The sequence below is a fragment of the Eulemur rufifrons genome, chromosome 16 (genome assembly GCF_041146395.1).
Source record: "Eulemur rufifrons isolate Redbay chromosome 16, OSU_ERuf_1, whole genome shotgun sequence".
NCBI classification, from domain to species: domain Eukaryota; kingdom Metazoa; phylum Chordata; class Mammalia; order Primates; family Lemuridae; genus Eulemur; species Eulemur rufifrons.
Window position 1 is genome coordinate 22,951,221 of NC_090998.1, and position 288,358 is coordinate 23,239,578.

The 288,358-nt window shown below is 36.8% G+C and overlaps 4 protein-coding genes and 1 non-coding gene across 12 annotated transcripts; 3 read left to right on the top strand and 2 right to left on the bottom strand.

Moving 5' to 3' along the window:
* Positions 1 to 3,067: 3,067 nt before the first annotated feature.
* On the top strand, positions 3,068 to 88,619 carry IRAG2 (inositol 1,4,5-triphosphate receptor associated 2). Its single transcript, XM_069491476.1, has 39 exons — positions 3,068 to 3,641; positions 4,883 to 4,993; positions 10,734 to 10,914; positions 13,459 to 13,541; positions 13,630 to 13,708; positions 15,112 to 15,270; positions 17,304 to 17,421; positions 19,521 to 19,571; positions 22,513 to 22,590; positions 24,703 to 24,759; positions 26,129 to 26,188; positions 26,306 to 26,370; positions 27,886 to 27,982; positions 30,142 to 30,276; positions 31,057 to 31,158; positions 32,140 to 32,303; positions 42,679 to 42,793; positions 43,228 to 43,390; positions 50,433 to 50,494; positions 51,701 to 51,781; positions 52,348 to 52,444; positions 54,033 to 54,180; positions 56,049 to 56,130; positions 65,544 to 65,590; positions 65,698 to 65,762; positions 65,917 to 66,015; positions 69,201 to 69,271; positions 72,531 to 72,588; positions 74,142 to 74,205; positions 74,291 to 74,318; positions 74,585 to 74,725; positions 77,936 to 78,070; positions 81,472 to 81,619; positions 82,700 to 82,743; positions 84,708 to 84,770; positions 84,885 to 84,934; positions 85,234 to 85,335; positions 86,974 to 87,081; positions 88,376 to 88,619. The coding sequence occupies exons 1-39, from the start codon at positions 3,068 to 3,070 to the stop codon at positions 88,617 to 88,619; spliced, it is 4,329 nt and encodes a 1,442-aa protein (XP_069347577.1).
* A 222-nt stretch (positions 88,620 to 88,841) lies between these two features.
* Positions 88,842 to 145,747, bottom strand: DNAI7 (dynein axonemal intermediate chain 7). 4 transcript variants are annotated; one of them, XM_069491478.1, is made up of 15 exons: positions 145,730 to 145,747; positions 134,572 to 134,656; positions 133,244 to 133,335; positions 130,943 to 131,044; positions 129,106 to 129,243; positions 123,947 to 124,093; positions 121,213 to 121,316; positions 119,107 to 119,419; positions 107,395 to 107,470; positions 103,144 to 103,304; positions 101,594 to 101,750; positions 98,053 to 98,267; positions 95,441 to 95,611; positions 90,099 to 90,212; positions 88,842 to 89,282 (listed from the first exon to the last, which is right to left on the bottom strand). In XM_069491478.1, the coding sequence occupies exons 5-15, from the start codon at positions 129,187 to 129,189 to the stop codon at positions 89,277 to 89,279; spliced, it is 1,548 nt and encodes a 515-aa protein (XP_069347579.1). In that variant the 5' UTR covers positions 129,190 to 129,243; positions 130,943 to 131,044; positions 133,244 to 133,335; positions 134,572 to 134,656; positions 145,730 to 145,747; the 3' UTR covers positions 88,842 to 89,276. The 4 variants fall into 4 exon arrangements, with proteins under 4 accessions (XP_069347579.1, XP_069347578.1, XP_069347580.1 ...); XM_069491477.1 differs by having other exon boundaries at positions 88,949 to 89,344; XM_069491479.1 differs by lacking the exons at positions 101,594 to 101,750; positions 103,144 to 103,304 and having other exon boundaries at positions 88,949 to 89,344.
* Positions 145,748 to 148,999: 3,252 nt separating this feature from the next.
* ETFRF1 (electron transfer flavoprotein regulatory factor 1) lies at positions 149,000 to 158,419 on the top strand. 3 transcript variants are annotated; one of them, XM_069490349.1, is made up of 3 exons: positions 149,000 to 149,055; positions 157,194 to 157,281; positions 157,357 to 158,419. In XM_069490349.1, the coding sequence occupies exons 2-3, from the start codon at positions 157,231 to 157,233 to the stop codon at positions 157,576 to 157,578; spliced, it is 273 nt and encodes a 90-aa protein (XP_069346450.1). In that variant the 5' UTR covers positions 149,000 to 149,055; positions 157,194 to 157,230; the 3' UTR covers positions 157,579 to 158,419. The 3 variants fall into 3 exon arrangements, with proteins under 3 accessions (XP_069346450.1, XP_069346452.1, XP_069346451.1); XM_069490351.1 differs by having other exon boundaries at positions 149,019 to 149,059; XM_069490350.1 differs by lacking the exon at positions 149,000 to 149,055 and adding an exon at positions 149,083 to 149,119.
* A 1,358-nt stretch (positions 158,420 to 159,777) lies between these two features.
* On the bottom strand, positions 159,778 to 201,879 carry KRAS (KRAS proto-oncogene, GTPase). 3 transcript variants are annotated; one of them, XM_069491869.1, is made up of 7 exons: positions 201,774 to 201,879; positions 197,518 to 197,639; positions 177,714 to 177,892; positions 176,078 to 176,237; positions 167,394 to 167,509; position 165,171; positions 159,778 to 163,017 (listed from the first exon to the last, which is right to left on the bottom strand). In XM_069491869.1, exons 2-7 carry the CDS (start codon positions 197,626 to 197,628, stop codon positions 162,901 to 162,903), a joined length of 684 nt encoding a protein of 227 aa, XP_069347970.1. In that variant the 5' UTR covers positions 197,629 to 197,639; positions 201,774 to 201,879; the 3' UTR covers positions 159,778 to 162,900. The 3 variants fall into 3 exon arrangements, with proteins under 3 accessions (XP_069347970.1, XP_069347969.1, XP_069347971.1); XM_069491870.1 differs by lacking the exon at position 165,171 and having other exon boundaries at positions 162,968 to 163,017; positions 167,386 to 167,509; XM_069491868.1 differs by lacking the exons at position 165,171; positions 167,394 to 167,509 and having other exon boundaries at positions 201,774 to 201,807.
* LOC138397729 (U6 spliceosomal RNA) lies at positions 186,707 to 186,810 on the top strand. Its single transcript, XR_011235853.1, has one exon. It is a non-coding gene; the product is annotated as a U6 spliceosomal RNA (small nuclear RNA).
* Positions 201,880 to 288,358: the final 86,479 nt, after the last annotated feature.

Here is a 288,358-nt window from a genome sequence, read left to right on the forward strand (position 1 = left end):
CATGTCTGTATCTTCCACAGACTGCAGGTTTTGGGAGAGCAGATGCTCTGTTTTGTTCATCATTGTATCCCCAGTATCTGCATAGGGCTTAGCACTTAATAGGTATTTAATAAATATTGGTTGACTGCTTGAAGGAATGGATATTAAAAGCACACAAAATGTAACTAAAGTTCGTAGAACCTAAAAGCAAAAGAAGCACTTGCCATTGGGATTTCTACAGGTGTATCCTCTTTACACAGTAAATACTCAATCAGCTAAAACAGATAAATAAGGGGAAATTCCTTTTAAAAGACTCCAACTGATTCTCCTAGTACAATTCACTCTGTTTTTAATTTTCAGTTAATGCTTTTTCAAAGGCAGTTATTGTACAATACAAAGCAAGTTAGACTTGTATTTTTAAGTGTTCTGGAAGACTGCAGCTGATCTTTTCTACCAGGATCTAAAACTAAAAAAGAGGTTAAGAAGTTTAGACAGAAGAGACGGTAGATATTTCCAAGCCGTATATGGAGAAGGTGGCACAAATTTCGAAATCTTTACCACCCCATCTTATTTATTGCATTCCCACAGATTTTCTAGTTAACATTAGAAAAAGCAAAACAAGTTAATCTTGTGAAGCTTTGTTAGCTCATGAAGAGCCAGTGCCTTAAGTGTACTCTTCATAAGGTTTAGCTTATCAACCACCAAGCAGGACTCAGGTGAGTCGTAGAAGTTTAGGGGACAGATGGTAGAAGGAGAAAAATGCTTTGGAAAAGCAAGTACAAATGTGTGCCTTGTACACCAGGAACGTTAATCTGGGTCGGTTACAAATGCCTACAAAATGAGGCGTCTCGTGGCTAAAACAACACACCATTGTTGTTCAGCGACATGGGTGCACAGGGTTTGGAAGTCTGAGGTTCCGGCTCCAGGGCATCTATTAGCCTCGTACCTGCCCTGTCCCTCAATTCTCTGGCTCTGGAAGGGAGAAACAGTCAACTCAAATTGAAAACCCTGATAGATACTTAACCAGTCTTTAATGAGGCCCTTTGCTTGACCTGGGGAAGTTAGATGTGTTCCTGCTCAGTCACGTCCTAGTTACTTATAGATTTGGAGTGCATTGTGTTCACAAGCAAATTCTCTTCTGTCATTACTACTATTTCACTTCTACCCTCCCACTGGAGCAATTGAGCAGCTCTTGTTTAGACAAGGGGGTTAATTCTCCAGAAAAAGTGATAGCTGAATGTAGTTGGGAGCCAAAAATCACAGCAGCTGGGGGGGGCATGGCCACAAGCCTGGTAATTATAGGTATCCTATATAATTGCAGATTAGCAGTTGTGCCAACAATTACGAATTGAATATCTAGAAAAGAATCACATCATGGCATTTGAATACAAGAATTAAAAGCATTTTTGAGGAGACAACATGCACACACATTTGAAACAATCCAAGAATAAAACCATTTAATTAAATGACAAAATATACAGTACAATAATAAATCCTAGGAGAGATCAGAAAGAGTTAAGTCCAGTGAGTATACACTGATTCCAGAATTTTAAGAGAGGAATGTGTTTTAGGCTACACATGGAAAGATAAGCCCTGCATAGGTGGAAAAGAAGGCATTGTCAGGAGACGCCATAAAGGTTCAGAGATGGTCCTAAATAGTAAAGGATAGTGGAAACTTCATTGGCTGGAGCGGATGGTCATCATATTCAAGTAAGATAAAGCCAGATTGGCCGGGCGCGGTGGCTCACGCCTGTAATCCTAGCACTCTGGGAGGCCGCGGCGGGTGGATCGCTCGAGGTCAGGAGTTCGAGACCAGCCTGAGCAAGAGCGAGACCCCGTCTCTACTAAAAATAGAAAGAAATTATATGGCCAACTAAAATATATATAGAAAAAATTAGCCGGGCATGGTGGCACATGCCTATAGTCCCAGCTACTCGGGAGGCTGAGGCGGTAGGATCGCTTAAGCCCAGGAGTTTGAGGTTGCTGTGAGCTAGGCTGACGCCACGGCACTCACTCTAGCCCGGGCAACAAAGCGAGACTCTGTCTCAAAAAAAAAAAAAAAAAAAAAGGATAAAGCCAGACTGAGAGGATTTTGAGTATCATCATCTTCCCTGTCTTTCTAGATACTCCTTTCAACTATAGGTTTTTAAAAATTTCCATACTTTTTGTTCATTCTTTATTAGGGGATTTAAAAAACATCTATAGAAATTTTTGTCAAGGTCCTAAAAATCATAACTTTCAAAACTAATACTGTGATAACTATTCAACTATTTGGTTGTGACTATTCAAATGATTGTAACTCTTTGCCTAGACTAGTAATTTATTTATTTAATTTTTGAGACAGAGTCTTGCTCTGTTGCTGTGGGTAGAGTGCAATGATGTCATCATAGCTCACTGTAACCTTGAACTTCTGGGCTCAAGTGATCCTCCTGCCGTGGCCTCCCTCATAGCTGGGACTATAGGCTCATGCCACTGTGCCTGGATAATTTTTTCTTTTCTTTCTTTTTTTTTGAGACAGGGTCTTGCTCTGTGGCCCTGGGTAGCATGCAGTGGCATCATCATAGCTCACTGCAGCCTCAAACTCCTGGGCTCAGGTGATCCTTCTGCCCCAGCCTCCCAAGTAGCTGGGACTACAAGTGCACATCACCACAGCCTGATAATTTTTTCTATTTTTGATAGAGACAAACTCTCAGTCTTGCTCAAGCTAGTCTTGAACTCCTGACCTCAAGATATCCTCCTGCCTCAGCCTCCCAGAGTGCTAGATTACAGGTGTGAACCACCGTGCTCGGCCCTCAGTTGTTTTGAAGATGAAATGAGTTGAAGGGTATAGAGCTTAGCACTATGCCTGGCACATGGTAAATCCTTTACATAAGTCAGCTGTTCTTTTCCAGAAGTTTGATTGCCAAAGTTAAATGCATGGAAAGTTGCTTAAAGCAATTGAGCATCTGGTCTTGAGCCCTCCAAAGTTGATTCAGGGAATAAATTACCTGCTGCTAAATTATTGTTAGGACAGTGCTAACTTTTAAATACGTATCTATTTTGCCTATACTTTAGCCACTTTGTCTGTGTAATTGGAGGAAAGTCACCAATGGCCTCTGCAAGCAAGGTCCCTGAGAAGCGGCATCACCCAGTGGAAAGCATCTGTAGAAAAATCAGAGCCATACAAAGGAGAGAAGCAATTTCAAATCCGATTCAACAGATAATCAAATACCAGTCTAGCAGTTTTGATAGTCCACAGACCAACACCAAGAAAAATTTTGAAGAGGTACTAAGGAAACTGACAGCTGGTCACGTTCCCATGCCAGACTCTCATTTGTCAAGTTCTGAGAAAGTTGACACCTTCACTTCATCTCCTCAAATAGTATCTCCAGGAACCCCATCCATTGCTCTCCTCAGCCCCTCTGAGACTGAGACATACTCTGTTATTCTCACAAGTTCTGAAAACATCTCAAAGCCAAGGTCGGAGAGCAATAAGAATTATACATCTTTGATGTCACAGATCAGAAAAGGGGAGTTCTTCTGGAACAAGGGTTTCCATAACTATTGTAGGGAAAATAATTTTAGTACCTCGACACTTGATTTTGATTCCAACTTTTGTCAAAGCTCTGAATGTTTTGATCCTCAGGATTCAGTGGTGAAGAAATTACCTCTGAATGAAGATGGTAAATATTCATCTTTTAATGTTTGTTCTTCCAATAGAGCAGTAAGCATATCTACATTTAAAATACCTGAACTGAAAAAAACGAATCCACATTATTAAAGTTTGGATGAAAGCATCCATCTTTTCCTTTCGGTTTTAACCATGTTTGTTTCCTTCGCCTCCCCTAAAAGAAAATCTTATGTGTAAAATGTAAGTATTTTTGATGCTTCCAATTAAAAAGCTGATAGAAATTCTGGATTGTATTTATAATCATAATCATGTGATATTTCTCTACTGACCTGCAAACAGACTTTCTCCAGGCCAAATTAGAATGTCATGATGGGAATACATAGATACAGGGGAGTTAAAATTCATACAGTTCCCAGGTGTCTTGCTGAAATGACCATTTCGGCATTACTTTGTGTTAGAGTCAAACAAACATGTAATGGAGTGTGGGTTCCATTTCAGGAGCCAAGGACATGGGCCAGGAGAGCATGTGAATTTTGCAGGCCAGTTGAAATGTGGGGAACTCTACTTAGAAGATTGCAAGAGTCCCATATGTAATAGGCACTGAAAAACAAAACAATGTAAAATGACACATTATCTGTAGAGCTAGTTTCTGCTTTCTGTTTTTCTTAAAAAATATTCCTGTTTGTGTTATAGTAAGTTGCTTTTTCTTAGGACACTTTTCACATTAAAGGGCAAAAAAATGCATTTCCCTCACCATCTCTCCTTCCCCTCCCTTTTATAAAACTTACAAAGTGAGGCCAGGCACAGGGGCTCACACCTATAATCCTAGCACTTTGAGAGGCCAAGGTGGGAGAATTGCTTGAGGCCAGGAGTTCAAGACCAGACTGAGCAAGAGTGAGACTACCAAAAAAAAAAAAGAAAGAAAGAAAAAAAATTAGCCAGGCATCCTGGTGGTCACTTGTAGTCCCTGCTACTTGAGAGACAGAGGCAGGAGGCTCGCTTGAGGCCACGAGTTTGAGGTTGCAGTGAGCTGTGACGATGCCACTGCATTCTATCCAGGGCAACAGAGCAATACGCTGTCTCAAAAAAAAAAACCTCAAAAACTTGTAAAAGGAAAAATGAATAATAGGAGACCTTTCAAGACTACTTTTTTGTTGGTCCATTTAAGTTACCAGTCTTGTGGGTGACTGTTTATTAAAATAGCTTTTCTTGTTAAAGTTAAACCAAAAAAATGGAAAGTCGTCATTGTAGCACAGAAAAGCATCTAGATTTGCAAACTTTTTCTTCTACTAGGATGGAAACAAGGAGCTGCTGATGGCAAAGATGGAACAGACAGCACCAACAGGGCCTGTGAGGAAGAGGTGCTCACAAGTATATTTTATGCATGTGACACAAAACACAAAGGTAAGTCGAAAGTTACCTGCTTTAACATTTGGTGGCACTAACCAAGTCATCTGTACTTTGTATTGTGAGAGAAAGGGACATGGTTTGAGGGTCAGGGGTGTCTCTGTGTCTACACTTGTGGTGGATGCAACCTAATTTGGGAATAAGATTGGCTATTTAGGTCTTGGTTATTTCTTTATAATTTCTTTGTACCTATTTTGCATTTTTTAACAGTGACTTGAATGATTTTATTGAGCTTAGCAGCTGACCTACCAGCTGTAATCATTGATTGGAACTATCTACATGTCATGGGTGTTTCCCCACAAGAACTATGTATTTTAAATATATAAAACCACTATATACAAGTTTAACTCAAAATTTTTAGTTAATTTTAGATATTTCACTTCTGCATTTTTTGGAGATGTGTTCTTTTTAAAATTTCTGCAAGTAATTTTTAGTATGTAAATGATTCATGCTCATTGTGATAAAATTAATAACATTAATAAGAAGAGAAAAAATCATCAGTAATCTTATTTCCCTGAGTAACCATTGTTACTGATTTGTTTTATATCTTTACACAATTTCCTCTGTCAGTATGGTTTTGTTTTATGTGGATTAAATTTTTCTTATATAGAACATTTCAAATACATATAGGAGTAGAGATGATAGTACGATGAATGCTTATATATGTGTTGTAACCAGTTATGTCTCATTTCAACCCCACTCATTTTCCTCCACCCTGGATTATTTTGAGACACATCCCAGACATCACTTTATTTCATCTGTAAATATTTCAGCACATATTTCTAAGATAACGACTGATTTTAAACGCAAATATAATGCCATTATTACAGCTGAAAAAGTAACATACTTTCCTAATATTATCAAATATCTTGTCAGTGTTCAAAATTTTTCATTGGTGTAATACATATATTTTTTTCTTAAATAGTTTTAATGTTCAAATCAATACCCAAGAAAGGTTTGCTCATTGCAATTGGTTGCCTGCTCTATCTATGTTCCCTTTCCATCTCTCTTTTTTGCATCTTAATTTATGTTAAAGAAACTGGTTCTTTTATAGTTTCCCATAGTCTGAAATTTGATGATTGTATGTTTATTGAAACATTTAACCTGTTTCTCTGTCTCCTATGTTTAGAGGTTTAATCAGATAAAAATTTGAGGGGTTTTTTTGTTTGTTTTTTGCTTTTCTGGGGGGACAAGAATTCTACGTAGATAGTGTTATGTGTTTTCATCAGAAGGCAAAGGTTGATGATGAAAGCCTAGATCTATTCATTCACTAGGTGTTGCAAATGGTAATATTCTATCATTCCTTTCTAATTTGCCAGCTGTAATGCATCTATAAAGAGAAATTCCACTCTGCTTTGTCAACTATTTGGCTATTCTGGGTCTCATGTCCTGAAGGAGATGCAGGATAAAAGCTTGACTATGTCCCTTTATCAGCCAGTTTGCAAATAATAAATTGGTCCCTGTAGTGTCCCTTCAGAGATGTCCAATGAAGTTTTGTATGTTATTTTGAATTCATGATTTTAACATATTTGATATATTTTGTCCATTGTAATTATTTGTCTTATTGATGTTGATCTTATTGATGTCTGTCATTGAACAGCAGGAATCTTTCATGTTGACTACAGAGTCATTTTGGGGGGGTGTAACTTTTCTATTAGTTTGAAATTATATCGAAATATAAAGTTTTAAGAAAAGTAAAAATAATTTACATATGTCCTTTATCTTAGATACACCAGTTATTTACATTTTGTCCCAATTGCTTTATCATTGGTCTCTCCCTCTCTCCCCCTCTCTCCCTCCTTCCTCCCTCTCTCTCCACCTCTTTACCCCTCCCCTCTCCCTCCTCTTCCCTCTCTCTCCCTCATTCAAGACTAAGTTGCAGATATTATGCCCTTTTACTCCCAACTACATCAGTGTGTATTTATTATGTAAAGGGGCATTTGCTCACATGACCACATATCAGAACATTTAATATTGATGTAATACTATTCTCTAATTCACAATTCCACATTCAAATTTTGTCAATTGTCTCAGTACTATACATATACTTCATAGCTTTTTTTGTTTCCTGGTCCAGGATCCAATCCAAAAATTACACCTTGTATTTAGTTGTCACATCTCTTTAGTCTAATTTAATCTGGAACTGTTTTTCAGATTCTTTGTCTTTTTGACCTTAACTTTTTTGAAGAGTATAGGCCAGTTACTTTGTGTAACGTCTGCTATTTCCTCTTGATTAGATTCAGGTTATTCGTTTTTGGCAGGCATACTACAGAAGTGATGGTGTGTCCTCAGTAGGATATGTCAGGATTCTTAACTTTGATCACTTGGTTAGCGTGGTTTCTCCCTTGTAAAGTTACTATTTTCCCCTTTGTGGTTGATAAGCATTTTACAGGAAGATGCATTGAGTGTATATAAGTATCCTCTTCCTCATCAAACTTTCACTCACTCCTTTTAGCATCCATTGATATTTGTTGCCTGAATCAATTATGACGATACTATACTAGTTGCCAAATGGGAATTTTTCTCTCTCCCTCATTCTTGCTATATTTATTACCTATCAATCTGCCATAAGGGTTTTACCTTCTTACTAATTAATTATTATTACTATGAATTTCTGGATTCCTCTTATATTTGGTGGTTTATAAGTTGTTACTATCATTATTTATTTTGATGCCAAATGGTCGCAGTATTGGCCATCAGGATATTCTTCAAGCTGGCTCCTGTATCTGTCTGATATAGTCCCTCTTTCGATGGCATTTTCTTACTTCCCAGTGCAGCCTGATGTCCCAGGTACTAATACTTTTGATGTGTGCCCCATAGCTTTTAATAGCATCCTTGTTTTTCCCTGTATTATAAAATTCTCTAGGCTTATCTTTTACATTTCCTGCTCCTGTCTTGGAATCAGTTATTTCTTCATGGAGCCATGGCACCTTTTCATGGAAAATGTTATATAGAGAGCACAATCTGGGCACAAGGAGTGGTGGTTGTTTCTAGTCATTTGCAGTGGTTAGATATAGAAAGTACTAACATTCTTTGAAGCTAAAATGCATTATGAGTTCATAGTCTTTCTTCCAATGCAAATTCAGAGCCGTCGGGTTTTTACTTGTATCTCTGAATCACTTTCTCACCCAATGACAATCCTGGTTCTCAATGTCACCAGTACAAATACTCATTTGCTTTACTCATACACACACAATAGTTTCAGAGTAATAATACCAAACTACTTATATTAGTTCTCTATTGATGAATTACCAAAATTTGGCAGCTTGACACAACACAATTTTATTAACTCACAACATCTGTGGATAACAAGTCTAGGCACAGCTTAGCTGGACCCTTTGCTAAGGGATTCCAAGGCTGCGATCAAGATGCTGACTTGGGCAGCCATCTTATCTGTGGCTCGACTGGGGAATAACCTGCTTTTGTTGGCAGAATTTAGCATTTTGTGGTTATAGGCCAAAAAGAAAGGGCTTTTGTTTCTGGCTGTTGTCAGCTTGAAGCCTCCCTCAGTTTCTGGCCACCTGGGTGTCTCAATATAGGCAGCCCAGAAAGCCAGCAAGGCAGTGACTCCAGCAAGACAGGTGTTACTGTCTTGGGTAGCTTAATCATGCAATGCCACACATGTACAGTCTATCATCTTTGCCATATTCTATAGGTTAGAAGCAAAAGTCCCAAGTCACTCCCATGCTCCAGAGGAGGGGAGCACACAGGACGTGAACACCAGGAGGTAGGATCACAGGAATGCCTTAGGGTCTATCCACCTCACCACTCCAATATGATTGCTAAAAATGGTTTCAGATTTTTTTTTTGGCCACTTTTTTTTTTTAAATATATGATATACTATAATGACATATTCCCTAAGTATGCATGAAATGTTTCCAGACTTGTTTTATAATCTTCTTTTTCTCACTTAATAAGTCAAGTACTTGTGTGCATCAACTAATTTTCTTCATATGCTATACATTTTTTGGGTTGTAACATATTTAACCACTCAATCTCAATTGGATATTATTTTTTCTGTTAGAAGCAACACTGGTATGAACATTTTTGTAGCAAAATATTTGCATGTACTCTTAATTATATCTTTAGCATGAGTGGGGCTTATTTGTTTCCAGAAGCTTCTCTGCTTGGATAGGATTTAAGAAATTATTTTTCTGAAGAAAATAAGAGAGCTTCACTGAAGGGAAGTGGGATGTGTACTAGGGTTCTCCAGTGGGGAGATATATCTATATCTCTGTATCTGTCTAAAGAGATTTATTGTAACAAACTGGGTCATGTGATTATGGAGGCAAGCAAGTTCCAAGATCTACAGGGTGAGTCCCCAAGCTGGGGATTCTGGAGAGCCAATGATTTGTTCTATTCTAAGTCCTAAGGCCTGAAAACCAGGTGAGCTGATAATATAGTTCCAGTCTAAAAGCCTACAGGCTTGAGATGAGGAAAGAGCCAACATTTCAGTTGAGTCTGAAGGCAGAAAAAAAAGCCAATGTCCCAGTTTGAAGGTAGCCCGGAAGGAAGAATTCTCTGTCACTCAGAGGAAGGTCAGCTTTTTCATCCTAGTCAGGCCTTCACCTGATTGGCTGAGGCCCACCCACATTAGGGAGAACACTCTGTTTTACTCTGTCTACAGATTTAAATGTTAATCTCATCCAAAAACACCCAAAATAATGTTGGATCAAATATCTGGCACCCCGTGGCTCAGTCAAGTTGACACATAAATTAACCATCATAGGAGACCTTTCTAGTTTTGAGGTATATGATAGAAGGTGTAGAGTTTTAGTGAAGGAAAATGAGATAAATATGTTCTTGTTGGTCTTCTAGCTTTCTTTCCAGTTCTACTAAAAATAAGAATAAAATAATCTCTCTAAATAATTGTATTAGTCATTTTGTTTCTCTTTCCAGTACTTACTATCACATTTAAATGACATGTTACCTTAAATTAATATTCCCTTTGAAGTTATTCAGTCTCCTTTACAACTATCTCCTCTTCCTAATTACGAGACTTATTTTTTTTCTTATGTCACGTTCTATCCTTATTTCCTCAAGGGAAGACCCTTCGCTCTCACATCCACCCTGTCAACCTTTTACTTATTTTTTTCCTCTCCCTGGCAAGCAGCCAGCCCAAAGCAGCCTTTAGATGGGAGTAAGAGAGAAGTCTTATGTTTAAAGAAGATTAGTGTGTCAATTACTAACATAGTTGGGTGATTTTAATTTCTGAATCTGATAGTAGGACTGATTGTGTAGAAGAATGGACTCAGTCTTCTCCTGCAAAGAAAGAGTTGAACTTTTTACTTGAGACTGAAATTTTATGTAGAGCAAAGGGAAAACTTCCCTCACTGAATGCTTTTTAAGGAAAGAATGAGAGAAAACATACAGCGCCATTTTGATCACCTCCCGTAAGTGATTCTTGATTACATATATCATCAATATTTAAACCTCACAACAACTCTATATGATAGATATCATCATTCATATCTTACGGACACAAAGAAGCTGAGAGGCTCAGATTTTTTTCCCCAAAGCCACACAGCTAGTAATTATCAGAGCCGAGATTTGACACTAGGTCCATTGGACTCTAGCCCAGGGCCAGTGGTCTGCTATTCCATGCCTGCGTGACAGGACTGTGAAGGTTGTGTGGCATGTTTCGAGGATCCAGGAGACATAAGAGTTAAGCACCTCTCTTGTTAAAAGTGTATCTTTCTCCATCTTTGAAAACTAATTTCCCTTTCTTCTTCCCAAGGCTCAGTCAGAGTGGCCAAAATAATGGATTACCTGAGACAAACACATAGCCAAGATTCTGAAGACAGTGGCCTTGAGGAGCTATGCAACATGCTGGATCCTGAGAAGAGAGACCCCCATGTGGATCTGGAAACTTTCCAGGCCCTCATGAAAGAATGGATGGCTTACTGTAGAAACAAATGGTAAGCAGAGTCCCAGTGGGATGCATTTTAAGGTTCTGTTTTAACAGTGGATTGTAATTGATGCTAATCGCTGTTTTCTGTTGATGAAAATGCTATGATCCGGTGCTTCTCCTGCTTTAGCATGCATTACAAGCACTGGATGATGCTGAACCTGCTTGCTGGGCCCTACCTCCAGTATTCAGTAGGTCTGGGGTGAAGCCTGATAATTTGCATTCTCACAAGTTTCCCAGTAACGCTGATAGTAGGGAGTGGTGGACACACTTTGAGAACCACTCCTCTAATATGTCAATTCTGATAGTATTTGTTTCTTATGATTAGTGTGGAGCACATATTCTTTTGTTCTCACAAAGAACTGAGCTGGCATCAGAGTCAAGTGCATTATTGATATTGACTATCAAATCTGCAAATGTATTTAAATTCAAGACTGACTCCCTTTTAAGGCCGGTGGAGCCAGTCAGGGAATGTAATTTGGAAGCCTAGAATATAGGGAGGCTAAGGGGAAAAAGAAAGGATAACGGAATTGGAAAAAAGGGTAGAGAAAGAGAATGGCACCCATGTTCCCACGTGTCCCTGATACTGCAGACATGTATCTTCTTTCGCAGGAAACCTAATTCCTGCCTCCCACTCAGCACCAAGCTCCAGCTATCAGCAGATACATACTAGGGATTTGCTTAAAGAAAACATGAAACCCAAAGGATGGAAAAATTTGTTAATTTCTGTCAGGGTTAGCATTTATAGATGCCTTAAGAAAGTATGGCTGAAATGGTGTTTGCCATACATAGGTGAATAAGGAAGACAAGATAAATATATAAAAATACATAATCTTATTAGTAATCAAAAAATGCAAACAAAGAGAATGTACCTTTTTTGCCTGGAGTTTAACAGAGATTTAAAAGAAAGACTCTGTGCTATGTCATGGTGGGGAAAAGGATGGAAAAATAAGTCCTCTTATATATTGGTAATAATGCAAGTTGGCATAGTTTTTTAAAAAACAAAGTTAGGAATAGTATCAAATCCTTAAAAATATGCAGTCTCTTTGGGCGACAATGTAACTTCAAGAAAAATAATTATGTGCTCTAATATTTACACAGAAGGTAGTTTCTGACAGTGAAAAATAGAAGCAACCTAAATATTTAAAACTAGACAACTGGACAAATAAATTATAGTACTTCCATGCCCTGGAATCCTAAATAGTCATTCAAAATAACAATTAGATAAATATTTGACAAGATAAATGGTCATATGTATTTATTTCAAATACATAGGTCTCTGTAGGTAGTATAATTTAATTTTTGTCAAGGAAAAAGTTGGGAAGAATACATGCCAAAATGATTATCTCCACATCATGGTTTTCACATTTTGTTCTCTTATGAATGTTAATATTTCTAAAATATGTAAGTTTGATTATATGTTAAAAATATCAACAATCCATTTGTAAAACAGAGGGAGAGCAAAAGAAAAAGCTCTTATTTGTATAACAAATATAATGGAAGAAACATGGGAAGTATAAATACAAAATATAGGAGCAGAAATTCAGAAATGGTGATGAGTGTGTCCGTAGGAATAATCAGAACACAGTGTGTTTCTGCCCAGCCAGCAATCTGACAGACGTCTCACACTGGAAACCAATGAGGTATAAGCACAAATCTGTAGCATTTTGTGGCTGCTCCAGAAAGAAGCTAAGGATTTGGTCCTTAAAAAGATTAAGTAACAAAACTCAAATTATAGGCCGGGCATGGTGGCTCACGCCTGTAATCCTAGCACTCTGAGAGGCCAAGGCAGGAGGATCACTTGAGGTCTGGAGTTCAAGACCAGCCTCAGCAAGAGCGAGACCCCCATCTCTACTAAAAATAGAAAAAAATTAGTTGGGCATAGCAGCGCACACCTGTAGTCCCAGTTACTTTGAAGGCTGAGGCAGGAGGATCACTTGAGCCCAGGAGTTTGAGGTTGCTGTGAACTAGGCTGATGCTACAGCACTCTAGCCCAGGCAACAGAGCAAGACTCTGTCTCAAAAAAAAAAAAAAGGCCTGCATAGAGGATTCCCCAAATTTCAGGAGTAAAATGCAAAATGCTGCAAGTACAATTAGTCCAGATGCTACCTGGTTCTCCATGAGAAAGGGAGGATGCTAGCACCATCAGTGTATCTCAAAGGATTAGTTGTTCACGCCTTTCCTTCCCAATCCTTTAAGGTTGCACTTACCACTCCACAAATCTCCATTTATCACTCCAAACGCTGTCTACTTCCTAATCCATTGAGACCTCCCATCCCCTAATCATATGCTGTGTGTGTTTTCTTTTTCATATTAGGTTGGCAGTTCATGGCTAGTGGACGTAACGCCTTATGTTTCTTTCCTATTGCTCTAAGCACCTAGCACAGTATTCAGCTCCTTATAGTTGTGTTTTTTTTGTTTTTTTTTTTTTTGTTTTTTTTTTTACAACTCTGAAAGAAATACCTGAATAGGAAAGTACAGAGAACATCTGAAAAATGAACTGAACTGTTCTGGCAAAGATTCCTAGCTCACTGGTTTTGTTTTTTGGCTACAGGGAAGGAGCGAACAGTAGATTGAGCAGCAGCATCGATGATTCTGTTTTTGAACAACAGGACAGTCTTCAATCAAGTAGAGCAAGCAAACGTGTGTCTCTTCAGGATTGTTCTGCTGCTTTCTTGTGGTTTGGAGAAAGTGATTTCACATAACGCTCTTGTATGTGTTTCAGTTAAGATGACCACAGGTAGGACAGATTCTACATCAGAGAGCTTCGAGGCTTTGGGTGGAGACACATCTAGAGGAGTCTTGTAAGTGCCCTTTCTTGTAATGCTTCCTCACGTGTCTCAACTTTCCTTATTTATTTTTCTTTATTTCACAAATCTACATATTTCAGTTATGATAAAGTCACTTAGCCTTTTTTTTTTTTTTTGCAGTAGAACTAATAATTTTAAATTCTTGACTATTCTATGCCACCTGCATTAGAACCAGTTTCACTAGGAACACAATTGTTTTTTTTTAGACAGTCTTTCTCTGTCGCTCTGAGTAGAGTACAGTGGCGTCGTCATAGCTTACTGCAACCTCAAACTCCTGGGCTCAAGAGATCCTCTTGCCTCAGCCTCCTAAGTAGCTGGGACTACAGGCACGAGCCACGGTGCCTGGCTAATTTTTTCTATTTTTGGTAGAGACCGGTCTCACTCTTGTTCAGGCTGGTCTCGAACCCCTGAGCTCAAGCAATCCTCCCGCCTCAGCCTCCCAGAGTGCTAGGATTACAGGCAGAGCCACTGCACCCAGCAACAAAAATTCTTACAGGACTAGTAATCCAAAATCATTTGCTCACTCGTGAAATCCTTCTTCATTGACTTCATAGTGTTTTCTATAGAAAATGAATTCCATTTGAAGTAGGGTTATAATATTGACCTTAAGTTCTTTTGGAGATGATTTTAAAGTATTTCTTTAATATAGAACCTTATAGGCACAAATAAGAAAAGCTGTTTTCCACTAAATTTGTAAGTTTTATATACTAAAGAGAGGTGGTTCTGCATTTCCCTTGTTTTATCTTTGCCACTTCAAGTTTATCCGTGCAAAAAGGCAGAGTAGGTACCACTTACCCAACTTGGCTAAGCACTGGGATAAGGTAGCAACATAGAAAAGGAGCCCTGAGATGCCATGAAACACACAGTCCAGACCCTCAACGGGTTCATGAACTAGTGTCAGGGCAAGAGTGATGCTCGCGATCATTAACAAGCCATGCAAAATATCAGGAAAGATGAGCACTAAATCGTAAGCCATAGGCTGCAAACCTGAGACTCCAGGAACTGTTGTTTCCTCAAGGCCTACTGAAATTTGTCAAGAGTGTTGTGTTCATTTATTTCAGGATCCTCCCATATTGCAGGCAGAAATAGGGACTTCTTCAGTGTAGAAGGAGGCAGATGTTGAGCGTGACATGGAAAGGAATAAACAAAAGCTACGGAAGTTAATTTCACAACTGTCAAATGATGAATACCTGGTAATCTTGAAAAAATCTTTGATGCTATTGTAATGTTTGCATACATATTTATTGTATACATGAATTATGTTTATGATGACAAATGAAGGCAAAGTAGAAACGCTCACAAGAATATTTAAGCCTGTTTGGGCTTAACCGTATGCCTTATTTTGATTGGAAGGGATTAGAGACGTAGATTACTCTCATTCATCCTTTCACCTGCAGAGAGGTGTCTGATTTGGTTACCTATGTAGCAGACCTACATTTCAACAAGCAGAAATTGGAAGAGGAAAATAACAAGTTGAAGTTGGCATTAGAAACTTTGGAGGAAACTAACAGCCAATTATCAGAGGACTGCGCTGAATTACGCCTTCAGATTAAAAGGTGAGCCACGCTGGGGCACTGCATGCTGGGGGCTTCCGGTTCTTTTTTCTTTCAAATCTTTTTTTAATTGAGATATTCACATAGCATGACATTCATTCTTTTAAAGTATACAATTCAGTGTTTTTAAGTATATTCTAAGGCTGTGTAATTATCAGCATCATCCAATTTCAGAACATTTTCATCATTCCAAAAAGAAACCCCATCCCTGTTAGCAGCCACTGTCCATTTCCTACCCCGTCCCTCAGCCCCGGGCAACCACTCGTCTACTTTCTGTCTCTGTAGATTAGCCTATTCTGGCCATTTCATAAACATGGAATTATGCGTGGCCTTTTGTGTCTGGTTTATTTCACTTAGCATGTTTCTAAGGTCCATCCATGTCGTAGCATGTATTACTACCTTGTTTCTTTTTATGGCTGAATAATATCCCATTGTGTGGATATACCACATTTTGTTTATCCATTCTTCAGATGATGGGCATTTGGGTTATTTCCACTTTTTGGCTGTGATGAATAATGCTGCTATGAACACTTGTGCATGAGTTTTTGAGCGGACCTAGATGTCACTAAAGCATTCTCACCCTCAAAGCTTTTGACCTTGTCTAGTCCAGCCTCTAAAACTATCTTTTAAAATAAAAAAAAAAAAAATGCTTAAGTTCTCTCCATTCCACAACTAGCTTATTTAGTATTTAATTGAAATATAATTTTATTCAACGTTTCTTTAACAAAACTGCTTTGGATGAATGTGCTGGTCAGGATTTTTGTTTGCAAGCACTAGAAGCTGACTCTGGTTAATTTAAGCCACCAAGAAATGTATTAGAAAAGAATTAGGTAAATCACAGAATGGACAGAAAGGCTGGGGAATCTGGATTGGCAGCCAGAACATCATTATCTACAAAATTAAGCCATGTGCCATTCTCTTTTCTCCTTCCCCTAATCCTTCACGAAGAGCCTCTGTCTCCTTTCGGCTCTCACAGCATGTTTTTGATAGTGTGCAGTGGTCCCATCATAGTACAATTTGTCTTCTGTGTTAACTGTGACCTTGTTGATGGGAGGAATTATTTCTTATTCATCCTGGTTCCCCTTGTGCTTAGCAGAATATCTACTGCAGAATAATGCTACCTTCCTTCCAGGTGCCTACAAGCCAGAAACCTTTGTTTCTTTTGGTTCTCAGCATGCTGCATTGTGATTATGATTATCTGTTTACTAGACTCTAAACTCTGGGTAGGTAGAGTTCTCATTATTGGGTTGCTTTTGCTTTTCAATGCCTAATATAATACAATGCCTGACACAGAGTTGCAGCTCAATAAATATTTGTTGAATGATCAATGTAACTTCTTAGTAATGAGAAAAATTGTATCTTCTTTGAGGCCCTCAGAGAACAGTTTATAATCTAGTGGGAGATAAAAATAGGTAATTCTATGATAAGGATTAGCATAATTTATTTAATCGATTTCCTGTTGGTGGATATTTAGGTTGTTTCCAATGCTTTATTATAAATAATGCTATAAAAACTTCTTTATAGAACATATCATATAGAGACTGTTGGTAATTATTTGTTTGGTTGTCACCTCCCTCAGTGGTCCGTAAGCTCCATAAAGGCAAAAACATGTCTCTTTTGTCCACCATCGTAGCCTCCACACACGGTGCAGCACCTGGAACATGGTATCATTCAATAAATATTTGTGGAATGGCATTAGCTAATATTAACTAATATTACATCTTCTTAGTAGGAGGAAAGAACCATGTGATTCAGCCAATGATAGATTTCAAAGGGATCCTCCAAATCTTTAGCTGCAGGAACATATTTGTTGATTTTTTTCTCTATTCTCCCTGCCCCACCCCCCACTTCCTCCAAATTCCTTCCTTTTCCAAGGACTGTGAAAGATCATGGGTATATTTTTACTATTGTGGGCATCTGGTTTAAGCCTTTAGTGGCTTTCAACTGGGGTCCAAAAATAGTCCTTGGCTTTACTCAGTGTCTTTGACGGTTATATTTGAGGTTCTGCTCATGGCCTTCTCCCCCCACCCCCGCAGTGCCCACCAGGCTATTATGAGAACAAATCTGCTAAAAGAAGAGCTGGAGGAACTGAAACTGAGTGTGAATGCCTCGGAAGAGCAGAAGGCCGTGACGGTAGCCCAGAACAAACAGTTAGTAAGTCATCCAAGTACTTCGGAATTGGCATATAGTTTACCTAACTGAAATATAAGAGGGCTTATTTGGGGGCAAAAATCGGAAATCAATAAACAGGCTGATAAATGAATCGGTAACACCTTAGACCAGTGAAGGCAGGTAGGATAAAGAAAAATCTGTTTTCCCTTTCAATCAAGATTAAAATTCTTTACAAATTTCTCAGTCATGTTCACAATGGTTTGTGAAGATCTAGAAAAATCTCTGGAATGCCTCCTGAAATTGGTAGGTGAATTCATATGTATCTGATACTAATAACCACTTGAATTAAAAAAAAATTTCTCTATCCAACTTTCAGATTTTTCTCAGGTTAAAAAAAAATCAGTTCTCTGAGTCCTTACTGGTCACTGAGAAGCTCCATAAACCATTCCTTACACTGAATAAACGCAGGCTTGTAACTTCAGAGCCAAAAGTCACTTAGACTAAGCTTTGACTCAAACACGAAAGAGGTGATCATTTTGGCTGAGAATGTTCAACTGTGACCTAGAGCATTAGCAGTCATCTTCAAAACTCTGGTAAATTCTAGCAGTAGCACTCTGGTGAGGGGCAGCCGAAGGTCATTCAGACTGATTTGTTTCTAGGTATCATTTGTAAAGCTGTTTTCAGAGTCAGTCTGTAAGTCACTGGGAGACTTGGTTTTAGGCCTGTTTCAGTCACTTGTGGCCTCCCCAAAACCAAACAGCTTCGTTTAGCTTAGCCCTTGCCTCAATAGTAAAGTGTGGGGACCAGACCCGTGGCACGTCAGGTCCTTTGTAACCCTATGAGTGCATTACAGGAAAGACTCAGCAGGGACCACTGAGGGTATGTAGAGACCTGACTAAGAGCCCACACCTGGGAGTCAGACTGCCTGCATTCAGGTCCTGGCTCCGAGGGCTGTGTGACTTTAGGCCTGCCAGGGAACCACTCTGAGCCTCCATGCCCTCCTAGGTAAAATAGAGATGACAGTACTACCTACTCTAGGGCTGGGAGGGCTAAAGGAGCTAACAGGTGTAAAGCATTCAATGTCCTTTTCTTTTAACATCAATAATGTGAACTGCTATTGATTAAAGTGCAAAGTCCCAGATATACAATACTAATCATTTATATTTTATAGCATTTTATAAATTTCAAAAGAATTTTTATTTATTTTATCTCACTGGTAATTATAGAAATTCTGTGAGGTAGGAACAGAATTTGCTACATCTTCGTATATTTGAAAAAAATGTTAATAGAGTGATAAAGTCCAGAGATGGTTTAATCAGTCAATTGTCTAGTAAATGGTAGAGATAAATGAGCCATTTCACTGTGTATGTGCTTCAAAACATCATGTTGTACGTGATAGAAACACACAATGTTATCTGTCAATTTTTTAAAAATGGTAGAGCCAGAATCAAACTCAGGTATCCTGATTTTAAGTACATAGGGGTGTGTATGTTCTTCTAGTATTAATGAAATCCTAGACTGAGATGTTTTCCCTTTGATTTTTATATTAAAAACGTAATACCTGTTTATAAAAATTAAAAAAATGCATATTAACAAAGAAAAAATTCCACAAAATCCTTACTGTTAACATTTTGGCAAATATCCTGTCCTGGAATATATTTTCTTCTGATGGTTCTGAATTTGAGGCTGTTAATTATAAAATAGTTTTTGATGTTCATATGTTGTGGTGATGTTGAATCTGAGAATATCCACAGCTTCAAATAGAAAGCTAGAACTCTGTGATTTCAAAGTGCTATTTAAAAATCTGAGCTTACAACTACCTGTTATAAATAGATAAATAAATGGTAAAGTAGCAGGGAAGGAAGCCAGATTGTTCCTCTTTTGGTTTTCATCTTTTCCTCCTAGCTACCATAGTCACATTGAGTCCAGGAGAGGAGTAACTTCTCACAGATCCCCAAGGAACTTCAAGCCAAGGTCTAACCCTACATTGAAAATATTTTAGATTAGGCTCGTTTGTGACATGTGAATGTCACATTTAAATTTGGTAAGAGGAAAGAATGTCAATAGCTTTGGAGGTAAATATGTGGTATTTTCATAAGCTTCTTAAATACTTTTTCATTATTTTTCTCACAATAAACCAGGAGAAAGAAAACCGGGCTCTAATTCTTAAGATTCGGATTCTACAAGAAGAGGTATGTTGAAATCATTAAACACTGGTATAGACAGACATGGAAATCATACAATCATGAGTTATGACTGTGGGTTAAATAAAAATGCAAATATTCAGAGCCAAAGAGCAAGTTGATTTGTCAAATTACAAATGAGAAAGAGTGGATAGGATTTTCGTGTCTGGACAGAGGTACCTTATTACTTTTGCAATTATCCATGGAAGAAATGGCATTTAAGAAATTCAGATTTAAAATGAAATGAAGTTATCCCATCTAAATATTCAAATCAAAAAAGAAAGCATGGATGATATCTAATATTTTTCAATTATTATTTCATTGGATGAGGTGGCAAAAGTCTTGAGTCTAAAATTCATGTCTTAAATACACGGAAAGCATGACCTTGGAAAAACCATTTATCTTTTCTGGACTAATAACACCTACTTTATACAGTTATTTTGGAGATTAAGATGATTCATGTACAGCCATTTGGTAAACCATGTGTACCTTATGATGTTAGGAAACATTAGTATAATCTCTAAAAAAAAAAAAAAAAAAAGAATAATTCTTTGCAATATGTATTTTTTTATTTCAGCATATTATGGGGGTACAAAAGTTTAGGTTATGTATATTGCCCCATGCCCCCCCCCATCCCCCCGAGTCAAAGCTTCAAGTGTGTGCAATATGTATTTTTTTAAGCAACAGAATTAAAGCATTGGAAGAACAGGTCACAAAGCTGTTAGTAAGTTACTATACTGGAGGGAAAATTTTCTACAGATATCTTTTGAACATCAAGTATTATGCAGGTTTTAAATTTTGGTTTTATATGAGACTATCAGAAGTATTAAGTTGTGCTGAGCAGTCTGGAGAATTATTCAAAATGCAGGCCAAGTTAAAAATATTTCACAGTGGATTGGAAGGGAACAATTAAAGATTGGAAAGAAGCCTACATTAGATTCAGATGTGTTACAGCTGCAATGCCAGGTTTTTGTGAAACTAGTGCTTTATGATTAAACTCTTAATGTAAGATATTTTTCTCCTCATATTTAAATGAGTGAAAAACATCAAACAACCACACCAAACCAGTTTAGAATTGAGATGGAAGGAAGATTTAAAACCCTTCATTATGAGATGGTGTTGCAATGATTGACTTACATTAGAAAATGCATGTAAGTGTTGCTAAGATTCCTTTAGGAAGTAAAAATCTGATGCATTGTGAAGAGAAACAGCATAATGGTTTGGGTAGTGATCGACTTTCATTAATTCATTCAACACGTATTCATTGGAAGACCTCTATGTGCGGGCGCCATTCTCCCTGCTGAATACATGAGCCTAAACAAAATAGACCATATGGAACTAGTAAGTTAGATAGTGATAAGTGCTATGGAGAAAAGAAAAGCAGAAAACAGAATTGACAAGGAGGGGAGCACGATTTAAAATAGGGTGGTTAGGAAAAGCAGCACTATGAAGCTAATTCTTTGATTATAAACTGGAAAAGGAGTTTTATCTGTGAAAGAGCCTTGCAGGCAGAAGAAGCAGCAAGCTCAAGGGTGTGAGGCTGCAGCCTACCTGCTATTTTGGAGGGACAGCAAGGCCAGTGTGTCCGGAGCAGAGTGAACAAGTAGCAAGAGATGAGCCAGGGAGCCAGACACACAGGGTCTCATATAGGCATTGTAAGGACTCTGGATTTTTTTTTTTTTTTTTTTAACATGGAGTGAGATAGGAGCCATTGAAGGTTTTTGAGCACAGGAGTAATATGATCTAATTTCTATTTTAACAAGATAACTCAGGCTGCTGAGTTTAGAATCCACTGTGGTGGATTCAATCAAAAGCTGATGGGGGCTTGGACTGAACAGTCACAGTGGAGGTGGACAGAGTGTTTGGATCAGGAAATACTTTATAATATATCCAAAGATATTTATTATGTATTCAGGTACTATGGAAATTCTCTTATTGATTCTAGTGTCTCAGTGAAACACAAAGCAATGTCGTCAGCTGAGGGCGAGGATGGTGGAGGAGGTATTGGAAATTTGAGGAAAGAGAAGGGATGTTCTGGGCTAGGTGTTGGAAAACTTTTGTAAAGGACCTACCTGACAGTAAATATTTTTCAGGCTTTGCTAGTCAAAGTCCTTTGCTGCAACTACTTACCTTTGCTTTTGTAGTGTGAAAGCAGGCATAGACATAGATGTAAATAAATGGGCACAGCTGTGCCCTAATAAAACTTTATTTACAAAAACAAGGGGTCAGCTAAATTTGACCTTTGGGGGTGGGCATAGTTCACCAACCCCTGATTTAGGAAAACGGTGGTGTGAATATACTAGGATTGTATGGTATGATCACCAATAAACGCTGAGGTTAAAAGACACGAATTTACATGTGAACTGTCCCTTCTTTCTTTAACCGTGCTCATCTGAAAGGGTGCTGGCATGGAGTGGGTGGCAAGCTAATTTAAGTAAACACGAAACAGCAGAGGTTAGGGAAGGGAACTGAGGCCTGTGGAAGGGAGTGATTATAATGACCGACTGTGGAAGTCAGAGAGGACTGAGTTCATGGGAAGGCTGAAGGATAATGAAAAGGTGGTGGGATCAGTGGATTGCAGGCTGCAGTGGGGACTGAAGGTTTGTTGGTGCTAGAGGAAGTAATCTGGAAAGACAAGAGGTGGTGGTTGAAGAGTGCGGTGCTTGCAATTAAGATAATGGAGGGGTCAGAGTTACTGATAATAACAAGTTTGCACTTGTGACCATGGGGAGTGAGTGGCTGAGGTGGAATGGAAGCTCAGAAGGCAATACTGAGAGTATTCCCGGATGGGTGTGTTATTTCTGCACAAAGTCTAAAGTTTTGTCCCTTAGTTAAAATGGATTAATTACAATGTTAATTAAAATACTACTTCCTAAAAGAGATTTTGATTGTGATATTCTTGCATTTTTCTTGGTGCTAAATCTAAGGATACTATCTTCTTTTGCATTAGAACATTAAGAACATCATGGATATAGACAGACTGGAAAAGACAATTGAGGAATTGTCTAAGACCGAGACAGAGCACCAAGTAAGCACTTCCCAAATACTGGTAAAATATTTTTTTTCTGTCAAACCAATTTTATTCTATGACGATGTATATGACTCATTGACAAAATAACCTTTGGTTACAAATTCTGACATTTGTACTTTTCAAAATGTCTGAATTATATAAAAGGCAGTTTCTTTTTCTTGGTAGCAGCTTTACTGATACATAATTCACACGCCTTAAAACTCACCCTCTTAAAGTATACAAGTCAGTGTTTTTTAATACATTCACAGTTGTGCAACCATCACCAAAATCAAGTTGAAAACATTTTCATCCCCCCAAAAGAAACCCCTTTAACAGGAACACCTCTTACCATCCCCTCCCCAGCCCTAAGCAACCACTAATCTATTTTCTGTCTCTATAGATTTATTAATGTCTGTTCTGGGATATACATGGGACCACATAGTGTCTGTTGTGACCAGTTTCTTTCACTTAGCATGATGCTTTCGAGGTTCATCTATGTTATAGCACATATCAGTACTTCGTTTCTTTTTATTGCTGGATAATATTCCATTGTGTGGATATATGCATTTTGTTTGTTCATCAGTTGGTGGACATTTTGTGCTGTTTCCACTTTTTGGTTATTATGAATAATGCTGCTATGAACATTTGTGTACAAATTTTTATGTATACATAAGCTTTAATTTCTCTTGAGTATAAACCTAGGAGTATACTGGGTGACATGAGAATTCTATGTTTAACCTTTTGAGGAACTGCCAGACTGTTTTCCAAAAGTGGCTGCTCCATTTTACATTCCACCAGCAGTAGATGAGGATTCAAATTTATCTACATCTTTGCCAACACTTGTTATTTATCTTTTTGATTATAGTGGCAATTTCTTATTTAATAGTACCTGATTTTTTAAATCCCTAAATGAGGAAAGATTTTATATATTGTACTTTCTTAATACCAAAAATGAGAGAGAAAAAAAATATCCTTTATTAAATTAAGGAATAATGCCTTACCAAAATGTTTTCTCTCTGTATTGTATCTAAAAAGTTTATGTTTAGTACATAGTTTTATCTGCCATACATTCTTATCGGAAAACAGAAGATGACTTACTAGTAAATTCGTGAATTTTTGTCATGCTTATTGTCGTCTTTAATGGTGTGGTTGAGCAATATTTTTTGGTTGTACATTTCTGAAATGATGTAATTAAATTTCATTATCTATATGTGGAATTTACCAGTTTCCTGGTGGAACCCAAAATCTCTTGTGTGTGTGTGTATATAAAACAGCAGTTATAACTTAGACATTAAAATTAGTTCTGCGCTAAGAATGGCTGTGTTTGGAAAACACAACTGTGATAAACTGGTGGAAAGAGCCGAAAGACATGAGTTTAGATACTGTCTTCTCTACTTAAGAGTTTCTAACCTCAAGCAAGTTTTAAGTCTCAATTTTCCCATCTATTAAATGGGTATGACATTTCTACCTACTCCACAAGCTTATTGAAACACAGGTGATGATGTGATCATATCCAATGTATATGAGTATGATGATGTTTCTGCTTCTGAGCATGCTGATGGGTTCTCAATTCAGTCAGTATACGCATTTATCGATTCTATTATATGTAGAAGCATAGGCTACCAAGCTTGCTTTTGATTTTAATAAACTGATATATCCCTAATATTCACTTTAAAAGAAATCTTGAACATTTCTAAATGAAGTTTTTAAAAGACGAAGAGTCTTCTATGGGTCCTCCTGGAAATCTATGTTTGTGTCCTATCTAGATTTTCCTTTTCACCAGAAAAGTGAAGATTGTATGTTCTCTGATTATATGAAGTGTGGAGCAGTGGGAAGGGCACTTGGCTGGAGCTGTCCACTCATGCTGTAGGCTCAGCTCTGACTGTGTGTGACCCAGGGTCAGTCCCTGAGTAATGCTGAGCTTTGGTTTCCTCACTGGTGAAATCAGGGCCGTGACCTCCGCCTCTAGGGTTGTTGTGAGGCTGGATGGGAAAGTTCTCTGTAGAGTGAAAAACATGCATGTTAACGGTGCTCCAGAAACTTGTCTCCCTTCCTGAAATGAGTTTATGACACTGTCCTTTTACCAAAGCAATTTCCCAACGGGCTTCCCTTAAATGTGTTTCTTTCCAGATGCAGCTATACACATATGAGAATATTTTACTTAATAAAGATGCAAGTTTGCAGAAGGTCAGTGCTGTTCCTTCCCATGAAAGCCTACAGAATTGGCTAGTTCTCTCCAAATCATAAAGGAGATGGTCATTTGTGTAATTTCATCCCTACTAAAAGATCTGACTCTATTATTGCGCCATTAAACTCCCCTTTATAGTACTTCACCAAAATGTTCTGAGTGAAGGATAGGTCTGAACATATTCTCTCTAAATTCTGGGGGTGTTCATCCACATACGCAGCAAATATTAGTGTGCAATCTCCTAGTCACTGGCTATATACTGGTAATGTAGTTTTAATTGACAGCAATACAAACGAGTGTGCAGCCATTTATTCTAGGAAAGAAGAATATATAACCAAATTATTTGCTACCTAATTTGATTGATTTATAGATACACAGATGCTCTATTCTTATATCCTATGATCATAGCCTGTCTGGTAACAGAGGATGCTGGCTACAGAGATGCTGATTATGGTGGCTGATTATGAAGTTTCAAATGAGCCAGTTATAGCTTGTAGACTCTGACCAGGATACTGAATGTCATACTAACTTTATTTTATTTATTTATTTCTGAAAGTCTACATGTTTTCCTACACTAACTTTGTTTTCACTGTGGGTGTTGTCTGTCTGTGTAATCATATTGTGAGGGGGTGGCTACTTAGTTCCTCCATAACTCTGGTCTGCCCACATTCTGCACTCCTGCCCAGCATCCATTAGTTATTGACTGAGCACCGCACGAGCCAGACACTGTGCTAGTCATGGGATAAAAATCATAGATCAGAGCTGGGTGCAATGGCTCACGCCCATAATCTCAGCATTTTGTGAGGCCTTTGGGAGGCCCGAGGCAGGAGGATCACTTGAGGCCAGGAGTTCAAGAGCAGGCTGAGCAACATAGCAAGACCCTACCTCTATAGAAAATAAAAATAATAGTAAAGGATCTTAGCTTTTAAAAAAAAATTATAGATCAGGCACTCACGACCTGTACCTTCTGGTCTTCTAGTACAAAACAATAATTTTAAGGAGATATTCAGAACTGGATAAGGTTGAGTGTCCTTATTTCATTGGTCATTTGCAAGTAGAGACTGATTTTTTTTTTCTTAAATGCATCGTGATAATAGTTATAATTTTAATTTGGGCTTAAGAATCTTTTTACACTGATTCTATTGGGCTAGACAAACACAGAACATAAGGACACCAATTAGATGTAGGTGCCTTGTCCTATTTTTCTTGTGTGTTTTGACTCTCAAACACTGACTGGTTCAGTTTTCAAATAGTGAAATTGGTAGCTCTCATGATGACTGGGCATTTATAATTCTTCTCTGGTTCACATTGACAATATGATATGTTGGACCCATTGCTTTTTTACTATTATTTCTCTCTACTTTTCAGAAGGATTTAAGTATAGAAGAACTTAAGTCAACCATCATAGAATGCAGAAGCATTATAGAGGTATACCTATTATTAATTATTATTAATCTCACAGCTTGCAAGGTGGGCTTGTTAAATGTAAATATAAAATTCCCCACTGGAGTAACATGTACAGCCTAATGTTGTGTGTGATTCCAGAATTTACGAGGGGATAAAAGTAAACTGGTTCAAGAATTACAGCACTTGCAGCAGGAACTCATCACGTAAGTACAGAGCAACGCCCTCCAGCCTTCTCTCTGGTACGCCACGTTATTGGTGAACAGAGCTATATGTAGTTTCTCGGAAGTGCCACGTTCTTTTCTTCTGTACCATTGTAAGTGATATTTTCTCTTCTTTTCTCCATGAGAACTCTTTTATTAGTTTTCTATGACCCTCCCTGATTGTCTCAGCTTGGGCTGCTATTACAAAATACCGTAAACTGGGTGGCTTCAACAACAAACATTTATTTCTCACAGTCCTGGAGGCTGGACGTCCAAGATCAGGGTGTCAGCAGGGTTGTTGAGAGCCCTCTCCCAGGTTACAGACTGCTGACTTCTCCTTGTATCTGCATGGAGGAAAGAGAGCTAGCTAACCTTTGGCCTCTTCTTGTAAAGACACTAATTCCATTTGTTACGACTCCACCCTCAAACCTACTTACCTTCCCAGGGCTCCACCTCCAAATATTTTCACACTGGGGTTAGGATTTCAACTTATGAATTTGGGAGGGATGCAAACATTCAGTCCATTGCAGTGACTTTCCCTTGCTCTTCCCTTACCTTGAGATTAAGGTGAGCCTTTAGAATACAAGCATGGCACATTGTTCTCACCTCTTTCCTAACACACACCATCCTGTATTACAGTCATTTATTTCCGATTGTGTGTGGTGTGCTAGTCCAGGGGCCACAGGAGCCACCCAAATAACAAAAATGAGTAAAGCCAATGGACAGTGATACACTGTCCATCTGTGTATGGCACTCTGTGAATGGCAGACAAGAGGAGTGAACTCCCCATGTAAAGGGGGCCACTTGCTTAGCTCCCAGCTCATTATTACATCAAGACTATATGGACCCAGTTTGGCTACATCTTCTTATTTTGGAAGAAAAGCCAGAAATCCAGATTTTTTTAGTGAAATTTTCTAATTTTTAACTGCTATCCCCAATTCTTTTTTTTTTCTTTTTATTTTCTCTTTTTTTTCTTTTTTTTTTTCCTTTTTTTTTTTTCTTTATTTTTATTATTTTTTTTTATTTCAGCTCATTATGGGGGTGCAAAAGTTCAGGTTATACATGTTGCCCATGCCCCCCCATCCCCCCGAGTCTGAGCTTCAATTGTGTCCATTCCCTAGACAGTGCACATCGCACTCATCATGTAGGTATGCACCCATCCCCTCCCCCCACCCCCATCCCCCCCAGTCAGAACTTCAAGCGTGTCCATTCCCCAGGCAGTGCGCATCGAACTCATCAAGTAGGTATACACCCATCCCCGCCCCCCAGCCCCCACCTCTGTCTGATACCCAATTGTTAAAGTGTGGCCTACTTGTCTGTGACCCCCTGGAGTCACTAGTGCATGCAGCTCTGGAGAATAGAGACTATCTCTTCTTTCTGTGTTGCTAAGCACCTTACACATCCTTGGCACACATGGGTGCTAACTGATTGGTGATAAGTGAACCCTATTCTGGTGACTTCCAACATAATGTGGGAGGCACCCTAACTAGATTGGACTACTATGTTTGTTTTTTCAAGAAATGGGATCCGGTTGAATGTTAATGGAGAGCGTAATAGTATCATCTCTGGAGAAAAATCCTTACATTATGAACTCATTCTTGCTCAGTCTGCAGAGGTAGGTAATGATAATATGATGGAAAGCTTTGAAAAATAACCACCCCATATGATAGCTTACTCAAGTGTGGAGCTCACTTAAGAAGAAGTCCATAGCTTGCCAAAAACCACCAGACATTTTGAGGGAATCTTCTGATAGTTTTTTAGAATCCAAGTCTAAAGTCTCTTAGTCTGAAGGAAGGGCCTGTTTCCAAGTTATAGCCGAAAGCTACATCAGGGTTAAAGTGCGGGTTTGTGGAAGTGGACTTTCAGTGACCTGGGGCTTTAGAAACCTTTATATTCCTGATTTTTTTTCCAGAATAGACTACCTGCACTGGTCCCCAGCCTGGGTTCCTAGAGGTAGCAGTGGAGACCTGTGAGCTATTTTTTAGTATTTTCCAAACTCCCAAAGTAAATGTATGTACCAAAAATAAAGATGTGAGAAATACCACCAAGTTTCTTTGCTTTAGGATATTTAAGGACGTTAATTACTACATGCTGAACAGAAACTAGCATTTTTTTTATATGTGTTTTGGTTAATTTTAAAGTGGCAAAATGAATTACTAGTTTTTTAAAAAATCTCAATTTGGTAGACCCAATTCTTTATAACATGGGAGGAAATACTAAAAAAAAAATCTTGGAGATAAAAATGTTTTAACCCCCCAGCCCCATGCTATATTTTCACTCCTTTTGTGTTTTCCAGTTTTGTGCTTGTTATGTTAGGAAATATTTTATGTAGCAAATTGCTTTCTTCTCACCACGTGATGGTTTCTCCATGTCTGTGGATGATGGATTTGTCAGAATGTTCTCCTGTTGACAGCTGTGATGTGACCTTGAAAGGAAAGGAAGAATGCCTCTGGGGCAAATGCTGTCACATTGCTCCTGCCAAGGATGCAGGGACAGCATATGCTGCCTTCATCCGAAGCCGTCTCAGGCGTCCCTGGGCATCCTGCTGAGGGCTGTGCTTTGCTGACATTCGGCTTCAAATCCTCATCATTTCACTGTGTTTTTGAAACCAAGCCAAACTGCCAGACTGAATGAAACTGTGGCAAATCTGCCATGGCACTGTGTTTTTACCCTCAGTCCCCTGAGATAATAATGATGTCAAGATGCCAGTCCAGAAAGTTCTATCCTTCTAAACAGGGGGTGAGGGGAGTGGTTATCAGCTGGCAAGGTTCAGGCCCTGAGGTTTACCCACCGGTGAGATAGGGGGTTTGCCTTCTCACTAGGGCCTGGAAATCAGGGTCCTCTGACCGTTTTCAACAGACAGCAACAAGGTGGTTACATCTCAAGTACAGCAGGAGACAGAGACTTTGTGGGAAGTACAGGGAACATACAGTGTGAAACATCGTCGGAGAGTATCGTTTATAACTGGGAGGGAGACAAAAGAAACCAACCTATTTTCAATGAGATGGATTTGATCAGCCCCCTCCCCCTACAGCTTTTTCCTCCCTGTGAATTTCTTTACCTTCCCCTATTTTTACTTTTTAATATGTATTTATTATTTAATTAGTATAAATTTATGGAGTAAGAGTGTAATTTTGTTACACGCATAGATGAAGTAGTGAAGTCTGTTCTTGTAGTATATCCATCCTCTGAATAATGTACATTGTACCCATTAAGTATTTTCTCTTCCCTCACCCCCTCCCTGTCCCTCATCTTTCCTAGTCTCCACTGTGTTTCATTCCACACTCTATGTCCACATGTACACATTATTTAGCTCCTACTTATAAGTGAGAACATGTGGTATTTGACTTTCTGTGTCTGACTTGTCTTACTTAAGATAATGGCCTCCAGTTCCATCCATGTTGCTGCAAAAGACATGATTTCATTCTTTTTAATAGCTGAATAGTATTCCATTCCCTTCCCCTATTTTCATATTAAAATTAGAGCCAAAACAGTTTATGTCACCCACATGTAAATGTTATTTATTGATGATAAATGAGTTTTCCTTAAGATAGAAAACTTCAGTTAAATGAACTGTTCAATTGAAGCTGTTCTGGAGAGAAAATGTCAACAGGTTTTTGTTTTGTTTTTTTTTTAGAATGTAGGAGGGTCAAGACTACTTGGAACTATTTGATGATAACAATTATATTGACTCATGAGCATTATTTTTATAAAGCAAAAATAATGTTCTTTGTTAGGATGACAGAGTTGTGGGCATTCTGGTAATTGTTTCAGAACAAAGAGACTGAGTGGCAGTGCAGTTTAATCAGCTTGTCTTCTCTGGACATGATGATGGACCAGGAAATGCTGCTGTTACTAGGAGAACCTGAACAAAGGGGAGTGGAATTCACAGCTACGCTTCAGAAGCTGGTATCCATAATATACATGGCTTGTGCTGTTTCACTTGGGTTAGAAATATCTGCAGATAACTGACTTTATAGCTGGGGTTGCCTAGTCCAAATGTATCTGAGTGCTTTTGAGACCCAAATTACTCCTAATTTGAAAAGAGTAGACTTTTCTCAAATCTCCTTGAAGTTGGTCTTCTAGTTCTGGGTCAATCAGACTAACAGATTGACCATAAGATGTGGATTGCTTGAGCTTATTTTTCCTGTGGGCTAATCTGTAGTATCAAAGGGCTTGAAGACATGGTATCTATTGAACAGTTTCCTTCTCTTAATTTTCTTCTAGCTAACAGCTAGCATTTCTTTCTCCATTTTGATTTTTCACTGGAAACTCCAGATGATTAAGGGAAATCAGAGAACAACATCTTCCTGTTGGTATTTCCTGTCCTTTTCACAGTGCCTAGCATATTGTAGGTAGCATTTAGTTTGATGAATGATAAAAATGCTTGGTTTTTTTTTTTTTTTCTCTTTAAAAGGAGAAGAAAAAGGATAGGTTTTGTTATGGAAAACGATTCTGTCTATATATACTCAGTATTTGTATAGCACCTGACGAGACTTAGCATGTACATAAGGCAACATCCCAGGATAAAGGAAAGTGACTGGGAGGCATTGGATGAGAAGGAACTGACTCTGGTATCTTCTTGAATTACCCATAGGGTGGAATTTTGGTCTAAATTAATTCTGATTATACAATAGCATATGCCTGTTCCCTGAATTCCTAGTTGAAGATGTGAAACTCTCTTTTCAGCATGAAGAAGTTTCTGAAGTTGAAACCCTCATCGATAGATTCCTACAATGGATAACTAACCCAGAAATTACTATGAAAGAAAAGTGGGAGATACAGCTTACTGTGAGTATTCTGTATTTTGTGATTTTCCTGGTTTTTCTTCTACTTTGTTCAGTTAGGTAATATTTAATGTATGTGGTACCATTTCTATGACTTTATTGTAGTCTTCTGCTGTGCTAGTCTGATGATGAGTATTGAGTGTGTGTCTGGGTGTGTGCATGGGTGTGAGGATTAGCATAAACGTGCATGTAGGACGAGGCAGGAACATGACAGTGAGCGTAAGGATATGTGAGATGTGATGGGAGAGATAGTAAATAAGACGATTTAATGAAAAAATGTGTTTTATTTGTATCCCTATGAGAACTGGCTAGTTTAAGCTTAAATTTTTCCTTGGCCTACTAAAATTTCCTAACTTTGACAGCAGGATTCCTGTGTAAAAGAATCTTATTTCTGAGACCCTGACAATTTTATCATCCCAGAAAGTCACAGAGCATTGTAGCTATTCGAAGCTTTGTTAGAAAGAAAGCATATAAGAAGAAATCTCACCTATCCCCTATTATCTTTACTTCCTGACTGACAGACAGTCCTGGCATCTGTCAGCCGCCTAAGTTAAGCTAAAGAAAGACATAAACTCTGGAATATTATTTCAACCCCTTTGCCAATCTAACCTCTTTTTTCTTTAAAGTTGCTTTTGAATATGAAAATCAACAGATACTGATTTTATTGCATTATCTTATCCCATCCTGTTCTAAAGCAATTGTGATGACTGCTGAAATGGTCAGAAACCCACTTAAGAAAAAGAAAACAAAACTCAGTTTTAGGCACATGATAGGTGCTTTATTCACACTTGTTAAACTCAGATGACCAATAGGATAATCAGTCTCTGGGCAATTGAGAATTGGTATCAATCCAATTATAACTGTGGTGTCCAACAGCAGTGAATGGCTGTTGAGATGGGAATGTCCACAGCATTTTAAACTGCCTCTCTCATTTGTAATATGTAACATTGGACTACTGGGGTTTGTTTTGTGGATTTTCTTATAGAAATTCAAACATACTGTGGAAAAGAAGCTAAACCTTTGCATATTAATGCTGGACAGCTTGGAAAACCACAAAGACTCTCTTGATAAAGAGTTTGCCAAATTAATGGAGATTTTGAAGAGATTGAGGCTGGAATATTTTTATTTCAGAAAAGAATTTCTTTCCAGGTAATAGTGATTTATATATATAAGAAACCCATGCTTTATACACATGACATGTTTATGACTGTGCCAGGGCACTCATTTTGCTTTTTACAAGTTACCCTGATTTCAGATGACACTCTTTCAGAGAAGATATTCTGTTTGACAATTCTTAATTATGAAATAGTATGAAATTGACTTATGTTCAGAATTGCTAATGATGAACCTTAAACTCTGTGAAAACCAGTATAATGAGTTATTTTTCCCTAGAGAAAGAATTTAGAAGTATGCAGTATAGAATTCTTTTAACCAGAAGGGGCCTTAAAGATTTCTTAGGAATCTCATAATTTCACAGAGGACTAAGGCATAAGGAGATAAAGTAAGTTGATCAAGGACTGAAAGTTATTAAGGGAAGATCCAGAACTTGAAGCCAGGTATGTTGACTCCTACCCCATTGGGCTTCATGATCCATCCCAGTACACAACGCTGTGCACTGGGCCCTGGTCAACTAGATTGCAGTTGAATGAAGTTATAGGGAATAGAGGATAAAAAATGTAAAATAACTTTTACTATCTTTCCTCTAACCTCAATTCTTACGATTATGGGGAAGTTCTTGAAATTTCTATACTCTGTAAACCACACACTAAAACAAGGGCAGCGATTGTATCGTTTGTTGACCACTATTTATACAGCTGCTAGTACCATACTTAGCACTCACTTAAGAGATTCTTGTTGAATGAACAAATGAACATGGGTGTATACTGAACTTGAGCAAAGTAGAAAAAAAATGTAAAGACTAAGGTAGGCTTAAAATAGCTAGAAGAAACTGTTTTATTTCCCCAAATATAAGGAAACTAGATACCAGAGAGAGGTTAATATCAGAAAACTCTCAAGAAAATGATCTTCTGCTTTCCTTAAGCAGTGGGGAGCCCACACTTCCCCTTCATGGTAAAAGATGTGGGTTAAATGAATGTGCAGCTTCCTTACGCAGATACCATCTCCACAAAGGGAGAGTCGGAATTCTTCTGTTTAGCAACAAAGAACTATTTGGAGAGGGGACTGTACTAGGATCATCTCTGAATGAGTGAATCTTCTGCATTATCCTACTAGACGTGCTAGCAGCCCAGTTAAACCATAGTAGGTGTCATTTGTCTGGAGGTTACTGTGTCAGATGTAGTGCTAAGAATTTATATAATTATATGATAAAATGCCAGGGAGTGGTAAGTGATATGGAGAAAATTAAGGCAGGATAAGAAGACAGAGAATGACGAGAGGGTAGGAGGACCTCATTTTAGAAAGAATGGCCAGGGAAGTCCTGTCTCAGGAGTGAAGGATCGAGTGGAGAGCTGAACGAAGGGAGAGGGTGAGCTATGTGATGATCTTGGGCAGAGGACGTAGCTGGTGGAAAGACCATGAGGTGGTAGGGAGCTCGATGTGTTTGAGCAGCAGCAAGAAGCCAGCATGGCTGGTGGGGGTGTGGGGGGCAGAGGCCTGGGCAGTGGTAGGAGATGGGGCCAGAGGGATAGGCCGGGGTCAGGTCACACACAGCCTAGCAGTCCACGTTTAGGAGTTGGGATTTTATTCTGAATGTGGTGGGAAGCCATTGGAGGGATATGAGCAGAGAAGAGATATGATTTGTGTTTTGAAAGATCTACTGGGTAGAGAATTATCTACAGAGGGCGAGCGGGAAAGCAGTGAGACCAGGGAGAAGAGTTTTTTTCCACAACAGATCAGCATTTAGAGATCCTGATATCAATTTTTTGACCCATGTCTTAAATAGGAAATGTAAGAGTACATTGCATGTAGAAAGAGTTAATAGTGCTTAATACAATTTTTGTTTCAGCTACGTGTGCCTGTGTGTGTGTGTGTGTTTGTGTGTGTGCGTGTTTGTGTGTGTGCATACTGGGTTGAAATATAAAATATTTACTGAGTCATGGTCCAAAAAGTTATAGAGTTAGGAGATATTGCAATAGTCCAGGTGAGGGATATAGTGTTGGCCAGGGCAATAGTCATGGAGGTGGTAAAAAATGATTAAAACTACATTTTTTTTTTTTTTTTTTTTTTTTTTTGAGAGTGGACCAGATCCAACTACTAGTAAATTAGATGTGGAAAGTGCAGGAAAGAGAGGAGTCATCCTTAACTCAGAGGTTTTTGGTCTGAAAACTAGGTAGATGGTGTGATATTTAGATGGCAAAGTCTGGAAGAGAGACAGGTTTTGCATGGATTGGAGTAGAAATCAAGATTTAGCATTAGAACATGTTAGCAAGGACAGTTGTTGAATTTAAAAACACATGCTCAAAGCTAATATGTATACGTCTTAACATGATAAGAAAAATTTCTATGGGAGAAAATCTCCAAAGGTTCAACATCTGTTGAATATCTTTAACAGTACTATCTGATTTTTTAGAAAGCTATTTCTAAGACTGATTAATAAAGTTCATAAAAAAGTTATTGTCCTATAGGTGGAAATCCATGTAAGTGATTGAAAGTGTTAGTATAACTAAATATGGGTGTCTGATGTTCCTTAAAGTCCTTTAAAAACTTTCTTTTGGAAGATAGTGGACACTTTTGAAGGCTTAGGCTATTCCCAGAGGAGAGAAAAGTAGATAAAACTGATGTCTTAAAAACAAAACAAAACAACAACAACAACAAAAATAAAACACAACAGAGAAAATGATGTCAGAAGGATCACTTGGAATGGAATAGAAAGCCCTGGACCCTTCTCCACAAGGACACACTAATTCAATGACAATACATGAGCAAATTCCCTTTGTGAGAAATTCAGAAACTAGTTGAGAGGTTCCTGCCCCTTGGGCAAGCATGAAACCAGCCATATGAAGGCTGGTAAGAAAATTTGAGGAACCCTTACCATGTTCCTTACCCCCAGCACAGTGCTATATGATCAGGAAAAAATCCTCAGCTCCCAGCTTCTCCTTGGGGAAGAAAAGAATTATTCCACATGTCCAACAGTCAAGCTTTTCTGAGGGCTGCCTAAGGTTCTTGTTTCTGTTTCACCTGTCTCCTAGTGCTGATGGGAACTGGCGTACTGTAAATGCCTGGAGGCCACTGAAAACAAGGCAGTTTGGACTAGCATGCGTGCACTTGCAGAGCCTCCTACTCCCAGCTCAGTGCAAAGCAAGCAGGTGAAAAACCCTAGATCCCCAGCTTCTCCCTCAAGGTGGAAGGATGAAAAAGTTGGACCATGCATCTAATATTTCAACTTTTTTGGAGCTGCCCAGGGAATTGGCTTCTATCTCACCTGTTTCATCATATTGATGGGACCTGGCATACTTTAGATGGTTGGGGGCTGCTAAGAAGAAAACCAGTTGTTTGGACTAGTGTGAATGTTTGAGAGTTCCCCCAGAATCTCTGGATTCTGGACTGATTCAGGGTTTTCTCCTGTATGAGAGCAGTCTGTGAAGACTAGGAGCTCGCTATTTTTTCTAACATGTAGGTGAAAACACAAAGACTCAAGGAAAATAAACAGGGAAATATTAATATGTCTCAAAGGAACAAAATAAATCTCTGGAAACTGATCCTAATGACACAGATAAATGATTTACCTGAGAGAAAATCCAATAAAGATACTCAACAAAGTTTGGAGAACAATGCATGAACAAAGTGAGAATTTTAACAAAAAGATAGAAAATACTAAAAAGTACCAAACAGATATCTTGCAGCTGAAGAATCAATAATTGGACTAAAATATTCACTATAGGGGTTCAATATCAGACTAGATCAAACAGAAGAAAAGATCAGTAAGCTTGGAGACAGGTTACTGGAAAAAACAAACAAACAAAAAAATTAACAAAGCTTAAGGGATTTATGATATATCACCAAGTGGAATAATATGTGTGTCATTGAAATTCCAGAGGGGATGAGAGTGAGAAAAGGGAAGAAAGGTTACTGAAAGAAAAAAGGGCAAAATTTTTCCAAATCTGGGGAAGGAAATGTACATTCTGATCCAGGAGCCCCAAAAGATCCCAAATAAGATGAACCTAAAGAAATCCACACCAAGACATTATAATCAGACTTGTCAGAAGTCAAAGAGAGTTTTAAAAGCCACAAGGTAAAAGTGATTCATCACATAAAAGAGGATAACCATAAGACTATCAGCAAATTTCTCAGCAGAAACCTTGCAGGCCAGAAGTGAGTGGGATGATATATTCAAAAGGTCCAGTAATACTGTACCTGGCAAAATTGCTCCTCAAAAGTGAAGGGGAGAGAGAAACTTTCCCAGACAGACAAATCTGAGGGAGTTTATCACTACTAGACTTGCCATACAAGAAATGCTAAAGGCAGTTCTTCAAGTTGAAACAAAATGATGCTAAACAGTGATACAACAGCATGTGAAAGTGTTAAATCCACTGACAAAGATAAATATATAGACAAATACAGAACATTGTAACACTGTAATGGTAATTAGTAAGTCACTTAATTCTAATATAAAAGTATTATAAGTAACTATGTAAAATATGTTGATATAAGAGATAAAAAGATGTAAATTGTGATATCAATAACATAGAGTGTATGGAGGGGAGGAGTAAAAGTATACAATTTTTGTATGTGATTGAAGCTAAGTTGTTATCAGCTTAAAATAGACTGTTATAACCACAGAAGTTGTATATAAGCCCCATGGTAACCACAAAGAAAATACCTAGAGAAGAGGCACAAAAAGAAAAATCAGAGTGTATCAATACCGCCCCCCCCCCCAAAAAAATCAACAAAACTCAAAGGAACACAACAAGAGAGGAAACGAAAGACAAAAGAACTACAAGACATGAAATAAATAACAAAATAAGTCCTTCCCTACCAATAATTACTTTAAATGTAAATGGATTGAACTTTACAAAGACATAGAGGGCTGAAAGTATTTAAATATATTTTTTTTAAACCCAAGGTCCAACTATATGCTGTCTTCAAGAGATTTTATTTATTTTTAGAGATGGGGTCTTACTCTGTCACTTGGGCTAGAGTGCAGTGGTGTGATCATAGCTCACTGCAGCCTCAAACTCCTGGACTCAAGCAATCCTCTCACCTCAGTCTCCTGAGTACCTGGGAGTATAAACATGTGTCACCATGCCTGGCTAAGTTTTTAATTTTTTGTAGAGACAGGGTCTTGCTAAATTGCCCAGGCTGGTTTTGAACTCCTGGCCTCAAGTGATCTTCCTGCCTTGCCCTTCCAGGTGCTGGGATTACAGGTATAAACCACTACACCTGGCCTAAGAGATTCACTGTAGATTTAAGTACATACATAGGCTGAAAGTGAAAAGATGGAAAAGGATATTCCATGCAAATAGTAACCAAAAGAAAGCAGGAGTGACTATACTTACACCAGACAAAATAGACTTTAAGTCAGAAACTATAAGAGACAAAGAAGGACATTATATAACGATAAAAGCTTCAATTTACCAGGAAGGCATAACAATTATAAATATCTATTCATCCAACATCAGAGCACCTAAATATATAAAGCTAACACAGAACTGAAGGGAGAAGAAGTAGACAGCAGTACAACGAGAGTAGGAGACTTTAGTATTTAAGTTTCAATAATGGATGGAACATCTAGACAGAAAAATCAATAAATAGTAAATTTGAATAATGCTAGAGGTCAAATGGACCTATGAGTTATATACAGGACATTCCACCCAACTACAGCAGAATATATACCCTTCTCACATGTACATGGAACATCCTTTAGATCACATTAGGTCACAAAACAAGTATTAACAAATTTAAGAAGCTTGAAGGCATACTAATTATCTTTTTCCTACCACAATGGAATGAAACTAGAAATCCAGAAGAAAAACTGGAAAATTCACAAATATATGGAAATTAAACAACATACTTCTGAACAACAAATGTATCAATGAAGAAATCAAAAGGAAAATTAAAAATATCTTGAGACAAATGGAAACAAAAACATGCCAAAACCTATGGGATGCAGCCAAAGCAGTACTAAGAGAGAATTTTATAGTGATAAACACATTAAAAAAGAACTCAGATATCCTAGTAACACCCCAAATAACTAGAGAAAGAACAACTTAAGCCCAAAATTAGGAGGAGAAAATAATAAAGATTAGAGCAAAAATTTTAAAAAGGAATAGAAAAACAATAGAAAAAGCAACAAAACTGAGTTGTTTTCTGAAAAGATAAACAAAATGGACAAAGCTTTAACCTAAGGAAAAAGAAGACTCAAAATCAAAAAGGAAAGGGAATATATTACAACTAAAGCTGCAAAAATACTATATGAAGGACCATAAAAGACTACTATAAATAATTTTATGCCAACAAAATAGATTACCTAGAAGAAATGTATAAATTCTTAGAAACAAACACCCTACCAAGGCTGGATCATGAAGAAATAGAAAATCTAAACAGGGCTGAGCACGGTGGCTCACGCCTGTAATCCTAGCACTCTGGGAGGCCAAGGCGGGTGGATTGTTTGAGCTCAGGAGTTCGAGACCAGCCTGAGCAAGAGCGAGACCCCCGTCTCTACTAAAAATAGAAAGAAATTATTCGGCCAACTAAAAAATATATATAGAAAAAATTAGCCAGGCATGGTGGCACATGCCTGTAGTCTCAGCTACTCGGGAGGCTGAGGCAGGAGGATCGCTTGAGCTCAGGAGTTTGAGGTTGCTGTGAGCTAGGCTGACGCCACGGCACGCACTCTAGCCCGAGCAACAAAGCGAGACTCTGTCTCAAAAAAAAAAAAAAAAAAGAAAAGAAAATCTAAACAAACCTATAACTAGTAAGGCATTTAACAAATTAACTGCCGTGTGAATTCTATTCAATTCTTGCTAGTTTTGAGCCTGGGTCCTTGTGAAGCAAAACCAGGGCAAAACTCTCCAGTTGGTTTGTGAAAATCTTGTTGGTGTTCTTATTGTTACAATTAATATGGATGAATTCTAAAAATGTGGATTAAATGAATAGAAGTCAATTTAATTTTTCATTAAATTAGAAAGAATCATTTTGTTTTTGAAGTTTTTATTCTATTTTCATAATAAAACACTGTGGCCCCAAGGAAAAAAAATTTTTTTTAGTGTGGTAGCCTATGTGTTAAGTCAGCAATTGAACACCTCCCAACAAAGAAAAGCCTAGGATGAGGTGACTTTACTGGTGAATTCTACCAAAAATTTGAAGAAGATTAATGCCAATCCTTCTGAAACTCTTCAAAAAATGTGAAGAGGGAGAACAGTTCTTGAACTCATTTTATGAGACCAACATTACCCTGATACCAAAGCCAAGCAAAGACACTACAAGAAAACAAAATTTCAGGACAATATTTTTGATGAATATGGATGCAAAATCTTTAAGGAACTACAAACCAACTAAATTCAACAGCACATTAAAAGGCTCATATACTATGACCAAGTGGAATTTATCCCTGGGATGCAAAAATGATTCAACATATGCAAATCAATTAATGTGATATACCGTATTAACAAAATGAAGGATGATCATCCGTAAAGAGGCAGAAAAAGCATTGACAAAGTTCAAGTCTTTTATATGAAAACTATCAACAAACTAGAAATCGGAGAAAACCACCTCAACATAATAAAAGTCATACATGAACAGCCCACAGCTAACATCTTACTCAACAGTGAAAAACATAAAGCTTTTGTTCTAAGATCAGAGACAAGGTAAGAATGCCTACTCTTGCCACTTCTCTCCAACATAGTACTGGAAGGCCTAGCCAGAGCATGTAGGAAAGGGGAAAAAAGCATACAAATTGAAAAGGAAGAAGCAAAATTATCTCTGTTTGCAGATTACATGATCTTTTATGCAGAAAACCCTAATGATTCCATAAAAAATCTACTAGAACAAACAAATTCAGTAAAGTTGCAGGATACAAAATCAAAATACAAAAGTCAGTTTTGTTTCTGTATGGTAACGATGAATTATCCGAAAAAGAAATTAACAATCTCATTTAAAATAGCATCAAAAAGAAAAAATTGGTAATAAATTTAAAAAGGTGAAAGGTATATACTAAAAACTATAAAACATTAATGAGTGAAATTAAAGAAGACACAACTAAAGGAAAAGACATTCTGTGTTCATGGATTTGAAGACTTAAAATTGTTAAAATGTCCATACTACCCAAAGCAATCCACAGATTTGATGCAATCCCTATCAAAAATCCCCATAACATTTTTTACAGAAATAGAAAAAAACAATGCTAAAGTTCCTTTGGAATCACAAAGAACTCTAAATAGACAAAAACAATCTTGAGAAAGATGAACAAAAATGGCGGCATTACCCTTCTGGATTTGAAAATATATTATGAAGCTACAGTTATTAAATCAGTATGTTACTGGCATAAAGACAGACAAATCTTCTGCATAGCAAAGGACATAATTAACAGAGTGAAAAGACAACCTACAAAATGGGAGGAAATATTTGTAAACCATATATTTGATAAGTGGCTGATATATAAAAAAAAGGAACTCTTACAACTCAATAACAAAAAACCAAATAACCAGGTTTTAAAACAGGTAAAGGACTTGAATAAACATTTTCCAAAAGATATATAAATGTCCAACAGGCATATGAAAAGATTCTCAACATCACTAATCAGAGAAATTTAAAACCACAATTAGATATTGTCTCATACCTGTTAGGATGGCTACTAAAAAAAATAGGAAAAAAGGATAATAAATGTTGGTGAGGATGTGCAGACGTTGGAACCTTTGAAAGTCATTGGTGGGAGTATGAAATGGTGTAGGACTATGCAAAAACGTTGAGGAATTTTCTCAAAATATTAAAAATTGAACTACAATATGACCCAGCAATCCCACCTCTGGGTATTTGTCCAAAATAATTGAAATCAGGATCTGGAAGAGATATTTACATTTACGTATTCATTGATGCATTATTCACAATAGCCAAGTTTTGGAAACAAATGTTCACAGATGAATAGATTAAAAAAATGTGGTATATACATACAATGGAATATTATTCAGCCTTAAAAAAGAAGGAAATTCTGCCACATGTGACAACATGGATAAACCTGGAGGACATTATGCCAAGTGAAATAAGACAGTCACAGAAGGAAAAATACCACATGATCCCACTTACCTGAGGTATCTAAAATAGTTAAACTCAGAGTAGAGAGCGGAATGGGAGTTTCCAGGGGCTGGGGGGACGGGGAAATGAAGAGTTGCTATTTAATGGGTATAAAGTTTCAGTTGTACAAGAGGCATAAGTTCTAGTGATCTTCTGTACAACATTATGCCTACAGTTAATAATACTGTATTGTACGCTTAAAAATTTGTTAAGAGGTTAAACCTCCTGTTAAATGTTCTGCCACAGTTAGAGGGGGGAAAAAAAAACTCAAAACAAGAAACAACTGCCTATAAGCTATTGAAGAATGCTCAGTAGATTGTGTGTGGTGATTTAGGTAGTTTTATTTTTGTGTAGGATTTTGTCTGCTTGTTTACTAGTACGGTAAAGCATTCTATGAGACCATTCTTGCCTCTCCTGTGGTCCTTCTTGTAACCAGGGCTGGATTTATGCCAGTGTGCATGGGATTCTGATTACAGGTTAACATTTGAGAAGCAAGCAAAAGGCCTACATCTTCCTCCCTGCTTTGAAAGTTTATCATTCCCCTTTTATTTAAGTCAAATTGTTTCCAGCTAATCTTTGATATGTTGACTTGTGGCACAGATGAAATAATCTCGTCAGCTAACAGAGAGCAAATGCATTTTTATCTATTTTGGAGATTAGTGTTGGATACAAATGAGGAGTAACATGATGGCACTATGAGATTTGTGGTGGGGAAGAGGGGGAGGGGAAGGACTTAAAGAGAGGATCGCAGTGGAAATGTCAACAGCCAGCTTTCATCTGTGTGGTCCTTCCTGCGCTCATGGCACATGCTTATGTCATGATTGACAGCCCTTAAGGAGAAAGGCTAAGGTCACGAGACAGAGCTCTCTTTTCTTTTTTTCTCTTTTTTCCCTCCCCCTTTTTTCTCACCATCTTTTCTTTTTCTGCAAAAGCTACTAACTATGATGTGCAAGTATTGCACCTGTCACCCTGACCTCATTGTAGAGCCATCCTCCCAGCAGCTGTGCAACCAATGCTAAGTACTGTGAATGCAGCTTGTGGGGAACTGAATATATTTAATACCAGTGTAAAATAGGAAGGCTAAATGTCCTTGTCTGTAAAGTAGGGGTATCGGGCTAAGTGATCCATATGATTGCTTTCTTTAAGATTTTATATTTGTGAAGCATTTATATATACGTAAATACTTTCACTTTTTCCTCTCATCTCTGAGGAGAAGTACGTTAAGTTTGAATTTGTCACAATTTCCCAGGGTGACTCTTAGATGAAATGTCACTGACAGCTTGTGGTTTGGACTTTTTGCTTTCTTTCATTTTTTTTTTTTTTTTTTTGACTCTAGTCAGAAACAACTAGAAGCCATTAAACAACTGCAAGAAGATGCTGTCAACCAGGAAGCCATCCTCAGGAAGAGGCTCCAGGAAGCCAGCCAACGGCTGGCGGGTGCAGAGGAACAGGTAGCGTGGCCCTTGACTACGCTAGATTCAGGGCAAGTCTCCTCAGATGTTCTTAAAACCATGAAATAAAAATGGAGGAGGAACAACAACAGAAAAACAAAGAGGAACTGTGAGGTTCAGTCCCTAGCGACTAGCAGCGCGGAGGAAGTACAGGGGGAGTGTAAGAGAGGCGGTGTCAACAGCCTGCTGATGAAACAGGCAACTCTGCAGAAAGAGGCAACTTGGCATATCAGGACTTTGCCGCTGTGGAAATAGCTCAGGCACAACACCAAGCCCATGCAAACACAGAATTGCAGAAGTTCAGGAGAGGCTTATCACTTCCCTGAGAAGAAAAGCACATTTCCAGCTTTGTGTGCATAATCAGAGTGAGCGCTCTCAGTTGCTTGCTTTCCTGGCCATACTGCTAAAATCCAGTATTAACTCCCCATATCCAGGTTAAGGATCGAGATCGGGCAGCCCACTCTGGCAGGGAAAAAGCTGCGTCTCTGCTGCAGAAATTAGAGGAAGCAATTTCAGAACAATGGAACCTGCAAACTATAAATACTGAGATACCGAACGCTTGCCAGACACTTGAGCAGAAGACAAGAAAACTGAAAAGTGAGTAGCAAATATTCACTTACGCCCGGGTCAGTTCGCCCTGAGGTGGGGCGAAGGACCATAGCCATTTTTCTAGATCGCAGCTGAGGTATTGTTACTGAATTTACGGCAATGAAATGGTTTGAGAAGGCAGTGGGGCTTTCAGAGAGGTTTGCTTAGTGGCTAGGTGCATGGATTTAACCATTAGCTTTCATTTTTGGTTGTTTAAAACAAGCTGGATTTGTCTGTGACTGCTTTTTCTTTTAAAATGAAATAAAACTTCTCAATATCTCTAAAAGTAAACAAGAAGAAAAATCTTGTATGCACTAGATATTTGAACTTGCAAACTGTTTACATATTCTACCCTGATTTTATTAACTAGTTTTTACCCTTCATATGGTAGAAAAGGCCCTGCCTCTATTTTCCTGTCAGTGGTAATTTTAGGGGATTGGGCAAAATAATTGTAAGTTTGATATGTATCAAGATATTAAATATGTGTAAAAATTCTTTTTAAGTTTTAATGCATTTTTATATATATTTTGCATTTAAAAATAGGAATATTTGTCATTTTTATGTATGGCTTAAAAGTTCATAAGCATTTAAAAAGGATTTATGTGGGAAGACAATTGTCAAATTACAGCTGTCATTATTTGTAAACCAGTTTTATTCTAGAAACATAGTGTGGTAAAAATAAAACTTAGCCATTTATCAGACAACTGCTTTTGTTAAGCTAGCTTCTTGTTCTATCAGTGTAAATGTTCTCTTTATAGAAAGTTACTTGGTTGGAGGAATAAACAAGTAAATATAAGCTTGAGATAACCTAGAGATGAAAATTTTCAGGCTTGTGTTTGGGATTTATTGTACCCTTTCTACTGTTATTGGAGAAAGCTACTTAAGAGTTTAAGGAATTGTCTAGTTTTCAAAATAGCCATGGTTATTCAACATTTTATTGTTATTTTTAAACCCTTATGAACTTGCAAGTTTTCAATAATTCTAAGTATTAGTTTAGTTTGATTCACTCTGTTAGGCAATGTAAGGCATGCTTTAAATTACATAGCCCATATGTTGTTTTACTATTGCTCAGAGAGCATTGGAGAAGGTTCCTTCGTGATTAGAACCGTTCTTGTTGAGACATGAATCTCAAGGCATTCCAGATTTGGCTTAAGGTGTGTCTGCTTTAGACACTGTGCTCAGAGGACTAACCTTTTGCTCCAGTTATATTTACCTATTGATTAAATCAATATTATCCTCCAGTTTCATAAACTACTAAGAATTTATGTCTCTTTTTTCTCCCCATGATTTCCTTATAGTACTTTCTTGGAAGAGTCAACTTTTTTAACTTATTCCAAAGTATACATTCTTGATATTATGAACTTGCTATTGTTGTCTTCCTAGTTTGTCCTCAGGGGATAATTGAGTCAAATATTATTAAAAGCAGAATATGAAATCTGTCTTGGGTTGAATGCATGTATTTTTTTCTTGCCTGGACACAGTAGGGTGGACACTTCCTTTTTGTCTTGAGCTGTTCAGAACCTGCCTGGATTTATGAAATCCCTGACTTGTTTGTGTCTTTCGCTGCCCAAAGAAGGTATATATACCAGGATTTTGTTCATAAGACCATTGGCTTATGAAGATCTTTCTAACCCTGCCCTTAAAAGTCAATCTTTGGGAGAAGAAGGAAATCTACAAAGCACATATTTTCAAAATGTTCTATACAGCAGATATTCCAGATAGACTGTGAACAAATGTCAATGAGGTAGGATAGTTATCACACAAACACATCCACGCACATCCCACCACGACCACTCCCGCCCATGCTGTTTGAATTCTGAGTCAGATATTTGAATTCTGAGTCAGAAAACAAAAATATTTAAGCCTATTTAGCTTTTCTGAAACCCTCTGGGTGGTTTAATAAATTCATGAAGTGTTTAAGGCAATTGCTTTCTGATCCATCTAAGAAGATTCATCAGCAAATTGTGTGGGGATGCGGCTGGTTTGTCCAAATGTTCAGATCGACGTGCTCAGTATTCACAGACTGGAGCTAGGAATTTGTTTATGATGTTTGGTTAGAAATCCTGAACTTTGTGTTGAATTAATAATCTTGTTCAAGTTTTCCAGGACCACTGGGACTGCACTGATTGATGAGGTAATTAGTGCGCATGCCTCCATGAAATGTGCTATTAGAACTATTAAATTTCTTGGGTGGTTACTTACATATATTTTTCTTCTGCTTCTTTATGTCTAAGCATCTTGTTATCATAGGCCATACTGGATGATAATGAGTGTTTGCTTTAGAAAGGAAATTTTAAAAGCTTCTTAGATCTAGTGTATGCCTATAACATACTAGTATGATCTTATGTACAGAAATCATAGACTAATTGATCTAAACTATCACCCCTTACTATTCACCATCTCTTGTCCCTATCTAACATGAAATCTTCATTGAGTCAGTCATTTAATAGACAGTGAGAGAATTGCCTTTGGGAACCATAAATATTTCCTCGGGGAAAATCCTGAGACACTCCTGTATATTATAATTTCTCACTTGAATATAGTATCTGCACGTGAACTTCATAGTTTAGAGAAGACTTTTCACTTAGACGATCTCATTGAACGGTCTCTTCTAGCTTGCTATTCTTAGCATGGAGGGCATGAGGTATGGGAGAGCAAAGAGCCTTAGGGCTTTGAGGATGGATGCAAATGAGAGCCACTGTCCTCAGTAGTCGGTAAACAAGAGGGAAATGAGCCAGGGAAGAGGGGATCCAGGTGATTGAGACACTTAAAGATAGAAGGTGTTGGAATGCGTGCCAAGGAGAAAACGAAAGCCAAATACAGCTTGCTCAATAGCTCCAGTGGGTTGGGGGCCCAAGTTTTCCCAAACGAAAATGCAGTTATGGATGCAATTATCTAGGAAATGTAGTATAATGATTAAGAGCATGGGATTTGAAGTTAAACCTGTATTCTAACTCTAAGTCTACAAAAGAGTAGCTGCGTATAGTTGGGTAAACCACTTCGCCTCTGACTTCCAGTATCCTCTTCTGGTAAATGCAGTTGTAAATTATAAATGACATAACAAATGCAAAATGGCAGTTAGTGTTTGGTCACAGTTGGTGTACATGCTCTGCTAGAGCACGCGTCTGTGACATGAATCACCACATTTGTGATTGGTAAATGGGGAATGACCTGGTAGTATACTATGGAAGTTACATTGTTTCATTCATGATTTTCTTGGGAATAGGATTTGGACTGGTAGGAATAGAACTCTCATCTTCAGGAAAGGAAAAAGCTCTTAGCTTGGCTGCTGGACGGGCAGCAGGAGCCCTCTCAGCTTTATTTTGAGAAAATTAAAAACAAGTGTCTGCACCTGGGCCTCCCTCCCCTGAGATGATCAACCCCAGCCTTGCAGAACCCTCATCTCTGGCAGATCAGACTCCCTTCTGCGTTCACTTTGGCAGCCTCACTGCCTCTGAGGTCCACTTCCATCTGTGTTTTCTTTGCACCCCACGAGCACTGTTCCAGTGAAAGCATCGCCGGCATTTCCACTCTATTGTCTTTGTGCATTTCTGGTATCCTGTAAGGCATTTTAAGATCCAGTCTGAGTTATCTATGTTATCTTTCTAGGTACTAATAATTTAATAATTGTGGGTTAGTACTCTGGTTATAATGTTGCATATACTTTTTTTAGCAGTTTCTTCCTAACCCTGTTTATCTCATAAACCCTATGTTGTTTCTGTTCTTAGAATTTTTCATTCTTTTTATTCATGTGTACTTTACATATCATAAAATGTTCAGATCTTGAGTGTATTGTTCAACCAGTTAGATAAATGCACATCAAAACACAGAACTGTCACCCCAGAGACTTCCCTTGTGCCACTTCCCAGTCAATGACTCTTCCCCACCTCCACCACCAGAAGGAGCAACCATTGGCCTGACAGGTTAGTTTAGCCTATTCTAGAGTTGAGTTATACTGTATGTACTTTTTTGTGTGTTTCTCTTCTTTCTCTCAGCATAATATTTTTGAGATTCATCTACATTGTGTTTATCAGGAATATATTTTTATTGTTGAGTTGCTTGTGTTTGAGCATTCCAAATCTGCTTAATTTTTCCTCTTTTTGGATATGTAAAGTATTTGCAGTTTGGGGTTGTAATGGATAAAGCTGCTAGAATATCTATGTAACAGGTCTTTGTGTGTGGACGTGTGTTTTTATTTCACCTAGAATAATTAGGAGTAGAATTGTTAGGTCATAGGGTATTTGTGGTTCTGACTTTTAAGCAGCTGTCAGTTTTCCATAGTGTTTATAGCATTTCAAGTTCCCAGCCAGCAGTGTGTGGGAGTTCTAGGTGTTCCGCATCGTCAGTGTTTGATGGTGCCAGTCTTTTTCATTTTAGCCACTCTACTGGGTATTTCATTGTGATTTTAATTTGTATTCTTCAGATGACTAATGATGTTGAACACTTTCTCATGTGCTGATTGGCCATTGTATATCTTCTTTTAGAAGCCTCTAAGTGTTTTGCCCATTTTAAAATAGGTTGTTTGTCCTTTTATTATTGGATATAAATCCTTTGACAGATATATATAAATATGTGCATATGTATATATATAGTGAATAGTTTCTCTTAGTCTGTAGTTTTTAATGAACCCTGATATTTTTAATACACAATTTTGCAGAACATGAAGTTTTTTTTCAGTAATATATAACTTGTGTTATTAAAGTCTATATTCCATAAATGTCAACCATCATTGCTTGCTAACATTATGACAGCTCTAATAATGTTATGGTTTTCATTTTCAAGAGTCAGTTAATTGTGGGGCCTTTGCCTGAAAGCCTTATTACACAGTCATTTAGAAAGTGCTGTACTTCAGCTTCCTGCAAAGGCAATGCATCCAAGACACCTGGTCCCATCCTACATCACAAGTGGCAACAGCAGGGGACACAGTGGCCATTGTTTTGCTTCTCTATGAAGACTAAATGTTCTAGAGACATCTGCAGGTCCAACTCCAAACACATAAAGATTATGCAAAGGTGAATGCAAATTGAGGTCATAAGGCAGCTTGTTTTGCCATGTGGAAAATATGGAAATAGTTGCTACACATTGCACAAAACATCTGTTGAAACTGGTTTTCAATTTGAATGCTTTGAGATAGAGTCTGTCTAAAACCCAAGATTGCCTGGTGGGCAAGCAGATGGGTAATTTCGACAGTCTTATACTAACTCATTATTTCTTAATGAAATAATTCCAAATCATAAGATTAGTTTGGTAATTCTAAGACAATATTTTGTATTTTAGAGATACATGACCTTCAGAAACATGATGGCCACTTCCGAAAGCTTTGGTTGCTATTATTTAGCTGTAGGTCAGGAGAAGGCATTAATTCAGTTAACACAGAGATTTTTTTCAAAAATCTAATCTTTACTAAGGTTCTAGGTATTAATAAGAAAATTTTAATTACTTTAACAGGTCAGAAATAATTTTAAAAACAGTGTTTACTGGGCCTAGTCATACTGTGCCAAGCTTAGTTGAAAAAGAAGTTATTTTTACTAAAAAAGTTTTACAAAATAAAACTTTTACATGATGATTTTCTGCATAATTGAAATTTTCAAAGCCCTTTATCCTGAAATAAAAATTAAAAATTAGATTATGTACTCCTTTTCACATATATTAGCATTATGTTCATGACTCAGAATTTCTTCAGGCTATTAAGATATAAAACTGTTGCTCTATCAAATAAGAGGCACTAGATTTCTATGTGTTCTGGATACCAGAATATCTGCTGTTAATATTTTTTTCTGGCTGTTAGTGATAAAAAAAAAAATAGTGGTAGCTATTAATATGCTTCCATCTAGCAGAGTTCTCTAACCTCGTTTAAATTTTACTTTTTATCTTCTGTGGGCTGAGACATCAGTCAAGCTAGTGAGAATTATGTGTACATTCAGAGCCCAATGCCTGAGTCAAAGTGTGAGATTTGCCACAGGAATAAAGGGCATGGATATCAGTAGCTATTTTGGTTGTTCCAAAGATTTGGGCTTATTTTCTCATTCTTGGCTATATTTCAAAGAGTATGGCGTGTCCAACAAATAATATGTTATTATGGAAATCAAAGAGTTAGGTATTTTTCCCCATTTCCATTGTTTCAGGGATAAGACTTGGGAGGTTACTGACAAGCAGGTTTTAGTTAAGGAGAAAGGCAAATATTTTTAAGTTCATAGAAGAGTACCCTGAATTGAGCACTGTTCCATGAGTCCAAGCTCAGCTCTGACAATTGACATTTCTTTTTTTTTTTTTTTTTGTTGAGACAGAGTCTCACTTTGTTGCCCAGGCTAGAGTGAGTGCCGTGGCGTCAGCTTAGCTCACAGCAACCTCAAACTCCTGGGCTCAAGCGATCCTACTGCCTCAGCCTCCCGAGTAGCTGGGACTACAGGCATGCGCCACTATGCCCGGCTAATTTTTTCTATATAGATTTTTAGGTGTCCATATAATGTGTTTCTATTTTTAGTAGAGACGGGGTCTCGCTCAGGCTGGTCTCGAACTCCTGACCTTGAGCAATCCACCCGCCTCGGCCTCCCAGAGTGCTAGGATTACAGGCGTGAGCCACCGCGCCCGGCCCAATTGACATTTCAATCCTCTGGACACCAGTGTTTTCATGATCTTACATCTACTTGTAGGATTCTGGGCTTCTAGGGCTATGATTCTAGGGCTCAAGCAGAGGTTTATAGGTGAGAAGATTTCTGTATCAGTAGGAGGTTGGACTGAATGACTTCAAGGTGTATTCTTATTTTAAGATTGGATAATTGTGTGATTCACTTCTAGAAGACAATTCACTTGCAGCTACCAAGGTAAATTTTAAACACCCAAGGGTGATGATGGTTTAGCTGTTCCAGCTTGCTTTTCTGTTTTCCCCAGTCACAAGCTGAGAATGCCATCCTCAGAAGTCATCTTCTCCCTCTCCTTTCCTTCGGGCCCCAAATTTAAAGCCCTTAAAAGTTTATGAAGCAATGATATGAATTGAGAGAAAGGAAGTTAAAAATGGTCATATTGAGCTGGTTATATATTCTCTTTGTAGCAACAATTGAGTCGCTTCGAAAGAAGTTAATTGAAGGGGGACTCCATGGCTTGCTATTTCAGGTAAAAAGAAAAAAAAAAAAACAACAACAAAGAAAAACCTCTGTGATATATGTTTACTCACTGTGTGGGGAAGAGGTCTGACTCGCGTAAGGTTTTGAAACTAGTTCATGATGTATAAATGACTTTAATCATTAAGTTAAATAACCAACTTAGAAGAAGATGCTTTGGTGGACTTTGTTCTCTTACACACTGAAAGCATTTAGCAATACAAGAGTGGAGAACTCACATTACTAAGGCTCCTGCTAACATTTTCCAAAGAGGTAGCACTTTAGAATTTACTTGGCCCAGCCACTGTATCTATTAGCAAAAAGCCAGTTTTTTAGTCTTAGACACCTCCTTTCTGATGGTAAGGGTACATCCTTCAATTTGGAATTTTATGTTGAAATTTTGAGTACTTTTGAATAGGCTTTGCTGGTTACTGTTGCTTTTTTCTTTCTCCTATTTGAATTAAGCTTTCTACTCCTTTCTGTCTGGACGTCTCCATATATCCCTGGTAGAGTTGAATGTATTTCTCTCCCTTATGATGCTTGGTGAATCTCCTTTTTGCTCATAAATGAAGAACATAAGGGACCAGCCAGGTTGGCGCTAGAGAAAGGGGATGGAGGAGGAAAGAAGAAGGGTGATATTTGCATGGATCTGTTTCCTGGATATAATGCAGACACATCTGTTTAAGCAGGGAAAAAAAATTATTCATGTGGAAGTTCAAGCTAGGCAGAGTGCCTAAAAAGCCCTCAGCTATAAGTTGAGCTAGAAAAACCTCCGTATCTAAAGATGCTTTAATCATCTCAAGAACACCAACATTTCATATTATAACATAACTATGATAGATATATATCTGTTTCTTGGATCAAGGCCACGATTTTATTGCTATAAATTTTTCACAGACACACTTCACCACTCTGAGTTCTATCTCCAACCAGCTTCTTTGGCCTCTGCCTAAAAATGTCAGTGAAAAAACTTTGTTTCTTATTCGTGATCTTTGGATTTTATTCCCAGAACAAGTGATGGGGAAAACACAACGAGAGGTTTACAGTTACAAATGTGTTCCCTTAAAGTAGAATACAGGATTTAAAAAAAAAAAAAAAAAAAAAACTGGTCAATTTTACCCACCTCAGGTAGTGTCCTATTGGAAATCTAATGTGTTTTGTATCTTTGACACTTTCTGCATTCTGTCTTTGAATGCACTCCACCATTTTCTCATGACAGAGCTGTTTAGATGAAAGATTTCCTTACTATGATCCCCTGTCTTGCACAGATACAGTTCAACAACCTCTTAAAGAAAAATTGGTTAGTATAAGCATCTTGAAATTATTTAGAATCCACAGCCATGCCAAAACAGAAAGCTCAGCCCAGTGTGTATTAGTGGCCTTAGCATTCTAAACTATATTGCTAAGAGATTATCAGATAAAGCAACGGATACCTATTTTTTTCTTTATCTCACATACACGCACATAAAATTCTGGGTGGTCCTAAGAAGTAGCAATATTTGAAAATCTTTTATTGTAGTATCATGAAGAATTATATAACTAAGCTTGCCCCTCACTCATACCTTTTTCCTCAGAGCCTTTGTTTATATCAAAGTGTCAATTATTTGGAATTAATGATGTTAGCATTCTGCTAAGTTTTTGAACTATGATTTTTTGATAAGGATTATAATTTACTTGTACAGTATATTTAATCAAACACATCAAAGCTTTTTTACTTGATGTTATTTATTTCCTTCCTGACCTCTCTCACAGGGTCATTTGAGACTAGTGATAGTCTTTCTACCTTGGAAGGTGAAGAGAGTGAGTTATGAAATGTGTTATGTTACATTCCTTTAGATAGCTAGTAATACTTGGTTTTCTGTTTAGAAGCAGTGTTGCCACAAACTATATGGTGGTCAAGAAGCAAGAATACATCAGACACCCCTGACCTTGAAACATACGTGCTGGTATACACCTCTGCTGGGTAAGCATGGGTAGCCCCTCCCCTACACCTGCGCAGACATGGCTGAGGGTGGGAGTCATTGGAAAGGGAAAATAATCACAATTATATTTATATAGGAAGAATTGTTGAATATTGGATATTTATCCCTGAATTCAGTCAATCAATATATATTGGAGCACTTACTCTGTGCAAGGCACTATATTATGCATAATAAAGTATAAGTCCTAAAGTCACTCACAGATGGTGGGGAGACAAGATGTGGGCTCAGAGAAGTCAAGGAAGACTCCATAGAAGAGAATAGAGTTGAATCATCCTTGAAAGATGGGTTAGATTTGGAAAAGCAAAAAGTGTCAAAAGACATATTCCATTGGGTGAGAGTGATATGAGCAAACAAAACAAAAAATAAAAGAAGAATGAAAAAAGCTTAAGTACTGAAGAAGAGGCAAAGCTGGACAAGTCATTTTGGAAACAAAAGGATTCAGTTTGAGATACAGTAGAATATAATTTTGGAGAAGGAAAAGCAGCTGTGGGTCAAATTGTAGACTATTACTCAATGCCAGGCTAAGGAGAAAGAGCTTTATTCTAGGAAATTCCTCAAAGTAGTGACATCTCTCAGCACAACCTAGATGTGGTTAAAAGGAAAAGTTAATGTCTGGTTCTGAAATGTCAAAAGAAATGGGATGATCATCAAAATAAATTTAAGAAGGAATAAAGAGATAGTAGAGTGATTTGTGGATCACTTAAACTTGAGAAGGCCACTACTAATGGAATGTCCGTGTGTGTCAGACAATAGATTAGTACTTTATAGAAATTATTATATTCATAATTTGATGATAGCCACCACCAACACTAGCAGCCCTTAAAGAGCGCTCACTATGTATCAGGCACAGTGCTATGCTCTTAACATACCTATTAACTCGTTGAATCCTCACATTCCCATGAGATAGGTGTTTATGTAATTCCCAGTTTAAAGATGAGAAAACAGGAACATTGAGTAAGTAATTTGCCCAAGGTCATCTCGCATGTCATGTCTAAGTAACCAAAGCTCAGAGTGGCTTAGTTACTAATTCAAGATCACACAACTGGTATGTGACAGAGCCAGGATTTGAACTAAAAATTTGGGATTGGCTCCAAAGCCCATGTTTTTTTCCATTAAACTCTGCTGCTTCCTATACTGAGAGACACACATAATCAGATGGTTTCTCAAAAAGGGCGGTTTGTCCTCCCAATCTATTTCCTGCGTTACTCTTTGACAGGTTCTGATCACGGCATCTAATGCTTTTCTCTTCAGGAGTCTGCAAAGTTGCTCGGTAAAGGGCCGGAGAGTAAATATTTCAGTTTCTGCTGCCACTACTCAACTTTCCTGTTCTATTACACAAAGGTCTTCTGGCCTCCCCCACAGTCCCTCTTTAAAAAAAAAAAATATTTGGCATTTCCACCCTCATGTAACTAGGCATCAAAGGGGTTTATGTGACAATGTTAATAGAATTGGGTTGAGTTTTGCTTTTTCAGAAATGGTCCCATCTCTTAAGAGGGGAAGAATTTATGCTTTAATATAGTTTGAATCAGAAATCAATCTCTATTTTTATTCTTTTCTGTTCTGTTGCAGATGCCTTGTCTCTGGATAGTCTCACAGCGATTCCAAGGCTGGAAGTGACACCCTTCTCATGTGTAGCCAACCGAATCCAGGCTGCGTGTGAAAAGCCCAAATATGAAGAAATAAAGGATGGTGCTTTGGATGTGACAAGACGACACAAGTAAGTTAAAACAACACAACGTACTTATCCTACTCTTTATGGGTGGCCTAGTCCCATTGCCTAACATTTGAATTGATTACATTTTCACATTCTGAGATCATAACATTTTTATTGTGAAAATTCTCTAACTTTCTAAAAATATAACAATTTTAAAATAAAGACAGTGCTGTAGTTTTCTTGTTTCTTTTGAATTTCATAATTTCCATTCTAAAATTTAAAAGACAAATTAGACTATGTAAGATTGTTTCCCAGTTTTTAGGAATATACCACATACTGCTAAATTAACTAAGGTGGGTTGTGATTACATTTCTATTCCCTTCACACTCGAGCTTAACACGCCTTTGGAAACCTCCTGTCCCTTCACCCCGTCCCCTCCCTTTTTAAGAACACTGACTGATCTTCCCATCTAAAGGGGGGAAAAAACCCACAGCCACCAGACTTTGTCCTACAATATTCTCAAGACCAGTATTTTCTGACAGCACGTGTGGGAATTTTGCCCACGCACTAACCAGTTCTCCAGCGGACACCAGTTCTCCAGGGGACATCTTCTAACTCAATTCAATTCTGATGCTATTTACTTGGAGGTAGTGTCAGCTGCCACAGGTTACGGGGTCAGTCCCACAAGACTGCCCCCCCTTCAGATGCCAGTCACAAGTCCCAGGTTGTGACCTGTGCTTCTCACCAACTGGCTACAGGTTGAGTGTCCCCATGACCCCCTCCTCAGGTTTAATTAATTTACTAGAGTGGCTCACAGAACTCAGAAAAGCACTTTACTAATATTTATCCATTTTTTACAAAGGATATTTTAAAGGGTGCAAATGAACAGCCAGATGAAGAGATGCACAGGGTTTGGAAGGGTCCCAAGTGCAGGAGCTTCTGACTCCTTGCAGTTAGGGTGTGCCGCCTCCAGGCACGTGGTTGTGTTCTTGTTCTTCAACCTAGAGGCTCTCTGAGCCCTGTCCTTTTAGGATTTTTATGGAGGCTTTGTTACATAGGCATGATCCATTAAATCATTGGTCATTGTTGATCGACTCAGCCTTCAGCCCCTCTCCCTGCCAAAGGAGGTTGGGGGCTGGGGCTGAAAGTTGCAGCGCTCTAATCACATGATTGGTTCCCCTGGCAGTCAGCACCCCCCTCCCTGAAGCTATGCAGGACTCCACCAAGAGTCACCCCATTAGAAAAAAAGATGCTCCTGTCACCTAGGAATTTCAAGGGATTTAGGAGCTCTGTGTCAAACACAATCACTCAGGAAATTACAAAGGTCTTTTAGGAGCTCTGTGTCAGGAACCAAGGTTAGAGATCAAATATTAGAGCAAAAGATTCTCTCAATGCCCCCATCTACAAGGATTTTAGGAGCTCTGTCTCAGGAACTGGAATATCAACTTTGTACTGCCAAGTTAATATACCTAGGTTTTGATCATATTTCTGTGTCTTTTATGCTCAAGGTTAACAAGCCTTTGGGAACCTACCCCTGTCCCTGCACCCCTTCCTCCTCTGATGCTCATTTGCTCTCACCTGCCTTTTTAAGTACTCAGACCAATCTTCCTTAGGACAAATTCAGAAATGTCAGTGGAGTTTGGAAGGCCTAGCTACCCCAGTGAAATGTCCTTGCTGTACTGAGGGTGGGGAAAGAAGACTTTGAATTGCAAATTCTTCATTTTCATTTTTGGCTGGATTTTCTGTTGTTTTAACTTCTCTTTGGTGAAGGTGGGAGCTTTCTTTCATCATGTCTTAAGCCATGAACTTAATCAGAAGTTTGATAAAATTGGGACTGGGGGAAGAGGAGTGGGAACTGTGTTATAGTTTGGTATCTGCTGAAATGTGCAGTTTTTCTACCTGTAATAAATAATTCTACTTTCTACTGTCAGGTACCCAGGCCCCACAGGTGGCCCCTGCCCAAAGACAGATCTTGCAAGTTGCTTCAGGATGAATGATGACCTAAGGATGGAAGTGAGTATTTCATTTTCAGTATTACCATATCCTGTTCCTCTTCTGTGGGTGTTCTTTTTCTTTTTCCCTTTCTTTTTCTCTTTTTCTTTTCTTGTTTTTGTGGTGTGTGTGTGTTTTTTTTTTTTTTTTTTTTTACTTTTTAAGTATTATGGATACTCTTATAGCAAGCAGGAAGGAGGCCAATACCACAAAACTCAGACACATGAAAAATATCAACCTTTGGAGTCAAGAAATTGAAACTCAGTCATTTGGGGGGCTTTCTGCCCCTTGCATAGTATGAACTCTGGGTTATATAACCAAAAGGAGATTTTGATGAAGTTTGCTGACTTTTTGAGAGGCAGGCTGGCTTGGGACTTAAATTTACTAATGACTGTAAGAAGTCCCAGATCCCACTGATTCTTTAAGAATTGGTGTCAAGGCCAGATAAACTCTGAGGGGCTGGCCCTTTGTTGAAGACCACAAAGCAGGGCCAGGTCCATGGAGACTGTCCGTCCCTGAGGTGTCAGGTACTAACACCACTTCCCTACCCAAGAAGAGAATAACAATAAATGACTTGAAGGTCACTTACGGTCCGCTCCCTAGATCCTTGAGATGTGGTTGGAGGGCCTTCCTCCATCTGCAGCCTGAGCCCCGTAATCCTCTCAATCAAACAGAGCAGATGGTTATATTTCAGGATCTTACAATCTATCCTCCTCCTTTTTTTCTAACACTTTTATTGAGATAGAATTCACACACCAAACAATTCATTAATTTAAATTGTTCAATTATTAAATGACTTTCAGTATATTCACAGAGTTGTGCAACCATTGCCACAATCAATTTTAGAACATTTTAATCACCCCCAAAAGAAACTGCATACCCGTTAGCAGTCTCTCCCTATTTCCCCCTCCCCTATCCCCTAGCTCTGGGCAACCACCAGTCCACTTTCTGTCTCTATAGATTTGCCTTTTCTGGACATCTTATATAAACAGAATAATACAATATGTGACCTCTTGTGTCTGGCTTCTTTCACTTAATGTAAGGTTTTCAAGGTTCATTCATGTTGTAGCATGTTGTCGATACTTCATTCATTTGCATGGCCAAATTATATTCCATTGTATAGATGTACCACATTTTGCTCATTCATCAGTTGATGGGCATTTGAGTTGTTTCTACTTTATAGCTACTGTGAGTAATGCTATTATGGACATTAGTGTATAACTTTTTGTGGAAACATGTTTTTAATTTTGGGGAGTATATATCTAGGAGTAAAATTACTGTATCATATGGAACTCTGTGTTTCATGTTTTGGGGAACTGCAAAACAGACTTCCACAATGGTAACACCATTTTACATTTCCACCAGCAGTGTATGAAGATTCCAGTTTCTCTGCATCCTCACCAATACTTTTCTATTTGTTTGATTATAGCCATCTTTGTGGGTACAAAGTGATATCTCATGGTGGTTTTGATTTGCATTTCTCTAATGATTAATGATGTTGAACATCTTTTCATGTGCTCGTTAACTATTTGTATATCTTCTTTGGAGACGTGTCTACTCAGATCTTTTGCCCATTTTTAAAATAGGGTTATATTTCTTTTTACTATTGAGATGTACAAGTTGTTGTTATTCTTCCTTTTAAGTGTGCATATCTGACATTTTTTTCTGGTCATTAGGACCTGTCTTATTGAGTAGCTAAGAAAAAGAAAGAAAAAGGAAATGAATCTATTTTGCTATTACTTAGCAATTCTTGCAAAGTTTTAATAAAGGAAGTTGAACTTGGAAGCTTACAGGATGTTTGGTTATTAGTAATTCCCCTTTTATCTGGCACTGACTTCTCGAAGAAGGAAGAAACAAATATCAGTTGTGTACCAGGCTCTTTGTAGGAAAGCATTTCCCCATGCTGTGTTATTAATCCTCCCTATGCTTTGAGTGGTAGGTATTCTCTGCTTTTTACAAAGAAGGCAGCTGACGGTGAGGGAGTTAGATAACTTTCCCAAGATCACTCAACTAGTAAGTGGCAAGGTCAATTCCAATTCAAGTTTGTCTGGCTTCAAAGGATATGCCCTTTCCACAACCATAGTCCACTGAATTTAGACATTTCAATCATAATAATCCCTTATAGTTACCTTGAAAGTGGATTTTTGGCTAAGAAATGTACTGCCTTATGTATCTAAATGGACCTCCTCATCGAGTCTCATTAGGATATGTGATTAAGGTGTGTTGTCCAGGTCTTGACACCCATTAAGAAGTAGAAGCTAACAGGGATCATGGCAGAAACTCCTGTCAAATGTTCCTGGGGAAATGTATAGGCTCCCTGAAGGTTTGCGGGCTCTCTTCTGTGCCATTTCTTCTGTAGTCCCCAGGAATTAATCTGTTGGCTGTACTTTGTGATGGATAACATCAATTCCTCACCTTCCCCCTTCCAGGTTTCTGCTCCACTGAGGAACCCGGGCAGCCTGGTCGCTGTACTCCCCTCCCCCACCTCCCCTCGTTCCTTGAGCAACTCCCCACCTACCAGCCTTTTACACTCCCTATCTTTTAAGCACATAGAAAGCTCTCCTTAGAGAATGTTTTTTTAAGTATTTTCTTTAGTAAAAAGTACAGGGAATTAGAATAAAATAAAAGACAAATTATTAAAAAAACCATAATCCATGTTCATCCCAGTGGACCCCAAAATTGATAGTATTTTCTTAACTCCTTGGTTTTCAACAATGGACTTTGTCCATCTCTGCAGGCTTATCACAAACAACGTGACCTGGCGTTCAAGGCCGTCTCTAACCTGGTTGCAACCTACCTTTCTGCTTTAGCTTCCTGTCACTGCCTGTGGCTGTCCCCGAATGTCACGCAACCCAGGTAGCTCTTGTCGTCAGAACATGCCGCACAAACCTGTTGGTGCTGTTTCCTCCGCCCAGAACACTGTTCCTGTTTCCATTTATCAAACTTCTATTTGACTGTCAAGGCCCATTTCAAAAACCAATAAAGCTTTTCTTGTGGTAGCACAAAATGTTGCCAGTCAGGCATCTCCAGTCCTTCTTGAGGTGGAAATCGGAACAGAAGCGGGGAGATCAGGTGTCTCCCAGGGCTGGCCCTTTGTGTGAACTCTGGAAAAGTCTCACGGTTTGAGGCCTCAGCTTCCTCATGTCTCAGCTATCCCACTCAGGAAAAAACTAAGTTCATCCCTTTCTTTGAGACCCCAACAACTCTTTGTCCTCCCTTCTCTGTCACCTATATTCTGGTTGCATCATAGTTATTCATTTTCTTGTCCTTATTCCCGTATTAGATCAGCTCACCAGAGAATGCCTTTATTTGTCCATTAATGAATGTGCATCTAGCACCCTGTATAGGTTTGTAGACAATAGCAGCCCGTTGATGTTTGTTGAATGTCTATTTATTTATTTTGACTCACTACAGGGTCTATTTAAAACATTGACAGCGAGCACTTAATTAATTTACTGCTTTCTGACTCCTTTCTTTGGCCTGGTGCACCTAAGTGCAGGATTTACCTTCTATTCCTTCCCTGCATTCACAGCGGAAGCTGCATTCTGGCATCTTTATCAGAATGCACAATGTAAGATAACAATGAACATCAGTATTTTTAAGAGGGTTTTTGCAAGAGCAAAGGGACTCTAAGAGGAATGTCTCAAAAAGAACATCTCATAGTAAAATAATTTGGAGCCCATTTTGGGACATTCTTGAGAAAACTTCTTTACTGACCCAATGACTTAGTTTATTTGGGATCTTTTGGTATAGCTTGGAAAGAAGGAAATAAATTATTTCCAGTTTTTTTTTTTTTTTTTTTTTACCTTTTAGAGATTCATAGTGAAATATTTATGGATGAAATGTTACAGTACCTGGGATTTGCTGCAAAGCAATGCAGGGGTAGGCTTAGTGGGTGAGAGTTTGAAACAAGATTAGTCATAGGTTAAGAATTGTTGAATCTGTGTGATGGATATACACTGTTCTGTCTACTTATGTATTTATATGAAAATTTTCCTAGTAATTCCTTAGAATTTTTAGCCACATGGTATAGGCTTTGGAATCAAGTAGACCTGGATTTAAGGCTGGCTCTAGGCCAAGTGCAGTGGCTCATGCTTATAATCCTAGCACTCTGGGAGGTCGAGGTAGGAGGGATTGCTTGAGGTGAGGAGTTTTGAGATAGGCCTGAGCAAGAACAAGACCCCATCTCTACTAAAAATAGGAAAATTAGCTGGGCATTGTAGTGCACGCCTGTAGTCCCAGCTACTCGGGAGGCTGATGTAGGAGGATCGCTTGAGCCCAGGAGTTTGAGGTTGCTGTGAGCTAGGCTGATGCCATGGCACTCTAGCCTGGGCAATAGAGCAAGACTCTGTCTCCAAAAGAAAAAAAGGAAAAAAACTGGTCTATTACTTATTAGGTATGTGAACTTGGGCAAGTGGCCTAACCTGTCTGAATTTGTCCCCTGTGAAGTAGAGATATTACTTTCCAGGGTTCTTTTGCGGATTCAAATGTACATATGTATGTATGTTTACACACACACACGCACACGCATGCACAGCTAAGTTCTGGCCTAACCAGTTCATGGAAACAAACCAAGTAGGTCATATTTAAAGGAAAGATGCTGCCTCGCAAATGCCATTTCCCCACTTGCTGTTGAGTAAGAAGGCCTTTCTTTTTCACGGAGTCCCTTCCCTACATTTTCGAGAATCTGCAGAGGTGCATACCTAATATAACACCATGTTCTTTAGGCCTCACTAGGTAGTGAGTTCTAGGTAGACACTTAATCTCTCGAGAAATTGTGGGGCAAAGAAGTTTCCCTGCTCACATCCCTGCAGTCCTGTTCACTGCACACTGCTGACCTCCTCACTGTGTGTCTGGGCCTCTGAGGATCTCCCTTTCCTGCTTAGTAGAGAGATGACTCTCCCTTCTTGTTCCAGCACTTTTAGAAAGGGGTCCCACAATGGTGTTGGCTGGGTTGCTTGTGATGTGGTTGTTAAAATTCTCGTCTGCTTTTCAAGACATATAGGTAATCCAGCAGGGCTGGGGGACACAGTGGTCAGGAGCACAGTTGCCCACCGAAGCCTGCGTTACTGCTGCCTTCGGCAGCCAGAGCCGCTTCCTCAATTCCTCTGCGCTCTTGGCAGTTTCTCTCTAGGCGCTAGTTGTCCCTCCTTACTCTGTCTTCCTGTTCTTAATCACTGTTCCCACCACTGAGTCTGAAGAGCAACCAAAGGCTCTCTGGGCCTTTGCAAAACCAGACGTGCTTAGGTACCTGTTCATGTCCCCAAATATTCCAAGAATTAAGAAGCTCCATGAAAATTCTATGACAACAAAACTGATCCTCTTTTCTACTTTACTTCAATCTCAGTCTGACCCCACTGAGATATTTTGTAACACATGTGAACTATCTGGATCATAGTAAACACTCAAAAAAAATTAGCTGTTACTGTCACCCTGAATCAGAATTATCAACAGGGTGAATGTCAGAGGATACCTTGCGACAGGACGGAGACCTGGACATGAGTTTCTCTATTTTTACTTTGTTCAAAAGAAAAAAAATCACATACACTAAATATTAAGTGTCTTGCCTGCCTTTGAGTTTTCTTTCGTGTTATTACATGTTTTTCTCTAAGACACACTATCTCTTGGAGGAGGTGATTTATTGAGGCCAAGAACAGGATCAATTTAAAAATATCTCAGAAGATTTTCTGGCCATTGTCTGTCCTGTTCTTCCAAGTTGTGTGTGGGAGAAGCATTAATAACCTTGGAGAATAAATAACATTGCCAGTTGCAAAACTGGGACGTGTAGAAGTTGACTGATAACTGTATTATAAATGAACCTCAAAGGAGTGGGTGCGTCCCGTAGATCTGAGGGTGTGGTGTACTTTTAGTTAGAAATTGAAAAAAAAAAAAAAAAACCTATAAGCAAATGTAGTTTTGTTTAGGTTCAAGTAGTGCTAATCTTTTAGAAAGTTCTTCTTAACATTCTTCCTCTTTTCAGAAATTTTAATGGACCCTGAGTCAAGTTTTAAGTAAGTCTATACAGACTCTTTGGTCAATATTTCTTTTGTTCCCAGAAAAATCACATTAATTTATTTCATTAGCATTAGTTGTCTAAAATAGATCCAATAGTAAAAATTACACTGGTCACATAAATGTTTATTAGAAGGATTTCAGATCATAACATCTATGCATTAAGCAGCATTTTATATAGAAGAGAAAAGATAAAGTAATCCTGGGAGATTATCTAGGCCAATTAATTGCCATTACTAGTATCTTAAAAGTTGTTTCTTATTGTTCTTCATATTTTTTCTATCTAGATATTGAAATAATACTGCTGTGTGTGTGTGTGGCCTGCATTTGCTGACCCAGCCCATGGGAGAATCTGTCTCACTTGTTCCATGAGTACCTTGGCTACCCCACCCTACATTAGACTCTTACTGTCAAAAGCAAATGGGCTGGATTTTTCATGTAAATGTTATGCAGGTTAATATTTGAATAGCTTGGACAGGAAGAGCATTCTTCCTGCTCTATGCTATCGGCAGGTGCTAGATTCATTGACTTGAGCCAATCTCATACATGTAAGTAAATCTATCATCTGAACTTTCCTCTTCACACTCTTAATTTCTTGATTTTCCTTGGTTTTAAAATATATCTAGTAGATTATCTTTTTCATGATCTGTCCAGATCTTGCAATTGGTGTGTGTGGATTAGTTTCTTCTGTGAGCCTGGGATGCTGATTTAAATAGGGGCAACTTTTGAAGCTGGAGAGAAAGAGCACAAGAGTGAAAAATTTTTGCTGAGTTACCCTCCACCCCTTGAGGGCTGTATCTCCAACTTTCATTCACTGTAATCCTAAATTTGAAACTAAATTTTTAAAAAACCATCTCCTTCTTTGCTCTGATAAATATTAGACCAAATTTATGAAAATTTAGGATGTGTTGTATATTGGGTTATTTTCTGATCACTGAGGTTTATAAAGATTAATGATTTGGGAAAATATCCAATTGCTTACCTTGCAACTGTTCCAGAACAATGTAGTAATATATGGCTCCTAGATATACGTGATTTCTCCAAAATCACAGAATTGTTTAATCAATAAATATATTTATCTAAAGGCTTCTAACTAAAATATCTCACATATAAGGTATAGGAAAAAGGCCTCCCACGGAGCATTAGGGCAAATGAGACTCATTTGTGATGTTAGGGAGGCAAGCCGTATTTTTGCTGTATTTATTATTTTGACTTTAAATAGTAATTAGACTTTTCTTAAAAAACAATTTTGTGAAAGTGCTGTGCTCCATTTTCCCTATCTTGGAGACTGATTTCATAGAATAGGAAATAAGAACTGCCTTCTCTTTCATATTTCTTAAACTCAAATATGAGTATCCGTGACCCAGATAGGTGAAGTCTTTTCTGACAAAATTAGATTTTAGTTATAGTGCGATAATAAGTGTTATTTCAGGCTGCATATAGCAACAGTTTTTTAAATATAGGATGTTAAGTGGGCTTTTTATTAAGAAATCAATTCTTTTTTATTTTTTATGAAGTATGATATTCAATAAAAGTGAAGGATATTTAATTTTCTCCAATTTTTAAAGCTTCATTTCTTATATACATATTGGAGTATATTTACCTAAGCGTATAAAATTGCTAATATAATTTATTTAAACATTTTAAAGATAGAGCCATCATCATTTAACTGCCTACAGCTTATAAGGTACCATTTCTCTTTAAAACTTAATTCAGATAGCACCCACTCTGTTAATTTTGTTCTGTGTGTATTCTTTTCTCTGTGGAATGCAGCTTATAAGTTATAAAGTAGTATTTGTGTTACACATTTCCCTCCCTGACTGCCCTACACGGTCTTCCAGGACAAAGATTTTATTTTTGTATGTCTCTAGCCCTTGTCACTGTTTCTGGCACAAAATAGACTTTTGATGAATTAAGTTAAACTGGTGTCATGAGGAGCTTCAGTCACATATGGTCTGACCCAAAGTCATTTAAAGCACAGATGAAATGAAATAAAAGAGAGAAGGTTGAACAACATCACTGATCTGTAGGAGGATAGGTATGAATTCTTACTTTGCAAATTCAATTGTGGATTTTTCTAAACATTTGAGATAAACATTGTAAAAGTTTATATTTAAGTCATCTACCAGTCTAAGACACAATTGGGAAGTCTTTTCCTCGCCAATAGCCTGGGTTAGGGTATGCTCAAGTTAGTTTCATTTATAGTGTAGAGAACACTCTATTTAGTTACATCTGTGTTTGAAGGCTGGCTCCAACATTCTAAATGCTCGTCAGAAATTATTCACTGGCCTAATTTCCTTGCCTCCAATAAGTAAATCTTTTTCTCACTAAAACTCACTGCTAAGATTGTTGGAAGAATTAAATGAGATGACACATAAAATTTTGTGGATTTTAATGTGCTAAACAGATGTAAGCTGCTATTATTGTACTGGGTAACTACAAGTTCTGCACACCCTTGTTAAACCTTTACCTATCTGTGACTCTGGTAGATATTTTCTTGGATAGATTTTAAATACTGTCTATGGCATATAGCGTCCCTCCATAGAAACCTGTTGATTATGCCAGTTAATAAGTTCTATGTCTGATTATAGAATATTGAAATGTCTTCATTTTTATATTGTCTGTGTAGGTTTTTGATATGCCTAAATTATTTTAGTTCTAATTTATTAACTTTTAGTTTATTTTTGTAGCCAAGCAAATAATAATTAAAATAATATGTTGGAAAAGCTTATTATTAGAAAAGAAACTATATTCCCACCGTATTTTTTGAAAGAGAAAAAAATGAATAAAATACCTAAAGTTCCCCCGAAATTAGGAATTCCTGGTAGAAATTAAGAGATTCCTATATGACTTTCAAACACTTGCACTGGCAGGCTGGGACTACAATTCTGTTAAGCTCTTTTGAGCACCAAATAATAGGTGCTGACTTAGATGTAATCCCTCAGATTTTTGAGGTAGATATGGATTAAGTTTAAAATTCTAGTCTAGCTAGAATACTGAGAATAATTTTTAAACCATCAGGTCAAAAGTTTTAGGTTGAGTAATATTCCTATAAATAGAAATGTTGTTTTATGCCCATGTACAATGTTCTGTTTGAAGAAAACTTGACTTCAATTTATGAAATAAACTCTATCTGCCCTTTGAGTTTAGAATTTGTTTTGCCCAAGAATTTATCAGGTTTTCTTTAAATATCAGCCTTGTAAATATGCTTAGTATTGGTTTTTTTTTTTTTTTGTAAGTACAGATTTGAAGAAGTGTGTATATCAATATGCCCTATATCACCTCATTCCCATATCCTCTCCAAAAGAGCAAAGTAAATATGAGTTAATTTAAAACTGTATGAAAATGTTTGCTTAAAACAATCTCTTTGGAATAGAAAATGTCAAATTGTCGAACTTATATCTCCTTTCTTTTTCCTGTAGGAGAATGGTGTTGAACACTTGCGTGCTGAGAGCCCGCCGCAGTCCAGGTCTGCCTGTTTGTGCTGCGTGTGTGAATTTGTACGCATATTTACTTGGCTTTTAAGAGAATTCTTGGACCTGACGTTCCAAAATATTTCTTCTGTCCTTTTGGCAGGGAACATCCCATACTACCATCACCCAGACACACTTCATCCACAGACAGTACTGTAACTTCAAGTGGTGAGTGGCCTTGGAAAAGAGAGAGAAATGGAGCGTTAGTGTTATAATTTAAGCCCGGTGATCTGTGACTTGCTGAGTGTATGCAAATGAGAAGAACACAGGCAAATACTCCTTTTGCATAGTGTTCACGCTGTTGGTTTCTTCCTGTTGACAGATTCTGGATCAGAAATTTTGAATATGGCTTCTGGTGACCTTGATGGTAAATCACTCTGTAAGACAGAGGAGGCTGCGGCTACCGGGATGGAGACACAAGGTAAGCTGTGGAAGGGTGTAAGTGTCGTTTCCACTCTAAAACATGAGGCAAACCTGTAAGCTAGTGGAGTAACTATCCTCAGTAGCTCAATAATATTATTTAATATTAATTTTATAAAATTTTTATAATATAATTTTCTATTTGAAAAAATAGTGTGGAGAAAAGAAGTCCAAGAGGTAACCATGGCCCTCATGTATGAGGATGTTACCGATTTTTTTTTTAATTTTGTAGATAGAACAAAACTTACAGTATATTGTAATGCAACTGAAATATTTCCTATGGACAAGATTGACTGGACATAACTGGGTTTCAAGTGTGGCACAGATGTGACATCGCCTGCTTAGGAAATTCTTGGAATGCTAATTAGAATCTACCAGGTTAAAAGGATGGACCAGTTAATAATGGTCCACTCGGGAGGCAGGAGAATTAACCATATGGTATGTTACATCCTTTTCTGCTACCTGACTCTGAAAACAAAGTAGTTATTCTCAACCATTCCCTGTGAGACACCATTATAGTTGACACTTATGGGAAGAATAGGCTCCACTTCCTACCAAAACCCAAAAAGATCAGTCAAGGAAAATCCATTCTATTGTTTGAACTCTAGATTTAAATTTGAGATATTGGTACTAAATTAGAATAGCCATAAAATTGCAGAAATGGAATACGTGTCATGGGTTAATTGAAGAATATCTTTATACTCCACCTCATATCTAATAAGGAAATGTTTTAATTAAAACTGCACCAAGATAACCATTTTTCACCTGTTATATGGACAAAGATGCAAAAACTTGATTACACGCTGTTGGTAAATCTGTAAGGGAAAAAGGAAATTACTGTAGAAGATGTAAATTTTTGTAACTAGACCCCCCTCATCTACAGGGGCTACATTCCAAGACACCCAGTGGATTCCTGAAACTGTGGATAGTACCGAACCCTGCATATACTGTTTTTTCCTATATATACATACATATGATAAATTTAATTTATTAATTAGGCACATTAAGAGATTAACAATAATAATAAAGTAGAACAATTCAAACAATATATTGTAATATCAGTTATATGTATGTGGTCTCTCTTTATCTCTCTCTCAAAATATCTTATTATGTATTAATAATATTTTCAGACCATGGTTGACCACAGGTAATTGAAACCATGGAAAGTGAAACCTCAGATAGGGAGGGACTACTGTAATATGGAGGAAAACTCTCTAATATCTATCAAAATATAAAATGTGCATATCCACTGCTATGATAATTCATTTTCCTAGAATTTATCTTATAGGTAAATGTACACACATCCAAAATGACATGTGTAAGCTTATTTATTGAAGCATTGTCTATAATAACTTGGAAACAAGTCAACTATCAATGAAAGATTATATTTTGGCATTTCCATGTAATTGAATACTAATATGCAGACACAAAACATATATAAGGAGACTAGGTATGGTGGCTGCTACCTATAATCTCAGCACTGTGGGAGGCCCCAGGTAGGAAGATTGCTTGAGGCCAGGAGTTTGAGACCAACCTGGGCAACATAGCAAGACTCCATCTCTACCAAAAGAAAAAAAAAATTAGCTGGGCTTGGTGATGTGCATCTGTGGTCCCAGCTACTTGGGAGGCTGAGGCAGGAGGATTGCTTAAACCCAGGAGTTGGACGTTATAGTGAGCTATGATTACACACTACACTCCAGCTTGGGTAACAGAGCGAGACCCTGTCTCTAGGAAAAAAAAACAAAACGCCCCCAAAACCAAACTCGTGTAAGGAGACTTTTTTCTTAGAATCATATCAAAGGACTATTGTTTCTTGAAAAAAAGTATAGAATGTTATGTACAGCATGTAAAATTTTATGAAAAAAGGATACAAAAAAGTTTTTTGTTTTTTTTTTTTTTTTGAGACAGAGTGTGGCTTTGTCACCCTGGATAGAGTGAGTGCCGTGGCGTCAGCCTAGCTCACAGCAACCTCAAACTCTCGGGCTTAAGCGATCCTACTGCCTCAGCCTCCCGAGTAGCTGGGACTACAGGCATGCGCCACCATGCCCGGCTAACTTTTTCTATATATATTTTAGTTGGCCAGATAATTTCTTTCTATTTTTTTAGTAGAGACGGGGTCTCGCTCTTGCTCAGGCTGGTCTCGAACTCCTGACCTCGAGCGATCCACCGGCCTTGGCCTCCCAGAGTGCTAGGATTACAGGCGTGAGCCACCATGCCCGGCCACAAAAAAGTTTTTATGCATACAACAATGGAAGACTAGACAAAAATTAGTAACATTGTCTACTGGGAGAGAAACTAGCTAGATTTCTGGCAGACATGGAAGGAAGAGGAAATTTTTTCTATAAAGTATTTTATACTTTCTGATTTATGAACCATGTGAATCTGCTGTCTTAAAATCTAAAGAAAAACTAAAATGAAATTTCCATAGGGAAAAATTGCATGTCTTTGAAGAAACCGGTTACCATTTTGTTCTTTTACCATATAAATGTTAAAAATATACACCCTTTAAATATTTTTTTCTTAGAAATAAAACCTTTCTGTAACTGCTGACCTTTGTGCCTGCAGTGAATTAAATGCAGGACAATGGGCTGAGTGGACAGGAGAATAATTGTCGGGTGCATTCCAGTACAAATAAAGTACACAGAAAGATAGGACAATGACAAAAAGGAATGGCACAAGTTAGAAGTGCATCTTTTCTTCTTAGTCTGATGAATTTTATGTAGGAAGATACCATGTGGTTTTAGAAGGATGTCATACTTTGTTATCAGCCTTGCCTATGTAATTTTTAAAGAAAACCTGTTTGTCAAGCTATAAAAAAAACTATGACGCTACTAACTGTTCATCCTTCCTTCATCAATTTTCTATTATTATACCAGTGAAGTGTTTGATAAAAAAGCAGCAGCAGCCTAAAAAAGATTTCTTAAAAATTCTACTCTTTGAAGGTCATTTACACCGATGTTCATTTCTTTTAAGAAATCTATGGCTTAGCCTCCTTGTGGACCTTACCTGCTCCATCCCAATCCTGAGTCAATGGGCACGTGTATGCTTTTTGTAGTATGTAATTCATCTCACATGCTAGTGCCTTCGCCACTTACTGATCTGATCATGTTGCCACCCTCACTATTTCTTCCTCTCTTACATGTTACTGCTCCCCCAACTGTTTTGTATGTTTCCTTTTTCTCATAGGCACAAGTCCAGCTCATGAGAATATTGCATGCCAGGACTCTACGAATAAAGATAAAACCGTATTAATTACGGTAAGGAAATACATACATGCATGTTAACCCTAAAAGTAATAATGTATTACAATGGTAGAACTGTCCCTTTAAGTTTGCAAAGTACTCTTAAAAGTATCAATATTATTTTATCATTTCAAACTATTATGAGGTTGATAGAATTTAATTTACATCAGTATTTTATAGACAAAGAAGTTGAGGCCAAAGTGTTTTTGTGACCTGTCCAAGATGACATAATAGAGTCGGAGCTAGGACCTCCTGGCTTCACCTTGATTTTTCATTGACTCATTCACTCACTCACTCACTCGTTTATTTTTCATCAGAGGTCTCTATTGGAAACAAGCTACATATCTCTTAATAGAGGACTGCTTAAATAAATGAATGCATTAAATAAAGTTGAATAAATAAATAAAGTTGAATAAAACAGTTATAGCTATCATAATACAGTCTAATCAGATGAAGAAACAGATAATTACTCAATAATTAGAGTGTGATCAGTGATTTGAAAGAAAAAATACTTGAGGTGAAGGCCAGAAAAGGTGTCATCGAGGAGGTACCATGTAAGTAATATTGAATGCTCTGTACTTGCATGGCAAAGCTTAAAAAACATTAAAAGTATAGCTGCAAATGTTCATAGAAAAGAGCTACATTTCCTTCCTTAAGGAGCACTTGCTATTTTTATTCATCATTAAAATTCATTATTGAAGAGTAACTTATAGACTACGGATCCAATTCCACAATTCTTCAAGGGTGTTATGTATCAGTCCCTTCATCGTAGGTGTGAAGTCTTGTGTGGGTGTATTACTGTTGCTTTCCCCTCAACGTATAAGCATTGCTCTAGTTAGGCCCATTGGGTTGCAAGAAACAGAGACCCATGCAAGCTAACTCAAGTTAAGAGGTGGTTATGGCATGGATACATTTGGAGCTATAAGGTTTTTACAGCATTTCAGTCTGAAGGGAGCAGACTGATGGGACATGGCATTTGGGATGACCCTTTGACTGTACTATGAAGCAGAGTCAACCCTTGGTTTCCATAGGGGTTTGGTTCCAGGACCCCTGAGGATACCAAAATCAACAGATGTTCAAGTCTCTGATATAAAATGTTGTAATATTTGCATATAACCTATGCACATCCTCTTGTATACTTAAATCATTTCTAGATTACTTATATACCTAATATATAATACCTAAAACAGTGTAAATGCTATATAAATTGTTATTATACTGTACTACTTAGGAATAATGATGAGAAAAGTCTGTATGTATTCGATACAGACACAACCATCATAGACACTGTTGATTCCAGGTTGATTGAATCTGCAGATGTGAGACCCGAGGATGCAGAGCGGTGACGGTGCAGGGAGAGTGTAGTGCGAGCTGGGCGGGCACACGTGCTTAAAGTGGTTGCCGCTTGCGAAAAATGAACAGAGGAAAATCCTTTAGTCTTTCGTAATACAATCTTCTGAAAAAAAGTTCCTTCTCATTTCAAAAAAATGTAGACATAAAGACATTTAAAAAAATAATGGATTCTCCAGCCTGGGTGATAGAGTGGGGGGAAAAAAAAGTAATGGATTAGAAAACTGTAGTCATGGGGGTGGTGGGACTGGTTAGGATTCCATGGTGATAACTCAGACACGATGAAGACAGTATGAGTTTAGTGACAGTGGAGAAAAGGAGACTCATTTGAGTTGTATTTAAGAGGGAGAATTCACAGTTGATTGTGACATATCAGGGGTGTGGGAAAGGTAGACACCCAGGTTTATGGCTTAACCTACAGGATGAATAGAATAACATGGGAATAGGGAGGAGGAAGGGATTTATAGATGGTTTTAGACGCTACAGTGAGGTCAAGCATGATAAAGACGGAAAATTGTCAATTGGACTTGGCAATTAGGGAGTTCACTGATAACTGGTGAGAGCACTTTCCTTGGAGTGTTGGATGAAGGTGTGAAGTAGTTAATTGATCACACATGGGAGATGAACTGGGAACAGCAGCTGTGGACGGCTCCTCCCAGAAGTGTGGCTAGGGAGGGCAGGAGAAGAAAATGCCACAGCTGGGAGAGGTCTGGGGGTTGGGGGAGGATTCAAAAAATTAGGGGATATTTAAATGTTCATGACAACAATTCAGTGTTATATCTGTACTATTGTATTTGTTACATTTTATTGAAACCTTAGTTTCAGTTGTCTAAAAATCACATGACATGGTATCAATGGCCCTACCAAGGAAATTTGTCGTCTTAGACTTAGTTTTTAATGGAAAATATTTTTGGTTTTCTAAATTTCTCCATTAATCTCAGAATGCTGAATAATTATTATCTTAAAAAGTCTCATATACCTAAAGCTTTCCCATTAGGTGTCCCCAGGCAGTACAGCACAACCCTGTTGTTATGGAGATGCTTTTTACACAGATACGCCTATAGGACAATGGGTCAGTGACCTTAAAACATATTCCTATGGAGTAAAAGGCTGGCATGACCCAGTCTTAGCAGTTATCTTTGCCAACTACTCTAAAAACCCATCTAGAAAGCCACGTGTGCTGTCCCTACATCCCCCCACTTTTCCTCTTCATCCAGCCAATCCTAGCTCTCCATCACACTCCAGCGTGTCCCTTGTCTGCAGAGACTCACCGTGCTATTCAAGCCATGGTGCTCTTTTTCTTAGAGTCCTTATTTATCTGTATCTCATTTATTTTGTAATTAGTCCTAGTTTGCATTGTTGTAACTTGTGTCATGTTTGCAGCTTTTCATATATTTGTGTCCTTTTTGCTTTGACTAGCTTGGAAGCCCCCTTTGAACCGTTCAGTCTCATTTTCTTCTTCTTTTTCTTCTTCTTTTTTTTTGAGACAGATTCTCACTTTGTTGCTTGGGCTAGAGTGCCGTGGCATCAGCCTCGCTCACAGCAACCTCAAACTCCTGGGCTCAAGCGATCCTCCTGCCTCAGCCTCCCAAGTAGCTGGGACCACAGGCATGTGCTACCGTGCCTGGCTAATTTTTCTATTTTTAGTAGAGAAGAGGTCTTGCTCTTGCTCGGGCTGGTCTTGAACACCTGACCTCAAGTGATTCTCCTGCCTCGGCCTCCCAGAGTGCTAGCATTACAGGCGTGAGCCACCACACCCGGCCTGAACCAGTCTCCTTTTCTTCTTAACCCTCAGTACAGTTCCTTGTATACCATAAAGTATTTTTGACAGAGTAGGGTTAGGAGAGGGCAGGAAGTTGGGAAATGATTGGTTACGCAGGATTTCTATTCTCTGTACAGCTATAAAATCTCTTTATGATTTCAGGAAGCCAAAAAGGAACCAGAGACAATAGAAGAACATAAAAAAGAATGTGCTTCAGGAGGTAAGCCATGTTCTCTCTCAACCCCCATGGGGACTTTTGTCCCCTGCTGATATTTTTGTGAGTGGAATTTTTGAGTGACAATATGACACTGACAAATTCTGCATCTCTGGATAAGATCAGCCAATGGGACTGATTCTAGATTCCATTCGGATCATTTTTTAAAAGTCACATTTACATTTCACTGGCTGTTTGTTCCCAGAAAACTTGTAATAACTAGTGTCTATTGTGAACTAAGAACCAAGCCAATGTTGGTGATAAATTCTAAGTCCTACTTTGAGTTCTTTTTCAGTATTCCATCTACAAGTAAATTGGCCAACATTTACAGAATGAGTGCCAATGTGCTTCCCTCCTCAGCCTACCTCCGTTAAGAGGGAATAGTGGATAGAGTTCAGACTTTGGATTCTTCTAGACTCTAGACTGGGTCAGTCTCTGATTAGCTATGTGACCCTGGAAAGTTACTTAACCTTGAGTCTCAGTTTTCTTACCTGCAAAATGGAAAGTTTAGAAAGCACACTTTATTGGGAATTATACTATATGCTAAGTCCTAGGCTAAATTCTTTATGTGCATAGTTTTAGTTAGTCCTCTAAATACTACATGAGGTAAGCAAACTGTGATTCAGTTGTTTAGCCTATAAAATGTGGACAATAACGGTATCCACCACAGAAGGTTTGCAGTGAGGATCGAATATAGTATTATGTATGAGGCACTTAGAAAAATGCCTGGCACAGAAGTTCTTATAGAAGTTAGCTACTATATAGAAATAATATCGGCCTTATATTGTTGATGTCTTAATGAAGTTGTGGCTTGTTCAAGACCAGATAGCTCTAAGAGTCAACAAAGCTCAGATTTATTTATCTATAATTTTTACTTTAAAATATTAGGGGATATAAGTGTTCTTGTTACATGGATGCATTGTATAATGCTGAAGTCAAGGCTAAAGCTCAGATTTAAACCAAGTTTGTTCAACCTTAAATCCAAAATTATTTATATAATAACTAATATATTGTTCTTTATAAAGTTCTCAAAGAAAATCATGGTATGTGTAAAGAGCTTTGTGCTGGGACTGGCATATAGTAAGCCCGTGCTTGTTGCCATGTTTACCGTTGCTGTTATTGTTACCAGTATTATTTCTACTGCTATTACTATTGCTAGTACTATTGTTGACAACTACTATTCCTTCTGCTGCTGCTGCTATTAAAGCCTTCCAAAGAAGGCTAGATCCAATGCATCTAGCCATTGGATCACGTATAATAAACGTTCAAATGCAAAGAGAACAAATTGGGCTGCCCCTTGATTCTGAGACATCTTTAGGTTTCGAGGACCATTCACAAGCTGTAATGATTTTAATGTCATTGTGATCCCGGTAGCTTAGCATAACATTATCTTGTAATTTAAGTTAAACAAGCACATTTTTAGCTGTCTTTTCAGACATACTTAAATGAAATGCCTTTGTTTAGTGGAGATAAGACATAACAATATTTGATGAAATATTGTTATTGCTTTTAAATGTTAAGGCTTCTTAACCAAATAATATTTTACTGTCTTTTAACAGACACTGCTGTTTCTCCTCTTCCTGTGACCACTGTGAAATCCGTTAACTTTAGACAAAGTGACAAGTAAGTGCTTCTTCACATAGTATGTTAACATGTTTGATTTTTCTGTTGGATTGCGTTTGAATAAGTTCTTTGTCTTATCCTACAGCACTTCTGCTAATGAGAAGGAGGTGGAGGTGAGTTTAAAGCATCTGTTTTTTTCTTTTAAAAAGAAAAAGATGTTTCAGACTCACGTGCTGCAGTCGCTCTGTGCTTTTGCACAAGCTCTCATATGTCTGGTGTCTGTTGGCCTTTGTGGTGACTAAGTGCAGATGAAGCCTACGCATGTCAGTTGTATGTCGCTGGGAGGAGAAAGAAATGCATCCATATAATCTGGAATTAAGCCGAAATATCTGACCACATCTAATTTTCTCTCCTTGCCCTCACATTATTTTGACAACAGGCAGAATTTCTCAGATTATCTTTGGGATTTAAGTGTGACTGGTTTACGTTGGAGAAAAGAGTGAAACTTGAAGAGAGGTCCCGTGACTTGGCAGAAGACAATTTGAAGAAAGAAATCACTAACTGTTTAAAGCTATTAGAGGTGAGAATCAGAACATCTAGGGGGTCTAAACATTTGGTTATATTTTTAACAACGTTTTCGTAATTACATCTGAGTTTATGTGTATGACCCACACCAATACCAGGTACCAAGCCCCGCCTGACTCAAATGTGAACTAACAGAAAGTAAGAATTCAGGATCGGGCTGAGATAAAAGTTTCACTAATAGGAGAATATCAGCCATAAAATAAAAAATGTCCTTTAAAATAGGTTGTATGAGTCATCTGCCTTCTGTCTGGATTTGCTTTCAGGCAGAAGAGTAATCATTCAGAAAACTGAGCAATAGGAGATATCAATTTTAAGCCTCCCAGAAAAGAATCAGAAATCTATTTCCAGGCTGGACACAGTGGCTCACGCCTGTAATCCTAGCACTCTGAGAGGCCGAGGCGGGAGGATCGCTCGAGGTCAGGATTTCGAGACCAGCCTGAGCAAGAGCGAGACCCCGTCTCTACTAAAAATAGAAAAAATTAGCCGGGCATGGTGGCGCATGCCTGTAGTCCCAGCTACTCAGGAGGCTGAGGCAGGAGGATCGCTAGAGCCCAGGAGTTTGAGGTTGCTGTGAGCTAGGCTGACGCCACAGCACTCACCTGGGCACAGAGTGAGACTCTGTCTCAAAAAAAAAAAAAAAAACACCATCTATTTCTATTTATGATTAACTAAGGAAAGAGAATGGTGACTGATTCAGTCTTGAATAGGCAAGGTGATAGGCAAGCCTGCTGTATGTAAGGTAATGAGAGAAGAATGAGGGTCCACAGAGGTGTGACAATTACTGTTAATCCTTCCATATTATGAGGTTATCATAAATTTAGAGGTGGGTTGGAAAATTAAGAGATTAATTTTGGATGAAGAAAATTAAAATTGAGAAACTATATTCCGTTACTTTTATTGTGACAAAAATACATAACAAAATTTACTATCTTAACCATTTTTAAGTGCACAGTTCAGTAGTGTAAATTTATTTACATTGTTGCAAAACAGAACTCCATAACTTTTCATCTTCTGAAACTGAAACTCTACACCTGTTAACCTTCCCCCTTTGCAACTCAGTCCCCGATAAGCACCATTCTACTGTTTTTACGAATTAAACTGCTTTAGAGACTTCATGTAAGTGGATGTATATATTCTAATAGACTTTTTTTGTGGTCTTTTTGGTGTTTACTACATATAAGTTCAGGTCATCTGCAGATAGGGATAATTTTACTTCTTTTCTGATTGAGATGCCTTTTTGTTCCTTTTCTTGCCTAATTGTTCTGGCTAGAACTTCTAGTACTATATTGAATAGAAGTGGTGGGAGTGGACATCTTTTCGTTGCTGCTGTCTGAAATGAAAAGCTTTCAGTCTTTCACTATGGAGTATAATAATGTTTGCTGTAGGTTTTTCATATATGACTTTTGTTATGTTGAGGTAATTTTCTTCTGTTCCTAATTCTTTTAGTGTTTTTTTAAATCATGAAAGGATGTTGAATCTTATCTCATGCTTTTTCTGAATGGGTTGAAATGATCATATGATTTTTTTCCTCCTTTTTATTAATGTGATATATTACATTGATTGATTTTCATGTGTTGAACCATTCTTGCATCCTAGAAATAAATGTCACTTGTTCATGATATATAATCCTTTTAATGTGCTATCAAATTCAGTTTACTAGCATTTTGTTGAGGATTTTTATATCAATATTTATCAGAGATATTGGATTGTAGCTTTCTTTTCTTGTAATGTCTTCATCTGGTCTTGGTATTAAGGTAATGTGGGCCTCACAGAATGAGCTTGGATGTGTTTCCTCTTCTTCAAATTTTTGGAAGAGTTTTAGGAGGATTGGCATTAATTCTTTAAATGTTTGGTTGCATTCCCCAGTGAAGCCATTTAGTCATGGGCTTTTCTTTGTTGGAAGGTTTTTGATTACTTGATCCAATCTCCTTCCTAGTTATAGTTATAGATTTTATAGTTTTAAAATAGATTTTATAGTTGTTATATATTTTCTATTCCTTCATGATTCAAGCTCGGTTAACCATATTCTGTTTTGTTAATAAGTGACATCTGCTCTTCCCTTCCCAAGTGGAGGTGGTTATTTAACCCACTCTAAGAAACTGCATGTCTGACAATTGCCATTCCAATTGGTTAGCACCTCACTGACCACAACCTATATGCATTTGTTTCACAAGGGGCTGCCCTTCACTGAGCACCAACTTGGTGACAAGCAGTTGGCCTCTGTTACCTCTCATATCACAGTGTTCCTAGAAAGATGTGATTGTCTCCACTTGACTGATGAGGAAACAGCAAATCAAAAAGTTGATGTTTTTACATTTCTAGAATTACAATACAATTTACAGTCAATGGTGCCTGATGGTTTTATAGGCAAAACTTTTTTTTTTCTTAATGATATACAAAGTAATGGTACCTCTTAAAATTTATGGTGTTTTAGATTTGGGTGAGTCTTAGAAATTTGCTAACAATCATGGAGCTAATGATTGATGTGGAAAGTCTTGTTTGCTTCCAAATCTTCTGTTCTCTTACTTCTGTCTCTACCCTAGTGAGAAGGATGGTTCTTCATCACAAAGGGCACCATCTTGTATAAAGGACACTGGATTGGGAGGAATGTTCATAAGGCAATGAATGCTTGCTCACCTAGCCAGCCCAGTCATACCTTACCATCCATGGAAGAGCAAGTGTAGTAGTCACAGACATTTCTAATTGCAGTATGTTTGGTTACTTTTCTCAAAATTCCAACTTATGTTCCTCAAATGATATATTCAATTCATTTATAAGCATAATCTCTTTACCATTACCATAATCTCCTTACCATTTCTCAAAATTCCAATTTATGTTCCTCAAGTGATACATCCAATTCATTTATAAGCATTAATCTCTTTACCATATTAGTTGATGGTAAAAGGCCTATTCTAGTAATTGAAAGATGTCAATGCACATGAGGAAGTGTGGCAAGTTTGGGAAGTAAAGAAAGAAGGGATCAAGGATAGACATAAAAGGTTTGTGGTCACCTGCATATATCTACCTGTTAGCCAACAAAGACATGACTATTTTGATACCATTCATGATTGGTCTTTGCTGCTTTTCATCCTCCACCAAGATAATTGAGATTGAACTGTCATCCACATTTGCCATATGGTCAGTGTTAGAATTGCTTGCTGAATGCTTGTGTTGGAAATCTTTTAACGCTCTACTCTGTGTGCAGTCCTTAACGCCTCTGTGTGAAGATGACAACCAGGCCCAGGAAATAATTAAGAAGCTGGAGAAGAGTATCACATTTCTTAGCCAGTGCACAGTGAGAGTGGCCAGCAGGGCTGAGATGCTGGGAGCCATTAATCAGGTAACCTGTCTCCGCTTTTCCAGTCACAGTGAAATTCCTGAAAGCATTTATTTCCCCTGAGATCATGGATTAAATTTATAGGGAGAAGTTTTAAAAAATACGTCTTTGTTACATAAGGCACACATGTTTAATGTAGAAAAAATGGAATATACAAATAAAAATGTAAAAAAAATCTCTAATAATAACATTAGCCAGTGACAATTATAAAAATGTTGTGATGTATTTTTCTAGATACTCCCTTCATACAATGTTATAATTTTCTTTTTCATTCAACACATAGCATAGATAACTTTCTATATGAAGTAAATATATACACACATATCATCATTTTATGGTGTTCTATTGCTTGAATAGATATAAATTATTTAACCAATCTGGTATGTTTGATCATTTCAGGATGTTCTTGATCATTAGCTATTGTAAACAATGCTACAATAAATATCCTTGTACATGCATCTTTGTGCACTTATTCTTAGAGAAGTAGAATTTCAAATTTTTTGTGAGCTTATCTGGGGAAACTTGCATTTTTTTTGATCTATACATCAACATACTTGTTAAAATATATTTTTGTAAGGAGCAGACATTTAATTATGGTGGTAGTTTGAGTTTGATCATTTCTTATACATTTCTTTATATCCTAGTTCCTTTTGACCCCTCACTAGAGAATGATATTATTCTTTGTTTTATTTTGTACTAAAGTTATGTGTGCACATAGTGTTTTCTTCTAAAAAGTCAAGTAACTCCATAGGTCATATGGCCCAATTTCTCATGCACCAGAGCAACAACTTTCAACTCGTTTGGCTTACTTGTTTGTGTTTGCATCTACATTTCTAAATATCATGCTTATGCTGTCATTTCTTGGTGTATTTTCTGTTTTAGGTATTGTCTGTTGCTTTTCCACTGTGAAGATGAATATTTAGTTCTTTATCATCCTGCGTCTTCACACATTTTCACTGTCCTTCACCCTGTTCTTGTCCACCTTTCTGGAAGCTCGAACTTGAAGCTTGAACCAAGCTTGAGCTCCATGGTCAAACATAGTATTCACTGCCTGGCATGAGCCCCCAGTACTTTCCCCCTTTCTTGTTTTGTGTGAATCATTTGGCAAATCTACACCCCTGTTTAAATGCACTTCTCCACCTGCTTGTGCCTGTGTATCTGGGAAACACCACAGCCCTGTGCTGACTGAGCTCCCTTTAAGGCCATCATCCCAAACCTCAAGTCAGTCCTTGGGCTTCCTGTCATTCACCCTCCCTCTCTTTTAAATATCAGTTTCACACCCTTGTCTCTCTCCTCAAAGCACGATCATGTCCTTCCCTGTAGTCTCTGTCAAATGCAGGTACTGACTCTGCTTCCTACCTTGCTGAGAAAATTGAGACAGTCAGGAGGGAACTGCCCCAAGCCCTGAACCCCTTATATGCTGCCTTCCTCCTGTTACTAAAGATGAGTCGTCTCTCATCCTATCTCAGGCCAGCCTTTCCACCTGCATGTGAGATCCCATCCTCTCTCATTTACTCAGGGTCATGGACTCAAATTCTCCCAACCTTCCTCCATTTTCAGTGTTCCCACTCTACTGAGCCATTTTATCAGCACACAAATATGTGGTTTGTAAGATGGGGAAAATAACACAGACAAAAAAGCCTTTAACCGTTTCTTCCCTGGGTACCGCCCTGTTTCTCTGCTCCCACGTATAGCACATCTCAACAGAATGGTACTTGCTATGTCCAATCTCTCTCTTCCCTCTCTCTTTAAACCTACTCTAATCAGTCTTTTCCCTCCACAGTGCTGATTTTACCAAGGTTACCAATGACTTCCACATTACCAAATTCAGTTTCTCAGTCCTCATCTGGCATGGCTGAGCTCTTCCTCTTCTTGGAAACGCTCTACTCACTTAGCTTCCAGGTACCACATTCCCCTGGCTTTTCCCTCCACATCATGGGCTGCTCCTTCCAGGCTCCTTTGTGGTTGCCTCCCTCCTCCCAGACCTCTCAGTACTGAAGAGCCCCCGGACTCCCCTCGTGTACACCTGATCTGCATCTGCACTCCATCCCCATATGATGCCATGTAGTCAGCCGATGACTCCCGGATTCTTACGTTTGGCCTAATCCACTCTCTCGAGTTCCAGGCTGGAATATACTGCTGCGGACTCAACGTGTCCACTTGGATGTTTGATAAACAACTCAAACTTAATATCCAAAACTAAACTGCTCATGGTGCCTCCCAAACCTACCCCCACCCATCATCTCCTTACCTTGGTCAAAAGCAACTGTTTCCTTCCAGTTGCTCAAGCCAAAACTGGGGCTGGAGGGTGGTAATTCTCAACACCTTTCTCTTTCACTTTGCATCCAATTCTACAGAAAATCCTAATGGCTCTACCATTAGAGTATATTTAGAATTCAACCACTTATTTCCCTTTCTATTGATACCATCTTGATCTAAGCTTCCATTCTATTTCTTCCAGATTAATACAATAGCTTCCTAAATGATCTCCCTGTTCCCACCTCATCCCAATCCCTCCTCTCAACATAGTCTGTTCTTAATAAAGCAGCCAGAGTAGTAATCCTTTTAAAACTTAAGCCAGATCATGTTACTTTTTGGTTCAACGTCCTCTAGTGGCTCCTCACTTTACTCAGGGTAAAAACCAATGTCTTACGATGGCTTAAAAGGATCTATGTGATTTCCCTGACCTCTTACGTCTTGCTCTTTTTTTTTTTTTTTTTTTTTTTTTGAGACTGAGTCTCACTATGTTGCCTGGGCTAGAGTGCCGTGGCGTCAGCCCAGCTCACAGCAACCTCAAACTCCTGGGCTTAAGCGATCCTTCTGCCTCAGCCTCCCGAGTAGCTGGGACTACAGGCATGTGCCACCATGCCCGGCTTGTCCAAATCATTTCTTTCTAGTTTTTAGTAGAGATGGAGTCTTGCTTGTTCAGGCTGGTCTCGAACTCCTGACCTCGAGCCATCCTCCCGCCTCGGCTTCCCAGAGTGCTAGGATTACAGGTGTGAGCCACTGTGCCCGGCCTTGCCTTGCTCTTTATCTCCTGTGACCATCTTCCTGGACTATTCTACAACCACACCAGTCTCCTTGCTGGTCATCAGACATGCTAGGCAACCTAGGTTCTTCTAGGCTTTTCTTACTGCCTGTTTTAGGGTTCATCTTTTCTAGGTCTTAGTCATTTACCACAGTCCTTCTTCTATACAGCTTTCAAAATCTTGTTGCTATTATAACTTCTGTTTTATTTGCCCTTGAGATGCATGTCTTTAAAAAAAAAAAAAACCTTTATTGCCATTTTAATGGGGTTTAGGAATGGAGTGAAGGTAAATGCAAGTGTTTAATCACCATCCTTTCATTGAGTATTCAGAATAGTATTTTTAGTGTAAATTTGCTTTTTTTTCTTCTCCTACTAGGAAAGCCGGGTTAGTAAAGCAGTTGAAGTGATGATTCAGCATGTAGAAAACTTGAAGAGAATGTATGCCAAAGAGCATGCTGAATTAGAAGAACTGAAACAAGTTCTTTTGCAAAATGAAAGATCTTTCAATCCTCTTGAAGATGAAGGTAATAAAAGTTTAAGATAATAGTATTACGTTTTTCTAACATTCTCCTCTTTTATGCTAAGTCTTACTATATCTTTAGTATAAAACTGTTAGGTAAAGGTTGTATTAGAAAAATAATTCATTGCTGTTATTTATATAGCCAAAAGTAAGATTCAAAAAACAGGTTGGGAGACATGAAGGAATCTTGGTAATGACACCAAAAATTCCTTAACTCAATTTAGATAGCTGTGAGAGAAAATATTTAATGCAACTCAATAAGTTGACCCCAGTATTCCCCTATTTAGGATATGTTAGAATTGGCTTTTTCTCCATATATAAAGTGAGGAGCAATAACTTCAAAAATGATTTTGATTCCCCAAGGAAGGGATGACCCTGACACAGTAAGCTAAGGGACTGAAAGACAGACACAGGAGGCTATAAAATATATCTTCACATATGGTTTCTATAAATTGTATAATAGTTTTATTTTAGTTCATTTTTTGAGATGGGGTCTTACTATGTTGCCCAGGCTGGGCTCAAGTGATGCTCCTGCTTCAGCCTCCTGAATAGCCGGGGCTACAGGTATACACTACCATGACTGGCTAATTTTTAAATTTTTTATAGAGATGAGGTCTTACTATGTTACTTAGGCTGGTCTCGAATTCCTGGGCTCAAGCTATCTTCCCACTTCAGCTTCCCAAAGTACAGGGATTGCAGGCATGAGCCACCACCCCAGGCTCAGAATTCTTATTTTAACCATCTGTTGCTTCTTCTAGAAAAGTAACCATATTCGATGCTCTTCTGAACTGTACTTTGGATTCCTTTCTCTAGCAGACATTCCCTTTAGTGTCACCATGTGCTAAGTAGGTATTGCAGACATCCTCAGTGACACAGACTGAGGCATCTGTGTTCCACTGGTTAAGATGGCAATTGTTATGAAACACGAAATAAATGGCAAACATATTTATATTGCTCAGTAGTCTCTAGAGTCTTAAGGACATCTTTTCTGACCTTTGCTTTACTTTCTAAACAATTAAGACATGGCTTGAACAGAAATTGCATGTGTAATATTTAATATGTACAAATGTGCTTTTCCTTTCAGATGACTGCCAAATTAAAAAACGTTCAGCTTCTCTAAACTCCAAGGTAACTACTAATTCACTTTACAAATGTCTATCAAATGCTTCTAAGTAAGATGGTTTTAAAATATTACTTGAAGCTACATGGCTTTAAACGTAAATCATAAAACAGTGATTTTAATTCATGTAGATATGGGTATGTATATGTGTATCTGTTTCTGTAAATGTGCTTTTATACTTCCTGCTATATTTGTATTTCAATTAAGTTTGCCTGGCAGCACAAGGAAAGCCGGTGTGACAATAGTTTCTCTCCTGTCCTGTAAAAGCAAAGTTGGAACTAGGCAGTCCAACAGTGGTAGAGCAGCTTCACAGAATCCTTAGGAAGCACAGTCCCCTTCTTTTTTGCCGCTTCGCTACCTGCCACCCCTTGGTCTAAGGTGGCTATTCAGATCCAGGCACCATGTTGTTGTCATTACGTCCAGAAAAAGGAAGAAACAAATTCAGGTGTTCCCTCTCCCTGTAAAGACAGTTTCTAGAAATCCAATGTAACATTTCCCATTTTGTTCTTGGTTGCGAATGAGACTGGAAAATACGATTTATTCTGGAGACTACTGTATGCCTAGCTGAAAATCAGGGAGCTTACTACTAAATATTATATGAAGAGGAGAATTTGGATATTGAAGGTCAATGAGCAGCTTTCGCCACAGTTTGAAAATCAGTATTTTATAAATATACAGACTTTTTGAGTAAGAGACTTTAAAATCATTCCATACCAATCCTTTTTTTTTCTCCACAGATGAGGAAAGAGAGAAGCACAAAGGTGATTAGTTATGATCATGTGCTGGTAGCACCATGATGAGAAACCAGGTTTCTTGGGCTGCAATTTGATATTCTTGATGCTCAACTAACTTATTTAACCTAATTAAATTAGGGATGATGGTTCAAAAACCAGATTCACATAGAACCCCACTTAAATTAATTTACTACATTTGAAGCTTTTTTTTTTTTTTTTTTTTTTTTTGAGACAGAGTCTCGCTCTGTTGCCTGGGCTAGAGTGAGTGCCGTGGCATCAGCCTAGCTCACAGCAACTTCAAACTCCTGGGCTCAAGCGATCCTCCTGCCTCAGCCTCCCGAGTAGCTGGGACTATAGGCATGCGCCACCATGCCCGGCTAATTTTTTCCATATATATTTTTAGCTGTCCAGATAATTTCTTTCTATTTTTAGTAGAGACGGGGTCTTGCTCTTGCTCAGGCTGGTCTCGAACTCCTGACCTCGAGCGATCCTCCCGCTGCGGCCTCCCAGAGTGCTAGGATTACAGGCGAGAGCCACCACGCCTGGCCTAAAGCATAAGTATTTTTATAACCCAAACTTGTACTTACTTATTTAAACTTTAAGAACTGTATGATAATACATAACACTTTCCTGTGCAAATCTCAAGGCTGATATGTAAACACATCCATTCATGAAAATATCATGAAAATCTTTAATGTGTTAAATGTAAAAAATGAAACCATGGATAAAAACTTATAAATGTAGGTAACTATATTCTCACGAGTTGGGAGAAATCTTTCTAAGCATAAAAGCAATGGTAGCAAAAGAGAGAAAGACAAGAATAGATTTGCCTGGATCAACGATAAAAAAAACCTTTCTGCCAGAAATATGAAAATTAATATAAGCAAAGGTTATAAACAAGTGGTTTTCAGAGCATATATACATGGTTATTCAACATAAAAATGCAATGTTTAGTGTCATTAGAAGTCATATAAATGCAAACTCAAACAAGAAATCTTATATTTTTGATTGGCATAAATTGTATAGTAATAATCCAGTGTTAGAGAAGGTGGACTATAAATTGGTAAAATATTTCTGGAAGTCAGTTTGACCATAACAAGATCCTTTAAAGTATGTCTGTTGTTAAACTCAGTAGTGGTCAAATGCATGGACGTGCACGTACAAGGATATTCATCAGTGCGGCTTGCAACAATAAAATATTAAGAATTTTCTAAATGTACATTTTCCTCCTCTGGTAGCCATCTTCTCTTCGAAGAGTGACCATTGCCTCTTTACCCAGAAATATTGGAAATGTAGGAATGGTAAGAAAATTCCTAAGATTTCTTAGTCAAAAGTAAATTCATTTTCATCTGGCAAAAACATAAACTTCACTAAATTCATTTTTTATCATTCCTTTAACATCTGAACTTCTAAAGGTGGCTGGGATGGAAAATAATGACCAATTCAGTAGGAGGTCAAGCAGTTGGTAAGTATAATTTTATGGTTGCTCTTTGGGAACCTATTTTATAATTGGGCTAAATAAATGAGTATTTGAAATAGGTGATATAGTAACATTTGATTTGTACAGAGTATAAATAGAATGAATAATTATATAAATTGGTATATGATCATGAATTTTTTATTATGAAGTAGGAGGTCTGAATTTGCCATGAAAAAATTAATTAGAACATATAATTTTTATATTGATTTAAACAGTAGCAAATAAATTGATAATGGCTAAGGATGTATATGATTTGACAAGTGGTTATAATCATCTTTATTTAGGCGTATTTTGGGGTCAAAGCAGAGCGAACACCGTCCCTCATTACATCGATTTATTAGCACCTATTCCTGGGCAGATGCTGAAGAAGAAAAATGTGAACTAAAGTAGGTGAAGCTTGGTGTGTGTATTAACCTGACATGAACCTGGGGCCTAAACAATGGGAACCTCTTTTATTCCAGGGAGATGAGGTTATGCTGCATGATCAAAAAGATAATTCATTGTAAAAGACCTTTATAGACTGTATAAAGCACTATGTAAATGTTATTTTTTAATACATTCACTCTTATACCCCTCAAAATGGCAAGGTTTGAGGTCTTAAGTTAGAAAAGACTGTGGAAGTTGCCAAGTTTGTCAGGATAATTTTTTTCCTGTCTATATGTCTGGCCATCAGGTGGAAAGGTTAATAGAGAGCCATAGAAATAAAATGGTCATCGACTTAGATTTTAAAAAATGTAAAATATATATGTGACATATATGTATTGTATGACATAGGCACATACATAACATGTATATACATCTATCCTCCATATATGTAAATTAAGAGTAGGGGAAACATAAAACTCTATCACTGTGTTTATATCTAGCAAATTAAACAAAATAACTTCTATAGTGAAAAGTAAAGGGCAAGGAGGGACAAGAAGTATTGTCAACTTTAAGACCTTGGGTGATGTTGGACAAATTGCTTAACCTTACATGGTCTCAGTTTTCTCATATGTTAAATTGAGAGATCGTAATGAAATGATTTTATGTTCATTTTTTCATTTTACACATTTTCATTGAGTGCCCACCATGTGATAGACTCTATGCTCAATCTTAAGGAATATAAAGATGAGCAAGGACATAGTGCCAACTCTGAAAGAGTTTTTTTTTTTTTTTTTTTTTGGTTTTTCTTTCTTTTAAGTCCTGGGAGCCTATTGTATGTGTTGCAAACTCTTTTCAGATTTAGAGTTAACATAACGGATCTTTTTTGAGCTGTGTAGAAAAAAAATTCCAGAGCTTTCTTCCAAAGACTATAATCTATTCTTCGCCTTTTGTTAGTATGGTATGATTTCTACTGAGAAATCTTTGTAAACAAAAATACCGAGACCTTGAGAATTTTACAAGAATGTAATTTATTCTGGCTTTTTAGGCCTTGTTTTCTTTAAAAACTAAAGTCTACCATATATATATTCCCTATAGATGTTCAAGTGAAAAAAAACTTTGAGACATATTTCCCTTTAGCAATTGTGAGGCCATTATGAGCTTGGGATTTCAAGTTCAACTAGGAACTTCATCAGTGAACAAGATAATGAAACAATCGTGTTTTGTTTAAACTCTAAAATGTTTACTATATGTTGAATGGAAAAAACACAAAGAGTAAGAAACATGGTATCCACATTTGTTTTTTAAAGTATTGTTACGTGCATATATACACACTCAAATCACAGCAAAAATACTGGTTAATTATGAGTGGTGAGATTAATGTATTCTTTGTAAATTTCCCCTTTTTGCATCTGTGGCTAATAACCCAACTTTCTACACATTTTTCTAAATAGAAGAAGTTATTTTTTAAAATTAAATTCCTATAAAAGGTTTAAATTATAAATTTGTGATCTGACTTTTAGAGTTAGATATTTATCAAATCTTCTTAAAACATATTCATGAGCCTCGTAAGTTATATTGCAAAGTGTAGCAATATTTTATAAATAATTATGGCATATTATCCTTAGCTTCAAATATTTAAAAACAATATTTATTTACAGAACTAAAGATGACTCAGAACCACCTGGAGAAGAAACAGTAGAAAGGACAAGGAAACCAAGTCTTTCTGAAAAGAGAAGCAATCCATCAAAGTGGGATGTCTCTTCAGTGTAAGTTGTCTAACTTGCTAAATGCTACCTTTATATAGTGGAATGGGAAAGGGTAAGGCAGTATTAATCTTAATCAAATTACTTTACTAAAAGGTATGTTCAATTGTTATACTTAAGATGAATAACAAAGGAAGCAGGAAAGTTTATAGGAGCTTAGAACCAGACAGCCTAGGTTTGAATTCCAGCTCTCTAGCTAGCTATGTGACCTGGGCAAGTTCATTCATTTTTTGAGTAACAATTTCTTCATCTATAAGATGAAGATGATAATAGTACCTATGTCATTGCAGAGTTGTCATGATTAAATGAACTAGCATGTATAAAATGCTTAGTACAGTGTCTAGCCCAGGGTTAACTATTTTCAAAGACTTAAATGATGCCATAATACATTTTTTGGCAGGTGTTTCAAAAAGAAATTGTTTAAATTTTAGTACAGCTAAAGTACAGAGTGTGGTGAGAAATGTGACATGTTTCTATACAGTAGTCCCTCCTTATCTGTAGTTTCACTTTCATGATCCAAAAATAGGTGAGTATGGTACAGTAAGATATTTTGAGAGGGAGAGACCACATTCACGTAACTTTTATTATGGCATATTGTTATAATTGTTTTATTTATTACTGGTTATTGTTAATCTCTTACTGTGCCTCATTTATAGATTAAATTTTATCATAGGTATGTATGTATAGGAAAAACACATATATACATGGTTTAATACATACATCTATGTCCTGTTCTACCCAGTAGATAATATTTTTGTTTCCACTGTAGGAATGTAAGTTACCTTACCTCATTGAAAGAATGACATAAATACTTGTATGTATTGTTCGGAGTTAAATGATGCCTAAACCACATTATTTTCAGATTCTCGTTATAGCACATAATTTTTTTTTTTTTTCCTTTGGGACAGGGTCTTGCTCTGTTGCCCAGGCTGGAGGGCAGTGGCAGGATCATAGCCCACTGCAGCCTCAAACTCCTAGGCTCAGGTGATCTGACAACCTCAGCCTCCCAAGTAGCTAGGACTACCAGCACATCCCACCCATCCAGCTAATTATTTTATTTTTTTGTAGAGACAGGGCCTCACTATGTTGCTCAGGCTATAATTCTAATAATTATAAGGTGTTGGGGAGGGGCACACTGTGCCCAAAATCGAAACGATAAATCATAACATGTAGATTAGAAGGCAGTATTGGTGGTATGCAGAGCAGATCATTGACTGGATTGGTATTGTTAGCAAAAGGAGTGTCTCTAATAACAAGTTACTGATTACCAAATTCTATATTTGTGTTTTCCTTATAGTTATGACACAATAGCTTCCTGGTCAACAAATCTCAAGACTTCCATCAGAAAGGCTAATAAGGCACTCTGGCTTTCTCTTGCACTCATTGTACTGTTTGCAGCTTTGATGAGTTTCCTCACAGGCCGATTCTTCCAAAAGTCTGTGGATGCTGCTCCTGTACAGGAAGGGGACACCTGGATATCTTTAGAACATATCTTGTGGCCATTTACCAAACTCCAACACAACGGGCCACCACCAGTGTGACAGCAGCACATGCTAATATACGTATCTTGATTTTTAAAGTTTCAGTATCTGAACTTTATAAATTAATAACTTTTAGCTGGGAAAGTATAGCATGAAACCAGAGGTTTTCAGAATGACTGTAAGATATTTTACATTCTCTCTTTTTCTGATTATCTCTCCAACTAAAATACAAGGAGGAAGAAGCCTATGATCTTTTGATGAGTATTTGAGGAAGAAATACTATATTGTTTTGTTAAAGTTTATTGAAATAAAGAATCATTCAAATCTTCATACAGTGAAAGTTGAAATTCTCAATAGGCCAAGTATTCAAAGGAAAATTTGAGTAGAAAATGCTTAGACAATTTTAATAGCCTATCTAAAATATATTCACTCATTATACTTTATTGAAATACCTGATTTTTTCCCAACATGCTTGATTCTTCATACTGATTAAAATTTCTATGTGGAGATTAAGAATAACTGAGCAATCTCGTAGAAAGTAGCATTTGACATACAGCATCAAGAAACTGACAGTTGGAACTCCGGGTTTTCTCCATTGCTTCTCTAGAAGCAAAATCCTTAACCATGTGGTATAAAGAAGAGTGAAACTCTGTTTCTTCTTTAAGTGCTTCAGAGAATGCTTCACTCTCTTCATTGATTTTAAGTGTTTGTGCTCTGTCACCACTAAACATTATAAGGTCCCAATTAGGATTCTCAGTACATTCTTCAGTACGGTGTTCCTTCACCTAAAAAAAAAAAAAAAAAAAGGAAATTAAAAAAATCTGTTAAGTATTTTGGTAGAAGAATATTATTTGAAGGGCTCAACTAAGTCCCCCAAATTGCTAAAATATTCTTAATGTACCATTGAATTTTTTTAAACCATGAAACTGTTTGTATCTTGGTGATTACTGACCTTATCCACATGTATTAATTCATGCAACAAATATTTATTGAATGCCTATCATGTTCTAGCTGCTAGAAATATAACAGTGAAATAAAACACAGAAATAACTGCCTGCAACAACAAAACCCTACCCTCAAACAGCTTACATTTAAGTAGGGGAAACACAATAAATAAGAAAAATAAATATAGTGGCTTGTTTATGCTAAAACATTCATCAGTCAGCCTTCAGAATTTGATAACTTTCTGACACAGTTACTATTACCTGGTAGAGAAGGTAAGTTGGAAGCCTAATCCTCTCAAGGCAGAGTTTGTGAATCATAGATATGTTCATGTTTAAAGGCTTCCATTTGTTCTTGAGTCAACGTAAGAGATATAAGGACTCTGGCCTGAAGTCTAGAGCATTTGATACCATAATGAACAACAAAGGCCTAACCTTTACATAGTTTAGATTTATATTTTTGACAAACTTTAAAAAAAACTTGAAATTTTAAGACTCCATTTTGAATGTTTTTGGTTGTTTGTTTTTACCTTTTGAAGAGCTAGTACTTTATTGTTTTGGAGGACAAAGTAGTTTTATGGATTTTTACATACTATACCTTAAATACAACTTTTGTAGATTTACATTGTAGGTTCCACTTGCTCCAACCAAATGCAAAAGCAGAACTTAGTAGGGCCATTTGTCGATAAGCTTTCATTTCTACCAAAGGAACCTGTCAATATAGAAACAAATAGAATTGATCTTAGAGCTTCCCAACAAGTCTCCCTTCCATCTTTGGCATCCCTTCAGTCTATTCTTAACACAGAAGGATCCACTTAAAATTGTAAGTCAGTGCACATGACTCCTCTCTCAAAACTGGGTAGTGGCTTTCCTTTTCTCTCAGAATAGAATCCAAAGTTAATGATGATCTACAAGGCCCTCCATGATCTGACACCTCAGTCCCTACTCCCCCCCCCACCACGTATACTCCATTACTTCTCTGCCTTATCTCCTTGTCTTCTCCCTTTGCTCTCTGTTCCAGGCCGCCCTGCTGTTCCTCCAATCCTCAAACAGACCAGGCCACTCCCTCAGGGCTCTTGCTCTAGCTGTTCTCTCTACCTGGAAGCTGCTTCCCCAGATATGCACTTGGCTTAATTTCCTACCTTCAAGTTTTGCTCAAATCTCATTGCGCCCCCCCCCCCCCCCCCCCCGTCAACCCTATTTAATACTGAACACTGCCTCAACCCCACTACTCCTGATCTACCTTTTCTTATTTCCATAGCACTTTTCACTATACTAGATCATTTATTATTTTTTTTCCTTCTACTATGATGTAAGCCCCACAAGGGCAGGGACCTTTGTTTTATTCACTGATGTATCCTAATCATCCAAAACAGTATCTAGCATATTTTGTGTTCAGAAAAAAAACTTTTCGTTGAATATTCTGAAAACATCAACAGGATATTAAATTCAACACTGTAGAGTAACAGGTAATGTGAATTATTAAAACCAAGGGTTTTCTCTATGTACTTACCCTTAGTTATATGATTATTTCTAAATGTTACAAAATATATACCTACATTGTCATTTTCTAGTACCTTCATAAACATATTCTTGAGCATAGAACTCATCTGCCTACAAACACACTTTTCTTGAGTAGAAGCTACTCGACGTCTTCATTCACATATCACAAATGTTTCCTAAAAATCTACTGTATTCTAGGAATATGCTAGGTGCCAGAAGAATTAAAGTTGATTAAGAAACAGCCCCCATCCTCAAGAAGCTCACAGTTTAACCTGGAGGGATCTTATTTAACTAAAACCTTCCATGAATATTATGAAAATCTCTATGCCTATAAACTAGAAAACGTAGAGAAAATGGACAAATTCCTGGAAACACACAATCTCTCAGAATCAATTAGGAAGAAATAGAACTCGGAAGCAGTAATAAAAAATCTTCCAACCAAAAGAAAGCCCGTACCAGATGGATTCACAGCTGAATTCTACCAGACCAAAGAAGAACTGATATCCATACTGCAGAAATTATTCCATAATACTGAGAATAAGGGAATCCTCCCAACTCATTCTATAAAGCAAGTATCACCTTGATTCCAAAGCCAGAAAAGGATACAATAAAAAAACTACAGACTAATATCCCTCATAAATAAAGATGCAAAAATCCTCTCACTTGACGCAGAAAAAGCATTCAACAAAGTCCAGCACCATTTAATGACAAAAACCCTCAACAGATCAGGCATAGAAGGAACATATCTCAACATTATAGAAGCCATATATGACAAATCCACAGCCAACATCGTGCTGAATGAGAGAATGTTGAAAGCATTCTAAGAACCAGAACAAGAACAGGGTGCCCATGACCACTTCTATTCAACATAGTGCTGGAAGTCCTAGCCAGAGTAATCAGGCAAGAGAAAGAAAGATATCATATCCAAATCAGGAGAGGAGATATCAAACTATTGCTTTTTGCTGATGGTCTGATCTTATATCCAGAAAAGCCCACACACCCCACCAAAAGACTCCTGGAATTGATAATCAGCAAAGTTCTCAGGTTACAAAATCAACATACACAAATAAGCATTCCTATATACCAGTAACAATAAAGCTGAGAGTCAACAGACCCAGTAGCATTCATAGTAGCCATAAAGAAAATAAAATACCTAAGAATATGCTTAATCAAGGACATGAAAGATCTCTACAAAGAGAACTACAAAACACTGAGAAAAGAAATTGCAGATAACACAAAAAAATGGAAAAACACATCATGTTCTTGGATTGGTATTATCAACACCATTAAAATGTCCAGCCTACTCAAAGTGATTTACAGATTCAATGCAATCCCCATCAAAATACCAATATCATATTTCACAGATCTAGAAAAAAAAAATTCTATGCTTCATTTGGAACCAGAAAAGATCCTGAATAGACAAAGCAACTTAAGCAAAAAGAACAAATCTGGAGGCATCATATTATCAGACTTCAAACTATACTACAAGGTTATAGTAAACAAAACAGCACGGTATTGGTACAAAAATAGAGACATAGACCAATGGAACAGAACTGAGAACCCAGATATAAAACGATCCACATACAGCCAGCTGACCTTTCATAAAGCAGGCAACAACATATACTGGGAAAAAGAAGCCCTATTCAATAAATGGTGCTGGGAGAATTGGATAGCCATATGCAGAAGAATGAAACGGGATCCATCTCTCACTACTCACAAAAATTAATTCAAGACAGATAAAAGACTTCAATGAAAGGCATGAAACCAGAAGAAAATGTTGGAAAAACTCTTCTAGATATTGGCCTATGTAAAGAATTTATGAAAGACCTCAACGGCAATCACAGCAACAACAAAAATAAATAAATAGGACTTGATAAAATTAAAAAGCTTCTGCACAGCTAAGGAAATAACAGACCAAACAGACAACCTTCAGAATGGGAGAAAATATTCACAAGCTATACATCTGATAAAGGGCAAATAACCAGAATCTACAAAGAACTCAAGCAAACCAGCAAGAAGGAAAAAAAAAAAAAAAAAAAAAAACACATTAAAAAGTGGGAAAAAGACATGAACAGAAGCTTTTCAAAAGAAGATGGACAAATGGCCAATAAACATATGAAAATGCTCAACATAATCATCAGGGAAATGCAAATTAAAACCACAATGAGATATCAGCTTACCCCAGTTAGAATAGCTTTTATTAAAGTGTCCAAAAACAACAGATGCTGTTATGTTATATAATTCCGTTTATGTGAAACTTATAAAGAAGTAAAATCTACAGAAACAGAAAGCAAATAAATGGTGTCTGAGACTAGATAAAGGCAGAAATTTACTGTAGAGGGGCATAAGGGAACTTCTTAGAGGTGATAAAAGTGTTCAAAAACTGGATTGTCATGTTATTACACAACTATATACATTACTAAAACTCATTAAGTACACTTAGAATGAGTGTACTTTGGAGATACCTGAAAGAACTAAAAGTAGACATACCATTTAATCCAGCAATTCCACTAAAGGGTATTTATCCAAAGGAAAAAAAGACATTTTACAAAACATACACTTTGAATGTGTATTGCAGCACAATTCACCATCGCAAAGATGTGGAATCAACCCAAGTGCCCATCAATTCATGAGTGGATTAACAAAATGTGGTATATGTATACTACAGAATACTACTCAGCCATGAAGAAGGATAAATTAAGGCCTTTTGCAACAATTTGGATGGAACAGGAGACCATTATCCTATGGAAGTGATTTCCATATCCTAAAGAATGGAAAAACAACCACCACATATACTCACTATTAAATTGGAACTAACTGATGAGCAGACATGTGAACAGAGAGAAGTAAAACTCAGTGGAAATCAAGCGGGGGAAGGAGGGAATGAGCAAAAACCTACCTAACAGGTACAATGTACACTATCTGGGTGATAGGCACACTTACCCTGACTCAAGCATAACAAAAGCGATCCTTGTAACCAAAAACATTTGTACCCCTGTAATATTTTGAAATAATTTTTAAAAATGTGATTTACTACGTAAATGGAAGTGAAAACAAAGACCATATGATCATCTCAATAGATGCAGAAAAAGCATTTGACAAAATCCAGCACCCTTTCATGATAACAACTCTTAATAAACTAGGCACAGAAGGAACATATCTCAAAATTATAAAAGCCATGCATTACAAATCCATAGCCAACATCACACTCAATGGGACAAGTTGAAACCATTTCCCCTAAGAACTGGAACAAGACAAGGATGTCAACTGTTACCACTTCTATTCAACATAGTGCTGGAAGTCCTAGCCAGAGTAATCGGGCAAGAGAAAGAAATAAAGGATATCCAAATCGAGAAAGAGGAGGTCAAACTATCATTTTTTGCTGACGATCTGATCTCATATCTAGAAAACTCCATAGACTCCAGCAAGAGACTCCTGGAATTAATAAAGTCAGCAAAGTCTCAGGTTACAAAATCAATGTACACATGTCAGTAGCATTCTATATACCAGTAACAGTCAAGCTGAGAGTCAAAGCAAAGACTCAATACCATTCACAATCGCTAAAAAGAAAATAAAAATAAAATACTTAGGAATACACTTAACCAAGGAGGTGAAAGATTTGTACAAGAGGAACTATGAAACACTGATGGAAGAAATCGAAGTGACACAAATAAAAAAAATTATCATGCTCATGGATTGGTAAAATCAACATCATAAAAATGTCTATACTGCCCAAAGTGATTTAAAGATTCAAAGCAATCTCCATCAAAATAGCAATATCATATTTCACAGATCTAGAAAAAATAACTCTATGCTTTGTTTGGAACCAGAAAAGGGCATGAATAGCCAAAGCAATCTTAAACAAAAAGAACAAATCTGGAGGCATCACATTACCAGACTTCAAACTATACTACAAGGCTATAGTAACCAGAAGATCATGGTATTTGTACTAAATCTTTATGAATAACATGAAGCAGTATACAGACATGGAGGCTCTGCCAAGAAACCAAAGGAAGTAAGTAGATTGGTGGTCCTTGTATATGTTTAATTTTGCTTAATTTACCAAGTTAAGGAAAGCACAGAGTTATTTACCTTTTAAAGAAACATTACATATATCCAGTTATGGAAAAAGAAAGAAAATATATAAAATGAGAAGTCACTTAGACTACCTTTGCAATAAACTGACCAGCTGTGGAAACACTCCATTTGTCAATATGAAGATCATACTACAGGCTTACTTTCTTGGGGAAAATGACTAAACTTGAGAGAACTCTGGATTTCTGGTCTTCTCACTTATTCTTTCCTTCCTTTCTAAACTATATAATCCTGTATAAGTGAACATATAAAACTCATGGTGAATACAATATTACATAAAATTTAATACTTTCTAACATTCTAAATGTCCACTACATTAACTTTGCAAAGATTCCTTCTTGCCTTATTATTTATGACAACATAAAAATGAGAGTGTACACTAGGGAAGATATTCAGGCCAGCTTCTTTCAAAGCAATAATGAAAGAAAAAGCAGTCATCCATTTTCCTTCCAAAATAGAGGAATATTCTTTTTTGTTTTTTAGTTTGATTGAAGATAACATGCAGAGGTTTTCCTAGGTTAAATAAGGAAAAAAAAAAAACCTTTTATGTAAGTTGAAATTATTACTTCAGTATCATTTCAGGCCCAGCCTTTAGATTCTTTATATTTTTAATCATTTATCACTATACTAAAAAGAGTACAGGGTAGGCATGTGTTAGGCCTGATCTGGGAGCTCCATCCCAAAGTCCCCATGTTACTGTAAGCAGTTTACTATTAATAATACTTTTTGAGATTCCTCTGAACAATCAAGGGAATGGCCTAAAGGATCTCCCAAATCTCTGATTTTATAAGTTATCACCTAAGAATCTGTGTATGTTCACACTGACTTAAAATAGCTATTTGATAAAAATCATGATAATTTCAAGTATCATTCTTAATTTTTTACATGTAAAATTTAACATAATGATGTAAAACTATTATCTAGTTATAAAGTTTGGTAAAGTGGCAATTTGAAGGTATGGAGTTCACATCTACCATCTGGAATTTTTTTAACATTAATATATTTTATTTAACTCAATATATCTAAAATAATTCAATATGTAATCAGTATAAAATTATTAATGTGACAGTTTACATTCTTTTTCTTATATCAAGTATTCTAAATCTGATATGTATTTTACAGTTACAGTACATATTAATTTGCACTAGTCACTTTTTTTTTTTTTTTTTGAGACAGAGTCTCACTCTGTTGCCCGTGCTAGAGTGCCCTGGCGTCAGCTCACAGCAATCTCAAACTCCTGGGCTCAAGCAACCCTGCCTCAGCTTCCCATGTAGCTGGGACTACAGGCATGCGCCACCATGCCCAGCTAATTTTTCTGTATATTTTTAGTTGTCTAGCTAATTTCTTTCTATTTTTTTTTTTTTTTAGTAGAGACAGGGTCTTGCTCTTGCTCAGGCTGGTCTCGAACTTCCTGAGCTCAAACGATCCACCCATCTCAGCCTCCCAGAGTGCTAGGATTACAGGCGTGAGCCACCACGCCCGGCTCTAATCACATTTCTGAAGCTCAATAGCCACATGTGGCAAGTAGCTACTGTATTAGACAGCACAGATATACCTTTAAAATCTGACCTGAAAATGTACACTGAGTAATCTTTGGTGTTTCAATCTTCATATTAATAAACATTGTGAAGGTGTTTTTATCCTTCCATGGAATTACAGGAAGAGTCTTTGCACAGGGGTCTTCAGGGCCGCTGGGATGGTACAGGGGAACCCTAAGAGGAGGCTCCCAGAACTATAAGCCCTTACAACATTTCAGAAAGGTCACTTAATCTCCTGATCTCTTTGGGCATCAGTTTCCCTCTCTGTAAGATGTAAGGGTAGACCAGAAGCATTTTAAGGGCCCTTGTAGATTGATTACCCTGAGATCCTCATCTCCCATCTCATCTGGTTTTAAAAGTAATGTTTAACAATATTCTAGTCTTTCTGCAACATTCAATAAGAAATTCCAGGCTATCTCTCTTTTTAAGAACAACATTAAGACTTATTTTACATATCATAACAGAATGGCCTCAATTAAGGGTAAAAATGTTTTCTGTCTCTTTAAAACCTCCTCAATCTTTTTGAGAACTAAAACCTACATCCCCACCTCAGACCAGTGGTCAGGAGGGGGAAGGGAGTGTCCTTTGTTCTTTGTACCACAGGAAATGGCTCAAGGGAATTGTCCAGGTGGAGGTCAAAAGATTGTCTTAGCTGAAGATGGGATTGATCAGAACCATTCTCTTTAAAAGCCCTGTTTTTCTGCTCAGAAGCAGGATGTTGGTACTTTAAGATGGGAATCTGCCAACCTCCTCATTTGCTGGCAGATAAATAAACTTCTCTTTCCTTCTCTTCAAACCACTTGTCCTTGTTCTTCTGAGGCGGCCTTGGGGACAGTTGCCAAACTTTTGGTAACAAAAGTCATCCATTTCAAGTATACAATCCAGTGATTTTTAGTAACTTTACTGAGTAGTACATATATCGCCATAAATCAGTTTTAGAACATTTTCATCCCTCCCAGTAAGATCCCTTATGCCCATTTACAGTTAATCCCCATTCCTACACCCAGCACCAGGCAACCACCAGTCTTCTGTCTCCATAAATTTCAGGCTATGTAATTGCTGACTAAAAAGAAATAGAGGCTCATTCAGAGAGAAACCAGCCTCCAAGGGGATCTGAAATGGCTGAACGATAAAGATCAGGGAGCCTCTTTAAAGTGGATCAAAAACTCTCTGAAATTCACACTGCAACCAGGCTTATCAGTTCATCAGTTGATCTATCCCTAGTAACTTTAGGGTTTGAGCCTTGCTACTTACATGTTATTGCCTATTTAATTATCCAATTAATATTTCATTCAGAAATTATAGCTCAAGGTACACTTTAAATGTAGTTATAAAAGACATTTCAATATATAAATCAGCAGTGACTGATTGCTTTGATATACTCTTATATACATCAAAGAGGTGATAGTAACTCACCTTAATTTGTATCTGAATCTCAGTAAATACTGTAGTCACAGTCAAAAGTACATTATTTACATCAAGTGGTTTTAGTTCCCATGACTGGTATGGCATGTTAATATGAGTATCTTGAATCAAGGTAACAGGGCCAAAGGTTTCCAAGCAGAATTTTATAAGCCTTTCCTCTTGGTTGTAAGATACATTGCTGATGCCATCAGTTCTCCAATGTTTACCTTTATAATAAATGAACAAAGTGACATTAGTTTCATTTTTTTCCTACAAAAAATAAGATGAATGAAACTACCCAAATCATTTCCATGTGTATGAATTGACCTTTTGTTTAGAATAGAATCTCACCAAAAGGCCAACTGTGCTGGGAGACTTCCCCTGCCTACAAGATCAAGTCCAAACTCAGCATGGGATGTAAAACCGTCAGAATGAAACTCTGATTCACTTTTCTGGCTCTGTCCCTTACCACTTCTCACACCTGTTTTCAGCCCCACTTTTTCCCTTCCCCAACGACACACACCTCTCGGCCTTTGCACATGCAGATCTTTCTTCCTAGAATACTCTTCTCTAATCTTATAAAGAAAACTCTTTATTTTAAAAAGGTTACAACTTTAAAATTCACCTGTTTTAAGTACACAATTAAACTTTGTAAATTTACCCAGTTGTGAAAAAGATCACCACAATCCAGATTTAGAACACTTTTATCTCCCTGATAAGATCCCTTATGTCCATGAACAGTTAATTCCCATTCACACCTCCAGCCCCAGGCAACCATTAATATACTTCCAGTCTCTAAATATTTGTCTTTTTTGGACTTTTCATACAAATGCAGTCATATACCAAGTAATCTTTTGTGTCTCTTACAACTCAATAAAAAACACAACCCAATTTAAAAGTGAGTAAATGATATGCATAAACATTTCACCAAAGAAGATATATGAAACGCCAATGAGTACATGGAAAGATGTTTAACATTATTAGTCATTAGGGAAATACAAATTAAAACCACAATGAGATACCACTTCACACCCCCTAGGAGGGCTATAATCAAAAAGACAGATAACAAATGTCAAGGGTGTGGACAAATAGGAAACCTCATACACTGCTGGCAGACATGTAAAATGGTACACCTACTTTGAAAAACAGTTTGGCAGTTTTTCAAAAAGTTAAATATAAATTTATCATTCAACCCAGCAATTTCACTCCTAGGTATATCCTCCTCAAGGGAACTGAAAACATGTCTTCAGGAAGACTTGCATGCAAATGTTCTCTTTGATTTCTAAGGCCCTGCTTAGTATTCCACCCTGTGAGAAGTCTTCCTTGACTCCAGATGGCCCCTATCCCCGCGCCAGGCTCTAGAGCACTTTAAATCTATTCTAGCACCCTGCTATGCTGTATTATAGTATGATGTTTCCCCCCAAGCCCTGCCCCCAACTCCCCTACAACTTTGAAAACTCCCAGAAGAAGGAACTGCATTTATCTCTGTATTTCTCATTGTTTAGATCTTTCCAGGACAAATGAATGAACCATTCTCTTCCCAGACACTCTCCATTTCTATTTGGCTCTCCTCTTTCCTTTTCTCACATGGAGGGTTCCATAACTAGTTTTTTCTCTTAAATTCAATATAACAAATATAGTTATATTGACAAACTAAATTATTTTTAATTCTTCTTTTCGCTTCTATATTAACAAAATTTATTTTAATTTGTAATGGTAAAAATTATTGCCTATAAATAAATTCTCCAAATTTCTAGTATTTCCTGGCAAAAAGTTTCCCTATAATTTAAAAATTACTAGAGTTGTGAATTACTGTTGTCTGATTACTGCTGTTATAGAGTCAAATTTTGCACAGTTATATTTCTCTGAATTGTGCGGGATAATTTACCTTGTCTAATTCTAATTTAGTGTGAATAATTTTTAATGTGATAAATATTCAGGAACATTACTTTTTGTTTTCTTTTTTGAGACAGGATCTTGCTCTGTCACCCTGGCTAGAGTGCAATGGCATCATCATAACTCACAGCAACCTCAGACTCCTGGGCTCAATAATCCTCCTGCCTCAGCCTCCCGAGTAGTTGGGACTACAGGTATGCACCACCACACCTGGCTAATTTTTCTATTTTTTGTAGAGATGGGGTCTCATTCTTGGAGTACCATTATTACATAATTGTTCATTTTGATGTATTTTATAGTTTAATATGTTAAGAATTTAGTTTTTAAATACCTAAACTGTTTCTAGAACAATATTAATATCTTGTGGCTCTGTCTACACAAGCAAAAATGTGGAGCATTGGGGCATTCATAAAGTTTAAACTACAAAATATTTACTCCTCTTGATAGAAGGTCCTAAAATTCTCTGTTCCTAAATTCTTAAATTCCTCATAATTAAGTAGAATATGTAAGAGCTCTGTGCCTCCACGATCTTATCTGTTCCCAGCTTATCACCAACTATGTAAATCCCTTCACAAATAGATGAATGTAAAACAATCCTTAAAAACCAAGCGATACAGGCTGGGCACGGTGGCTCACACCTATAATCCTAGCACTGTGGGAGGCTGAGGCCAGAGGATTGCTTGAGCTCAGGAGTTGGAGACCAGTCTGAACAAGAGCAAGATCATCTCTACAAAAAATAGAAAAATTAGCCAGGTGCAGCGGTGTGGGCCTATAGTCCCAGCTACTTGGGAGGCTGAGGCAGGAGGATGGCTTGAGCCTAGGAGTTTGAGGTTGCAGTGAGCTATGATGACACCGCTGCACTCTATCTGGGGCAACATAGCAAGACTCTGTCATCAAAAAAACCCACACAACAGCTTAAAAAAAGAAAAAGAAAACAAAGTTATACAGCTTACACCTAGGATCCTTAAAAGTGCTTACATTAATTCACAAGACTAAGACCTTTCAAAATTCAGCAAGCCTACCCCAAAGGAAGTGTTTGTTAATGATTAACAAATCATTAGCTTATATCTCTGTTGGTACTTCTAACTTTATTAATATTTATTTAATATTTAGAATAAACAATCATTTCCCATGGTTCAAGAATCAAAAATTTAAAAAGGCATATCATGGCTAGTTTTCCTCTTTCTCATTTTTCCCATTTTGCCCATTCCCTGTCCCCAATACTTGTTTGCAATTTATAAATGATTAACATTAAAATAATCAAATATTAATCACCCAAATTTGAATTATTTGGTTATTTCATGAGGGAGTAGGCTTTTCATTTGTTTTTGATTTGCTAAATTACATTGACATTTTCATTCATTTCCTTATTTTGAAACATAATGATATAACCATAAAGTAATTGTTCAGAGACTATGGCAGATATATTAATAAACAGTTTAGAAACTAACAGTTATAAAATCCAATAAATTTTTAAACTCCAACTCCTATTTATTCCGATCAAGAGCAAACACAACAAGACCCTAGAACTGGCATAGAAATATGTACGATAAAAACTCAGTTTATATACTGCATTTTCTGTTTCAATTTAAGGATCTGTATTATTATCCCTCTTTTTATTACATAGTTATAAAAGCTGGTTAAGCCGTTGCTGTACCTTCAGCATCCCACCTCACAACCATAGGATCCTCAAAGAAGATTACATTCTCATGAACCTTAAGCATGACCTCTATAGGTGGGAAAACATTTTCTGGATCATACTCCTCTGCAGTTTCTGGAGGATACTTGTATTTCTGTAATCCTTCTTTGAGTATCTTTTAAAAATGATCAAAACAACACAAAGTTAGAAGTTGAGTGGTAACAGTTAAAAATGTAAATATTACTGAAAGCTATATAGCTATTTTTATTATAATAAGCACTGCAGTTTGGTCCCATTTATCTATAGATTGACTAACAATGTCACAACAAAATCTAAAAAAAATGATTGAAGAGGGAAAAAGCACTAAATTTGAAGGTTATTATAGAACTTCCTATGGGCCAGTTTCTATGCTGGGGCTTATTCATCATTTTATTCCTCCTAGCAATCCTAAAGGCCTATATTTAACAAAGACAATAATAACAAGACTTAGAGTACTTTGCCAAAGATTACAAAATGACTTCAAGGAGGCACCAGAACTCAAAAACAGATCCATGGGACCCCAAATCACATGCTCTAATACCTTGGTAAAGGCATGTAGCTGAAGAGAGAAAGAAGTGAAGACAACTTTTTGAGAAGTGTAGAAATGAATGAATGAAAGTGAATTAAGCACGCAGCAATTTTTTCTGGGATAAGGGAGATTTGTGCATTATCTGAATGCAATAGAGAAAGATTTAGGAAAGGGAGAAAATTAAAAATATTAGAAAATAGAGAAAAAAAATTGAATGGGACAAAATTCTAGAGGAGGTGGGAGGTTATTGAACAAAGCCTTGAAAAAAGGAGGAAAACCTTTTTGTTGTAGGAGAGAAAAACAGGTTTGAAGGAGGATTCTTTGGGTTTAAATGGAGAGCATGGAGTGGTATCAGGACATTCTGGTAAAATTCAAGAATAGCAGATCTTTAGATAGATCCTTGAAAACTCCAGCTCAGGCTGGGACCCACCTATGGATAAAGAGGATATTAAAATTTTATTGGGAGGGGCAACAAGGAAAAAAATGCCTACGAAGGATCCTTCGGAGGCAATAATAGGAAAAAAAAAGTTGATAAATATTTCTCTAATACAAGAATGCACCAAGGTCCTTAATGGATGGGATTGAGGGTGAGAAGTACCTGGCAATCAATGTCCATGCTGTGCAGGAGGGGACAGAAGAAGGAAAGGGTAGAAGGGGGAAGGTAGTAGGCTCTGACACCGTAACTGGGTACATATGGTAGAATGTTAGACTATCATTATTAAAGCCAAATTGGCACTATCAAAACATAATGATATAGGTTTACAATTAAGTTACTATATATGAATTCTAGTTTTAAAATTCATATTATTTTAGATTCTTTTACTTTAGTACCTGATTCAAATTTTCAATACTCATACACTTAAGACTACTTAAAATTACATTTTTACCTTTGTGCTTGTTTAATAAGGGTTAAAGCTCATTAGATGTTAGATAATTTGAAATAAAGTAAAAGTGTGAGAAACTATTTTACTTATAAATTTTGATTCAAGAATCAACCTACTTCCACAATCATCCAGCCCTTCACTGGTTTACACTGTGGGGGAAGCTCCAAAATATCCAAGTGGTACACTCCACCCAGAGTTGTGAATTGGCATAAATCCACCTCATTGTCTTCAAAGAGATCTGGCTTTTCAGGAGCATTCTCTATCAGCAACAAGTGTGCTAAAATTAATCAGACAAGTACAGTTTCTAAATAGATCACAACATTTTTGTATTTTCTTAGGAGGAAAATGAAAAAAATTCTAATACTGGTAAAGGAATTTTTTATTTAACTAGCTAGTAAAGCTTTTTAAAAAGTGGTTAACTCAAAACAACTCATAGAGCTAACCTTGGAAGTGGGAATAGGCATGTGTAATGGTGGGGCACAAGGGAGGGCTTCATTTTTATTTTATATACTAAGATTTTAGAAATTTTCATACAATAAGCATGTGTTACTATTAAAATAAAAACAAAAATATATTTTATAAAAGATAAAATCATGGTTTGGGCTTGGCACGGTGGCTCACGCCTTTAATCCTAGCAATCTGGGAGGCTGAGTAGGAGGACTGCTTGAGGCCAGGAGTTTGAGACCAGCCTGAGCAAGAATGAGACCTTGTCTCTATAAAAAATAGAAAAATTAGACAGGCATAGTAGTCCCAGCTACTCGGGAGGCTGAGGCCGGAGAATTGCTGGAACCTAGGAGTTTGAGGTTGCAGTAAGCTGTGATGATGTCACTGCACTTTAGCTGGGGCAACAGAGCGATACTCTTGTCTCAAAAAAAAAAAGGCTTAACAAAAAATTTGATAATTGACAAATTAATTTTTTCCAATTGGATTATTATGAGGCTTAAAATCTAAAAAAAGAAAAAGTTGTATGGTAAAACAATAAATTTTGGTTCATATATGAAATTAAAGCTAATGTTTTTTTCAACAAAAGTAGGCTCAGCTCATAGAAAAATAGGAATGGAGGCTTGAAAGTGAAGAAACTGGATGGGATAATCTCTGGTGTTAGAAAATTGTATGATTCCATATTTTTCAGCACACAATCAGAAGGAATGTCTGAAGTCCCACATCACAGGGACCATTCTCATCCTTAACCAAAATTCTTTCAGTGTAGTGTAGTGGGTAAGAAAGGAAAGTCAGGCCACTTACTGGTTTTAGCCTTTATTAGCTGTGTGACCTTGGGCAAGATGTGCTAATTAACTTTTCTATTCTCAGTTTCTTCTACAATATGGATCTAATAGTAGTAGCTATCTTATAGAATTTGGGAGAGGAGCGAGTTAATACATGTAAAAAGCCTAGAACTAGTGTCAGAAACATAGTAAAAACTCAGGAACTGTTAGTATGATTATTTCTTATTACAACTTTCCTCTCCCATAAAAGCAAGTACACTGGGATAACACTGCATTTAACTCATGCTGATCAGGCTCTGAAAACTAAATAACCAAACAATTCCAATTAAGCAATTGCCCTTTTTTTCTTGTGAACCTTCAATAAATTGCAGTCTTTACTTTTAAATACATTTAGTTAATATTTACCTGAAAACAAAGAATGAATGTGTCCAAATTTAGACAGTTATATATTATAATATTTGGGGATCACCAGGTAGAAAAGTTTGGTATTTTTGACAGAGGTTCATTTACTGACTCCAGTGTCGTATTTCCAGCAGTAAAATTACTCAGTAAGAGCTTAGAAAAATTACAAAGATATCAACCTCAGTGACTGCTGAAACAAAAGTGTGTGAGAAAAAGTGAAGTCGGGAGGAGGAGAGGGGAAAAACACACCTAACAGGTACAATGAACACTATTCGGGTCATGGGCACATTTATAGCCCTAACTCAAGCCATGTATCAAAAACATTTGTATCCCCTTAATATTTTGAAATAAAATAAAATAAAATAAATACGGGAAAAAAAGGGAGAAAGCGAAGAAGTAGACAAGAGGCCTGTTGAGAAAAATACGCTAAAAAATATACAGAAAATAAATTCCTTAGAAGTTATTGCAAGAAGTATAGGTTATTAAGTATGGAATGTCTGATTTCCTTAAATACTAAGTTTGAAAGTTGATATCTCTGACATTTCACTTTGATAGTTCTTTTTTTTTTTTTTATTGTGAAGGTACATCCTCATTCTTTCAAACACACATTTTGGCTTGTGATTATCTTTCAAAAAATTTTTTAGACCAAATTTTGTGAAACCATGGGTAAGTCAAAAATTTGTATTATTTTTGCATATGAGTTCCAAGGTGGATCTAATGCAGCGCAGACAGCTCAAAATATCAACAAAGTGTTTGGGAAGGACGTGGCTAATGAACACACAGTACATTGCCGGTTTGAGAAGTTCCATTCTGGTGATTTTAATCTTGAAAATGAGCCAAGCGGGTGACCTGAGACCAAGGTGGATAATGATGAGCTGAAATCTGTAGTGAAAGTGAATCCATCTCAACCTACGCATGAATTAGCAGCAAGGTTTGACATTACTATTCCAACAATTTTGGACCATTTGAAACAAATTGGCAAGGTAAAGTTTGGATAGGTCGGTTCCACATGAATCAAATGAGTATCAAAAGAGAAATCGTCTTGAAGCTTGCCTTTCTTTGCTGTCATAACATAAAGGTGAACCTTTCTAAACTGTACTGTTAGGTGTGATGAAAAATGAATTCTTTTGGACAATAGCAAGTGTTTTGCACAATGGTTGGATAAAGACAAAGTGCCGAAACACAGTCCAAAACTGAATATTCATCAAAAAAAGTTAATGGTATATGTTTGGTGGTCCAGTGCTGGTATTATCCACGACAGCTTCATGAAACCTAGTCAACTGATTACAGTAGATGTCTATTGCAACCACTTGGACGAAATGATGAGGATGCTTATGATTAAGCAACCAAGACTGGTCAATAGAGACAGGCCAATCCTCTTGCAAGACCACACGTCGCAAAAAACAACGCTTCTCAAACTACAGAAGCTGGACTTGGAAACTCTCTGTTATCCACTGTATTCACCAGACCTTGCACTGACTGACTAAAACTTCATCCAGGCTTTGGGCCACTTCTTGCAAGGAAAAATAATTCTCAACAAGCTGTGGAAAATGCCTTTGGTGATTTCATTGCCACTAGCTCTCCAGGCTTCTTCACTGCTGGCATAAACAAGCTACTGTTAAGATGGCAAAATTGTTATCGATAGTTCAGGCACATACTTTGATTAATTGTACTGCTTCTTATTTGAGATATAATAAACTAAACTTGATTTGAAATCAGACATTTCATATTTAATGACCCAATAACATGATAAAGTTAATAGAAAAGGTGTATATAAATCTCAAAGTAAAAGACTGACAATTAGACATCATTATCACTTTGACATTTCTAAACTATATCCAGTTACTATTTGCCAGAACAAGATTGAATACAAAAACTTGTGAATGCTCACAGGTGTTGAGAAACTTTCAGTTGTGTATGTGTGCTTGTAAAAGTTCATTACAACATTATTGTGTGTAATAATAAAAAATTAGAAGTAACTTGTCTATCAATAGGGATTTAAGTAATGTTCCATTATTGGATGGAATTATACAGCTTCTACAAAAAGGTTACCAATGTGTTCTTACTTAGTGTTGAATATTATTCATTTATGTAGACATGTATTGTGTTTATGTATATACCATATTATTAGGTGGAAAAAAGTAATTTTCAACAAAAATACCTGTGTGATATGATTCTACGGTTTTATTAAAAATCAAGAAAGAGAGAGGCCGGGCGCGGTGGCTCACGCCTGTAATCCTAGCACTCTGGGAGGCCTAGGCGGGTGGATCGCTCGAGGTCAGGAGTTCGAGACCAGCCTGAGCAAGAGCGAGACCCCGTCTCTACTAAAAATAGAAATTATATGGACAACTAAAATATATATACACAAAAAATTAGCCGGGCATGGTGACGCATGCCTGTAGTCCCAGCTACTCAGGAGGCTGAAGCAGTAGGATCGCTCAAGCCCAGGAGTTTGAGGTTGCTGTGAGCTAGGCTGACACCACGGCACTCACTCTAGCCCGGGCAACAGAGTGAGACTCTGTCTCAAAAAAAAAAAAAAAAAAAAAAAAAAAAGAAAGAGAGAGAGAGAAAGCAAATAAAAAATCTGTTAACACTAGTTATCTCAGAAAAGGGACTATTAAGATTTTTCACTTTAAATGTATTTCTGCAACATCTGAATTTTTTTATAATGACTTTGCATTTCTTTAGTATGAAGAAAATCTCAATAAAGTTGAAATATAAGAATGAAATTTAGAATACCTGCTGAAACTGTTTCACTGAATAATTTCATCTCCAGTTCACCTTTTATGGCTTCAGATTCTTCCTCAGTAGAAATCTAATAAAAAACGCAACAACAGATGGGTGTGGTTATCACTGTCTGCTTCAGCCCAGAGTTATTCTTTCTGTTCCAGTTCTCACTTCAGATGCCTGCTACCTTAATTCGAGGGACTCAAACTGATACTTGTTATAGCATAAAACTGGACTCAAAAGTAGTATTTTAAAAAGCGATATTAAAATGAGAGCACATCCCCATAGAACTTCACAAGGGTAGGAGCTAGCCTGCCCAGATTCTCTGCTGGAAACCCTAAAGTGTAAAATATAGACACTGGGAAGCAATGCAAGCTATAAAAAATAAGTATTTATAGTATTTATTCGTATTTATATTTGTATTTTAATGTTAGGCAAGGGGTAGATTTTGCTTAAATTTGATAATCAGCTCTCTGTAGAGTAATTCCAAAGCTTGCTTTTGGGTAAGTCACTCAAGGAAATTAAAGATGCTACGCATCAAGTAATGTAGTAGATATTATCTCATTATACTCTGGTGTAGTAAAAAGAATACCAAAGAGGGGGTCATAAGATCTCGACATTGTATCTAAATCTGCCACTAACTTAACTTTTGTGACCTTGAGCAAGTCATTTAATTATTATGAGCCTCCTGATATGCCAATAACAACATATTTGGTACTTAGTTATGTACCAGACATATAGCACATCTTACAAACAATCCTAGGAGACAAGGAAACTGAACTTTCAGGACATAACTGTTTTGAGGGTCAAATAAAATAATGGAAGTAAAATAACTTTGTATACTGTAAAGCACTAGATAAATGTAGCGTTATACAAATTGGAAATAAAATACCCCAACTCAATAGAAAAAAATGAAGTAATCTGATTTAAAAATGGGCAAAGGATGTGAATACCTATTTCTCAAAAGACGACATACAAATGCTCAACAGGTATATGAAAAAATGCTCAACATCATTAGTCGTCAGAGAAATGCAAATCAAAACTACAATGAGATACCATCTCACCCCAGTTAAATGGTTTTTATCAAAAAGATAAGCAATAATGAATGCTGGAGAGGATGTAGAGAAAGGGGAACCCCTGTACCCTATTGGTGGAAATGTAAATTAGTGCAACCACTATGGAGAACAGTATGGAGGTTCCTCAAAAAACTGAAAATAGAACTACCATATGATCCAGCAATCCCACTGCTGGGAATATATCCAAAGGAGGACAATTCAGTATATCAAAAAGATATCTGCACTCCTATGTTTACTGTAGCACTATTCATAATAGCCAAGATTTGGAATTGATCTTGGCTATCAGTGGGTGAATAGATAAAGAAATGTGGTACATATACACAATGGAATATTATATTGCTATAAAAAACAATGAAATCCTGCTATTTGCAACAACATGGATGGAACTGGAGAACATTATGTTAAGTGAAATAAATCAAGCACAGAAAGATTAATCATGCATGTTTTCATTCATGTGTGAGATCTAGATATTATTAATAAAAACAATTGATCTCATGGAGACAGAGAGTAGAATGATGGTTACCAGAGGCTGGGAAGGGGAGCAGCAGATAGAGTGGGGATAGTTAATGGGTGCAAAAAATATAGTTTGATAGCACAACAAAGTGACTATAATCAGCAAGTTAGTAAATACTTTAAAATAACTAAACATGTGGAATTGGAATGTTCCTAACACAAAGACAGGATAATGCCTGAGGTGATGGATACCCTAATTTGAATAATTCACAATGCATGCCTGTATTGAAATATCACATGTACCCTATAAAGACATACAATTCTTATGTCTTATAATAATTAGAAATAAAAAAATTAAAAAGTTGGTATATGTGTGCTAATATTTGCAAATTGCACGATATCCAGCAAACTTCATTTGACCTCAGATAATACCTGTATTTCCACAGCAACAGAATAACCTATACCAGAATTCTAGTCAGAAACTTAAAGCCCATTAATCCCACCATGACTCACTCTCATCCTCAACCACCATACAAAGACAAGGCCCCTCAGTGAACTATTGTTTTCCTCACTCTCATCACCATATTGCCCTAGCTGTCTTCCTCTTGATGAGTTTTAACACTACTGCATTCTCCACGCACCCCACATGGTCTGGTACGGTTAGAGTGAGGCATGCTAGGAGGGTGTAAAGATCTGAGACTGGAGAGGTGCAGGAGCCAGACTGTGGGGAGCTTTGGATGCCACTCTGAGGACTTCACAGTTTCTCCCACTGGTAAGAGCTCACAAAAGGCCTTCAGTAGGAAGCTACCATGAAGAAATTTGCATTTGGAAAGAGTTTTCCAGTGGCCAGCGGCTGAACGGCCCATTCAATGAAGTGTTAGAAGTCCAGGGTAGAGAGGATCAGGACCTGATCCAAGGTAGAAGCAAGCAGGGCCACCATGAGGAGGTAAAATCAACATAACTTGGATGCTGATTGGTGCTGAGGCTCACTTTCAAGTTTAGGTAATCAGGTGGACAGTGGCAACAATTAACAAGAAAAGAAGGAAGAAGAACAGGTTTGGGGAAAAGTAATGAATTCAATTGTGGAATGTTGAATTTGAGGTACCTGTGGAACATCCAGGAGGCCTTTGATATTTAATGTTATTTACCTTTAAAAAACAAGTTATATTTCTTACAGGGAAGATGATGATTGTTAAAAATACCAAAGATATCAGACCATTAGCAAGTCAGACTAATTCATATCTTCAAAAAGTTGAGAACACTTCAAAGAGTTTAGACCAAACTGGTTTCTCACCTTGTAGAACAATAACAATTCAGACTTTTTCAATTGATAACCATGGTACTTAAGCATGCAGTAACAAGAAAGAGTTTATAGGCTTCTATGTCATCACATACTACAGAGAATAATCTTGCATTTAGCACATTGCTTTTACATAATTCAATTTTTAAAAAAGTTTTTCTTGCTCTTTAGCTCAATTGACTCTTTTGTTTAGGCAGAGTCCTGCTCTGTCACCTGGCTAGAGTGCCGTGGCGTCAGCCTAGCTCACAGCAACCTCAAACTCCTGGACTCAAGCAATCCTCCTGCCTCAGCCTCCCGAGTAGCTGGGACTACAGGTATGCACCACCATGCCCGGCTAATTTTTTCTATATATTTTTAGTTGTCCAGCTAATTTCTTTTTATTTTTTAGTAGAGACTGGGTCTCGCTCTTGCTCAGACTGGTTTCGAACTCCTGAGCTCAAACGATCCGCCCGCCTCGGCCTCCCAGAGTGCTAGGATTACAGGCGTGAGCCACCTCATCCGGCCTCAATTGACTCTTTTTTTGAAGTTAGACTTCTTGATGAAGAAAGTAGCATGTCAATTTACATTCCAGTGCCAGCTCCTTAATCTTGATAAATACTCTAGAATGCTCTCCTGTCATTGCATCTGTGTCATCAGAACATGCTCCTGTACAAAACTTAAACTTTAAATCTCATTTGTTGACAATGTAATCCTTCCTAGTTTTATACATTATAAAGCTTCTTGTGTTTGTTGGCAATAAAGCCAACAAAATACTTCTTTGTGTTTTCATAATCTTTTATATCTGTTAATAAAAGTCTTCTTTCATCACAATTCTGTTACAAAATTGGCTATTTTCCATGTATTTTTTTTTGCAAGTTTTATTTACTTATTTTATTTTTATTTTTTTGAGACAGAATCTTGCTCTGTCACCCAAGCTAGAGTGCCATGGCATCAGCCTACCTAACAGCAACCTCAAACTCCTGGGCTTAAGCAATCCTCCTGCCTGAGCCTCTCAAGCAGCTGGGACTACAGGTGTACACCACCACACCCAGCTGATAGTTTCTATTTTTTAGTAGAGTTGGGGTCTCAGTCTTGCTCAGGCTGGTCTCCAACTCCTGACCTCAAGCGGTCCTCCCTCCTCAGCCTCCCAGAGTGCTAGGATTACAGGCATTAGCCACCATGCCCAGCCAACCAGGTATTTTTTTCTTCTAAACTTTCATAGTGTTTTTTCAAGTCTCAAAAATTACTGATTGGAAATTTTATTTGACTTGCACTAGATTTATAGATTTATAATAAATCTATAGTAAATAATATTTTCTAAAAGATGTTTGCTTGGAAATGTTAATAGAATATGAAGCAGAGAAGCAGGTAGCTAAAGTATAATTTTTCAATGACATGTTGGCCCAATATATGCTGGACCTGGCTTGTAATACAGAAGAACTTCACGGAATGCTAAGTAGCAAAGCATTTTCATTGCAACTTAATAAATGCACAGATATTATAACATGAAAATTCTTTTAATATATGTGCAATTTCAATTTGTTATAAAAACATAATCTGGATCATGAATAGGTGGATCAGTGAAAACAGAGATTCTAAAAATAGATCTTAGGATCCACTTGGGAATCTAGCATATGGCATTTCAGATCAATAGAAAACGCCTAGGTCTATATGGTAAGTGTTTTGAGACAGCTGGCTAAAATTTGCAATAAAATAAATTTAGATTCATTCTTCTCACTTTACACTAAAATAAATTCCAGATGGATAAAAGATTTAAATGTAAAAACATAACTAAATCAATGAAAAGCCATAAAAATTGTTCTGAAGAGAATATAGGAAACTGATACCAACAATTATTAATGAAGTACATGAAATTGACATATCTGTAAAATGTTGGCAATGACTCTACAAATTTGATAGAATGTCTTGAATTTTACTGTCAATCATTATCGGATCTATACAAAAGTAGTTCATTGGCCTGATATCCATTTTTTTCATCAAAAGATAATTTTACTATAACTTCGGAATAAATTATTAGAACTGGCTCTTGATAAGGAATTGAAGATGTGTTTTGAAAATATAACATTACTTGCTTCATTTTAGATAAAAGTTAAGAGTGATTATCCTGAGTCTGCCGAAGTTTCATTCCTGTGGCTTTAAATACCATCTATAGGATGATGGTTCCCAAACATAAGCTAGTGATGCTCTTTAGACACACACATTGTGCACTGCTTGAGTCCAGAGGAGTTTACTACACAACCTGCACATGAACATGTACATAGTGGCTGTGTCTGAGTTTCCTCTGAACTCCAGATTCACATTTGCCTACTTGACATTTCCATTTGTGTGTCCTAAATTTACCATGACCCAAACAAAACTCTGGTTTCACAGCCACTCTCAACTGGTTCACCCCATTCTTATTCATTTTGGTAAATTACACCACCATCTGCCTAGTTTATCAAAATAAAAACTCAGCAAGATTTGTTTATTTTACCTCCAAAACATATCCCAAACATATCCAACTTTTACTACCACCTTCATCCAAGCTACCATGACCTCTCATGCCTTGCCAGTATTATTTAACTAGATACTGTGCTTTTACTCTGTCCCCTCAGTTTGTTCTCTACATAGTACCAGAATAACCTCTCAAAGCCACATATTATATAAAGTCCATGCCTATATCAAAAGATTCAGCTCAAATGATACTTCATCAGAGAGGAATTCCAATCTGTTCGCTTGGTTTTTTTGTTTGTTTGTTTTAATTTTGATCTCTTAGCCCCCATGCATAATATCTCTCATCGTATATATTGGAATGTATGGTAACTGTTATTCTCCTCTACAAAACTGTTGGCTCATTAAAAGTAAGATCTTGTTGAATTCCTTATAGTAGGTACTTCGCAAATGATTGATAAATAACACATATATATAATATTTGTTAAATTTTGTATCTGTTTATTTAGAGTATCTTAAAGACAGAGACAACTTTCAACTTGAACTTAAATAAGTTCAGACTCACATACTGTCTTGCAGTTTCCTTAGATCACTAAAAGCTTTCTAGTGATTATCATGTAAAAAATTTTTCATAAATGTGCTAGTTTTTCATAAAGTTGGGCTTTTCTAAATGTTTTGTATATTAATTGGGAACTCAGTATTACCCAATACCTACAATATTATCATTATTTTACACATTTTAAGTTAACTAAAATATGGTATTAAGTGCCCTCTAGTGGCAAAGTTCTTAATACAACCATTAAAAAGGAAAGACAATTTGTACCACTTCTAATGTTGAGATTTAATTTTTAAATTAAGTACTAAATACTTGTTCTTTGTGATTATCTCACATATCAAACATAACACATATATTGTGGGTCATAAATTTCTACATTATATATTTGCCTTGCATCAGTCTCTAAAGTCACTATAAAGATATAATATTTATAATAAAATATGCCAAACTAAAATGAGTGAAGGCCGGGTGTGGTGGCTCACACCTGTAATCCTAGCACTGTGGGAGACCAAGGCAGGAGGATTGCTTGAGCTCAGGAGTTGGAGACCAGCCTGAGCAAGAGCAAGACCCCATGTCTACCAAAAATAGAAAACTTAGCTGGGTGTGGAGGCGTGTGCCTGTTGTCCCATCTACTGGGAAGCTGAGGCAGGAGGATCCCTCGAGCCCAGGAGTTTGAGGTTGCAGTGAGCTATGATCACGCCACTGCACTCTACTGGGGCAACAGAAAAAAAAAAAAAAAAGAAGACTGAATGAAAGAATTAAAATAAAACAAAACAATGAGGTAAGCAGTTTATGCTAAACCAAAAAAAAAAAATGTTGCAAAAACTGAAACATGTAAGTTTGCCTACTGATCTTACAGGTAGTTTCTAATTTATACACATGCACACAAAAGGTGAATTTCATGAATTTATATGCCAGTTTTTAAAATTTAGAATACATTTTGTCAGACACCCACTAATAGTCTTACGAATGACATTTAGGGTTATGATAGTTCCCATGTGGCTGTGATTACAAAGGAATACAAACTTCACCACCATCTATAAATATTGCTTCAGACTCACTCCGAGTTCCAGCTGGAATGTGAGGAGCATACCTCTCCTGAGGCTGTTGCGGTGATGAAAACAAAGTCTTCCTGTTGCCCTGCCTTATGCCAGATCATGGGGGAGGTGAAAGTGGGGGGTCAGAACTGCTGAGGAGAAGGTCCCAAGAATCCCTACAGACAAGCTTGCAGATTCCCTACAGGTAGCAGAAATTATTAATATTACCAGCACTTCCAACTGTAATGAGAAGGATCTTAAGTATCTCTAAAAACATGGTAATTTGGACAGCAACAGTGGTTGAATTCCCTGAGATGGGTGGCTGTTCTTATGCAGGTTGCTCACAACCAATCAGATTCAAGTCAGGGCCCTCTTTTTATCACTCAACCATCCATTCATTCACTTGTTCCTTCATTCATTCAATAAACATTCACCGAGCCCTTATCATTTAACAGGCTCTGTGCTATGTACTATGAATATGAAGTCATCACGAAATAAGATCATAATTTAGTGTTTAAGGCAAGAATTCTAATAATTAAACAGAATAATAAGAGTATAGTGGAGGGACATCTAATTTAATATGAGAAGACAGGTAGAACTTTGTGGAGTTAGAATTTAAAGTAAGTACTTGAAAGACAAGTAGAAGTCAGGAAAAGTGGATGAGGGTGATAGGAAGAGGGGAATTTCACAGAAGAGTAAGTATAGCAGCAGAGAGATTTATCATGAACTCTTCCCCCTTTCAAACCAAAACAGGAAATATATTGTTTCATTTCCTATGAGCAAAGTAATGTGTGTTCAGTACTTATTTACTGAAAATTCAAATAATACAGGAATGTACGGAGAGTAAAAATCACTGATAATATACCACCATCCTACCTTTCCCATGCCTTTTCCCCTACCACCAAAGATCACCACTCTATTGTAAATAGGCTTCCAGATATTTTCTATGCATTCAGAAAAACAGAATCATATTGCAGATAGAGTTTTTAACTTAAAAAATATCTTAACAATACATCCTAGGCATCTCGCCATATAAAAGTATATAAAGTCTACATCATCATTTTAAGTGGTGACTAATATTTGTTTGGATATTTTCCAATTAATCTGTGGACTGTTTTTGCTACTATTAAAAATACATCAATGAACACTTTGGCATATTCATTTTTATTTATTTGCCTTATTATTCCCTAATAATGAATTACTAAAAGCAAAATCACTGATCATCAGCACATTTACACAGTGCCAAACAGTGACTGTACAAATTCACGCTTCTAACGGTATGGGAAAATGTGTCCCTCCCTCCATGCTCAATCTGATAATATGGGGTTGAGTATATTTTCATATTTTATTGGCTCCTTGTATTTCTCAACTGCCTGCTCATGTCCTTTGCTTAATTTTATATTAGGAAATGGTCTTACTGATTTGTACACTTTTTTTTTTAAAAGCACAAAAATGAGGTTTATTGAGGAGAGAAAGATAGGCTTATAGAGCAAGAACAAGATATAGGTTTACATAGCATGATACACACACCACAGATGACAACCAGACCCATTGTTGCAGCAGGCAGAAAGAGAGCAAAAGGAAGAGCGCAAGAAAGGGCTTGTATAATACAAATTCTTTATATTAGGATATTAACTCTTTATCACATATGCTGAAATATTTTTCCCAGTCTGTTGTCCTTCAATTTTGTTTATAATGAGGTTTATTGGGCCTATACAAATGTTTGAATTCAATTAATCTCTTTTTCATTCAGGGTTTTGGCTTTGATACACTGATAAGGTAGGCCTTCTTAGTAAAGATAATAAAATAACTTTCCTATGCTCTCTTCAAGTACTTTTATTTTTATGAGTTTTGATTAGTTTGTTTTTATATAGAAACATTTAATCTAGCTGATATTTATTTTTAGTCTATAGGGTGAAATAAGAATCAAAATTTATTTTAAATCTTAGCCAGCTGTCCCAGCATCAATTATTATGTCAAACTCAACCTTTCCATTCTTGATTCTGCAACTTCTTTTATGTAGATATTGAACCTCCTATTTTTATCCATAATTTCTCTTATCTTCCCCCCCGAAATTCCATCCAATTATCTTTGTCTTCTCCTTCTGAGCTGTGGATTGTCTTTATGAATCCAGTGACTTTTGCTCCCTGCAGTCTACTCACACTTACAAAAAGGTGGCTGACACGGTTCAGAATCTGTGGCAAGCGTAGGGCCAGCTGACAACTGTTTGAGTCTGCGCGCGCTCTCTCTTTTTCTACCCAGCTTAGTGCGACAAGTGGTTTTGAGTTGGGAGATTCTTCACTCTAGACAGTCACTTACTGCCCTTTCCCAACCTTCCTTCAGCACAGGAGACGGCTTTCCCCTCCTGTCTTGGTACACTTCACCTGTACTATGGGAATTCTTCTGCTTCTGGGGAAATCACATATACTTCAGCGTCATTCATATTAGCTTTTTCAGAATGCTGTGGGGTTTCTCGCAGAATGATAGAGCACACGCCATAAGCATAAGCATCTATACATGTGCCTGTTGGTGGCAGTGAGAGGACTCATTCCCGGAAATGGGGGGGGGCATGTGCTAATTGAGTCAACGTCATTCTCATCTTTTAGGCAATCACACTTCTCTTTTGAAATCCCCTGATATGAAGTTCCTCCGCCAGGTTCCTCCATCTACCATTCACACAGTTGTTGGCCAAGCTTCCCAGGCTCTGGAGAAGTTTATACTGCTTTTCATAAAGTATGATTATTTCTGCCATATCACTTATTGCCTGCTGGTCTTTACTCTGGGTTTCCTACCATTTGAAGCTGGCCTCAATAATACATAAAATGTGCATTTTACCATCCAGTATGTTTTTCCTTGGTGTACATTTGTGGCATTTTCAGCATTAGCATTTGCATACCTTTAGTCATTATAAGCTGAGATTGTTCAGTATAACATTAAATAATAACAAAAACTGATGTAGTTTAATTCAGTGGTAAGGGCCATTCAAAGCGAGAAAAGCTTAGTTTAGTACTTTCAAGCCCACTGGCTGAGAGTGAAGGAAATGTCTGTCTATTAGGTGACAAATCTTGCTGTGTTCAGTATTGTAGTGAATTCATATGCTTATATTTTAATGTAAAACTACTGCCAAAATTAACAGAACTATAATAAATCTTGTTACTGCATGAGGCCACTTTAATTGAGACATATGTGCATAAGAAAGAATTGCTTTAGTCATGTAAATTTAAGTAATGGTTCAAATTATATGGTTTCTAATTATTTCAAAATTTTTAAATTATTAATGTGAAATTCTTATGTGAAATATTGGTGGGTTTCCATAAAATATTAATTATGATCAAAGAACTTGGCAGGGAGGGGGGAAAATTATCCAATATTTTGATCAGATCAAGACCAAGTATTTTTAGATACTTTTTTCATGCTCATAACAATTTTGATAACTTTTTATTTGTTCTTTGTTTTCATGAATTTAAAATCACAAATCCTGACAAATTTTAAGTTAGTGGGATTTCATTTTGGTTTTCTTTTCTACTGCATATTGAAATAACATTAAGTCCAGGGCCTGTTTACTCATTCTTTTTTTTTTTCCCTTTCGAAATCAGTCTGCCATATCCACTCACATCTCATTAGCTACAGTGAGTCGCATGGTCATACCTAACTTCAAGGGGGAGTGGAATATAACCCTTCCATATGTCCAGGAAAGGGAGGAGAACCGGAGATGTTATTGAACTCTAGTAAAGCTATTAAGCTACCTGAGGGTTAAAATGAAATTTTGATTTTAAAAACTATCTTATTGCACAAAGAACATTTTAACAAAAATGACAAATTTTTAAAGAATAAGAAGTCACTCATTTTTCACCTCTCTAAAATACCAAGTATGCATAGGTTTCTGGGTTCTTCTCTTCTGTGTCTTTTAAAATTTTACATGGTTGTAATCAGACTTTAAATATTATTCTTTGTACCTATCATTATTATATCATTTTCTATTGTTATTTATATTCTTATAGAGTCTATAATTTTTAAGACTGGTGTAATACTTAAAATGGAAGTTTTAAATGACATATGTTCTTAGAATATGTAATAATTCCTATTCTGCTTTTAAATTTGTATTCGGTCTAATCATTAACCCTTTCTTATGTTCAAAGAAATGAATCAATAAACCTATACATTTCATGTCTTATGCACTTGTAGGAAAACCCAATATTTCTGGCCCCTCTTAACATGCAAATGGACTATAGCTAAACTAATAAGCTGCTTAGCTCTGCGAAAGTATTACTAAATTCTCAAGAGACAATTTTTCTGACATACTAATAGCTTGAAAATCTTGGCAATAGAAAAAAGAGCAGAAACCAACTAAGGAATATGATTCTTAAATTGCTCAAATAATACGTTATATCTAAAGATGTCAAATTTTCAGAGAAGAATACAGTATTTTAGGAAAATCGATTTTTATAAAATACTTTCTTACAAAACCAAAAGCTGAGGAAGTAACAAAATGATGTCAGATAATCCTTCAGTTTATGAAAATATTTACTGCAAGTTTCCATTTAATGGCAAGTTCCCTTGAGTTTGAAATATATAATATTAATAAATATATAAAAATTAAAGGCCATCAGAGCTTCCCAAGAATGTACCTAATATAAAAATGAGTAATTCTTGTGCTAAACTTTAGGATGTTGAAGCTACTGGCTCAACCATGATGTGACTACCAATGAAAGGCAAAAAAAAGATCACATTAAAAACTGAGGCACTAGCAAGAAAATGGCTAGTGGTTTTCAGACCATTTCTAGTTTAGGGAAAATCTTGAGAATACTTCAAGGGAATCTAATAACACATGTTGCATGAAGAAAAAAAATTATACATTTAAATATGTCCTACCATTTGTACTTCAATATCACCTTGTTCCTCAGCTTTTATTTCTTCCTCATAAATTAACTTAGACCCACTTTCTTGTGGTTCAGACTCTTTATGGTCCTCTTTGCTGACTGCTTTTTCTACATTCTTAAGTTCATCTTTGAAAAACTCATGTATTGTGGCAGCATGTTCTTCTTTTGATGGTGTTGGAACAGGTTGCAAAGGAGAAACATGATCATAGTGAGTATGTAGGAGTCGTAGAGCAATGTCACTTGTTGCTAATATCCTTGGAATTTCAAATCCAATTTCTGTTTCAGAGAATCTGACACTTCTGTACCTGTTAATAATTAATTTTAACAAAAAAGATGAGAGCTTAGGAAATTCCAGGTCTGTTTCAAATTTATACCTAAGCAGTCTCCACTTTAATTTCACTCCGGTGTTGAGTCCCAATCATAAATATGCATTTTTTTGTAGCATATGGACTCAGTTGCTGACACTAATGTTTTCAAAACACTGTCTTGGGATCTCTAACTCCACTCTTTTCCTCCATCTCTGGTAGCTCCTTCAGTATCCTCTGTATGGCCTTCTTCCTAACCATCTCCTAAATGCTGATGTTACTGATCGCTCCATCCTAAGCTCTCTTCTCTTCTCCCTCTACATACACACTCTAAATATTATTATTTCTGTGGACTCAATTATTATACTTCAGGGTTTTTTGTTTTTTTTTTAACTTGAGTTTTATTTTTCCTGGGGTTGGATAGGGGGAAGAGGCATCTCCAAATGGACAATAAGAGGTCCAAAAGTGCCCTTCCATATGTGTGAGCATATGTAATTTTTTGATGTTCAGAAGAATCTATGACTCCCCCAAAGTTAAGAACCATTGATCTATTTGTTGATGACTCCCTGAAATATACTCTACCTCAAAGCCTTCAGCCAGTTGTACTTTGATATCTCATAAGTACTTCAAACTTAACAATCCAGCACCAAACTCATCCTTACAACTCCCACCCACCATCACCATCAAAATAAAATTTGTTCTGCCTCTAATATTCCTTATCCTACTAAAAGATACCACCCCAATTCTCTTCTTAAACCTAGGTAAAGAGTACAGAGCTATTCATTTTACTTCTATCTTTGAAAACTATACTGATTAAGTTCCTTTACTCTTCTGTACATGACATATCTTACAATGAAAATTGTCTCTGATTAGATAAAACCAAAGAGTATTTTGTAGCAAATGGAAGGAACTTAAAAAATATTTTGTTCCTTCCTTTTAGTAAATTTCAAAAATAAAGTCCAATTTTATTCAATGTCATATGAGTAATCTTTTCAGAGCTGGGACCAGAACTTAGGCCTTCTAATTTTTATTCTAGTAATTTTCCCCTAAAACTCATTGCCCTACTAATGCAATTAATTTGAAATGTTTAAGATCAAGCAGCAACCAAGTGATCATGAATTTGTCATTATCATTCCTCAGAAAGATGTTTCTTTGTTGAAAACAATTGGGGAAACATCATGTAAAAGTCTAAAAAATAACAAAATATATTTTTAACAGTTCAGAAAGATACATATATATTTTTTTAAGTTCCAGATTGCTAAGTAGAAACTACCTACCACTCTACTTTTTTGAGGAGAAGTGGGATTAAGTGAGTGAAGAGAAGGGGAAGACCTTGTATTTACTGCATATATATTTGTCTTTTTGTTTTTGTTCTTCTTTAGATATGGGGTCTTGCTACTTGCCCATGCTGGTCTCAAACTCCTGGCAGCAAGCAATCCTCCCACCTTGGCCTCCCAAAGTGTTGAGATTACAGGCATGGGCTACCATGCCTGGCATGCGTGTATATTTGTACTAGACACTATGCTATAATTTTTACATGCACTAATGTTTAATACTCAATCCTATCCTATTAAGTAATATAATCATCATTTTACTGATGACAGACTGAAGCTAACCAAGGCTAAGTAACTTGCCTAAAGTAAATGGTAGGTCTGTGATTCAAACCCCCAGTTGGCTGACTTCCTAACATGGGTTTTTCCAAGTATATCATGCTATTATGCAGCAGGCACCTGCCTGGCATTCATGACTTTAATGTCTTTCCACCTACAGGGAAGTATCACCCACAGGGGTACCTTGGATTCTTCTTGAGGTTTGCCCATACATATAGAGTAACATTTTCATCTTGAATGATTTTTTCCATATTTCCACTGTCCAGATCTGCTAAAGTACTAGCTTGCTGTAAGAGAAAAAGAAACCATTATAAAGGGCCAGAGGCTCAGAAATTACACAACTTTGATAAGTTATTTCTTCACTTATGTGTTGGATTTCCTTTACTAAATATCTAAAAGAGTAACTTGGGTAAAAATAAGGTTCGATCAAAATGAGAAAGAATTGTTTTTAGAAATCCTCTAAAAGATGTAAATGTATTTACCTAATCAAATATGCCTCCCCTTTTTTGCTCAGTTTCTCTTTAAAAAAATTTTTTTTTTACTAGTTTTGTTGCTTTGAGAAATACAGGTGGCACCTGTGGATTACCAGAATATTACCTTTTTCAATCTTAACATCAGAATCATGACTTTCCATTTTAACTATACACATGCTTCTTTATCCGTATTTTATTAAAATGTAGACTGTTCTACTGAGAAAGTTGGCCTATTTATGAACATATTAAGTTTACAAAGCAAAATATCCTGTTTATGGAATCCAGATGAGTCATGTGTTTTGCTAGTCCAATACCTGATATCCAATATGAAACATACAATTTAAGGATGTTCATGAAATTTTTTAAATAAAGACTAATATAGTTTGATGCCTACTGCTCCAAAAATCAGCTCTCATAAAGGGTTTAAGTAATTTAATATGTGTTTGGGTGTTATAATGTAAAAACTTGAAAGTGCTGGGGATTGTACTGATTGCTAGTTTTTTAAAAACATTGAATATTTCCCCACACTTTTGTTTTCTGTGACTTTAACTTTTTGAAGTATTCAGAATAGTTGTCCTACAGAACTGTTCCACATTGTAAATTTAGATATTGTTTCCTCATGGTATTATTTAACTAGCGCCTCTATCTCCTTTATTTTTTGTACACTGGAAGGTCTAGGGGTTTAATTAGATTCAGATCAACCATTTCTAGCAAGAAGGCACCATAGGTTATGCTGTGCTCTTCATACTGCATCTCATCAGGAGGCATATGATGTCCACTATTAACAATGAAGACTTGATCACTTGGTTAAAGTGTTGACTACCACATCTCCCCATGGTAAAGTACATTTTCCCCAACCAGTAAGTAATATGAGGTCAAATACTTTGGCACTCTGAGAACATGTTCCTTAACAAGTTTTTCCCTAATCATTTAGGTAGCCACTGAGGATCCTTATCCGAATCATTTATTACACTGGGCATTGAAAATGGTGATTTTCTAACTTGTTATTCCTTTCACATTAGTTAGATGGCATTCTTCTATAAAGAACTATTCTTCCTCATCCCACTTTCCCCCTTCCTTTTAAAAGTATCACTATAGACTCAACGCTTTTTAATTATTCAATGTGCTATAATTAATTATGATCATTATTCTTTCTGATATTCAAATTATTCCAAATTTGGCCTCCACCTCTTTAAGCTAGTCTCTGTTCCGTTGATATGATCCATTAGTCTCTGAGCATTTACTTGCTTTCTAGCACAATAAGATAATCCAACCTTATCTTTCACTTTTCCTGCCCAGACCTGGAACCATCATTTACTCTAATTAGTCTTGCTTCCTTTTTATGAAATACAAAGAACCCTGGTTCATACTGATTTTCCATTTCAAATTTAACATTACAGTACTTTTTTTTTTATAATTTCCTTTTATAGATTGTATCTCTTTTCTCTTAAAATAAAAATCTTGATTACTAATAATACATTTCCTAATTTCCTTCGTTCTAAAATATACAAAAAATAATTGCAAAGTTATAATATGAATTTCACTGCTAACAATAAACTTAGTGATGTTAAGCTTTCTTTGCAATACTTTTTGTAATTAGAACATATTCTACATCTTTTTATAAGGATATACAAAGGACAGTGTTTTACACCAAAAGTAACCAAAAGACAAGACAGCCAAAAACAATGTAGAGTGTAGATTGTTCTCTGATTTAAAAAACAAAACAAAATAAAAACAGCTATAAAAGACATTCAGGGAAAATCAGGGAAAATTTGGAATATGAACTGAATATTAAAAGATACTATAGATTATTAATTTTCTTACTTTGTGGTTGTTTGGATCTTAGTGCTGAGGTATTTGGGGATGAAGTCCCATAATAGCTACAATTTTCAAATGGTACCAGGGAAAAGTAAAGACAGAGATAAAGCAAATATTATAAAATATTTTAAAATTATTGATTTTTGTCTATCAATTATACCTCCATAAATCAAAAAAAATTACCGAATCTAGGTAGAGGGCATATGGGGATTCATGGTACTATTCTTCCAACTTCATGTTCGAATATAGTATTTTCAAAATAAAAAGTTAGAGAAAAATAGAGTAACTATCAATAGTTATAATCTTGTACCAACTGATTTATCTACAGTGAATATCTAATATGTAATATTTTATAAATTTATTTTCATAGTGAAGTTAGTAAACTTTGTGAAGTGTAAAAAAACTAGACTTTAGCTATATTGATAACATTTTATTTCTTTAAAAATAAAATATTAACAGTTAAATATGGATAAATATACACGCTTTAAATTATTTTACTGACTTTTCCATAATCTCTTGATTTTTTCAAAAAAACCTCCCCAATACTGGGTTATTGTATTATGTAGCATAAAATGTTAACTCTTATAAAAGTTAATAGTAACGTTTAAGCAAAACATCACACTTACTCTGAGAAGTATTTCTGTGGCTACATTAAATTTAAGGTGGAGGAGTTCTTGCAGTTGTAGAATTGATTCTTGGTACTGTATTATATTTTTAGTTTGCAAATCACATGGTGGAGTTTCCAATAAAATTAACTTCAATTTCCCAATTAACTATAAAGTAACAGAACAACAGATTATTTACATTAATCCTTTGACAAATAGTCAAAGGAAAAGTGAAAAAGGGGATATTCTATCAAATCTGAATTCAGGAACACATCTTATCTCCAGTAAACATATAGAAATCCCTTCCTATATTCATTCTGTAATTTAAGATCATGGAGAAATAAACATTTCCCCCTAAAACTCTCTCATTTAGTATTTTTAATTATGTGTAACAGAGTTTCATTAGCAAGCTGACAGATGAGTCACAACTTATTATTACCTAAGACTGTGGAACTGTGAACTAAAATAAAATCATAAGCTACTCCCCTCCCACTAGCCAAGTGAATGGAACTTTTTTTCTTGGACCCCCAAAAAACCTTAAAACTGAGTTCTTGGCCATGAAGGGAAAGGAGATTGTATTAATACATGCCTTGTTATACCCCCTCCCTTTTGGAGTTTAGATACAACCGACCAGCATTAATGTTAAAATAGAGATCATAAGACTGACAAAACAGACACTTTGTGACAAGATACTAAATTATTAACAGGAGGACCTAAGGCCATGCAGAGCAAAGGTTAAATCACCTGAAAGCCACCGATTTGCTTAATAGAACACTTGAGTAAGTATATTATGGCTTGTCTCTGATTAACAGACCTGTCTATGTTAACTTAAAACAAGCCTTTGACAAAGCTTCATCTCTTTAACCAATTATAAATCAAAGAATCTTTAAACCCAACTATAATCTGTAAGCCCCCTCCCTTTTGAGATGTCTAGCCTTTTCAGGCCAAACCAATTCACACTTTCCATGTGTTGATTTATGATTTTACCTGTGATTCCTACCTCCTTAAAATGTATAAAACTAACCTGTAACCCAACTGCCTTGGGACCACTTGCTCAAGACTTCTTGGGCATGGATCCCCGGGCCTTGGAAACACATATTCAGTTCAGAATAAACCCCTCCATCCATTCATTCATTCAGGCAGGGTCTCGCTTTGTTGCCTGAGCCAAAGTGCAGTGGCATCATCATAGCTCACTGCAACCTCAAACTCCCGGGCTCAAACAATCCTCCCACCTCAGCCTCCTGAGTAGCTAGGACTACAGGTATGAGCCACCACACCTGGCTAATTTTTGGATTTTTTTTTGTAGAGATGGGGTCTTGCTATTGCCCAGGCTGGTCTTGATCTCCTGGCTTCAAGCAATCCTCCGAATTGGCCCCAGAAGTGCTGAGATTACAGGTGTGAGCCACTGCGCCTAGCCCCTCTTTATTTTACAGAGTTTGGGTTTTTTCCCTTTAACAGAATAATAGGAATAACAACAACAATGTGATAACAGCAAGGAGGAGGAGAAAAACTACTAATATTTACTGAATGCTTACTATGTACCAGGAGATATTCCAAACGTTTTATATGTTTTAATTCATTTAATCCTTGTCATAACTCTATGAGGTAGATACTGTTATTGTGCCTATTTTATGGATGAGGAAACCAAGGCACAGGATGATCAAGGAACAACAAGTAGCAAAATTTAATTGTGAATACTGACACAGAAAATACACAGAAAATTTCTAAGTTAAGAGAATAACCACAGCAGCATAGGGCTCAACCAAGAATGCTGGGCTTCCATCCTAGCCACTTCCTACTAGCAGTGTGGAGTTGGGCAGGTTACTTAACATCTCTGTGCCTCAACTTCCTCATTTTAAAAATTGGGTTAATGGTGCCAATTTCAGTGTTATTATGAGAACTCAGCAAGTTAATATTTCCAAAGCTTGGCATAGATTGGGTGCCATATAAGAGTTTGAAAATTCAGAATTTGGTGTTCACTATAGGGTCATTTCCTTCTGTTACTGCTATGCAAATCTGGCTATCCCTTTTGTGGCTTTTTGCTTTAGGTTGCTATTAATGGGATTACTCTCCTCTTCTGTCTCCTGCTTGTTTTACTTATCCTTTTCCCATTTTCCCTGTTATTTATTACTTTTACTCTGTACTCCATGTTCTTATAACAGGAAGATGTCCCTTCAACTCATCACTGGTGAATTTCTAGTGCTACTTCCCACTGCCTCCCTGCTAACTGTAGAGTACCAGATTCCTAAACTGGCATCAGAGGTCCTGAGAATATGTGCCCAAGGCAGCTGGGTTACAGTTTGATTTTATACATTCATGGAAACAGGAATTACATGTAAAATCATAAATCAATACATGGAAGGTGTACACTGGTTTGGCCTGAAAAGCAGGACATCTGGGGTGGGGTGGGGTGGGGTGGGGTTGGGGTTGGAGGGGTGGTTAGCAGGTTATAGGTGAGTTCAAAGATATTTTGATTTGTAATTGTTGTAATTGGTTAAAGAAATGAGGCTTTGTCTAAAGGCTTGGAATATTTTAAGTTAAGGAAGTCTGTTACTCAGAGATAAGCCTCAAGTAATCTGTTAATTGATGGCCTGCAGGTGTGGGTTAACTTTTGTCTTGCATGGCCTTAGGTCCTGTTAAGGATTTAGTATTTCATTTTTACCAAGAGTAACTCCAAAAGGGAGGGGGCATAAGGAAGTACGTCTGACCTCCCTTCTCCTCATGGCCAGCAACTCAGTTTTAAGGATTTTCTGGGGTCTCCATTGCCAAGAAGGGGTCAATTCAGTCACCTGGGGGGCTTAGGATTTTTAGTTCACAATGTCATGGCATCCTCCCTGGGAGAGAGGATATACAGTGGCAAGAACATTGTATGAATCCGCTGACATTTAAATACCTCAGAGTGTATGGAAGACTCTTTGGGGCCTTTGGAAAGTCAGAGCAAGGTCCAACTAAGGTCTCATAGGGGACTGTAGGCAAGTCACAATCTGTTTCTTCAAATGTAAAATGAATCATATAACATTATTGTCCAGATGAAATCAGGGAATGCATGGTATGCACTTAAGAGTCCAGAGTTACTGTGTCTTACAGCAACATGGGGAAGTATACTACAGCAACAGTGACAAGAAGCATAAAAATACTGTGAGGAATGGGAGCAAAAATGCATTAAGGGATAATAACAGGAATAAGAGGAGTGAATTCCTTCTAGTTTCTATTATTATGTAGTTGTGTTTAAGTGTAGAAATCTAAACAAGTCTCTGCCCCCTACTCCTGGCACAGAGCTTCTAAAACCCTCAGAATAGCAGTGATAAGAGCCTATTTTGCTATTCATAATAAGCCTTTTTTAACCATACCTGAGTTTTTGCTAATTAGGTGGCTTTGCTAATTAGTGGGCCCCTAGGTAGCTTCCAGATAGCAGCTTGATTGCTGGAGGGATCAACGATTTGATTAGAGGTTGGAACTTTCAGCCCCACTCCCCAGCCTCCAGGGAGGGGAGAGTGACTAGAGATAGAGCTAATCATCAATGGCCAATGATTTATCAATCATGCCTATGTAATGAGGTTTCCAGAAAACCCCTAAATGACGGGGTTCAGAGAGCTTCTGGGCCAGTGAACACATGGAAATGCTGGGAAGGTGGTGTGCCCACAGAGGGCATGGAAGCTCCATGCCCCTTCCTACATACCCTCACCTTATGTATTTCTTCATCTAGCTGTTCATTTGTATCCTGTGTAATAAACCAGTAGATGTAAACAAATGTTTCCCTGAATTTGTGAGCCATTATAGCAACTTACCTAACCTGAGAAGGGGGTAATGGGGACTCCTGATTTATAGCTGCTTGGTCAGAAGTACAGGTGACAACCTGGGACTTGTGATTGGAAGGGGACAGGCAGTCTTGTGGTCCTGAGCCCTTACCCTGTGGGATCTGCACTAACTCCAGTAGTAATATTAAATACCAGCACTGAATTGTAAAACACCCAGTTGCTGTCTGACGAGTTGGAGAATTGGTGTGGGAAAACCCCACACACATTTGGTAACAGAAGTGGTGTAAGTACAAAAAAAAAGTTTTTCTTTTTACTTGAAATTTTTTGGGCTTCCTGAATCTGAGGATTCATACCTCATCAATTCTGGAAAATTATCACTCAGTATCTCTTTGAATATTGTCTTTCTTCCATTCTTCTATATCTCCTTCTGATACTCCTTTTCTCTATATTTTTAGACCTTCTTGCTCTATCAAACATGTCTGTTAACCATTCTTTCATATTTTCCAACTCTTTGTCTCTGTGCTGTATTCTGGTAAATTCTTCCAATCCAGCTTCTGATTCACTCATGATTAAGAATTCTCAGTGGAGACATCTTTGTTTCCCCTTCACTAAGCTAAAGATGAGCCAAGCACATCTTCTTCTTATCTCCTTTTGCAGAGTGGATTTTTTCCCCTATTATCTGTAACACCTTTTGAGGCTCCCAGCCATACATGGTCTCTGATCCAAATTGCCACCTTGTATGTACCCTAGGTTCTGCCACTTTATGGCCCTTTAAACCACGGCTAAACCACTTAGGAGTTAGCAGATAATCTTTGGAAAGCCACTGGCTTTGAGACTTTATCACTTTCTGGATTGTTTTATAGCCTCTAAGGTTTTCCCTTACTTTTTCAAGAACTAGGCAACAGATTTAAGTCATTAAATATTTTTTCCCAGTATTCTTAAGTGCATTGTAAAGTGGAAGCTTCTCAGGCTAGCCTAACCATCCTATTTGCAGCAATAGATGTTAGGATATTCTTACTCATCTTTGTACTCCCCGTGCCTAAAAGAGTGTATGCCTGGCACCCAGTAAACATTAAAAGTCATGGGTGTCGAATTACTAAACAGTGGATAATTTCAGCTGAGAATAAAATCACCCACTTTCCCCATCCCCACAAGTTATCTACATAAATGCATGCAACTTGATTTTTTTTCAGCTTGAATTAGACAAAGATTACTTCACATTTATGTGTTATACTGACTTTATCTAAGGTGGCAAGAGATTTTTAGGAGTTGTAAAAAGAAACAAAATGAAAAGATTAGCAAATACCTCTCCCTATAGCCAAGAGTTCAGAAGCTCATAATACATTAATTTATTTTTATTTTTGGAGTCAATATCAGACTATTTGTAATAAACAATTTAAAGGATAATACTTAAATACTTACATTTAGTACTAGTTTACTCTTCTTAATCACTTCCTCAAAAGTCTGATTTGTTTCCTCTTTCCATAAGCTAATGAAAGTATTCATTTCTTGGGCTATGGAAGGATCAGGACTCCCATCACATTGAATGTAATGTTTCCACTGTGGAATAAAATTGTTTGAAGGTTCACATGGATGAAGATTCAACCAAAGATTAAATTACTTTTCTGAAGTATAAGTGCTCATAACCCAGTATCAACCCAAATAAATGACTGAGGCAAAAATCTCAATCAATGGAGGTTTATTAAGCCAAGATTTTGAGGATGCACTGGGAAAAACACCAATGGCAGACAAATTGCGGCTGTTTTTTCTGAAGGAGAGGTTGAAACTTTCAGCATTTTAAAGGCATACAAAAAAGAGGGATTAAGGTGGGGTGGAGGGGCCGGATGAGGTAGTGGCTACATTCTTGTGAAGCCCAAGAAATCTACATTTTACATAAAATAACGGCGTGAAGGAAGTACCAATTATGTAAATGTCCCTGGGTAGGTGGAAGAATGTCTGATTCTATGTTGTCTCCAGTTGTTACTTGTAAGATAGACTTATAATTCATTACTAGTGTGGCATCAGATAGTCTTTAGTTTTAAGTACCAGACAAAGGTACAATTTGCATGTCCTTGCTTATGGGAGGTTAGCACGAAATCTCCTTAATGAATGATGTGTGGGCCAGTTCTTCACAGGTGCCTGAGGCTGTGATTTTCTTTTTACACCAGTTTTTCTAATTTATACAAAAACATATAATGGCTTTAGCCAGGTAACTTGAGATAGCTCTAAAATAATCAAATTCTTCTTCATCCAGATAATTTCTAATACTCAATATTCAGATAAACAAACATACATTTACATTCATATTTTTATTTTTAAGACATTATTTATAGGTGGTTTTGTTTTGCTTTTGTTTTCCTCTTTAATCACAGAGCTTCTTATTTGCAAAAGCCAACACTTGGTATAATATCTACTTCCCAAGTTATTACTAATTGCTAGCTGCCACTAGCAGCTAGTATACTGAGTCCTTCAATTCATTTTGTAGTCCATGCAAATTTTACATTTGCAATCGTAGTGTACTGTACTTGACATTTTTCACTTAAAATTATACCATTATCTTTTGCCACATTGTAACAAATTTTTCATTTTTCTCCTGATATTCATCTATATTGTTTCCAAAGTTATGCTGCTTTGAGCAAAACTAGATTGCCTTAAACACAAAGCTTTTACATTTTTTCTTTGTTTTGTTCTGTTTTTTCTGTCACTCGGGCTCTATCACCCAGGTTGGAGTGAAGTGGTGCAATCACAGCTCACTGTAACCTCAAATTCCTGGACTCAAGCAATTCTGCCTCAGCCTCCCAAGCAAATGGGACTACAGGAACAAGCAACCATACTCAGTGAACTTTTAAATTTTTTTGTAGAGATGGGGTTCTCACTACATTGCTCAGGCTGGTCTCAAACTCCTGGCTTCAAGCAATCCTCCTGCCTCAAACTCTCAAAGCTCTGGGATTACCGGCGTGAGTCACCATACACCTGGCTACATCTTAATATGGGATAATTTCCTCAGGATATATTCCCAACAAATGAATCAAAGTATATAAACATTTCAAGGATATTATTACTGACAAATAGCTTTCTACAAAGTTACATCAATTTACATTGTCATAAGCAATGAATTTGTCAGATGAGAGGTTTTTTTTTTTTAAATAAATAAATTTATAGTTTCTTGGGATCAAAATAGATGTTGGACCACAATTCTCTTTTGTGGTGACAAAGTATATTAGCTTAAAAACAAAAGAAAGCAAGAAATTAGTCTTACCTGAGAAAGCAATCTAGTATCTCGTTTCAATTTCTCTGCTTCAGGAAAACAACCCTCTAATAAATAAAGTTCTTCAAGTTCTTCATTTCTTCTTTCTAGATCCTGTTGAATGGGGACAGATACGTTGATTTGCTCTTTAATTTTAGCTTTGTTTCACAAGTAGCATCTAAAATTTGCTTGGTTAAATATATAATTAAGTATGATCTACAGAATCTTGGTGGGTCCCCAAAACTCTTTTGGGATGAGTGAGGTCAAATCTATTTTCATAATGATACTAAGACATTATTTGTCTTTTTTGCAGTGTGCGCATTTGCACTGATGGTGTGAGATGGTAAAAAACTGCTGGTGCCTTAGCACAAATCAAGGCAGTAGACCCAAACTATATCAGTTCCAAGGGAGAGGTGAGGGGAAAGAGCCAGTTTTACATAAGAATGACCCGATGAAGAGGTGAAAATTATTCATTTTATTAAATCTCAACCCTAAGTACATGTCTTAACATTAAATGGGAAGTATGATAAAACAGGAAGTATGCATGAAACACTTCTGGTGTATGTCAAAGTACAATATCATCTTGAGAAAAAATACTTGTGCAATTATTTGAATATTTTGGCAGAATTTCTCTCAGTGATGAATGTACTGAGCCTGCCACTTAAAGGATACAACTCAAAATATTTGCTGACAGTGATAAATTCAAGCTTTCAAGCAAAAAGTCAAATTTTAGAAAACTTGTATCTATCACTGTTTCCCAATCCTTAAAAACTTCTGTTTTGATTGGAGATACTAATGCAAGTGATGTTTGATACTGAATAATAAAATACATCAACATTTGAAAGCAAATAATTTAGTGAACCAAATTTTTCCAAGGAAGCAGAGCAATGTGTTTTAAGTTCATTGATATGGCTTCACATTCCAGATTAAGAAACTATCACTTATTGAGTTTTGGCATAGTATCAAAGAAAAATATCCACAATTATCTGAAAGGCTATTAAAATATTCCTCCTTTCTCCAACTGCGTATCTGTGTGAGGCCAGATTTTCTCCATATACTCAGTCAAAACAACACATTTCAACAGCTGGAATACTGAAGTAGATATGAGAATCCAGCTGTCTTTTGTTAAGTCAGATATTAAAGATATTTTTAAAATATAAATGTCATTTATTTCCCCAATTAAAAAAAGTTTTCTTTAAAAATGTTAGTATATTTAATTATGTTTACTACAGTTTATTTTATCAATGTTTAATGTCTAGTAATATAATAAGTGTTTTTAAATTTATCAGTTTGAATTTCTAATTTTTTTTTATAGGACAGACACTAATACTGGATTTAATATAGTAAATATTGACAGATGTAATCCACATAAAAAAAAGCTCCTTGGGGTCTTCAATTTTTAATCATTTAATGAAGTTTTGTCCTGAGACCAAAACATTTCTTTTTTTTTTTGCTAACTTAGACATTTAGTTGGATTTTCTACATTATAGTTATAGGCAAACCAAAAGTACTCACTCCAAGTTTCTGACTTTAACCTGCCTTTCTTCACCTATGGTTGGTTGTACTGAATTTTAGGACACTAAATCTTGATCTCAGATGCTCTAGGTACTTTTTTTTTTTTTTTGAGACAGAGTCTCTCATTCTGTTGCCCAGGTGAGTGCTGTGGCATCAGCCTAGTTCACAGTAACCTCAAACTCCTGGGCTCAAGTGATCCTCCTGCCTTAGCCTCCCGAGTAGCTGGGACTACATGCACCACCATGCCCAGCTAATTTTTTCTAGGTTTTTTTTTTTTTTTTTTTTTTAAGTAGAGACAGGGTCTCCCTCTGTCTCAGGCTGGTCTTGAACTCCTAAGCTCCAGCATCCACCCACCTCAGCCTCCCCAAAAGTGCTAGAATTACAGGCGTGAGCCACTGCACTCAGCCCAAAACATTTCAGAATTACTGATGTAACAGATTCTGTGAAAAAGAGAAGTAAAACTAAAACAGGAGAGGTAGAATTTGAATATTTTGAATTATATTTTATGGTCTCTGTTAAATGTATATAAAACATATTCATGCATGCTTAATGATTACAAGCATAGGCTCTGAAGCAAGACTGCTTAGGTCTAAGTCCTGGCCCTGCCACTTATCAGCTGCTTAATTTCTCGATTTCCTTTACTATGAAATGTGGGTAATAACATTACTTACTTTATGGTAGGATTAAGTTCATTTAGGCCTAAGTATTACTGGTCGCTATGGACTGAGGACATTAAATGGCAACAAATCTAACAGCCATAGATTGTCTTTATTAAGAACAATATTAATGTTTATTTACCTTTTTTTCAAGTTCACGCCATTTTTCTTGCTCAATTCGCTGTATTTCAAGTCTTTCCAATTCTTCTTTCTCATATTTCAAACGGGCTTCCTCTAAAGAAACAAAAAAATTTTTTTTCAGTGATTAGATCACTATATTTCATGTCCTTAAAATTACTCCAAATATTTTCAAGATGTAGTGGTGGTGGAATATTTTATAGAAGTCACAATCATTATTGTGTGGTAGAAATGAGAAAAGTATTAGCTTTCCTTTCTTCAAAAAAGTAACACAACTCAAATTTTCTGGCCAGAAAAGTAGGCCCATAATGATATTTCTCTTCTACAAAAAGTTTATAGTTATCCAATGATGATTTTAACCAATAAAGTACGATAGATCTATGATGGGTAATTAAGGGAGGTAAAGCCTTCAGAAGACTTCCATAGTTTTGTGACATCTACATCATCAGAAGTGATTATCTTAATCTTCTCTTGCTCTATTAAAAACAAAATACATATTAAAGAATATGAGTTTTATCCAATATAATAAAACATTCCCCATGATATATATCCCGATATTATACTCTTATCAGGAGTCCTCTAAAAAGGATTCATAAGATTACACATAAAAAATCAACATGGAACCTGAGAATGGTCTTTTAAAAACCTGACTCTGAATCTACAGATGTTCTTAATGCTAAAAGCTACAAACACTTGGAATATTCAGATTTTTTTTAAAATCACTTTTTGGTATTTTAATTAACCAACACTTTTATCAATGTTTATTTGGTATTTTACAAATGAAACTGGCATTTTTAATTTGGCAAATAAAATATTATTAAACAGTAAGAACTTAGGCTGCTGTATTTCTTGCTACAGAATATTTCCCATACCTAATGAATCTGAGTTTCAGAATTCCTATTGCACAATCAGCACCAATGCCTCTAATTTGATCAGTAAATATAAACACTTTAGGATAGGGTTGCAAGAACTAGCAAATAAAAACACACGATGCTCAGTTGAATTTGAATTTCAGATAAACAATGAAACTTTTTTTTAAGTATGTCCCAAATATTTCATAGGGCAAATTATCCCAAATTAGCCAATGATTATCTGAAATTCAAATGTACTGGGCTCCTGCATTTTATCTGGCAACCTACTTCAAGATATATCTGAAAGTGACTGATGTGTACTAACAAATCTTTCTGGGTACCCTCTAAATGGTAGGTATTTATTACGAAACATTAAATTTTAAAATTAAAGATTTTTGAAAAAAATTGAATGGATTACAGAAATACCAACTTATTGTTAGTATTATCTGTATATGAAATAGTATCACTGTTTATTTTGTACCTTCCTCTTTCAGTCTTCTCTCCTCCTCCTCTTGTAGCTGCTTTAATCGCTCAGCTTTGGTGATTTTCTTTTTCTTACCGCCAGACTTAACAAAAGCCGCAATATAAAAAAGACTATTAACATGCACCAAAGTCACTTAAAAATACATCTCCTCAAATAGTAATTATGAAAACCATTTTTGCTTTCATGAAACTAGTCTTTCATGTATTCAATCAACAAATAAGACTGCCTGTTAGTGTAAAGCCTTGACTCAGTGCTTTGAAGGACAAAGTCTGGAAACGAATAAGAAAAATAAACATATAAATTATTCAAAGGCAAGGGTGACAGTAACAAGTATATGCACTTTAAATAATTTGTTCATTCCCAGTTTCCACATCTTTAAAATGGTGCTAAAGAAAATCTCATCTTGTTGTTATAAGGAATAAAGTAAAATATACGTGAAAGCAGTTTGAAAAGTGCACATAAAAATGAAAATATATTTTTATGATTAACAGGTATACAGAGAGTTATTTTGCAAGTTTGGAGGAAGGAGAGATTACTTTCAACAGCACAGGGATCAGGTAAAATGTTCACAGAGCAGCGGGTATTTAAATTTGTGCCCAAAGGATTTTAATATCCAAGGGAAGAGATTCTAAGAAGAGGGAAATGCAAGTGCAAGATAAGGAGCTGAAAGTGCACCGGATGGGCAAACAAATTCGGTGAGCTCTGGAAAGACTCCAAGAGGAGGTGATGAAGGAAAAGAGAATGGGAAAGAAGGCTAGAGCCTATGCTAAAGAGTTTAGACATTATTCGAAGAGAAATGAAAAACCATTAAAAGTTTTTTGAGAAGGGCTGTGGCCATTAGAAACATAATTTTGAAAATTAACCTGGTATTTGAGAAAAAACTTTTAAAAAGGGCTACCATTTTGATGGCTATTAACAAGATTCAATAAACTAAAGTCCTGACGGTGGAAATCAAGAAGATCTGATAAATATTGTATAAGTTAACTTATTTAATAATGATTAAAATTGAAGGCAAGGAGAGGGAAAAAGGAAAAATGGCAGTCCAGAACAAGTGAATTTGAGAGAATTGTTGAAAGGAATTTACATAGAATTATTAATAGTATGAATGCTGGTAGGCAATGCTTGCAGGCATTAGAATTATAGAACTGAGGCTCAGCAAAGAGGTCAGGGGTACAGAACCAGATCTGAGAGCAATTTCTGTGATAATGACTCTTCCATTTTCATAAGGGAAAGGGAAAGAGAAGAGAGAGTAAATGCAGGAGGAATCCACACAGAGTGGTTAATCCTTGGTATAGACAGACTCTTGGATAACCATCTTCTCTTTTCAGCTTACCTGCTCCAGGATGCTCATAGAATTCCTTAGCTCCATTGGAATATCTAGTCCATTGGCCATACCACTTTTTCACCATTCATCAACCCTTTCCACACCTTCATATCTTCCTTTCCTAGGTTAGATTTCCCTGTTCATCACCATAATCACTATCTTACATACCTCCACTTCTCTTCTCCTCTTTTAAAAAGCTCAGTTGGCAAAATCCTAGTTCTAGCTAAACTCAACTTCCCATTTATTCTGTGCTAGCAACAGGAACAGCTGAATCTTGCCAGAGAAAAATACACGAGCTCAAATTTATGAGCACAAAAGACTACACACTGTCCAGTATTCCCATAACTATTTCATTCTCATGTCAAACCTCCCTAATTCTCTTTTCCTTCCTATTCTCAGCTGTTGATCTTACAACACTGAGAAAATAGAAACTTTTAGAAGAGAAAAAAATCTCCTTTACACACCAAACACTTGAATCTATGTATATTTTTGTTTCCTTCCTTCCCACCACAGTGGATAAACTATATTTTGTTTTTATACATTTTTAAGTTGGCATTGAAAACTTTTCATCACAAACTTACTGTCCTTTCTAGTATATAATCTGTGAAACTTTTACAGCACTCTTTTTTGTGGGTTTTTCATTTTTTGTTTTTAAATGTTTTTAGTTTTATTTTACAGCACTTTTAAGTATATTCATCACTATTTAAAATATATCCAATGGAATCTACATATCAAAGAGATTTAATGGCCAATGTCATCAATTTAAAAGTATGAACAAGCTTTTCATTAATAAAAATGTTAGTCCTTTTTCTCTTTGAACTCATAGTTCCACTCCACTTCCCTCATAGAATCTCATCCTAATGTAATAGGGTAAGATTTGTAAAAACTTTTGTTGGTTCTCTTTTCATATTTATTTGTTACAAAAATATGCATGAAAATTTAAATTTGAAAAATTTATTTCTCTTTTCTGTAAGTATTAAAAATTCTGCTCTAGATTGAGTTAATCTTATAATTATTTTCAGTACACAACTGAACAAAGCAATATATATTATAAATTTTGATAAGTTAATATTAAACATAAAAATTAAATTTTTCCTAGATATATATCTCTTGGTGAGATGGTTGAGTTTTTTCTTTTTTCTGGTAGCTCATAATCCATGGATAAATGTTAGCTATTCCTGAATGAAACAGAGATTCAAATTAATTCTATTTTTAATTTTTACAAATATATGAAATGAAAAATCCAGTTTATAATAAAAAGTCAACGGGAAGAGGTTTGTTATAGTATCATGCAGTTCTTTGAATTCCTTCCATATCATATGCTAAAAATCACATACTCACTTACCATAGAAAAAATTATCCCTAGAGATAATCACTGACTTTTGTGATTTTATTTTTCTTTATAGTTTTCTTATGTATGTATCCCTAAACAATATAGTTTTATATTTGAACTTTATATAAATTTAATTATACTTTATGTATATTGTTGTGATTTGCTTTTTTTATTGTGGAAAAGTATACACAACATAAAATTTACCATTTACAAGTGTGCAGTTCAGTGGCTTTAAGTACATTCCCCTTGTTGTACAACCACCATCACCACCATCCACCTCCAGAACTTTTTCAGCATCCCAAAGTGAAACCCTGTACACACTAAACAATAACTTCCCATTGCCCCCTTGCCCCAAGCCTGTCAATCACCATTCTACTTTGTCTCTATGAGTTTGCAACTCTAAATATGTAAGTGAAATAATACAATATTTGTCCTTACTTGTCATTCACTTCTTTAGATGTACATTATGGCTTGTAAAATTCATTCATGTTCATAGATATAGCTGTAGCTAAATACCTTCACTGAATAGAAACTATTCATACCTTCTTCTATTGATAGACATTGGATTGTTTCTAGCTTGTTACTATCATGAATAACGCTGCTAAAACCTTAGCGTGCATGTATCCTGGTGTCCATCTGCAAGGGTTTTTCAACAGTGCATACCTAGGAGTAAAACTGATAGGTATGCGCATTTTCAGTTTTACTAAAGTTGAACTTTCCAAAGTATTCCAATTTATACTCACACGATCATTACACAAGTCGATATTTGTTAATTTCAGTACTTTTGCTTATTTGGAAGTTTTTTTAAAAAAATATAGACACCTTTATCAAAACAAGGAAGTGCTCTGTAACCTATCAAATTGTAACATACACTAATTGAATTTCTAATTCAATCTAATTGCATTCATTTAATTTCTTATATTAAACCAATTCTGCCTTCCTGGGATAAAATGAATGTGTCATGATTTATTATTATTTTATACACTTCCAGACTGAGCTTGCTAACATTTTGTTTCAGATTTTTACATTTATGTTCATGAATGGGCTTCAATTTTCCTTTTTCATACTATCTTCAGGTTATCCAGGTAACTCAAAATGAATTAAAGAATGTTCCCTCTTTTTTCATGTTCTGGAAGAATCTGTGTAAATTATTTATTTACCTTTGAATGAAGAACTAGCTAATAAAGACTTGCGAGCCTAGAAATTTCTTTCTGGGAAGATGTATAACCACTGATTTAATTTCTTAAATTATTATAGACTATTCAGGTTTTCTAATTCATGAAAACAGCTTATTTTTTCTATTTGTCCAATTCATCTCAGTTTTCTAATTTATTGGCATATAAAGTTATTCAAGTAATGTCATTTATTGTTTAAGTCATGTCTCCCTTTTCATTCCTAATATTATGTATGCCTTTTGTTCTTTTTGATATACCTCATCAGATAATTGTCAATTTTATCAGTTTTTTTAAATAGTGTCTTGTTCATTTATTCAATTGTTTTAATAAATATTAAGAGTCTAACATGTGCTAGTCATTTGAGATATCAGTAAACACATAAAAATCCTTGCACTTATAAAGCTTACATTCAAATGTTAAGAGAAAGGCAAAAACAAACAAAAAAAAATTTTAAATAAATTATAAAATATTTTAAAGGGTGATAAGTAGGCAGACTCCAGACTGTTTGGGGTAGTTGTGGAAGGGATGAATCACAATTTTAAACAAAGTATGTAGGGTGGGCGTCATGGAGAAGGTGACATTTGACTGAAGACTTGAAGGATTTGAGGTTATTAATTCTCTCTACTGTTTGTTTTCTCTTAAATTCTGTATTTGTCCTTGCTATTGCCTTCCTTCTCCTTACTTTGGGTTTTATTTTTTTTTTTTTTTTCAAAGACAGGGTCTCATCTCACTCTGTCACCCAGGCCGGAGTGCAGTGGCACAATCATAGCTCACTGCAGCCTTGAACTCCCAGGCTCAGGAGATCTTCCCACCTCATCCTCTCAAGTAGGTGGTACTACAGGCGTTTTCTGTACCTGTACCAGGTTTTTTCCTACTTCTTGAGAAAAATGCTTAGTTGATTAATTTTCAGCCTTTTTTCTTCTTGTAATATAAGTATTTAGGGCTACACATTTCCCTCTAAGTATTGCTTCAGAAACATTCCACAAATTTTAAAGTATTTTCCTTGAGTTAAAAATATTTTCTAATTTCCATTCCTTCTTAACTCACTTCAGAATGTTTTAAAAATTCCAAGCATATTGTGTCTTCCTGTTTACAACTGATTTCTTTGATTTTTAGCTTAAATATATTATTCTTTTTTTATTTCAGCTTATTCTTTATAACATATGCTTTGAATTGTTTTCATTCATTAAACTTTGAGAACAGTTTTATATTATAGTAGTTATATTATCAATTTATGGAAAAAAGTGTAGGTTCTTAAAATTCTCTGGTTGTTGTATATAGTGTTCTAAATATGTCAAATTCAGTAGATTTGTTCATCATGCTGTTCCGATCTTCTAAATCCTTACTGATTTTTTTATGCTTGTTATTTCAATTACTGAAAGAGGAAATCTAACACTATGATCGTGGACTTGTCTATTTCTCCTTGTAGTTCTCTGAATTTGTGTATTGTATATTTCAAGGCTTTGTAATTAGATATATTCAAATTTAAAATTATATTTTCTTGGTTAATCAAATCTTTATCATTACAAAATGACCCTCCTTATTTCCATAACTGCCTTTTGTCTTTTAATTTAAAAATATTAAGGGGGTATAAATGTTCTTGTTACATGGATACCTTTTATAATGCTTAAGTCAGGGCTACTAGTGTGCCCAACACCCGAATAGTGTTCATTGTACCTGTTAGGTAGGTTTTTAACCCATCCCCTTCTCCCCGCTCCTCCCTTCTTGATTTCCAATGACTTTTAATTCTCTCTGTGCCCACTGATTAGTTACAAATTATTAGAGAATACATGTGGTATTTGTTTTTCCATTCCTTAGATACTTCATTTAGGATAATGATCTCCAGTTCCACCCAAATTTCTGCAGACACTACTTTCTTTCTTTTTATGGCTGAGTAATACTCCACAGTATACATATACCACATTTTGTTAATTCACTCATAACTGATGGGCACTTAGGTTCATTTCCACATCTTTGCAGCTGTGAATTGTGCTGCAATAAACATTCAAGTGCAGGTGCCCTTTTGATTAAATGCTCTGCAGGTGGCAAACTCAGTTTTTATTCAAGAGAAAATGTTATTTCATCTTTATTTTTGAGAATTATTTTACTTGGCACAGAATTCTAAGTTGGAAGTTATTTTCTTTCAGCATATTGAGGACATCATTCCACTTTCTTTGGCTTCCATCGTTGCTGTTAAGAGCAAAGCTCAAGTATTGCCTAGTTCTGCAAATGCCCTCATGATTTACAGTTTTAGTATTGGTGCTTCCATTATTCCTTTGGTTCATGTTTTCACTTAAGTTTTCCCCTAACAATTTCTTACTGTCTTATCAGCTCTTAAATGCATTTAAGATGAGAGTTGCATCTATATGTATATATTTTAGTCAGCATTATTTATTGTTTTTGTCAGAAAGGGTGGTCCCCAAAATCTTAAGCCCAATATTAATGAAAATGTAAAGATAAAAATAACATTTATCTTATCACTTTCATCAAAACAAAGCTACAGATTTATCTCGAAATATAAAAATGTCTATCATTTACTTAATTGGCAAACTTGTCCTCAAACTTAAACCAATTGGCCATATCAGACTGATTTTTTAACAAAGACAGACTGACTTCATTTTTCAGTACAAATAAATATGTTAATATGCATCCTCATGGTATCTATCTCATTTCTGATTATGAGCCAGGTGTAAGCTGATTTAATTTCCTCATACATTGTTTTAAAAAGATGAGAATTTAATGTCCTAAACTTAATACCATTTATATTTTAGTGTCAACATTGAATGCTCCAGAGAAACTAGGACAAAATCTTTGGTAACCAAAGCCTGTTTGTGAATACAGTGTTCCTAACTGAAAATAGAATTTAAAGTACAGATATGAGCAATAAGATCCCTCTTTGGCCTATCCATTACAATTCCATGCCTGGAGGTAGTTTGGCACCATTTTCAATAAATTCAAATAAAATCAATTCAAATAGAAGTATCCAAAGTTTTGTAAAATCTCTTCATAATGGTATTCCTGGGCAAGAATTTGAGTATCAAATTTTCATTACTAATGCAAGTTTTCTTCAGTGAAAGAAAAATCAAAAATTATTAACTGAAAATAAACAGAATCATCTGTGTATTCATCAATCTGTAAGGCAATTCTTCCCACAATCTAATCAAGTTTTCTGTTATTTCATATATTTTATGAAGTATGGTGGATCCAACACTAATGCAGTGATGGATCTTTTAACAGTGCACGAGGTATTATATCCTTTCTACAGTTGTACACAGTTTCCTACCTTTTGTAATGAATAGTACTAATTTAAGTTACATGAAGTTTCAAAAGGCAACTTTAAGGTCCATGTAGAAATATTAAACTCATTTACATTTTTATTGATACCCTAATTTTTCTTCATTAAAAAAATTAATGATATTATCTTTGTAGTCTGGATGTTTTATCAATAAATTACATTGTGAAAGGGTTTTTTTTGTACCATAGTGTGATAATAATCTCATGGGCAACATCATTACACAAAAATTATCACTACTCCTACCACTCTACAATATATATGAATTCAGAACATCTAACACTTCTAGTGACACATTTCACTACTTACAGAAAGACATGTATGACAGACAAAAACAAGAAGTCTTTAGTGCCTTGATTAAGGAGAGAGCTTTGCCAACACCAATGTTTGGAATTGTCTGTTGGTTTCATACCCCAGACCAATGAACCACAGTAAGACTTAGAGTGGATAAGAGAAAAGCTTTTGTTTTATAAAGCAGAAGAAGGGTGGTTGTGACAGGGGAGGATGCAATGGTAAAAATGAAAAGGTAAATATAAAAGCTGATGATCTGGAAATAGATTTCCATAAAATTATCTGTGTCCTTATATTCTTAGAAAATCTTCATGTACCTGAGAGCACACTTTACTTCCAGAAGTAGGTTTATCTCAGTTTGAAGACTTCTGACCCAGACTGCTGCAATAACTGCCCAAAAGGGTCCTCCTACTTTTATACTTGCATCCCTACAGTGAAACTGCCATGTGGCAGTCAGACTGACCCTTTAACAGTGTGAATCAGATCACGTCACTCTTCTGCTTATGATTTTCCCAGCTATCCATCTCACTCAGAATAAAAATCCAAACGCTTCACCATGGCCTGCTTGGCCATGAAGTACAAACCGGCTCCTGCTTAACCACCGACCACCACTCTCTCCTCCCAACTCCCCTCCCCCTCCACGTTTTATCTTTCACTTTCTACTTCACTCACTCTATTCTAAACACACTGCCATTCTCTCCAAGGTCACTCCCAACCATACATCTTTGCAATAGCTGTTTCTCCTGCTTAGAATGCTCATTAGTTCCCCCAACCCCCAGTAGTTACTGACTTATTATCTTGCTTCATCTGGGTCTCTTCTCAAATTTTATTTTCCTTAATCACTCTGTATGAAATAGCATCACCACTATCCCCTACACATTTCTCACTGATCTCTTACTTGGTTTTCATGTATTCAAAGCTATCTTATATTATTTATTTCCCCACTCCATATCTCACCTGACAAATAAAATGTAAGCTTCATGAAGGCAGGAACTTTGTCTTACTGCTGTTCGCTTAATGCCTTGATCACTGCTAAATCAATGAAATAAATATTCTTCCATGTTTGCAAGACTTAAATCATGGTATCTACTTTCAGTGGGATATGATGCAGCTGTGAAAAGGAGTGATGTAATCTCAATGTGCCAAAAGAAAAACGTCCCCAAGGAAGACTTATTCCTTTGAATCTAATCAGATGTAAGATGTACCTTTAATTTATTACTACCCCAAAAAGAAATAATGCCCAAGAAGGGAGTCTGAAGGAGACACCAGTATAAAGCTGGAAATAGGTAAAGACAAATGAACCACAACAGAGAAATGCACAGCAAAAAATCTTCCATATGTAAGCCCTGACATTGGGTAGAAGGAAGAAAAAATTTCCCTAACAATTTAAACCACAAGCCAGTTCAGGTGGATTTGTGGTTTGACTCATACCATTAGTGTAGTCCAAAATCCTCAGACAGAGAATTTAATTTAAAGTAATATCAAGTTAATAATGAGCTTGAGTGACTAACAGGAACAAACATCCTCTGTGGAAGAAATGGATGTCAACCCAGGACTGTAATGGTTGTAAGAAACTATCTATTATAAGACATATCTCAATTTCAGTAATGTTAAAATGTAAAAAGATGAGTACCCTAGAATTAATAAAATATTAAGTGAAAAATAGAAGATGCAGAATGCTCCCATATGTGGGTTGACAAGGGGTGTGTGTGTAGTCTTTAATATTTAGAAAATTTATAAAAAGATATATATGGTTCTTCTAGGAAGGCAGATCAGATATCTTGGGTGGGGGCAATTTTCCATTTTTTAATGCTATTTTAATTTTGTACCATATGTGTTTACTATTTTTTCCTTAAAAAGACTTCTAAAGTCAGAAAGAATAAAATATGTCTTTCAATGTTTTCCTAACTATACTGTAAATTCCCTTCACAGATTCTCCTCATCCCCAAACTGCAATCTTTCAACATGGAATAATTAAAAAGTAAATGATATCTTCCCTGGGTTTGGTTTCAAATTTCATAAGAAGAATCTCACCATTCTCTCAGAGAAACAGCACTATAAACATAATAATCCAAAAGCATTCATTTAGCACCCATGCATATGTGATTAAGCACCAAAGTAATTTAGAATGAATTTTCAGATTTAAAATGATGCCTCTAAGATTTCACAGTCTAAAACAGAAAATGAAAGTCCACACAAACCAATGAATGACTGCAAAGGCACATAGGGCCCTTCAGAATGCTTTCCCCATAAGAATGTTTCTAGAGCCGTCATACATTTTGTTCAGTTATATCCACAGTTCCTAAAAGCGTATCAGGTTGGTAGTGCATCCAACTGACTGACGGAAGAAAACAAAGAAGGCATTCAACAGTATTTCCTAAGTGTTTACCTGTATAAATATCAAATATACATTTATATAAGCATTTCTTTACAACAGTCAAGAGCCCCAGTGTTTTTAAGTGGTGGTAGATTAAATGGGGTTTCACATATCCATTCAATGAATATCAACTGAATTTCTACTATGTGCCAGGCACTGTGTTAAATGTTATGGAAATTAAAAAAAATGGCACACTCTTGACCTTGAAGAGCTAACAGTTATAATTACAATAAAATAAGGGTTACAAGAAGCATGTGCTATGAGAACACAGAGTACAATTGATTCCTCAAGAGAGAATGATGGGAAAATTTACAGAGAGGTGACCTTTAGATGTGCCGTGAAGCAAGCATTACAGACCCAAATCCCAGTTGGGACCAGGCAGGTAAATAAAATGAAGGATTTGGTCATGGTCAGGAGTATAGCAAACTGAAGACTTTATGCACTCCTAAAAGGAGTAGCTGCTATTCAACCCATTCAAGTGTTACCTTATAGGATTACATAGGCTCAATGTTATCAGATTTCCAACATTTTAAGAATAGATGCAAATCAGATTTTGGGGTGAAAACAGTTTGGTAACTGATTAAAAAAAAAAAAAAGTCAAGTCAAACAAAATACGTCTGTAGGCTAAATCTGGCCTGCCAGTCAAGAGATTATATTCTCTGCCTCAAAGTAGGAGAGAAAGGGACATTTTAGACATATAGAACAGTATATTCCTTATTGTACTCAAATTTCTACACAATACAAAAAAAAAAAAAACCAAAAAACACACACACAAAACCCCCAAACAAACAAGTGTGTCTTACCATGCAACCCATTTAAAGTCATATTACCTTAGGGTGCATTTTTAATTCACAGTAGGTATTACAACTAAATTTTTATGTGTTTATCTGTAACGAAGAAAAGGGGTTCCTAATTCAACATTTTCTAGAGCAGAAGCAACAAAAAGCCTCAAATCTAGATACAAGTAAAAATTAAATGCTATTAAAAGTCTTTGTGTAAACAGAAATTAAGTCTTTGTGTAACTAGAAGTATCTTTTATGTCAAATTTGATATGTATCTCAAATTTAGATACAAATCTAGATACAAGTAAAAATTAAAGGCTACTAAAAGTCTTTGTGTAACCAGAAATTAAGACTTTGTGTAACTAGAAGTATCTTTTCATGTCAAATTTGAAATGTATCCTGTTATTGCAAAGAATATTCCATGATTTAAACAGCATTCCATGATTTAAACAGTCTAAATAATAAGCTTATTAAACTCTATGAGCCAAAGTTAACCAGAAAACGATTTTAAAATTCTGTAAACATTTTGTTCATATAATGTAAATCCTTGTACAACTATTTTGAGAAAAATTTCTACATACCTTTTTTGCTTTGGGACCCTAAAAGTTGGAAAACAAAAGAATTGATAAATTTCAAGGAGAATTCAGATACTTTTAACAAAAGTATCATGATTATGTAATAAAATTAGAAGAATCTGGGTAAAGGACATAAGGGAACACTCTGTACCGTATTTGCAACTTTTCTGCAAATCTAAAATTATCCCCAAATAAAAAGCTTTTAAGAAAAGAACTCAGACAAAACTAGAAGCAATATGTTTTAAAGGAGATCTTTTTGGAAATTATTTTGGAGAGCACAGAATATCAATAAAGATTAACAATTACAAATATTTTTCAATAACACCACTTGTAATTTCCTGATAAGGCTCATGTGTCCATCAGATTTCTGGTAAGGAATTTGTAGGAGATCATGTGACTGTAAGATTATACACTTCATGTTTAAAGAGCAATACATGGGAAACACTGGTTCACAGTGTAAGATTATCACTGTACAAAATGTGAATGTTAAAATTAACACATACCAGTAGATTATATCTTATTGAAGACTGCATATATTTCACTAATTCACTGAGCAAATATTAATGATTTACACACAAGGCACTCTGAGGCACAGGAGATGATATAAACAGGAATAGCAGAGATTTTGCTCCCACATAATTCTCACAAATGCGTTCTATTTTTATCAAATTTGCTATCAATTAATAGTTAACATACTTCTATCTTGAAATAAATACTAAACAGCAGAATATGTAAGTAGCATTGCCTCTGTTCTCAAGTAGCCGTATTTTAAAGATGGCCAAATTGTCACTTCTCATTAGTGCTTTTAATATGAAGCAAGTTTGGGGTAAGTACATATTCTCATTCCTGCTATAAATCAGAAGAAACATTATACAGTAAAGTAGCTCTCAAAGTTCAGAGGGCATAAGAATCATCCAGGAAACTTGTTAGAAATGCATCTTCCTGGACTAAAAATGTGCACACTCAATTCCCTTCCCACTGTGATTCAATAGATGTTATGAGTTGAATTGTGTCCCTCCAAAATTCATACATTGAAGTCCTAACCCTTCGTACTTCAGAATTTGACCTAACTGGAAATAGGGTAATTGCTGATTTAATTTGTTAAATGAAGATGAAGTCATGCTGAAACAGGGCAGGCCTCTAATCCAATGACTGGTGGTGTCCTTATAAAAAGAGGAAACCTGGACACAGACACTCACAGAGGGAGAACGCCATGTGGAGAATGAAGTTATGCTGCCACAAATCAAAAACTAGTGCAACGTTGGGACCAGCTAAAACCAATCAACCATCGCTTAAGTTGTTACAGATGCTGCAGAGCCAAAGTTGCAAGTCACATAGCTCAGGCCGTATGCAATGGGAAAAGCTTTAACCTGTTCACACCACAAGCCTGGCAGACCCTCTGCATTATCATCACCTGGGACTAGTTAGAAATGCCATAAAAGCTTGACCTACCCCCAGACTGGGGAGAAAGATTTGAGCATTGCCCCCTTTTGCCAGTTGACTCACCATAAAGCTTTTTCTTTCCTCAAAAGCCAGTGCCGTATTATTGGCTTCTACGCATGTGGGGAAGCCAGCCCATTGCTGGGTAATACTGTAAGTGGCTAAGAGAAAGTTCTGAACAGAACCCTCCCTAGGGCCTTAGATGCAGTATAGCCCTGCTGGCACTTTGATCTTGGACTTCTAGTGTCCAGAACTATGAGACATAAATTTCTGTTGTTTAAGCCACTCAGTTTGTGGCACATCTTTACTTGACAGCCCTGGGAAACTAATACAGTTGATTTGGCATTGAGTGGGTTCCTGGAATATGCATTTTTAACAAGTACTCCAGGTGTGTTAGAAGTAAATGTTCCATGATTTGAGAATCATTATAAGAAGGAACTAAGAAGAAAAGTAAGTACACCTTGGGAAGTAACAAACAGGTGCTTATCCCTGTCCCAATTTATCAGCAGTTTCAAATTGGCTTAAGGTCCACTTGCATTCTGCCAGGCATGTTCTCCATTCCCTATTTATTCCTACCACTTGTGGAAGACTCACTGATACATTAAAACAGGTTGAAAAGCACCACTCTATCCTTCCCTTGTCTTCCCCCCTGCAATTTCATCATTTCCAACTTTGTGTTACCCCATTTTAGATATTTCAATGGTTACATTTATGAAGCTGTATGGTAATTAATTTTTAAAATCTGTCCCCCTTAGCAGGGTTGTCATATTCATCTTTGTATCCTTGGCTTCTAGCCCAGTGCCAAATACAAAGAATGCACTCAATATTTTCCAGTAACTAATGAATTAATTAACTGAATAATTACATTCTTCACTTCCTTTGGTTTTAATCATAGACGATGTCTTGGTGGAAATCATATTTCAGAAAATGAGAACAGAGATAATATTATAGCTACAAGTTGGCTTGTCTCCTTGGTAAAAACATGGCATTTGAGGAGTGCATAAAAACAAAACGAGAAGCAGTGTGAGTACCTCGAATCACAATTCATATTCTTTTTTGGCCGGGGGCGGGGAGAGGGAGACAGAGTCTTGCTCTATCACCAGGGCTAGAGTGCCGTGGCGTCAGCCTAGCTCACAGCAACCTCAAACTCCTGGGCTCAAGCAATCCTGCCTCAGCCTTCCGAGTAACTGGGACTACAGGCGCGCCCCACGCCTGGCTCACAATTCATATTCTCACAAAAACCACATAAAATAACTTTTCAAACCAGAGTAAATTGCATCAGCTTTTAACTGACTAGGAGGTATAAAAGTCTGCCAAGTTGCAATAAGAGAGCAATTTAGTGGGAACGTCTAACATTATTAAAAGTTGCTAGGTTGGGACAAATTTTCAAGTTTAGCACCATGAGAGATTACGATAGAAACTGGTCTGGGACATCCACCTGCCGCGGGACCCAGAACAGGAAGGCCACCGGTCAGGAGAGGGCCGACCCTCCCCGGGGCATGAGTTCTTTCCTAAACCAATTCACTCCCCTCTAAAATATGACGGGCTCTTATTACATCATTTAACACCAGCGAAACACAATAGACGCTCGCCCGTCTCTCCCATTTCCCCTTTTACCATGAGAAGCAAGCACGACCTCCGTAGTCAGCAAAGTCGGAGCTCAGTTGTGTGGACAAACGCTCCTGTTGTCAAGACGACAAGCCCCATCCACTTGCACTCTAGGGAAAGACCGCCGACGCTCCGGTACGGAGCTGCGCAGTCGCGCGGGAGCGCTTCCGGCCTTCGCTCCGCCCCCTGCACTGACAGGTGGCCCAAGCCCCGCCCAGCTTCGCGGCTGACTGGTCTTGGAATCCAAGCGGTCGGAGGCTTTTACGGCTGCGGCGTGCCGGAAAGTGAGTAAGTGCAGCCGCCGGGACGTTTTGTTTTTTGTTTTCCTTAAGCCGGGGTCTGGTGGTGGTACGTATGTTCTGGGCGAGGACTGGTGTTTGTGCTTTTTGAATGTGTGGTGGGCGACAGGGGGTTGGGAAGAGGGTTCTGAGCGTCTTCTGACGTTGACAGTCTCTCTCCCTCATTATTTTCCTAAAGTGTGTTGGGGTGAGGGTTTCGAGAAGGAAGGGAGCTGGCATGGGTTTGGGACAAGCGACTGGCAACACGGGTGGGCTGCCTGATCCAGCACGGTTAGGGCCAGCAGGGGAACGAGGCTCATTTGGCAATTTAAAGAGGTAAATAAGGTGGCCCAAGAGAGTTGGTTATTTTGTGATTAACGACCTTCGGACTCTGCTCTCTTCCTTCTGTTTACTTTCTGTGCAACATGTATGCCCTTTTTCCTAAGTGTCGTAAACAAGAACTGGAAGTGATTCGAAGCCATTTCTGGGTAAAATACTCTGTACGCATGACGATCGCTGAGGTCCAGAAGACACATTAAGTTACTTGCCCAAGGTCACAGATTAATTGTACTCACCAGCAGCACGACCTTCTGAATTTCAGTCTCCTCCCCACATGAAGAAACATTGGCACCTTAGACCAGCAGGAACACGAGAGGAAATTAAGGGAGGCTCTTCTTCCTAAAGGCCAACTGAATTCTCTATGATTTTACGACCTGCCTAAACCCTGTTTTAGCATGACAAGACCTGAAATACTTTAAAAATTACTGGGTGGCACCATTTCTCATCTCTGAATTCTAATTTTATAATGCTCCATTCTTTGTAACGTCATTGACTAAATGTATAAATAAATAGGACTGAGCTAGTCTGTGTGGGTTCAAGTGTTATCCCCATTGTAACAGAAATCAAGGTTATGTGATAGCTATGACATCTCATCTCCAAATCCTGGTAGGAATATAAAAACATCTTAATGTCAGCTTCCTAGTGAGTTTTAATTGAGTTTACCATAGCTATTGGATATGGAGGATAGCTTTTAAGTTAGTTTTTTCAACAAAACTAATGTTTCATGATTTAAAAAACCCTCAGTCAATTCAAACTAAGCCTGATGGGGGCAAGGAGGTGTTATGGTAACCTTAAATTACCTTAAAATAGTAGGCCTTTAAAAGAGAGGATTTACTCAAATTCTCACTCTATCAACCTCCCTCATAGGGAGGAGGGGTCACTGTGTTGTAAGGGATCATACCAATGACCTTCATTTTTTTAGTACTCCTTGTGCAAGCTGCTTAAGTGGTAAGAAGGTCTGTTTCCTATTCTTTCTTCTTTACCTTCAAGTAGACATAGTTCTTGCCTTTTCTGAACATGCAGCATAGCCATCTTCTTTCAGCTTATTTAGATAATCTGGTTTCTAGGCCTAGACCAAACTGTATGAAAAGCAAGGGATTTTGCCCTCTACCTCTCTGATTATATACCCTCTGGTGCTGGCAAGTGTGCTGGAATAACTTTTTGTCTGAAACTTTCTAGGCTTAACTAGTTTGGGGAAATGTGCTTCACCTGTTGTTTGAGTCGAGCCTACTAGAACCAAATGGCAAATAACATTGTACTGCCTTTCTTTGCCAGTTTTCCTTCAGCTTTTATTGTCATCTGAACTTGACTGGGATGAATGAACAACCTTGGCCACCATAACTCCTAATAAAATGACAATTCTTCGTTAACCCAGAACTGGAGTTGGTTAAGTCTAAACCCCTTACCCTCGAAACACTGGGAAAAAAAGCTGTCAGTGGAGATTGCATCCCCCACTCACCCACCACAAACATCCAAGTTCTTAGACTAATGGGGGACTTCTCTTAGTCCCTAACTCATTTGGCTCTTTACTTACAATAGTAACTTCCATGACTCTGTGCAGGATTCAGGATCAGCTTCAGGTCCCCACTGTGCTCAAATGTTTCATTCACTAAATTGTGAACCCTGTTTCTCCCAATGGTTAAAATAAACCTAAATGCCTGAAGGTCAACTGTATAATAATAAAGATAAACTGCATTAATGCTTATAAGTTAACATAAAGAACTGGACAAATTTACTTTAGCCACATTAGCTACATTTTTGCTAGGCAAATCTTTTATTATGCATAATTTGTAAAAAGGCCAACTAAAAAGGACAACTTAAGCCAGGTTCCTAAAAGCTTTCACAGATTACAAATTGTGAATTAAATGCAGCTATTTAATTAACTGAAGCTCTTTTCCAGGCATTAAAAAGGCTATAATTTGATATTTGACTTAAATCTATGTAGATTTATTTGAAAATCACATGGTTCTTAAGAGTCATTCTTGAATAAGATTAAATTACACTGGAAATGACTCTGCCCCAAAAAAAAAGTTTTAAAAATGACGTAGTTGTTAATATAGTGGGCTAAATACACTAATTGCACTCCCTTCCAAAACACCACTAAATCTTCAGTAAAGGGATATAAAATAAATTGGGAATACGGGAGAGATGACAGCAATAAAACTTTAGAAGCTGTAACACATGAATGAGTGTGACTTAGCACGTGAGAAAAGCCCATTTTATACTGGAAAATTCTCAAAAGGCACTGAAACAGGGGCCCTGGAATTGCGAATGAAGAATGAAGTAAGAGGACTATATAAAAGCTATTTGAGAAACACTTCTATGTAACTGCAGCCCTCAGTTCCACAGAAGACTGAAGGTGTATTTTTGGACAAAGTAATACTAGTCCCTGGACAAGGACATCCTCAGGCATACTAAAGTACATGTGAAGCACGATAAAAACAGGAATTAAGTGAATTTATACGTAATGCTGAATGCAAGGCCCCCATTCCGCTTTCACATTTTAATACTTAATAGGCAAATCCTCAGAAGATTAGAAGACTCTCCTCTGGGGAATTGACCACCTCAATAGAAACAATACAAGATATTGTTATCAGAGATTCCCTAATAAAGTGCCCACTCAGAGCACCCTAAGTGAAGCTTGAGTCACTAAGGTTAACCCGTGTATGGCTATCTAAAAAGCCTTTTCACCCTTTCACTCAGAGTGGTCAGAAAAGGATTACCAGACTTTGGAAGAGAGCTCAGAAGTGACAGAAACAAAAGCAAGCAGGAAAAAAGCAATTTGAAGTAAAACAACAATTTCAAGAAAGCTAATATTAGTGAACTCAAAAAAAAAGTTTGTTCACCTACAATGTAATGCTTGTTGTGTGAATTAGCTCATAAACTACTAAATAGGGCAATTTTACAACTATTAACATGGAAGTAATGTTGATTCCTATGTGATTTTTTTTTTTTCTAAGAAGAGCCAGAAAAGCAGTACATTTATGAGCTTCAAGAAAATTAAAGATCTTTGGTTAGCTGCTATACTGGCAGAAGGTACCTTTCAGGTATTTTTTAAAAAATTTAAAATAAGTGCTTATACCCAGGGCTTCCTCCTCAGAGGGGCATACCCCAAGTTTTATGCAGTCATTGCACCTATCCTACTCACTAATTGGCAGCCTTATTGTTTAGATAAATCTCTATCTACTTCCATGTGTATCTCAGTGTCTCCTAGCCCTGCTCTTAGACTTTTGCCAGCATTTCTATTATTTTTTAACAGTTTTTCTGAGGTAGAATTGACATACAGTAAACTAAAGTATAATTCAATATATTTCACATATATACACCCATGAAACCATCACCACAATCAAGATAATAAACATATCCATCATCCCAAAGGTTGCCTTATGCATCTTTGATTCCTTCCTGGAATAAAGCCCCCCTCCGTTCCCAGGATACTCTATTAGTGTTTTTAACATCTCTGTAGTAGTCTTCAGCTATGCTGAGAGCAGTCTTGTGTGGTCCAAATTAAATGTCCAGGTACTACTCTCTGGTTTATTTTTGCTAGTGCTCTTATTACAACTGCATAAGATTTGAGTGGTCTGCCCCAAATCTATTTTCACCATAAGCCCAGTTATTTTTAATGTGTTTTTTGCAAGATGAAAGGTTTCCCAGGAACACGTATATTGTGCAACTGCAAAATCACCTGTGTTACATCCTTAAAACAACAGGATACTGAAAAAAAAATTATACTGAGTTCTTGGAATTTATAGCAGAAATGAAAAACTCAACAGAACACTTGGAAGATGAAGATAAAATTCCCCATAAAATTGAGTAAAGAGACAAAAAATGAAAAATAGAAGAAGAAAAAAGGACATGCCTAGAAGTTCAAACATCCAAATAACAGGAGTTCCAGGAAGGAAGAAAAGAGAAAATGGGGAAGGAGTGGGAAATTATGAATGAAATAATTTATCTTTTTTGAAATACGTCTTCTTATACTTCACTATGAAGAAACATGAATGAAATAATTTACATTTTTTTTCCCCAAACTGAAGGAAACAGGTGTCCAGATTGCAAGGGGCAATTGAATATAGCACAATGGAAGAAAATAAATCCACATCAACACATCACTGTAAAATTTCAAAATATTCCTAGAGAAGATTTTGTAAGTTTCTGGGGAGAGTAAAAAAATACAAAGGATCACTTATCCAGACTGCTTTGAACTTCTTAATTGCAATGCTGGAAGCAAAATTAGATGAGCAACTGCTTCAAAATGTTGAAAGAAAATTATTTCTGGCTTAGAATTCTATTATACTCAGCTAAACTAGCAAACAAATACAGCCATTTTTAGACATCCAAGGTCTCATTTACCTTCCAGGAAGCTATAGAGGATGTGCTTCACCAAAACAAGAATAAAACCAGAAAATGGAACACCTGGAATATAAAAAAATAGGATAACCAACATAAGAGAGAGAGAAAAGGAATTTCTAGAAGGATGGTTAAGAAAGATCCAAGCACAACTGTGTACCCCTTGATATAGAAAGCAGCCAGTCTGGAATAAAGCAGTATGATTCACATTTGTGGCTTTTATCACCCCCTGCTGCCTGAGAATCTTGCCCTGATTCTTAATCAGTACTTGCCTTGTCTTGACAATGTGGTAATGAAATTCCTGCTCTCTTCTGTGCCAGGCTGACTGGGTGAGAACACTCATTTTGACCCTTCTGTTTCAACCTATTCCTGGAAGCTGATCGGGCTTTGAGCATAAAGCAGAAAATACAGTCTTCCTCCTCTCCTATTCTTGCTATATGTTGGCCAGAAATCAAATATCAGTTCTACACTCCAATCTTTCCACATGCTTCAGCTGTGGAAGACCCAGTATTTCACTCATGACATTGCTAATTAAGAAGGTAAAACCAGACTAGAACTGTTGGTTTTCATTTAACAGCAGCATTCTTGCCTCTTTTCTTAGTAGAGTCATGCTTGCTGCTCAGATTATCAACACTAAATAGGTTATTTAGGGCAATGTTCATGGGTAGGAAAACTATGAAACAGGAGAATTATGAAGTCCTTAAAGGTTATCTTGGTAGAGATGAACAAGGAGATGCAATATGAGAGGGGGACATGGGGACTTACAAGATTTTTAAAAAATTTTTTTAATTTCTTTTTTTAGAGACAGGGTCTCATTCTGTCGCCTAGGCTGGAATGCAGTGGCCCGATCATAGCTCACTGTAACCTCAAACTCCTGGGCTCAAGTGATCCTCCCACTTCAGTCTCTGAGTAGCTAGGCATGTGCCACCACACATGGCCAATTTTTGCTTTTTTGGGGGGTAGGGGGTACGGATGGATGTGTCACCGTGTTGCCCAGGCTGGTCTCAAACTCCTGGGCTCAAGCAATTCTGCTTTGACCTCCCAAAACACTGGGATTAAAGGTGTGAGCCACTGTGCCTGACACCCCTCTAAGATTTTGTTTCATAACTTGAATGATGGGTACTCAGATGTATATTTTACGTTCTTTAATTTGCACATATTTTTATGTATAATTAAAAGATGAAATACATGAAAGCACTGGTACCCTGCCTTTCAAATTATGAAAGATATAAATTTTCAAAATGCCGAAAGTTGGGAGTGGGGGGCAGGTAAAGTCACAGTAAAAATCTGCACTATTATAGTTTAAGGCTGAACCAAAATAAAATAGGACTTAAATTATACAATTTTTAAAATTTAATATGGTACTGTAATTTTAATCTACATTTTCTACTAGTTAACTATGAAATAATCTTTAAAACTGATCTAAAAGGCTATTTAAAAAATGTAAGTTGCTTCCTGCTTGCCCTTCAGAATAATTCAGTCCAAAGCCATTATGTGGGGCTGAGCAAGGTAGGCATCTGGGGAAGGGGTGGCATTGAGACAAGAAGTTGGCAAGGCAGTAGCCCAGCAAGGGTACTGGAACCCAGATAGGGTGAGGAGGGTCTCTGGGGGGGAAGGGGTTGTGCATAGCAGCAGCCTAGCATGGGATGAGGAAGGCATTCTTAGGGGGAAAGGGGTAGTGGCACAGGTTGTTAGTGTCCAAACTGGGTGAGATGTTTCCAGGAGGGGAGTGTGGTGCAGCATAAGTTGTCTGAGGCCAAGAGGGGTAGGTGACAGGAACTGCAGGAATGGGGAGAAGAGGATGTGTGTGGGATGGTGGCAGAGCTCAAGCAGAAGAGTAGAGAGTGTGTGCTAAGTGGTGACAGCAACAGGAATTTGGTTACATAGTGGGACGAAGGGTGATAATCCAAAAAGTAAATTTATTGAGGACAATGGGAACCAAATTCCTCATTATTGGACAAGAGTATTAAAACTATGGAAAGAAGAAATTAAAATAAACCCTGTAGTGTTGGAATTGAATGTTAGGTATCAGATTATACAGATTAATATAAAAGTATATACATATATATAGTATGCGTATATATACACACATACTATACTTACATCTATACATACATACACTTGTAGCATTGTCCACTTAGAGGACCTGGGAACAGTGACAATGCAATAGTAATGAGCATTTCTAGCATCCAGATCCTGGTTTCTAAAATACTCCATCTAGGCTGTAGTTTGTAAACACTGTTTTTCCATTAAAAGGACCAGGTTCCTGGAGAAATAATCTTACAGTGCACAATCTTGGCAAACACCACTTTAATCAGGTAATCAAATTTAACATACTAGAACAAATTAGAATTATGTCTACCTGATAGGATGCAATATTAGGAATTTATGATTTAATCCCCACAACTATAACAAGTAATGGAAATTATTTCCTAAGTTAGGCTGTCACAGTGCCTTTAAGGAGCCACCTCTCCTTAGTAACATTAACAAATTACACATAAAGAAGCATGATCTATCCATCCCTCTGGACGTTGCCTGCTCATGAACACCCTTATGATAAGTTGTTCATTTGGCCACTTCACCACCAATCTTATTGCCCATCTCCCACTGATTCTAATCTGCTTGACTCACACACCCAGTTGTTATTTTGAGACAGTCTCACTCTGCCACTTGGGCTAGAGTACCATGGCATCAGCCTAGCTCACAGCAACCTCAAACTCCTGGGCTCAAGCAATTCTCCTGCCTCAGCCTCCTGGGTATCTGGGATTACAGGTACACACCACCACCCCCGGCTAATTTTTCTATTTTTAGTAGAGACAGGGTCTCCCTCTTGCACAGGCTGGTCTTGAACTCCTGACTTCAAGTGATCCTCCTACCTCGGCCTCCCAGAGTGCTAGGATTACAGGCGTGAGCCACCACACCCAGCCCAAACCCAGTTTTTTCTAGTTTTTTACCTCCCTCTGGATAAGCACTCTTCCAGATTTGATTAGACCTCTTCTCAATGTCCTTCAAATGGATCTGGCCTTGCCTTGAGAGCAGGGTAAATATAATCTCCTTTTCGATAAGGAAAACTCAGGCTCAGCAAGGTTAAGTAATCTGTACATTATGCAGCTGGTATTCAAATCTAGTTCTAATTCATTCCACTGTGGCATAAAAGGAGGTACATCTATGTATCTGTGACAATTCATTTTCTCTCTCATCCTAATTCCTTCATAGGATTTCTCACAATTCATAATTATCTTCTTTGCTTATTATGTCTCCCTTATGAGAAGTTCTATGACAGTAGATTATCTTATCTACATATTCATAACTATGGCCCCATACCTGGGACATAAAAGTGCTCAATAAATATTTTTTGAATGTAAAAAAAGTTACCATCTTCCCAATGTGTAAAATCTTTTCTCTTTGATGCTTTAAGACAACAATAGTTATTTGCAAAAAATTTTCCTTTTCTTTAGGTATGTTATATATAAAAGTGGATAATTTACATGACAAATGAAAATGGCCAATTCTTTAAGAGGAGAAGTATTGAATCTTTATAAAAATGTAAGTATGTTGCCAATTTAAAAACATATTATATCACTTGCATTCTTTAGAAATATATAATCTTTCTTTTTTCAGCTACTGTATCTTGGACGAGAATATCCAAAAGGAGCAGACTATTTTAAAAGGCGTTTGAGGAACGTTTTCCTTAAAAACAAAGATGTGAAGGACCCAGAGAAGATCAAAGAACTTATTCGACGTGGTGAATTTGTAATGAAAGAGCTAGAAGCCTTATACTTCCTTAGGAAATACAGAGCTATGAAACAACGGTATTATTCAGATATCAACAAAACTAACTGATCATTACTACTAGAAAGCTGAAAATCAGTGCCAGCTGTTTATGTATACCAAGTATTGTAAAATAATTCTAATTTAAAACGGAAAAATATACATGTTGTGTAAAAAATACCTGAGCTGCCCTACTGAACTAAAATTAATAGGTTTCAACTTCTATTCATATAGAGAGCTTTATCAGTGCAACCCTTTATGCTCAATTTTTATACTAAAAGCAATTTAGCTATACTACCAATTATAAATTAATGAGTACCCAATTTTGGATGAAAATATAATACACTCAAATTTTCTAACTTAAGAGGATTAGCCAATTATTCTTAGCCCATTTCTCCATTTTACTGACAAAAGAATGTGATTTACTGTACATTTAATAAGCAAAATAATTTCTTACACATTTATTCCTCAACTTTTGAAGGAGTTACCTTATTTTTGACCAATTTGGTACATTAATAGCACATGTTCAAAATTCACTACAAAACAAACAGTACCTGATAATGATTTAAGTGTACTTACAGAAATAATGGTATGTATAGAGTCATCAGATTACTTTTGACCTTGAAATAGCCTGCCAGTGACTGGTATTATATACATAACTATTCAATTATTTCCATTAATTTTGCTGCTGGCTACTTTTGGGCCTTAAAAAACAAATCACCTATTGTGCACCATTACCTTTTTTGATAAAAAGTAATAAATCTATATTCTTTTGTCATAAAGGCAGCTCTGTCTTACATCTACTTAAAAATGAGTTGATAATGCAGTGAACCTAAACCTAATATGGGTTTTAAGTTTAAGCAAACACTTAAACCTTTACATAATGTTCATAGTGCCTTTTATAAATAAAGAATATTTCTAATTCAAACGTTGCAAAACTGATTCACTGGTATACTATAGTGTCTATAGCTAATAAAGTATTCCATATCAATAATGAGGCAAATGTTTCAAATTTCCATCAAGAAATACAAACTATCATAGTCACCATAACTATTTTTATTACATTACAATAATTAGGAGCAGTACAGTTCATGACAAAAATATTACAAATTTCAGATCACTTCACAGCACATACTCCTATAAACATTTAAAAGTTAATTTTAATTAAAAGAGTGGTCATTTTTAATGTTTGATATGACCAACATTCCTAGGTCAGCGCAACCAAATGATGGAAAACAACTGGATCACACTGCGTATGTCCCACGAAAAAAAGCACAATGTACAAAATGTGCATGTTTCAGTTTACACTATACAAAAATAGTTAAAATACATTCCAGGTAAACATGTTACATTAAGAAATAGTACTAGTAAGAAATTGGCACTCAAAGGAAAAATGCAAAAGTATTTTCAACATGAAAACACAAGACAGTGGAATAGGAAACTTTTCATAAAGCATTACTGTAACCCAGTTAGCTGAGGGGGCGGTGGTGGTAGACCCTCTGTAATTGACATTTCTGCTGATAATAACTTTGTTTTTCCTAAGTTCATTTAAATTGCCTATCATCATCCCAAACAGGTACTTTAAACTATTAAACTGAAACACAAATCTTAATCTAGTTATGACTATTCTTCAAGAACTAATGTAAATATATCTTCAGAAAGAAATAATTTTCGTTTTGATAGAATTTATAACTACTAGTTATATGTTATTCAATTTCTCAATGCAGAATTCATGCTACTCAATATTAACACAAGTTATTAAATATAAGTTAAAATAACTGCTGGGTTTTTAAAAACATCACTATATAATTATCAAGAAATTATTACTTTTTGATAAATGGAAATAACTTCAGATAGTTTTTACTGCCTACAAAATAAATCCTAAATGTACGTATATACTGTTTGGGAAAAAAATGGTTAGAAGAAAAAAAATCACTAGAATATAAATGAGATGAACTTGTGCAAACTGTAACTTAACATGCCTCACAAATGTTTTATATATATTAGGACAAAATTGTGCAATGGTGGCAAAGGTTTTGATAACCTATAAAAGTTAGGTTCTAAGTTCCTATGCAGTGTGACTCAGTTAAAATAGAGCCTAGAATTCCTAATTGGGAGTATTCACTCAAATTATTCTATATATGTCTTCTATATTCTTCCACAAACATGTTAATGCCTAAGACTATGTAATTTAGTACTTAAAAAAAAGTTTCAACAAGGATTTTTATCTTTAAGGCTGTAATAATTAGATAACATTTGTTATTTCTAGTATTCTCCCCCCTTTTAAAATCTCTACAAAAACAAACCTTTTGTTAAACCATTCAAAATTCACATAATAAAAGATAATTAGCACTACTTTAAAAAAAATGCCCAACTACATCAAAAATTCTTAAGTCCTAAACATCCTCTCAGTTATTTACTGCAGTTCCTGAAGTACAGCCATTTCTTTCTCTGTGTAGTAACAAGAGGAGGTACTGTACAAGCCTTGATACCCTACCTAGACAATGTTCCATAAATCTGTAGTTTACCATAGCGTTTCAGAAATCTTATTTTTACACAAGTTTCCTTTTCTGTGAATTAGTTCAGGCACCTGTTTATTCGTACCCAGATCAACAAAACTGTTTTAGAAGTCAGTATTTAATTTGTAAAAGTCTATTTTAAAAGAGAAAACTAGAATATTTGGGAATTTTAACATTAGTATCTGACACACAACTTAATGTGTGCTACAACTGTCACAACAGAATCAGTTATTCCAAATAAAAAACAATATAATCAAGTTTATTCCTTTAAAACAGTGAAGTAAAGTGATTTATATAAAATAGCTTGATTAAATGGTTGCATTGGAATCATAGCAAAACAATTGTTTTAGAATTAGAAGAAACTTTAGAGACCAAACCCCTTCTATGCAAAACTAAAATATGCATTGTGTTATCTCTGGGTCATGCACCTAGGGCCTTACTAAGATATCACAGACCTCTCTAGCACTACCTAAGGACAGGGATCGTTTCCTGTTTGAGGACACCAAATCCTCCGTGCCTTGTGCAATGGTTGGCATCTGGCAGGCACTCAATATCTGTTGAATAAATGAATTCTGCAAAACTGCTTATGAATTAAATGTTTAAATATTATTCATTGTAAGAAGACTTTGAGTTATTAACACAATGCAAGGTATCACTATTACCAGGGCTAGTCTGTAGATTACTAGTTGTAGATTACTTAAGGAATTCTTTCAGCACTACCTTTATTAAATTCTCCTTCCGCTAGATAGAGTTCTGAGTATTCATACCAGTTTGAAAATTCCTACTTAGTCACTAATGAACTGAGCAGTAAAGAGATGATGTTCCAAGGATCAAGATTAAATTACTACAGCCACCACGTGAAAATTAGCTACCAGGTCAAATCCCATTATGATATTTGTCAGATTATTTTGAGCTCTGAGGAAATAAGATGTAGGGCATTTTGATGTAACTTAATGGGAAACCTTCATGAAGATATCCATAGCAGCAATAAATCTTGAGGTTAGGGGAATTAAAAGTATTTAAAAAAATGGCATGAAGTCATGAGACATACGGAAGGGTAGGCAGGCAAGATGAAACTAATATGGGAGAGGAATCCTAAAACGGGAGAATGGATACTCAAATATAAACTTCACCTCTTGCACAATTTTGCCCAAGACTGGTACTGAAGATGATAACACAGGTAAAAAGTTACAGATTGTGCTGAGCTTGACAAACAGGTATACCCTTATGTAAACTGAATGTAAATCAAATCACATAGTTATGAAGTTAGATACAGCCTTTGAGATGACTTTTTTCATGAAGAAATGGATAAGTGATTTGCCCAAAATCAGAATTCTAATACATATATCTAAAACCTAAGTCACCTTCCTCCTAGTCCAGTGATACTTTCACCTTACCACACCATCTCATCTCACTTCAAATATTTCAAATTAAGTAACATTTTAAATGTATTGAAAGGACTTTTTATTAATGTTAATTTTTTAAGCATTAGATACTAAATATGGATTAAATTTGAAAAGTATTTATGAAACATTTAACCAGTGTTAAGAGAACTAGCCAAACCTAGATTCTGAAACTTTTTCATTTCGCTGTTTTAAAAAAAAATTAATGTCTTCGCAATTTCACACCCTAAAATCTCAACTTTCAAGTTAATATTTAAAAGTAATTTTTTACAAAAAGTTTTTTTTAAAAACAAAAGTGATACTCTTGATTTGTCAGTAGGACTACCATATACTGAGAATGCATCTTGTTGAGCTACCCAAACTCTCTCTTAGTCCCCCCATTTTGACCAACCAATGCATGACTACACTGGATGACCACAGCGATGCAGTCCATGCTGTGAAACTCTCGATGAAGTTCAAAGGTTCACACACGGCCTGGCCTTGCAACCTTCGTCTCCTTAACACCTACTAAGCTATAACTGGCCCAAATATTCTTTAATATCACTACCAGAATTAAAACTATTTTCAAAGACTGAAGTTCAAGAAAAGATTTAAAGTTATGCTATGAAAGAGCAATCTGACACAGGTAGACTATATTTAATTCCTATGAGAATTTTTTATACACGTTAAAATTTTTTCCATTATTAAAAAATTTAGTAGCATGTAAATATAGCCCCCAAAATGGTTGCTATAATCCCTATTTCATACTGGGTCTGTCTTAACAGGAAAAGCTATTAGGAGTCTTATAGTAATTCATCTAACATGGAAAGGAAATGGCCTTATATTTTTCCATTGCCTTGTATTTTTTTTCCATTTTTTTCTTTTTATAGAAAAAATATATTTTTGGGAAAGTGACCATAACTAATAGCAGTGGAAAGAGAGACAAAAACCTTTGTGAACAGTGTAACTTTACATTCATTAAGGATGACAAACTATAGGACATGATGCCTAGAGGATGAATCAACAGGATCCCATAAATTTGTGTTCCCTCAATGTTTCAGTAAAACCAATCATAAAGTCTCAACTGAAGTTAAAATTAGTAATTAATCCATTTATGTGATTAGATAAAACACAGACTAGGGATGATTCAAAAGCTTCATTAATTTGTTTCACACCAACGTCCACAATTGGTAAGAAAAATAGGAAGTAATCAACTGCATGCACCAAAACCCCAAGACAGAAATCTCAGGTATTCAGTTTCTTTTTCACAGGCATTGCTAATTCAAAAACCAAAACTCAGGGAATACTGGCACTTAGAGGAAAAAAAAGTTTCCACTGTCATTTTAAAATAAGCATTTAAGATAAAAGCTAACAGTTTGCATGGAGCAGAAAAAAATTAGGTAATGCTAAAACAAATGCTAATAATTTAGTGTAATGTACAAAAATTACCACTTTTACTTAAGTATGCCTTAAGAAAAAAGTACAAATTGTATTTACATAATTATACACTTTGTCTTTGACTTCTTTTTCTTCTTTTTACCATCTTTGCTCATCTTTTCTTTATGTTTTCGAATTTCTCGAACTAATGTATAGAAGGCATCGTCAACACCCTGAAATACATAAGAAGTATTAAAATGTGATTATTTACATAAAGGAACACTGATTTTCACAATAGGCAATGATAATCAATGCCACAGAATCTTAAGCTTAACAAATGACTTTCTCCCAAGAGAACATAATTTGCTACTTATTTTTCCACACTGGCAAACCTTGGTCACCAAAACCCAAATGCCTGTGTGTGTTTGTATATTTAATGTCCCTGAGTTTCTGGACTTTATTTGAGCTCTGGTTCTACATTTATGTAATTTACCAAGACATATACAGTATCTGAACATATTCTGATAGTTTACCATGAAGTAAACACTATCTAAACAAATTATTTCAGTTTTCAAATAATATAAATTAAGACGGTAGTTTCAATTCATATACTTATCATTAAGAAAGAGGTTTAAAGTGACCCCAACACAGAACAATATTACTTTGAAAACTGTAATATCTCTGATTTGTGGAGAAATGAGCTAAGTCATCTGAATGGTGGTATAGTTTACCAACATGGAGGAGATTATTTATCATTGTTTTAGTTTCTGTTTAATATATTAGGTATTCAAAAGCTTGCCATAAAAAGCCAAATGCCCTGTCTTCAAAGAGTCCAACATTTAGTCATTGTGGCCTACATCTATTTGTGATTAAAGCAAGGTAACTAAATCATTATGGCTAAAAGTGATTTTAAATCAGAATAATTTTCAACCTAATAATCCATAATGTGAAAAATGGCACTGTGAAAGTGGTAGAACAGATTTTAAACCTGCAATATTTAAATTAGGCAAGAATACATAAGTCAATTCTTGTCATCTATTAAGAAAAATATAAGTAAAAGCAAAAAAAAATTGAAGAAAAAATATAATCCTCTCTGTATTTTAAAATCTATCCAACTGAACAGTAACTATAAAAAGAAAATCTGGCTGGGTGTGGTAGCTCACACCTGTAATTCTAGAGACTCAGGAGGCTGAGGCAGGAGGATCACTTTGGCCCAGAAGTTGGAGGCTGCAGTGAGCTATGACTGCACCATTGCACTTCAGCCTGGTCAACAGAATGGGACCATCTCTTTATCAAAAACATAAAAAATAAGTAAAAAATAAAATAAAAGTTTAAAAAAGCCTGTTAACCAAATAATGCTTCCAAACCTAGACACTAGAGGGAGTCTTAGGAACGAATACTCAACAAATTAAGTTGTATAACTCAAGCCCACTTGAATAACAATGAAAATTGAGTTTTTACTCGTAAAATCACCTCTGTTGCATATTATCAATTGTATAAATATTATAATATGTATGAGTAAATTAACTAAGTTATATTATCTTGAAAATAATTTAAAAATGTAACACTGTGATTTCTCCTTTACTGCATTACTAAAATCTTCAACAATACTTCAAAATAACAAAATTAATTTAGAGCATTTTCTTTCAAAGAAAAAAATTTTCTTTCAAACAAAATTAGTTACATTTAACTAATTTTCACAATGTATCTATAATTCAGAAAAGCATGACCAACATTTTAAGAGAAGTAAACAAAGAGTGGGAATGAGAGGCTTGCCTGCACTTAAACAAACGGTAGGATAAAAACCAGTATTATTGGTTTGAATGCTATTGAATAAATGTCCCCAACAAAGTCCCCAAACTCTACTCCTTAATGTTTTCCACTTTCTGATATCATCACTGATAGAATACAAACATATGCTTGTGTCTCTCCCAAAGGAGAAAGGAAAAATTCTAAGAGAGAATTTATCAGCAATACAATCAAAGCTTAATTACACATGTGTGTGTGTGTGTATGTGTGTGTGTGTATCCATTCATGCTAACCTTCTTAACACATATAAAGGGAAAAACTTCCAATGATATAATAAAGATTATTCTGCAGCTTGCCAACACTTGACAATTTGGAGTCATAAACCCTTAAAATGTGACAATCTTAAAAGAGGACCTACTCTAACTCCCCTACCCTTCATGAATTCCCTTTGATCACACATCCTTACACAGTCCACACTCCATTTCAACTACTTTCATAATGAAGAAAAATGCCAATGATACTAAAATAGTGAAGCAGAAGAAATGAAAAACCACGATATGGATAGAGAGAAGACAGATTCTATGGTGAAAACAATATACAAGTATTTAAGAGACAAGAAAGAATTTGATAACATTACCCTCTTCTAAGATTTTGACAAACACTTTAGGCTCATGTTGCACTGAACTTCCCCTCTACATAATCTTATTAAAATTAAATCATTTCAATGATTAGGAAAATACCACAATTAACCTAACACAGAGCAGTGAATTCCTTTTTCTCATATGGGAACTAATCATTCTCATACACACATAGATAAAACTTTTATTATTTTGTTTAAACCTAACGTTTTTCAGGACTAAGAAAAATTCATTTTTATTATTATCAAATTTTTTAAAAAGTATTTTTATTTAACTTTAAATTTTTAAATATTACCAAGTATACTTCTTCTTTATATAAATGCTATCCATATCTACTGAAAAAATAAGGATTCATCATGTCAAACAATTATTTGACATTCACACTATAGTCACTGTGAAAAAATAGTTTACACAAATTAAAAATTTTAGAATAGTATATGCTTACATCTTTGTTTTAAATATAATTTAAAGCATAAAACTTATTTTATTTTACTCCAAATAGTACTATTTTAAAAGTCATCTAATAGAAAATAGGAGAGGAAAATAAAAAATTAAAACCACCACTTAAATCTGGTTATGGTACTGTTATTTACAAAGTTCAACTTTTCAAACTGCATTGTAATGTTATATTTTACCAGAACTTCCAAACTGAAATATTGCTTTACCCAATGATACTCAAAAAATATTAAGAGTTTGTAAATCTCAGTAAGAATTAATGCCTTATTTCTTCTGAGTTTAGATTAGTACACCACATAATATCTTTAGGAGATACTTAAAATTCATATAATAAAGAATACCAACTTTTAGTTTAATAATTACAATAAGTGACATCCTAGTAGTTTTTGAAAACTAAATTTATTTCACATTCTCACAAAACGTTGTATGTTATAAACTACGCCATCAACAACTTAAGCTTTGGCATGAATTGTATGACACCTATTGAAAGAAGTATTTTCTGAGCAAGACAGAATGTGGGTTAGTTTAGAAAGGAAAATGAGAGATTCCACTCAATAAATCTTTGGGCAGTTACTATGTGTCAGGAACTTCATGAGGCAATGGACATGCAAAGATTAAAAATACATGATTCTGGCTAAGATTCTACTGCCTAATGTAGGAATGAAACACAAAAGAGGTTATTTCAATATAATATGGGAAGTGTATAATAGTTAAGGAGGGTAAATTGGGAATACACAGGAAGTAGACTATGCCCAGTCTCACGGTTTAGAAAGAGACTTAGAGAATAGGAGATTGGGGATTCACGAAAGTGTATAAGCTAATTAGTAAGATTAGGGATAAGAATACTGGCATTCCAAACAAGAACGAAGACTCAAGGGAAAGTAGGAAATGATATGGTGTTTGTTTATATAAGGACAAAGCAAGATGATGGAGTTTTTAGGCAAAGGCCAAAAAAGGGCTGGAGAGGTGGGAAGGTGGTAAGGACCATGTATGACATGCCATGGAACTTAAGATTTTATTCTATAGTTAAGTTAGTGACTAGATTCAAAGACAAGAGAATGACATTTCTCTTAAGTATATCTCTCTAGTTGTACAATGACTGATGGCAACAGGTAAATCAAATGGGAGGTTGTACATAGTCCCAGCAAGAAATGACAGAGGGCTGAACTAATGATGTGACAAAAGACATGGAATGTAACATCATAGAATATGTGGGTTGCTTCCACCCCACAAGCTTGTGGGATGAAAAGGAAGTAGGAGTCATCCTAAACTTCCCAGTGCTGTTGATGCCACTGAATAGCAGAACACAGGCAGAATAGTTGGTTGCTTGTGAAATGTCCCAAAGGTAAATACATTGTAAGAGTGGCTCTTTCCCACCTTCTAGAACACTCAATCTTATTACTCTATACCATTTCTTTTACGTTTCCCTCAGAAAAATCAAAAGCTGCTGATTATCTTAAAACGTGAGTGTGATTTCCCTTAAAAATAAAGGTTCCCAAATGCTTAGTTTACGTAACAGTAATTAAATCATCAGACCTCATGCTGAATGTAGATTAGTCTACTATAGCCATCAAAATGGTCTCAATTATAATACCTTTTAGATTAAAAATAAATGTATTAATTATGGAAACAGACTATAAGTTTCTTACTTTTAATTCTTCAAATTAGAATACCACACCTAAGTAGTTCCACGGTGATTGCTACTTTGTTACCTTTGAAGACATCTGCTTTCTTCCAAAATTAATATGCTGAACTTACCAGATTACATTATAATGCATTTTTTAATTTTCACACAGCCAGGAGTCTTTTCTTCTTTGTTGATTTTTCTCAATCTGTATTGTCGGATCTCTCTCACCAATGTATAAAAAGCATCCTCCACTCTCTGCATTGTAAAACACAACTTCTTTAAAGTCTGTTTCATTGGTAAGAGTAATTTATTGGGACAGCCATGTGCAAGAAATTTGAAATTATGAGCTTTACTTAAGAATTTTTTTTTAAAACAGACATCAGACTGTTTGATGAAAATTGAGGATGCAGTTTTAAAATATGGGCTAGAATCCTGGTTTGTTCTTGAAAGTGAGTTTTGTTTTCTAATGGAATTAGAATTTTAAAAATTTTAATTACGAATCAAGAACAATCATAAAAAAAACCAAATACATGTATTAGTACCTGTTTATCAATTTAATGCAATTATTTTAGTTTGCTAGTCTTGGAATTAAAACCTAAACTGAAGTTAGGTTTAAGTTATTTCTTTGACTTAGGGAAATAGGTAATTTATGTATTACTGACTCCCATCAGTACTACTTATGTACTACTGATTCCAAAGGGAAGAAAAATGGTACAACTGTGATGTAAAAACCTTTGCTCAAACACAAAAAGCATCTCAAAATAAAGGTGAACGAACAGACTTTAATCTTGACTTTTATTTTCAATTATAACATTTTTCAGTCTATTTTCAGTGTCCACGAGTGGAGCCTCAACTGGAACTTTTGTGAATGGATAAATATATTATTTAAATTAAAATGTTAAATGATGGCTATTTGCCATAATATAAAACATTATAATCTGTTTAAAATACACATGCAAAATAGGAACATTTTATATCCTTACTATAAGTCTTAAAAATAATTTTCAGAACAGTGTACAATCCATACTGGCTTTGTACCTTCTATTCTTAAATTTTGCAAAGGGGTTTTTCCTGCTGAAGGCTGTGATAAGAAAGCTATGACAAGCACAATCACATATGGCCACATGGAGAAAAAGTTTTTAATCTTTTCCAATCCAGAAACTTAGGCAGAAGCCAAGGGGTATAAAGTGCTCAGTTAACTGTACTGCTACTTTGCCCAGAAAAACATATCACCAAAGCAGACACTTATATCTAAAAAAGAAATACACAAAAATTAATCTACATGTAGTGCAAATTAATTTAAAAGATGTAATATTTGTGTTCATTCTTCTAAAAGAAAGATTTAAGTGCTTAGGAAAGCTGGTATATTTTACTGCACATTAATTTTAAGCTTATTCTGTTCTTTTTAATTTTAAGAGTGAATTACTTAATTTGGGGACTGGTATATTTGAGCTTTCTGGGATTGGTAACATCAATATTTCTATTGAACCAAATGTGACAAAATGGACCTAGCACCTAAAAAGCTAATATATATGTAAGTATGACTTGTAGTTTTAAATTCCATCAGGCACAGAGAATTAGCCCCTAAGTATTAACCGAAGTAAGCCAATGGCTAGGCTATGGCTTAATTTTTGCATGCAAAAGTCATGTGTATATTTATTGCCTACAATAGTTAAGAAAAAGACACTTCAATTTTTTAGGACATATTAATTTTTACAAGTCTTAGGAGTACATTAAGAACTGCTTCAGTAGAGTTCACTAATTTACCTTTTAAGTAAAATTTTAACTTAAAATTCATAAAATTAAGTTTCAGTTAAAAAGCAGGCATTGTGTAATGTGATTACATATTAAAATGCATATCTCATGTTATTAACATACACCATCCAGTGATATATTTCAACTAATAACAAAAATCATTACAGCTCAAGAAATTATTTATCTTATTTTTAATGGAATCAATTTGATCAACTAGCTAGCTGAGCCAGATAGGAATAAAAATTTCCAACTACTTTTTGAAATCATTAAATATGTTGGCACTTTAAACTACATCCCCATTTGTATATAAAAGTTTTTAATAGTTTATATTTTATCATTAATCCTTAAGAGGGAAGGGTTATTTTTACTCACTTATCCTTGAAAAAATTATATATTAGAACTTTTTATTATTAAGCAATATAATTTAAGGCATGAAAAGAACTCTTTCGTAACGCATGTAAAATGTAAAACCTGAGCTCTGTCATTTACTATATTTTCATAAATGATTTTTTCAATGTGAAAATCAATGCAAGAAATTTAAGAAATATATATATATCTACATACACAAACCAGGTAAAAGCTCATATTTTCTTAAATTTTTTAAGAATGTAAACTTTCATGTTTGGAAAAAAGTTATAAGGTCAATGTAGAAGCACGAAAACATGCTACAAGAGGGAAAAAAAACCCATTGGTTCACTACTAATTTAGCAGAAACAAATTTTGATTGTAATTTATTTCTAAAATCAATTTGAATATGTCTATTTTTTCATTGTGAGCATCCCCATCACCAATACCAGGATACATGATTTTTGTTTCCAGCAATGCAGAGAGAATTGGAAGCCAATAATTAAAAAGAAGAGATTACTACCCACCACCAAGAATTCAGTGTTAAGATCTCACTGGCTCAGACACTGAAAAATAGTTATTCCAGAGTGATTTTTTTCCATTTCTTATTTTTACTAATATGAAATTTAAATTTGATTTTAAAGAATCTGTTATTTACCATATTTTTTCAGACTTAAATTAGATACTTCTTGATAATGTACTTTAAAGTCATACTGACATCAAGAGAAAATGAGAACATTGTTATTTATCTTTGTGTGCACCTTAAACCACTGGCATTAGCTCTTATTTTAGAAAACTGCATACAGTATACACCTATGAAACAGAACACTGGTTTCATATTCTAAAATTTGTAGATAATTTTTTAAGATGAACTATAGCCAAAACAGATATTTAATACCTACTGTGGCTAGTTGCTAAGCTGTTAACTGGCATTCAATGATTTATTCTGGAGAATACGGCTTGTTGCCACATACACTCTTTTCCAAATATCACTTATAAAACTCTTAAGAACAAATGAAAATCCTTATGTAGGAACAGAAGTGTACACATTAAAATACGTAAATTTTTTAAAATCAAGAGATTTGACAATATTTTCACCTCAGCTATCACCTGAAAACATACTGCGAGACAATGGAAACAGAGCACTCCATACTGAGGAAGAATTGTTAACCGAAAGTATTTTATATCCTGGTACCTATGTTTTCACTAAGAGATTTTGTTTTAAGAAAGTATTTGTTCCTGTTCAATCTGTAAAAATTTCTGCAAAACTCTGTCAAGGAAATAACACATGAAATATATTAATTATACACAGATGCAAGAATACTGGCTTTCTTGGGGGAAGGAAATGAAAGAACAAGATATATTCCAAAAACCAACTTTGTATCCCTGACTTTCTCAAGAAACCTTGCCAAACTATAGCCCACCTCAGGTACTGCTGAAATATAGCAAAACCACTACTGGGAGGCTACCATGGTGCACAGCAGGTGCTTAGTACTTGTTTTGTCAATTTTTAACTCATAAAAGGCTAAAGTTCAAAATATTGATCGGACGTACACAGACAACTATTATTAAACAGAGAGATATGGCACATAAGGAAGTTTTTTGTTTGTTTTGCCTTGTTAAAATAATTTCCTGAGAAGTTTTTGTTAATGGAGTTCTTCTAACAATTAAGTATCTAGAAATTAAAAACAAAACCAGGAAATTAATCACTCAACATTTTTAAGTTCATAAAACTAATTTTTATATTATGTACAAATTGAGACCTCCAGAAAGCAAAAGAGTTGAATAAGGAGTAGAGCATACTCTGAAAATTCTGTTTCTGTCATCCACTTTACTGAACCCTCCCCACTTTTGACGTTAGCGGACTAGAAAATATACAGCTGATTCCAATGGTGTCAATCTTTCAGTTTCATCGGCCTTTGCCATCACTGCCATGCACTGTCCAAAGGGACCAGAAAAATCTGTCAGTTACTAAACTGCCCAGATAAATGTGAACTAGATAGCAGTCCTGGGAACACAGGGACCACAAACAATGTACCAGCACAAAATAACTCCTTTTGCCTTTCAGATATGGACTAAGCTGATTGTAAAAAATACATAATGCATTATATTGTAGTCAATGGTTTTTTTTTTAAATTACAAAGTAATTAAGTTAGTAAAAATATATATTCTGCAATCCTTAGCTTTAAAAGTATTAGGGTAAAGTTTCTATTTCCCTTTCACAAAATACTTAAGCTTTACTTTATAATTACTAAAGTTTGAGTTGAAAGTCTGACCTAAGTGCCAGTGTCTAATCAAACACTGAAGTTACCCAGAGAATCAGTGAATCAGCACACTACAACCCACAGGCCAAATGAAGCCACAGACTATTTTCGTACTATGCACAAGCTAACAATGGTTTTTGCGTTTTTAAAAGATTATAATAATAAAAAAGAAATATACAACAGATACCACTTGCGGCCCTCAATGCCTAAAATATTTACCATCTGGCCCTTTAAAGAAAAAGTCTGCCAACCCCTGATTTATATCTACAAGAACTTCTAAATGAATGTTCTGTTTCTATAACTTGAATAACATTCTTTTTGATGTTTGTGTTTTAGGCTCATGATCAAGATTAAAAATTATGGTACAAAACAAGTTGCTGGGGCCAGGCGCAGTGGCTCATGCCTATAATCCTACCACTCTGAGAGGCCAAAGCAGTTGGATTGTTTGAGCTCAGGAGTTCGAGACCAGCCTGAGCAAGAGTGAGACCCCATCTCTACTAAAAAAAAAAAAAAAAAATAGAAAGAAATTAGCTGAACTAAAAATATATAGAAAAAATTAGCTGGGCATGGTGGTGCATGCCTGTAGTCCCAGCTACTCAGGAGGCTGAGGCAGTAGGATTGCTTGAGCCCAGGAGTTTGAGGTTGCTGTGAGCTAGGCTGACGCCACGGCACTCTAGCCCGGGCAAAAAGAGCAACACTCTGTCTCCAAAAAAAAAAAAAAAAAACCAAGTTGCTGATAAAATAAGAATACAGATTAATTTTGCTTAAATAAGAAATAAATCAAACAGATGAGTAACGAAATACTCTGTAGAAAGTAGGGCTTCATAAACTGGAGATGTAAAGTTTATTAAAATTTACGTATTTCATTTTATAATCTCTACAGTTACTTGAACTAGCTCTTTAAAGTCTTCCAAAAGCAGGTAAATATTAATTTCAACAGAGGAAGATGAATAAACTCTACAAAGGCAAATTAATTTCTAAGAAAATCAAGTCCACTTAATAATAAAAAGAAATCAAAGAACAGAAATTAAATACTTAAGTTATAGCTTAGCAACATAAATTACATAAAAACACCAATAAGACAGGATATAAGAAAGGCTAAGTGCTAGATTAAGATGTACAAGCAATCTTTTGTATTATATTCCTCTATATTTTAATTAGAAGGTCCACATAAATGTCTACAAAGCAAATGTAAGTAAACCTACTTACATATCATACATCTTCAAAAAAATCAAACAAAACAAAACAAAAAAACCCAAAGTCACAAAACAGTATAAAACCTAAAAATCTACTTTAAAAGGAAATGCCATGTAGTTTTCTGATCAAATATGAATGCTGTGTTATATTTAAGCATTAATGTCAAACAGCAAGAATAAATCAGTACTTCTGAGGTAATAATCATACGACAATAAATGGAGACACGGCTCATCTAGACTTATCAACAAGATGTAGACAGCAATGCTGTGGGATTAACAGGACAACTCCTCTTACTGTTCTTTACTGCCTTTCTACTTAAAGTGCGGATGGACCCTGCACCAAAACCAGCATCACCTAGGAACTTGTTAGAAACACAGAATCACAGGTCCCAACCTCAATTAATTAATGAATTAATTCTAATCTGAATTAGAATCTAGATTTTAATAAACCCAGTTGATATGTATGCATTATGAAAGTACAAGAAGCACTTCTCTACTGCAACTCTTCACAACATTAGGCAAAGTATCTTCAGTATTTTCTTTGTAAAATGTAAACTAAAATGTTCCCCAGTCTAAAAAGCATCTTTTAAAAGTTGTAAATAACGCAAGTATAATAAAATGATAATGATAGAATCTAGGTAGTAGGTTTGCATGTTTTCAATGAAATTCTTTCAATTTTATATTTGAAAGTATTTCATAAGAAAATGTTGGAAGAAAAAGTTATAAATACTAGAATCATGTTTTCTGAGTGCCTAAAAAAAATCAAGGAGACTGGTAAGAAAAGACTAGTAAAAAGGAGACAAAAACCAACCCTCTTCCTAGTATTTGAAACCTGGGAATGTATTTAAATGAAATCTTAATTCCTCTAAAGTGAAATGAAGTACATCAAGTCTTTCTTTAACCTATAAATCAGGTTTTCATAAAACTGCCAGAGAAGAGATATTTGCATGATGGTCAAACTACAGAAATTCGATCTTTAATCCCAAAACAAAGGCTTATTAATAAAATAGAATTCATTGTTTCTTTATTATGTACCAAAACTGTATAACTAGGAAGAGGTACATAGGATCTCCCAGTAGGGATATAAGACATATGTACCAGTTGAATAATTTATGTTTAAATTTTCACCTTTACAAAATTTAATAAAACTTCCAGAATGCCCATTTTTATAAGTTTAACAATGTAACGAGTTGTTCATCATATCTTTTTTTTAACTACTAGCATTACAGAAGTTAAATTCTACAAAATCAATTTTCTGGGCTCACAGGTACACGTAGCCAGCAAAAGCCCTAACAAATTTATGGAACATAAATTGATCAATTTCTTAATACAGTCATGTGCCACATAACATTTCAGTAAACAAAAGACTGCATATATGACAATGGTCCCATAAGATTATAATGGAGCTGAAAAATTCCTATGGCCTAATAATGTTGTGGCCATTGCAACATAGCACAACGCATTTACATGTTTGTGCTGATGCTGGTGTAAACAAATGTGTGCTGCCAGTTGTATAAAACTACAGCATATACAGTTATGTACAGTATATGATACTTGATAATAAATAACTATAGTACTGGTCTGTGTATTACCTATACTATATTTTTAATCATTAGAATGTATTCCTTCAAAAAGTTAACTGTTAAACAGCTTCAGGCAGGTCCTTTAGGAGGTATTCCGAAAAAGGCGTTGTTATCATAGATGACAGCTCCGTGCATGTTATAGCCCCTGAAGACCTTCCAGTGGGACAAAATGTGAAGGTGGAAGACAGTGATACCGAAGATCCTGACCCTGTGTAGGCCTAGGCTAATGTATGTGCATGTCTTAATTTTTCACAAGAAAGTTTAAAAAGTAAAAAAACAATAAAAATTCTAAAAATAGAAAAAAGCTTATAGAATAAGGATACAAAGAAAATATTTTTGTATAGCTATACAATGTGTTTGTGTTTTAATCTAAGTATTACAAGAGTCAAAAAATTAGAAAAATCAAAAAGTTTATAAAGAAAGTTACAGTAAGCTAAGGATATTATTAAAGAAAAATTTTTTTATAAATTTAGTATATAGCGTTTATATAGTCTATAGTAGCGTACAGTAATGCCCTGAACTTTCACATTCACTCACCACTCCACTCACTGACTCACCCAGAGCAACTTCCAGTCCTGTAAGCTCCATTCATAGTAAGTATACAGGTATACCATTTTTTAAATCTTTTATACCACATTTTCATACCTTTTCTACATTTAGATATGTTTAGATATACAAATACTTACCATTGTGTTACAACTGCCTACAGTATTTAGTACCATAACATACTGTACAGGTTTGTAGCCTAAGAGCAAGACGGTATACCATATAGCCTAGGTGTGTAACAGACTATACCATCTAGGTTTGTGTGAAGTACATATGACAATATTACCTTAGGATGCATTTCTCAGGATGTATCTCCACTGTTAAGCAATGCATGACTGTATATGAAAATTGTACTCCTTATCTTTATATAATCCTTTTTAGGATTTTTTTTCTGCATCTTAAACTTGTTTCATACAAACACGTTAAATAATATCAACCAAAATTATTTTATTTTTACCTACAGAAAAAGTTATTTTTAAAACAGAGATTATTTTTGAAATAACATTCAGGTTCCATTTGGCATTAATTTTTGTCAGAACAACACAATAAATGAATAACTGAGAATTTCTATTTATTTCCTAAGTATTCTCTTGCTCTAATGAAAACTTTCTCCAAAAATAAATGTCCTCAAAAAAATTCCATCGAAATAAAATTCTTCAAATACAACAAAATTCAATCTAGAAACATGATATAGTACTCTTTAGCACTTCTAAAATTGGAAACTCAAATTTTGTTCCCCTTTTCTATGTCTTTATGTATATAACATGAAAAAATTCCCACATCTCTTGAATTCTAAATGTAAGATGTGCTCAGAGTTGAAGAGAAATTTTCAATGTGGAAAGAAACAAAAGCCAAAAATATTATCAAGAAGCACCGCCCTCTCAAGAGAAGAGAACATTTACCAAATAAACATTGTTTTATTTCCTATTTTAGCATAATGGAGAGAAAAATTGATAAATCATATTAAGTGACATAAAAACATTTATGTTATCTGGCATGTATATTTATTAATGTCCTTGCCCTCGTACTGCTTAAATGATATTATTAGAATATATATAATTATGATTAATCATTAAAATCACTTGATATATTTTGCAGAAAACAGATTTTTACTTATTCTGTAGTTCTACTTACCTGTCTTGTCTTTGCTGACGTTTCAATAAAAGGAATTCCATAACTTCTTGCTAAGTCCTGAGCCTGTTTTGTGTCTACTGTTCTAGAAGGCAAATCACATTTATTTCCTACTAGGACCATAGGTACATCTTCAGAGTCTTTGACTCTTTTAATTTGTTCTCTGAGGAAGAAAAAAAAAGTTATAGCAGAGACATGAGTAACATAAATATCTTTCAAAAACTGTTCACAACTTTTGTTTTATAAAATTTGGCTAAAAGACAATGTAACTCCTAATTTCCACCATATCAAAATTTTCTCTCTTCTCCTTTTAGTTATTTTTTTTCTCCACTGTAAACAGAGACCATATATATTTCTTAAAAGATCAAACACCTACAAATATGGTAAAACTACAATCTATAGGTTCATACACAGGTAAATCATAATGATAAAACAGAAAATACTGAAAAATTCTAGACCAAAAATGCTATGCCTAATTTTAAAAATTACATTAATAATCTTAGAAACGTATGTTATATGTGTGGTTAAATATATATGTAAAAAATATTTTTACAAAAACCTGAATTATGGCATTAACATAACTTTCACAGTACTTTCTCAAAAAGCAAGAGACAGAGTGACAAGGAGAAAGATTTTGATTTCTAGGTGGACAACACTGAAGTCACTGTACTGTTTGTTCTGTTAAAAGCCCTTCTACATGCTGCTAATTTTCAATGAGATGTGCATAAACTCTAAATTGGTGCAAAATTACATTCCTTCACAATTTTAGGTGGGTTTCAAAGATGTAACATGGGAAAAATGAGCAGAGTAGACAACAGAGTCAGAATCGCTTCAAATTCCCAGTTCCTCTACTTATTAGACGGGTTAACATGGATAAGTTAACCAATTTCACATATTTACTACTCAGTAAAAATACTACCACTACCACTCACCCAAATTTCTTTTTCTCTATTATTAGACTATAGAGTAAACATGCTATGATAAATGTTCTTAAATAAAATGTTAAACCTCTTAACTAGGCTAACTCACTGTTACATGACATAGCTAGTGAGTAGAATATTTGTTTAATATGCAGTTTTATGAAAACTGCAAACCCTTAAAGAAACAGAATATAAACATATTTAATACAATAATGATTAGTCAGTTTTATGCAGATTTGTCAGAATTAAAAAAAAAAAATCTGTAACTGTTCTAATTCTTCATTTACTTCAGAGTTGTTTATCCAGTCCAAGAAATTCTCTACTAAGTATATGTGACTATTCTTAAGACTATTCAAGTGATACCATCTCAAATTACCTTTGCATCTTTTTGTTTACAGCTTTCATTTTTATGATGTATCTAAAAAGTTTACAGTCTTGCTTCTCTAGTGTAGTGTGGTTAAAAGTACAGAAAGTTTTGGAGTCAAACGGGGTCTAAGTTTCAATTCCAGTACCACCACTATCTATGCAATCTGGAACAAGTTACTCCACTGCTCTAATCCCCATGAATTTCATTTCTAAAACATGGATATTACCTACCTCACAAAAATTATTTTAAAATTGAAATTAGATAATATATGCATGGCGGTTAGCAAAGACTCAATAAATGAAAACTGTAATTACTCCTCAATGTCAATTTATTATACTCAGCTTAAACCCACCTATAATGGTGAATATCTTCAAATGATTTAGTATTATTTATGGCAAATACACAAAGAAAGCCCTCCCCAGTCCTCATGTACTGGTCCCTCATTGCACTGTACTCCTCTTGACCTGCTGTGTCGAGAATATCCAAGAGACAAGTTTCTCCATCAATTACTACTTGCTTCCTGTAGGAATCCTGAGAAGGGAGAAACATAGTCTGGATTATTACAGTGTATCTTTTACTTTTAAAAAGGTGTTACAAGCAACTCAAGAACAAAAAGAAAACCCAATTCAAAAATGGGCAAAGGGCTTGAACAGACATTTCTCCAAAGACGGAAAAATGGCCAATAAGCACACAAAAAGATGCTCAATATCGTCAGTCATTAGGGAAATGAAAATCAAAATCATGAGGTATCATCTCACACCCATTATGATGGCCACTCTTAAAAATCAACACAAACCCCTCCCACTCCCCCCAGAAAACAGAAAATAAGTGTTGGTGAGGATGTGGAGAAAGTGGAATCCTGCATATTGCAGATGAGTATGTAAAATGGCGCTGCCACTATGAAAACAGTTTGGCAGCTCCTCAAAAGTTAAACATAGAATTACCATATGATTCAGCAATTCCATTCCTAGGTATATAACCGAAAGAATTGAAAACAGAGACTCTAGGAGATACTTACACACCAATGTTCATAGCAGCACTATTTACAACAGCCAAAATGTAGAAACAGCTAAGTGTCCATTAACAAATGAATGGATAAACAAAATGTACTATATACATACAATGGAACATTATTCACCATAAAAAAGGAATAAAATTCTGATACAGGTTGAAAATCTCTACTCTGAAAATCTGAAATCCAAAATGCTCCAAAATCTGAAACTCTTTGAGCACCGTGATGCTCAAGGGAAATGCTCATTGAAGCATTTCTGATTTCAGATTTTTGGATTAGGGGTGCTGAGCCAGTTAAGTATTGGTAAATATTCGAAAATTTGAAATCCAAAACACTTCTGTTCCCAAGCATTTGGATAAGGGATACTCGACCTGTACATGATACAACACGGGGGAACCTTGAAAACATTGTACTAAATGAAATAAACCAGACACAAAAGGACAAATATTACACGATTTCAGTTATATGAGGTATCTAGAATAGGCAAATTCACAGAGAAAAAAAGTAGAAGAGAAGTTACCAAGGGCAGGGGGAGGGAGGACTGGGGAGTTATTGTTTAATAGGTACGGAGTTTCAGTTTGAGATGATCAAAAAAGTCCTGAAAATAGTACTCATGGTTACATAAAATTATGATGGTTGCACATTATGAATGCACTAATGCTACTGAATTGTACATTTAAAAATAACTATAATGGTAAATTTTATGTATATTTTATCACAAAAAAGATTTTTAAAAGGTGTTATACAGAGATATTCAATAATGCAAGTATACATATTAGTAACAAAAAATTAACTATAAAGAAAAATAATTACAAAAATGAGACAGCTCTACCAACTCTATTATTCAAGATGATCCAGGTGACAAGGAAACCTAATCAAATTAAAAATAATTGTCATGCATCTATTTTATTTATAGTCAAAGGAATACATAAGAAAATGGTCAATACTCAAGATTCTAATATCCTCATCCACTTACAGAAAAAACCCATGAACAATGTCTAACAGAGAGATGGATACCATAATTCTAAAGAGCAAAACTGTTTCATTTGCAAATTCTAAGGGGCCTTTAAAAAAAAAAAAAAGGAGACAAAGAGATCTTAAAGAGGCTATGCAACTGTAAGATTGAGTAAAGGAAGGGGATAGGTAACTTCAACAGAATCTTGAAATGAAAATCTGATTTTCTTCTGACTTTTGAGTAATACTTATACCTAAGATTTTACACGCTCTGCCAAAACAGGCCTCAAAAAATAAGGAAAGGCCAGGCGCGGTGGCTCATGCCTATAATCCTAGCACTCTGGGAGGCCAAGGCGGAACGATTGTTTGAGCTCAGGAGTTCGAGACCAGCCTGGGCAAGAGCGAGACCCTGTCTCTACTAAAAATGGAAAGAAATTATATGGACAACTAAAAATATATATATATAGAAAAAATTAGCCAGGCATGGTGGCGCATGCCTATAGTCCCAGCTACTCGGGAGGCTGAGGCAGAAGGATCCCTTGAGCCCAGGAGTCTGAGGTTGCTGTGAGCTAGGCTGATGCCACAGCACTCACTCTAGCCCAGGCAACAGAGCGAGACTCAGTCTCAAAAAAAAAAAAAAAAAAAAAAAAAAAAGGAAAGAGTATGGTACAATGTGAAGCCATGGAATAAGAGGCAGGGCTGACAATGGGTATAAAGTATAAACATAAAGACACTATTTCTTTTTTTTTTTTGAGACAGAGTCTCACTCTGTTGCCCGGGCTAGAGTGAGTGCTGTGGTGTCAGCCTAGCTCACAGCAACCTCAAACTCCTGGGCTTAAGCAATTCTACTGCCTCAGCCTCCCGAGTAGCTGGGACTATAGGCATGCGCCGCCATGCCCGGCTAATTTTTTTTTTTATATATATATTTTAGTTGGCCAGATTAATTTCTTTCTATTTTTAGTAGAGACGGAGGTCTTGCTCTTGCTCAGGCTGGTCTCGAACTCCTGACCTCGAGCGATCCACCCGCCTCGGCCTCCCAGAGTGCTAGGATTACAGGCGTGAGCCATGGCGCCCGGCCAAGACACTATTTCTTATTGTTTCACATTCTAGTACCAAAGTGCCCTCAGTTCATGAATTCCTTTACAGAAACTATCATTTAGAGAGACAAAATGGTCATTAAAAATCACGTTTTCAGTAAAATATTTGACAAATGTTTATAATATAAGAATAAAAAAATGTGTAGTATGATCCCATAAAATGTGTATACATATTCATATTAATGTATCTGTATGTGTATTTAAAAAGTGGTGGTGGGGCCGGGCGCGGTGGCTCACGCCTGTAATCCTAGCACTCTGGGAGGCCGAGGCGGGTGGATCGCTCAAGGTCAGGAGTTCGAGACCAGCCTGAGCAAGAGCAAGACCCCGTCTCTACTAAAAATAGAAAGAAATTATCTGGACAGCTAAAAATATATATGGAAAAAATTAGCCGGGCATGGTGGCGCATGCCTATAGTCCCAGCTACTCGGGAGGCTGAGGCAGGAGGATCGCTTGAGCCCAGGAGTTTGAAGTTGCTGTGAGCTAGGCTGACGCCACGGCACTCACTCTAGCCTGGGCAACAAAGTGAGACTCTGTCTCAAAAAAAAAAAAAAAAAAAAAAAAAAAGTGGTGGTGTATACATCAAAATGTTAATAAAGGCTGTCTTGATGGCAATAATTGAAGACATACTTATCTCTTATTTATCTCTTTTTTTGGTACTAGGTGCTATATTAAATGTATTTCTTTCTTTGGCTTTCAATTTTAAAGTATGAAAAACTACCATATTAGACCATGATCTCTTATCTTTTCAAGTATTATTGTATTTTCCACATTATCTATAAGAAAAATTATCTCACCAGTTAGAAGAAAAAAAACGATGGATGTTTATTCCTTAAATAAGCTCTTTAATAAAGATTTGAATATTTGGTTATTATTTTAGCCTATTCCCTTAATTAACTGCTTGAAAGAACTCTTGTAGATTATAAACTGAAAACCAGTGTTTTTGAAGAATGAAAAAGGAGGAATTGGGAATACAGTACAGTACAGTACAGTGTCTTACACTTCTGGTCTCAAGCATTTTGGATTAGGGATACTTAAACCTGTAATGTGGGCTATTAGTAGTTTTTGCATGTATTTCATATTTCCATGATGAGTACTCCACCAAAGGGACCAAGAAACTGGGAGAGTAGTCCCTATTCACTGATAAATCTCATTCCCATTATCTTTCCCCTTTCAGATCCTAAAAACATTGACAGCAAAGTTCTGAGCCACATTCAGTTATTGAAAAAGGTAATCCACAACCTATTCATAAACAATATTTCTGAACAGAAATAACAGGTGTAGGTTAAAAAATTCAGTATTTTCAAAGTTAACTAGAATCCTTATCCTCAGAAGCAGTCACTGAGCTTTAGAAAAAGGCAGTGCAACTCGGTAAAAACTAAAGAACAAAAAGTATTAAATGATGAAATATGATCTAAAAAGAACTGATGGGTATGAAGAGAAAGAAGAAAACAAGCACAACAAAAACGACATACAAATAAAGATTTTGTTCCAACTTGAGATTCACCATGATAAAAGAAATACCCTCAGTATACGTGGGGTATTGGTTCCAGGACACGCCCCCACTACCCCATTCCAAAATTCACACTTGAACACACCCTGAAGTTGGCCCTGGGAATCCACCTATAGGAAAAGTTGGCTTTTCATATATCGAGGCCTACATTTGATTGAAAAAAAAAATCCCCATATTAAGCAGACCTGAGCAGTTTAAACCCACGTTGTGCAAGGGGCAACTGTGACGGCAGAAAAAAATTATTATGCATCAATGTAGACTCTTTCCAAAGATTAGAGTCTAAATAAGGGTTCAGCAAACTATTGGCCACAGGCCAAATCTTACTCAATATTTTTGTATGGCCCATGAGCTAAGAATAATTTTTCAATTTCTAAATGGTTGTTTAAAATAAAAAGCAAAGACTGTGACAAAGACACAAAGACCCATGTGACCCTTTATAGAAAAGTTTGTCGGCCGGGCGTGGTGGCTCACGCCTGTAATCCTAGCACTCTGGGAGGCCGAGGTGGGCAGATCGTTTGAGCTCAGGAGTTCGAGACCAGCCTGAGCAAGAGCGAGACCCCATCTCTACTAAAAATAGAAAGAAATTATATGGACAGCTAAAAATATATATAGAAAAAATTAGCCGGGCATGGTGGCACATGCCTGTAGTCCCAGCTACTCGGGAGGCTGAGACAGGAGGATCCCTTGAGCTCAGGAGTTTGAGGTTGCTGTGAGCTAGGCTGACGCCACGGCACTCACTCTAGCCTGGGCAACAGAGTGAGACTCTGTCTCAAAAAAAAAAAAAAAAAAAGAAAAGTTTGTCAACTCCCTTTGTTAGCTGTAAGCTAATAAAATAACTTGACAAATTTGAAGTATTCTCAACACATATTATTTATTCCCTTTATATTAAAAAAATCACCACTCTGAGAAAGTATTGGTTGGTTATCAAAGCCCAATCAATTTAAAAACACAGAGATTCTACAATGAAACTAGTTAATTATGGAACAAAGAAAAGGATCAAGACTTAAAATTTTTAATTAGTATTACTTCTAGCCTTTTTAAAAAGTAAACTTTTAGATCAGGTTTACATAGGTTACTAATATCTTTAGGAAACCCGTCACTTAAACTAGCTCATCATATAAAGTATTAAATGTTTATATTTCCCTCACAACTAAAGTGCCATTTTTTCAGCTACTGTAGTAAAAACTGTTCCAAATCAAATGTATTATATTGGCAAAAGCAAACTGTAAATAAAGTTCAAACATTTATGGTGATACAATAAACAGGCATGATCCTTTTGGAAGGCAATTACAGTATTTACCTAGAGCCATACAAATATTCAGTCTCTGGCACAGCAATGCCTCTTATGGTAAATGATGATATGGAAATACAGTTTATTTTAAAAGATAGTTACAATAGAGATGCTTAATATGGCATTCTAAAATGTCTTACAAAGAAAAATTACATAGGCAACTGACTCTAAATTTTGCATCATTATCTCTCTTCGAAACGTACCTTAAATCCAAGCACCTACCACTACCACCATCACTATCCATCCCCCTAGTTCATAATGACTATTTTGTCTCAATCTGCTGCAAGTGCATCCTAGCAGGTTTCCTTGCTGTTAGTCTTATGATATATTTTCCACATTAGCAGCATGTGATAGTTTTTAAATGTAGATCATGTCATTCGCTTGCTCCAAGTTCTCCAACAACATCCCTTTAGTCTTAAAAATAAAAATCGAAAGCATTCCTCCTTCCCCAGCACGTCGTACGTTTCCTCCATAACATGTATTATAATTTGTAATTATGTATTTATTTATTTGTGTAATTGTTTAAGCCTACGTCCCCCACTAGGCTTTGAACTCCATGATAGTAGAGCTTGCACCTGTTTTGCTCACTCACCCCGTGCTTAACAGTCTTGAACATTACAGGTAATCAGTACTGTCTGCTCGATAAATGAATGAATCTTTTCAAAGTAAATATACACAGGCAGTAAAAAATAAACGTAAGTTTTGATTACAATTAAAACAGTTAACATAAACACAATTTAACAGATTGTTTAACTGTATAAGCCCTTCTCAAATATTCTGAAGATACTGCATATTTGAAATGAATCTATATAACGAACTCCCCCATTTTCAATGTAATAGTTTGCAATGGTAGATTTTTCAATCTCTCAACAACTTGTTTTTAAATATATTTTTCAATGGTCTCTTATCAATCAGTCTTATAAAATAAGTAGAAGGCCAGATACGGTAGCTCACCAACTGTAATCCTGGCACTTCGGGAGCCCCACGCAAGACGCTCGCTTAAGGCCAGGGGTTTGAGACCAGTGTAGACAACATAGGGAGAACCCATTGCAACAAAAAAAAAAAATTTTTTTTAACTAGCTGGGTGTGGTGGTTTATGTCTATAATCCCAGCTACTCTGAAAGTTGAGGTGGGAGGATCCCTTGAGTCCAGGAGTCTGAGGTTACAATGAGCTCTGATCATGCCAACACACTCCAGTCTGGGCAACAGAGCAAGACACTGTCTCTCAAAAAAATGAAATGAAATAAATACAAGTTTAAGATGCCATAAATTTGATTAAGACCATGAAGTTGTAAATTTTAAATTACAATATATTAATTTGATAAATGTCTTCAATTAAATTGTATATAATATGAAGGCTTCTATGTAAAAATACAATCATAAACAATACATACAGAGATTTAAAAACATTTATGGGAGGGAAGAGAATAAGACTGTGGAGAAGAACGCAGGGTCTTCAACTATATTAAGTTTTGTATCTTGAAAAAGAAAAAAGAGCTAAACCAAACGTGGCTAAATGTTAAGAATAAAACAAAGCTGGCTGGTTGTATACATGATGTTCATTATATTAATATTACTTTTCCATAGAGCATTAAGAGTGTACCCATACATCACTATCTTCTAATGATAGATTTGATATTTTTTCTTTAGATTTCTGTTGGTTTGATAGGCTAAAAATTCTTATTGTTTTAATATCAATTTTTGAGGAATAATAATGTTATATAGCTTTTTTCTTATCTTCATATTTATTGCCATCACCTGTGTCATTTGACCATCTGGAATTTTCATCTTTTTTTACACTGACTTGTACAATTTTTTAAAAAGCGTTTCCCAGTTTATATGTCTTTAAATGTTCTGATGTACAGAAATTTATCTGTAGACCTATTATGAGGAATTTGAAAGCTAAGACTAAATCATTCGAGATAAGATAAAGTGATTAACTAGAACATCAGTTTGTCATTTTTCTATTGTAATTAATAATAACCAAATTATTTAGTATGTTCATCTTTTAACATATTCAACTTAGTTTTCCAACTCAGACAGTAACCCTGACATGAGAAGGCATACTAAATGTGTTAAATAAGACAAAATATACATATATATTTTGTTACTATAGAAACAAAAAACCTAAAGAAACTAATAACTTTTACTAAAGTAGTAATTACAGCAGTCAACATTTACTGGGCCCTTTCATGCTCTGAATCCATCAGATGCTTTTGTCAACATGAATAGGACTGCTGAAAATGTCAGCTAATGTGTTATTTGGGAATTTACTTTTGAAATTATAAGTTTTCTTAATGTGTTAAGTATTACAAGTACTTTTCATGTTCTGCTTAATAACACCTATAGGAAAAAATGAGAAATTTACTTTTAATACTTAAGTACTTTATGTTATGTTACTCTTCTAAAAGATTACTTGAATCCATTATAGAATGATGCATTCCACATTATTGGTTATAAACCATCAAAGATTGATGTAGATTGTTAGAATTATAGAAGGGAAGAAACAGAATTTGGAGTATGGAAACAGGTGTATGAGTTCATTCCCACCGACCCACCTCATTCCCTTTTGTATCACAGAATGCTTACTGAAAAACTAGAGTCACACATTGTGTCAGGCATTATATAGTTTCTGACCTCAGGGAACTTGGCCTAGTAGAAGAGATATGAATGTGAACAAATAATTAAAATAAAGTCAAACAGATATAACACCATATGCAAGACAAAGTACAAGGGTGGCACAAAGACCAACTCTGCTTGTATGAATTAAGAAAGACAGGGAGGGGAGGGCCATTCCAGCAAAAGGAGCAAAGAGAATGCACCAAAAAACACAGAACAGCATGTTGAGTACGTGGAACCAAGGAGCTCAACATAATTTTAGCTTACAAGGGTTACAAGTAAGTAGCAAGAAATGAAACTGGACGCTCAAGCAGAAGCCAGCTTACAGAGGGTCACATACGTTATTTTAAGGAGTTTTAACTTCATCCTACACTAAATTACTGGAAGGTTTTTAAATAAGGGAGGATCAGATTTACCACATTCACTGTTAACATTATTATGACAAATTATGGAAAGGGACAAGGTTTTTTTGGCCCTCTGAGACACTGCCCATGACACCCACTCAGAGGCACCAGTAGCAGTGTGCAATACCACCTCTGAAGAGAGCTAAGCCTCAGGAATACAGGCCCCCTCCTCTGAGCTTTTAGTTCTAAAAACCCACACATCTTCCCTGCATTCCCTGAATCCTAGGGACAGTGTTACTGTGCTACCTCAGTGTTCTCTTCTTGCTTTTCAGTCCTCCAACAACTAATTAACTAATTCTCCACGCTGAAATATCTAGAGTGGTTTCTGTTTTCCAGACTAGACTTCTGACTTCTATAACTGTTAAAAACTGGTAAAAAGAGAGAGAGAGAGGGGGATGGAGGGAGTGAGGGGAACAGAGCCTGGGAGATGAGCTAGGAAATTATTATAAGAAATGACAGTGCTCGCTTTGGCAGCACATACGCTAAAATTGGAATGATACAGAGATTAGCATGGCCCCTGCGCAACGATGGCATGAAAAAAATTAAAAAAAAAAAAAAAAAGAAATGACAAAACTTGAAGTAAGGCAGCAACAGCAGTAAGAATGAAGTACATAGATTCGAGAAATACTTAACGGGAACTACCCTCAGAGATTGCTGGTAGGAACTGTAAATGATATAGCCACTTTGGAAAACAACTTGGAAGTTCCTCAGAAAGTTAAAGTTAGACCTGCCATATGATCCAGCAATTCTACCTCTAGATATATACCCAAGAGAATTGAAATTATACGTTCACACAAAAACTTGTACATAAATGTTTACGGCAGCATTATTCAAAATAGCCAAAGAGAGGAAACAACCCAAATGCCCACCAACTGTTGAAAGGATAAACAATATATGGTATATCTATACATACAACAAAGTATTATTAATCCGTAAAAAAGGGATGAACGACTGATCAACATGCAACAACATGGATGAACTCTGAAAACATTATTCTATGTGAAAGAAGCAAGACACAAAAGGCCGTGTACTGTAGGATTCATTTATATGAAATATATAAAACAGGGAAATCCAGAGACACAAAGTAAATTAGTGGTTTTCAGGGGCTGGTGGGAGAAGGGATTGAGGAATGACTGCTAACGGGCATGAGACTTCTTTATGGGGTGATGATAACATTCTAGAATTTGACAGTAGTGATGGCTACACAAACCTTGTGAACATACTAAAAACCACTGGACACTTTAAAAGGGTGAATTTTGTGTGATGTGAGCTATATCTCAATAATTTAAAATAGCAGGGATTATTGATGGGTATGGGAACAGAGAGGGGTTAAGGAAAAGATGAGTTCAATTTTGGGCATGTTGAATTTCCTAAGGTCATGGTGGGTATGACCTGTGGGCAGCTTGATATAGAGGTCTGGTGCTCAGGGCAGAAGTTTAGGCTAGAGATATACTCGGGAGTCTTCAATCTATGGGCAGCCAAAGAGCCCCACTTTTGTGGTGTGGGCTTGGACAAACTACTTAATCTCTCATCTACACTAACTTATTGTTCCTTCATCATACAAGTGGGTTAATAATCACATACAGGATTGTCTATACAGGTTAGAATTAAAGACTATGAAAATCCCTTTACAAACTGAAAAGTGCTGTAAGAGGTTAATTGCATTATTTTATATATTACACTATACATGCCAAAAAAGTAGAGAGCAGGCCACTGGCTACTAAGAACTGTACAGAAACAGTATCTTGTCCTTATATAATCATTGGACATCTACAGTTGAAATAACTTACAAAACTGATCACCATATTTAGAAATAAATATAATGGAACTGGACAAGTTACAAGGAAGGAGAGCTAAAACTGAGGGTTATGAAGGATTTCTGTTCTGAGTAGGGAGTAAGGGTGTTAAAGACTTTGTTCTCATAATAGAATTTTCAATTAAAGCCCAAGACATTCATTAAAAGTAAAGAAACGATAAAGAAAACAAAGACTTCTTTACCAAATGCTGTATACTTGGCATTGTAAGAACAGTGAATATTAGCTTAGGACTAGAGAGAATTAAATGTATACTACCCCTAAGAGAGAAAACTAGTTCAAAAATTTGAATAAACTCAAGGAAAATGTACATAACACATTTTGAAAATAAAGATGCTATAAGCATACATCTGTAACCTGTTGAAGTCATGTGGCATTCTTCCACAAGTTATCACTTGAAGTCAAGGGAAGAATGACAGACTGGAACGATCATGGATCCAATCTTATAATTACAGATGTCAACATAATTTTCATGTTTTATATTATATACTTCTCAGTTATTTATTTAGCCCTGATACCAATTTCCTTAATCCAAGAGTATATCTGCATAATCCAATTTATTGAGGCTTTAAAAAGAGGGAAGTATGAAATAATCTAATAGTATCTAATACTTCAGTGCCCTTTTCTCTCTCTCTCTCTCTCTCTCTCTCCAAATGAGTATTTCTCTCCTACCCCCAACAGTATATGCTTATTTTTAAAAACTGAAACACACAGAGGATGAGGGAATAATTAAGTTTGTTTTTAGATAACAATGTGCTACACGACCCAGTTTCACTTACAAAATGGACATTTTTCAATGTCAGTACATATAAATCTACCTAATCCTTTTGACAACTGTATATTATAATTTGTATGGATATATCATAATTTACTTCAATTCTCTATTGGTAGACATGCAGATTATTTCTGTTTTTTAAAAATCATAAAGAGCACTATAAACATTCCTATATATACAGCTTAAACATTTATCCAATCAAATCCCTGGGATAAATCCTAAGAAGTGGAATTACCTGGACAAAGGACATGCAGTTTGAATTTTGAAACTCTTACCAAATTGACCTCCAGAAAGTTTGTTACAGTTCATACTTCCACTACAGAAAAAAGAGAGCACAATTCTCCATATCCTTCCCAGCACAGTTATCATTCTAAACTTAGTCAATATTAAAGTATGAAATGTTATTTCTTGTTTGAACTTGCATTGTACTAATAAAGTGTCTTTTTATATGCTTATGTCATTTGTTTTACTTCTTTTGTGGTAGACAGGCTGGCTATTTATATCTTTACCCCATTTTTTTTGTTTGGATGTTTAGTTTTTTCTAATACATACATAAGATAGCTTTTTATTATATGAATCAAATGGCTTTCCCAGGTTTTCATTTGTCTTGCATCTTTATTAAAGACATCTCAATTTTTATGCAGCCCTATAGCTTAATCTTTTCCTACATGCTTTCCTTAATGGTTCGAGGATACTCTGATAATGAGAAAAGGATTCCCACTTTTTGCAAAGGAGAAAAATATTTAATCTTAATTCCACAAATAAGGAAACTAACCTAACGTTAAATTAATTAATTCAATCCATGTTACTTAGATCAGCAGTCCCCAACCATTTTGGTACCAGAAACCAGTTTCACGGAAGACAATTTCTCCACAGATGGTGGGCGGGGGGGGGGGGGGGGGGGGGGCGGGAGGTGATGGATTCTTATAAGGAGTGTGCAACCTAGATCTCTTACATGTGCAGTTTACAGCAGGGTTTGAGCTCCTATGAGAATCTAATGCTGCTGCTGATCTGATAGGAGGCAGAGCTCAGGTGTGATGCTAGTGATGGAGAGCTGCTATAAATACAGATGAAGTTTTGCTTGCCCACCTTCTTCCTAACAGACCACAGACTGATAATGGTCCACAGCCCAGGGGTTGGGGACCTCAGACTTAGATAATACTACAAGAATCAGAATTTAAGATGGACATTATCATTTTTATTTCACAACTGTATACAGTTACACATTAAAATTTAAACAAGGTAGAACCAGTTTTCTCACTTTGGTAAAAAGAAAATAGGAAAGTGAGAAAGAATAGCGAACTCATGATTGTGCATTTTTTTGTTTTTGTTTTTCTTACTGAGACAAAGTCTCACTCTGTAGCCCTGGCTAGAATGATGCAGTGGCATCATCATAGCTCGCTGCAACCTCCAACTCCTGGGCTCAAGCAATCCTCCTGCCTCAGCCTCCCAAGTAGCTGGGACTACAGGTGCAAACCACTATACCCTGCTAATTTTTCTATTTTTTTGTAAAGATGGGGTCTCACTCTTGCTCAGGTTGGTCTCGAACTCCTGACCTCAAGCTATCCTCCTGCTTCAGCTTCCCAGGCTAGGATTACAGGCATGAGCCACTGTACCCAGCTGAACTCACGATTTTTTATAACATGTATTTTCTAGCTCAATGCATTGAAAAGGGTCTAGAAGCAATGACACCCCAGTAGCAATAAACACACCCGATATCCAGATCTTGATTTCTAAATACCATCTCCCATTAAAGGGCACTAGGGCTCCTTGGACAAATGGCTGAATCCAGGGTGGGGACAGGAAAAAGACCAGGTGAACCTAGAACATGCAGTGCCAGGAAGTAAAGATGAGCTCTGAAACTAATGAGGACATGTAAAAAGGATAGAAAAGCCAGCTTTAAAGGGATTCCACTGGCTATATCAAAAACAAATTTGAGCATCAAGATCAATAATTACAGTAACAGACTGCAACAAATAAATAAAAGAGGAGGGAAGAGAAAAGAAAGAGTTCTTACTTATGGCAGATGCCAATTAATTAATGTAGAAGTAATGACAGCGTTAGAAGATAATCATTTTGCAATCCCTCATGGTAGTAATTTATTTAGGTGAGAATTATCAGTTGGACGCTAAATCCTACTAAATGCAAATATATTGGAAAACAGGGTATCTACAGACTCAAAGTATCTCCTCACAGAGTACTTATGAATTATAAAGGAATTAAAGCCAATTTTACAGAGAGAAATCTCACAGACATCAACTTAACCTAAGAAATCAACATTATCAGTAATAGGACAAATTAGCATCATCATATGCCTCCTGCTGTGATGCAATGAGGAGGACAGAACATCACTTAGGTATCATGCCTGCCAAAACTGTTTAACCTGAATCTGACCATAAGGTAACAACCAGAAAAACCTAAAATACGTGCTATAAAACAATTGGCCTGAATTCTTCAAAGTGACACTGTCCAGGAAGCTGAGGCAGGAGGATCACTTGAACCCAGGAGTCTGAGGTTGCAGTGAGCTGTGATGACACCACTGCACTCCAGCCTGGATGACAGAGCAAGACCCTGCCTCAAAAAAAAAAAAAAAAAAAAGTGCCACTGTCATAAAAGACAAAGAAAACCTAAGAAACTGTTCTAGATTAGAAAGACCTGGAGATATGACAACTAATTTTTGATCCTGGATCACACACACACAAAAATAACTGCTAAAAGGATATTCTTGGAACTGATAAAATTTGAATATGAACTATAAATATATATTATCAATGTTGAATTTCCTAAATGTCATCATTGCATCATTGTTAAATAAGAAAATATTCTTATTGTTAGAATAAGATTGGCAAAATTTTTCTGTAAACGGCCAGATAATAAATATGTTAGGCTTTTGGTCTTTTTGGTTGCAACTACTTAGCTCTGCCATTGTAGTGTGAAAGCAGCCATAGACAACATGTAAACAAAGGCATGGCTGTGCTCCAATAAAACTTTACAAAGAAACAGCAGGCAGGATTTGGCCAGCAAGCAAGCAATAGTTTGCAGACCCCTATTAGATGGTAGAAGTTTAAAGGTAAAGGATCATAATATGTGCAACTTAATCTCAAAGGTCAGCAAAAATAAAGAATATGCATTCATGTTAAGTGTATGTGTGTGTATATACATACACACACATAAACATACACACACGTACAGATCTAGAGAAAGCAAATATGGCAAAACCTTAACTAGTGAATCCAGTTTAAGGGTAACAGGTATCAGGTATTCATTGTACTATTTTTTATTACTTTTCTATAGACTGGAAATTTTTCAAAATAAAACGTTGAAAAAATAATCTAAGGCATTCACTATGTCCCTCCTTAATCCTCTCAAATATTTTCTTTTTTACTACCTATTTCTACTAATTTTGTTATATTAAGATCACAACAATATAACTGTTCCAAAAAGCTAGGCATTATGAGATAATAAAGAGATGCAAGAAATGTAATGCTCTCCTAAAATATAAAGCCTCTATATTAAGTCGTACATAATTAGCATCACTGACTACAAATACCGCTCTTCAAAACACAGTCGCCCCTTCTTATCTACGGGATCTGCACTGTGCATTCAACCAACTGTGGAAAAAAGATATCTGGGGGGAAAAAATCCAAAAAGTTCTGAAAGCAAAACTCGAATTTGCAGTATGCAAGTACTATGTTGAATCCATGAGAATGAAATCAGGTGTAGGCATTGTATTAGGTGATGGTTTAAAGTATATGGGAAGATATATGTAGCTCATATACAAATACTATGCCATTTTATAGCAAGAACTTGCATATTCGCAGATTTTGGTACCCACAGGAGGTCCTAAAACCAATCTCTGGTGGATATCAAGGGACAAGTGTACACCTACGACTAATAAAGCTCCATGAAGGCAGGGACTGGTCCGTTTTGCTCCTCAATGTACCTCCAGTCCCTAAGCAGACTGCATGGTACAAAGTGGGCACTGAATATCATTTTGGGGATTAAGGAATTAGTTATATTGCTAAAACCAGAATCTGAGGAGATGACAAACCATAAAAATTTTTTCCCTTTCACTATTTCCATTACCAACTTCCATTTGTATGTTTTTAAAGCTTTGTATTTATAAAAACCCAAGGGAGAATAAAACATGTCCAATAAAGTTTAACATTCAGGTCTAAATAAATACTTTTAAGTAAATATTTATCCTTAAATTGACCTAAATACAGTACCTGAGTTTTGTGTTAGTTTATTCTAAAAATCAGGTGCTTCACAACTCTTCTACAGTCCTATAAAAATCTACAAAATGTGAACTTTCACAATTTGCCACTTTTGAATAGGCTCTTCGTAACACCCCCGGTAACACACCACACCAAGCTTTGGTCTCCATAAAGTAGCTCCTGAGGGCATGCAAAGAAATTCAGAGAGCCACACTGCTGCTTCTTAGTTCCTCAAAGTAAACTCATTATGTGTTAACAGTGGACCCTATTTTCTCTTACAGTGCCTCATTTCCTTTCTTAAATACACTCACTTACTTGCTTGTTAGGCCTATCTATACAGTAATCTCTATATTAGTATTAGCAGAGTAAAACTGATATTTTAAATTTTTAAAAAACCAATTATATAAAACTTTTAAATAAAATTGATATATTTATAAATTGATTATACCCACAGTTTAAATAGGAAAAACATCCAAACTTAGGATTTCATTGTTATTTATAATGACACATAAATTGACCAGTAGAGGGCACTCACAAAAGGGGGGAAGACCCAGCCATTCTTGAAGAGAGATACACTGCAGTGCATATCCTATTTTAAAAACAGAATGCTTTAATAGAACACTGGAGTAGTCATCACCCCTCATTGATAACCACTGATATATATGTATAAAATCAGAAAAATAACTGCTTACAACATTACATAAGACTTTTCTTACACCACTCAACACTGTTTTATTATATTATAGATTCTCTCTCTATATCTACATACTTCTGCAAGTAAAATGAATTCAATAATTATCATGGCAAAATAAGAAAATAGAGAAACTAGTAAACCTTGGTAAAATAAACATAGCTCAGAGCACAGAAGATGGAACGAATCAATCTAATTAATCTACTCTTCGTTACTGAGCAGGAAACTATTCCACCAAAGAAGGGCATAACAACCTGAACTGAATTATAAGTGGCACAATAACAAGAGCATGCAGATGTCAAAGAATTAGAGCCTGTGGAAAATATTTCTTGCTATATTTATCTTTACCAGATATTATATGCAATAAATACTCAATATATATTTACTAATTGATTAACTCATTCTTCTGATCTCTATGTTTATAAATACCTAAATTTTTTTAAGACAAGATTATTCTTCTACCAAATTTTACCTTGGAAAAAAAATTTCAGGGAAAATGTTTTGATAAAAAGTGATCTCAAAACTATAAAAGCATATATTAAATATTTCTAGCCAAGTATTGTGTTTAGGGGCTTGAGTTTTTAATAATCTTGCCACACTAACAAGATACTTCATTATTTCTTTGGTGGACTTCGTAAAAGATAAAATCTTTCAGAATAAAAGTAAAGGTGATTTTCACATGTGTAGCCTCAAATATAAACACATCCATCTATGTGTCATGCCTGCCTAACTCTCTATCATATCTCTGCCATTAAGTTGCCATTAGATAGCAGACTAATTTCAAATTTGGGTATATTGATAAATCCGAATTAGTCTCCATTATTAAATATCTTCTTAGCTTGAAAGACAGGTAATTTTTTACTTTTAAAAAGTTATACGAGGCCGGGCGCGGTGGCTCACGCCTGTAATCCTAGCACTCTGGGAGGCCGAGGTGGGCGGATCGTTTGAGCTCAGGAGTTCGAGACCTGCCTGAGCAAGAGCGAGACCCCATCTCTACTAAAAATAGAAAGAAATTATATGGACAGCTAAAAATATATATGGAAAAAATTAGCCGGGCATGGTGGTGCATGCCTGTAGTCCCAGCTACTTGGGAGGCTGAGACAGGAGGATCGCTTGAGCTCAGGAGTTTGAGGTTGCTGTGAGCTAGGCTGACGCCACGGCACTCACTCTAGCCTGGGCAACAGAGTGAGACTCTGTCTCAAAAAAATAAATAAATAAATAAATAAAAAATAAAAATAAAAAAAAATAAAAAGTTATACGAGGGTACAGTGGAAATTCCACTTAACTTGGTCTCAGAAAATTGAAGCTCAAATCCTACCACTTGCTAGCTAAGTATCCTTAGGTGAGTCAGACCCTCTCAGAGACTATTAATTGCCTATAAAATGAAAGAAACAATGACTACCCTCTTGATCTACTTCCTAGTGTAAATCTTTGCAAACTCTAAATCATTAAAAAATATAGTATTACTTGATTGAAATTTTTAAAAATTCTTTCCATTAAAAAAATGTAGAAAAACTAGTGAGAATTCCAAACATGCAAAGTCTATGTCCTTTCTAATTTTCTCTCTGACCTACATTATTCACCAAACAAAACCTAACAGCAGCAATAAAATCTCCCATGCTCCTTTTTAACTTTTTATAACGTGGAGTCAGCGTTTTTATTCAATCAACTATTTATTAAGTTAAACTACTAAGTTCTCTTGCCTTTCTTATAGTTGAACTACACCAAGAACTTAATGTGGCAGTTCCCTCAGAGACTCACTGTAACTTGGGAGGTAAGAGATAATCTCATACCCTTTCCCAGGTGGCTAAACTACAACAGAATGTCAGTTTCAAAGTTCACAGGTAATCAATGCTTCCCAGAGTCAAGTCTTCTGGTTTGGCAGAAATCATAATCAGAATTACGGGTTTAAGTTTATAAACTTTTTCAACCTTCCCCCCAAATAAAGAATTACCTGTTAGCTTTATTTCTTCAAGATTTATATTGCATTTTAACAATTTTGAGCAAAAGGTTTCCTAACCTATTTTATCACACTCATGATACCAAGCTATATGCTTTCATGACCTCTGATAGGAAACAGAGTGTAATGGGATTTCTCAGATTTTCAAGGAAGATGGAGGGCATTTCTGTTAAAATCACCTTCCAAAATCCCAGAAAAACTTCCATGCTTAACCCGAATTTTATTAAAATTTCCTTTTACATTTGATTTAAATGGTAGAGTATACCAAGTAACCCAGGATTTGGAAATATAGATTGAAAGGGTGAACAACACAATCCTCCTCAAAGAACACAACTAAACTATAGTATAGCACTGAACTGACTTGTCAAAAGTAAATATATAGAGATTATTACATAGGCACTCCACTTCAATTAGACTGTTCTTTACTAAAGCAAATTCTTAAACTTGGAAGCCAAATAAAAGTTGCTTCTATGTTTAAATCAAATCTTTGTAAATCAGTATTATTTCTCCCTTTTGTTATAGCACCAAAAATATTTTTTGACATTTTCTTCTGAACAGTTATCTAATCAATGCTCAAAGTTCTAAATCACATAAACACTGTTCTAAGGCCACTGATGCCCTCAGAATCCAACTCAGTGCAGAGTGTGTCTTTAAGACATTACACAGCACAGTACCTTAACAGGGCATGCCCTGCTAGATTCCACAACTTGAGATTTGGAGAAAGTTCTCGGAAAATTTTCAGAACTGATTAAAAAAAATTGGTACATTAGATCTAGAATAAAACCTAAGGGATTAGAATTATTTAACCTGGGGTAAAGAAGCCTAAAAAATAATCTAATATAAGGCTATTTCAAAGACAAAGTAATATATTATTTCTACCTCCACTGATATTAAATGTAACATGAAGGTTCAGATTATGCATGAAATATGCTAATAATTATGTTCTGAAAATGGGTTGACAAGGACAATTATGGAATATTCCCTCCTGCAGGCCTTTGGATTAAATAAATCCTATCTGCTTGAGATAATTTCAGTATAGTGCTGCCAGAGGCAATACAAATACTACTACCTGACCTCTTAAGGTCTCTTCTAGGTCTTTACCTCTCATTTTGCTACTGGCTTTTACTTTGTAAGTTTTCATAAAACCAAAAAAGTCTGAAAATAATCCTCAAAAGTTAATTAGTCAAATTGTAACAAAAAAAAAATTCCTAACATTTCCTTGAGTAAATTAAGAAAGGAATACAAAGATTAAGATTGGTAGTGGTACATTTATATATCACACCTTAGGCAAAGAATGAGCTTTTTAAAATGCATCCAGTAGCGATCGGTTCTCCACTACTTTAATGTTGAGGGAAAGAGAGGAAAATACCACTAATTAAGTTAAAGAAAAACCCAACCATCGATTACATTTTACCAGTACAATTCAATCTAATGTCAAAATACCAGGAAATCCATAAGCATAAAAGTTACATTAAAAAGTGACTTTTAGGTATAGATGAGATGCAAATTCACCTTTCCACCCTCTCACAAAACTTTGAAATACACTTTTAAACAAAATGCACATATACTGACACAGTGTGAACACACACCACGGACTTTGATATTCTCCCAAGGGAAGAAAGGCTCCCATATTTATGGTTACGTGTAACTTCAGTTAAAGCCTTGGAACACAAATACAGTTCAGATAACTTAAGACAACTTTCAGTATAATTGCCTTGTAATAAGTACTCACAAAAATGACCACAGAAACCTTGATTTGTACCAAAGATGGTCCTGCACAAGTAATATGTACAACATTAAAACAAGATTTACCTCTATTGTTGGATCATATTCATCCACAAAGTGATTCTGAATTAGCTGTATCGTCAAGGCACTCTTGCCTACGCCACCAGCTCCAACTACCACAAGTTTATATTCAGTCATTTTCAGCAGGCCTTATAATAAAAATAATGAAAATGTGACTAAATTAGGATATGTGTTATACATGCCATTAATACTCTATCAAACACTCTTATCAATACCTTTTAACACAAACTCACCTTTACGTGGAAAATTATTGCAAAATATCTCATAAAATTCAATGATAAAACTTCATTTGACTATAGATGTGTATTGTAATGAATTGTACTTCATTTACAGACTCCCTCATCAACATTTGAGAAAAACACATACAGACTACATAGACAGTTCTTTTATTTTATATTCAGGTTGTTCTATCTAAAGAGACAGACTGCTGTTCTGTAGCAGCTAATGGCTCTCAAAGGATTATATCATGACTTCACTCAGTACCAGTGTCTAGCACAGTTCTCTATACCCTGTAGACACACCCACACAAAACTTCTCGACGGCTATCTCTACTCCTACTGGTTCAGTATTCCTAGTTGACTCCCGCCTCTAATAGTTAGAAGTAGATATGTTAAAAGTGTTTTTGTTGGAGTCAACATCTATAGAAATCTTTATAAAGGCATCATTGTGGTAGTTCTCCTGTATAAGGAGCAACAATCATCGGATGGGGGATAGAAGGATGAGTGTCAAATAAAGCTGGACTATATTATGAGGAAATAAAAATTTAGACACTGAAGCAGATAAAGACAATACTTGAAGACATTTTAATCTGTAAAATATCTCTGGGGAAAATAAAAGTAAAAACTAAGAGCACTTTGAGAACTTTGGATTAATAGGAGATTTGATCATCAATCACAATATACAATCCTATCTTGGTACTGAAAAACAGCACTTTTGCACAAGAAAAATATAATTGAATAAAACAGAGATAAATACTGCCTTTAATAAGAAAAAACTTTTAAAAGGCCGGATGTGGTGGCTCACACCTGTAATCCCAGCACTTTGGGAGGCAATGGTGGGAGGATCCCTTGAGGCCAGGAGTTCAAGACCAGCTTGAGCAAGGAAGTGATAACCCATCTCTACAAAAAATAGCAAAATTAGCCAGGCATGGTGATGCATGCCTGTAGTCCCAGCTACTTGGGAGGCTGAGGCAGGAGGATTGCTTGAACCCAGGAGTTTGAGATTGCAGTGAGCTATATGACAATGCCACTGCACTTGCACTCTAGCTCAGGTAACAGAGCGAGACCCTGTCTCAAAAACAAACAAACAAAAGGAAAAAACCAAACTTTTAAAAGATGTAAGTGAATATGACTCAATAATCCAAGTGACTTTTACTTTTTGTTTCTCGTACATCATCTCCCAACATGGGCAATAAACATTGACAACTTGCACAGTTAACAAGCAGAAATAAGATTAAAAAAATCTGATATTTTTTAGTCAGCTGCTTCAGACTTTTTGAAATAAAATGAATATATTTAATTTCATCTTTCCCTCATGTAATATATTATTACAAATAAGGAGTGAAATGTAGAAAGAATGGCAGTAAATGCACATTTATTATAGGATAAGCAGTTCCAGATTAATGAATGTGCATATATTATAAACACTTAATACATGTGGCATCCTATTTACTAAAGACTAAAATTAAAAACAATCATAATAATTTGGTTTTCCAAATGATAACATACTAACCTTATTCCTAAGCCCCCTCACAAAGAAAGAACACAGGCCAGAAAACTGTTGTACCAGACTGTTACAGTCCAGCTCCCTGCCCTCCTCTGCTCCACCTATCCTTACTGCACCGCTTGTTGAGGGCCACGATGACAGCCACTACCAGCAAGTGTCTTATCCTATTTGCCTCCATGTTTTATTCCAAATGTAAGCCATAGAAAATGACATAGATGAGGAGACTCATTCCAAAATGCACCCTCTAGCTCCCTGCCTACCGCACACTGCAAAACAGTTTGGATAGCCTAAAAGTGCTATTCTCAAAATGTGGCCTGAGGACCTCTCTGGTTCCTAAGACATTTTTGGGGTCCAATAGGTCAAAACTCTTTTCATAATGATAGTAAGGTGTTCTTTACCCTTTTGACTCTCATTGCTTCACAAGTGTACAGTAGAATTTTCCAGATGTATGATCACAACAGATTGAATGCAGACGTAGATAGGAGAATCCACTATTAAGTTGCACGATTAAAGAGATTTGCTAAAAATTACTCTTCTAATTTTTGGTTTTATTTTGGAAAAGTCCTTTTTCATAAAATATTTTGTTCCTGTTATGAAGTAATAGGCTTATTATTTCTATTTTTAAATGAAGTTTGTTAAATTCCTCAGTTTTATATGGTGAATATTGATAGATCCCACAGAAATCAAAGATTTTTGAGACCCTCAATAATTTTTAAGAACGTAAAGGAGTCTTTAAGACCACAAAGTTTGCTAGCCTAAGAGATTCTGTGGAGAGATAATGGATTAGAGTTTAGCTGTATATGCATGTCTGAAGAGACACACATCTTCTGGTCTACTTGTTTATACAACGGTTGTTTCCAGAAAAAAAAAAAAAAAAATCCTTGAATCAGAATTCTAAAACCACTCAATATTTAAATCCACCAGAAAGAACTGTGTTCCAAAGGAGTTTTATTGAATGAAGAAAAGAGCACATGTCAGAAGGGGCCCTCTGACCCAAAGTTGCAAAAGCTGGCAAGGAGTAGAACTGGGAGTAAAACCCAACAATTTTTTTAACAACAACAACAAAAAAATGTATTTGTCATAAAACTAAATTTCCCATCTACAATCTCTTAAAATCAAGTATGGTTGTGGATGCCTATAGTCTCAAAGTAAATAGTATTGATATCAATTATATTGGATGTCTATAGTCTATCACATGTAGGAGTCAGCATTTTGGACCTTTGTCACTTAAGAGTGACATCAGTTATATGGTTAATTCTCCGCTGATGATTACAAACAGACCTTTTTTCCCTGTATAATTTCCTTCTAAATTATTTTCTATTAGAAACATACATACATATTATATAACAATTAGAAAATACCTGTTTTTAACCCTTCGTTTTGATTTAAGAAGGCTAGCTTAGGATTTCAGCTATAAAAAGCACATGCCTAAGAGAATTTCAGGCAGTTAGCTGGCCTGCTACAATTAATTTTTGTTAGTCAGTTTAAAAAAATCATGTGAGTGCTGTTTAGTAGCATTGTAATAACTCCTGGGATGGGGATCAAATCTATTAGGAAGAGGGTAATTTAGAAGAGATGGGGGAAAGGACAAGAAGAGGCAAATTAAATTTCAAGTACTATTTTAGCCACTGTTGTATACACTCAACTAGCAAAGAAAAAGCCTTGCTTCTGCTCTGCGGGTTTTCTTCGTGTGTTTTAACTTGACCAAGCAAAACAGACCTTCTGGGATTAACTTTTTCCTTTTTCACTGTAGGTCACAGGCTTTACGTGTAGGGTGTTGGCCACCTGTTCTTCCACCACCATCTCTACCTCCACCTCCTCCTTTGTGGCCACAGCAATGTCATAGCACATACATGGGGGAGGGGAGCAGTCAGGAACTCGGAGGCAGATGCATTTTTTTCCCAAACACAATAACCTCAAACAGTGGTCTCTAAGTACTTTCCTATGCTCTTCCAAAACGTGACCTCCCTTCTTACCCACACATCCCTTACACCCTGAAAGGACCACTACCCGTGCAGCCTGCGCTCGAGGGAGAAGTTTATACCTCCGTCCTAGGGATGCTGGATGCAGCAGAGAAGGCAGCGCCGACGCAGCCGAGTGCTGGGAAGGGAGGAAGAGGTGCGGGAGCGGGGAGAGGGGGAGGGGAGGCTGGAGCGCAGCGGGAGTAACCTCCACCGCACCCTACCACCCCGAGGGGCAGCCGGCCGGGCCGCGAGTTTCTCCCCCGCCGCCTCCTGCCGCGGCTCTCGGGGAGGAGGAAGGAAGGGGTTCCCCGTCCAGGAAGCAGCACAAGCGGCGGCCGCCTCCAGCCTCACCCTCCCCAGCCCCGCACCGCCCATTCCTCACTCCCCGCGTCGTCGCGTCCCCGCGCCTCCCCCTGCAGAACCCCCACCACGCCCTCCCGGGCCCCGTGCCCGCGCCCCCTCCCCGCCCCTCCCGGGACCCCTAATTCATTCACTCGCCGCCGGCCCCGCCCGGCGCCGGCGAGGAGGGTCGGGACCGGGGCAGGGGCCCAGGAGGGATGGTCCGCTCCGTACCTCTCTCCCGCACCTGGGAGCTGCCGAGCCTCTGGCCCCCGCCGCCGCCTTCAGAGCCTGCGCCGCGCTCGCTCCCAGTCCGAAATGGCGGGGGCCGGGAGTACTGGCCGAGCAGCCGCCACCGCCGCCGCCGCCGCCACAGCCGCCACAGCCGCCGCTGCTGCCTCCGCCGCCGCGGCCGCCGCCTAGGGAAATCGAGCTCCGAGCACACCGATGAGTTCGGGGCCGGGCGGCCGCAGAGGGCAGAGCTATCGATGCGTTCCGCGCTCGATTCCCCCTCAGACGGGCGTACAAGAGGGAGCGGCCGAGGGCGGTGTGGGAAGAGCGAAGAGGGAGGCTGCGAGCGCCGCGGAGAGGAGGAGGGGGCCGGCCGGGCCCGGCGGCGGAGGAGCGGGTCTGGGCGGCGCCTCCGCAGGGAGGAGGGACTGCCGGGCCCACGCGGCGGCCCGCCCCCTGGCTCTCGCCGCAGGGCCGTCCCCACAGCCGCATATTCGGACCCAGACAGGGACCAGACGGCGGAGGGCTACGCAGACACCGCTGTACTGCTGTCGGGTCTACACAGAGAAGCTACGACAATCTCCCACACCTCGGGGTCGGCCTACACTTGTGCACACTCATTTACTGCATGTAAATAAACATGTAGTCACCAAATGTGGCAGGCGACTTCAGTGACTTAGGAAGAGACCAGGCGGACGATTCCCCACCCCGGGGCTTTCTGATCGCGGCCTGACTATTATCAGCCTCCACACGCGGGCTGGGAATTTAGCCCCAGGCCCAAACAAATGCGATGAACCCTTTCATCGCTAACCTTTTTTTTTTTTTTTTTGGGGGGGGGGGGGGGGTCCGTGATATTTTCTTGTCATTTTTTCTGGATATCTTGAAGCTATCACAAGGTCTCTCTAAACAGGGACCTTCGATGTACCCATTGCTCCTGAAAGCACAAACAGAAGACAAATTGTTTTTAAGTAGAAGTGCCCTTGATAGTTTAGACCTGAGGAGAGTCATTCAAACATTAATTAGGAAACTGAGATTAATCAGTTAACATTCTGGAGTTAAGACATTAAACAATGGGGCAATTGAACTTGCTAGCATACCCGGAGTCTGCGTTGATAAAATACCTAGAAAGGTCCATTGGGAGAATTTTAAGGATTGAGGCCTGGCAGGCTAGCACCTATACCTAATGGGACGGCCCATCTGAGTCTCTGCATGATTTTAAACCCCAGCTGCTATGTATGTTAAGCAAGGCTTTATATCAACTGTCACCGTTTGCTTCCTACGATCTGCAAGGCTTGTTCCAGCCTCCCTCTCCCAGACCAGGTGGAAGAGGCAGAACAGGCAGAGTGGAACATGGGGAAGGGGAAAGAATGTGCTTAACTCTACGTCAAGTTTTGCTAAATGTTTTGCACATGTATCATCTTATTTAATCATCACAACAACCACATGCGGTAGAATACTTTTCACTATTTTACAGGTGAAGAAACAAATGTAGAGAGGTTAAAAGTTGGGCCCAAGTTCACACACTTAAAATGTGGAGTGTCCTTCATGTCAGATGATTTTCATTCTGCTTCCAGTTCTCCAGTGGCTCCCAACCCACTTAGTGGAAAAGCAAAATTCTTCTCAAAATCCTACATGGCCTTAGATTATTTGATGTCCCTTACCCTCTTATTTTTTTGAACTCGAATCCTAATATTCTCCCTTCCTCAGTTCCATACATGCGCATTGGTTCCTGGCTGTTCCTTGAAAATGCCAGGAAGGCTTCTTAGGGAGTGTGCACTTGCTCCCTCTGTCTGGCACTATTTATGCACAAAACCTCGTCTGGCACCTACTTTAAATCTTTGTTCAAATGTCTTTTTTTAATGAGGTTTTCTCTAATGATCATCTTTTATATCACAACTCTCTCTTTGTTTCCCCAAATTCTTTCTTCTTGCTTTATTTTTCTCCAGAGCACATATCACCTTCCAATATACTAACTTACTTATTTTCTTGTCTCTCTTGTCTTTCTCCCACCAGAATGTAAGCTCCATGAAAGCAGCGATTTTTGTCTGTTTTATTTACTGCTAAATGTCCAGTGCCTATGACAGTCTCTGACACAAATAAAACACTAAATATGGACCACTGAATGAATGAATCTATGTGCCCTTCTGAATTCTGTGACTCTAAATCCTTAAACAGGGTGCCTTCAGCCTCCTGTCAATCTGTTTCTTCACCATCTTACAAAATCTGCTTTTCAGCTCACTCAGTGATAAGCCACATTCTATAGTATCTAGAAAAGTACTTGGTATATAATGGACACAATGAACTTTTGTTAAATGAATGAATTTGCACTTATTTTTATGTTGCTTTGTGGTCACTTTTGAGCATAAATCACAGATTTATTTTGTGCATCTTCAAATACATGATAAGCTCTTGTTTTCTCTTATAGCTGCCAATACAATGTTCTCCCTGTAATTGGTGCTCCATAAATCTTAAAAGAACTGTAATATAGAAGAGGGAAAAGCTTTATATAGCACTTTTATGCTGATTATAAAAATTCTGGCATTAGCAGAAACCTAATCCATCCACATGGTCTCAGTTATCATCTGGGCTCATGATTCCCAAAATGAATCTGCATCTCACTCTTTGTTCCATGCACTCTACACTCCAGCTTCATCTCACACACTTTCTCTCTCCTTCCTTTTCACTCCCAAGGCAATTTATACATACGGCATGTCAGGCCTTTCCACCATTCAGTCCTGGGTGCTTTCTCAGAAGCCAGCAGCCTCCTCTTAACCCCCAACATTCCCTTTCTTTCCTTAACACAGAGCTGACAGCAGTGGGGCTCAAGGGTAAGTGCTTCCTGATTCATCTGCCATGCTTACAAAAATGCAAGTTCCTAGGCCCCCACCCAGATATTCCATTCAGTTGGTCTAAGGTGAACCAGAAATCTTCATTTTTAATAAATCAGGTGATCCTAAACTATCTGATAGTCTGCTGTGTGCACATTGAGAAACTCTGATCTAGATACTCAAATTCTTGGCAGGTGCACTTTCTACCATCTTTAGGGTTTCTCTTCCTCAAGTCTGGTGGCTCATTGAATCATCTCCCTGGCTCTCCCTTTTATTGCTCTCTCCAATGACAAGCACACAGACCCTACTGGGATCACAATGGGAAAAGGGGAAAGGAATAACAAAAAGCAAAAAGGTGGGGATTCCAGGTTCGCTCTAAGATATAACTGAAGTTTCTACCCTCTGCCGTTAGACTCTTCTGGGAAGATAGACACATACACACGGGCACATGCGCACATCCTTTTGATCTGCTTTATGAAGACCATGCAGCCCTTTCCTTCATGAGACACCCTCTTCTGAAGATAGAATCAAAGTTAAAACAGGAGTAGGCTTGTGTTAGTTGAGCTGTTACAAGGTATAAAATGCCAGGACATACTTAGGGCACTGCAAATGCTGAGGATTTATTTTAAGGAAATAAGGACACTTTAGAAAACCATTATCATCAGCCAGAGAACTGCTGTTCAGTCCAGGAATCAACTGCACTTCTTGTGATCCAGCAACAGGCTCTGGTGCCCTGCTCATCTCCTCATTAACAAGCATCCATTGCCCATAACACTAGTAATTTTGTCATTCTCGTGAATCAGCATCTCTCTGCTTCTTTTTCATATACAATCTGAGCTTCTACTGCTGTCTATGCTTCTAGTGATGACTCTCTGTGACTTACATTCAAAACATTCCAAGAGAGAGGATCTGACAGTATCTGTCATTCACTATTCAGTAAGAAGGGCCTTTATGAGGCACATTTTCCTGTTTGGTCGCTGGCCTTCTTTATGTCTGGCTGAAAGACCATTGCCTTTGTTTCCGTGCCAATCCCGGGTCCAGACAGTTGTGGCCAGAGTAGCAGCAGGACACAGAGCAGGGGGACTTCAGCAGGAGGAGCCACCTAGGGATGCCTTAATAGACTCTACTTCAGCACAAGCTTTTGACTCAGGCGGGAAATTTGTACAGCTGAATAGATGCTATTTAATTCACATACCCAGTGCATTATCTCCACTGGACACATTTTATTATACTTTGTGTTCCTTTTTTGCCTATCTGTTTTTCCCACTAGGTGGTAAATTTCTAAGGCCTCTGCCTCTTTTAACTCTATATTCTCGTAGCTCTTAGCACATATGAGTTCTCCGTGAAAATGTTTGTTGAAGTAAATGAAATTATAATGAAACTTCAGGCCTGTCTCTTCACAGTCATTTCATTCTGATCGAACTGATTTCCCAGACCATTTCTAAATGAAGATCCTATCATCATTGCAAATGCCTGTCCGAAGCCAAATTCCCCATCTTATTCCCTGAAATGAATTCCTTTTCCCAATTCTTCCATCTTACCTGAGTGGCATCATGGTCCTTCAACACATTTAGACTTGAAATGTTATATTAATTTTTAACCCACTCCCCATTCAAATTGCTCACAGCTCCTTTTAATTACACTTCCTAAGTATTTTCCCATATCTGCCTCTTCTATATTCCTTCCTTCACGGCTACATTTCTGGAACAGCTTCCTCATTGACTTTTCTACCTCCTGGCTTTCTTCTTTTAATTCAGGTCATATGCTTTTGCCAAATTAATCCTCCTTACACATGTCTTTCATCATCATCAAACATTTACTCTGTACCTACTCCATATAAGCTGTGTGCATATAGGGTATATATTTTTAAAGTCGAAAAAATTACAAGCTCAGTAACTAATGAGTACCTGAAGATGATAAGTACCTTAGAAATTATAGGGGGAAATGATCACTGGTCCCAGCTATGCCTTCACTAATCTTGCTTACAAATCTTTAATACCTTGCTATATCCAGCTGAATCCAGGACAAATCCGTGGTGCCCAGCTTTTGAGAGCATCCATAGTCAGGTACCACTCTAATCCTGTGACTCTGTTTCCCAGTTTCTCAAAGCAGATGCTGTGTCCTCAAGCAAATCCCCTCTCCATGCCACTGAAATAGGATGTTTCATGTCTCTGCTCCTTTTCTCACCCAGCACCTTTTTGCCTTTCTTTGCTAAATTCTCTCTCATCCAAGATCCAGAACAAGACCTACTTTCTCTGTGAAGGCTTTGTTAATTATACCATCTCTTTTTGATCTCCCTCTCTATTATTTCATATGGGTTAATCATGTCTCCTTAACTAAATTCTAAAATCCTAGAGGCATGAACCGTATCTCAGGAGTGTGAACCCCACCCACCCATACAAGCCTAGTTCACTGCAATTACTCAATGACTACATGAATACACATAATGTGCTTATCAGCAAGGTAAACATGATGAAAGCAATGTTTGAGGAAGATTAGAATGACGGCTACATGCAGAAAAGATTGGAAGGAAAAAAGACCTCAGGTAAGGCATTTTGTGGATGGCATAACTGTACCTAGTGGAGGTGGGAACGGTGCCCTGGCTTAATTTGCTAGTCCTGTGAGCTGGAACAAATCTGTGAATCTCTGCAAGCTTCGTGTTTAAGAAAGGAGTAATGAAATAACAGCTACCATTTCTAAAACTCCTCCTATGAGCCAAAGAAGCTCTGTATACATTTATATGTTTATATATATTTAAACAAATAAATCTATCTCATATCTGTCCACTTCTCTTCACTGCTCCCATTGTGAACAGAGGGAAGGACCAAGCCGCCATGGTCCCCCTTCTAGGGGAGCAGTCAGCTGCTAACAGGTCTCCTTGCTTCTGCTCGTGCTCCTCTACAAACCATTCCCTATGCAGCAGCCAGACTGATTCTTTTAAAAATTCAAAATGGATCATGTGACCAGATCAAGTTCTCCAATGGTTTCTCATTGCACTCAGAAAAAATCCAAACTCCTTCAAGCCATTTCATGACCTAGCTTTTGCCTACTTCTGACTGCACCATGTCCAGCCCTTATCCTCTGTAGGCTCCAACTTCACTAGCCACCTTTTTCTTCCTGGTAAAGCTCATCCCTTCCTTAGGTTTGTGCCTGCTGCTTTCTCCTTTGGCCATGTTTCTGCCAGCAAGCCTTTCTGTCTTCCAGGTGTCAACTTCACACCACCACTTCAGTGAGAGATTCCCCAACATGAGGGGTAAATCGGTACTCCTCATCCTGTTTCCTAACTTCTACCCTTCAACTAATCTCTCTTTAACATAGCAGCCGTTTTATTCTTTTATTTAGCGCTATCATATCTGAAATTATCTTGGTGGCTTATTTGTTTGCTTGTCTGTTTCCTCTCCTGAAATATAAATTTCATAAGCCAGAGATCACTGAATCCTCAATGCCCAGAAAGAGTAGTCATTTAATAAACATTTGTTGATAAATTGCTATAAGGAAAATAATAAAATTAATAATCCATTCTAAGTGAGGTCTCTGCAAGTCAATTTAGGTCCCTTGCTTTTGTTTTTATTAATATCAACATATTACAATCGTGCTTCATATAGTGCTTTTGTTTTTAAGCATATTAGAAATCAGAAGATTTTAAAAAATTGTTTCCTTCTAATTCCCCAAGGATCTGCTAATTGGCCTACCTACAGATTACAAGCCTAATTATTCTAGCTTCTGTCTTTTCTCCCTAATCACAGTTATTGGATATGTTGTGAGGTGCTTCTATTCCATTCATGGTAAGTGTATACAAATGGAGCTTTATTTGTGCATATCAATTTAACATATGTGGACTCTCACGGCATTAACTCTTTGGGACCAGGCACCTCATTTAGGATCCATATGTCCTTAGTTGAATGAAGCAAGTCACTTTTTTACTAAATTCTTCTAGTCTCTCTGGAAGATTGTTCTGCCTTGTCAAATAATTTCTTGTATCGGGGGTCTGTGAATGTGGAGAGGTTGTAAATGGAAATATAAATGACTACTTCACTTTACTTTGAATTCTTTTCATGAATAATTCTAATGTCTACATAAAATTATTTTATCCTAATGTGTATGCTAAAACCTCAACAAACCCAAACATTAACATTTGTTATAGGCCCTTAAGAAGCCAATATAAATTAATCTAGTATGTTAATAATATTTTATTCATTCATTCATTTAAGTATTTATTGAACACTTACTATGTGTCAGGCACTGTTTTGGGTATTTGAGATGCATTGATGTACAAAATGGACAAAAATCTCTGCTATCTTGGAACTCACATTCTAAAGCAATGGTTCTCAGACTTGTTGATTTTAGGATTATTTCACATATTTAAAAATTATTTATTTATTTATTATTAATAAATAAACCAATTGCATGTTAACATAAATAACATTATTATGAAAATAACTATATTTTTAAAAAGTATAGTGAGAACAGTAGCATTATTTTAACATGTTTGCAAATTTCTTTAATGTCTTGTTTAATAGAAGAAGCTAGGCTGGGCGCGGTGGCTCACGCCTATAATCCTAACACTCTGGGAGGCCGAGACAGGTGGATCCTTTGAGCTCAGGAGTTCGAGACCAGCCTGAGCAAGAGCGAGACCCCGTCTCTACTAAAAATAGAAAGAAATTATACGGAGAGCTAAAAATATATATAGAAAAAATTAGCCGGGCATGGGGGCACATGCCTGTAGTCCCACCTACTTGGGAGGCTGAGGCAGTAGGATTGCTTAAGCCCAGGAGTTTGAGGTTGCTGTGAGCTAGGCTGACACCACGGCACTCACTCTAGCCCAGGCAACAGAGTGAGACTCTGTCTCAAAAAAAAAAAAAAAAAGATAGAAGAAGCTAGATTCTCAACACTGCTCTTGCATTCTTTCTGTTTTGATATCACATACAACTTCTGGAAAACTTCACTGTATATTCATAAGAGAAATGAAAGTGAAAAAGAAAAATAACAACTTAGTATTATTATGAATACAGGTTTGACCTTCCAGACTTCCTGAAAAGGTCTTAGAACCCCCAGGGGTACCTGGACTACACTTTTGGAACTGCTATTTTTTTTTTTGTAAGAACTGTTGTTCTAAACAACTTTTTATTAACAATTTTTTTCTAATAAAACAGGGTCAAATTTAAGAAAGACCAATGCAGTAATTACCTTTCCCAAAGTTATTGTTTTCCTCCTCAAAACAGATTCTTTAGTCTCTATTAGACAACATTTATTGATAATTACAATTCAGGAGAAATTATTGCTAATACATAAAGTAAAACAGATGCCCCCAAAACTTGAATGTAATAATTGAAAACTCTTGTTTTTAGGTCAAACTTATGTTTTTGATGCTCTTGAAGTTCATTACAAATATTAATTAATTGAACTTCTCAGGATGCCGATGAAATGTTTGCAAATATAATTTTTGTGCACTTTGCAGACAGTTTAACTGATAAACAGGATAGCAGGGCTTGTCCTGGCTTGAAGGAAAGCTGTGAGCAAAACCAAAGAATTATCATGTATTTATTGTGGCTATAAACACCCTGTTTTGTCTCTAGACTGTTTTAATTCACCAGGGTTGTTAGAAGAACAGGCTATATTGCTATAATGAAAGTTACTACTCTCAATGCCTTGATAATACTTGATTTCTTTCATTCCTTTTTTTGTCCCTCCCTCTCTTCCTTCCTTTCATCCTCCCTTCCTTCTTCCCTCCCTTCCTTCATTTCTTCCTTCCTTTATTTTTTTCAGAAAAAATACCAGAACTATGAAACTCTACAGACTTAATTTGATCACTAAATCTTAGCCCAGCTCCATAAAACGCTGGATCTCTAGAATTTATCACTTAAGTGACCTCACACTCATAATGTATCCTATCCACTGCTGTTCAAGGCAGTCACAATAAAATCTTGTCACTCCTCTCTTCGAAACCTCCAGCAGCTTCCCATCTCATTCAAAGGCAAAACCCTCAAACGACCTACAAAGGACCCTTTACCTAATCTTTTTCCCCTTGACTGATCTTTTGTTGCCACACTGGCCTCCTTTTATTCCGTGGGAGATGATAGTATACCAGGGAGACACCCACCTCAGGGCCTTTGCACTTGCTGTTCTCCCCACCTAGAAGGCTATTTCCCCAGATAACCACATGATTCACTTCCTCACCTCCTTCAGCTCTTTGCTGAAATGCCATCTTCTCAGAGAGTTCTTTCCTGACTACCTTATTTTAAAAAACAAAACAAAACAAAAACCTTCCATTCCAGAACTCTCTCTTCCCTTTATCTGCATTTCTTTTTTTTTATAGAACGTATCACCATCTGTCACACAGTATGTTTCACTTATTTATTTGTTCACAGTCTGTCTTCCCCAATTAGAAATTAAGCTATCCAAGAGCTGGGATTTATACCTGTTTTATTCACTGTGGATTTCCCATCACTAGAACACATAACAGACATTCAAAAGATATTTGTTAAATGAAAAAAAAAAAAAGAAAGAAAGCCTAAAAGGTGCCTTGACATCTGTCAGAATGAGTAAGAATGTAACCAACTAAGAAAACACTCTAAAGTATACTAAATGTGAATTTCCAGAAACTCATCCTGAAACAAGCTATTTCATCACTAAGCAAGGACAAATGGATACTCCATTCACTTTTTTCTCCTGGGTTCAGAATGTTATATAGCTTGTACTATTTTTTAAAAGTTAATGGTAGGACTACCAAAATGAATTCTGTTAATATAGATAAATTTGTGAGCAGGGTATAAATTCTCCTCATGGTTTTATATGACAGAAGGTACTTAAATTAACTACTTTTGAATTTATTTTTTATATTTCTTACTTTTTCTTTATGGTTTCGGAAAGCTATTGGCCTGAAATCATTGTTAGCAAAAAAAAAAAAAAAGAAAAAGAAGAAGAAGAAAAGAAACCCTCAATAACCAACCTAATTTTCTAAATGAAAACTTTTTGTGATTAAATGTACTTAAATATTATAAAACCAAAGAGCAATCGTATGTAATTTTTTATAGAGTTTGAAAAATCAAAGTTCAGAAAATAGAGGTAAGAATTAAAAAATGTAAGAGTCTGCTATGGTTTGAATGTGTTCCCCCCCAAAACTATGTGTTGGAAACTTAATCCCCAAAGTAACCATATTAAGAGGTGCGACCTTTAAGAGGTGATTAGGCCATAATGGCTCTACTCTCATGAATGGATTAATGCTGTTATCTAGGGAGTGGGTTTCTTTTAAAATGACAAGTCTGGCCCCCTTTTGTCTCTCTCTCTCACCCTCTCTATGTCCTTCCATCTTAGGGTGGTGCAGCAAGAAGGCACTTGCCTGAAGCCAGCCCCTTGCGTTTGGACTTTCCAGACTCCAGAACCATGAGACAATAAATTTTTGTTTTTTATAAATTCCCCGGTTTCAAGTATTTTGCTCTAGCAGGACACAATGGACTGAGACAGAGTCTACGTCTAGTGTAGCCTGGGAACATGCACATGTGTGTGGATGGTGGAGGAGCACGGTGTGTGTGCACCTTACAGACACTGAAGGCAGCCCAGTCTAGCAGCTCCCACCTTAGCCAAGTGTCGAGATGTGTTTAGTTGTGAGGATATCACAAATCATTTGTAACTAATGGTAAAAGTATTTCACGCTTGAGTTGGCTTTAAAATTTTTAATTCATGCTGAAGGTTACCTCTAGCACAATACTTCTCAAGCTGGCTTGAATTATCACATGCTTTCCTGAGTGGGAGTTGTAGTTAGTTCCCATGGGAGTGTACTATGAATGCGATTATCCTCAATCATTTATTTGTCACAGAGAGAAAAGATTGAGAATTATTGTTCTGATTCTTTTTCTAAGGAAAATCAGAAATGCTACAAAATGAAGGAAAAGAAGAAAGCAAGCAAAGCTTTGATGTGATTATCAATAAACTGTTGCGCCATCTTTTTCAACTATTTCTAGAGTGGAACGCTTGAAAACCATCCATCGTGAGCATGGTATCAGATGGTTAAAAGTAGGCTGCTGTGATGCATATAAGTTCACAGGGTGAAATGTGAGTTTATAAAATTCCAAATGGTGCAATATTATGCACTGAGACATTAATATATGAAATGCAACATCCAAAGGTAGATTGCTTTTGGTTTTCTTTTGAATCTAAGAATTCTCACGGCATCTGAGAGAAAAAGCATGACTTTGTAAGAGAATTTGGGACTGATTAGGTTTCAATAACATCTCTCTGCACAAAATAGTAAACAATGTGTGGAGTGGTTATTATTTTTCCTTATGTGCTGTCAAAGAAACAAGCTGTTATGGAACTTTGCATCTTGTATGCAATCCATTGCTATAAATTAAAAAAAGATGTGTAGTATTGCTGTGGTACTAACTTACCATAAAAAGCTGTAATAAATAAATAATGAAGATGTGTGAAAATGCAAGACTAACACAAATACTCAATAGTAATGCTGAAAGTACATATAATTTTATAATGATGATAATGCCCCTTGTCTCTCACCTAGGCTTTTGCACTAGGTTCCTAACTGGTCCCCTCATCTATGATTTTTCCCTCGTCAAATCCACTTCATGTACTATTTCCAGATGAATTCTTTTGAAGCACTCATCCTCATGCTGACATTCCTCCATTGTTTAGAAATCATAAATGCCTGCAGCATTAATACCTACAGAATAAAGTTCAAACCTGAATCTGCTTTTCCAGCCTCATTTGCCACGAATATTCCCTTTCAGGTGCTTTGCTTGAAGCTTCACTTCTTTACTTCTCTACTTGTCCTGCCACTATAATTTTGTCCACTGCCTGAAATTCTTGTTTCCATGTCTGAATCCTCCCTGATCTTCAAGCATTAGTAAAGCAGGTTCTAATGGGGAGAGGGGTATAGACCTGAGTTTATACCTATTCCTTGGGTTTATAGGAAAGTGAATACCTTCAAAAGGTATCAACCTTTGTCCACTATGTTTACAATCTCCTTTCTAATGTATTTTTCTCATTGCCTTAGAAATTTTCATGCCAACATAACACTTTAAGAATGCTATGCAAGTACCATTTCAGAGACTATGTTTTCAGGGAGCAACCCTTCCTTTCCTACTCACCAAGATACCCTCTTACTTTAAGGCCTTTCTTGGATGACACTCCTACAATAAAGGCTCATCTCTGATTCTTTCAGCAAGAAATAATTTCCGCTCCTCTTAACTCTCATTTTACTTTATCCATTTCTCTTATTCATTCAAACATCTGCATGACCTCTGTGTCTGGCACTGAAACTGCAACAGTAAGATGAATCCCACTGCTAAGCTCTTATGTGGTTGTTGTGTTAGGAGAGATGTTTTCAGGGTGCAAGGAATAGACACAACTAGGTTACCCCCTAATTAATAGGAATATATTATGAAGCTCTGCAGGAAAGTAAAAGGCAGAACAAGAAAGTGTCACAATAGCCAAATCACTTGAGAAAAGAACCTTTACCAGAACACAGCAGTGGTTGGGACCCTCCAGGCTCAGGAGCTCTAGAGATCTGCTCAGCTGGCTGTCCTCATTCCCTCAACTCAAGCAACACATCATCACTTGCTTCTTGTTCTAGTTTTCTACTACCACAGGGACTTACCAACCTTCCATCTCCACTTCTCAACTCCAGCCACATTACCAATAAATTTATTCTCCCTGCATGTCTCATTCAAATTTCTGGAAGGTGAACTTGAACAAGCTAGCCAGTATTGGATTCTTCAATTGGGCAGAACTCATGCACCAGACCACCTCTGGGAGTAGGTGTTCATCTCTGATCCCATCTTCAAAGCATTGAGATACATTATATATACATAAAGAAACAAGTCTACCTTGTTTTTTAATTTAAGTAGAGGAAGTCATGCCCCTGTAGCTCTTGCATTTTGCATGCCTGCAGAATTGGCACCATGTGGATGCCACCAAGATTTCCGGCTCGTACCTTCCAGAGCCACAGCTGGGGTGGCCAAGGGGTGCTGTACTGGAATGCAGGGAGCAGAGACCCAAGGCAGCTCTGGGGTCTCTCAAACCATTCTGGTCCTGGAGCTCTGGGCCTGTGATGGGAGGGGCAGCCTCAAAGACCTCTGAAATGCCTTTTGGGACATTCTCCCATTGTCTTGATGATTCCTTCTATCTGTACTAAATCTCTTTAGCAAACAGTCACTTGGCCACACCTTTGGTTTGCTCTCCTCAATACACTTTTTGAATTCTTTACCTAGCCAGGCTGAAAATTTTCAAAACCTTTCCTTTCTGCTTCTCTTTTAATTATAAATTCTGTTTTCAAGTCCTTTCTTTCCTCTTGCATCTTACTGTATGCAGTTAAAAGTAGCCAGGCAGCTCCTTTAATAATTTGCTTAGAATTTTTTCCACCAGATATCCTAGTTTATTACATTTAAATTCCACCTTCCGTAAAGCTCTGGGGCATGGACACAATTCGGCCAAGTTCTTTGTCAATTTATAACAAGTCTGGCCCTTATTCAAGTTTCTAATAGGATATTCCTGATTTCCATCTAAGAACTCATCTGAATGGCCTTTACTGTTCGTGTTTCCACCAACATTCTGATTATGGCCACTCAAGTAATCTCTCATAAGTTTCAGACTTTCCGTACAACTTTCTTCTTCTTTTGCGGCCTCATCCCAGTTGCCCTTCTTGCTCCATTTATGGCAATGTAGGCTTTTTCTAGCCATATTTCCTCCAAATTCTGCTAACCTCTAATCATTACCCAGTTCCAAAGCTGCTTCCACATTTTTAGGTATTTGTTATAGCAGCAAACCCACTTCATACAACCAATTTTCTGTCTTAGTCTATTTTATGCTGCTATTACAGAATACTTCAAACTGGTTAATTTATAACGAAAAGAAATTGTTTTCTCACAGTTCTGGAGGCCGGGAAGTCCAATATCAAGGTTCTGGCATCTTGCCAAGGCCTTCTTGCTCTGTCATCCCATGGCAGAAAGTGACAGGGCAAGAGAGGTCAAGAGAGCAAGAGAGGAAGGGGGCCAAATGCGTACTTTTATCTGGAACCCACTCCTGTAGTAACTAACTTACTCCTACAGTGATGTCAGAATCTCATGACCTAATCACCTCTTAAAGTTCCCATTTCTCACCACTATTGCATTGGAGATTAAGTTTCTAGCCCATGAACTTTGGGGGACACAGTTAAACCATGGGAAGTGGCTATGAATATGTAAGACAATTAATACTTCATATCAGACATACCTTTATTATAGCTGTATGTACTGTTTTATATCCCCTACTTGATTCTAAGCCCTTCAAAGACATAATTGTGTTCCATTTATCTTTGCATGCTACATAGAGAGCTTAGTATTTGGCACAGAGTAGATGCTCAATAAAAATATATTAATATGTGTCCAGATTACACCCTGAATATAAATCCTATCCCTCCCCCCAAAATGCTGTGAACTGTAACCTGGCATTGGTAATTCTCCAAGATAGTTATGTATCACCCCTGTTCTCAGCAGAAGTTACTTTAAAACAGAGTTTCATTATTTCATATGTAGTTCTAGCCAAAAGAGTACAAAGACACAGCCAAAGGTGGGGTGGAGGAGGGGTGGTTTTTCAGTTTGCTTTTTTCTCCACTGTGGAATATGTTCTATAGGGTTTGGTAAGATTTCACTAGAGCCTAGGGCCCTTACATACATAAGAAATGCTGAAGTAATTACCTAGTGATGTTTTAAATGTAGTAGAAAAGAATTTCAGGGTGGAGCAAGAATGTGAAACAAAGTTTATATCCTAGATATCATAACCACATTTCTAGTCTAACTCTGGTTTGGCAACCATCCAGAGGGACCACATTAAAATATAGATGACATTTTTAAAAATAGAAATTTACTAATACATTTTGTGTGTGTTTTTTTCTTTCTGAGTAATTTTCTGTTTCTCTTTCTGTTTTATATCTCTGGATTGTATTTCTAGGTAGCAGTCCTCTGCTCATATAAAACAAAACATTTTTGTTTTTATTGTGTTTATTACTATTCTTCTGGAACCTTTTTATCACTAGGCTCTTTCCCATATTCTTCTTTCATTAAGTTCTGAGTTTATACTTTGCAAGATTCCTTTATTTCTCTAACACAAATTATCCATGACCAGACTTTGTCAAACATATTTTTGATATGTACATATTTCTTTTAGTAATGATTCTTTCCTGAAAAGAATACCAATAAAGACAAATCCATAAAAAATGTAAAATGTTTATGTAAAACCTCATTTTACTTTTAAATCACTTATCAAATATGAATGCTTTCACCCCAAAAGAAAATGATTTATTTGCTTTTTTTGCATGATTACCTCAGTGTGTGAAAAGAGAAACACAAAATCATTTTGTTAGACACTTTGTTTGAAATTTTTTCATTAGAAACATTGCAGCTTGAACTGAAAGAATGACAGGAATGAATGTTACATGCCCAGTAAGAAAATTTTTGTGGATATATGAAACAGCACTAACCCATGTTTAAATTAGAATAATTATAGTCTAAAACATTAACACATTAAATAAATGAATATTTTGCCTTTCTACTGGAAAAATAAATCAGGATGGATTCTTCAGACAGCTCTGTTTCAGTATATGATCCATCAGTTTAACCTCTTTAGTTGACTTGAGAAATTATACACAGTTTCCATATTAAATGTTTTGTTAGGGGGAAAGACAGGCTTCTGTGACATAGCTCTTCAATATTATACATAATGTATGACCACCTCTAGCCTCTGTTCCTATTCAGCAAATCTTTGTTGGAAAGTATCCATACTATTAACAGAGATAAACATATTTACTCAAAAATTTACATACTCCTCTGCATTTTCCATAATAAAAACATTACTAACCCAAATGGCATTCTGTTTTATCACTAAATGTTCTTGTTGTCTATTATTTGCAGATTAAGCAATGTTACTCACGTGTATCAACTAATATCATCAAAATACAGAGAGCCCTTCATGGAACTCAATATCATACACCATCTGTGCATTGCTCTTGCAGGATTCTGTGAGAGCTAAGAATACATTTTAGAGTCACAGTTACCCTTGTAGTTGAAAATTTCTCTTAAAAAATCTTTTTTTGGGATTACTTGGGAACAAGGACTTGTAATGTTCAAGAGTGTAATTTGCTTTCATTGTAGGAGATAATCCTAAAAGAAGAAATTTTTCTTTTTCAGGCCTAAGCCAAGTGATTTTCAAGGTAGGACACAAATTATTTAATAACAATCTAAAGTAGAAGTTCAGCTAGCAATTGAGCCTGGTCAACTTTCTTACTCACATACTTAGAATTTGACAACCTTGCTTTTCATTTCTAGTTTTTTCTGTAACGGGAATGTTACTCTGTAAGTATTTAGGGTAGTTTTTATAAATTAGGTCCCCCTAATAACTCAGTAACCCATAGACTCCCTATCTCTGGTTTTTTTGTTCCTAGGGACCTACACTGCTATTTTTTCTCTTCTTCTCCACCTCACTATAATGTTTGATCAGAAAGTACAATGTCTACACCAATGGTAAAAAGGGAGGGTAATATTAAAATTATTTGCAGAAAGGTATATTTGGACTCAAAATATAGGCAGTGAAATGGAAATAGACACAGTAAAGGCCAGTCATGAAGAAAAACTAAAGTTATAGATACACACTAGCAGCAAATTGACTGAGAATAAAAAGTTTGACTCAGTTCAACACATTTGCCTAGGAGATAGAAATATTTATCACCCTCCTAGCCTTCCTGTAGCCTGTGGCAAACTGGGGAGACCAAATTCTATAACTTCAGCCTTCTCGAACCACCTCAAGACTGGATTTGGCCCCTTTCCTCCCACTTTGTCTCTATGGGAACACTTACCACATAAACTTTATTTCTGGTTTACTAGAGTGTATGCTTCTTTAGGACAAGAGTCATATCTTGCTAATTAATTAATTCCTTCAACAAATATTAACTGAATATCTACTATGTACCAGTCATTATATCAGGGTACTGGGGATATAACAGTGAAAAAATAGAACAAAAATCCCTCCCCTCACATAGCTTATAGTCTAAGGGATTTGACGTTGTGTTTCCTTTCTCAGACTGACTTGGCATGTGTTTTCCTTGCTTTGATGTCTCTTATTCTCTCAATGTTGTCACCCCCTGACCCTGTTCCAATTGTGTTTAGTGCCTGGTGTTCAATAAATATTTGTTGATTTGAATAACTGCTTTTCTTGTTCAATGGTGATGTGGCCTGGAACATTCCTAAAGTTGGAGAGACACTGATAACATTGTTGTGGGGCCCATCCAAAGGTCATGTGGTGCCTGACAGGGAAAATGACTTGTGGTGGTGACTCAGGTGTGGAGAGCAGAAGGCGTGGCACAGGGTCATGGTGGCATGGCCTGTGCCTCTCCAAGATGGGCTCAAGAGATTAAGCAGAGATGGAGGTGGTTACATAAAAGAGTAATTTGAGAGGTACAAGGGAACTCTCTTTCAACATCTGTCTTAGTCTGTTGTGTGTTGCTATAAAGGAATACCTGAGGCTGGGCAATTTATAAAGAAAAGAGGTTTATTTAGCTCGCAGTTCTGCAGGCTGTACAAGAAGCGTAGCACAGGCATCTGCTCAACTTCTGGTGAGGGCTTTTGGATTGGGTCAAAACATGGCAGAAAAGGTCAAAGGGGAAGCAGGCACATGATAGTGGAACCAAACTGGAGACGTTGCTGGCTTCATAACAACCCACTCTTGCAGGAACTAATCCATTCCTCCAGAACCAATCCACTCTCAAGAGAACACGAACTTGCTCACTAACACAAGAATGGCACCAAGCCATTCATGAAGGATCCACCCTCATGATTCAGATACTTCTACTAGGTCCCACCTCCCACCACCTCCATGCTAGGGATCAAATTTCAGCATGAGTTTTGGTGGGGACAAACCAACCATATCCAAACCATAGCATCGCCTAAGTGTGTAAGCTGTAAAGAGCTGGTGGAAACCAATGAGCTGGTTGTTATTGGGTAGGTCACCTTAAGAAATGCAAATTTTCTCCTTAAAGTGATGGAAAATCTACTATCTTGCTAGGATTACATCTTGGGAATGGAGGTAAAGGGAAGAAAGTGGTGGAGATAGACAATGGATGATGAAGATAAAGACTAGATGTCTAGCCTTAGAGATAAAGAAAAAAATGGATGGGGTGAGAGAACTTTACAATGGGGCAGCAGGCTCTGACTAAGATGGGGGATGGTGGATAGGCCCCTTGGGGGACCCTTGTGTAGGGCCTTGGGGCTGTGCACTCTGAGAGTTACCAGCTCTAGTATCCAGTTTAAGCTTTCTGTAGTGTTGTTCTCTCCTGTTAAACTCAACTTTCAGTAAAGCCTTGTTAAGTGCTTAAAAACAAGTAAGATACATATTTAGCATAGTTTCTACTGGCAAAAAAATGGACACTAGGGATTTTTAGTATAAAATATAGTGTAGCCATTTAAGAATGTCATATGGCCACTAAGGATGGTGATATAAAAGTATATTTATTATAAGTATTTCCAATATCTTGTCAAATGAAAATAGTAGATTATAAAATTATATCGTCCTGCTTCTGTAATAAGAAATAAATATTTACATATGTGTATGGAAAAAGTTTAGAAGGCTATTCATTGAACTATTTTTTGTTTTTTTTGAGACACAGTCTCTCTCTGTTGCCCGGGCTAGAGTGCCGTGGCATCAGCCTAGCTCACAGCAACCTCAGACTCCTGGGCTCAAGCGATCCTCCTGCCTCAGCCTCCCAAGTAGCTGGGACTACAGGCGTGCGCCACCATGCCTGGCTAATTTTTTCTATATATATATAACTTTAGCTGTCCAAGTCATTTCTTTTTATTTTTAGTAAAGACAGGGTCTCGCTCTTGCTCAGGCTGGTCTCGAACTCCTGAGCTCAAAGGATCCACCCACCTCGGCCTCCCAGAGTGCTAGGATTACAGGCGTGAGCCACCGCACCCGACCTTCATTGAACTATTAATGATGAAAATAGTGGGTGGTGAAATGAAAAGTTTTTAATTATTTTTAAATGTTAAGAATAAGTTCGTTACTTTTCAATAATGAAACAATACATGGTTTCTGAAAATAGAGATAAAAACCAAAAAAAAAAAATCAGGAATAAAAATTGTTCTTGTAAGAGCTTTGTAAACTTTATAGCTGTAATCTTTATAGCTGTAATCTTTATAGCTGCTGTAATCTTTAGAGGTTTCGTTACCTGTATCCATTTTTTTCCTAAGATGATTAGGAATGAAATCCTTAAAGCAAAATATGGCTTAATCAAGCCACAAGTATTTACTGAGCACCTACGTGGTGCAGGTACTGTGTTAGATGCTCAGGGTACACCAGTCAACAGAACAGATGTGGTCTCTGTTCTTACCGAGTTGGGAGCCTAAGAGCAGAACTATCCAATCAGTTGGCCACTGTCCAACCCATAATGGAGCAGAACATGGCCTGACTTTGGAATCAGGCAGAAGTGAACTCAGCAGTTTTGCTCAGGAAGCCACTGAGTGAAGAACTCAGTTACAGTGGTCCAGGTTTCATGGCATCCACTGTTGCACAGTTATCACCCTACCTTCTAGCATGGTGCTCCTTGGCTTTCCTTGCCTGGACTGTCCTTTTAGCTGCTACAATCCCCTTAATTTGAATTCTTCATCCCACAACCCCATGCCTAACTATGCAGTAAGAGACTTTCTTCTTACTACTTTCTTTAAATGAGCACGTACTCACTTAAAAGAGCAATTTTAAAGTGGTGAAAATTAGATGATATAGCTAGCGAATGGAGAGAATTTTAAAGTAAGTGTGTGTGTGTGTGTGTGTGTGTGTGTGTAAGAGCTGTGCTGGGGTTCCTCTCAGCATCCCTCAGATGGCTTGCCCATCACAAGGTCAGTTCTGCCCCTAGAGCAATAAGCCCCTGTACCGTGTGCTCATTGAAGACCTACATGAAGACAATGTCTGACAATATATATTTGATTACTTAATGATACCTACCTGTTGTATTTCCCAGGGACCTCCAGGGAAAAGGAGGCATTTATTTATTCATTCAATACATATTTATTGTGCACTATTTTATTCTAGGCATTCGGTTTAGTGGCAAAGATAGAATAGTGAACAAGGCAGGCAACACCACTGTTCTCAAACCATACAACCTACCAGCAAAACAAGAGACTTTGTCTGGACAATGGTTTCTTATTATAAATCCCACATGCAACCACTTGGAAGGCAGCAAAGCATAGGCTCTTTGCATTCAAATTAAGACAAAACTATGTTTATTATTTGGCCTGATGAATTTTTTTTCAGATTCAATATTTTAGAAATTTATTTTTATTTTTTTTTTTTTTGAGACAGAGTCTCACTCTGTTGCCCGGGCTAGAGTGAGTGCCGTGGCGTCAGCCTAGCTCACAGCAACCTCAAACTCCTGGGCTTAAGCGATCCTACTGCCTCAGCCTCCCGAGTAGCTGGGACTACAGGCATGCACCACCATGCCCGGCTAATTTTTTGTATATATATATTTTAGTTGTCCATATAATTTCTTTCTATTTTTAGTAGAGACGGGGTCTCACTCTTGCTCAGGCTGGTCTCGAACTCCTGACGTCAAGCGATCCACCCGCCTCGGCCTCCTAGAGTGCTAGGATTACAGGCCTGAGCCACCACGCCCGGCCAGAAATTTATTTTTTAACCAACTTTTTCTTATGAGGATTTCTATTAACAAAGGAAATATTTTTATTTTTAAAATTAGTGCTATATTTTAGAACAGTTTTAGATTTACATAGAAATGGTACTGTCCAGTAATTTCAGGTACGTGAACTTTTGAGCAAGTGACTTAATCTATTTGAGTCTCAGTTTCCTTATCTGTGAAATGGGAAATATAGAGTTGCTTTCATAGGTTTGTTGCAAAAATTAGAAATAATATTTCTAAAACACACTTGGTAGGTGTTCAGGCTATTGTCATTCCCAGATGTACAGGCCAGTCATTTATGGCCTTTCAATCTCTGTGTCTTCTCTCCAAGGGACACTTGGCAGTGGCTACATCTCTAATATGACCCAATTACACTCTGTTCAGGGTCAGAGTCATGCCAATGTTGGAAAAAGAAAAATCTTACTCTAGGAATCCTTGACTATGTAACCATTAAATCATGGTCATTCTTTTAAACAACCGACATTCTTATTAGGCTGGAAGAATCTAGAATTACAGCTCTTCATATTCTCCAGCATGCCTGCTCCACAGCCAACCAAATTCACCCAGAAATGAGTAAGATCAAATGACTCACTAACAGTGAAAATGGCCAATCAGCCAATTGGGGAAAAAAAGAGATTTTCAAGAGAACATCACCTGTAATGCTCCCAGCTGTGCTGCTAAAATGTGCGTGACTAAATCATAATAAGAGTGCTTTAAAAAAATGGATTTTTATTTGACTTTTACAAAAACATTTTTTGGAAAGAAAAATGCTTAGAGTTGTTGCCATGGGGAAATACTAATTATTATTTTTATAGCGAACATTTTTTGAACACTGACAGTATGCTGCGCACCATGCCAAGTGCTGTACATGTATTTTCTCATCTAATACCCACTACAACCCAGTGAGTAGCCACCATTACTAAATCCACTACACAGATGTCAAAAATGACTCTGAGTTTGATTCAGAGCCTGTGCTTTTAACCCCGGCACGTGACTATTATGAGGTTTTATTTAACAAATACATCTGAGCTAGTCATAGACAGAAATAGTTCTGCTAGCTAGTACGCTGGTTCTGGAGATAACAGAGAACAAGACGGACATGGACTCTACACTCACACGGTTCACAGGGCAGAGGAAAGGCACACAAATGTGAAGTAATGTCAATAAAGTTTTATGAGAATTATAATGGGAGAAGAGAAGGGTATCAAGGGAGTACAAAGTATAATTTTACACCTGCTGAGCTCTTGGGTCACTCTGAAGCTTAACGCATGCCATAGAGAAATTTGGGGCTGGGCGCGGTGGCTCACGCCTGTAATCCTAGCACTCTGGGAGGCCGAGGTGGGCGGATCGTTTGAGCTCAGGAGTTCGAGACCAGCCTGAGCAAGAGCGAGACCCCATCTCTACTAAAAATAGAAAGAAATTATATGGACAGCTAAAAATATATATAGAAAAAAAAAATTAGCCGGGCATGGTGGCACATGCCTGTAGTCCCAGCTACTCGGGAGGCTGAGGCAGTAGGATCGCTTAAGCCCAGGAGTTTGAGGTTGCTGTGAGCTAGGCTGACGCCACGGCACTCACTCTAGCCCGGGCAACAAAGCAAGACTCTGTCTCAAAAAAAAAAAAAAGAAATTTGGGCTGTTGATTAGATGTCATTTAATTCACAAACCTACAATCCTTTCACATCCAGTAGTTCTTTCTCCTCTTCCTCTCCTCTCTCTCCCCACCCCCTTCTTTTCTGTTCCTTTCTTTTCTTTTTACACCTAAATTAAGTATATGGCTGGTTTCTTCCCTGTTGCTCATTATCTGGAATTCAAATTACCGTCTTTTTGTTGGTAACTGGAAGAAAGGGAGATTATTCACAGATTGCTTTTTTCTATTGTACAAAGAAAGAAAAATATTTGGTAAAGTTTGAGGCCAAGCACTGAGACCCTTTTAGGAAAACATGTAGTTCAACCTTTTTCTCAGAAGACAATGTCACTGTCCAAAAATACCTCTTAGTTCAAACACTTATTGAATTTTTAAACATCAATAAATTCCTATTAGGCAATACCAAGTTATATAAAATGAGTCAGAAATATGTACATTGCGTTTCCTTTGAGACCATTTTAATGTTAAGAAGAAAAGTTCTTTTAGAAAATCATTTTGTTTTGGCCAAGCCCATCATATTTGAAAAATAATTTGAAATATTTTGTCAAACCCCATATCCCAAGAGATTCATCCATCTCTCCCAAATTGTTAGAACATGTGTTTATTTCCACACCTAAACTTATCCAATTTGGGCCTTTTCCTAGAATTAAAAAAACCTTTAAAGCAGGAGGGAAAAAAAGCTACCAAACTGAAAATCCAAACCAACTGTGACTCTTGGGTTTAAGAATTAGCCTGTAGTTTTTGCTTTTGCTTGTAGGAGCTCTTTTAAAATACCGATAGCCACACTATATGGAGCTTTTATTGTGTTCCAGGCACTGTGCAAGCTTCTTTCAGTATTGCGTTAATTAGATTCTTTCAGGGTGCAAAGAGCAGAGAAATGATCACTTGGCTCAATTAACACAGGTCTCTTAAAAAGGATCTGATACGGAGAAGTTGAAAAAATAGATAAAGGTCTCGTTGGCAGGCTCGTGGAAAACTAAAATTACGTTACAGCCACTCAGCCACAACTGAGTCTAGTCTCGTCGTCGTATAATCTACCCTCCGGTGACCTCACAAAAACTCCTGGCTCCTGGCCATACACATGACTCAGCTCTTCTGTCTCTGTTTCTCTCTACCTGCTTATTTTTCCAACTATTGCTACTGACTGTGCTCCACTCACTTTCTCTCTGCCTCATGGCTTTGCTTACTCATGGCTTCTGTTTCCTGTCTTCCTTCTCTCCACTTCTGCATTTACCCAATGCTGACTCCCCCTGGATATTTCTTACTCAAACTCTGCAAGACAGAAGAAAGGGCAGCCCTCCTGTGCCAGGCTTCATCACAGGCCGTCGGTCTTTAGGTCGTGTCGATCCCTGTCTAATTAGCAGGGTTACATGGCACACAACAACAACATGGTGACACACCTAAAGGGAACCTCTCACAAATACCACTCTGATGCTTTTCAGAAGAGAGCAGTGAAACTGGCTAGGAGCCTTTTGTCATTTAACTGTGAAATTAAACTAAACTAATGCACCGTGTTTATATTCTATGATCATCATAGTCATCGTCGTGACTTTGTATAATAATATCTACAAATATTATCTTACAAAAATATGTCACTGTGGCTTGTCAGATATTCTTGTTGGTCGAGAATGGTTTGCTACACTAGATGAGAATCGTTGATTCTATAAAAACTAGACTAAGAAGGCATGAAGGCATCAGGCAGTAGTTTTCAAATGGGGGGGTGCCTTATAGGGCATTGGGAGGCAGAGGCAGGAAGCGAAGCAAAGCAGCAGAATCAGCTGTTCAACCAGAGCATCCAGGAGTTTATCTGTTTTATATTTTTCACGTGCACAGACCTTTTTGCTGTTGGAAAGGATTCCATAGCTTAATGAAAAGTTTGAAAACTATTGTTAGAGGTATGTGTTTAAATCCCAGTTCCTCCTCTTTCTTGCTGTGTCAAAATGTCTACATTAATTACTTTCTTTTGCCAGTCTTTCTTTGTTTTAGAAATGGGGGTCATGGTAGCTCTTTCATAGGTTTGATGTGTGGATCTGAAGAAACAGAGCAAACAATGCTCAATGCTCAGGGATCCCTGTCACTAGGTAAATGTTAGCTCCTGCCTACATCAAATACTCGACAGAAAACTTTACTGGTCATGACTTAACCTTTCATCTCTGGTTTAGAGAAAGACTTTTCAGCAGCTTCATAAGTAAAATGTTAACTGAGATTTACATACAGTGTTTGCTATAGAAGTGTTTATATTATAGATATTGAAGTATACTTTTGTTGTGAAAATTCAGTGTTCTGAAATTTTTTCATTGTACAATCAGGGAATTAGGAAGAACATAGGAAAGAGACATCACCTGATTGGATTATTAACACATATTTTCTAAAATGTAATTTAAATTATAATTCCTTGAAAAACATTGTTTTTCAAATATAAGGTATTATTATTTTTATAATTTTGACTCACTCCTGGTTTCTATGTACTGTTTCTTAATAGCATTTTAAGGCATTAATTTTACTTTATTCTTTTTTTTTTTTTTTTTTTTTTTTTTGTTGAGACAGAGTCTCACTTTGTTGCCCAGGCTAGAGTGAGTGCCGTGGCATCAGCTTAGCTCACAGCAACCTCAAACTCCTGGGCTCAAGCGATCCTACTGCCTCAGCCTCCCGAGTAGCTGGGACTACAGGCATGCGCCACTATGCCCGGCTAATTTTTTCTATATAGATTTTTTTTAGGTGTCCATATAATGTCTTTCTATTTTTAGTAGAGACGGGGTCTCGCTCAGGCTGGTCTCGAACTCTTGACCTTGAGCAATCCACCTGCCTCGGCCTCCCAGAGTGCTAGGATTACAGGCGTGAGCCACCGCGCCCGGCCAATTTTACTTTATTGATAGTGTTTTCTTTTTGGAATCTTTCCAAAAATGAAAGCATTGTGCAAAACACATTAGGTATCAAGAACACAAACATGAATAAAAATCTGTTGCCTTACAGATACAACACGTATTGGTGATTTTTCTGACTTGCTAATTTATAAGACGGATAATCGAAGGTTCAAAATTCAGTGACTGTCCCAATTTTATAGAATTTTAGGATATACTTGTTCAAGGCACTTACTGAATAGATGAGGGAAATCAAGTCCAAAGAAGGTACATGATGTCACACCACAGCTAATGCTGGGGCCTTAACAAACACAGATCTCAGCACTCTGCCTCACTTCAAGATCAGTGGAACAGTTACCTGCATCATTTGCTGAGTTATTATTCAAATGTGAAGTTAAGCTGGACTCTAAAATAAAAAAATATGTAAAAATTATCAAAACTAGAAAACTTGGGGAATAAAAGTAGAAAAAAAGGTAAAACATTTATTGCTATTTAACAAGCCTAAAACACTACATGGAAAGATAAAAGATTGTACTGTATTCTAGATCAAACTAAAAATCCAATCTTCTTCTAGAAAAGTCAATTATAAAATTCAACAATTAGAGTCCTCTTTAAGTGATGATAGCAGAAGGCCTCAATTATTCATTTGTCTGAGAGAGTCTTACTTTTATTATATCAACCACGGGGAAAATGTGTTTAAAGTTCTACAATAAGTTAATATTTATTTTTCTATGAGTAACAGTGACTGAGATTTAATATGTTTAAGTAAGTATCAGTATAGAATCTTATTTAAACTAACAGATTAGTCTGTGTCATGTAGTGGAATTTGAATGAATTGATTTGCTCTTTTTCTTCTATATTGAGACAAGAGCATCCACGATGGTTAACGTGATGTGTATAGCAGGTAAGTGTTTAAAGCAGATAGAAGATAGGAATACTAGGTATTCATAGCTGCCCACTTAGTCACCAGCCATCTCTCTGGGAAAGAATCATGTTATTGTATTAGGTTTCTCACTCTCCTTTTTCTCTTTTTCAGTATCTCTACAAAGCTGTATGAGTTATTTATTATATACAGATAACAGATTTGCTTAAGGTAACATATTACCTCAAAACTAGTAGCTTGAAAAAACAATAAATATTTATTATTTCTTACAGTTTCTGTGGGTAGGGAATTTGAGGGTGGCTTGGCAGTTGCTTCTGAATTGGTCTACTTCCATGTGGCTGTCTCATCGTGAGGCTACATTTGCCTGCAAAGAACGGACTCTCTTCCCTTAATTTCAATTAGAAAAGCCCTATGGAAAAAGTCTTATTGGCCCAACCTGCTCATGTGATCACTCTGGTGGCCATTGGTTTGTATACTATGTTGCCCTGTCCCACTAGGACCACCCAGTTGGAGTTCAAGGCAGAGAAGTTTCCCAAAATAAGTAGTGCTGTTCCTAGAAGGGAGGAATTGAGGGACAATCAAATAATAGTGGTCTACAAAAATTAAATATCATGTTACCTAAAAACTGAGCACTTTGACATCTTTTTTTTTTTTACTACTCTGCCATGAGTAGGCAACAACTGCCTTTCCTACCTGCCACTATTTCTTTTCTTTTTTTTTTTTTTTTTTGTTGTTGTTGTTGAGACAGAGTCTCACTTTGTTGCCCAGGCTAGAGTGAGTGCCGTGGCGTCAGCTTAGCTCACAGCAACCTCAAACTCCTGGGCTTAAGCGATCCTACTGCCTCAGCCTCCCGAGTAGCTGGGACTATAGGCATGCGCCACTATGCCCAGCTAATTTTTTCTGTATAGATTTTTAGTTGTCCATATAATGTCTTTCTATTTTTAGTAGAGACGGGGTCTCGCTCTTGCTCAGGCTGGTCTCGAACTCCTGACCTCGAGCGATCCACCCGCCTCGGCCTCCCAGAGTGCTAGGATTACAGGCGTGAGCCACCGCGCCCGGCCACCTGCCACTATTTCTTTTTACTAAATTTTACCATTAATACACTTTTTTCTTCATCAAGCACAGTATTTGTTAAACAAGAAAGCCTTTTTAATCCTTTTTCAAAGCTTAATTTTAAAAGCAATAGATTATGCATTTTAATTTGATATCAGTGTAATTTGCAAATGGTTCAAATGAACATTGCAGGTGCTGAATAATGTGAAGTTAATAATAGATAATTATAATGGTAGAGTGAACAAACAGAATATTTGAAATCTGAAATGAGATGAGGTTTGATGAAAATGTTAAGGACGTCAAAGTTGGTTCTCTATGTATCTAAATATATATAATATTCCAAGTAAGAAGATATTATATATCTATGTACTAACATATATATACATTTAAATATATATTTATACACATATATGTATCTATATACTGTATGTATATAATATATACTGTACATGAGTATATACTGTACATGAGTATTAACATATATACATATACATGTGTGTTGTGTATGTACACATATAAACACATAATGTATTCAGAATAGAAGAACAAGGGAGAGACTCACTGCTGACAATTATGAGATAAAATATTAATAGACTAAAAAAGGCAGAACTCTTCAAATCCTCCTTCCTTTTTCTACATAGAGAACACTGAACTTTCAACTGGAAAGTGTAGATCAATCACTGCTAAAACAAGCCTGAAGCCAAAGGCAGATAAGAGAGTAACAAGAGAGCACCCAATCGCTTTAATCAGTGCAATACCTCTGGCCAAGACAAAGGCTTACTAAAATACTACATAACTTGCAAATGTGCTTGAGGACTCAATTTCGGTAAGCTTTGAGAAATAATGAGGTTTTTCAAGTAGGTTATGCTGACCAGTTATTATTGAGTTTAACCCAGAAGTATTTCCCAATGAGTATGTGAATAAACCAGAGGTGCTTTCAAAAGACAAAGGCAATACATCACCTCACCTGTCTAGTAATAACAAGGGCCATATGCCTCAGAAGTGGGGCCTAGAGAGGCCAGCACAATCCAAGTGTTGGAGTCAGTTCACACAAGTTACTCAGGGGATAGTCAATATCACTCACATTTCATGGAAGCTGGGAGAAGGATCCCAGAAAGAACCTGGGTCCTTTATCTGAGCCAGATTTGCCATTACTTCTAAAGGAGATCCTCAGAGAGAGCTTTCTCACACATCCTGTAAGTATTTTGGAAAATTTTTCAATGATAGGGCAGCTCTAGGACAATCTTTCGTCTTCCAGACCAATCAGTTTCTAACAGAAATATAAGGCAGTCCACAAATGCAAGCCACATATATAATTCTAAATCTAGTGGCCATATTAACAAAAGTAAAAAGAAATAGGTGAAATTCATTCAATAATATGTCTTACTTAATCTAGTATATTAAAAAATATTATACCCTCCATGTATAATCAATATAAAAATTATTGAGATACATTCAATTTTTTGTTTGTACTAAGTCTTTGAAATCCAGCATCTGTTTTAAGCTTACAGTACATCTCAATTATAACTAGCCACATTTCAAGTTTTCTAGCCTAGGGTTACAGATAAGTGGCCTTCAAAATATTATTTTTCCTTTCTAGCAGGACCTGAGGACTTACCAAATTGCTCTTCCCCATGTAAAGGGAGCCTCAAAGCCCAGTTTATGATTCCTCAGCCCCTTGCTATCCCCTGTCACATGCATGTTCCTTCCTTTTGGTTAACTTGATAATGTGGAAAGGGAATAATTCAACACATTTTCTATACCTTTCTCCATTTCTGAGTTCAAATCCATCTTTAGTACTCACGACTACTGCAGAGACTTTTAGTTGTCCCTAATGTCTGTCCTCCCCTTCTGTAGTCATGGAAAACTTAGCTGGGCACAAAGCCACTTAGAAAAAGAACTACTATACTTTTCAGCCTAACTTGCAGCTAGATATGGCGACTGTTCTAATGCCTAGTACAAAGTAGGCACTTTATATTGTTAGAACTTTTTTTAAAGTATGTTAAAATGACAAATCTACTAAACACTGTATATTTCTAAATAAACTTGTTTGTTCCTCTTCCAGCTCAGCTTTCTGGTTTGTTTTCGAACTACTTGCAGATAATACAAATACCTTCATCACGTTTGCATCTCTCCCCAGAAAGTTGCCTGACTGCCAGTGTAGTCATGTTCATGAATGCCTGATGGCTCAGAACACCTCAGATAAATATTTAGAAAGGCATTATGAGAGCACTTGGCAGTGCTATTCTAGAATTTCTAAAGCAACAAGATACCAAGACCATGAGGCCCTTTCTCACTGTGCCACACGTTTCAACCAAGAAGATCTATTTACTATACTATTATTTTTTTAACAGGAAAAAAAACATGAAAGGATTCTTTTCACAAATTTCTCACTTTTCAGAAGAGTAAAGAAACAGGGAGTGAAAAAGCACAAGGAATACGCCATGTTCTATCAGTTGTTTTCAAGTTCTTTTTTTGTAGTGGAACAATACATGAAAAATTTCAAGAAAGTCCACATTTTAAAACAAAAGTTCAAATATATGTGGTGATATCCAAAAACATTTATTGCCAGAATGCCATAATTAAAGGCACCTGCCAATATAAATTAAAGTTCTAGAGAATGCCCATGTGTTTAATTTGTATACAACATATGTTTGTGTGTGTCGTCATTTATTATGTTTTAAATGAGTAGTTACAAATAAAAAACGATGGGAGTATGTCAAAAAGACACAGGAGTTGACCCAGAAGAGCTTCCAATGACCAAAGCTGGAACAATGTGAGCAACAAAATAAACAATGGTATTGGATCATAATTCAAAGAATAAAATAAATACCTACGAGTCCATGCTGATATAAATAAATAAATAATTGGATAAATAAAGATAAGAGACACATCTTTCTTAAACCACAGATAAAATATACAGATACTCCTGCTCTAGGAGATGGAGATCTATTCCCCTCCCCTTCAGTATGGGCTGGACTTAGTGACTTGCTTGCAAAGTATGGAAAGGAAAAGAGATATGAAAAGAAAAAAATAGCAACTTTACAGTGGAGAAACCTGGCAGACACCACCGGAACCAAGGAATCAAGGTTAATACCATCAGTGTTAAGTCTTGTTGATATTATGTATACTCTGATACGGTGCAATGAGGATGGCACTTCACCTCTGTGGAATTCTTGCCCAAATCCATACTCCTAAACTAATTATGCAAAAAAACGTCAGACAAACCTGAATGGAGGGACATTCTACAAAATACCTGACCAGTACTCTTCAAAACTATCAAGGTCATGAAAGACATGGAAAGACTGAGGCAGATAAGAGGAGACTAAGACGACATGATGATTAAATGTCATGTGGGAACCTGGACTGCGTCCTGGAACAGAGAAAGAACATTAGTGGAAAAACTGGTAAAATTGAATAAAGTCTGTACTTGAGTTAACAGTTTTGACAAATGTACCATGGTTATGTAAGATGTTAACATTAGGGGAATATTAAATGAACATTTGTAGAAAGCCGACTGGACGCCTGATGCTATACTCATTTATAAATATAAATATAGTATATATATGTATGTGGCATAAATAATACTCATAATACTCATAGTTCACCCAAGTAATATTAAATAAAAGATATATGGTTGCCCTCAGGGAGTTAAACTATAAAAATGAATCAGAGCAGATATAATAGAAATTACTTTTAAATGATGGCTTTTATATAATGCTTAATGTATATACCAGGCACTATTCTAAGAACTTTACATATGCGTATCAAATCATTTAATCCTCCTGAAACCTTATGAGGTAGGTATTGTTATTATTCACATTTTTCTCACTTTTTATTTTGAATAATTATAGATACATGGGAAACTGCATAGAAATGTACAGCAAAGTGCCATGAATACTCCTCCTCTGCCCAATGTTAACATCTTACACAACTATAGCACAATATCAAAACAAAGAAATTGATATTGGTACAATCCATAGAGCTTATTCCAATTTCACCACTTATACACACACTCATTTGTGTATGCATATCTAGCTTTATGTGTTATTCTCATTTTACAGAAGAGGAAACTGAGGTTTTTAAAAAGGCTCACTTTCAAGGTCACCCAATTTGTACATGATGAAGGTACTCTTCAAATCTGGGCAATTTTGCTTCAGAGTCCATATTCTCAATCACTAAGCTGTACTGTATCTTTGTACTCTCTCTAAATAAAAATTGAAAATTAATGAATAAAAGAAACCCCTTGACTTCAATCCCTCTCTATCTACTGTAGATTTCTCTGCACCTTCAGGACAAAATTTTGAAGTTATCAAAGTTACCTGTCTCCTTTCGCACCTCTTAATCTTTCCTCTATCTACTGGGATTGGACTTTTGTGAATATCGCTCTACTAAAATGGCTTGTATTCAGGCCACCGGTTAGTGATTCCACCTTGCAAAATTCCTACAGGTCAAGTTTCCATCCATCATTTGATTTGATCTCTTACCTACCCTTTCTTTGTTGAAATATTTTCTTCTCTAGGCTTCCTTGACACCACAGGCTCCTGGCTTTATCTTGTCACAATAGTTCCTCCTTTCCAATCTCCTTTATTCCTCAGTCCTCTTTTCTTCTTTATTGATCCATCCAGGCCCATGGTTTTGGATACCCACCATATGCTTATGACTCCCAAGTATATCCAGTTCTGACCTTTCTCCTGAGTTCCAGATTCACATATCCAATTATCTGCTCAACATCTTTTCTTGGATATTTAACAGGCATCTTAAATTTAACATTTCCAAAATGGAACTCCTGATTCCTGGCCTCTCCCTTTTCCCACTCCCTCAGCCCAAATGTGCTTCTCTTCCTCATCTCAGTAAATGTCCCCATCATACACCCAAGCCAGATAAAGCGGAAACCATCTTTGATCTTGTTCTTCTCATGTCTCTTATTCAATCCATAGATAAGAACTTTCTACACCACCTCCAATACACCCCAGGGAGCCCACTGCTCACCCATTCCACTGAGGAACACTCTTCCAGTCTCCTTTATCTCTCACCCAGTCCACTGCAACAGTCTCCCAACCGGTCTCAGGGCTTCCTCCCTTGCCTCACCCACTCACCTATGTCTCTTTGCCACACAGGACCCATAGTAGTCTTTATAAAGCATACACTATCGTCTTCTAACTTTAATAATTTTCTTTTGCAATTAGAATACAGTCCAAACTTGAAAGCTAAAACCATAATGCTCTAAGGGAAAATATAAGAGAATATCTCTGTGACTTGGGATCTGGCAAAGGTTTCTTAGACAGGATATGGAAAGCAGTAACCAGAAAAGAAAAATTAGATAAACTAGACTTCGTGAAATTAAAACCCTCTGATTATCAAAAAACACTATTAAGAAAATAAATAGGAAACGAACAGAATGGAGAAAACATTTTTTTGTGTGTTTTTCTTTTTGAAAGCCAATAACACTGTCATTATGAGAAAAACATTTAAAAAGCTTATATTTGACAGAGGACTGGTAACCATGATTATAAGGAACTTCTACAACTCAATGATAAAACGGCAAAGATTGAACAGACCCATCGCAGAAGGTAGTATACAAATACACAATAAGCACACAAAAAAGAGTGCAACATCATCTGTCACCAGGGAAATGCAAATTAAACCACAACAAGATGCCACTATATACCTATCAGAATGGCTAAAATTAAAAAGACTAACAACATCAAATATTGATGGGTATATGGAACAACTGGAACTCTCATACATTGGTGGAGAATTGTAAAATAGTACAACTACTTTAGGAAGAGATTTGATCATTACCTATAAATGTAAACATATACTTACCATATGACCCCGCAATTTGATTAGTATTTACCCAAGAGAAATAAAAACAGATATCAAAAAATAATATGTGTGCAAGAATGTATACAAAAATGTACAAAAAGATGAGTTCATAGCAGCTTTATTTGTAAGAGCCAAACACTGGAAATAGATGTCTGTCAACAGGAGAATGGATACGCAAACTATATATTCATGCAAAGGAATACTACTCAGCAATAAAAAAAGGATGAACTGATACGCTCAACTATATTCGGAAACAGTGTGCTAGCTGAGAGAAGAGTATATACTCTATGATTTCTTTTACATGAAATTCTATGACAGGCAAGACTAATTTCCTCCCTGGTGGAAAACAAATTTGAGCAATGGTTCCCCCTGGAAGAAGGTGGCTGGGATTGACTGGAAAGGGCATAAAGAAAATTCCTGGAAGGATGGCAAAGTTCTCTATCTCAACAGGGGTTTGGATTACACAGCTGTAAGCATTTGTCAAAATTCAGTGAATAGTATAATTAAGATTTGTACATTTTACTCTATGTAAATTCTTATACCTCAAAAGGAAAATAAAAGGCCATAAACAAATACTGATTTCCTGATAATGAATATGCATGCTGCTGTGTTTTTAGGGGAAGACTACCGGTAACTAGAATTTTCTTTGATAGAGAGAAGAATAAATAGATGGGTAGATACATGACAAAATAGGTACAGTAAAATAAAAATAAAATCTCAGTAGTGGACACATGGGTGCTCACTGAAAAGTTCTTTAAAACATTAAGTTTGAAAATATTCAAAAATATTAATAAAATGTTGGGAAAGAGACACAGAGGTGTGAAGGAGGTGGGGAATCCCAGACGATGTTCAACGGCTGAAACATGAAGTAGTTTGGCCAAAGATGAAGCAGGGAAGACGATCAGGGGTCTGATTGTGACAGGCCTTTCGTGTCATGCTTAGGAGTTTGTCGTTTATCCTGTGCAGCAACATTGCTCAATACTCTTTCTACTCTCATTGCTACTGTCGTGAGTCATGCCCTCATTAACCTTCAGCTGGGCTTTTGCAACGTGTTTATTTAATCAAATTGGATGGAACTGAATCAGATATGAAGGATGTACTTATATTTCCTGTGAATTCACATAGTTTTTCCCACTTTAGTGTCAGGCAACTTTGAGATTTTTACATATAAATAGAAATTGCTGTTTGAATGCATTTCCCATGGCAAGGAGCTTCAAAATTGTTATCTCTGTTTTTAGCCCTCGGGTCCATACTTTGAATTTTTCCCCAAATAATCGAGGAGCAGATGTCATATGTAAGTTTTACAAATGGACAATGAGAAATGAATTCACTTTCTGTTTCTCAGTATAAGATTCAGGCAAATATGAAATATAAAATACTGTAGTAAACAATAAGGAGTTGCATAAATTATCTAATGATAAACAATAACCCCTGCCTCCAAGGTTTTGACAGTCAAAATGCCTACATTTTATGAAACACAAATATAATCTTTGAATTTAGGTTTTGTTAGCTGGAAAGACACATATTCGTGAGATTCTGTGGGTTTCCCCCCACTCGCATTTTTCCATTCCCATTTGATAATGAGATAGCTATTTGCAAAGGTGTAATGGTAGATGATATCATAGGTTTGGGCACATTAAGTGTTTACCATCTATGGAGATAAAGCAACAGGGGACCGAGCAAGCCTCATGTTTCCCAACAGCTCCCTCTAAACTGCAAACTCACCTCCACAAGAAGCTTTTAAGAAAATAATTCTTAAAACATAATGATAGTATTTTCCAGACCATTTCTCCCTCTGAAGAAAATTTGGCTTATTCTTTTCTTTCTTTCTTTTTCTTCCTACAGAATCTATTTTCATTTAAATGATTTTTAAAATATGGGTATCCCTCAAGAGATATCCATACTTTAAATATATCTGTCCATGAGAATCTAGTCTATTTTTGCCAAAAATTTTATATTCCCAGAGTTTTGCCTAGTGCCTGGCATAAAATATAAGATAATAAATATTATCTGAATAGATAAATTAATGAATAAACAACAGCCAGAATACTAGAATACTAGACTACACAACTTATACACTAAGTATTACATTTAAACAATATCTATCCCCTCTTAGCACTAAATCATAAAACATTAGACACCCCTGCATGTTATCAAATCAACTTTTTAGTAAATTACAGGATGCATGTTGTATTTTGTGAAATAATTATCACAAAATCTAGTTGTTTTATATTAGCTTTGATGGGGAAAAGGAAGCATGATGCCCCACTTAGTACTATATACTCAATAATTCTATTAATAGACTTTTTCTATTAACAAGTATTTGGTAAATAGAAAACCTCTATTGACAGGTGTTTCTGTGACTGATGTACAAGGATAATGGATAGTAACTAAAGACGAGTTTAAAACCAAAGTTGGATACCAGGCAAAAATTTGAATCCCACAGGTTTTGTGTTCAGGGCTGTTTGTGTCTTGTGAGATCTTTTCCACTTCACAGAATGATGTATCCTTCAGCCCTTGTAGACACTAGTTGTCTAATCAACAACCAATTTCCTTGCTTTCTCTGTCCTGATAGAGCTCCGGTTTTGTTTAGGTATCCATCCTCCTCCACAGGGCTAGGGGGTTCAAGGGACACTGGTCCCACCAGTTTAGCTCCAGGGGCTAAATTCTGATTGGTCTGAGGCAATCATGGCATTCTCATTCCCAGAGACTGGTTTAGGTACCTATTTGTGACATGATGCTCATAAGGGAGAAGTTTGCCTGAGGGCTCCAGGGAAGGGTTTAGCCATCCTAAGTGACACACAGGAAGAGACAGTGCCATCTCCTTCTAGATATTGTTGTGTAGTATCTGAAGTTGGCACCTGGAATTGTTAGAGTCTCCTTGCTGCAATGCTGAAGATAAAGCCAACATGCAGAGAAAGGCAAAAGAGATTACAGAGAAGTGGACCTGAACTCTATGTATTTGTAGCCTGCCTTATCTCTTTGTAAACCCATTTTAACTGAAGTTTTCTGTTACTTGCTGCTAAAAGCATATTTATAAAGTGAAGTGGATTTAAACAACTCTAAATCTTAGAAAGCTGATCATCTATGAATGGTAGATATAGGAACGTAATTAACCAGAAAGTTTGATTTTCATTTTCAACCTGGTCTGGAAGATGAGAATTTAATTTATGTGTGTTAAATAATTAACATAAAACCTTTCCCTAAAGTCTTTTTATTGGGGCTAAAAATATATGAACTTTGATTATATTAGAAAGGAAGGAAACTTACTTTCTTAAACAAAAGGATAACCTTAGTATCATGTTTTGTACAGCCTACTAAGAACTAATTGTTAACACTAAAGCTTGCTGGACAGTCTGTGATTATTTATTTTCTACAAGGCTTGTAACTCTAAAGGATTTCATTCAAATGGGGGCTAACCAGCACCGTAGTCACATGATGGGCTCTCAAACATAATTGGCGCCACTTAATAGGACGGTGGTTAATATTGCTGTCTGAGTAACGAGAACATGTGACTGAGGATCAATTTCACATCCTCACAACTAAAGGTTTCTTTCTTCAGATCAGATTCTTTGGGGGATACTTTGAAAACCTCAGGTCAAGTGACAGAGAAGCTGAGAAATGCTTTTATGAGCATTTATGATGAAAGGGGCTGTTTTGAAGGCTAAGATAAAAAAAGAAAAGCTGATCCTTTCTGCATGGGATATTCTAGGCATTTCCTATGAGTGAAGGCAAATGGAAAAATACTTTCCTCAGACACAATCGTGGTAGTTCTATTATTCTACCAGGTATAGAACACCATGAAAAAGCAATTATGATTCATTGTGCCCAGTACCTGGTGTGGTAAATGGCACAGAGGAAGTGCTCAGTCATTATTTATTGAATATCCGTGCAACTGAAAGGCTGAAATGAAAGCGTCAATTTCCCTTTAGCAGCAGCCATTGCCAGGTCCCCCAGAAGAGTTTCCTTACTCATTTGCTCCTGTTGTTTTTATGGTTTATAAAGATTAGAAAAATAATAAGGAGCAAGAGTTACATTTTATTGAGCACTGACTTTATGCTAGGTACTATTCAGATATGAAGATAAATAAAACAGGGCTGCTATTCTTGAAGAATAAAAAGTTATGAAACAATAATCAAGGTAGGAACAGATCACTACGGGAATCCCAAAACAGAAAGCAATTAATTGTCTGAAAGAGCCAGGTGCAACTCCATTAAGGTGTAACAGCCTTGCAGTCAATGAATATTTATTGAGTGCCCACTAATGTGCCAGCGGTAGGCATCTGACTGGCAGGGGAGAAGTGGGAAGCTTACACAGGCATAGGGAGGCTGAGTTGGGAGAATTCCCAAAGGTTCAGTGTAATTGTAGTATAAGGTATTTCTGGAACCCATGGGGATAGAGGTGTGGAGTGGGGAGGAGGGATTGGTGGCAAGAGGTGAAACTAGAAGCTGGAATAAGCCATCAGGATTTCAAAGAGAGGGACTGACGTGATTGACATGTGTGTTTGGGAAAGTGTATCACATGAAGAATGAATTACTGGAGGGAGAGATTAGAAGCAGAAGAGCCAGTTAGGAGGTCATTATAATGGTTCCTAGGAGGGAATGGTGACTTTCTGAACTAAAACCATTTCCAAGGGGAAGGAGGTAAATACAGAATCTGGAGATATTTAAAAGTAAAACAAAAGTACAATCAGGAGGACCAAGTGATTGATTGGTTGTGGAGGAAGAAAGGGGAAAGTTGAAGATTATTCCCAGGTTTACAAAGGTAGGATAAAAGTCCAATAAGATAGATTTCTTCTATAAAAACTCCTGTCTTTATATATGTCACTAAATCACTGAAGAGAGAATAGCATTATGACATTAATTTATTAATAAATTACTAATTTAGTAACAAGAATGGACAACAGAATTCTAGACATGGTGGGGTATATAGAATTGAAGAAAAAGATCCCTCTAAGCTCACCAAGTGAATTATTTTAAATAAAACACATTCTCTGAAATTCAACATATATAATTACTATATGTTATTAATTTTATTATAGATGTTATCAATAATATATAGTGATTGTTTAAAATAAACGTCAGCTATACACAAGAATCCAGAAGAAATGTGATAATTGAAGTTGGGCTTCTAAGTCTTCATTTGGAATTTTTCTCCTTGCTTTTCAAGTCTTACCTAATCCTCACATATTTAGCCCCAAAGTCATATCAATAAGCATTACTAGCCAAACTTAAAAAGAAAAGGAAATAGCTAAGTCATCTGTTTTCACTTTTGATGCTGAGTTGGTCTAGACGGATGCATTCATTTTAACAGAGCTTTTGGCTGGTAGCTATTATGCCCTTAGAAATGTGATATTTCAATTTAGGATATGCTACTCTAGTATTTTCATTGTTAAAATGCCTCTTTGGTCCTTTATAGGTATTTTTCTACTGTTATTAATAGAAATAACAGTGTAAACATACCGTACATTATAGTTTTTAAAATGGCTTTACATTTCTTATTTGACTCACAACAGACATTTGATGCAGATAGGGCAGATAGAATTAGGTATTTTAAAATAAAAATTAACTGCTTCATTATGAAATATAACATTCATACAATAAAGTGCACAAAATGTGTATAGCTCAAGAAATTAAAATAATCACCTGTGTAACCACTTCTAGGTCAAGGACCATTGCCAGATCCCAAAAGCACCCTTCATCCCCCTTTTCAACTATTATCACAACCTCTACACCTCAAGTAACTATTTTTGTGTTATGTCCTGACGTGGCCATCACTTTCTTGCCGTTCTTTACAGTTTTGCCACCCATATTTTCATCCCCAAACGAAAATATGTTTGTTTGTTTAACTTGATTTAAACAGAATTGTACTATGTATAATCTTTTGTGCCTGTCTTCTGTCTCAAGATAATATTTTTTGATATTTATTGATGTTGTTTCCAGCTGTAAGTCATTTGTTCCCATTGCTATAAAGTATTTGCATTGAATGAATATGCCATTTATCCATTTACTGTTTATGGGAATTTGGATCATCCTGAGACAATTCAAATTTCCATCCTTTCTATTGCATCATTTCCATCCTATTTTTTGTATTGCATAAGAGCAATACAAATAATGCTTTTATGAATTTTCTTGTACCTGTGTCCTGGGATGCACATGTGCACAAGTCAGGGTAGATATACCTGGTACTGGGATCATTGAGTCACAGGTTATGCACTTAATAGGTAATGCCAAATTATTTTCCAGTGGTTGTACCTATTTACACCCCTATCAACAGCATATGAGAGCTCTCGTTGTTCTGGCTACTCCCTAGCATGTTGCTATTGTTGGTCTTTAATTTTATCCTTTCTGATGGGTACGTACTACTATTGCACTGTAATTTTAATTTACATTTCTTTGATTATTGCCAGTGGGATCCAGCCTTTTTTCATGCGTTTATTGGACACTGGGATATCTTTTTTTCTAAAGTATATGTGAAACCCCTTGCCCATTTTTCTATTGTGTTATCTGTCTTTTTCTTTATTGATCTATAGGACTTCTATGTATATTGGACATGAGTCATTTGTCATTAATTATATTACAGGTTTTTTTTTTTTTTGTAGCCTATAGTTTGCTTTTTCACTGTCTTCATGGTGCCCTCTTTGAACAGATCTTAATTTTAATGTAGTCCAATTTATTAATCTTTTCCTTCATGGTTAGTGTTTTTTGTTTGTCTTGTTTGTTGTAAAAGAACTGTTTACTTCCAAAGACATGAAGCTATGTGATTTTATTGATGATAAAATGAAGACAGAGAGAGATGGAGTGGTTTGCTAAACTTGAATCCAGATATTTTGACACCAGAATTTTGACACCATGCTAATGTCAAATTTTTATGCAAAATTATTTTGGTCACTGATCTTTTCTCATCACTTAATAGGATACAAAGGTTTAAGAATATGGAGGAACAGGTTGTGGTACTTAGGGATGAGAAAAGTCCACAAAGCTCCCACTTGTCCCTCATGCCCTCAGCCAGATGTGGAAGGATATTTTGCAAATATTTCCAATTCAGATGCTCATAGCCTTTTCTTAGCTGATTAATATCCCCACATCTCCTCTGGCTTCATTTCTATCTTACACCCTTGACACCAGGCAAAATATAGTATAACATGGGGCTTAAATTCATAGAGAGTATATATACTAACCAATAAACCACCTTTTTAAGGTTTTGCTTTTGTTCCAATATAGCAAAGGCTGTGGAAAGTTATGGAGAAGGATATGTAAATAAGGCAGTAATCCAGCATGTTTCCATAGGGACATACACCTACATATGATATCAGCTTTGCCGACTAAGGATTCCACCAGATTTGAGAAGCATCCAGTGTGCCTGTAAATATTCTGGTAACTCTCCCTAAACACTTCTAAAAACATTCCAATTGCATCTCTGCCAGCTCACTGAGAACAAATGACTGGTACAAAACAACTCCAGCACATCCCTAACATTATTTTTTTCCCTTTCCTTTTCTTTTTTTTTCTTTCTTTCTTTTTTTTTTTTTTTTTTTTTTGAGACAGAGTCTCACTCTGTTGCCCGGGCTAGAGTGCTGTGGTGTCAGCCTAGCTCACAGCAACCTCAAACTCCTGGGCTCAAGCAATCCTCCTGCCTCAGCCTCCCAAGTAGCTGGGACTACAGGCATGTGCCACCATGCCCGGCTAATTTTTGCTATATATTTTTAGCTGTCCAGATCATTTTTTTATATTTTTAGTGGAGACGGGGTCTCGCTTTTGCTCAGGCTGGTCTCGAAACTCCTGAGCTCAAACGATCCACCCACCTCAGCCTCCTAGAGTGCTAGGATTACAGGCGTGAGCCACCGCACCAGGCCCTTAACATTATTTTTTATAACTTATTATTTTGACAGAATTTTAAACTTGAAAAAGTTGCATTAGTACATGGGTCTCCCATGTATCCTTTACCCAGATTCACCAATTTTTTACATATTGCTGTATTTGCTTTACCATTCTATCTACTTATGGGTGTATTATTTCCCTGAGACATATGAGTGAGTTGGAAACCGCATGCTTCTTTTTCATTAAAAACTTCACTGTGTATTTCCCATAATCAAAATCAGGACATTTAATATAGCTATAGCACTATTATCTAATCCTTAGTTCCTATTCAAATTTTAAAGCCCCCTCCCTTGCATATGCTATCCCCTGAGAAGGGGCTGTTCCTATGAGAAGCTATTCAGCACAGAGAGGACTTCTTTTCCCTTTTCTCCAGAAGGCAGAAAGATTGTTTGGAGAGGATCACTCCAGACTCTTGGCTCTCAGGCCACCCTCCCTCCCCAAGTGATCTCTGACTCTACTGGTGAAAAACAAGTTGAGCCTCCTCTTGCCTTGAATGATCATTCTCCTCTCCCCTTTGAAGTGAAAGACTTATGGAAAGCAAGTTTCTCACTAACCTACTCCTCGTTCATGTTGGCAGTTTCTTCCTTCTACTTTTGAACAGATTCCCAAAAACTTCTCTCAGCTTAGAACCTGGCTTCAATTGGTCCTTTCCGGTTGTGTTTCTACTGTCTAGAGTAGGCATTTTCTTCCCTCCTTTGGTGGAAGATCTGACGAGGACAAACTAATCCACCATCTCTTTCCTCAGCTAGTGTATAACCAAAAGCCCGCAGGATAAGTAGATGAGGGAAAGAGCTGGGATATTGATTGTTAAGATCTCAGTCTCTCTCTTCTAGTTAACATTCCTCCTGGACTTCTTACTCTACACTGCTATACCTTCATCATCTATCATTATGTAACAAATTATTCCAAAATTTAGCAGCTTCAGACAACAAACATTTATTCCCCTGCAGTTTCTGGGAGTCAGGAATCTGAATTGATCTAGCTGGATGGTCTGGCTGTGTCTTGCAGGAGGCTGCAGTCATAATATCAGCCGGTCTGCAGTCTCTGAATACTTGACTGGGGCTAAACACCACTGTGGTGGCAAAGCTTTGTGACACCATCTGCAACACTCTCACCCATCCCTTCTCTTTATAGTCTGTAACAGGGCTGGCGAATCTGGAACTGTCCAACAAGGCTTCACTGAAAGGCTAAACAATGACAAACAAAATTAACAGAGTGTAAAAAAATTTAGAAAATCTACCTAACAAGGTAGTTTAGAGACTTGTCTCTTGTACTCCATGCTGAAGGGCTGGTCCACCCTTCCTAGCTACCTCCCTGCATCCACCTGGAAAATGCCATTGTTAACCCCAGCTTACTGGCCCACCTTACCAGATACCTAGATCCGTTATAGTTTACCAAGCATGGAGACAGAGCTTTTTTTCTTTAACTACCCAGATGTCACTACAGTTTTTTCTGCTTTTGAAATTGCCTCTTCTCGTGAATATACCAGGAAAGATAGCTCCTGCCCTTCAGGGGAAACACTGCTTCCAAACTCAAAGCACAGAGGCTCTGCCTTTGTCAGCCTTAACCTGATAACCATTATTCAACAAGCATAGTAACCCAATATCCACATAAGGGATGCAGAAACTGGAAGTTGTTTTCCTAAACTACTACCATGTGCAATTATTTTAATTTTTTTATTTCAGAATATCATGGGGTACAAACATTTTGGTTTCATGTATTGCTTTTGTACAGTTTGAGTCAATGTTATAAGTGTGCCCGTCATCCAGATAGTGTGCATTGTACCATTAGGTGTGAATTTATGTAACCCCTCCCCCACTTGATTTGATTTCTGTTGTGTTTTACTTCCATATGTGCATGTGTTGATCGATTAGTTCCACAATTACTCATTAATAATGAGTAAATGTGGTGTTTGTTTTTCCATTCTTGCAATACTTCACTTAGAAAAATGGTCTCCAGTTCCACCCAGGTTGTTACAAACGGTATTAGAGTTCCCCATTTTTATGGCTGCATAGTACTCCATGGTATACATACACCACATTTGATTAATCCACTCAAGTATTGATGGGCATTTGGGTTGATTCCACATCGTTGCAATTGTGAATTGTGCTGCAATAAGCATTCTAGTGCAAGTGTCTTTTTTATAAAATGCCTTTTTTTGCTTTGAGTAAATGCCCAATATTTTAATTTTTGATGTTATTTCAGGTCAATCCAATCCATACTGAGAGGATAATTCCCAGAGTTAATCAGAAAATGGCTACAACAAATGCTTTGACAGGTTTTATTTAGTGTCTCTTACTAAAATAGGCATTAAATTTAATACAATACCCTTTCAAAAGTGAGGTGTAGATTCCAAGTTAATTTCCAGTCTTATGGTTTAACTCTGGCTTTATTTCCCTGGTTTGCACTACGTACAGAAATGGCACCTAGAACTTTCAATAGGAGTTGAAGGTTATAGAGGACAAGCTCTAATCATGGAGATCCGCCCCCACCCCCTGCTGTGAAAAGGACCTCTCAGAATGTATCTTTCTTTTGCACAATACTGCAATTTGAATCTGTAGTTCACATAGTTTAACTCTGTCTGTCTTCTTTGCAACTGAGGTGGCAAAAGGCTTTTCTGTCAAGGGCCTGAAGTACTATACTGTGAGGAAAGATTAGGTTGCATTCATCATAAGACTATGTTTGACCAGAAATTACTGCAGTTGATTCTGGATGGCCTTATGTAGCCCAAGTGTCATGAATAAGCTGTGTCCACTCTAAAAACATTGTCTAGTTGGTGGGTTCTGGTACCGCCCTGGGGTCTTTGACCATCAGCCCATGTAGGCCAAAGGTGCAAGATGCCCAATCCCAAGGATCTTTGTAAGAGAAAGTTTATTTATTCCCTAGCCCAGGCCTTGGAGGGGAAACTTTTTGACAAGGTCAACCAAAAGGAACAGGAAAAACTAAAATTTTCTTATTTATACCTCTTTTGGTAAATTTGCATTTTAAATGGAAAAGTTTTAAATCACATGGCTAAACTGGAAAACGTAAAAGAATTCATGAAGTTGCTACAAATATCCAAAAACATACACTAACATGAAGCGAATTGTTTGAAAAGAAGCTCGAGAGGACAATAGTTTCTCTTAATGTGGGGGGGGAGGGAGAAAAAAACCTCCTGACATGACTTTATAAAACACCACACCAAATATTTTAGGCATTCATGAGAACTAGTTCTGGAAGCCTGTGTAAAGAAAAGACATATTCTTTTCCAGCACCCACATAGCTGTGACTACCCTCCCAACGGTCTCCAGAGTTCACATAATTGGCCCCAAGACTTTCAAATGCTTTAGCCAAGTCCCTGGAGTAAAATATTTGCCATTTAAATGTTTGTCGCTTCCTTCAGTGGTGTCTGTTTTCAAATGTCCACTTGTTTCTTTGTCTAATAATCTTACTGCTCTGTGTGATCGCCAATTTTTTTTTTCCTCTTTTGGGAGAAACATATAGTTTCATAGCAAAGAAGTGTTTCCAGGATTTAGGACATATTATATTACTCAGTTTGGGTCTAATTTGTTGCTAAACTAAAAATCTTGGCCAGCCATAGTGGCTCACGCCTGTAATCCTAGCACTCTGGAAGGCCAAGGTGGGAGGATTGCTTGAGCTCAGGAGTTCGAGAATAGCCTGAGCAAGAGTGAGACCTTGTCTCTACCAAAAAGAAAGAGGTGGGGGGAAAGCTGGGCGTTTTGGCATGTGCCTGTAGTCCCAGCTACCCAGGAGGCTGAGGTAGAAGCATCGCTTAGAGCCCAGGAGCTGGAGGTTGCAGTGGACTACAATGACGCCATTGCACTCTACCCAGGGCAGCAGAGTAAGACTCTGTCTCAACAAAAACAAACAAGAAATAAAAAAATCTTTGTGATTATATATATGAGGAATAGGAAGGAAAACAGCTTTCGATATACTTGAAGATGAGAAGGAGTTACTGGTAATTAATGGTACATCAAGTCTCCCTTCAGTAACCAGCTAACATGTAAAATATTATAAATAATTCAATCAGACAATTTTTGAATCCCATAAATATTTGTTAAATACCTACCTTGTACATTTCACAGGCAGTGGAGGCTATCAAGATTAATAAGACAGAATCCCTGCCCTGAAGAACTTACAGCCTCCCAAAGAAAGTAGGCATACAAGTATAATTTCCTATTCTCCTGTGATAATTGAGTAGTATTGGATTATTGCTAAATTAACATGCCCCCATCCCAAAAGTGGCATGGTTTTAGACCTTTCTATATAAGGTAAAGAATTTTGGTTTTAATCTCTTCTGTAAAGCTACAATAGAAGTGGAAAAGGATTTGGAGGTTTATATGTGGTTGGCCAACAATCATGCTTTATATATGCACATGATTTCATTATTTCATGGTGCATGAAAAATCTGTCGGTTTTTATGGTCCCATTTTACACATAAAGAAATATAATCGTATAGAGATTGTATTTCATTCCTTTAAAGCCACATAGTAAGAGTTAGAACTAGGACTCAGTCTCAAATATTTGTACTCCAAGTTCAGTTACAACGTATATCCATGGTATTTATTTCTATATTAATATAAGCATCTTTGATGTACAGAAAGGCCCCACCAATGCAGGGGTATAATTCAGTAACTCCATTTCCTAAATTTTTTAATGTCTTTTCTTGAGAAAGAGAAACAACTTTGTGAAGTAATTACACAAAGGTACCCAGTCATTCTTGAGCTCCACTGAAGAAAAGAAGAGAAAGAAATGTCAGAGAAAGTATTATATTAGAAATAAGGCTGAAACTATTAAACACTACAACAGGTTTCTGGTAGTAGTTGTGCAATCTCTAAAAGTATCCAAAAACAAGACAAATTCTCATCTGCTCAGGGCACTTTTTAAACATAGTCCTGCCTGAAGATCAGAGAGTAGATCCAGTAATTTTAAAACCCCTATAATTATATGATTTAGGGGAAACAGCAGTGAAAACCTCTTTTTTATCCTGAGTAGAAGGAAACATTGAATGTCTAGGTTGACGGTCAATAGTGTACAGAATGAACTTTACTTTCTGTAAGCTTTTAAAACAGAGACATTTATCTCAAACTTTTTGTTTGTTTGTTAAAGTCTAGAGTTGGAGACTTGTGACAATAACTCAGACTCTTCTATATTATAAAAGACAATGTCCCCCCTGAGTAAAACAACTCAAAAACTTCAGAGACAAAAAGAGAAAGTACTCAGATGTGAAATTTTCACAAGGGTTTCTTATCATCAAACATGCATTCATCCAGCATGTATAGCAAACCTACTATTAATATATTTAGAGACTGTGCAAGATACCAGAGGGAAGACAGACAGGGAGAAGGCACGACACTTGTAATTGAGCCAAGCACAGCACTTTTATTAGGATAAGTTTGAGTCACCAAATGGCAAAGAATCTGTGTGATGAATTTGCAGTTCTAATTAAAACTCCCCAGAGTCAATCCCTTAAGTCTCAACCCTAATTCATTTCCAGACAGTCCTGTGGTTTTAAGGTGATTTATACAGCTTTTGCAAAGACTGTGGAGAAAACGCTTGGAAATCACGTGTCTTGAATAAATACAATTTATAGATCAAATCAGGGGAAAAGTACCAAAGCAACTCTGAGGGAAGAAACCATGAAATGCCCCAATCCCTACACTGTTCCTGACACGTATACACACTTGATATGTGTTGATTAGATAAAGGCGCTATGTTGAATACCATAGCGGAGACAAAGGTTAGGGACATGTGATACCTCCTCTGCGGAAGCTCAGATCTCATGGGGGTCAGGGACACACGGACGACGGTTACCAAGACAGACTTGCCCACGTCAGGTCCCCTAGCTCTCCCAACTTGGCCACGACAGAGGTCACCGATACCGTGTTAAAAGTGGTCATGGGCCCCTGAATTTTGCTCAGATAATTCCCGTCTGCTCATCTTGTAATTGTCAACGTGGAACCTCCTCACACATCAATGTAATATCGCATTCCTGACCCGTTTGGGCCTGACTGCTGGTGTGTGGCTTCACGCGGACTGGTAACTTTAGTTAGAACTGCTTACCTTGGTGCTGCCCCGGCAAGCTGTTAGGAGAGACAGCATGGTGGTGAGTGAAGAGCACACTAAACTATCTGGGCTCTGTATTTGAAGCCTGGCTCTGCTATTTATTATGACCTTAGGCACCCGGCATAACTTTTTTGTGTGTGCCTCAGTTTCCTAAGCTTTTGAATTAGGATCACAATATTAATAGTACTGAACTCATAGGGTTGTTATAAAGATTAACTGAGTTATAATAATCTTTCTGAAGCACTTTGAAACAGTCCCAGCATATAGTGTCCATGTTAAATAAGGAACATGGTCTCCTCCTATGGTTTTCTCTCAGCATCATTTCAACAAATGCAGGCAAAAGGCCCCAGAGCCACTCGGACTAACCAGGTCCTAAGACCACTAGTCAGCAAAGAATATAAGTGAACAGAGGTAAGGGGGCAGGAAAATAAAGAATGTCTAATTAAGAGTACAGTCTAGGCCGGGCGCGATGGCTCACGCCTGTAATCCTAGCACTCTGGGAGGCCGAGGTGGGTGGATCGTTTGAGCTCAGGAGTTCGAGACCTGCCTGAGCAAGAGCGAGACCCCATCTCTACAAAAAATAGAAAGAAATTATCTGGACAGCTAAAAATATATATAGAAAAAATTAGCCGGGCATGGTGGTGCATGCCTGTAGTCCCAGCTACGCGGGAGGCTGAGACAGGAGGATCGCTTGAGCTCAGGAGTTTGAGGTTGCTGTGAGCTAGGCTGACGCCACGGCACTCACTCTAGCCTGGGCAACAGAGTGAGACTCTGTCTCAAAAAAAAAAAAAAAAGAGTACAGTCTAGCTAAAGCACTAGGCTCACGGGACTGTGTATATAGCAGTGATTTTAAAAGGTTGAAAAGAACCAGGTTGTAGAGGAACTTGAATACCCATTTGGGGAGGTTGTCATCCACTCTTTACGCCATGTGTCATCACAGGATAATAGTTGTGCTCTAGAAAGAATTCTGGTAGAAGTAAGGAGGATGGACAAGAGGCTGGGAGACAGTGTAGGCAAGGAAATATTTTTGGAAAAGTTGCAATCATCTAGGCAAATGGTAATGAGACACGAAACTAAAGTGGTAACAATGTCAGTAACATCAAGAGAGAAAATGCTAAGATGAAAGAGATTGTTTGGAAGCAAAACTAAAAATGCAAAATGCAGAAAAAGTACTGGCATGTCTACGATATGTCAAGCACATCAAAGGTGCTCTGTAAACATTATCTCATTTAACTGGTACAACATCTGGGCTGGGTAAATATGGGTACCTGATTCATTCAGATGAAGAAATTCAGAGATATTAAGCAATTAACCTGAAGTCACAGTTCTAGAAAGTGACACAACAGGGTTTCAACCCAAGTCAGTCTGGTTTCAAAGTCTCATCTTTTTTTCACTGATTGAATTCATTCAGGGAATGAGAAAGGAAGGAACCGAATGTGCTCCCACATGCTCTTGGAAGCTGGAAATGCATTAGTCTAGATGAGAACATTTCCAAGATGGGAATGCTGCATTTTGCATTGAGACTTAACATTTTAAATTGTTTTAGGGATGTGGCAGTGTTTAGCAGACAATTGGAAATTCAGGTGCCAAATTAGAAGGGAAGTCAGAACTGGAAACACATATTTTGGAGTCATTTGCAGAAAGTTAAAAAATTTGGATAAGCTCTCCAAATAGAGCACAATGAGAGAGAAAAAAAGGATGTCAAGAAAGGCTCTTAGTAGTATCTCATTTAATGGCTAAAAAAGAAAGAACCGTCTGGAAGGGTCGTGAGGTCAAAGGTCAGAGAGGAGAGTCTAAGACTTTAAGAAAGAGAATTTCAGCAGAGAGTAGGTGTCAGTCAACAGTGTCAAATGCTGCTGAGATCTGAGAGGGTAAGAGCAGAGCAAAGGCCATGGATTTGTGTTCAGGGAAGCCTTTGGGGCCCTTTTGGAGAATCATTTAGGTAGAGTGAAGACTTAGATTTAAAAGTGACAGTTTGGTAGTGAAGGTGGAAAGACAGATGGGGCTTTAGAACGGTGACAGGGAAAATAGAACATGTTTCTAAGTCAAGGAGAAGTCAAGCCAGCAAGAGGGATCGAAACTTCACGGAAGGATGCGTGATGGAGAACAAGGCCATAGAGAAGAGTGGATAGGAGGAGGTCAGGGCCTCGGCGAGGAGCATTCCCTGGGGAGGAAGTAAGTCTCTTTCTCTTTCAAGATCCGAGGAAATTCATGGTGGAGGTGGTGAAGGAAACCCATGTTGCCTGATCTGTTTCCTCAATAAAGTAGATGCCAAAATGACCTGCTGACTTTGAAGGGCTTCAGCGGGGCATCGGAGGGGCAGGAGAGGAGCCTAGACAATCCAGCCCTCTTCTTTCACCCTTTACTACTATATTGTTAAATGACTCATTGCAGACATTGTATTTCCTTTGTCATGCCTTTATTGGCTTGTCGGTTGTTTTTACTGGCATCATGTGTGAGATACAGTATGCTTCCCACTCTTTAAAGTGGCCTCGTTTTCTCCTGGCACTTGAGAAACACATTTACTATTTCTTGAAATAAGTGAAAATACCAAAAGAGGATACAATTGTTGCAAAATAATAAATAAATTAATTAAATAATTAAATAAGATAGAGTGACAACTCAGCATAAAAATACTAAAAGAACAAAACACAAAGGAGATTTTTTTGTGTGTGAATTCCTGAAAATTCTAGTGAAATCACTCCACTAAGCTTTGTCTTAGAGGGCCATCACATTTTCTAAGCATGACGCTAGAAAAATGAGAGACGTTATTTTTTACTTTTAGGAATTGTTCCTCACTCTTCATTTGCCCTGTCTCAAGATAGGAAGAAATATCTTTGTATGCTGTAAGTAACAATAAAATCACTGTTGATGATAGTATTAATAGTAGAAACAGTCCCAGTTCTCCCAGACTGGAGGTCAGGAACTGAACTGGAAAGGGAAGATACTGAAATTTATGCAGCATGGGATGAATTCCAGCCCACCCCCTGCAAAGTACTCTTCTCCTCTTCTATTTTTCTAGAGATATGATTAGTGTCGTGGGCTTTCTCGGGGGTTTTCCTGGTCATGGAGAAATGGTTGGTATGTAGCTGCTCTGGTTCTCACAGCTCTCGGAGGAACACAGAAAAGAGCTCAATGCGGCAGCCGACTTTGCTGAAAGCGCAGGAGCAAAAGTGAGAGGGGGATGGTGAGATGAAACCTTCATGTGTGGCGCATTTTTGATGTGGCTGAAAGAACCGATTAGAATAACACTTTTCTCTGTGACAACACTTTTCATCTAAGGAACGCAGACATTGTTGGCCTACAGATAATTGCATTATGTGGAAGGGTGTAGGAACAAGCGCAAGATTAAAGCAAACGACAGAAGAGGCACTCAGTCATTCAGTTTGCTTAGTAAAAGCAGAGGTTTAATGGCATCTTACGTTTTACCTCTTTAAAACTTTTTCCCCTAAGGAAGGGCCACGCATTTTTTTGTTTTGTTTTGTTTACTGTTTACTAGATGATAGTAAACTGTAGGTTTTACAGAGTATAACTGTATGTGAGACAGTTCCATAAATTAACGTGTTTAATATTATCAACAACTCCACAAGTAGTTTTTATTGCCTCGATTTTATAAAATGCAGATGCCAACTGTCTAGAATACACGCCAGTTCCCCAAGACCATTCAGCTAGAAACCAGTGACACTGAAATTTGAATACAGATCATGTGGATGCAAAGCCCATGCTCTTTCCACCAAAGGGAGCTACTTATCCATGGACACTTTTACCCCACACCCACACGTATACTGCTGCTCTCCACCCACAGACAGTCTTATCCTTTCTTTTGATTAAAAAAAAAAAACAAAAACCTAGCTTTACGTAAATTTTGACTTCAGAAGTACGGATGAACCAAGGTTTGGTGGCGCCTGCCTATAATCCCAGCTACTCAGGAGGGAGGCTGAGACGGGAGGATCACTTGAGCCCAAGAGTTGGAGACCAGTCTGGGCAACATATTATAGAAGAGGGCTCCATAATTTGATTTCCAAAAGGTAAGTACCAACGTTACAAATGTTCACTCTGTGTTAAATTTTTAGGAGAATCTAAACTATTTTTTAAAATGTAATAATGATCTTTGAAGTGAAATCGGAAAATACACATACATATGTAATTTAAGATACATTGAAGTCTGGCTTCAGTATTCAGACAAAATTTACTATTTGGTTTCAGCTTCAGACATAATCTTGGTTTTTGAAAGGCGGAATGTAATATTACTCCATAATGTAATATTAGTAACACAATATTCACTTTTAAAAATAAACAATTCTAATATTTACATATATTTATATAAAATATGAATATCTGATATTCATATTTTAATGAATATATAGTATTCATATTTTAATGCTTATAAGCATTCTAGATAGTCTTTTGAGTAAAAATTCACTTGTATACTTTGTTCACATTTTGTCAGTTGAAGTATAACTGCATTTTTACTATTCTGAGAGTAAAATACTACAATTATTAATAATGATTGGAATCTTGGTAATTTTATGTGCCAAAAATGTGCTTCCATTTTTAAGAACTTTAAATGTTTTTTTTTTTTTTTTTTGTTGAGACAGAGTCTCACTTTGTTGCCCAGGCTAGAGTGAGTGCCGTGGCGTCAGCTTAGCTCACAGCAACCTCAGACTCCTCGGCTTAAGCGATCCTACTGCCTCAGCCTCCCGAGTAGCTGAGACTACAGGCATGCGCCACTATGCCCGGCTAATTTTTTTATATAGATTTTTAGTTTTCCATATAATGTCTTTCTATTTTTAGTAGAGACGGGGTCTCGCTCAGGCTGGTCTTGAACTCCTGACCTTGAGCGATCCACCCGCCTCGGCCTCCCAGAGTGCTAGGATTACAGGTGTGAGCCACCGCGCCCGGCCAAGAACTTTAAATGTTAATAGTTAAGTAGGGCAAATACGTTGACAGTTACTTTGAAAACATGTTCATAATCTGAATTTCTTGGGACTTTTGAAATTCAGAAATATTCAGATTTTAGGAAGATAATAGATTGTATGTACTATATTTATCAACACTTTCAGGAGTGGGCAGGTTAGGAAATAAAATAATAAAGCACATTATTATGTATAATAGTAAAATGTGTGAATATTTCCACTAAGCGTCATACCAGATCAGACAGATTTTGTGGTCAAATGAGTTATGAAAATACTTTCATTTCTCAGAGCTTTTGGATTTTTAAATTGCAGATAAAGAATTGTGGCCCGGGCACAGTGGCTCACGCCTGCAATCCTAGCACTCTGGGAGGCTGAGGCGGGAGGATCGCTCAAGGTCAGGAGTTCGAGACCAGCCTGAGCAAGAGCGAGACCCCCCGTCTCTACTAAAAAATAGAAAGAAATCATCTGGACAACTAAAAATATATAGAAAAAATTAGCCGGGCACGGTGGTGCATGCCTGTAGTCCCAGTTACTTGGGAGGTTGAGGCAGGATTGCTTGAGCCCAGGAGTTTGAGGTTGCTGTGATCTTGACTGACGCCATGGCACTCTAGCCAGGGCAAAAGAGCGAGACTCTGTCTCCAAAAAAAAAAAAAAAGAATTGTGGACATATTTTAAGGGAGGCATTCACTAGATAACCTTAGGAAGAATAACAAATTTTTTATAACTAAATATTCATAAACATAAAAGTAATATAGGACATAAAATAGAGATAGTGTTAAAATTTTATTATAACACTAATCTTAATAGAGTTGTTTTGTGAATTGGAATTCATAACATTAAGCAAAAATAACCTTTTAGAATACAATTTAATTTTTACTTATTTAATTCCAGTTAGGTCATTTTCCAGGAAAAAGTCCTTATTTAGGATTACTTTATACCTTGTAAGGATGAATTAAAATAATTGTGTTACCATCTATAAATTTTGCAAGGATAAAGAGCCCCAAAATTATGTACAATAATATTCATGGTTAAAATAAAACATGATGGAAAGAAGATTATCTTAGAAAAAGATACATTATTCAAAACATACCCTGTACTTACTACTCAAACTTCAAAATAATAGACTTTATACTTTACAAGAATGCTTTAGGAGACTTTCTTAGGGTTTTGAGTCTATGGATTCAAAAAATATTGTTAAAATGATTGTTATAGATTGCTAATCATGTAAAAATAAAGGATTTTTGAGACTTACCCAAGGTATGAGTCCGAGGTACAAAATTTCTTCCAGAAAACATGTTACTGAAAAATATTTTCTGCTTTGCACAAAAAAGGTGAGTGGTGTCATTATATGTGCCACTTGAAAGGGGGCGTCTCTCCAATAACACAAATATAGGCTCCAAAACAATCTTAACAGCTGACTGTGCTAAGAAATTATTGTCCCTGTGCTAGAATATTAAACTTTGAAAATTTATCTAATTTTTCACATAATTGTAATCATAATAAAGCTTTTAGAAATAACTCTTCACATTTATTTTTGTACCCTAGAAGTTGATTCTATAATGATGATAAGAAGATACAGCTTTGCTGAATATTGATTTTAACACATGGCCACTTGGTCAAAATGTATATTGGTGCTATATAGATGGCAATTTATATAAATTTATTATTATTTTATAAACAATCATTATGTGCATACTGGCTAAACCATTTTTTTTTTTGTTATTAGGTTAATTATCTTTGCTGTCCAATACAATTGTCTTAAATAGTCCAGTAGAAAATATAATTTTCAGATTTGGATTACAAAAACTGTATAGTTACAGATTGTTATTGATAAAAAAATTAACTACTATTTATTGAACTCCTATTGTGTGTCACACATTGAGCTAGGTATCTTTAAAAATAGCTCTGTGAAAAAAGGTAGTTTTAGTTTCTACTAATTTCACAAATGAGAAAATTGAAACTCATGGAAATTTGAATGCTGAGTTTAAACCCAATTCTTTTTTTTTTTTTTTACTTCATTTTCAAGGTTCTTTTCACCATATCAATGTTTTTCAAAATTGAGGAAAGGGGGAGGGAGAATCTTCAAGACCCCAAGTGTTGACTTAAATTATTTTTGTTATAATATTATTTAAAACTACATGCAAATATTAGATGAGGGAAAACTCCTAATTATTGTGGCTGTCATATGACAATAAAACCAAAGAAAATTAACAATAATCAAAACCAAATTACAAAATACATCCATGACATTAATGTGATGGTTGATGTTGTTTTGCTGAAACTAAATTGTCGAATTAAATAGTAGAAGGATGTGTTTGTGGGTTTTATTCTACTCGCCTACACGGTTTCTTTGCTTTCCCACATGATGAATCCTTTCACTCACTGCTATTGTCATTGCAGTTAGTTTTTCTTTGTAATGTTTGACTATCATTTATTATTTTGTTCTGCTAATAATTTTAAGTATCCTGCAAAGTACAGTCATGAAAATAATTTTTTAAAGTTTTAACACTGTAACTATGCTAGTGTTAATGAACTTTCATAAGTCAGAATGTATAAAGACATATATACACTACAGATTCCTGCTCTAGAATAATGAGTTGTCAACTACAGCACACTTTCTCGTGAGTTCAACAAGTCTGTAAACCATGATCAATGTAATGATTCAATTTTCCTATTGCTTTTTTCTGTTCAAATTGCTGGGAAACCTTTGCTTGTGTAACAATACAAGATGTCATTTGGCTTGCTATTAACCCAATCAATCATAAACAGAAATGCAAATGAGGACACTAAAATCACATGCCACTACTCAGCTATAAGATAGTGATTCTGATGATTCACAACATGCTTATTTTAATTGTTTTTAGATTAACAACAACAAATATGTACAGAATTTTTTAAAAATTCTGTTTGAACTGCCAGACTCCTGAGAGGACAAACATGGACACAAACATAGGTTCAGTTAGACATTATTATAGCAGATGTGCTGTTAAAAACAATTTTTTTAAAACTTCTATTGTTGAATGTTTGAGGAACTCATTACCATATTAAAAGCTCTAAGAAATTCCAGTTAACTTTGTTTTGCTCGGTTTAAACTAGAATGCATTTTGGCAAATGCCAATCTAAACAACAATACACAAGGTACTAGAATCAATACATCTAGAGAGAACCACATAATTTCAAAGACTAACCATCTCAAAATATTGACTGGCAAATTATTTTTAGCTCAGACTTTCTAAAATTTCTTTTTGCTTCTTTCCATGGCTCAATCTTCAAAGGCCTATAGAAATCAGTTGTCTGTTTATACGATATTAAGTACATAGTAATACTATCTGTATTCAATTTAATTGTACTTTTAAAGAGAGGAATTCTTTTATTTTGAATATGGCCACTGTGCCTCACACAGTATCTTACATGTTGTAAGCACTCACTGTTTGATGTTAGACCCATGATGCAATTTTTCTAAACCCCAATTGTAATTCACAGGTGTGATTTTTGTTGATGATGATCAAGTCCATAGGGGCTGAAGCACATGAACACAAATGACAAAGCCATAGTATTGTCTGGAACCTCTAGGGCTGTTGCTGTTGAATAAAAATGGACAAATATTTATGGTAAATGCATGAATGAAATATATGGTAGGACATTTTTATTTATAAATACAATAAACAGGATTGAAAAGAACATGGGATATATTTTTAGCTCGTGTTTTCTTTTCCTTCTTACGGGACTGGACGGTTTGATGCTTCATGTTTTAAAATGGTGTTTTCCTCTCCTTTGAGATTTTTATGAGTTCTTTTCAGTTGGGAAAAACTGCTACCTCCTGTGGCACAAGGTCTGTAGAAGCTGGTTGTGGATTTTGGCCCTGGGGATGTAGGCGTTATTGTGTATTTCTATAATTTTTCAGGGATATGTAACTTGCCTATAAAAATATGCCTGTGGGTTGAATCTTGGCAGTTGACATTTTAGTAAGAGAATATATTTAGTAATATCTGAATGTCTAAAAGAGTAACACATAGGTAAGCTATTTTTAAAAATTGGGTGACAAAAAACATTGGTTGTAATTGCCACTGTTTGAATGTGTTTGACTATAACTAAATATCAACTTTCAAATTTATTTTTTAAAAAACATTTGAGAAGCAAGGTTTTGGGTTGGCCCTGCATTGGCTCACCTCATGATGAAAAACAAATAACTCAAATCCTTCATTTGGAAAATTGGTGACACTGAGCTAGACTTTTTGAGGATCTGACCTCTTTGGGTATAAGGCATTTCCATTGCCTTGGCAGTACTGACGTAGGTCAATACATATTGACTTAGGTTCTTGGGCTCACACTTTGATGAATAGCAGTGATTTGGGATTCTTGTTATGGTCTCTCTTTCTCATTAATTCAGTTAGTTTATTAAGCATGTATAGAGAGTGCTTAGCATTCTTAGCTTTGTATTATATTTCTTCATTTTTTTTTTTTTTTAAGAGATAGGGTCTCGTTCTTGCTCAGGCTGGCCTTGAACTCCTGAGCTCAAACAATCCTCCCACCCCGGCCTCCCAGAGTGTTAGGATTCCAGGCATGAGCCACCCTGCCCGGCCCCTAGCTTTGTCTTGAAAGTACACAGCATCTAAGAATTGGAGGGCATTATCTTTGTCTAACAGGTGATCGTAACTTAGAAATAAAGATGAAACAAACAAAAGTAAACATCATCGTAATGTCTTTTATTCAGAGGTATCCTCATTAATAGCTTATGAAGGGGAATACCAATAAATTAACCCACACACTTAAAAAACCAAAATGAATAAATAATAACTTGTTGTAGTGGAAACCTCATGCTTTGAATCCAAGCTCTACAATTATTACCTAACCTTTTTTAGCCTTAATGCTTTCATTTGCAAAATAGGAATAATTGTAGCTACTTTGCAGGGTTGTTATAAGAATTAAACAAATACAACATGCTCTATAAATGGGGACTATATAATGAAAATTATTGTCATGGCCAAAGCTCCACCGGTGTTTCACAGCCAGTAAGTGCTAACAGTGGCACTCAACAAGAAAATAGTTGGGTCACCCAGAGTAGCCAAAAAAGGCCTTGTCCTTGCAGAGGTACGACCTGAGTGAGAGTAGATTATAGACGATCGAGAGCAGAAGTGAAGAGTAGTTGTATGAACCAAAGCCTGGTTTAGAAAGGAGCCTTTCTTTGATGTTACTTAGGACCCGAAGCCCCTGGGTGCTAAGCCACATGGGAGGATCGTAAATCCAAAACCTGCATTTTCATGCTTACTAGTGTAGCATACGGTTCTTAGCACAAAGTTTGTTTGTGTTAAGATATGGTTATTATGACTAAAATGTCTTTTGTCTTGCTATGAGAAAGAGCTGAGGGGAGACCTGTTGAAAGACTAAAGAAGGCAAATAATCAGACTGCACCCAAACTCATCTGTTATTGGTCATAGTTTTATGTTTTTTGAAAAAGACACTGGTTTACTCTCTAATCACATAGTAAGTTGCACACCAGGCTTGGTGCGTTCACAGACATTACCTCATCTCACCCTGACAGCAATGCTGGGAAGCGTGCATACTATCCTCATCGTACATGTGATGAAACAGGCTGAGAGAGCCTAGCAGAGCCAGGGTTAGAACCTGGGTTTTATTTGCCTTTAACCACACCATGTTACACATCCCATCATATCACATATCACAGTGATTTTCTACAGATGTTCTTAAATGTAAAATGGGCAACTCAAGGAGCGGGGACAGGAGGGATGGAGGTGCTCCTGTGGCGGAGGTGGGAGTGTATATGGCCTATAAACCATGGGATCGAAATGGGGACTGGGTAGGGAGGAGACCACAGACCCTCAGGCAACCACACCCTGAGACGATTGTCCAGGGGGTATTAATTCGCCAACCTTGGGGTTCCCAGTGAGACCCCAGAAACACCCATTTCCTGTTTGCTCTTTTACCTGCTAGACATTACAGTTTGGCGGAGGGCATAATTTGTTGTCATACAAATTTCTGTGATATGTGTGCTTGAGACAAGCAGCTGCCTAAACCCATCTTCTCTAGCAAGCCTTCCGGGAGTGCGGCCAAGGATGTAATGACTCCCAGCAACCCCACCCAGTGTAGACGGTGGTAACCTGTGACTCCCTCTCAACTGTCACTCTTCAGGTCTACTGGCCATTCTTCTTATTCATAGTAAACCTCTTCCTTTTACTCAATGTTGACAATAACATTTTCTATACCTGCTTTATAGTCCCCAGAGTATTATCTGCTTATCTGTCTGCCTCACCTTAGAAATCAGACCTTCCTATTAATATTTACTTGAAGCCTTCAGAAAGCCCTTGAGTTTGCAAACCTGTGAGTGTACCTACTCCAAAGAGGGGAGCAGAGCTGGCGAGAGCCAGACCAGCCCTGTCACTGAAGCTTTGGAAGTTTCCTGGACTCCCCCTTTTGCTCCAGGTTACCAGGTTCACTCTTAGTGAATTTCGATGACAATGAACTTCAGCACTGCTCCCAGGAAAGTCCCAGCCCCCCAAGACTGTGGTGTGCAACTGCAGTAAGCTGTCCATTGACCAACAAAAGCTTTTAGATCATTGCCCCCCACCAAAAATTTGATTGAAATCAGATTATAGAATTAAGCATAATTCTTAAAGCCTATGTTACTTTATTACAAAAGGAATACATGTTTATTGCACAAACTTTGGAAAATGTAAGCATTTGGACATGACTAATTGATAAAAAAGCAGAGGTATCTATGTCTTAGCTGGTTTGGGGGCCACTCTCCTTCTCACATTTTTTGCCCCCCATGAAAGGACAAAAGTGACAAAGAGTATCAAGAAGTTTTTTTTTCCTTTTCCTCCTTTCAAAACTGTACCTTACAGAGGAGTGGCAGATCTACATAGGAAGGCTTAGGGGCCATGTGCTATTACAAAAAGAGAATTAAGGCTATGAGTTTGTATAACATTTGACATAAGACCTGGAAAACATCAATTATTCATTCTGAAGAATGGTTCACAGAGATGTTTTGAAATAGAAAGTCGTCCCAAGCCTCACTCCTATCGCCACAGTTGCTGCGGAGCAGCTGCTGCTCTGGGTGTCCATGAGACTATTCAATTACCTACTCAGTTAACAAGCATTTATTGAGCACCTTCTACGTGCAGTATCACAAGGTAGATCCCAGATGAAAAGGGAAAAATGAACTGTGGTTCCTGACTTTATGGAATTTTTAAATAACAAAAGAAGACTTTGTTTGACATTTAGGTCATCTTCTACTAAAAATAATCCTGTGATGAAATCCCTGTGGTTGAATTCTTTTGCACATCTCTGAATATTTTCTTAGGACACATTTTTACAAGGAGATTTGCAAGGTGTCAGCTTGATGATCTTAGAACTTGTGATGAAATAATCAGACAAATCATGAGATATAGCCAGAATTTAATGGGCTTTTAATTTATTGTCCATTAAGAGTTGGGTGAGTCTAAAACTTAATAGTATGTTGAAGGAATGCAGGAGTTTAACTAAAAAAACATTTAAGTATCTCAAAAGCCAAAGAAATATAAAATGCAATCAAATGAGGTACCTTCAAGAGTGGGTGTTACAAATCCTACTATGATTTGAAAATTAGGTAATAAAATGACTGAAATCTGAGGTCTTTGACTAAGTGACCACTTTTTGTTTCAAATGATGAAATATCTCTTGGAGGCAAAAAGTAGGGCTCAGTATGGCAGTATGCTTCTTTAGTGTCATAAACAAGGATCCAGTGTTGTCCCAGCCTGTATCACCTGGTGATATAGGTTTAGCAAGCTGAAAACAATCCAAAAATTACATGGAGAGGTAATCCTCCAAACTGTGAAGGAGACATAATCACTTCCTTGATGACTAAGCATCTTCCACATCTATGAAGATTTAGTAAGTTTTTCATGGTATTAACACATTTTGTGTTAGGAAATCTATGCATGCTCAGAATTTTTGGTACTTTAGATGTTTATAATTTGGTATATTATAGTTAACAGATCAGTTAACAAATACAGTTGAAAAGATGTATGTAATGCTTAGTGGATTTATATTTGTGATTTATGTTGAAATCTTATTGAGTTGATATACATATTAAAACAGTTAAGAGATCTTAAAGTTCATTATACTTAAAAGTTCATTTTATTAGATGTATGGTTTATTTGGTACCAGGAAGCCTTGTTAGATCAGACACTTATAGCGTTGAAAAGAAAATTAGTGTTTTAAATTTTTAAATAGGCTGGGTGTGGTGGCTCACGCCTACATAGCACTTTAGGAGGCTGAGGCAGGAGGATCGCCTGAGCCCAGGAGTTTGAGGCTACACTGAGCTATGTTCGCACCACTACACTCCACCCTGGGTGACAGAATGAGACACTGTCTCAAAAAATAAATGATACCTAACTAAATAAATAAATTTGTAAATACAGTTTAAGATGTTCAAAGGCGTCCATTTATCTATAAATGAGGTCAAACATTAATTGATGACCCTTAAATATGATTGCTAATATTTACTGGACTTTGAATATTAGTAAGCTGAATTTAACACTTTATAGAAGAATTATTTAGAACTTGTAACTTGAATTTAAAAGCTCTGAATAATTTTTTCTACACACAAAATCCTCTTTCATAGACACCCCCAAAAATTCACTTTTAACAAAGGATTAATAGAAATGCACAGTTCTAGGATTTTGGTAACTACTGAGTTGTTTATGTTTGAAATTTTGAATTATCCATCCCTGACTAACCACGAACAGTTATCCCAACAATACATTTTAAATCTTTCTAATCTCTTTCTCTTTCTCTTTATTTTACTGAATTTTGAATAATCTAGGTCTAGGGTACTCGGTATGACAGTATTTATAAGCTGATTGGCATAATAGAGTTATAGGTGAAAAAGCAAATTACTTAAAGATACATAGATGAAAACAGATGGCTGTATAATTTTTTTCAGTGAAGATGTAAATGCATGATTCTAATGCTCAGGGATTCAAAAGAAATTTACTGGTTGGAAAGTTTTCATATTATTAGGGGAAAAAAAAGAATTGAGATGACTTTATGAAAGAACCACAAAACTAATTAAAGTTTTCTGAAATAGGCCCCATAGGAGAAGGCTTAAAGATCTGGGATATTTAAACTGGAGAAAACCAAGGTGAAGTGTCTAAACAAAGTGGGTTGACTAAAGTTGGCCTGTAACAATAACCCTTCCCTCCACCACACACACACTTTAAAGCAAATAAAGCTAATTTTTTAAATTCTTTAGCTGGCTGATTAAGTGCAGAATTTAAGGGTTTCTGAATACAGGAAGAGATATTCTATGAATTATATGCTAAACAAATATTTTCTTCCTGTTAGAGATAGTACAAGGACACAATTAAATTACAAAAAGAAAATTATAGGTAGACATTAGAGAAAAATTTTAGATCTAAGATTACATTGTATGAATAATATACTGTATTATCTTTTCTTTCTGGAAAAAGAAACTAAAATGTATAGAAAACATTCTTTTCTGGTCAGTAGAAAGGAATGTAAAAAGTGCTGAGAAAATCACAGGGTGAAGGCGGAGGGAAGGGAAGGGTTTGGGCTTAGTCAAATGCTAGCAGAAGGTTAAGGAGGTCAAACTCAGCCATTTGTTATAATTCTTCCTACTTCCCCTTCTCACATTCAGATCCCAGGAAACTCACCTCTCAGGATTCTCACTTTCATAGTCCCTGCTCTGAACCCCACTGGTCCAACTCCAAGCTATCTAACCAATTTCTCCCCATTCCTCAGGGTTTTGTTTTTGATTGGATAAAAATTGCTCACTGGACTAAGTAGTACTTATTAAGGTGTTAATGGGTACCCCTTGGCTAATGTTATCTTTGCCCAAATATCACATTTGCTTTATAATCAGGTTTCCTGCATATTGATAACTTTACTCAAAGAAATGACTTTAATGGTAGAACTCTCTAGAACTTTTTTAGGTCAGGGTGGAGAGAGCAGATTTTTGAGGGGTCCAAACACTCCATGTATATTCATTTATTCACCATGTAATTATGAAGCACTTTCTGTGTTAAAGACCCTGTTCTAGGCAGGATGACAACAGAGGAACAAGATGGGCCATGCCCCTTTCTAATGAGATTGCACTCTCATGGGCTTTGGGGACTCACTAAAATTTCATACAGTGGTAAGTACTACAAAGAAATGACAACAGGGTGATGAGATAGAGATGACTGGGCAAAGCTGGGTGGGGTGGTGGTGGCTACTTTTTCTGGATTGGGCAGTCTTGGAACTCCTCTCTGAGGAGGTGACACTTGAGCTGAGAACCTGAGTAATAAGGAGCTTGCTAGGTAAAGATTTGGGGGTGGATAGTGTTCTAGGCAAATCTTTAAATAATGGATCTCTGCATACACTCAACCAAAGAATACCAGTAGTCTTTATGGAATTCTTATTGGCCTCTCTTCTTCTCTAGAGGTTCCAGAAAACTCTAGGAAATTCAGACCAAACTTTGACATCCTCCAAGATCTCTTTCTTCTTGGATTTTAGGCTTCTAAAGCAATTAGGACAGATATACTCTGCTCATAGAGGGATCTATCATTTATTCATTTTTTTCGTTCGTTATTTAACATTTATTCAACAAATATTTATTAAACATTTACTATGTGCCAGATAATATACATCAGTGAGCCAAACAGATAAAACTCCACAACCATATGGAAGTTTGCATTTTAGTGGGAGAGAGATACAATAAAGAAAATACCTTATGTCATCAAGTCTAAGGTGCACAATTTTTCAATTACAACATATTTGAAATTGTAATGTGATTTAGTACCATCTTACATTTGTAATTGGTAGCTGTTTTCCTTTTCTTGTGATACAAAAATAATGTTGTATCTTAGATTTGATGAGTTGTTTCTTATAGATAATAAGAAAAATAAGTACATGGTTAGATAATGGTAAGTGCAAAATAGAAAAGTAAAGCAAGAAGGGGAGGGGAATAGAAAGTGCTGGTGGTTTGGAGGGTAAGAAGGAAGTTGCAGTTTTAGGTGGGAAGGCCTCCTTGAGAAGCTGACATCTGTTCACAGCCCTGAGGGTGGTGAAGGAGGAAGCCATGTGGATATGTAGGGGGAAAGCATTCCAGGAAGAAAACTGCAGGTACAAAGGTCCTGAGGCAGGAGATTGCCAGGTGTGCTTAAAGAGCAGCAAGGAAGGCCATGTGACTGAAGCAGAGTGAGCAAGAGGAGAGCAGGAAGATGAAGTCAGAGAGGTAAGTAACAAAGGGCCAGGTTGTGGTGGGCTTTTTAGCTGATTTGCCAAAATATCAAGAACCCAGCAGAGGACAGGTTTTGGAGACGTTGAGGAGTCAATTTATCTGAGTCTGAAACTCAAGAGAAGTCCAAGTTGGAGATATAAATTTAGGATATTTATACAGCCAAATTATGCATAAACCTGGGATGTATATAAAGAATTCTAAGGACTGAGCCTTGGAGAGAAGTCAGCATTTTATTGTGACCCACACAGGCCAATTTAGCCTCAAAGATGACTGACTTACAATTCTCCACTAGCAACTGTACCCACAAGGCTTAAATTCTCCTCGATCCATCCCAATTATAATAATTTAAAAGGCCCTGTGGGAATACAGTTAATAATACTATGTGTTTATTACAGTGCGTGTTGTGACATGTGGTTATTCTTTGGGGAGTTGTGTTTTGATCTATTTCATCTTCTCTAGATATCTTCTAGTACTGACATATCTCAGAATGGAGCACAGTTTTCCTCTAGATGCCTTCTAATCCACATATTTTCCATTCCTTGACAGGTTACAAATAATGGTACTGATTTCCTTACCTCATTTTATGAGTGTTTAATAGCTACTTCATAAGATTATTGTGATGATCAAATTCAAATGAAATAAAGTATTTAGTATAGCACATAGGGGTATAGTATAAAAATTCATAAGTGTTCATTTTAAATTTCTTTTTATTTTTTTAATAATCATCTTTATAGTACAGATTTTATTTTTCTAAATATAGTCTTGAAGACTTTTTAAAAAAATCTATTAGACCAGAGTATAATGGTATATTCCAGAAAATCACCCAGTGGTATCTGTAATTATAAAAGAATGTTCAAAGATATTCCAAGATTATCTTGGAATCATATAACAAGATTTAAATGCAAAATATCCTCCTTCTTTGTAATGTATATGGAACTATTGTACCGCTTCATATCATTGCAACAGGTCTTATAGATAGCTTAAATTGTATCAGTAATACTATTAGCTATTTATGTTAATTTTGCAGATAGGTAATAAAAATCTAGGTGTCTTAATGGACGTCTATGTGCTTCCTTAACAATTATTTTTTAAGGACTTAATCTGTACTGGTTAGTGTATTAGCCACTGGACATCCATTGCCGAATAATATACCATCTGTGCCCTCAAAAACCCTAAAATCCACCATAACTTATTGGAGATTTAATTTATTGGGGGTCTAATTCTGTTGTTATAATTCCACTTTAGGTGTAGCAGATCATTTCAAACATAGCTTTGAAATTGAACCCTTCATTAGCATCTGTAAAGCTTCCTTTTTCCTTTCTACAACCAGAAGTGTGAATATGAATACCTGATCCTAATCAAAGCGTGGCCAGCCACAATAAGAACAGGTATGACAGTCATTTTGTAAGTCAAACCTGAATCACAGTTTCAATGAGTAAATTATCTCTCTACAGATCTTTTTGTAAAGGTGTGAGAATATAAATGTTTTGGCTAAAGAACACCAACCCTATCTTCCTGCAGGGAAATCAAATCTCATAAAAGCATTTTTTTGTTTGTTGTTTATTTCTTTTTGGAGACAGGGTCTCGCTCTGTTGCCAGGGCTAGAGTGCAGTGGTGTCATCATAGCTCACTGCAACCTCAAACTCCTGGGCTCAAGTGATCCTCCTGCCTCAGCCTTGCGAGTAGCTGGGACTACCAAAGCATGCTACCATGCCTGGCTAATTTTTCTATTTTTTGTAGAGATGGGGTCTCGCTCTTGCTCAGGTTGGTCTTGAACTCTTGGCCTCAAGCAATCCTCCCGCCTCAGCCTCCTAGAGTGCTAGGAATGTGAGCCACTGCACCAGGCCTTATAGAAGCATTTTGATTTTTTCCTGGTATATTTATATTTAGTGGCTCCTGGAAGCGAAATCTCCAACCGGACATACTTCCTGTGTGTGATAACCTTTTAAACCATTTCATAGTAGTTATTTTCCTCTTCAGTTTCAAGGTAAATCACCAGCTTCCCTTAACACTTATTGAGTGCTTACATATGTGGATTCTCAGGGAGGCGGAATTTGATAATGTTCACCTTGCAGCCTCACTCCTTTCCTCCTGGATGCTGTGAATTCTCTTTGATCCATTTTCAACCACAGAAGTCCCTGTGATCTTTGTTCAAGTAAGTTTACCAACTGCTGCTCCTTAAGTCGAAGGAAAACCTATAATTAAAATTCAGCAATACACTGAACCACAGAAATTATCAATACTTGGTGGAAAGCAATTATCTTCAAAATTCCTTGGTTATTCACGAATAAGTAACCTCAGAAAACATCCTTGAAAAGGCTGACAGTTTAGAGTTTTGAAAACATTAATTAATTCAATAAGGTTGAATTAGGCGCAAAATTTTAGAGGAAGATATTTGTGTTTTTAAAAAATTATTTTGTTAAGTTAGAAATATAACTTCCATTTTAATGGAAAAGAATTCTTCCCATATTTGCCTATAATAAAGTAGCCTTTATTTTCAAGCTAAGCTTATAGTGTAAATAATAATTCATTGTTTATGCTTCCCCTTGGAAAATATCACTTTAACATTCAAATTCACATCTTCTTGTTGCATCTTTGTAGATCAGTGTCTTCAGCAGGCATGCTGGTGTGTAGGTGCTTGTGAGTACTTATACCGATAGGCATTTTCAAGTGACTTGGAGATTTGTAGAAAAGAATGCATGCTCACAATTTTATTGATAACAATAAAGCACATGCTAATTAGGTCAATTAAGGAAGGTCCTAGAGGTCCCTGAACTCAACAAATGAGCGGTATTGTACGTATTTCCTTACATCTCTCTCTGATTGACTGAGTTTCTAGAGACCAGGGACCATGTCATACTCATCTTTATGGTCAAATCATTAAGTGTGCATAGACCTGACAGTGGATGCTCAATGAATAATTCTTGAGTGGACTATCAAACAGTCTGTAACAGCAATTATAGTATGGACAAGTGAGAGTAGGAATGAAGATTAAAAATAAACTGATACCCCTGGTCCTATATTTCTTTAAGACATTGATACAAGTAGAAGTTGATACAGACCTCCAGGGCAGTAACATGTTTTATAAGCAAACTGATCTGAGAGTCGATTTTTTTGGCTGTTTTTTCTCGGTTGTTGTTATTTCTAGTATCTGCAATTAAATAAACTGAACTGCCACATCTAACAATTTTCAGTGCTTATTGTCTGTTTAAAGCCAAATATAGCAAGATTCCCAGAATACTGAATTCCTGTAATGGCTTAATTTCTTTCCTCTCAACAGCTGCGTGTCTGTGTATGCATGAGAGAGAGGGAGAGAAAAAGAGAGAGAGAGAGCGTGTATGCTTTTTTACATCATTACTTATCTATTTAAAGGGGAAAACTTCTGAGGAAAATCACAGGAAGACTGAATTTAGCCTGCTCTGGCAAACTAAAAATATGAAATCAAAAATGAACCAGTTTTGGTAAACCATCTCTTACCTCACTCTCCAAATACTAAATCCATCTGCAAAATTTTTAAATTTTAACTTAAAAGACGTCTTTCCCTAAAAAATATATACTATGAAGAGGAAGTGTAATGAAGTCATACAAAGAAAGCCTTTTCGCATTTACCAGGCTTCCAGGGTCCACATTAATGCATATGGGCTAACATCATTCAGAATGTCTCTCTGTAACATGTTGCACTCATTCTATCCTCTATGCCCAAAGGACCATTCTGGGTGTAGAAGGAGAAAATATTGTTCAAACAGCTCCTTTTCCAGCTGTCTTCTTTTTGTTAATCGATTAAAGTCTGTAACAACGTATCGGGTGCTTACTAAGTATCCCCTGCACTAGGGGATACAAAGATGAATACTAGGCTGTTTTTAGTAAGCAAGAGAGGAGTTACTGCGACATGTATCAGAAGGACCCTGGGGAAAGCCATGTCACCTGCCTGGAGAAGCTGGGGAGGCTTCGTAGAAGTGTGTTTTTAGCTGGATCTGGGAAGTGGAATTGGTTTGTGGGGGAAAGTAGGGAAAAGGAGTACTATGGTCTGAATGTCTGTGCTCCCCTACCACCAAATTCCTATGTTGAAATTCTAACCCCTAAAGTGATGGTATTAAGAGGTGGGGCTTTGGGGAACTGATTAGGTCATGAGGGTGGAACCCTCATGAATGGGATTCTTGCCCTTATAAAAGAGGCCTAAGGGAGCTGTCTTGCCCCTTCCACAGGATAAGGACACAGCAGGAAGGCACCACCAGAGACCAGGAAAGCAGCCCTTACCAGGCACTGAATCTGCTAGCACCTTGTTCTTAGACTTCCCAGCCTCCAGAACTGCAAGAAATAAATGGTGGTTGTTTACAAGCTACCCAGTCCGTGGCATTTTGTTACAGCAGCCTGAACTAAGACAATAAGAAAGAGTTGGAAGGAAGGCCTTCATTTTAGGCAGGGTGGAACCACCGAAATAAAGGCATGAGGCAGCAAAGGGGCCTTCTATGTTTGGGAAGTGGGGAGGCATTTAGAAGGGACAGAGAAGAGTAGGTAAATAGCACCTGGATTGTGAAAGGCCCTACCAAGGAACGTGGGCTTATGCTTTAGACTTTAGATGCCTGCTTCTCAAACTGCTGTGGATGTACTCGCTCAGAGGCATTTGAGGCTTTAGGATAAACATAGTGCAGCTTCCTAGAGGACCAATTTACCGTGGAATTGATGGGGGGGCAGTGTGCAAAACTTCATTTCTATATAAAAATAAATTGTATATGTCATCGAGAGTAACGTTTTAAGTTTGATACAATTGCTTAGGGCTTTGCCCTAAACTCTTGGAGATTTCCTTTCCCTCCATCTCTTCTGCCATTAGGCATCCTTTGGCAAAATCTGGGAAGTACTGGGAAGTCATTCCCTAGCTGGTGCAGAGCCTGGGTGTGGCCACCCAGTCCTAACCAAGAGACAAGCACCTTCAGGCTGACTTCCCTTCTCCTTCCAAAAGAAAAACCACCTTGTCAGTGGTAGGTACATTCCATCCTTCCTCCCTTCTTGGGTTTTCATTTGAATAGGTGTTTAAAAGAAAGGATAATAATTAGAACAGCCGTCATCAAGACTACTATGTGCCATGCACTTTATATACATTATCACGTTGAATCCTCACTCCCCTGACAGATAGATTTTATGTTCATTTTGCATATGAGAAAACTGAGACCTAAGGTCACATGGTTTGAAATGGTGGGGTCAGAATTTGAAGTCAGGGATATCTGACCCCAAAGCCGATTTTTTAAGTTCCTACCTTTATACAGCTCTGGGGGAAAGAAAAATAATAACAAAAAATCAATCAGACTCAGCAGACCATGCCTGGGGTCACATGGGTCCTGATCATACTTGTATTAAATACACGGTGTCCTCTAAATCCACAGAGACAAAGGTATAAGCCTGGCCACCAAGTACTTGCAGAATCTCCACCTGGTCACCAATCCCCTTTTCAAAGTCACAGAACCCAAAATCCACACTGGACCTGGGGTTGTAAAATCCATACACCTGGTGTAGGGGTGGAACACCAGCTGTCTACTCCAGCTCCCAAATATGAGGAGTGCGCATGTGCATATTAGCCTTACATCTTGCTTTTGGGAACTAAAGGCAAACAAAAGAGCTAAGGCAAACAATCTCAGTGAGCATCTCTCTAGGCGGTTAAGACCACTGCTTCCTCAAATAAATGGGGGCAGGGATCGGTTGCAAATTTATGTCAATTGACACTTAATTTCCTAGTGGATTGATGTTTTTCTTACTTTTTGTACTTACCCTGTTGCAGAAAAATTATTATCCATGCAAAGCATGAATTCACTAGAAATTTGCAAATTATTTTACAGAAACTTGCAAACCATTTTACAAAACAGAATCTTACTTGCTTTTCTATATTTGGGTGAAAAAAATTTAGTAGTTGAAGAGCAAGATCCATGTGAAATACATGGTCAGAGTCCAGGTATGTAACTTTATTGTGCCTTAAGGGTCACTTGTGAAGTTTATTAAATGTAGATTCTGGGGCCTACCCTCAGGGATTTGGATTTAGTACTTTTGAAGAGGGTTCATGAAGTTGCATAGTTGACAAGCAACTGGGAGATTCTGAAGCAGATCACACTGCAGAAATGCTGTTCTGAACTATGAGAAACTGGTAAGTTCTAATTTATTAGGAACTAAATGGCAATGCTATTTAAATACTTGATCAAAAACTAGGAACAGAACCAGAAAGAGCAAGAATGTCTGCTGCTGCCACCTGGGACATGTCACACAAATCAGAGTGGGCAAAGCTTGCTTTTCATGCCTTCACATCTCCCAGCTGCCTCTAGGTACACCCCAGGTTCCTGTGCTTTAGGGTCTATGGTTCCCAGGTTAAGAAATCCTGGACTAGCCTGTTGAGGTAGTTTTGGAGCCTACCTCATCGTCCAGGTATTTGCTGTCCTCTCAGGATAAGAAACTCTACCCTGAAGGGAGTTGGCCAGTTTCAGGGACTCCTTGGACAGCTTCATTAGCTCCAAAAAGGTCACTCGGGGTATGAATGGAGGAAGAGGACGTCATATTTGATGAGCAGCTGAAGCCCTAGGCAAGAGACTAGAATAAGCTTTCATGTATATAATCTCACTTATTTTTATCCAAGCCTCACAATTACCTTCCATTTTAGAGATGAGACTCAGAGAGGTTAAACAACCTGCCCAAAGTCACACGGCTAGTCTGTTTGACATTCAAGTCTCAAATGCCTCCTGTCCAAGGTGGTTACGTGAGACACTCTCAGCAAGATCTCACAAGGCACAAGAAAAAAATTCTCCCATGTTACAGCCTCTCTGAGGTCAATGTATCCCTGGAGTGGGCGAGTGAGACTATGGAGAAATGAAGGAATGATGATACTATAAAGCAAATTTCAAAATATATTTTTTTTAACTTTTGGACACTGAAACATGTTTGAAAGGACAACTTGCATCCACAACAGCTAGGATAGAAAATATAGCAGAGGGAAGGAAGAAGTGTTTATGCAACGAGTTTCTAAATAAAACTGTAATCAATGACATCAGCAGCTTAATTAAGAAGAAATGATGATAAAGGGGGCACATTTATAATTAAGAGCAGCACTATTCAAGATCAGCTTAACTGAGACATATTCTGCAATAGTAAAAACACATTATACAACTGTCATAATATCTTATTTATAGACCGTAATGTACTAGGAAGGATTTGTTCCTTGTTGTTTCAATTCAAGTCAGAATTCTATAAAAAATTTTGTTAGATAAGCAATGAAAAGACATTAAATATGTATGTCACCAAAATGCTTTCCCTGACTGAGTCATCTAATATTACCACCCAGGCTCTATCACATTGCCCTGTTTTGTTTTATTCAGAACACTTGGTACTACCTGAAATTATCTTAATTTATATATTTACTTGTTCCTTAACTATATTTTCCAGTAGAATATAATCTCCATGAGAACCATCTGGTTCACCACTGTATACCTAGTGCCTACATCTGTGCCTGGAACATTATAGGAGCTTGTCATGAATTTGTTTAAGAAATGAATGAGTCAGAAATCTGTTGTGGGATTAAAAAAAAAAGAAAAGAAAAGAAAAGAAAAAAGAAAGTCAAAACACTGGCATTAGGAATTTTTAAAAAATATACCTGTCAAAATATATGCTTTGGATCTGGTAGAAGAAAAACTGCATCTAAAAAATTACCTCATTATTTGGATTTTTAGTTACTATCCTATATTTTTTAAAAGAGTGCCCTGAATATATATTGTGTGTAAAATATAAAATATATTACAAAGAAAAGCCAAGATTTATTGTGTGCTCATTATGACAGACATATATTATTATTATTATTTTTTTTTTTTTGAGACAGAGTCTCACTCTGTTGCCCAGGCTAGCGTGAGTGCCGTGGCGTCAGCCTAGCTCACAGCAACTTCAAACTCCTGAGCTCAAGCGATCCTCCTGTCTCAGCCTCCCGAGTAGCTGGGACTACAGGCATGCACCACCATGCCCGGCTAATTTTTTCTATATATATATTTAGCTGTCTATATAATTTCTTTCTATTTTTAGTAGAGATGGGGTCTCACTCTTGCTCAGGCTGGTCTCGAACTCCTGAGCTCAAACGATCTGCCCACCTCGGCCTCCCAGAGTGCTAGGATTACAGGCGTGAGCGCCCGGCCTGACATATATTATTAACTCCTTTAATCCTGCAATAATGCCATGAACTAGAGTAGTATTTTTATCTTCCACATTTTTATAGATGATGAAATTGAAGGAAAGGGAGGTAAGGTAACTTACTACGCTTTCTAGTAAGAAAGTGGTGGAACTGGAATTCAAACCTAAGGCATCTGACTCTAGAGTCTACAGTCTTAATCACTATATTCTACTGCTTCTCTGGATGTGTTTTTTTTTTTTTTTCTTTGCACAAACATGGCAGGAATCATTATATACTTAGAAATTTTTTTAAATTCTATGATGACCTGGCATTTTTATAAGACTTCTAATTTTATAAATTTGGTGCAAACACTGGTCTGAAAAGTAGACATGACCCCATAGACTATATATTAGTCACAAAGGGGAAAATAGTGACTTTACAGGGGAGAAACAAGACCACTCCTTAGCCAGGTGACCAGAATTAAATTGTCAGTGAGGGAAGATAAATATCACGTGCCTATAAAAGGAATACCTTGAGAAGGACATGACATCATTTATATAGTGATGCATAACCTGAATTTAATCATGAAGAAATATCAGCAAGCCCAAGTGGGAAGAATATTCCATGAAACAACTATCTGTACAAAGAAAGCCAACCAACCAAACAAAAAAACCCAACTCAACATCATGAGAAACAAAGACAGAGAAATTGTTTCAGATTAAAGAAGAATGAAGAGAAACGGTAACTCAATGCAATGCATGAGCCTAGACTGAACCCTGTACTAAAGAAGGAAAATACTATAAAGTTTATTGTTGAATAAACTAATAAAATTAGAACATGGACTCTAGAGTAGATTAAAATATTCTAGCAATATTGAATATCCTTAATTTTTTTTAACTGTACTGTGATTACATGGAGAATACCCCTGTTCTTAGGAAACACACATTGAAAAGTAAAGGGATAAAGGGCAAGATGTATGCTACCTACTCTCAAATGGTTCAAAAATGAGAAGCAAATTTTTAAAAATTGGTGAATCTGTACAAAGCGTATATGGGAGTCCTCCGCAATATTCTTGCAACATTTCTGTAAATTTGAAATTATTTCAAAATCAAAGTTTAAATTTTAAAAATGATAAAAAGTATAGATACAGGCCGGGCACAGTGGCTCATGCCTATAATCTCATCCCTTTGGGAGGCCGAGGCAGGAGGATAACTTGAGGCCATGAGTTTGAGACCAGCCTGAGTAACACAGGGACACCCCATCTATATATATACATATTAAAAAAATAGCTGGGTATGGTGGCTCAGGTCTGTAGTCCAGCTACTTGGGAGGCTGAGGCAGGAGGATTGCTTGAGCCCAAGAGCTCCAATTTATAGTGAGTTATGATGACACCACTGCACCCCAGCCTGAGTGACAGAGTGAAACCCTATCTCTTAAAAAAAAAAAAGGTAGTTACAATATTTTTTTGAAAAAGTAAAGGTGTTTCAAAGAGCCACCGAGTTTACTACTCAATACTTGATAGAATTGATTCACATAGACTAGGTTTCAAGAAAGAGAATGTGGTTCCATAGTCTTTCCAAACTAGGACACAGGTATAGTTACAGTACAGGTTTAAGCTGTTGGTTTTGTCATCATGATTCCATCATAGGAATCACAATGGTTGTCATTAATTATGCCCACTTACTATTAGCGTTCTATTTCTTACCTGTCGAACAGCTACTTTTTGTGTTTACATAGTATCATGTATTCCTTAAACATTCTCTGAACTTAAGCAACTGGATATCTAGCTGTGAAGTAGAGAGAGAGACACTGAGTGATCTGGGGTAAAGGTCATGCAATGTTGTTAGATCTGGGAGAGATCTGTGGGATTTTATTATCTTTCTAATTTTATAAATTAAGATATTAAGTAATTGGTCAAAATTATGTATTGGCATAAAAAATGAGATTGGAAGCTAAGGCATAAGTAAGCAGCAGTGGAATGCATATTTATTACATTTTAATGTAATAATTGATATTACTAGACTTTGGCTTACTTTAGTATATGACACACATTGCTTCCTCTAAAGTTTATCACAGTTTGTGAAGGAAGAGTTTGTTTCTTTCTTACTTGCTACTCTAATATTTAAAAAGTCCTAGTTTTGATAAAGTTCTTTTTTTAAAAAAAAAATAGCAGTTTTGGTAATGGGGTAATTTCAGCTGAAGGCCCAAGAGCTCTCCCTGGAATCCAAGTCCTTTTTATACTAAGGTCACAGAATCTACAGTTTTAAGACACTTAATTTTATGTGATGGTGATTATTGATAAATTGAATTTTAAAATCTTTCTCCTTATATAGTCACAAGTGGTGAAAGAATATAATACCAAGTCATTAAAATGCATTTTCAAAATTTTCTTGCAGAATGTATCATTTTGCTAATTAACCATAATTAATTTTACAACCCAAGTTCCACATCCTAATGATTTAATGTCATTTCAAAATACAAACCTGCAGCAACTAAAGCATTACCTCAACAACATGCTAAGTGGCATCTCCTGGTGCCCCTGCCCTCTGTCTTCTCAAAGCTGGCTGGATAGGCCTAAAGCTAGACACATACTTAAGGGCCTGGGGTGAGGAGTGGGGATGGAGGACAGGCTTTATTCGGATTAAGCACTGGTTTTCCAGGCTTAGGCCAAAGGACCTTAGAAGTGTTCAGAAGACCATCAAGCAGCACAGAAATGAACAAGGCAAACAGAGTGAAGAGAATCTAAACTCTCACCTTGCCCCACCCAAGGGGAGGAACAGCGACCACAACTGCCCGAAACCCTTACTCCAGGAATGCTCTACCAACTGTTAATTTTCCCAATCTCACTATCCTTACAATCCCACAGTTTGCTCTTTAAACCATATTCCCCTTCAAGGGGCAAGGTTACCTCATGGCAGAATACTATAAACACCATTCAACGAGTATCCACGGAAGGCTCACTAGTGCCTGGCACTATACTTCACTCAGTCATCTCAGGTAATTCACATGAGTCTGCGGATGGGTTAGTCACTGTTGTAAGGAAATATATATAATATTTAATACACATGAATACGTATTTAAATTTAGATGAGGAAACTGAGGTCTAGGAAGGTTAACACAGGTCAAAAGTCACACAGCCTGTGGGTAGAAGAACAGGATTGAAATGTGAATCTTCTCTGTTCTTTCCCACCATATTGCATTAGAAGAGCACACTTGGGTATAAATTCCTAGCTAACTAGTGGCCATTTTCCCCTAACCCAGGCCATTCTGAGAAGCTTGCCTTAGGTGTGTAAAAGTTTCTCTGGAATTGCAGGAATGAATCCCTTACAGAGACTGGCATTTAGTATTATTATTATTATCATTATCATTTTGCCTTACCAAGCAGGAAAACACAATTTTGCATAAGTTACTCCCTTTAATTTTTACATTTATATTGATTTTCACCTTTTTAGCGCTTTTATGCTTAATGTCCTGTCATTCTAAACACTTACAACAGATATAATCAATCTATCTCCTTTCAAACCTTCACAGTTCTAAATACCATTCGCACTTTTGAAATTTCAGTTTGCTTCAGGGGAAAGCGCTTCACCGACAAAAGACTGCAGTGTTCCAGAACAGCAAACAGAATTCTTGCTGAAGAACTCAAAAGTCCAGGAGAACACAGACCATGATTTGTACCCTACAAAGGTTCTGGAACAAGCTGGTGTTCAATAAATACTAAATAATATACCAACTGAACTTAAGTTGCCATTCAGCATTTCAGGCTAATTTTATACTTGAACTGAAGGGAATTCATTTTTATAATAGTACAAAGAAAATGATTACAACTGCTACTTGTAGATTGTGTTGATAAGATACTGCAGTCTCCCTTCCCCCACCTCCTATCCAGTGGCATATTTAAAACATGAAGAGTATTACTATTGTTACTCTCATTTTTTAATAAGAAAAGGAAATCAGAGAGACAGTGACTTTTCCAAGGTAGTACAGGGACTACAGAGCAATTAATAGCTCCCGGTTTAGTTGACTCTGCATTTACGTCCCAAGTCCTTATTTCCCTGAGAAATGTATTTTCACTCATTCTTCACATCATCACGGAGGATATGAAGACATTCAGATTCCTGATCCAGGACAACATGAGAGGGCATTTTACATTAGTAGTAGTCAAACCACATGACTTCCGATAAATTTGATATTACTCCAGGAGAAAAGCATTTAATATTATTATATATTAAAATGTTATAGATTTATTTGGTTTTAATATTTTATCAAGGTGCTATTTGTTATAAAATATATGAACAAAAATACAATGTAGTAAACACAAAAATTAGGTCAGATGCCCTATTTATAATGATTTTCTCAGTGACCATGTCAGAGCCAGTCTGTCTCTCCCTTTCTTGAAGGACAATTTCTTTCCCTCTAGACATTGCTTTTAGAAAGGAACTGCCCTGTTTGTACATGACTCCACATCTCTGACCATAGGGAAGGGTCAAGCAGGTACGTGAATCAATTTGGACAGTGACTGTCCGTACATTCTTGGCCACTGTAATTGGTGCAGGAATGGGCATGTGACCCAAGCCAGGCCAATTAGATTCTTTCCCGAGATTTTTGCTAATTTAAGATGGCGAAAAAGAATTTTCTTCCCAGGTACTGTGAAGATGTGAGAAGATACGAACCCAGAACCTGCCAGAAGTGGCCATGTCCCCACTGGGTGAGAAAAAGCAAGCCCACAGTTTAGGCATAAAGCTGAAACCCAGAAAGAAAAATAGCAGAGTTTTGATGACATTTAGACCCTTGATTCTAGATATTCCTTAGGTCACCTTCACCCATGTTTCTCTTACATTTGGATACAGAATCTAATAAATTTCCTCTTTGTTTATGCTAGTTCAAATAGAGTTTCTACCATTTATAGCCAAAGGAAAAAAATCTGATTAGTACAATTAATATATAAAATTGCAAGTAAAATTTCCCTAACCCCTTCTCAGAAGGTACTAGTCAGGGCTTATGGATATAAGTAACAGGAGCCTAGTTAGATCCATCTTAAACAAACAGGGAGATTTATTTGCTCATATAACCAAGGCTTCAGAAAGACAAGTGCAGGATCTGGTTCTGAGAACTCTGGGAACCAGGGATTCATGACTAGCTCTGTCTCATCTCTACTTGTCTCTGCATGATACTGGGTCTCTTCCAGTGGGAATGAACTTGGCCACCAGCAGCTCAAGAACCATCTTTGTGACTATAGAGGGAAGGGTCTACCTCTTGCCGCCTCTTAGAAGAAACCAGTTAGCAAAACCCTCAGAAAGCACTTTGATTAGTCTGGCTTGAGTCATAGGATAATCTCTGAACTAACCACTGTGACCAGGAGATCTTGGGTGGCACAAGTGGCCACTTCCTGCAGCCAGAGAAACAGAACTGAAAGACAGATGATGGCCCCCATTTGGATCAATTGACAGAAATAGGAAGTGGGGTCATTTATCAGAGAGAGAGGGTTGCTGTTCACAAGAAGGGTTTGAAACAAATAACCAATAAATGTTTACAATTCCCTCTGTTAACAGTTTAGTATGTATCTTTCTGGGATTTTTTCTGTTGTGAACAAACTTAAAAATATTAGGAAATCCCAATGAACCTGCTTACCCTGTATGCATTCCAGTATTTGAAACAAAGCATAGCTAGAATCTAGGTTTCTCTGTTTCTAATAGGTGGTGTTTCTGCTTCCTTTTAGGACCATGGGAGAACCAGAATTTCCCAAAGAAAGCTGGAGGTACAGGCCCAGCCCTGGGGATTGGGGTCAAGTGCCATGCCTAACTTTTGACAGAGGACATGATTCGGAAAAGATGTTGCAAAGATATCCTCCAGATAAAATTCTGAGATGACTGTCACACCCTTTAAGATATATTCCCGGCACAGTTCTGCAGATATAGCATATTCTCAAAGAACAGATGATTAATAACCTTGGAGTCTGAAATAGATATGTATTTTCATCAGTTTTTTGCTGTTCATTGGGAATTCTTATATTTTAAAAATAAAAATGTAAATATGGCTCTAAAAGAATTTTTATATTTGAAAAGAAATTAATGCCTTTGCATTTTGTTAATGTTTAAAAATTATCTGTAGGGCTTTATAGTATAAGCTACGGTTGCCGGGCTCTGAGAGGGCCGCCAGGGATTCTCAGCTCCTTTGTGTTTGTGTCCTTGCAAAGTCTTTTCCCGCATTGAACCAGGGCTGCTGTGGGGGACCAGTAAAGGAAGATAGATGGTTTCTGAAGCTAGGTGACTTTGTAGCTGTGCCTTGTCCGCTTGTATTTTTCACTCTGGGGGAAGTCAGATGCCATGTTATGGATATGCAAGCAACTCTCTGGAGAGGCACACATGGAGAGAAGCCAGGGGCCTGCCTATGCCCTTCTCCAACTTGCCAAACACATGAGTGGGCCACCGTTGGCCCAGTGAAGCCTTTACAGGATGTCAACCTCAGGAGACATCTGAGTGGATCTCATGAGAAGACCAAGCCTGAACTGCCCATTCAAGCCACTCCCCTAATTCCTGGCCCGTGGTTACGGTGAGAAATAATAAATGTTGTTATTTTAAGCCACTGCATTTTGGGATTATTTGTTATACAGCAATGCATAACTAATATATAAGGTAACAAGGAAAATAAATCTAACAAATATATCTGATAAACGTCACAGCAACCTTTTCTTCTGAAATACTAAGTCAACTTTAAGATGCCAAGTTAGACCACGTTACCACAAATGAAAAAATATTTTTGGCTCCTTCTTCCTGTTGAGTGTACTATTCTGAGAAGTGCGTATCTCTAAGGCAGCCTTTTTCTAATAACTAGACTTTTGTCTTCAGCCGATGAGATCTCTGTTGCAGAGAAAACTAGAAACACTGTTTTCTTTACCAGTAGTAAAAAAATTCAGGCAAGAGCTGAGGTCACTAGTGAAAGAATACAAAGTAGCAGTGAGGCAATGGGTTTTCCTTTAGACGCTAAACAGACCTAAACCTTAACAAACACAGCTCACAAAAGTGCTGCTGTTCATGTATTTTAAAACTTTTGTTGTTTACTTTTACTAAGTAATTTGTTGAGAAGATGCGTGCTACTGAAACATTTTTAGTTATGTAAACACCCTGTTAATTGCTAAAGGAAGGGGTTTTTGGAACCACTCATGCTAATATTTGCTTTCCTGAGTACCAACTGTCCCTTAGCTACATGTTCAAAGGATTCAAAGAAAGAGCTTTAAAAATCATAATGAAGAAAGAAAGGGAAAGATCTATTTTTAAAAAAGAACTATTTTTAGAAAAATTTAAATTGACCAAGGCATTCTCATAAGGGTAACAATGAATTTGTCCTAAGTCAATGTCTAAAATAAAATAATTTAACATGACGTCAATATGAAAATATGGCCCCTTTTAGCCACAAAGTTAAAAAAATCCTACCAAGTTAAAATCATTGTTGTTTAGAAAGTAGATTAGTGGTTGCCCGGGGCTGGGGGTGGGAGGGATGGGAAGCGACAGCTAAGGGGTCTGAGGTTTCTTTTTGGGGTGAGGAAAATGTTATAAAATTGGTTATGATGATGGTTGCACAGTTCTGTAAATACACTAAAAAACTGTTGAACTGTACAATTTAAATGACTGAAATTTGTGGTAATTAAATTATATCTCAATACAGCTGTTTTCAAAAATTATAATCGATGACCCTGAAAATACTCAGCTAAAGGATTAGCAATATTCAGGAAAAAAAAAAGTCACCAAAAAAACAGTTCTGTTTCAAATGTTGTTTTCTTCCCTCTTCTAAGCATTATACGTACACAGCTAAAGTTGAAATCAAATTTTAGGACCCCCCCCCATTGTACATTTAAAAAACCGTCTAACAAGACATATAACTAAGAGGCTTTTTTAAGCTTGAAGTTTGCTTCACCATGTGCTCAGACAATAAATTTGATAGACTTTGAACTTGCTGCCAGAACTGAAGAGGTAATAGCTACTGTCATTTGCAGTTACTATCAGGGCAAATCTAGAATGCAAAACTGAAACTCTTACAAGTGGAAAAGATATGCTTTTCATAGACATTTCTGCAACCACAAAAAAAAGTACATAAGACATTTTGCATTTTAATTCTTTCAAAGGATTATAAGGAAATTGTTTTCCTGCAGATTACCTTAAGTATACAACATTTGCTATAAAATATACAAGTTCATCTTGTTGTTTAATTCAGTATTTTACTTCTGGCAATCTAGTAAAAAAAAAAATCTGTTAACTAGAATTTGTTGACTGCCTATAATATATAAAAATTTTTTGAGAGGGGAGAAAGGTTAGTTCTTAAGTAAAAGGCCAAAGGTAATTAAAGGCACCCTAACTACAACTCCAAATTAATAAAACAAATTGTTATTAAACATTTCAGACTCAAATTGTAATGAAAGGTAATCAAATACAACATTTATAATGAATGAAGCCAGAAACAAAAGACTAGTACTGCATGATTCTATTTATATCATGTTCTGGAAAAAGCAAAACTATAGGGACAGAAAACAGATCAGTGCTTGCCAGGGGCTACAGGCACTGATTAGAAAGGTGCATGACGGAACTTTCAGGGTGATGGAGATGTTCTGTTATCTTGATTGTGGTTGTCATTATGACTTTGCACATTTATCGGAACTCATTGAACAGTACATGAGAAGGGGAATAATTTTAATGTAAGTAAATTACACTTCAAAATCTGATATAAATATAAACATATAAATATATCGTAATTATTAGATTTAACAACTCAAAGAGTGCACTATTAGAGTTAACTATATGATGCTAAAAGCACACTGTGCCATCAGACAAAAACTATTTATATTTATTGAAATTTTAAGATTACCAAAAGCATTTATTTTTAATCTTCATTGTAGAAAATTTGATGAGAAAAAATTTTCTAAAACAAGAATCCCATCACCCAGAGGAAACACTTTTGGGCTGTCTTCTAGTGCATCTTTGTTTTTTTCTATGACAACCATGTGTATGATTCTTGTGTATTTTTGCAAAGATTCTTTTTTCACACATGCACATAAAACAGATATACTTACATTTGTATGAATTAACTCATTTCATTGAATATTTGTCCAGGATGGGCTTTTTCATGGTCTATTTCTTCATGCATAAAAGACAGGATTCATTTACTTTATTGGATTGTTATTAAAATGAGATGAGATAAAGTGTGTAAAAGTGACTGGCACATAGTAAGCATTGGATAAACGTTAGCTATTATTAGTCTTTTAGATCATGAGAAATTACATTATAAGGTGGGTGGTCTGCTGCCTCTACAAACAGTAAAGAAGCATTTACATCAAGGAATCTGACTTGAATACCTTTTAAAAATCATGTATGCCTTGGGGACAATGGCAAGGTGAGGAAACTCACATTGGCAAGGGTGGCTTTGTTTGCATTGTCATATTGCATAGCTATCCAGAGAAGACATAAAGTAGTCTCTGCCTTAAAGGCAGGCAAAGCGATTTATGACATCTGCTGTTGCCAAAGACGTCCCCTTCTTGCACTATGCTGGCCCAACAGCCTGTCCTTGCACAACCCCATCTGTCCTTCACTGGGCTGTCCATTTGATGGGGGAATTTGATGAGAGAGGACCTGGACTGCAAGGCAGGGAAAATATGCCACTGGCAGAGGGAGAGAGGGTGAGGGTTGAGGCAAAACTGCGATGGCCCTATCAGAGTTCACCTCTGCCAGAGGAGGTTTACTATATGGGACAGTCTGGATAAAAATCTTAATTCTTTAGGCTAAAATTAGTTCCTGTAATGCAGATGATCAAATGCTTCACAGGGTGCTTACCTTCATCACTCACTTATTAATTATCTACTATATCCTCTTATAATTTCTCTATTGCTTTTATTATTACAACTACTTAATAGCTATAGTTTATTCAAGGCCTGTCAAGTTCTAACTATTCTATGTATCTATATTGATATGTGTATATCTGGCATATATATATTTATATGGCAATGTTACACATCTGATAAATAAAATGACCTGAATGAACCCAGTTATTTTTAATTGGAGAGACTATTTCTATTTCCCATTATAGTATAAGTTTCTTGAGGGAAGGGACAATGTGATATGTCTAAGATTATTATTTTTTTTGGATAATCTCTACTGTGCCTTTGATACAACACACATAGCAGATGCACGAGAACAGAATGGATGAGCTGATACTCATCTTAGAGAGTTATATGCTATTGTAACATTCAATCCTATATCACAATATCTTTGGAGGCATATTTACATTAAGAGTTATCCTTGAAAGTGATGGTCATTTTATTCTTTTTTTAAAAAAATGACAAATGCAGAAGTATTTCCACTTATCGCTGCCAGGCTTGGAGGCATAATTCATTTAAATTCCAGTGAATTTAAGATGGTATTTGATTGTGGTTGTGATGACTTTTGTATACTGCTGTTCAACATCCTTTCCATCCTCCTTCCGCTGTGCCTGCCTGTTCTGCAGAGACTGGAAACTCTCTTAGACTCCTTGCCGCTGGGTCTCAGAATTTATCTAGAATCAGCCAAGGAGAGGCATTTGTGTGAGAGTAAACCCTACTTCTATTGCCTCTGCTGGCAAGCACACGGTGGTGGTGGAAGTGTTGGGCTTTTCTGTGACAGGACTGGTAGAGCACGCTCTCTGTCTAGTCACTAGCTTCACGGGTGTCAAAGGCAGGAGGAGGTGGGCCATCGGATTTGCTGGTATGGATTGTAATGAGTATGAGGTGGTTCTGAAGCCAGCAGCTGTGGCAGTAGCTTCCTGATCATGGCGGTGGTAATGTAGTTCTAGAGTCTGCAGCCTCTTGCCCGGAGAAAAGGCAATAGCGACGTTGGTTGTCCAATTTTGTGGCATGGCTTTGTGAGTTGTCCTTACAGCTTGACCTCAAGTCTGTTTCTTCAGCCATTTCAATGGTTCTTATGCCATTTAATACCTCATAATAAATCCTTTCCTGCTTAAACTAGCTTGAGCAGATTTTATTCTCTGCAAATGAACTCTGGCCAATGCAGAAATAAAATGGAATATACTCATCCATAAACAAAAATTAAATGGATGGAGGCACAATACTGTCAATCAATATAATAATCAAAATGACTCATGAGCCTCACTAAAGGGAATGGATTCACACTGTAACTTTAGATGGACATTCTATTTGTAATCTAATGAACTCCAAAGAGAAAGTCAAATATTGCATGCAAATAGAACATAGCCTGAAACAAGAAAGTATTGATCAGGACCTATAAACTTATGACATTTTCATAAATTTAGCACTATTATTTAAAAGTGATATAAGATATGATTAAATAGAAGTGAAAGGGCACTAAGTGATTGAATTACAAGAAAATGAATATTTTTAAATGGAAACTTTTCTAAGCTATGCTAATTATATGAAAACTACTGATTTTATTTAGTTGTGAGAAGGCTTAAGCAAAGACTTTGGTACTTGAAAACTCTCTAAAAAGGGGGATCCCCAAAACAAGTGGGGAAAGTACTGAGAATACTGAATTAAAAGGGATCCCTCCAGGAAAAGTTTGGCTTGGAAGTCTGAAGTTACACACAGGATATGTGTAAAATTTCACTTTGAGACTATATAATTAATTGATGCTAGACAACTTATTGCTAAGGATTTTGAACTTCTAAAAGAAAAAAACAGCCAAAATGTAAAATATGAGGACAATGATCTATTTTTAAGGAGATTTTCCTTGAATGGTAGTTATAACCTCCACAACAACTTTTGTAATACTTTAACCTAAAATAGTTAAAAGGAAGCCTTACAGTACCATCTAGGTGCCTAGCTTAAGTCATCGTGGATGTGTCAGCAACGTACAACTATTTTAAAAGAGCTGACATGATCCTCCAGTATATTAACTGAAATATGACACGCAAAAACCATGAAGTAATTTTCCCAATATATGTAGGGTTGGTCAAACCCATGTTAGAAACTCACATCCAGTCTGAGGTTTCATATTTTTAAAAGAATGTGGAGAAACTAGAAAGGGTACAGAGCAGGGCACAAAGAATGATTAAAGACCTAGAAAATAGGGCATAAAAATGGCAAGAGAACTGGTTTTATTTAGCCCTAAGAAGGCTAAATGGTCTTAATATGTAACAGCGTTCTTGGCTATAAAAATAAAATAGACAAATTACACCTAGAAGTCCTAACCACCCAGACAGTAACAACATAGAATTAAATAAATAGGTATGTAAAGTTCGGAAGATCACTTAAGTGAGAATTGGTTCTATCTTTGGATTCCAAAATAGCCAGCCAGATCAGCTGAGACAATCTCCACAATGTAAAAAAACCAGGAAAATGGGACTCTGGCCGAATGATAGAACGCCTGTGGTATTTATGGACTGCTGAACTAATACTTAAATATTTCAGTAGAGGAAGAAATATCTATTATTATTATTATTTATAATGTAGAAACCATTAATAAGCACTATTATTTATAACACAGAAAACCATTAAATAATTATTATTATTTATAACATGGACAACCATTCATATACCAGTCGCAGACATTTTCAGAAGTAGAATAACTCATTCACACAGGCATCCAGCTAGCTGTATTGGCAAGTTGAAGCAAGTTTTAGGAATAATTGTATAGGACATACTTAACATGTCCTGACAGATTTCAATCTCCAGTAGTAACACTCTTTAACGGTAGGCTGCATGCCAACAGGAAACAGACAAACAAACTCTAGGCTCTTGCTGAATCCCTGTCCACTTTCTGGGAGGCCTCTGCCTTGCTACAGTCTCGGTGTAGTAAGAATAATCTTTGTCATCGAGCTGGCTTCTAAAATAAACCAGGCTAGGATAGGATGAAAGAGGACAAAACAGCAGAAGGCAGTTATCAAATGCCACTCATCACTTCTTTTGAAAACCTCCTGAAATATTTTGATAATTAAATGAGGGTCCTCAGTTGCCAATTAAAAAAAAAATAGGACGACTGATTGCCAGAACAATGCCTTACACCCTGGACCACCCTGCTGACCACTAATATCAAAAGACGGACCTAGCGGTTTTCTACCCAAACATGATTCAGATTTCTTGAGGGAAGATGGCGGGGAGTAGAAATATGGCTAGAGAGGCTCTGGCTGGGTGTTTTCTGGAATTATATATTACCTGATGCTTTACTTCTGCCTCCTAGAGAGGCTTAGAATTTCAGGAAAAAGCATTATTAAAAAAAGAAATGTGAGGAAATGTCTTCTCGGTCCAAATGAAGGAAAGAATGCACAATTACCAATGATCTTGAAATACTTCCAGGATTCTGTTTGGATAAGCAAGTGAGATGCGAGTTTCATATGTTCCCTGTAGTGGAAATCTGTGTAACTTTTTTGCTGCCCTTTAGACCTTGCTCTGGGCAGCTGCTTCCTTCCCCAGTTCCCTGGGACTCTAATAGGACCATCAATCAGACAGGCCTGAGCATCAGAGAATCGCATTCCCTGGGCACAGCGGTTAGTCCAGGGTGGCTATGGGTCCATGCTGGACCTTGGAAGTTGACATTGCTTTTGGGAAATAGAGGGCATCTCTCTTTCTGGGACCACCAGCCAGCAAGGCCATGTAAACCTGGTATGGTGGAAGGCCACATTTTATACCACTGGGAGAAAGCCCATAAGAGAATGAGACCAATGCAGAACACAGGCAAGAGATGTAGAGTGACAAAGAATCCTGACAGCAACATTTGAGTCCTATCCAGCAATGGTGAAAGATAAGCCAATGCTTGGAATTTCTACTGAAGTGAGCCAATAAGCTTCTTCTATTTGGTGTAAACTATGTTGACTTAGATTTCTGTTATTTGCCACCAAAAGAGTTCTGACTATTAAATCCCATTTTGCACATTGGAAAACAAAAGCACGATTGTTAAAAATCTATAGTGAATAAGAAGTGAGAATACTTGCTAAATCTCTTGTCTGTAAGAAACTGGATGTATGTGAACACAATTATACTATTATTGTTTTGTTTATTTGAATTTAATCACTTTGGAGTTGGTGCGAGGTTTTTACAGTGCAGGGAAGGAGGGCATGGGCTTCGAGTCAGTCCAATGCTCCAGCTCTAGCCAACACCTAATGGCTGTGAGGCTTAGGTGGAAAGGGGGAAGAGGGACGCTAAACCTCACTAAGGCATCAGTTTTCTCATCTGTAAAATAGGAACAAGAATAGTTCCTGCCTCACAAAACTATTGTAAGGGTTAAATGAGAGAGTGTGTATAATTAGTTGTTACAAACTCTATGTAACTATACAGTAGGTGTACTTATTAAGGACTCAACACATTCCTCGTGTTTTTCTATAGATTGCAAACATAAATGTTATAAACAAGACCTGGGGGAAGGTTAAATTTCTGGGGGAAAAACTGCATTTTAAAACATTCAGTTTTTCCCCCATGTTAACAGATACTTCTAGTTAAAAAACAGTTCTAAACGTATATTAAAACTGTTCCTTTATGATAAATTCTGCCTACAGTCTTAAGTATATACATAACAATGAGGGAGACTTTAAAAAGTCGGTAATTCAGATATTTTTTTCTTATCTGTCTTCCCACCCCCTTTCTGATTTCCTAATCTCAGGTTCTGATACTACCATCCAACCCTGATTCAAGCAAGATTTCAGAGAAAAATTAATCCATTTCTTCTTCATCCTCATTCCTTACTCATTTGCCTGTTTATGCTTAGATCTATTTTCTCACCGCCTTCTGCTTTGCTCTTCTTGCAAAAAGCTACACTTCCCAGCCTCCTCTGCCAACCAGCTTCTAGTTAGGTCCGGTCAATTGGAGATAACAGGACGGGGCAGGAGGAAATCGAGGGTAGTTCTTCCCGTCACTTCTCCCTTAGTGACTGCATCTGTCATATGGTCCAGCTCTCTCTAGACAGCCAGGGCTCCTGGTCTCTGGCAACATCACCTGTTCCTTTGGTCCCGCCAGCCTTTGGGGTAGTAGCCCTGCTCTCTCTTATTCCAGGGTTTCCTGTTTCTTATTTGTCTTGGTTTTTCTAACATCTTTTAAGAAAAGTTTCCCATAGTTAAATTTTTTCTACTAAATTTGCTGGCATGAGTTCTGTTTTCCTGATCAGACACTGACTGACAAGAGTTCTCTATATTCCATCAGTGACCAAACCTCATAAATATTTAGCTCTATATTCCTCTTTACCCCTTTCTCAGTGCTTTTGTGCAGGCCAGCAACTTTTACCTGGACTAATCTAATACCCCAATTTTAGTCTCTTGATCATCCATCTAGTGCCCCTTAAAAGCCTATTCCATATTGCTGCCAGAGCAAGTTTTCTAAAACACAGTCACCTTATTATGACCTTGCCACTTACCCACTTAAAAACCCCTTCAGTGACTCTTTATCCTATACAAGAGCTAAACTCCTTAGCATGACAAAGTTTTTTATAACCTGCCAGCTTCATCTCTGGCTTCTCCGTGTTCTAGTAACACCAAACTGTTTCTAACATTCGCTCACACACCCACTCACACAAACATCCTGCTGTTCTACTGTCTGATCTTTGCCATACTGTTTCCTTCTTACCTATCTACTTCTGGCTGACTAACCCTCCTTCAAAACT

Coding starts and splice junctions, on each gene's coding strand:
- ETFRF1 (XM_069490349.1), top strand. CDS start 157,231: ATGAAAATGGCCAATTCTTTAAGAGGAGAAGTATTGAATCTTTATAAA. Junction 157,282..157,356: donor TATTGAATCTTTATAAAAAT/GTAAGTATGTTG, acceptor TTCTTTTTTCAG/CTACTGTATCTTGGACGAGA.
- IRAG2 (XM_069491476.1), top strand. CDS start 3,068: ATGGCCTCTGCAAGCAAGGTCCCTGAGAAGCGGCATCACCCAGTGGAA. Junction 13,709..15,111: donor GACACATCTAGAGGAGTCTT/GTAAGTGCCCTT, acceptor TTTCACCTGCAG/AGAGGTGTCTGATTTGGTTA. Junction 87,082..88,375: donor AAGTGGGATGTCTCTTCAGT/GTAAGTTGTCTA, acceptor TTTTCCTTATAG/TTATGACACAATAGCTTCCT.
- KRAS (XM_069491869.1), bottom strand. CDS start 197,628: ATGACTGAATATAAACTTGTGGTAGTTGGAGCTGGTGGCGTAGGCAAG. Junction 177,893..197,517: donor AATATGATCCAACAATAGAG/GTAAATCTTGTT, acceptor CTCCCTTCTCAG/GATTCCTACAGGAAGCAAGT. Junction 167,510..176,077: donor CGTCAGCAAAGACAAGACAG/GTAAGTAGAACT, acceptor TTTACAATGCAG/AGAGTGGAGGATGCTTTTTA.
- DNAI7 (XM_069491477.1), bottom strand. CDS start 129,189: ATGAATACTTTCATTAGCTTATGGAAAGAGGAAACAAATCAGACTTTT. Junction 101,751..103,143: donor AGGGCTGGATGATTGTGGAA/GTAGGTTGATTC, acceptor CATTTTTAAAAG/ATACTCAAAGAAGGATTACA. Junction 89,345..90,098: donor CTACAAAAGTTGTATTTAAG/GTATAGTATGTA, acceptor TTTTTTTTTTAG/GTGAAGGAACACCGTACTGA.